Source organism: Bos grunniens, chromosome 17, assembly GCF_055505025.1.
Source record: "Bos grunniens cultivar Pamir isolate PY7600 chromosome 17, Bosgru_T2T1.0, whole genome shotgun sequence".
Classification (NCBI taxonomy): domain Eukaryota; kingdom Metazoa; phylum Chordata; class Mammalia; order Artiodactyla; family Bovidae; genus Bos; species Bos grunniens.
In genome coordinates this window covers 55,653,792-55,942,149 of record NC_141181.1, presented here as the reverse complement: position 1 = coordinate 55,942,149, position 288,358 = coordinate 55,653,792, and the positions used below count along the sequence as shown (strand labels likewise).

Below are 288,358 nucleotides of genomic sequence, written 5' to 3'. Positions count from 1 at the left end.
TGCCCTCCCTTGGCCCAAACTAGGGGCACTGCTTCAGGGCTGTATTATTCTGTCTCACTTCCTCCAACAGTCCCAGAAGAAATTTTCTATCTCTATGGCAAGCCTCAAGAAACTTATGTGGTAACAGCTGTTGGACCCTTCTTCCCACAGAAAAATGAAGCTTACATTCTAAAACAGAAACTCAAAGAGGGGGGAAAAAAACATACTAATGCAATCACCCTTTTCCAATCATAATCTCTCAACCATCCTCTCCAGGAAGCCTCTTTAAAAATCTGAAACAGTTTCCTGAAAGAGAAATCTATTAGAAAAATCTACATTTCACAAGTCTAGTCTCCTGATTACTGAATGAGTCTAGAAGATCCACTGCTTTAAAGGATGATCCTAACTGGAGGGCAATCTCAAGAAGGTGCATGTTGAAAGCTCAGTAAATTAGTCTTGTCACAAGCTTCTCCTTCCCCTCCTACTCCCTATTTGAGAGTTTAAATACTCAACAAAATAAGGTGGGAGCTTATTCAAACAAATATAGAATCATGAACAAATATGCCAAGTGCATTTTAAAGTTAAAGGTACACAATATGTTAAACATTGAGGTTTACGGTTATCATTATTGGGCAACATTTACTGAGTGTCTCTACGTGCCAGGCAACATAAGCCTGGACTGTGCACTATCTCATTCAATCCCTGTATCAGATATGCCTTTTCCCCCATCGTTCAGATGAGGACACTGAGAACAAACAAGTTACATGTAAATACCGATGTCACTTACTAGACATACATTGGTTTCATCCATTCAAAACTCCCAGGTCCTTTAGGTAACAGCACATCCCCCATTCCATGAGGTCCCAGTGATCATGGTGCCCCGGACCCCTGGGCACCTACATGAGGCCAATCACAATACTTCACACCCTGGCCCAGTGACTGGTCAAGGGATGGGCAAGTGACCCAAACCAGAGCCAATGAGAATCTTCCCTGAGATTGCATGAATAGAGACAGTACACGATACACGTTGGGTACAGTGGGGCAGCCAGCAGCCAAAGACAGTGCCCAATGCGTGTGCTTTGTTGTTCCCCGGCACAAGAAATCTGGGTGGCCCCACTGCCTCACTGCAACCCATGGAATGCAGCCAAAGAGATTCTATGTCCCTTCCAGACCTAAGCCCTGAGAAGGCCTGGCAGCTTCCACTTTTGTATTTGGAAACCTTGAGTTGCCATGGAGGACATCTAGACATCTCTGCTAGAGTGACAGCGTAGACCATGGGTCAGTAGCTTTGTCTCAAAGGGTCAGACAGTAAACATTTTGGGCGTTGTAGGCCATATGGTCACACCTACTCAAACGCCTTGTGATGTGACAGCAGCCATAGGGAACAGGTGAAGCTGCGTTCCAGGAGAACTCTGTTTATAAAGCAGGCATCCCAGGCTGTAGTTGGCTGACCCGTCATGGAGAGACCACACAGAACAGCCATATGGAGAGCAAGAAGCTCTGAGACTTCACAGAGAGAGAGACAGGCCTACTAGTCTCAGAGTCCTGGGGGAGCCCAGCCTTCTAGGTAACGTGCCAGACAATGGGTGGGTCATCCATTCCAGCCCAGATGCCCACAATCCTGACCCATGTCACATGGAATGGAAGAATTCTCATCGAAGCCTAGTCGACCCACAGAATCATGATTCTTGTTTTAAGTCACTAAATTTTAGGGTGGTTGGCTACACTGGAAAGTCGTGTGAGACGTGGTTTTCACAAGCCTTTCAGACTTGGCACTGTACGCCTTTGAGGCCACATAATTCTGTGTGGTGGGGGCCATCCTGTGCATTGCAGGATGTTTATCAGCATCTTTGGGCTCCACTCGTTAGCTACCAAGAGCACCCTCCCTGCCAGCTGAGACAACCAAAATTGTCTCCAGATACTGCCACATGTCCCTGGGGGAGGAGAAATCGCCACTGGTCAAGAAACACTGGAGGCAGGTGAAAAAATACAAAACTAGGAACCAGCAAGCAGCCAACTTCCCCACCACGTGCAAGTCAGGTAGAGTCAAGAACAGGGTGAGGGCAGGGCCAGTTTATGACTTTCATAGTCCCTAGGCACTTGCCTTCATCAGCCCCTTGCTCCATTAAAAAAAAAAAAAATTTATACAAATATATATATTTTTGTGACCACATTGGTATAAAGATGAATATAATCCAGAATCATTACAGATTATTATACCCATATTTTTTATGATTTTAAAATAAAATTAAACTAATTACAATAATTGTGAATACTGTAGATGCTAAGCACTGTGTTCACAATGCCTAATGAATAATCAGCCTTGAGTGAATACAATGAAGGAGCCAGAGACATTTAAGTCCTTGGAACCAGCCATGCCTAAAATTTGACCCATCCCTGGACTCTCAGTTTCATGAGCCAAAAAAATTTACTTTTGGGGATAAACAACACGGTTCTACTGTATAGCACGGGGAACTATATTGAATATCCCATGGTAAATCATAATGGAAAGGAATATGAAAAAGAGTGTGTGTATATATATATATAACTGAATCACATCATTGTACAGTAAAAGTAACACAACATTGTATATCAACTATACTCAATAATTTTTTTTTTTAATTCACTTTTTGGCCTAAGCTAGTTTGAGATGAGTTTCTATCACTCACAATCAAGAGGCCTGATTCATCCGGTCTCCTAGCAATGGCAGGTAGAAGCTGACCTTGAAGTTGGGTCCATCTAAAGCAGAAATTCCTACCCACTCCCTCCAACCACAAACGCATCCCACCTCCAGTATCCTTCTAATTCTCACTAAGCAGGACAATTTTCAAGAAAAAGTTCTCCCCACACTTACACTTTTGGACAAAGTTGCTCACGTGCTTAATCTTCATCAGAGCCGGCTGACTGCATTCTTTAAAGAGAACAAAGAGGGCATCTAATATCGCTTCTCGGGAAAGAAGAGACATCTGCTGTTGAGTCATGGAGGGTGGTTTCCCCTAAAAACAGCAAACAGCAGATGGAGACACTGTCAATAATGAAAAGCTTTGATCAATAACATCCACGCAGAGTAAATTGCAAGCCACCAACTCAACTAACTGCTCACGACACACGCTAGCAGCGGAATTTGGTGGCCTCATCCTTTAAAGTGACGTCCATTGACAGTCATTAAGTTATCACTTGTATGTGGGCTTCTTCCTCCTGCACCTGGGGAGAAAAACTTCACCAGCACGCCATGAATAAGAAACAGTTCCTCTGTCTTAGTAGTCTGAGGCTCATGGGGACATTTACTCTGGACCCTGCTGGTCCCGTCACATCTCCGTGCCTCTTCAGGAGGACACAATGAATGCCTCTTCCTCCCTGTGTTCCTACAGGTTTGTTTAACATAACTTCAGTTTCTTTAATTCACTCAAACCATAAAGGGTCGTGTGAATGGAGTGACTGCACTGAAGCTGAATTTTTTCATGATCTCAGGCAACAGTTGCAAACTGGCAGACTGCATCTAGCCCACAGACATGTTTTGTTTGGCCTGTTATATTTAAAATAATTTATCTGCCAATATTGAAAAATCACGAGATTTCACACCAAAAGAAAAGGGGCCGGGGGAGGGGATTTTTGGCTTCTCATGATACACAGGCAGATCTGGCAACACCGTACCACATTCCTGCCTGGGGAGGCTGAGCTGCAGCTGAGGAGCACTGCGCCTCTAGAAAGTGGATGTGTTCGGCACTTCACTGCAGACTCGACTCACAGCTCTTCCATCTGGCCCATCTGACTCCTTTACACTCACTGTCTGGCCACCCAAGACATGAGTTCACACCCCTGGTCTAGAGGAATGAATCCCATGTGCCACGGACTATATGCAGTTCTCTCTGCAAAGCTGGCCACCAACTATTCTAACTCTAAAAGCACTTGCCACTGCATCCATCAAGCGTCAGAGTCTATTTCCTCTTCCCATGAATCTGCTGTCGCCATGACTCATGTGAAACAACAGAACATAACACAAGTGACCCAGTGCCAGTTCAAGATGCAGCCCTTAAGAAGTCTGGCAGCTTCTACTTTTGTTTTTTGGGGGAAGCCAGCTGCCAAGTTAAGAAGCTTGGGCTAGACCACGTGACAATCAAATCTCACCCACTGTCTGTTTTTATAAATAAAGCTTTATTGGAACACAGCCATGCCTATTAATTTACACATCATCTATGGCTGTGTGTGTGTGTGTTAGTTGTTCAGTCTCATGCAGCTCTTTTCGACCCTATGGACTGTAGCCTGCCAGGCTCCTCTGTCTGTCCATGGAATTCTCCAGGCAAGAATACTGGAATGGGTTGCCATTTGCTTCTCCAAGGGATCTTCCAAACCCAGGGATTGAACTCAGGTCTCCTGCATTGCAGGCAGATTCTTTACTGTCTGAGTTTCTGTGCTATAAATAGAATAGCAGAGTTCAGTAGTTGCAGCGGAGACCTTAGGGCCAATGTACTATTCACAGAAAAATTACAAGCCCCAGGTTAGACTGAGTGAGTAACAAAAGACTTTGGAGAAGAGGTCACTGGACGAACTGAGGCACCCCAGTCCGCAGTCGGCACCCAGATGTTTCAGTCCCAGCCAAGCTCTCAACTCAACACAACCCATGAGTGACCCCAGCAGAAGAATCCCCTAGATGCATGCAGGCAACCAACAGAATTGTAAGAAAAAGTAAATCATGGCTGCTTTAAACTTTGTGAGCGCTTTGTTACACAGCCCTGGATGACAGAAACAAACTGACTGTAACAGCCCAATAGCAGCCTCCTCAGCCAGAACCAGAAGCGTGATGGGCCCTTTCCTGCCCGCTCCCTGGCACTGGCCAGCACACACCATTAAAGCAGGGGTCACTCCACTACATCTCTGCACGCGGCTGAATCTAGCCCACCAGGTCGGTCCACGCCCACCACTAACCCAGTCCCCAAGTGGCAGACGGGAGCTCCGCTCCCAGGATGCCTGCTCCTGAGCCACCTCATCAGTCACAAACTGACCGGTGAAGCCAGCTAAGGCCAGAGTCTGCCGCCTCAGATAACCAGGCTCTACTGAGAGCCGGAGGACGATACTAGAGCAGCCCAGACTTCCTCAGACCCTGCCGCTTTCTTGTGTTGTGTGGCACCTTCCTACTCTGGGTGCAATAGCTGAGAGGCAGGCACAAGCTATAGGGGCCCTACTCAGCACCACAGTGGACCTGCCCCCAAGCAAGCGACCAGCTGTGGTCCTGCTGACCATTGGTCAGTGCCACAGTGGGCCCCTCCCCCAAGCAAACAACCGTTACTGAGCAACTGTCAATCAGCCACTTTCGGTGGTCCTGCTCAGCCATTGGTCAGTGTCACAGTGGGCCCCTCCCCCAAGCAAGCAACCATTAGTGAGCAACTGTCAACTAGCCACTTTCGCTGGTCCTGCTCAGCCATTGGTCGGTGCTACAGTGGGCCCTTCCCCAAGCAGGCAACCGTTAGTGAGCAACTGTTAACCAGCCACTTTCGGTGGTCCTGCTCAGCCATTGGTCAGTGCCACAGTGGGCCCCTCCCCCAAGCAAGCAACCGTTAGTGAGCAACTGTCAATCAGCCACTTTCGTTGGTCCTGCTCAGCCATTGGTCAGTGCCACAGTGGGCCCCTCCCCCTCTTGTATATAAACGGGGCCAGAACTCCGACTGAGGGAAGATGGTTTTCTGAGATGCCAGTCTGCCATCTTCTCCATCTGCTAGCTTTCCAATTAAAATAGTTATTCCTTGTTCCAACAACTCATATCCTGATTTATTGGCCTGCCCTGTGGCAAGCAGAACAAGCTTGGGCTCAGTAACACGACTACTTTTGAGTCACCTGGAGAACTTAACTAAAAACCAAAAACCAGATTCTCAGGTACCATCCCCAACCTACTGAATTAGAATTTACCAGTCTGTAGCTAAGAATATATTTCAGTAACACCTCCTCCCAAAACAGTCAGACCTCAGCCAGGTTTGTGAAGCACTGAGTCAGACCACACTATCTGTCACTGTAGAGTTCTGCCACTTCCTGGGAAAATAAGATTCCTAGTTTTTCTCTCCTCTGATGAGTTTAGACTAAGCAGCAGTTCCCAAATACAGTACTGAGCCTTAACAAAGTTTTCACATCTGTCATAAAGTAAGAAAAAGTGAACACTGCATGATGACTCTTTTATAAAGCTAAGTGTATTCAAATTGTAAAATGGTCCTTTATTCTGAAACAACATCCTTCCCCTCTTGGTGTTTTTTAAAAATATCCTCTCTTTATGAAATAAAAGGACCAGAAGATAATAGCGTTTTCTTTTTTGTGTTTTTTTACATCCCTTACTTAGCAAAATACAAAGTTGGCAAACCTCAGTCAGCCTAGCAAATTTGTAAAATTTTGCTGGCTCAAAAATCTAAAAGACTGCCAACCACTGACCTGGAACTCTTGGGGAGGTACTTACTGTCAAGTAGAAACTGAGACCCTATCTACATGGAAAACAAAACCACTACTCTCTAACCAAACCTCATTAAAAGGACACTGGGATAGGGATAAAGTGGGATAATCAGTTAGTTTAGAAATCCCACAAGGGGATTAAAGACAAGAGGGAATTTTAAGGGCATTTGGGAGACTGTTATAAGCTAATGATCACTCTAGAAAAGAACCCAGTAACCTAGCAACAATCTCCCCTGATGGCTCAGATGGTAAAGAATCTGCCTGCAATGCGGGAGACCCGGGTTCAGTCCCTGGGTTGAGAAGCTCCCCCTGGAGAAGGGAATGGCTACTCACTCCAGTATTCTTGCCAGGGGAATTCTATGGACAGAGGAACCTGGCAGGCTTCATACAGTCCATGAGTCACAAAGAGTTGGACCCAAAGGAGCGACTGACACTTTGACCTCAGTAACAATCTACACTACCCTGAAGGAAGACCAGATGCATCCATTTGCCAGGCACACTCAAGCCACAGGTGCCAATAGTTTAAACACAAGACAATAGATATCAGGTCTGAATCTTGTTACATGAAGTCAGGGAGTTAATGATCCTTGAAGAACAGCATTTCTGCAGGTAGTCAAGACAGGAAGAGAGGGGAAAAGGGAAAGAAACTAGGTGAAAGGGGTCATAATATCAAAACCTGAGATGAATTACCATATTTTAGTATATATTAAATGACCTTTCTTCTGTTAACATACATATGATTTAAATAGCGCCCTGACAGTCCTCTTTAACCACACAGGGTCAAAGGAGAACTAAAGACCTAAGCCTTGAACTCTACCCCAAAATAAGGAAGGTGGTCTACTCCACTCCCCACTTTTTCTTTGACTATAAAAATATAGCCCTCTTTGTTCTCAGTGCTGTGCTCCCCTGCCAGACTATTTGTATCTCTCACAAGCATCCTCTGCTAATAAACTCACTCTTTGCAATTTTCATGCTGAAAAGAACCTGAGCTTCAGAAAGTTCTGACACAAGGTGAGCAGTTTCCATTAAAAGACAATGACTTTGACCCCCACACTGCAATAGAAGACCCAGTGCAGCTGAATTAAATCTAAAACAACAACAGTTCGTTCAAGTCCCCTCCTAACTCAGGAATGATGGATTCAAGTCCCAATTTGGCTAGGTCCAAGTCCCATCCAAGAAGGACTGGGGTTTCAGCTGGATGGGGGGCAAAAACAGTATCCTTATTCTGCTTATATTAAAGCAAGTGCTAGGGTTATGCTATGCTTGCAAATAACAGCTTTTCAGGGCTCAGGGTGGAACTTGTTTAAAAAAAAAGGATGAATTGGGGATTTACACACAATCTTTGCTGGTATAATGACATTTAAATACAAGATACACTTACTAAACTCTGATATACACTGGCAATGTTGCCCAGCAGTTACACACCCACACTAAAAATGGGGTATGGCTTTGTCATTTAAAAGCTGTGTGATTCTGAGCAAGTCTATGTCCCTCTCCATATCTGCACATTATAAGAATTTTGTCATAAGTTGGAAGTTTGGGAGTAAAACAATTAATGGGTTAAAAAGTGGTAGCGCTCCAGTCAGGTGAGGTTAAAAATAGATCATTCATAAGAGAAAAATACCTCATGACTTAAATGGTGACCCACAGAACAACCGAAGCTTTCACTCTGTCCACATTCTGATCTGTTTGAACATTCCCCAATACCAATATCTTTGGGAAAATGTCCTCAAGAACATATTAGTAGTGAAACTAATATAACATTGTAAATCACCTTAGGTTTATCATTATACAGATAATCCTACCAAAATGCCTTATTTAGTAGTTACTGCTAAGTGAACATAAATTTATTATCACTGTAGCTAATACTATTTCTACACTCATCATTAATAATCGCTATCATTTATAAAGGGCTTACCAAGAGATGGGCAAGAACTAAGTACATGAATTATCTCATTTAATCCTCATAACTTTGTAAATTAGGTGCTATAACTTCTATTATAATACAAAGAATGGAAAATGGATCTAGAGAAGGCAACTGATTCACCCAAGGTAACACAGCTAACACATGCTGAGGCCAGGATTCAAACCTAAACCTTCACCACTATCTGTATTTTCTCTTTGACTTATTAAATAAGGATTTCTACAACAAACAAAAGAATTAGAAATCTACTTGGGAAAAAAATCTCACAACATTAAGTTTTAATCCTTTTGGGGGTGATGGAAATGGTCTATATCTTGAGAGGAATGTGGGTTGTACAGGTTTGGTATTTACCAAAACTTTTTTAAAACATAAACATCCCTTGAATGAAAAAGATTTCTGTATTTCTATAGGATTACACCTATAGAAATTCCAGTCAAAAGAGCGTCTTTGTTCATTTACTTTTCCTTCTTTAATAAAAGGGCAAACTTTAGTGCAAAAGTGTAACATGTGTGAAATCCTCAAAAAGGTCCCCCTTCCAGGGCAAGTTCAGCTACCCATTCCTGGCACAATGGCTCCTCTTTCCACAACTTTCAGCATATATAAAAGACCAAAGGAGATTTCTCCTAGATTCGCCTCAGTCCTCTAACAAATTCCTGTAACTTCTGAGTCACAAAGAGGTTCCAAGCAACGACATACAGGTGAGCGAAGTTGACAAGCCAGTCTGTTACCTGGAAGAAAAGATTCAGCCTGGAGGCCCGGCTGGCAATGGATTCAACAGTACCAGCGTCCAGTAGATTCCGTGCTCCATACTTGAACTTCAACATCTCCCCACTGGTGATGAAAGTAGACAGGAGGAGGTTAGTGTGTTCTGCTGATTTGAGCGGGAAGGGTTTGAGAGATCCTAAGCTTTCCCTCAAGATATCAGGGGTAGGGAGGTGAAAAATCAGCCACCACTGGGTCTTGGGAAGCTCAGTCTGGTGACACAGATTAAAAATCAGACTTTTATTCAATGTAACAGGAGTAACACTGCAACACTGACCTGACATACTCACTTACTTAAAATTTGTTTTATAACTGCAGACAGTGACTGCAGCCATGAAACTAAAAGATGTTTGCTCCTAGGATCATGGCATCTGGTCCCATCACTTCATGGCAAATAGATGGGGAAACAGTGGAGACAGTGGCTGACTTTATTTTTCTGGGCTCCAAAATTACTGCAGATGGTGATTACAGCCGTGAAATTAAAAGACGCTTACTCCTTGGAAGGAAAGTTATGACCAACCTAGACAGCATATTCAAAAGCAGAGACATTACTTTGCCAACAAAGGTCCATCTAGTCAAGGCTATGGTTTTTCCAGTGGTCATGTATGGATGTGAGAGTTGGACTGTGAAGAAGGCTGAGCACCGAAGAATTGATGCTTTTGAACTGTGGTGTTGGAGAAGACTCTTGAGAGTCCCTTGGACTGCAAGGAGATCCAACCAGTCCATTCTGAAGGAGATCAGTCCTGGGATTTCTTTGGAAGGAATGATGCTAAAGCTGAAACTCTTAATATTTTGGCCAATTGATGCGAAGAACTGACTCACTGGAAAAGACCCTGATGCTGGGAAAGATTGAAGGCGGGAGAAGAAGAGGACGACAGAGGATGAGATGGTTGGATGGCATCACCGACTCGATGGACATGAGTTTGAGTAAACTCCGGGAGGTGGTGATGGACAGGGAGGCCTGGCGTGCTGCAATTCATGGATGGGGTCACAAAGAATCAGACATGACTGAGAGACTGAACTGAACTGCTCCTAGGAAGAAAAGCTATATGACAAATCTAGACAGCATATTAAAAAGGAGAGAGATCACTTTGCCAACAAAGAACCGTATAGTCAAAGCTATGGTTTTTCCAATGACTTCCCTGGTGGATCAGATGGTAAAGCATCTGCCTACAATGCAGGAGACCCAGGTTCGATCCCTGGGTCAGGAAGATCCCCTGGAGAAGGAAACCCACTCCAGTACTCCTGCCTGGAAAATCCCATGGACAGAGGAGTCTGGTCAGCTACAGTCCATGGGGTCACAAAGAGTCGGACACAACTTAGCGACTTCACTTCACGGTTTTTCCAATAGTCATGTACGGATGTGAGAGCTGGACCATAAAGAAGGCTGAGCACCCAAGAATTGATGCATTTGAATTGTGGTGATGGAGAAGACTCTTAGTGCTTTGGACAGCAAGGAAATCAAACCAGTCAATCCTAAAAAAAATAAACCCTAAATATTCATTTGAAGGACTGATGCTGAAGTGCCATTACTTTGGCCACCTGATGCAAACAGCTGACTCACTGGAAAAGACCCTGATGCTGGGAAAAACTGAGGGCAGGAGCAGAAGGGGCAACAGAGGATGAGATGGTTGGATGGCATCACTGACTCAATGGACATGAGTTTTAGCAAACTATGGGAGAAAATGAAGGACAGGGAAGCTTGGCAAGCTGCAGTCCATGCGGTCACAAAGAGTCAGACATGACTTAATCACTGAACAACAACAACCCCCCTTAGAATATAAGCTCCACCAGGGCAGGGACTTTTATTCTAATATAATGGGAACATATATAGCCTGGGACATAAATGCTAATAAACAGTTATTGAACAAATGATTGAAAATAAGTAAATTACATAATACAGGTATGTTGGAAGCTATGGGGTTCAAAAAAAATAATAAAAAACAAATGGAGGAAAAAAAAAATGGAGGAATTGGGGCATGGTGGTGTGTGTATACAGAGAAGGCAATGGCACCCCACTCCAGTACTCTTGCCAGGAAAATCCAATGGGCAGAGGAGCCTGGTAGGCTGCAGTCCATGGGGTCGCTAAGAGTCGGACACAACTGAGCGACGTCACTTTCACTTTTCTCTTTCATGCAGTGGATAAGGAAATGGCAACCCACTCCAGTATTCTTGCCTGGAGAATCCCAGGGACGGGGGAACCTGGTGGGCTGCCATCTATGGGGTCGCTAAGAGTCGGACACGACTGAAGCGACTAAGCAGCAGCAGCAGCTGTGTGTGTATAACAGTATAGTCAGAGTAACTTCACTGTTCAGTTTAGTCGTGTCCGACTCTGTGCGACCCCATGGACTGCAGCCCACCAGGCTTCCCTGTCCATCACCAACTCAGGGAGCTTGTTCAAATTCACGTCCATCGAGTTGGTGATGCCATCTAACCATATCATCCTCTGTCGTCCCCTTCTCCTCCTGCCTTCAATCTTTCCCGGCATCAAGATCTTTTCTAAGGAGTCAGTTCTTCGCATGAGGTGGCCAAAGTATTGGAGCTTCAGCTTCAGTCCTTCCAATGAATGTTCAGGATTGATTTGAGGATTGAGTAGTTTCATCTCCTTGCAGTCCAAGGGACTCTCAAGAGTCTTCTCCAACACCACTTCACTGAACAGGTAACATTTGAGCCAAAATCTGAAGGGAGTAGCAGCAAGCCTTGTTGATATTTGGGTAAAGAAAAGTATCCTGGGGTCAGAGGGAACAGCCAGAGCTAAAGTTCTGAGGCAAGACCTGGGCTTCTCTAACAGTAGCTGGGAAACCACGTAGGGCTGGAACAGAGTGAAAGAGGCAGAAAGTAGGCGGTGGCGGGCTGGGGCGAAGAGTATGAAGACACCAAAGTAAGTTAAGGTCACACAGATTCTAAGGCGCTGCCGGCCCCGACTAGCAATGCCGACAGGAGGCAGGGCAGAAGAAACACAGGACCCCACCCAGCTGGAGAAAGGAAATTCCTCTAGCCGCAGCACTCCCCAGCCAACACTTCGGCTCAGACGGGGGATATGTCCTTGCACCGCCAGCCTGGGAAGACCTTCCCGACCCCCCACAACCCTCAGGGCGGGACCGCCGCCCTCCCTGCTGCGAGAGGCAAAGCCGGGGTTGGTGTGGTGGAGGAGGCCCTTCCCTTGGTCTGCAAACTGGGGAGAGGGAGAACTGGGCTTGGGGAGACCAGACTCACCGCTCAGCGTACCTCGCTGTCTGCGCACCGCCCTGCCCAGTACCTCCCGCCTCAGCGTTTGAACACTGGGAACGGCGTGGGTGAGGCCAGCCACGTCTGGGCCAATCAATGTTCCCGCCCGTATGATGGACAGTTCTATCTCAACCAGGTCCTGCCCAAGTCCTTAAAGGGACCAGGGAAGTGAAAGAGAGGGCCAATGAAATTGTTTCTTCCGCCGGCAGGGCAGGTCTTGGAAGTTTGAAATTGGCGGTTAAGCAGAAAGATACAAGGTTTGAGGACGCGTCTGTTTATGTCTGGGGTATCTGAGGAGAATGCTGGGGCAGTGGCCCTTGCTCTCATGACCACCTGCAAGGAGGAAGGCAGCCCAGCCCCTCTGATTGGTGATCTTGTTCATCAATCCTGGCTAAGGTAAAAGTACTTGTTACTTTGTTAAATAAACCAGCTGGTTCTCTGCTAACAGGCTACAACTGAGGCTTTGAGTTTGAGATTCCACCCGCCTCAATGACTGGTTGTCGACTGCAACAAAAAGGCGATGATATTGAAACTGTCTCATAGAACATTTTAAAGCAAAGACAAGAGACCTAAACAGTCGAAATCCAAAAGGCCAACAAATACATGAAAAGGTCTCAACATCACCAGGAGACATGTACAAGAATGTACAGATAGTAACATACAGCATCATGAAAAAAAAAAAAATGGAAGCAACCCAAATATCCATCAGCAACAGAAAGGATAATTTTTTATATTGCAGTGTTTTCATACAGCAATAAAAAAGAACAACTACAGCTGAACACAACGACATAATGCGTTTCAAAACAATCCTGAGGGAAGAAAGCATAACAATAGAATAAAGTATGTTTTCTTTTTCTTATTGAAGTATATAGTTCATTTACAATGTTGTGTTTCAGGTATACTGCAAAGTTATTCAGCTATACTATATTCTTTTTCAGTTTCTTTTCCCTTATAGGTTATTAAAGTATGTTTTCATTAATATAAATTTCAAAAGCAAAACAAAATAAAATATTTAGTGAAGGATGTACCTACAGGTGATAAAATCAGAAAGTAAAGCAGATCTCAGGTTAGTAGTTATCAAGGGGATGGTGTCCTTTCAGGGAGTCAGGATGCTGCCTGCTAAGTTGCTTCAGTCGTGTCTGACTCTGTGTGACCCTATAGGCTGCAACCCGCTAGGCTCCTCTGCCCATAGGATTTTCCAGGCAAGATTACTGGAGTGGGTTGCCATGCCCTCCTCCAGGGGATCGTCCCCACCCACGAATTGAACCTGCGTCTCTTACGTCTCCTGCATTGGCAGGCAGGTTCTTTAGTGCCACCTGGGAAGCCCCAGTTAGGATGCTACTATGATCTAATTCTTAGCCTGACTATAGTAATAAAATAGATTATTGTTTTATAATTAGTAAGTTGTGTGTATATTATATGTTCTATTTTGGAGAAGAGAATGGCAACCCACTCCAGAATTCTTGCCTGTAGAATCCCATGGACAGAAGAGCCCGGTAGGTTACAGTTCATGGGTCGAAAAGCGTTAGACACAACTGAGTGACTAAACACACACACGTGTTCTATTTACATATATTTTTAAAATTTGAAAGGGAGGCAGTCCTTTCGGTACTTTTATAATCCCTACACTACTAGAACTAGAAATGTATTATCATATGCAGGCCCACACACTCATGCGCACATCAGTACAAAACAAAGTACAAACTTGCTTAATACACTTTTTTTCCCCAGAAACATAATTTGCTATTCATCCCTGGGACAATAATGACAGCTACAATTTATCAAGCCCCTTCTTTCTTTTTGTCTTTATCAAGTACATCTCATTTAATCTTTGCTAAGTCACTTCAGGCGTTTCCGACTCTGTGCGACCCCATAGACGGCAGCCCACCAGGCTCCCCCATCCCTGGGATTCTCCAGGCAAGAACACTGGAGTGGGCTGCCATTTCCTTCTCCAATGCATGAAAGTGAAAAGTGAAAGTGAAGTCGCTCAGTCGTGTCCAACTCTTAGCGACCCCATGGATTGCAGCCTAACAGGCTCCTCCGTCCATGGGATTTTCCAAGCAAGAGGTACTGGAGTGGGGTGCCATTGCCTTCTCCGATTTAATCTTTACTATAACCTAATACTGAGAGGAAGGAATTATAATCCACATGTTATAGATGGGGAAACTGAGTCTGAAAGATACTCCATGAATAATCTGGAGTTGATTTTCTCTAGGTGATGAAGCTAGGTTTGGAAGTCCTGGACTATCTGACTCCTAATCCATTTCTTTATATGAAACCTGCCTCTCAGAAGATGTTAGAAATTTTCCCATCCTCTGCTTTTGTCATGTTGCAAGGGCTGACCCAGTCCAGAAAAATGTATGAAAATAAGAATTACTTCTAGGGACTTCCCAGTAGTCCAGTGGTTATGACTCCACTCTTTCACTGCCAAGGGCCTGGGTTCAATCTGTGCTGGGGGAACTAAGATCCTGAGAGTTGAGTGGCTTGGCCACATTTAAAAAGGAAAGCAGGAGGGGAGGAGGGAGGGAGAGAAAGAAAAAGAAAGACTTCTAATGATATAAGAACGTTAGCAAAAGTTCGGGGATGGTAAGTTGAGGAAAAATGCAAAGTGGGTCTTAGCCACTTTTGACTTGATAGAATCTCAGAAAGATGTGAATGTGGATCTAGTCAATGCTTCTGGTTTTTCTAATGTTGCTGGTTTTTCTAATCCAGGCAAATCTATTAGTTTTCAAGTGTCAGAAATAGGCTTTACCCGAATCGTGGGACTTGTTTATGCTAAATTAGAATACAGTGTTAACAGCATGATTTTATATTGCCCTGAATCCTGCCTACTAATATCCTATTAGAACAATTGCTGGTCTTAGGAAAACCTGTGTGAAACCGAAAAAAGAATACATGATAAATAAGAAGAATAAAGAAACATAAAGCAAAAACCACAGGAACTCCACCAATTTTCTTTCAAAAGTAGTAACTAACTGCACAGGAAACATATGAGGAAAGAGAATTAGGAAGGACCAAGAATGGTGGCCAGTACTAAAAGGTAAGACTGCCAAACAGAATTAACCATCAGTAAAACTAGACTGACGGGAAAGCTGGCGCCTTCTCTTTGTTCTTGCATAAAATGAAACAACTACTAGTTCTGTGCAGAATGTGAATCCATGAGGAATACTGTGATGGAGATTCTGGAAGAACATCATTATAACAGAGTCATAATGAAGGACATTATGATGTTCTTACATTCAATCTTTCGTTTGTTTTATCTTTTAAAAAGCATTTATTGTGCCAAGCACCAGGGATACCAAAAGGAAACAGATACCCTCCTTGTCAGTTTTTGAAAAGTCAGTTACAGTGGGGAGATAGAGCTATGGGCAAACGATTGTGAAACTCTGTGATAAGTTCCTGTAACAGTGGAGATGCCAGAAGACTGTGGCAATAAGAGAGGGGAGGGCAGGTGGTATATCACAGCAAATACCCAAAACATGGAGACAAAAGAAACGTGGTTGCCCTCAGAGCATTCAACTGGACGATAAGCAGAGATACTCCAAGGCACCTTAAAGAGATAAGAGGAATGACCGTAAGACTCAAACTAGACCTAGTGGAACATTAAGAATTGTATCCTATTTGTAAAGCAGAAATAGAGACACAGGAATACAAAACAAAAGTATGGATACCAAGGGGGCTGGTGGGGTGGGTGGGAAAAATTGGGAGATTGGCATCGACATATATATATACTATTGATACTATGTATAAAATAGATAACTAATGAGAACCTACTCTAAATAGCAAATGGAACTCTACTCAAAGCTCTATGGTGACCTAAATGGGAAGGAAATCCAAAAAAGAGGGGATACATGTATATGTATAACTGATTTCACTTTGCTGTACAGCAAAAACTTATACAACATTGTAAAGCAACTGTCAGTTCAGTTCAGTTCAGTCGCTCAGTCGTGTCCGACTCTTTGCGACCCCATGAATCGCAGCACGCCAGGCCTCCCTGTCCATCACCAACTCCCGGAGTTCACTCAAACTCACGTCCATCGAGTCAGTGATGCCATCCAGCCATCTCATCCTCTTGTCGTCCCCTTCTCCTCCTGCCCCCAATCCCTCCCAGCATCAGAGTCTTTTCCAGTGAGTCAACTCTTCGCATGAGGTGGCCAAAGTACTGGAATTTCAGCTTTAGCATCATTCCCTCCAAAGAAATCCCAGGGCTGAACTCCTTCAGAATGGACTGGTTGGATCTCCTTGCAGTCCAAGGGACTCTCAAGAGTCTTTGTACACACCATCCCCTTGAGGGACAGAAAAAGTATCTGAGAAGCTAACCCCATTCTAGGTATGAAGAGACAAAGTTATTCTGGTCCCTTTGGCAAGAGTTCCTCAAGCTATTTTGGCAGTGGTAACTACTAAGTCATGTTTCTAGAAAGCAGCATTAGCTGAGTGCTTTCTCAGAGCAAGCCATATCCCAGGTATGACCTGTTTTCCCCACCACTGATATGAAAGACGCTTCCAGGTCATATACGAATGTCACTTATTTTTTAAATTATACATGTTACTGAATGTTAGGAAAAAGAATAGCTAGTCCACCAAACCAGGTATTTAGACTACTTAACAGTATCCTGGCTTTTACCCTGTCTACTAGCATACACTCCCAGAGGTTACAATCAAAAATGTCTCCAGACTTTGCCAAATGTCCTCTGGAGGGCAAAATTGCCCTGAATTGAGATGTTTGACAAGAAAATTTCCAATGAATACATCTTTGAAATTATTTTACTTATTTATTTTGGGGCTTTCTCCAGTTGCACCAAGTGCAGCTGCCCTTCTTTGTGGTGCGTGGGCCTCTCACTGTGGTGGCTGCTCGTTGCAGAGCACAGGCCTTAAGGCATGCAGGCTTCATAGGTGGGGCACACAGTCTCAGCAGTTGTGGTGCATTGGCTTAGTTGCTCCAAGGCATGTGGGATTTTCCCAGACCAGGGATCAAACCCGCGCAGTGCAGGAGCAGGATTGAACTCGCATTTTCCCCTGCACTGTGCCACCAGGGAAGTCCAACTTTTTATTTTTATTTTTTTTTTTTTACCTTATGGCATGTGGGATCTTAGTTCTTCTACCAGAGATCAACCCACACCCCTTGCATTGGAAGTCAGTCTTAATCACTGGACTCCAACAGAGCTCCCAAACAAATCAAAATACATTTTAAATGTTTTGACATTTTTAACTGATTGTTAGAACTTCATTCTGACACCTTCATTTTCCAAATGTTTTCTGCAAGTTTGTATGAGTTCCCGTCTATGTTTTTGTGGGTGTTTTTTTTTTTTTTTTTTTTGCCTTCTTTGACCTTAGACACAGTGTCTAACAAGGAAGAATGAATTTTCAAAATTCAATTAAACAACAATTAGCCTTTCTGCCATTTAATCCTAGACATTTTTTCTATAACACTGGGGCTTATCAGTTAATTGTGTTGCTTCAAAAATGTCATAAACTGTAAAACATACCTCTAATCCTTCAGCCCACTGATTTCAGGAGTGTTTATAACTTCCAATCCATTTATAATACAAGAAATTTAGGCACCTGACTCACAACAACTCCTTTCCAAGGACAACTAGAAAAAAAAAATGACATCAAATCCCTACACTGTTTAAGAGAATTAAAATAGAAACCACAGACTGGGAGAAAAAAGATATATCCAATAAAAGACTGCTATTCAAAATATACAAAGAACTCTTAAAACTTAACAATAGGAAAATAAGAAATTTGATTTTAAAATGGGCCAAAGATCTTAATAAACACCTCCTCAAAGAAGACACACAAATGGCAAATAAATACAGGAAAAGATGCTCCCCGTTATATGTCATTAGGGAAATGTGAATTAAAATGAGATATCACTACAGTCCATGGGGTAGCAAGGAGTCGGACACAACTGAGCGACTAACACACACACATCACTACATACCTATTCAAATGGTCAAAATCCAGAAGACAAAAGCAAATGCTGGCGAGAATGTAGAGCAAGAGGAACTCTGCTTTGTTGCTGGTGGCAATGCAAAATGGGACAGCCACTTTGGAAAGACAGTTGGGCAGTTTCTTACAAAAATAAACATTCTCTTACCATATAATCCAGCAGTCACACTCCTCGGTATTGACCCAAAGATGCTGAACACTATTGTGCATACAAAAACCTGCACACAAATGTTTATAGCTGCTTCATTCATAACAGCCGAAACTTGGAAGTAACCAAAATGTCCTTCAGTAGACAGATGGATATAAACTATGGTACATTCCAGGCAATGGAATATTATTTGGCACTAAAAATAAATGAGCTATCAAGGCATGGAGGAAACTTCAACGCATATGGCTAAGTGAAAGAAGTCAATCTGAAAAGGCCGAATGATACTGTTCTCTTTATTTCTCAACTTCTATTAAAACACCTGGGGATACGGCACTATAAATCCTTTCAGTTCTTCATGTGGGGAAGATACTATCCAGCCTTGTATAGCTCTTTTATTTTTCACTTATTTTTACTTGTGGTTAAGTATACATAACATAAAAGTTACCATCTTAACCATTTTAAAATTTACAATTTGGCAGCATTAAGCACATTTATATTGTTATGCAAACATTACCACTGTCCATCTCCAGAGCTCTTTTCTTCTTGCAGAACTGAGACTCTGTACCCATTACATAGTAGCTCCCCACTCCCTCCTCCTCTGAGCTTCCTTATAACTTCTATTCTTTCTGTCATTATGAGTTTGCCTGCTCTAGATACCTCAAATAAGTGAAATCATGCATTATATATCCTTTTGTGTCTGATTTATTTCACTTAGCATATTGTCTTCAAGGCTCACACATGTCATAGTATGTGTCAGTACTTCATTGGTTTTTATGGCTGAATAATATTCCATTGTATGGATATACCACATTTTGTTCATCCATTCATCTGTTGATGGACACTTGAATTATTTCCCAGTTTTTGGCTATTATGAATAACACTGCTATGAACACTGGTGTACACACATCTCTTTGAGTCTCTGCTTTCAGTTCTTCTGAGTATATACCTAGGAGTGGAATTGCTGGATCATACAGTAATTCTATACTATTTGAAAAAGTGACAAACTGTTTTCCACAGGAGTTTCACCATTTTACATTTCCACTTACAAGGCATCAGGGCTCCAGTTTCTGCATGTCTTCATCAACGCTTGTTACTCTCTGCGCTTTTTTTTGTAAATAAAAACCACTCCTAGGGAATTCCCAGGTAGTACAGTGGTTAGGACTTTGTGCTCCCGCTGACAAGAGCCCAGGTTTAATCCCTGATTGGGGAACAAAAATCCCGTAAGTCTCGTGGTGCAGCCAAAATAAAAGGAGATGGGGAATATAAACCTGCCTTAGGAATGAGCAATACCATCTGATATGTGTTTACTAAGGAGAAATAAAAGCACGTCCACAAAAATATTTTAAAATAATAATAACAACCACTCCAAGTGGGCATGAAGTGATTTACTTTTTTTTTTTTTTTTACTTTCTTTGTTTAGCAATAGAAGATTTTCATATGAAATGCAGGCATCTCTCCAGATCACATTCATTCCACACTGTCTAATGAATCCTATATTTCATTTCTAATAACCTTTAGGCTCTTGCCTTGGAGACTACTGGGCTTCTCTTGTAGCTCAACTGGTAAAGTATCCGCCTACAATGTGGGAGACCTGCGTTCAATCCCTAGGTTGGGAAGATTCCCAGGAGAAGGGAAAGGCTACCTACTCCAGTATTCCGGCCTAGAGAATTCCATGGACAATATGGTCGGACACGACTGAACAACTTTCACTTTCACTTTGAAGACTACTACCTACTTCCACCCGTGGCTTCATCTCCAAAGTAGCTAAGGCACCATTGCTTACTCTCTATTTGCCGCACCAGAGCAGTAGCGCCATCTAGTGGTCAAGACAGGTAGTTGCAGGAGCAACTCCCAATATTTCACTAAGACTGTACTATTATATACCTGGTGATGCCCATCTGGTATTAGCATGAAAAGCGAAATCCGATTCGAAAAATGGTGACTTTTACAAAAATTATATAGATGGGCTTCTCCCCAAATGACAAAGCCTTCTCAGTGTCCTTTTAATTACACCCCTTCCTAAAATAGGAACAATAGGAATGCAGCTGACATTTTAAATGCAACTGGCTTGTTGAAAAATCTGTCCAAAAAAGAAATAATTTTATTTTTTTTCAATCTCTTCTATCAATCATCTTCTATCGAATCCCCCTTTTCAACCTTTTAAAGACATCTCTTCAGTTCAGTTCAGTCGCTCAGTCGTGTCGGACTCTTTGCGACCCCATGAATCGCAGCACGCCAGGCCTCCCTGTCCATCACCAACTCCCGGAGTTCACTCAGACTCACATCCGTCAAGTCAGTGATGCCATCCAGCCATCTCATCCTCTGTCATCCCCTTCTCCTCCTGCCCCCAATCCCTCTCAGCATCAGAGTCTTTTCCAATGAGTCAACTCTTCGCAGGAGGTGGCCAAAGTTCTGGAGTTTCAGCTTTAGCATCATTCCTTCCAAAGAAATCCCAGGGCTGATCTCCTTCAGAATGCACTGGTTGGATCTCCTTGCAGTCCAAGGGACTCTCAAGACATCTCTTGGAAACAGTCTAACTTTCAGGTTTTTTCAAGTTTTCACAGTTTCTAACACCTCACCCTTCTCCTCCCTAGAATAGGAGCTTTGGAGTGGGGTGGGGGAGTGGTCTTGTCTTTATGCTGTTCCCACCCCTCCTTCTTTCTTTAACACTTCTCTGATGTTGAAAACAGAAACTAGAAATTATGGAGAAGGCCCCACCCTACACAATTTTCTAACATAAGAAATGGGTCCCTTTTCCAACTACTCGTCCCCCAGCTCACACCCCTAACTAAGTTCTAAGGTATCTACTAATTTCATCTGTGCCCCACCCAACATCAAGAGTTCAGGCTGCTTCATTTATTTTATTATTATTATTTTGGCCATACCACGAGGCTTGAGGGATCTTAGTTCCCTGACCAGGAATTAAACCCAGGCCTTCAGCAGTGAAAGCAGATCACAGGAATAAGAGTGAGAAACAAGTATCACTCTTAGAAAATGAGATGTTATCATTGGACAGGACTGTAAACCTGAAAAAACCAAGAGGCTCAACTAAGAAACTATTAGAGCCAACAAGAAATCTAAAAAATAGCCCACTATAAGATGAATGTTCAGAAAAATCAATAGCTTTCCATTATACCAGCAGCAACCATTGAGCTAAGGTTAAGGAAAAAAAAAAATTCTATTCCAGTAACAACAAAATATCAAGTTCCTAGAAATAAACTCAGTAAGAGCAGAGGCCACATAAAGAAAACTACAAAGCTTGACTACAGATGTAACAACAAGATTTGAGTTAAAAAAAAAATGAAGAGGCATAGCTTGTTCCTAATTAGGAAGCATCAACATTGTAAGAATTTCTTTTCTTTTCAAATTAACATAAACATAAAACACAGGATAAATAAGCTACAGCCTATCTGAACAATGGAATCCTACCCAGCAATAAGAATGAAAGAATGATTGATACACGTAAGGACACGGAAAAATCCCCAAATCATTAGGCTGAGTAAAGGAAACCAGATACAAAAGAGTACATACTGTGTGATCACATTTATGTAAAATTCTAGAAAGGGGAAAAAATGATAGCAGATGGGGAATTGGTATTGGTAGTGGAAGTGAGGATTAAATGTGAAAGGGCATGAGGGACTTTTCCAAGACTGTTGAGAATGTTCTATGTCTTGATTGCACTGCTGGTTAGATGGTGTATACATCTGTCAAAACTCATCTAAATGTATCCCTAAAATAGTACATTTATTGTATATGAATGATACCCCAGTAAAGCTGAAAAAATTAAATGCAATTCCAACTAAAATGCAACTCAAAAAAACCCAGCTTTAGGGTTTGGGGGAAAGGTGTGGCAGAGACTTAAGGCACTGAAAATAAAATTTGGGGGGAAGAATAACTGCATGAGGCCAGCTAAGAAAAAAAAAAAAAAAAAAGGCATGGATGCATGCAGAGAGTCCTTCATCAGCAAGTTCACTGACCATCCTGGTCACTCTGGGAACAAGATGCCTTCAGCTCCTCCGTAGTCCCCTCCATCACTAAGAGAGTTTCCCCCATGGGAAGAGAAGGAACAGTCTCACCCCCTTGCCGTATCTCCACCCTATACAGCCTAGCATCAGGCTGCAGATAGCAAAGGAGTTTGATTCCTTTTTACAGAAGAGGAGGACCTCAGCTGTTTTCTTCTCTTTGAAATGTGGGGTCCATGAAGCTATTTTCATTCTCAGCTTTCCAGATGCCCTTTCCAGAGTAGTCCTATTACCAAAAGGCCAACAAGAGGTTTAAATTCCTTTAGGATCCCCCCTTTATCACAGAGGGCTCCAAGAATATATAATTTCATGGCATAAAAAACAGAGCCACCTGTAAACCAAAATACATTCTAGGGTTTTAAGAGGAGAAATGTGCAAACATCAGATGGTAGATTCCACCACACACTAAGCAAGAGAGACGAGAATAGGCATGAATTGGTTTTGCAAACTTCAAGGTTGGCTGTTATTTAGGATGAAGCACTTGAGAAGGGAGAATGATGGGTTGATGCATCAGGATCCTTTGTGTTGGCTGTAGACAAAAGTATGACAGCGTTTTAATATAACTAGTTTTTTGGGGCATAAAAATTTTCCATGACCATTAAGACATTTCTCTTTCAATTGGTGTGCTTGGAGGTTTATTTTTAGAAATGAAATTTCTCATTAAGGAGTGATGTGGTTTGAAGATGATCACTCTTCCAAGCTAGTTTTCTCGCCGCTCTCCATTAGCAGGGTCCAAAAAAACCAAATTTGGCGGGGGAGGGAAAGGCTTTCTGCCTTCAGGAGCATGATTTCTAGCTCACTTTTCTTTGCCAAGTAACAAAAAGGCAATACACCTAAGATCCTCTGCCAGTTTTTCATTCTGTGTAGCTAAGATTCTGCAAAGATTAAGAAATCATTAAGATCTGAGATCTATTGGAAATATTCGTGGCAGCCAATCAATGACAAAAATTGGGGCCTATCTCTCAATGGTAACTGGTGGAGATAGTTTTCTGTTTTCTGAGCCACTGGAGTATCTCTTTATTCACTGTTGGTCAAGAAAATGAGAACAACCCTATAAGGTGCTCTCTACACCTGTTGCAAACTAAATGGGCCATATCACTCAGGCCCGTCTCTATCAGTTATCTAGTGCATTACCACAAACGTAGAGGTTTATCATCTCGCCGTTTATAAGTCAGGAGTCCAGGCACACTGAGACAGAACCTCTGCAAAGCTGCAATCGAGGTTTCAGTCGTATTCAGTGGTATCATATCAAGGTTTGACTGGGGAAGGGTTTGTATTTAACTGCACGTGGTTGCTGACAGCATTTGGTTCCTTGAAAGCTATAGCTGTAATTTCCTGCTGGCTGTCAGTGAAGGTCACCCTGTTTCCTGCGATGTGGTCTTGTTCATAGAGAAGCTCACCAAGCTTATTTCCTCAAAGCTAGCACAGAAGAGAGTCTTGCTACAAAACAGACATTACAGTCTAACATAATTTAATCACAGGTGTGACAGCCCATCACTTTTTTATTAATTAATTCGTTAAGTTTTTGGTTGCACTGGGTCTTTGTTGCTGAGCACCAGCTTTCTTCAGTTGCGAAGAACAGGGGCAACTCTAGCTGCGATGCAGGGGCTTCTCATTGAGGTGGCTTCTCCCATTGTGGGGCACAGGCACTAGGGCACATGGGCTTCAGTAGTTGCAACACTCAGGCTCAGTGGTTGTGGCTCATGGGTCCTAGAGCACTGGGACTTCAATAGTTGTGGCTCATGGGCTTAGCGGCTCCATGGCATGTGGAATCTTCCAGAACAAGTGATGGAACCCGTGTCCCCTGTGTTGGCAGGCAGATTCTTATTCCACTGTACCTCCAGCCCATCACTTTTGCCATATTCAAGTCCCAGGTCTCATCCACACTCAAAGAGGGGGTCACACAGGGACAAGAGCACCAGGAAGCCTAGGTGTTGGGAGTGGCCTTAGAGTCTGCCTTCCACATTGTCCAGTCTGGCTGCCTATACCACCTTAATTTAAGTGAGGATGACTTGGATTAAATGGGGATTACTCCATCCCCCGTGACTGACAAATGGACCGCCCTCTGCCATAACTCCTTCAAGAACAGCATCCACCACACAAGTAAGGACAATCTCAGGCGATTCTCTCATCTCCTTACCTCTACTTCTTTGTCCTTCTCTTGTCTAGCTCCCCTCCAAATACTGAGAGACCACACGGCTACTCTCCTGGAGGGCACAGCCAGGATTCCCACCCCGCCCCCCAGCGGGGACTTGCCTGTCTCTGAGAATGTAACCGTGTGTGTATGGAGGTCTCCACCACCACCCCTGTCATCAGCACAGTTGCTCAGTGCCAGGAAAAGCAGAGTGTTAGCCACGAAAGATGATGAGAAGAGTAGGAGGCATGACCTCAAGACGTTCACAACCCAGATGACCACTGTTCTGCAGTCTTACCCAAAGAGTGTAAGAAAAGGGTTTTAGTGCACCACTCCTGTCCACTGTGTTTGAATTTTAAAATAATGAGCATGCAGTGTTTGTGTAATCAACAGCAAAAAATGTATAAATTGTCTCCAACTCAGAGCATAGCTAGGAGTTGAGAGTCAGCATCTATGCAAACAGAATTGCAAGCATCCTTTGTGAACCCCACCACTCTCTCACACATCCTCTCAAACAGATGCTATAGACAAAAGTGATCTAAGCCTTCTTCCAGAGGTGGGTCTGTATATGGCATCAGTCAATCAGTCAAAGGTTTATCCATACCTTTGCGCTACAGTGACTGGTAGGGGCAACCCAACCAAAGCCAATGAGACATAAGGAGAGGTTTACTGTGATCTCTGGGATAGAAAAGGCTCCATCTTTAGGGAACTTCCAGGAATCTCTTCCCTTGTACCAGTGCTAGTCAAAAGGAACATAAGGTAAGTTTTTACATATGATTTTTTTTTTCTCCAAGCCCTTTAATATCACTTGAACAGTTGAGGCACAAGCAATAATAAAACTCCATTTTTATGTTACAAGAAAGAAAATTTTGTATATCTGCATGATAGACCAATTTTCTCAAAATTCTCTTCTGCAGTGAAATAAACAAACACTCTGGTCCACAGGTTGATTCAACAAGGTCAGAAAGGCAGACGAGATGATAAACTCCCAAACTTAATGAGAAGTAGGAGGACTCAGATGTTTACTGACTGCCCATCACATGCTGCATCGGGTTTTGCACACTTTACCTAAGTAAGATGTGAACCTAAATTCCATTTATCTATTAACAGAACAGCCCTGATACCACCAGGTAAGGCCCCATTTTAAATGTACTTCAAGGACAAATAATTCTTAATGTTCTAGTAGCTATATATTTTGTTTTTTAATTTTCTTTTTTAAAATTTGTTTTTATTTTATTTTTTGGCCATGTTGTGCAGCATGTGGGATCTTAGTTCCCCAACCAAGGATTGAACTCTGGAGTCTTAGCCACTGGACCACCAGAGAAGTCCCTAAAATTTATTCTTATTTATTTTTTACTTTTGGCCTAACCACACAGCTTACAGGATCTCTCAGTTCCCAGACCAGGGATTGAACCCAGGCCATGACAGTGAAAGTCCAGAATTCTAATCACTAGACCACCAAGGGACTCCCCTGGGTATGTTATTCACTCAGTCATGTTTGACCGTTTGCTACCCCATGGACTGTAGCCCGCCAGGCTCCTCTGTCCATAGAATTCTCCCAGCAAGACTACTGGAGTGTGTTGCCATTCCCTTCTCCAGGGAATCTTCCCAACCCAAGGATCGAACCCACGTCTCCTGCATTTCGGGCAGATTGCTTGTCATCTGAGCCACCAGGGAAGCCTAGTAGCCAAATTTTTAAAAGAAAAAAATGAAATTAGTTTTAATGATATAGTTCCATTTAACTCAGAATATCATAAATGTTCTCATTTCAAGATTAAAATGGTTATTTTACTTTTTTTCATTCTAGGTCTTTAAAACTGTGCGTTTATACTTACAGAGTGTGTTGATTCAGACTAGGCACCATTCTCAAGAGCCACAAGGGCCTGGTGGCTACTGTCTTGGACAGTGCAGTCCTGGACAGGACAATATAAGGATGTTAAACTGGATCTGTACCTGTCTTGACTTCACAACTATGTGTGGGAAGGGGAGCTTGTGCTAAAATTGACTGCACCTAGGGAAGTGAATCGGAGAAGGCAATGGCACCCCACTCCAGTATTCTTGCCTGGAGAATCCCATGGACGGAAGAGCCTGGTGGGCTGCAGTCCGTGAGGTCGCTAAGAGTCAGACACGACTGAGCGACTTCACTTTCACTTTTCACTTTCATGCATTGGAGAAGGAAATGGCAACCCACTCCAGTGTTCTTGCCTGGAGAATCCCAGAGACGGGGGAGCCTGGTGGGTTGCCGTCTGTGGGGTCGCACAGAGTCGGAAACGACTGAAGCGACTTAGCAGCAGCAGCAGCAGCAGGGAAGTGAATTGGAAATTAACTGGGACCTTGGTGATATCATCTGAGTCACCAGTGGAAGCATCGCTTAAAATGAGCATTACCTCAGGACATTTCAGTTTTGTGAGTGTATAAGTTTCCTTTAGTATTGAAACTAATTCAAGTTGAAATTTCTGTCATTTCCCATCAAATGAATCTCAACAGTGGGTAATTAATAAAATCAAGCAATCTGTATTCTGCCGGCACTAGAAGCATGGACAGTAGGCATAAGGATTTCAGAAGTTCCTCCCTAGAAGGCAACTTGACAATAGCAGGGTTTCTCAAGCTTGACATTTTGACTTGTGGGGCTAGATTGTCTGTTGTTGTTACCATTTATTTATTCAGCTGCACTAGCACTCAGGATCTTCAGTTGCAGAATGCCAGGTCTCTAGTTATGGCATGTGGAGTCTAGTTCCCTAGCCAGGGATCAAACCCAGGCCCCTTGCATTGGGAGTGCAGCCTTAGCCACTGGACCAGCAGAGAAGTCCCTGGATAATTCTTCATTGTGAGGATCTGTCTTGTGCGTTATAGGATGCTTACCCACTGGGTGCCAGTAGCACCATTTACCTCCAGTTGTGACGAATGAAAATATCTCTGGATATGGCCAAATGTCCCCAGTTGAGAGCTACTGAATTAGAGAGGGGATTTGCAATAAATCTGAAAGAAGACGTGGGAGGTATTTATGTGGGGAAAGCATTTCCGTTGTAGGTAATGACATGAATAAAGGAATCCGGCAGAGAAAAAACAAAAGGCTCAAGAAGAAATCAATCAAGTTGTCACTGTTGAGTCCCAGCTGTGGCTGCCAACAACAATCAGAGCATTCAACTTTATCTGGAAAGTCATTTTTTAAAAAATTCTATCAGACATTGTTAGTAGAAGCCTAAATCAGCACAAACCTTTTTGGAGGGCAATTTGGCAATATCTATAAAAATGAAAAATGTTTTTACCCTTTGTCCCAGTAATTCTTCCTCTAGGAATTTACAGAAAAAAAAAGAAAAAACTTTACCTATCAGAAAATAATAAAAATAATAATAACTGAAAAAGACAAATCATCATTAATTGGGACACGACTAAGTTATTATGGTAAAGCCACACAACTGAATACTACACATCCGTTTTAAAAATTTGATTTTGTGTGCACGAAGAAAAATGTCCAAGTTATCTTGTTAGATTAAAAACAAAGTAAGATTAAAAACAGGATGTACAGCATAATCCCATACAAATATAATAAGAATATCTGAGATGCTTGGAAAAAATAAAGTATATATAAAACTTTTTTTGAGAGAAAATATTTTTTTAATTTATTGTAGTGTAATTGCTTTACAATGTTGTGTTAGTTTCTGCTGTACAACAAAGTGAATCAGCCATATGTACACATATAGCCCCTCCGTCTTGGACCTCCCTCCCACCCCAATCCCCATCCTACCCATCTAGGTCATCACAGAGCAACAGGCTGAGCTATACATTTATCTTGGGGAGAATGCATGATAGAGAGGGGAAAGAAATAACAGTTATACTTTCTATATTGTTAGAAAAAAATTCAACCAAATAAATGTGAATATCTAATTAGCTGGTTTCAGCAACTCAGGAAATCAGGCAGCATGGCATCTGGCACCTAGAAGGGCACTCCTAGAGACTGTACAAAATGGGAGGATTTTAGAAGGAAAAAGGAGGGGGAAGGGAGCGATTAGCAGGAAAAAATTAAGGATCACTGTATTTTCAAGCTAGGATATCTTTTTGGTCAGGACATCATGTGGGTTACTTTCTCATCCTCTGTGGTGGGGGGCGTGGGGGAAATGGAGAGGATCCTCATAACAGATTACCTCATTGCTGCTAATTAGAAAATCCCAAACTGTTTAATTAAGGTTGCACTTCTAGGGCTTCCCTGGTGGCTCTGTGGTAAAATCCGCCTGCCAATACAGGAGACACAGGTTCAACCCATGGTCCTGGAAGATCCCACACGCCTTAGGGAACTAAGCCTGTGCACCACATCTACTGAGCGTGTGCTCTAGAGCCCTCGAGCCACAACTATTGAGCCCACAGGCCACAATTTGTGAAGGTGTCGCACCCTAGAGCCTGTGCTCTGCAACGAGAGAAGCCACCACAGCAAGAAGCCCGAGCACAGCAGCTGGAGGATGGCCCCCACTTGCCGCAATCAGAGAAAAACCCAAGCAGCAATGAAGACCCAGCGCGGCCAAAAATAAATAAATACACTTATTTTTTAAAAATTTAAAAAGACTGCATTTCTAGGAACTCCCTGGCAGTCCAATGGTTAGAACTCAGCACTTCCGGTAGTGTGGGCTCAGGTTCAATCCCTGGCCCAGGAAATAAGATCCCACAAAGCACTTCCCAGGTGGCTCAGTGGTAAAGAATCTGCCTGCTAAGCGGAAGACCCGGGTTGGATCCCTGGGTCAGGAAGATCCCCTGAAGGAGGAAATGGCAACCCACTCCAGTGTTCTTGCCTGGAGAATCCCATGAATAGAGGAACCTGGGGGGCTACAGTCCATGGGGTCAGAAAGGGTCAGAGACGACTTGGCGATTAAACAGCAGCAGCAGAAGAAAGTTGCAGGACAGGACAAAGAGACTGCATTTCTGGTGAGGGTCAAAACTGCAACTCAATTAGGTATTAAATCTAGGTCTGGTATCATGGACTTTAGCACAAGTAATGCCATTTGGGGCCAGTGGTTTTTCTCTTAAACAATATATATTATACGTGTGTATGTGTGTGTGTGTGTTAGTCACTCAGTTGTGTCCAGCACTTTGTGACTACAGCCTGCCAGGCTCCTTTGTCCATGGAATTCTCTAGGCAAGAATACTGGAGTGGGTAGCCATTCCCTTCTCCAGGGGATCTTCCCAACCCAGGAATTGAACCCGGGTCTCACTCATTGCAGGCAGATTCTTTACTGTCTGAGCCACCAGGGAGGCTCCAACAATATATATTATATATGCAATAATATGGAGAAACCTGTTTTATTTAAAGATTTATGTTATGTGGGCCATTTTTAAAGTCTTTTACAGTGTTTGTTACAATATTGCTTCTGTTTCATGTTTTGGTTTTTTGGCCACACGTCCTATGGAATCTTAGCTCCCCAACCAGGGATTGAACCCAAACCCCCTGCATTGGAAGGGGGAGTCTGAAGCACTGGACCACCAGTGAAGTTCCTCTTATTTTCTTGACATCAAAAATTATCTTCCACCCCAACCCAAACCCATGGCACTGCCTTCCACTAGCCTACGAAGGAGCTTGGCTGGGAGGGTTAGGTGTGATTTATAGTATTAGCAAATTTCTGTTGGTAAGTGCTACAACCACAGCTACCACCATGATTTCATGGACTGGGAAACTGGAAAGAAACACACACTATTGGGTTTTTCAAGCGAGAAAAACCCAACTCCAGTGCCCATTCCCAGCCATTCTTGACAAATAATTGGAGAGTGAGCTGATTTCTTTTTTAAAGGGTTTGGAATACCATCAACCAACTACTGAGCTTTTCTCTTTTTGAGTGGGATAGACAAGTTGAGAGCCAGAACTGAGTTATTCCAGACCATTGAGAGGAATTTGTGCTGTGATAAGGAACCAAGACACAGAAAGGGAAAGAGGAGGCGGAGCCGGGAGAGGAGGCTGATATTTAGAGAAGAAATTCTGGTGGAATGAAGATGTTTAAAGGGAATTGCTGTGACGTTTGCTACGTGGTATGCAATATCATCCTTTTTCCACACCTTCTCCAAAAAATCCTCAGTAAAACTTATTGCTTCATCATGTACAGCAGATTGGAACTGATTTTCTAGCACTGCATTTAAGCCAGGAATGCAACCTCAAAGTGGACCGAGTGTGAGAGCTTATGGTTACTGTCAGGAGCCTTGCCACATCTAGGTTATATATTTTCAAACATGACCATGTTTGATGATTTTTAATAATTAGCATGCATTATTTGAGTTATCAGTAAAAATACTTTTTTTAAAGTTACCTACACTTAAGGACGTGGTAGCTTGAAACACCAATACTTTGGCCACCTGACTCGAAGAGCTGACTCATTTGAAAAAACCCTGATGCTGGGAAAGATTGAGAGCAGGAGGAGAAGGGGACGACAGAGGATGAGATGGTTGGATGGCATTACCGACTCAATGGACATGAGTCTGGGTAAACTCCAGGAGTTGGTGATGGACAGGGAAGCCTGGCGTGCTGCGGTTCATGGGGTCGCAAACAGTTGGACACGACTGAGCGACTGAAGTGAACTGAAGGACATGGAGTTGAAAGTTATTTTCTTACCTGACTCAGTAGAACATGGCATAGAGACCTTTGCACTTGTTTAAGGGAATCGAGTCCTGGAATAGAATCTTAAACCACTGGGTCTATTTAGAAGAATGTTTTGTTATAGAAAAGAATCTCCCAAAAATTTGTGTGCTTGCATTGTGTTTTTATTACAAACCTCTGGCAGAACTTCAAACACGCTAATAAGCCTCTCAAACAGCTATATAAAGAGAAGACATCTGTGCAGAATGGCCCTGTGATTCAAGTTTCTGAGATCATGGTGATCCTGTGGATGAGAAACCTGGAAGGAAAGCATTTGAGTCTCTGGCATGTTCTCCAATGAAGTGCAAATATGGATTCCTATTATTGTCAAGGCCTAGGAATTCAACCCTGAATGCTCATTGGAAGGTCTAATGCTGAAGGTGAAGCTTTATGTCAGTGGTATCTCACGAGATCACCCTCTTAGCTGCTCCCATTAGTGGATACTCCTGGGTCTGGCACCCATCAAACCAGTCTGGGAGAGAGATGCCCAAGTTTGCTGCAAAAGTACGCAGACTTGATGCTGTCTGGCTCCATCAGTGCATTTTCTAGCTTCCAGTCAGCCACCCAGGCTTCACCACTTCCCTTCTTTTTTGCCTTCTAAAGTTCCTGCCTTCCTAGTCCCTGCAAGCCAGCCTAGACTGACACACAGCCTTGCCTGGGTCCCCTGCTGCAGCTGCGGGATTCCATCTCACGCTTGCTGCCTGGGCCCCACCCCCTGCCTGAGCTCCCGGCTGTGGATGACTCCCAAGACTACAGCTCCTCAGCGCAGCCCTGATGGCTATTGTCACGCTATTTTGCTAAGTCAAATCACTTCCAAGGGCTAAGTCATTATTCTGTATCCTCTTTCTCTCAAATTGGCCTAATTAGTGCATCCAGAAGGGGCATGTGGAGTCAGCACAGAATAATGAGTAAAAAAGCACAAGCTTGGACAGCATGTGCATGTAGAATGCAATGTGAATTGCGCCACCTGGAGGAAAATTCCAGCGCTGCAGTCCACATGAATGATTTCCCCTGCATTTGCCCAGGCTTGTGTAATGGTGGGATCTTACAAGCTGCGTGGCTCTGAACAAATCAATTCATCTCCCAGCGCCTCGGTTTCATCATCTATAAAATGGAGCTCATATAGAGTACCTAGATGGGAATACCAGACCACCTGACCTGCCTCTTGAGAAACCTATATGCAGGTCAGGAAGCAACAGTTAGAACTGGACATGGAACAACAGACTGGTTCTAAATAGGAAAAGGAGTACATCAAGGCTGTATATTGTCACCCTGCTTATTTAACTTATATGCAGAGTACATCATGAGAAACACTGGACTGGAAGAAACACAAGCTGGAATCAAGATTGCCGGGAGAAATCTCAATAACCTCAGATATGCAGATGACACCAACCTTATGGCAGAAAGTGAAGAGGAACTAAAAAGCCTCTTGATGAAAGTGACAGAGGAGAGTGAAAAAGTTGGCTTAAAGCTCAACAGTCAGAAAATGAAGATCATGGTATCTGGTCCCATCACTTCATGGGAAATAGATGGGAAAACAGTGTCAGACTTTATTTTTGGGGGCTCCAAAATCACTGTGGATGGTGATTGTAGCCATGAAATTAAAAGACGCTTACTCCTTGGAAGGAAAGTTATGACCAACCTAGATAACATATTGAAAAGCAGAGACATTACTTTGCCAACAAAGGTCCATCTAGTCAAGGCTATGGTTTTTCCTGTGGTCATGTATGGATGTGAGACTTGGACTGTGAAGAAAGCTGAGCACCGAAGAATTGATGCTTTTGGACTGTGGTGTTGGAGAATACTCTTGAGAGTCCCTTGAACTGCAAGGACATCCAACCAGTCCATCCTAAAGGAGATCAGTCCTGAATATTCATTGGAAGGACTGATGCTGAAGCTGAAGCTCCAATACTTTGGCCACCTCATGCAAAGAGTTGAGTCATTGGAAAATACTCTGATGCTGGAAGGGATTGGGGGCAGGAGGAGAAGGGGACGACAGAGGATGAGATGGCTGGATGGCACCACCGACTCGATGGACGTGAGTTTGAGTGAACTCTGGGAATTGGTGATGGACAGGGAGGCCTGGCATGCTGCAATTCATAGGGTCGCAAAGAGTCGGACACAACTGAGCGACTGAACTGAACTGAACCTCACAGGATTGTTGTAGGGAGAAAACAAAATGCTAGGCAAACACAGCATAGTGCCTGGTACATTAAAAATGTTCTATATGAATTAGTGAAGCACAAGCTGGAATCAAGATTGCCAGGAGAAATATCAATAACCTCAGATATGCAGATGACACCACCCTTATGGCAGAAAGCAAAGAAGAACTAAAGAGCCTCTTGATGAAAGTGAAAGAGGAGAGTGAAAAAATTGGCTTAAAACTCAACATTCAGAAAATGAAGATCATGGCATCTGGTCCCATCACTTCATGGCAAACAGATGGGGAAACAGTGGAAACAGTGACAGGTTTTATTTTGGGGTGAGGGCTCCAAAATCACTGCAGATGGTGACTGCAGCCATGAAATTAAAAAACGCTTGGTCCTTGGAAGAAAAGCTAATGACCAACCTAGACAGCATATTAAAAAGCAGAGACATTACTTTGCCAACAAAGGTCCGTCTGGTCAAAGCTATGGTTTTTCCAGTGGTCATGTATGGATGTGAGAGTTGGACGATAAAGAAAGCTAAAGAATTGATGCTTTTGAACTGTGGTGTTGGAGAAGACTCTTGAGAGTCCCTTGGACTGCAAGGAGATCCAACCAGTCCATCCTAAAGAAAATCAGTCCTGAATATTCATTGGAAGGACTGATGCTGAAGCTGAAGCTCCAATACTTTGGCCACCTGATGCGAAGAGCTGACTCATTTGAAAAGACCCTGATGCTGGGAAAGATTGAACGCAGGAGGAGAAGGGGATAACAGAGTATGAGATGGTTGGATGACATCACTGACTCAATGGACATGAGTTTGAGTAAACTCTGGGAATTTGTGATACACAGGGAAGCCTGGCGTGCTGCAGTCCATGGGGTCGCAAAGAGTGAGACATGACTGAGCGACTGAACTGAACTGAACTGATATGCATTAGTAGGGCTTCCCTGGTAGCTCAGTGGTAAAGAACCTGCCTGCCAATGCAAGAGACACAGATGTAGGAGATGTGGATTTGATCCCTGGATCAGGAAGATCACCTGGAGAAAGGAATCACAATCCACTCCAGTATTCCTGCCTGGAAAATTCCATGGACAGAGGAGCCTGGCAGGCTAGAGTCCATAGAGAGCAAAAGAGTCAGACATGACTTCAAGACTAAACAACAACAACAACAAATATGCATTAGTAGCTGTTATTTTCCAAGTATAAACCCAATGGCCAATCTTCTTTAAGCTTAAATGTCATCAGAGATGCTGTCTTTCTACATATTGCTGGGACTGGCAAGCAATACTGCAACATCCTGTCAGTATATGTGTAGCTGAAAGGGGGATCTGGCTGCTCGCTGCTCAAAAGTCAATAAAGAGGCAAGGTTGGAAAGGAAAATGTGCTTTATTTTGAGTGCTGGCAACCAGGGAGGGGGGTGGATGGGAGGGAGGGGGAGGGAAGAGGGAAGATGACTGCCTGTACAAGGTCTGACTCCCCGCCTCCACTGACAATTGGTGGCAAGAGATTTTACAGACTGAAGGAGAAGGTGACATATAGATACAGTACAGTGAGCTCTGAGAGTCAACTTGAAATTGGTCATTGGTGGTCTGACCACTATCATTTTGATTGTTTTAGTTACAGTTCATCTTAGTTCCAATGTCAGTTTGCTCCCATTTCCTTGAGGCCATTTCTCAGAATTGAGGTAGCTTATGTCATGGCTACAGTCTGGGTATCATGTAACTTCTGGGTAACTTCTATATTAGGTTAAGGGGTTTTGGTATCTATAAGGCAGCTTACAGGATATGGGGGCTTCTCAAGTGGCTCAGTGGTAAAGAATCTGTCTACCTATTCAGGAGACGCAGTTTCGAACCCTGGGTCAGAAAGATCCCCTGGAGAAGGAAATGGCTACTCCAGTGTTCTTGCCTGGGAAATCCCATGAACAGAGGAGCCTGGCGGGCTACAGTCCATGGGGTCACAAAGAGTTGAACACGACTTCGCAACTGACCATGCCCACACAGGCTATGGCTCAGAATATGACCTATAGCACTTGAAAAGGAACTAAAGGTCCTAGACTTTGCTTAATAACTACACTTATTATTTGGTCTCCTTTGACTGCTTTTCTTTGTTTCTGCATTTTCTCGCTGCTCTGATTAAACTTATTCTTCGGCTAAAGTTTTCCACAGACAAAAGGCAGGCAGGAGACATGTGTGTTGGGGGGTGGGGCTGGGCAAGGACCGTAGGGTCCTGCTCCATTTCATGTGGACTGGAGCCTTTTTTTTTTTTTATAAATTTATTTTTTTGGCCCAAAGTTATACTTGGATAGGTTTGGGTTCTGTACATTTTGGCCAAGTCCCAGTTTAAAAGCAGTACTTCTTAAACTTCAATATGTGTATCAGTCATGTAGGGGTCTTAAAAATGTAGACTCTGAATCAGCAGGTCTGGTCTGAGACCTAAGACTTTGCTTTTCTAAGGAGCTGATGCCAAGTAATGCTGATGCTGCTGGTTCACGGACACATTGTGAATAGCCAGGTTTTATTGAGGTATGATTACAGATCATAAAATTCACCTGTTCTGAGTGTATGGTTCAATACTTTTTGGTAAGTTTATCATTCTGTGCCACCATTCTTATAACCCAGTTTAGGAATGTTTTCATCACCCCAACAATATCACTGCTTTTACAGTTAATCCCTGTTCCTACCCCCGGCCCCAGGCAACTGATCTACTTTCTGGTTTTATAATTTGCCTTTTCTGGGTATTTCCTATAAATGAAATGTTGCAGTACATGGTCTTTTGTGTCTGGCTTCTTTCAGAGAATATAATGGTTTGGGGGTTCACCCAGGTTGCAGCAGGTGTCATCACTCCATTTCTTTGTATTGCTCAGTAGTATGAGCAGACCATATTTTGTTTATCCATTCACCAGTTTGGGGGTTGCTTTCACGTTTTGGCTATTATGAATAATGCTGCTCTAAACATTCATGTGCAAGTCTCTTTGTGAAAGTATGTTTTCATTTCTCTTGAGTAAATGCCTAGGAGTGAGTTTGCTGGTGAGAAGTAAGGCTTTAGAGCATCATAAGATGTCAGACAGTTCTATGTTAAATAACAGGGCTTTGTTGATATTTGTGACTATTTTCAGGCCCAGGGAGGTGCTTACAACTCATGGACTATCTAGTAATTCTATTTTCCTTAAATCGGGGTTCCTCAACCTCAGCACCTTTGGGAATTTCCTGGCAGGCCAGTGATTAGGACTCCATGCTTTCACTGCCTGGGTTTGATCCCTAATCCAAAAACAGATGCCGCAAGCCATGTGATCCAGCCAAAAAAAAACACACCAAAAACAGAACCTCAGCACTGTTGATATTTTAGGCCAGGTGATTCTTTGTTGGGTTGGAGGGAGGGTGTCCTATGCATCGTGGGATGTTGAACAGCAGCCCTGGTCTTCACCCGCTCAAGGCCCCTAGCACGCCCACCACTAGCCCCCAGTTGTGATTGCTAAAGTTGTCTCCAGACATTGCCAAGAGTCCCCTGGGAGGCAATATCGCTCTGGGTAAGAATCATATATTAGGGTTTACTTAATAAATTTGTTCCAATCGTGCTTCTGACCTAGAGGTATTTAGTGGTCGAGTACATGGTCAATCCTGTCTTCCTTACTCGGAGAAGGTGTGTGGGTCCTGTCTTGGAGCTCTCAGCGTTGACATCCTACACGCTGCTTTATTTAATTTGTTCTAAATCAGTAGTTCTCCTGTGGTTCGGTGTGTATGCATTTGTTCTCAAATTGGGCCAAGAGAAGAAATAAAGGATTGCAGATGGCACAGGCTGTAGTCTCTGTCTATTTAATTCAGATGAGTCCAGCCTGATGGGACTTACTCCAAAGTATGTGCTTGAGGCATACCTAATACACATGTAGTAGGTATTTTGAGTTATTCAGCTCTGCTTATAAGAAACACAAAGGAAAATAGAGTGGATGTTTGTTGTTTTTTGACTGCCGGGTATACATTTCTTGCTTCCAAACAGCTTCCTGCTTGCATTTTGAAGAATTACTTCTCCCTGACTGTAGGTGCTTGGTGAGACAGAAAATCCAGGATGCAACTGAGGAAGACAAAGGGCTTCCTGGAGCCCTCCCCCACCTCTCGACAGATCCTTCCTATCCAACTCTGGGAGGGGGAGTGTTTCAGTTTTTCTATTGCTATGAAACAAACAATTGCAACCTTAGAAGTTTAAAACCACAGTGATTTATAATTTCTCATAATTATTCTGTGGGTTAGTTACCTGGACAGATCTGCTGGTCTCACCTGGGCTCATCCACATGGCTACCTTCAGTTAGAAAGTTGGCTTGGCCTGGATAGAAGACTCAAGATGGTCTCACTCAATATTTGGTAGTGAGTGCTCCTCCACGTGACCTCTCATCCTCCAGTTGCCAAGCCCTACAACAAGACTCACGTAAGATCTATTTTCCTCTTACCTGAATGGTGTGGCATGAAGATATGAGATGTACTAAAAGTAGCAGAATCCAGAACAGCCATAGGACTACTGGGAAGATTGGAAATGATGACTGTAGGAGTTAGAAAGGAGATGCAGAAAGAAAGACATGACATTCTTGGTGACATTCTGTAAGCCACTGGATCAAGCCTTACCTGAAGCTGAAGACTACATATAGACTTCAGTTATGTGAGCAAATAGATAATAAATTTTCAGTGTTTTTTAAGCCATCTGGAGTTAGCTGCAATCAAAAGCATCCTCACCAACAACTATCTCTTATAAGAATAACCTGCTACTTCTTTAGAGGGTAACAGATGGAGGAACTTTAAGCTGTGTATCATTGAAGAGGACCCAACTCCCAAAGCAAGCTCTATAGTCTCTCTTGGCACTTTAAGGGGTATTCATAGATCCTCCTTGAGCCCCTTCAGTTATAGATACCATATGTCTGCATCCTCCAATAGCATCTTTTAGAGTGTCCTATGTAAGCAAGAAAAGCAATTTGCAATTGAATGGAAATTTTCTTTGCAATTTAGTCTTTGAAAGTTTTTCCTATAGTCTAGGTCTCTAAGTGTGAAGAATTTGGCAAGAACAAACAGAGCAAGTGTCTTGGGGCTCATTCTGGGCTGTTAAAATCCATATTAAGCTCAGAAGATCATTTATTTTCCACCCCTGGCCATCTCAACCTGCAGGATTCAGAAATAATTTGGTACTTCCGAAAGTGACCAGAGGAACAGCCGAGCTTGTGGGAGCCAAGCAGATAATTCATCTTATTCTCTCACTGCTGCTAACATGTGAAAAGGAAGTGTGAGCTCCATTTTCCAGATAAAGCAAATTGAAACATGTGGAGGTGATTGATTCAGCTATGGCTTAAACAAGCATTATCAAGGGTGCTTACATTTGATGCTGGCAGAGCTCCTAAATAACCTTTGTAAATCACATGTTATCCACCTGCCTGTGTGTGTGTGCTAAGTCACTTCAGTCGTGTCTGACTCTTGGCAATCCCATGGACTGTAGCCCACCAGGCTCCTCTGTCCATGGGATTCTCCAGGCAAGAATACTGGAGTGGGCTGCCATTCCCTTCTCCAGGGGATCTTCCTGACCCAGGGATTGAACCCGCATCTCTTATGTCTCCTGCATTGGCAGGCATGTTCTTTACCATTAGTGCCACTTGAGAAGCCTAGACACCTAAAAATAGAACCAGAATTCTGAGGGAGCAGTCCCCCCAAAAAAAATAAGAAAAAGAAAAGGCCAGAAGCATTTCAAAATTATAAATCTAGTTTAAATGAGCAGGACATGCATTACAGTGACACAGTGCAAGGACCTCATTAGTGACTGACTTTTAGGGAGTTATTAGAATTGTCCAAAAATGAATACTGATCCTTCCACAGTTTCGTGGGTAGAATCAAATGCCATGAGTAAGTATGCAAATTAGCAGATGCCCACATGTCCAGAGTCTAAAGAAAATAAATCAAGAAGTTATCCAAAGAAACACATTCTTCCCCTTTATTAGCATTCGGTTCAGTTTAGTTCAACAAGCGTTTATCGGATGCCTACTCCATGCCCAGCACTGGTCATTTCATTTCCATTCATATGATGGTCAGCTATCATTTTCTCATTTTCCTCATCAAACTCTTCCAAATAGAACACTGTGTTAGTTTCCTAAGGCTGTGTCGACTAAAAAATATAGACACAACCTGAAAGTCGAGAGTTATTTTATTTGGTGGGAATGTTTAGGAGTCCAGGCCTGGGAGAAGGCGTCTCAGTACCTCCGAGAAAACTGCTCCAAGGAAGCAGGAGGGGAAGTCAGGCTATATATAAGTTTGCAATAAAGGGAACAGGCACCCTGAACATCAAAGATCAGCTATCAAGTTAAGGAATTGAACATACTATGTGGAAAGATGCAAACCTCTGGGCTCACTGAATTCACTCCCTTCACCTCAGCTTTCTGGGGCCAATCCTGTCTCCTTGCTCATCTTGCTTCTTGCATTCCCCCAGCCCCTTAGCAATCACCGTGGGGGATGACAGTGTCCACTGGATCAGAGTGTTGGGAGCCCTCATTCACATGTGGAGGCCAGAAATTGCTGATGACTGTGACATTTCTTGTTTATCGATATGGCAGATGTTTTCATCTCACAGCTGCCATAACAAAGTACTGCCACTGAGATTAAACAATAGAATTTAATTCTGTCACAGTCCTGGAGGCTGCAAGTCCCAAATAGAGGTGTCTGCTGAGCCATCTTCTCTCTGAAGGCTCCAGGGGAGGACTCTTCCTGCTTCTTGCAGCCTCTGGTGGTGCCAGACTTTCCTTGGCTTGTGGCCACATCACCCCAATCTCAGTCTCTGTCTTCATGTGGCCTTCTTCTGTGTGTGGGCCTCCCTGTATCTTCTCCTCACCCTATAAAGATGCCAGTCTGTGGATTTAGGGTCCAGCCTAAGTCCAGGATGATTCCCTCTTGAGATCCTTAACTGGTTAGATCTGCAAAGACTCTATTTCCAAATAAGGTCACATTCTGAGGTTCCAGGTAGGCATGAATTTCAAGGGGCAGGGGTACACCATTTAACCCATTATAAATGCTGTCTCACTAAAGCCTGAAAGAGAAATGCTGATTTCACCAAAGCTTTTGAAAGGGAGGAGGAGAAGGTTCAGATTACTCACCCTACAGCCGACATCCATGAAATCCCCTGTTGCAGGTTGAATAACTGGGAAGCAGAGTCAGGTGAAGATTAGCTTGAAGGGTGTTTATTAAACAGTGCCTTGGGACTTTCCTGGTGCCTCAGATGGTAAACAATCTGCCTGTAATGCAGGAGGTGTGGGTTTGATCCTTGGGTTGGGAAGATCCCCTGGAGAAGGGAAAGGCTGCCTACTTACCTGGAGGATTCCTTGGACAGAAGGGCCTGGTGGCTACAGTCCATGGTGTCACAGAGTCCAACATGATTGAGTGACTAACACTTTCACTTTTGGGATCCTAACCCTTGGAGAGGGAGGGAAAGAAAGCCAGACTGGGGAAACTTGAGCTATGATGCAGTCACCCCAAAGTCTGACACCCACCATGAAGAACTCTGGAGCTGGGATGTCCTTCAGAGCTTTTCTGTCCCCATCCATTACTGGGTGTAGGATTCCCAGGGATGGGTATGACCTTGGGTGAAGTGGGTATCTTTTGGAAAGGCAGTCCCCATAGTGGGCTGAAAGCTGAGGACTGCCAGCCAGTAAAATGACCGGCAGCCGGGGGAGTAAGTCCTTCATCCTTGAAGGGGGATCTGGACAGTGCATCACAGTATCTACAGCACTGCCTTAGTCACTGCTCTCTTTCTGCAGCTGCCATGGAGGAGGTTTTCCTTTTTTTCCTGTCTCCATGAGGTGCTGAGGACCCCTCACAGTCCTTGCCCTCACTGAAGCTTCCTTCTCCAAACTTGCAAAGTTTGGAGTTTCCATCCACAAAAAAGGAGTCTGAGAATTACCTCTAAGGGTTACCTCCTTAAAAAAAAAAAATATTAAAGAGGTAATAAAGAGCAAACGACATGTTTGTCAGTATTGCATCATGGACTATGTACTGGATTTTGAGTAAGAAGACATAGATTCAACAGCTAGTTCCACCACTATCTGTGTAACCTTGAGCAAATCACTAGTTTTTTAGAAGAGAGGGCAAGGAGTGTGTCTGCTTTGTTTGTGACTGATAATGCAGAACCTAGGGTAGTACTTTACACTTTGTAGGTTTAGTAAACATTCCCCACGTACATGAGGGAATTAACAAGCTTTGCCCGGGCTTTGGTTTCTCTGGGATAATGTTGATTTGGTAAGGAGAAGCGAGGTCATGATTCCCCAAGTGTGGTGCCTGCAGCAGCAGCAGCAGCAGCAGCAGCAGCAGCAGCAGCAGCAGCAGTGGCAGCATCCCCTGGGAACTTGTTAGAAATGCAAATTATCAGGCTCCACCCCAGCTGTGCTGAATCAGCAAACCTAAAGGAGGGGCCAGCATTTTGTGATTTAATAAGCTCTTCCGTTGATTCTGCTGCCTGCTCAAGTTCAAGAACCACTGGGCTAGGTTACACCAAGGCAACAAACTCAAAATCTCAATGGCTTAATATGGCAAAGGCTTATCTCTTGCACACACTAAATGCCCATCTTCTGTTGACAAGGGGCTCCGTTCATCATGGTCACCCAGGGATTCAGGTTGATGGAGCAGCTGGCATCTAGAAAGCCATTGGTGGTCATGGCCAAAGAAAAAGATGTGGGGAATCACAAACTGGGTCTTTGAAGCCCCACCAACATGTGCTGTCATTTCTGCTCACAATCCATTATCCGAAGCAAGTCGCAGGGGCACATCCAACTGGAAAAGAGTAGAGAAGGGCTTCACCCATTGTGGGATTGTTGGGAGGATCAAGTTAAGTAGCAGATAGGGAAGCCTTTGGAGACCTGTTAAAAGCTATATCACTTGAAAAGATTATTTCTATTACTTCTGCTCTTGGTATAAAAGTGTTGGCCCCCTGGCTGTTTTGCTCCTTGTCACCGTTATTAAGTGATGGCTGAGAATGGGGACACAATGATGTGGAATTCTAAAGCAGGAAGTCACAACTATATAAGGTTATGTTCAAAATAAGTTTATCAGATTTTTTTTGAGATGCTGGCTTTGAGGAGACCAAACGATAGAAACGTATAAAAAGCACGATGCATGCTTCACGTGGCACGTAGAATGTATTTGATATTTTCTTAAGCAAGCAAATTTTTCCTACTGTTCAGATGAATTATTGTGACAATCTCACAGTTACAAAGACTGGATTGGTTTGGAACAAGCTTTTTGTTTACTGGTCACATTAGATGTAGGGTTCATACAGCTGGTTCACAGGGTAGTTTATAGAGGTAGGAGTCCATCCAGAGTTCAAATCTCAGCTCAGCTACTTATTACCTGTGTAACCTGAAGTCAGTTATTTAAGCTCTCTGTGACTCTCTTTTCTTCTGGGGAAAAAATGAGGCTCATCATAATTGATACCTCACAGGGTTATTGTAATGATTACATGAAATAATACCTATAAAATGCTTAAAACAGTATCTGCAACATAGCAGGTACATAATACATACATGAAGCTATTGTACTGTTGTTGGTTTTTACATTTTTAATTCTAAAATCCAAACTCTTCATCAATAAATTTCAAGATTCTGCTTGAACTCTGTCTACCTTCTCCACCTCACCTGCTCCTATACTCCTCACTGACTTACCTCTTGAAGACCACACTGGCCTTTTCCTTTCTCAAATATGCCAGGTTGGTCCCTGCACCAGGGCCTTTGTCGGGAAGCTTCCCTGTAGCTCAGATGGTAAAGAATCTGCCTGCAATGCAGAAGATCTGGGTTCGATCCCTGGGTCAGGAAGATCTGCTAGAGAAGGAAATGGCAGCCCACTCCAGTATTCTTACCGAGAATCCCATGGACAGAGGAGCCTCGTGGGGTACAGTCCATGGGATCACAAAGATCACAAGGATCACAAAGTTGAACATGACTGAGCAACTAACACTTCTACCAGGGCCTTTGTACTTGTCATTCCGTCTGGCTTGGCTCTGTCAGCAGCTTTGCAGATGGCTAGCTCTATCTTATAGTTTATTTCTTGGTTCCAATTAGTCTTGTTTAGGCTTCAGAGATGAAGCAGAGCAGGCCTCTGACCTTACTTCTAACCTGCCTGGACACTGCCCTGGCTGTGAGTGACTACGTACTATGCGGCACCATAGATGAGATAGGGGACGGATCATGAGATAGTTGAACCCCTGGGAGGGGGTCAAGCCAACCTAGCCCTGGGCGTAACAACATTCCAAGTCTTACAAGACAAAATAAACAGCATTAACATGAAGCCAGAGCTGCAACTTGCTCACGGATTGATGATGATATCAGTTTGCATTCTGGGATTATAAGCAGGAACTCAAGCTGCAGTTTTTGAAGTCTCACCCATGGAGCGGACGTGCCGCCTGGGAGGTTTTCCCAAATGGGACTCCAGATGTGCCATGTCACAGGACTTCGCAGTGCTAAGTCTGGATGTTTGTCAAAAGCCAATTTAGTGATGTATCCTCTGCTGTTTCTATTTCTCTTTTAATGTTAGTATATTGAAAGTAAGCTAGATAATTCTCTAATAAATATTGGTATTATTTGTTTGTTTAGAATGAGTGGCTTATTTTGTTAACAAATCCTTTGAACCTGAGACGAAAATGAGAACTTACTCCAAAACAAATGTACTCTTCTACATGGGTGACCGCAAAATCCAAAATTAGCCACCCTTACAGGCTGATTTAGTTTTTCTCCCCCACCATCCTGGCATTTTTACTCTCTGTAACCATCTTGTTCATCAGTTTACCAGCTATATGTCATTTTCTTAAGAGCAGGGACCTTGAATATCTCCTTTATCCCTGGGACTCAAACTTCTAAAATGATGCCCAAGACATAAGTCAGCACCCTATGAATTGTTGAAAGAAGGGTTCGGGTGGATAGATCAGCACTCTACCCCATGAGAAGAAACTATCTTCTCTTGAAACTTGAGATGACAATGATTTTCTGCAGCAGAAATGTTTTTCATGTTGAGTGGATCCAAAAATGAAGTGCTTCTGGAGCCATGTGGGGAGGAAATGCTGTTTTTAACAAAGGGCCGACACGGTCACCATGCCAGCTGATCTACTTTGCCGCCTCACCATGGATGAGGCAAAATATTGTACTCACGGCCAAATGATTTTTGTACATTACTACGCTAGAGCTATGTGCTATGTCCTAGCAGTTGGGTGTACACATACTTTGGGGGAGAAAAATAACATGTATTGCAGCCTTCTTTAAAAAAAAGTTCTAATCTCAGAAAAATCACAAGCTCAGTGTAGAAATTTTGGAAAACAGAGGAAAGTAGGAAGCACACAGAAAAATGTGAGACTTCAATCAGCTTTCCAGTCTTTTTTCTGTGAATGTTTTAAAAATGAGTCTGCATCACATAAACTGTTTTAGAGTTGAACTTTTCATAGTGGCATATCATGGGTATGATTATTTATTTAACATTCTCCTACAAAAATGTTTATTGGTTATAATAGATTTAAATAAATTTGAATATCTAAAATACACACTCATGGTGAAAAACAAAACAAAACAAAACTCAGATAGTACAGGGGACTAGGAAAGAAAAAAAGCTTCTCCTACTGCTAAAGGTATCTGGCAATTCCTTCCAGAATATTCTATGTTTACATATACATAAATGGAATCATTACATTATGGTTTAACAACTTATTATTTAACAGTATAACAATACGCTTTAGATATCTCTCCATAGTTGCATGGTGTTCTGCATTGTTTATTGCATAAATATGTGGTAGCTTTTTTAACTACCTCTACTTGGACACTTTTGTAATACTTAGTACTTTGATGTTTCTACACAATGATTAAATTCTCTCTCTTTCTCTCTCCCTCTTCTGTCTCTTTTCCTTCTTTCAATAGATACATAGATAGATGGGTATATAGACAAGTACATAGACAGTTAGATTAAATAGATAGATAGATAGAGATACATAGATATAACTGCTTAGAGTAGTGCCCACATATGTGTGTGAGTGTATGCATATCTCCTTTGACTTATAAATTCTTTATACATTGCAAATCTATAAATTTTTAGGATCAATAACATATTTTAAATTTTGTAAGATACTACCAAGTTGCCCTCCAAAGGGATGTACTAGCTTCCAATTTCACTGAGAGTTTTCGAACGTATTTTTCTACCCTTTCTCTACCCTTTTGCCAACATTGTTGTTGTTGTGTTAGTTACTGCTCCAGGCAAGAATACTGGAGTGGGTTGCCATTTCCTTCTCCGGGGAATCTTCCCGACCCAGGGATTGAACCAGGGTCTCCTGCGTTGCAGGCAGATTCTTCACTGTCTGAAACACTAGGGAAGCCCTTTGCCAGTATTAGATAGCATCATTTTTTTTTAAATTTGTTAAACTGTTAAATGAAAAAGTATACTTAATGGTTGTTTTTAATTTGCATTTCTCTAATTGTTAGTGAACTTGCTCTATCTTTCTATGTGCTGCTGCTAAGTCACTTCAGTCGTGTCCGACTCTGTGCAACCCCACAGACGGCAGCCCACCAGGCTCCCCCGTCCCTGGGATTCTCCAGGCAAGAACACTGGAGTGGGTTGACATTGCCTTCTCCCTATCTTTCTATGTGTCTATCTGCCCCAGTTCAATTCCTGTGTTAGGATGATCCCCTGGAGAAGGGATAGGCCACCCACTCCAGTAGTCTTGGCCTTCTTTGGTGGCTCAGCCAGTAAAGATCTGCCCGAAATGCGGGAGACCTGGGTTCAATCCCTGGGTTAGGAAGATCCCCTGGAGGAGGGCATGGCAACCCACTGCAGTATTCTAGCCTGGAGAATCCCCATGGACAGAGGAGCCTGGCGGGCTACAGCCTATGGGGTCTCAAACACGACTAGGTGACTAAGCACAGCACATACGTACATAGAGAGATGTCAATATATAGATATTTATTGCTTGTTTGTTTATTTTTCCTGAGAATTGCCTTTCATGTCCTTTGTGTGGTTTTCCATCATTCCTCTTTTTCTCATTGTTGTCTAATCTCATATGTTGTTAGGAAGGAAATCGTATGTTGCTAGGAAGGAACAAAATTCATGTAACTAGTGTCTTGGTGTTAATTATGTGTTGTTTTCAATTTTCTGAAAACATTGGAGGTTCTCAGCTCTGCTCTGTTGCATCACCTGAGAGGTTGTTGGTTTTTCTTAAATACTAATGTTCTCCCTCAAGAGATCTTGATGTAGTCGGTCTGAGGTGGGGCCCAGACATCAGTGTCCCACAGGGTTTCTTAATCTCAGCACTACTGACTTGTTGGATTAGACAAATCTTTGTTGCAGGGACATACTCTGTCCTCTCTTGGGTGTTTACCAGCATCCTGGTCTCTACCCCTGAGATGCCATTCCTCCACAATTGTAACAATCAAAAATATTTCCAGGTAATGCCACCTGTCCCCTGCATGCAAAGCGCTCCTCTAGCCTTCCCCTGCAACCCCACACTTGGTTGAGAACCACTAATATATTGGCTTTAACTCCCGAGTGAATCTAAAATGCAAGCAGAGTTGAGAACCTCTGGTGTAAATAATGCTGCAGTGAACATCTTCAAGCATATGTTGTTGCCTACATCTTTAATCCTCTCCATGGGTCATGGACTTGTTGTGAAGGGGCTTGAGTAACTCAATGAAGCTATGAGCCATGCCTTGCAGGGTCACCCAATATGGACGGGTCATAGTGGAGACTTCTGACAAAATGTGGTCCTCTGGAGGAGGGAATGGCAAAACAGTATGCTTTCCATGAGAACCCTATGAACTGTATAAAAAGGAAAAAGATATGACACCAAAAGATGAGTCCCCCAGGTGGGACAGTGTCCAATATGCTACTGGGGAAGAGCAGAGGACAATGGCTAATAGCTCCAGAAGGAAAGAAGCAGCTGGGCCAAAGCGGAAATTATGCTCAGTGGTGGATGTGTCTGGAGAAGGAAATGGCAACCCACTCCAGTGTTCTTGCCTGGAGAATCCCAGGGACGGGGGAGCCTAGTGGGCTGCCGTCTATGGGGTCGCACAGAGTCAGACACTTCTGAAGTGACTTAGCAGCAGCAGCAGTGGATGTGTCTGGTGATGGAAGTAAAATCAGGTGCTGTAAGGAACGGTATTGCCTAGGAATTTGGAATGTTAGGTCCATGAATCAAGGTAAATTGGCACCAATTCTAATGGACATGAATTTGGGGTAACTCTGGGAGATTGTGAGGGACAGGGAGGCCTGGCGTGCTGCAGTCCTTGGGGTTGCAAAGAGTCAGACATGACTGAACAACTAAACAACAACAACAACACCTTTCTTTCCTTAGCATAACCTCAGGAAGCTGGCACATCTCAGGGCTTCAGACAGAGTTTGGCCAGTTGCCCTTCAAAAAGATTGTAATAGGTATTGACTCTCTCATCACCAGTGCCTGAGAGCATCTTATCCCCCTCACGTTTGCCAGTTCTGAATATTATCAGCATCCTTCTCATCCAGTGTGATGTGCAAGAAATATTATCCCGTGTTGAAGCTGCTGTTTTGTAGGCTGCCTTCAAAACTGGGTTTCCACCTAATGAAGAATGTGCAAAAGGTGACCTTAAAATCAATCTTTTTCATCATGTTGGCTAGTTGATTTCACCACTTGTGAAAGCCGGAAGGATTTGGATAAGTTTTGATGCTCATCTAGCCGTGGTGTCTTTGTAAATGTTTAATAACTGGCTCTCTAGAGGTTAAAAATAACAAACAGACCCCCTCCAAAAAAAAAAAAAAACTGTTTGCCAGTTTCTGTGATGTAAGTACACCCATTGTGGTCAGTTTCAAGTTATCAGTGTGATGCCATTGAATACGCAGATGGGAGGAGATGTACACAATTGGTTGTTGGTGGTTGGTTATGCCTGGTTGCAGCTCACCACAGCCTTGTATGAAGGTCAAAATAACTGTATAATTCAGTTCTGGGTCCTATATCTCATAATAAGAATTTAACCTATTCCTGTTAGATTAGGTGTAAGTTAGCAAAGTGGACAAGCGAATAAGTGACAAATCTAGCCCATGAGTTCACTTGCATAATGAAAAATTTGAGAGAAAACAAGGGTAGTAGGTGAAGACAAGGGTCTGTGTCATCCAGGACTTATTCTAAATACCCAGAGGGCCTAAATATTGTCAGCTTGCCACTCTACGTAGAATAACCTGACTTCAGAGGGTCTGTCCTTGGTTTTGACACTTGCAAGATGTCCAGCCTTAAGCAGCCCCTTTAAATTTCTGTGCCTTATTTTTATCCCATGAATTCAGAAGGACTGTGCAACGCATCACCAGGGATGCAGTAAGGCCATCGCCCCACTGATTAACATGAAGCCACAAAATGACAAGTCAGCTGACTTCAGCTCTGCGCACTCAAGACAGTTCCAGAGCTTAATAATCATCGTGTCCAGCACAGAATCAAAATGCATGACCTGACTTGCTAAGCAGTTTCCCAGTGACAGCAGTCAAAATAAGAATGAGTTTCCCTTCTTCCCAACATAAAAAAACAGCAACGTATAAGGTCAGATTCCAGACAGAAAATGACCTATTAACTTCAGTAAACATTCAGCTCCACTGTTCAAGGACTATTTTAGCAGTTTAAGAATTTCTTAAACTAGTTGTTCACAATTCTGACTGTAATTCTGACTGTAGTCACAAATCAGACTCATCAAGGGAAGTTTTAAAAATTATGAATGCCTAGGCCCCAACCACAGGGATTCTAGTTTAAGTGGTTTGGAGCAGGCTCTAGCACCCTGAGTTTTTAAACTCTCCAGGTCACTCAGCTGGTAAAGAATCTGCCTCAATGCAAGAGCCCCCGGGTCGATTCCTAGGTTGAGAAGATCACCTGGAGAAGGGATGGGTTACCCACTCCAGCACTCACGGGCTACCCTGGTGCCTCAGACAGTAAAGAATCCACCTGCAATGGGGGAGACCTGGGTTCTATCCCTGGGTTGGGACGATCCCCTGGAGGAGGGCTTGGCAACCCACTGCAGTATTCTTGTCTGGAGAATCCCCGACAGAGGAGCCTGGTGGGCAATAGTCCATGGGGTCACAGAATCAGACATGACTGAGTGACTAAGCACAGCATAACACAGGTCATTGTAATGTGCAGCCAGATCTGAAAACCACTGACCTAAGTCAGTGGTTCCTAAGCTTGAATCTGTATCAGAATCATTTGAGAGAAACGTTTAGGCAGACAGGGACCTGGGTAGGAACTTGGTAGGAATCTGCAGAGATTCTAATTTGGTGAACTTTGTCTCTGCAGTGCGACCCTTCCCTGGTGATCCAGTGGTTAAGACTCTACTTCGTCTGCAAGGGGTGAAGGTTTGATCTCTGGTCGGAAAACTAAGATCTCACATGCTGCTCTGTGTGGCCAAAAAAAATTAAGGTATACTTTTAACAAACTCCTCACCTCAAGACTCACTGTTAATTTAGACAGTGGGGAATGCTCCAAGGATTGGGCAGTGATGGGGAACGATCAGATCAGATCAGGATATCAGCAAAATGACTGGAGAGAGGAGATACAGGATGACTCCTTAGGGAGCTGTGAAAGAATTCCAGGCAAGTGACTCTGATCTGAAGTAAGTCAAGGGCATTGGGGATGGAGGGCAGGCACTGGACCTTGGACAGACTTGGGAGGTGGTGTTAGCAGGATTTGGTGATTGATTGGATGTGGAGAATGAAGGGAGAGGAAAAAGTCACAGATGACCACCAGGTTTCTCCATTCATAATCGGTTGGATGGTGGTGCAAATACGGACATAGGAGTCACAGTAAATTTGGAGAGAAAAGCAATGTGTTCAGTTTGGGACCTGATACATTTGAGATACCTCTGGGACAGAGAGTGCATATATTCAGTGGCTGACTAGATAGTTATCGCTGCCATCAAGAAAGATAATGGGGGAATTCCCTGATGGTCCAGTGGTTAGGACTCCACACTTTCACTGCCAAGGGCTGGGGTTCAATCCCTGGTCCAGGAACTAAGATCCCTCAAGCTGCATGGCCAAAAAAGGAAGAAAGATGATGGGCTTTCTTAGTAGTAACAAAGTAGTAACAAAGGTGATGGAGACCTGAGTGTTGTTGATGAAGAAATGGAAATGAATGAACAAGTTTCCATTTCTTCAACTGTCAACAGTTGAATGGATGCATTCACTCAGGGCCAACTTCTCCATTAGGCCTAGCAGGCTCAGGGCCTAATGCCCATAAAAAATGTTTTAACTGCTTTTAAAAGCAGAAGAAAGCAAATAAATCTAATAATAATAATGAACCCAGTCTGGATTATTTGCATCTTTATATGCACAAAGTCATAAAATATAATTTTTAATATCTTATATAGTCAAAACCATGGTTTTGCCAGTAGTCATATATGGATGTGAGAGTTGGACCATAAAGAAGGCTGAGCACTGAAGAATTGATGCTTTCGAACAGCAATGCTGGAGAAGACTCTTGAGAGTCCCTTGGACAGCAAGGAGATCAAGCCAGTCAATCCTAAAGGAAATCAACCCTGAATAGTCATTGGAAGGACTGATGCTGAAGCTCCAATACTTTGGCCACCTGATGTGAAGAGCCGACTTATTGGAAAAGACCCTGATACTGAAAAAGATTGAAGTCAGGAGGAGAAGGGGACAACAGAGGATGAGATGGTTGGATGGCATCACCGACTCAATGGCCATGAGTTTGAGCAAACTCCAGGAGATAGTGAAGGACAGGAAAGCCTTGTGTGCTATAGTCCATGGGGTAGAAAAGAGTCAGACACGACTTGGCAACTGAACAGCAAATGGAGGGGGCCCTCTGTAAACAAAAGTGCCTTGGGCCCACAGAAGTCATCATGTGGCCCCAAGTCCACCAGGGAGAGGAGAGCTGAGGCCAGGCTGAAGGAACTCTTGGGTTTCACAGAGATTTCTCCCCTCCCCTGTGGGTGGAGTCCCTTGGGCAGTCTTGTGAAGCTGAGGAACCTTCCTTAGGCTTTTAAATGTCTAAGATAAAACACAAAGTTACCAGGGAACCAATTATGTTGAAAAGTGAAGTGAAGTGAAAGTCGCTCAGTCATGTCCAACTCTTTGCCACCCCGTGGAGTGTTCATGGAATTCTCCAGGCTAGAATACTGGAGTGGGTAGCCTTTCCCTTCTCTAGGGGATCTTCCCAACCCAGGGATCAAACTGGGGTCTCCTGCATTGCAGGTGGATTCTTTACCACTGAGCTATCAGGGGAACTCTAAAGAGAGTCATCAAAACATTTTAAGAAACCAATTTGGTATATAGTAATATGTTTGTGTGTCTTTACTGAGGCATTGAATAATAAGATTCAGCAGCAAACCTAAAAACTCCCGTCATTTCAAAGTAGTAACAAGTGTTAACTTTGAAATAACAGCAACAGCTATAGATGTAGAAGGCAAATATCCGTGACTTGTCCTGGCGACAAGGTCACAGGCACCACTGACACTCCTGTATTTCGTTGCTTACATCTATAAGGGAAGGAGAAATGCTGACTCTCATTCAGAAATAGATGAAAATAAAGTGACTTTCTCCCAGTCAAGTTCATGGATGCCTGAATTCTATCCACAGTCTCCCTGAGGGTCTGTAGATTCCAGTTAGGAACTCCTTAGTCTACAGGGAGAGATCAGAGGAATATGAACAGATCCAAGAAAAACATGACCCAAATGTGGAGTGTTTAATAAGAGCTGCCCTGAAGTGTTAAGACAAAAGGTTGGTATGGGGCTGGGGGCTGGGGTGAAGATAAATCAACTATCAGCACCTTGAGGACAGAGATTGTATCCTGTATTATCCAGGAGTCGGAGGGTCATGGAGTTATCATAGGGACCTGTGAAATTAATGTAACCCATCATCAGCTACAGACTGAAGAAATGTTGCCTCCTACATATTAAATACAAGAGAAGTTTTCAGTTATGTAAAAGTGATGCTGCAATAAATAAAATAGAAATCTGTTAAATGTCCTTGAATCCTGGTTTCTTTGAGTCAGTATGTATTTCCTCTATGGGAGTGCTCTAAAATTATATGGAGATCATTGAGCCATCAACTACGCTGTTTTCTCTGCTGAGAGGGCTCTTATCCACTCTCTCCCCTACTTCTTTGCCAAGACAGCTCTTACTCCTCCTTGGGTCTCAGTTTAAACATCACTTTCCCAGGGAGGCCTCTGCTGCACCCTCCAAAGATGAACTCACCCTATTACTCATCTCCAGGGTTCCTAAATGGCTAATTAATAGCTCCCATCACATGTGTCTCACAGAATTGGACACGACCTAGAGACTGTACAACAAATCACATGCATAATTAATTAGTTGTCCAATATTTGTCTTCGCTTTCTCCGTGAGGATTGGGATTGCACCTGAATTCTCAAACCAGGAATGAATGTTTGTCGCCTGGATGGTGAGTGAAAGGCCCATGGGGACAGGAATTTAGAGAACAAGGAGTATGTTTAAATATTTTCCTTTTTCCCATTGCCTCATCAGTTTTCACCGATTTTGCCTGCCATTTATATCATAACTCCCCTAGGTTTAATCTCAGTTTAATTTCAGTTTAATCTCATTTTAACTTTGGAGTCTGAACTCAAAGACTTCTGTCACTTCCAGTTTACTTCTCAATGGATTTAAGGGGCAAGGGAAAGAGGCAGGAAGTTACTATTCCCATGATAGAAAGAAAAAAAGACAGGTGGGTGTTTTGGGAGTAGGGAAAGTTTGAGGAGGCAGAAAATGAATGAAAGAAGGTATCAACTTGGTAGAAATCGGGGAGAACCATCAGCTGCCTCACTCCCCCCAGAAACTGACCAAAGGAGCCTCTGAGAGGAAACTTGCATTTTGGTGCCATCTGGTGGCTGATATTGGAGCAGTTCCCACAGGAAAAAATTCTACCCTACAATTATGAGGCATCTATTGTGTTCAATGTGCCAGGGAATCTATAAGCAATTCCTTACTTTTTTATCCTCCTTTACCAATGACAGAGCATTTTTATAACAGGGAAGAGCAAAATCTGACTCCATGTTGGATCTGTTTCTTTTAGTTTAACCTTTGCTTTCATTGATTTGTTACTATAATCTCCAAAAGGATGCTGTCTATAACTGTAAGCACACGTAATGGAACCCTGCCCCCCTGCTTGAATGTTAAACTAAAGGGCCTTTGTTCAGCTCACAGGGAGACATTCTGACCCCTGCTCTGCCTGTGAATGGCTGCAGTAAAGAAGAAATTAACATATCTCCTCGATGGTGCTGGCCAAGCTGGGAGATATTTTGCAAGATTTACGGCCTTTTTGCTTTACCTCCTCACCCTCTCCCCCTTTAGTCTATAAAACAAATTGACATCCAGACCCCAGTAAGATGATCTCTAAGGCTGTAGCTCGTCATCTTCTCTTAAGCTCAGCTTTCTGAATAAAGTCACTATTCCTTGCCTCAACACCCCAGTTATTGGCCTGTGGTGTGGTGAGTAGACCCCGCTTGGATTTGGTAACATTTTCACATACAGTATTGCAACTCGTTCTCATAGCAACCCCAAGAAGGAGGCCCTAAGCAAGTGAAATTACTCCCATTCCCATTTTGCAGATGAGGAGACTGAGCCCCAGCTTGCACAGGCCCTTGCAGCTGGTCAAGAGCAGAGTTCAGATGAGCCCAGAACCCATATTATTGACTCTTATTTCACTGACTACAACCACATTGATATTACTTCTTTAGTTCTATTCTGGGTAGAAGACAAAAAATGAAACAACAACAACAACAACAAAATCTAAGTTCTCCTGCAGTGAAAGTGTATAAACCTGGAAAGAGACAAAGAAAAGGAAAATGAACCAAGAAGAGAGAGAAGGAAGAAATGGCATCTCTAAAATTTTTTCCAGCTCTTAATTTATTAATTTCAAGTAGTACCCCCAAAGTTTAAGGCTTCAGATCATTGAAAGACAAATAAGAAACAACAAAAAATAACAATACAGTATTGTATAAATGAAAGTTGCTAATGAGTCTGGGTGAACTCCGGGAGTTGGTGATGGACAGGGAGGCCTGGCGTGCTGCCATTCATGGGGCCACAAAGAGTCGGACACGACTGAGTGACTGAACTGAACTGAACTGAAGAGAGTAAATCTTAATAGTTCTTATCACAAGAAAAAGAACATAATTATGGGAGGTGATGATTATTAACTAAATTTATTGTGGTAATCATTTCACAATTTATACATATATCAAACCATTATGTTGTACACCTAAAACTAATACAATTTCATATGCCAATAATATCTCAATTAAAAATAATTTATAATAACTTTAAAAGAATAAAAAGGAATCAATTAAGATCTTCCCTTGAAGTTTGGCATTAGAAGGAACCCTGAAAGTCACATAAATTACTCTTCCTTGCAAAGCAAGTGTTCTCTGCACAGTATCCTTCAACCTTACTAAGCATGCAAACTCCCTGGGGATTGTGCTAAAGTGCAGCTCCTGAGGCAGTCGGTCTGGCACAGGGCCTGAGACTATACATTTCAAACCGGTCCCCAATTGATGCTTATAATGCAGGTCTGCAAACTGCTACTTTGAGCTGCAAGGATCTAGAGCAAAGGCTGGCAAACTTGCTCTGTGAAGGATGAGATACTTGAGACTTTGCAAGTCGTATAGCCTCTCTTGTAACTGTTCAATCCTGCCATTGCAGATTCTCCATTCTGCACAATAGCACAACCTTAGATAATGCATAAAAATGGGTGTGGCTGTATTCCAAAATAACAAAAAGTTTACTGGATTTGGCCTGCTGGCTATAGTTTGCTCACTCCTGCTCTACTTATTTCTATTCCTGGATGAGTTTTATGTGTGTATGGAAAATGTGTTGGTGGGGTTATGTGTGGGGTACTGTCCCTGGTGATTCAGCAATAAAGAATCCGCCTGTGATGCAGGAGACATGGGTTCGATCCCTGAGTTGAGAAGATTCCCTGGAGAAGGAAATGGCAACCCACTCTGGTATTCTTGCCTGGAAAATCCCATGGACAGAGGAGCCTGGTGGGCTAAAGTCCATGGGGTCACAAAAGAGTCAGACACAACTTAGCAACTAAACAACAACAAACAACTGTCCAGCAGTCGAGATTTCAGGTTTTTAAACTCAAGGACTGTCACCACCACTCCTTAAGTTGTTCCCATTCATTTGAACCTTCATACTGGGTATTGGTCTGACATCAGGTTTCCATAAAGGAGTAGAGAATGGAAGGTAATATTACTGACACTTACAGAGGGCTTGTTATGTTCCAGACGCTGTTCTAAGTTCTTTGTATATATTAACTATTTAACCCTCACAACAACCTTGTTAGGAAGCACAATTATCATCTCCAATTTACAGATGGAAAAACTAAGTTTGGTTAAGTTATTTGTCAGAAGTTGCACCAAATAGTAATTAACAGCTGGGCTTTGAATTGAGGGAAGCCAATGCCAGACTCCCTACTCTCTCTCTTTTTTTAATTGACAGACTTTTTTTTGAGTCTTTATTAAACTTGTTACAATATTGCTTATGTTTTGATTTTTTTTTTTTTTTGGCTGTGACACATGTGGGATCTCAGTTCCCCAACCAGGGATCAAACCTACACCCCCTGCATTGGAAGGCAAAGTCTTAACCACTGGACTGCCAGGGAAGTCCCTAGACTCCTTATTCTTTATTGCCTCATTATACTACTCCTGAAGAGAAGCAGCAGGTGGTTTACCATTAGTTGCGATAAATGGGTGGAGGGAGACTGAGTTACATGGAGAAAGATGCAAAATAAAGAAGTTGAAATAGAAATAGAAATGATCTTCTGTTGCCTAATTTGCTGTTATTAGTTTTCTTACGTTCTATTTTGTCATGCATTAAATTCCTTTAATGATGGTATATAGCTATTATTTTTCAAGAGTAGGAATAGAAATGGTCATTTTCACATTCAGCTGTAATCCCAGCTACCCTTCTCTTGCTAACGTGCTTTAAATACATGCTATCCTTACAACAAAGGGTCAGGCAGAGTTTGAGAGAGTGAATTTTCCAAGGAGGTTAGCTGGGCGCTTTGAAAACTTTTACCTGCCATGTTCAATGGCCTCCTCCGAAACTGGGAAAAGAGGACTTCAAGGGCACCTCACTATGCCAAGACCAGCCTTAGAGGGTGCTGTCAAAGTTTTCTGTCGAGGCAAGTCTTCTTGTCGAGACTTCTTTAGATGCAAAAGTAAAAACCAGACCATATCTGTTGGCACAGATTAGAGGTTCTCAACCCCAGCATTATTGAGATTTTGGACCAGATAATTCTTTGTTGTGGGCGAGCTGCTATCTGTGCATTGCAGGATGTCTAGCAGCATCCTGTCCTCCCCACCATGAGAAGCCAGCAGCATCACCCCAGTTTGTGACAATCAAAAATGTCTCCAGGAATTGCCGTCATCCCCGGGGAAGTCACAGTCACTCGCAATTGAAAACCACCAGTACAGATCAATGACAGTTTACAATTCAAGAGTGCCCACCACCATCTGTGCGTGGGAGTATATATTGGCACAAACTTTTTGAAGAGTGATTTTGAAAGTGGCTTTGGAAAGCAATCATTAAAATATTCAAAATATTTGCATTTGGAAGGAAATAGAAAGGATTTACTATTTATAGACCTGGAAATGTAAGAGAGTCATTAGGAATAAAGATTTGACAATCTACAAGATTTTATTTTCCTTGAATGATAGGCACAGATCTGGAGGCTGCCAGCTTCCAAAAATCCCTAAAGCAACTGTGTGCATGATAAATCCTTGGATAATTGATTGGAGGTGTGGGCATCTGGCTTAATGTGCTTAGTCTACACATTTCCAGGACTGCTGTGATTGGTCTAAGGCTGAGCCAAACAGAGTACTTCCTAGGGTGCTCCTTACCAACGTGATGGGGCAGCAGGGGGCACAAGGGTTTCTCTCTAAGATCACAAAGCAGTAAAGATGGGAGCCCAGCATGCAACAGCCATGCCCCCACCTAGTGAAGTCGCCGTTCTGAGAAAATGAAGCCAATTAAGTTAGAGAGCAGCAGAGGTGAGAGGTACAGACAATGCTAGCGATGTTCTACTCTCAGGTTCTGGCCATCCCCATGACCAGCTCCAACCAGGACATGCCGGTGATTTCATCATGTGAAACAACTTATTCAAGCTAATTCATATTGGAGTTTTGTCTCTTGCAACCACTCGGTTTTTACTGAGGTACCTTAACAAAGATGTTAAGAGAATCCATACAATGGCCAGAAACATGTATAAAATGTTGACTCATAAATCTCTTAAGGCAAAAAAATCCCTGTGCAAACCAGATAGGTGCACATACATCTATTTTGTCAATTCTGGCATGGCTCTAGAACATTCTCAGCAGATATGGCTGCTTCTTTTCACATACAGATAATCACAATGGCTTCCACGGGTTAAAAGGACTTATACTTCCCACAGCTTTCACATTCATTATCTCCTTTGCCTTCCACAATAATGCAATCAGACAGGGAAGGAGATTTTAGCATCCCTGTTTCCAGGTGAGAAAATGGAGACACCATGTGGCTAAATGACTCTTTTATGTAATGTAGGGGTTTGGAACAAGATCAGCTCTTCTCGAATTCAATCAGTCACGAACTGTGTCATGACTGATTTGATGCTAATGGTTAAAGTACCAGAGCTGGAGAATGATTCATCTTTTTTAAAATAACACATTATCCCTGTAACAACCTAATTCTCACCAGCATTCAATATGCATTCCCAAGTAGGAGAAAAGCAGTGGAGTTACACCTGGCATATTGGGAATTCCCATGGGAGTGTTATTCATGTGACTAACCAAGCACGTTCTTAGCAACAGAAAAAAACAAGGTTGAGAGTCAGTGGATTAGCCAGGCCTGGAACTTGTTTCCAGCTCTAAAACTGGATGATTCACCCAAAATAAATGAGTTAATAGTACTTGAGAGTAAAAAAACCACTTTTCCTTGCCCGTGGATCTTAATCCATGACTTAGCAACTGAACAGCATTTCAAAGAGTGGTAGATTGATCATAAAATGTATCATCCAAACCAGGGTAGTTTTAAGAGACAAAGGAGCATCTATGGAATGGAACATCAGGGCAATAGATTAAACAGGAATTGCATTGAACAAACCAGAACTTGAATCACTCTAACTATATGTAACTCAAGACAAGTATGTTTATATAACTGGAAACCACGAGACGTGGCCTGAGGAACATCACTCTGAAGGTGAGTTGGATGTGTCTTGGTTTCAGTTACCCCCAAAAGCAGACTTTAAAGCAAGGATTTTTTGGTGTGAGTAGTTCACTGAGGAAGTTCGAGAGAGTGAGGAAGTGAGACAAGGAAAGAAAGACAGACAATAAGAGTGTGCTGGACTTCCCTGGCTGTCCAGTGGTTAAGACTCCCAGCTTCTGATGCAGGAAACATGGGTTCAATCCCTGGTCAGATAACTAAGATCCCACATGCCATGAGGTGCAGCCAAATAATAATTAAAAAAATATTCTAATGCCACATGGGAAGACATTAAAAAAAGACTGTGTTCTCAAGCCAGCAACTGCTGAAGCCAGCTGGAATGGGACCCCCTGAGGCGATCAGAGAGATGTGCCACCCACATTTCCCCTCAAGGAAAGACTTGCTGTCCAGCTGCAGGCAGTGGGGTCTGCAGACCTCACCTCACCCCCACCCTGGCCCCACTCTTCAGGATCTGCCTTAGGAACAAACAGCTGCCTCACTCAAGGTCATGCCCTTCCCAGAGAAGCCTGTACTGTTGACCAAGCAAGGCAAAGCTAGAAAGGCTGTCCATTTCCTCCAGCTGTGGGACACTCTAACGGGCAGTCCTCACTCCAGAGTTTCCCTTGGATTGGCCAAGTGTTGGTCCAGCTGGTGTTCCAACCAGACTTTTCCTTTCCTTTCAGAGGGGTTGATCCCTAATAAGCATTTTGTATCCCAAGCTGCATACAAGCTTCTGCTTCCAGAGAAGCTAGCCCCAAACCATCCCTCTGGGGAAACTCAGGGTATTGATTATGTTTTTTATTTTCTGTATCTTATGATATTTTGACACGTTGAGGGACCTTTCAGACCTGAGTAGAAACTGCACCTACAGGGCCATCTAGTTCCTAAGGGTGGTGGACTGTTTGCTTGGAACATGTCTAGTCATGAGCAGACCCCTTGATCTGCTGCCATGTCCCCATCTGCCTGTTTATCTAACTCAAACACCAAGCCAATATTTCCTCTGCCCCAATCACCCCAGAATCAGATGCCTATGCCCCAGAGCCTACTTGAATTATTCATAGGTGCCCATCCTAAACTATTTACAGTCTCTTTTTCTGCAGAAGCTTAGGCTTTCCCGCTATTACTGATTCTGTTTCCTGATCAAAATCTGATGCCTCCCTCGTGGCCCTGAGTGGCATGCCGTGTCCCTGTCTCTGGGGAATGTAAGTAATAAACAGTTGTTCAATGGCCTTGGATTCTTCATGTCATCACTCAGACAGAGAATGCCTATAGCACCTTTATTTATAACTGCCCAAATCTGAAAGCAACCAAGATGTCCTTCAAAGGCTGAACAAGCAAATGAAAGCAGCCACTCTGAAAAGGCTAAATACTGTATGATTCCAACTACATGACATTCTGGAAAAGACAAAACTATAGTCAAAAGTAAAAGAGGATGCTAATAAAAAGAGGCAGGAAGAGGTGGGTGGTTTCCACACTTTGGGGGAGGGAGGGAGAGATGATATGTAAAGCATAGAGGATCTTCAGGGCAGTGAAGCTACTTTGTATGATACTGTAATGACAGATATAGGACATTACATATTTTGACAAAACGCATACCACTGTACAGAGCTTCCCAAGTGGGTTCGCAATCCCTGGGTCAGGAACATCTCCTGAAGGAGGAAATGGCAACCCGTTTCAGTGTTCTTGCTGGGAGAATCCCATGGACAGAGGAGCCTGGTGAGCTACAATCTATGGGGATCACAAAGAGTCGAACACAACTGAGCAACGACACACACGTGCACACGTGCACACACACCATGGTACAGCATCAAGATGGACCCTAGTGTACATAGGGACTGTAGTTAATAATAATATGTCAACACTGCTTCACTGATTGTAGCAGATATATCATACTAATGTAGATTTTACTAAAAATGTTACTAAGAGGGGAAACTGTGGGCAGAAGAAAAGAGGATAAGGCAACTCTGTACTCTCTGCTCAATTTTCTGGAAACCTAAAGCTGTTATAAAACCAAGCCAAAACAATAAACTGTGTGAAAGAAGAAAGATGGGGAGGGAAATGGATGGATGCTCCAGACAGATATATCTGGGCTCAGCCAGGACAGGGTGAAATTTAAACTTTTCAAAAAATAATAGATATAAGCCACAAGATGCCACTTCACACCCATTAAAGTGGCTATAATTAAACACACACAGAATAACAAGTGTTAGCGAGGAAGTGGAGAAACTGGAACTCTCATATATTGCCAGTGGAACATAAAACAGTGTAACCACTTTGGAAAACAGGTGACTCTCACATGACCTAGCAATTCCACTCCTGGGTATATACCCAAAGGGATTAAAAATGAGGACTTGAACAGAGCTGAGTATGCCTGTGTTCACTGCAATATTATCACAGTAGCCAAAAAGTAGAAACAGCTAAATGTCTGTTCCTGGATAAATGGATAAACAGAATGTGGTGTATCCATATACCAATGGAACATTCTTCAGCCATGACAAAGGAAGTTCTGATACATGTTACAACATGGATGAAATTTAAAATCATCCCAGTAAGTGAAAGCAGCCAGATGGGAAAGGTCACATATATGGCATGACTCTATATGAAATATCGAGAATATGTAAATCCATAGAGACAGAAAGTAGATTAATGGTTGCCAGAAGCTGGGAAGAGGGAGAAATAAGGAGTGACTGCTAAAGGATATAGGGTTCTTTCTGGGATGATGGAATAGTTCTGGAGTTAGATAGTGTTGATGGTTTCATAACACAGTGAACATACTGAACACCACTGGATGGTTCACTTTAAAGGATGAGTTTTATATTATGCAAATTATATCTTAATTTAAACACACATAAATAACACAAGTGCCAAACTATTTCTCGCTCCTCCTTTGCTAAGATCTACATGAAAACAGAACTTCCTAGAAGTAACCTACTTATGGCTAATGCTGAGTGGCAAGAATTTGTCTTTCAAAGGCTAGATTTTTTTCATTTCTAGTTACTGCTTATTAAGTAAACCTATTGTGCTTGCCACTTAAGGGAAAAGTATTAAAACAGCAACAAAAAAACACAAAAACCCAAATACCTTCATGCCTGTGACCCACCACCTAAACAATAATTTCTTTCTGATTCGTGGGATGTAAGGCATTCACTCAATTTCCAGCATCTGAGACTCCTGGGGAACCCAGTTTCCAACATTGCTGGTAATTCTTTTCTCAATAGGGGTGTTACTGAGAACAGTTTTCCAGGACACCTACAAGCAAAGATTAGGCTTATAAACAGGCTGCATTTGAACTACCATTGGGTGTTCTGAGATGCACGTAGCCTGCTGGGTATACATTTTAAAATGCCATCTCTGGAGCTATCTTTAGTCTTTGCCTTGCAGCTTCTGCTCATGAAAATAAATACGTCCACAAGACAGTGGTTTCAGGAGCAACTTTGACCGTACAAACACAATTGCAGTGCGGTGGTAGATCTCTTCGTGATCTACAGGAACCCTTATGGATGGAGGTCCTCTGAATTTCGTTCTTCCATTTAACAAATATTTACTGAGCACCTGCTATTAACATGTGCAGGCACTGTTCTAAGCCCTGGGTTCAAGAAAGAAGGGGCCAGAGAGTCCTCTGCCTCTGTACCTGCTTCTAGTCACAGAGTTGGTTTATAAACCAACTGTACATCTCTGCATATCTTTGTTCTGTATTATTCTACAGAGCAATAATCAAATGCCTTCAATGTGCCCAGCACAGTGCTCGAGGCAGGTGAATGAGGCTCTGGTCCAAGAAGTTCACAGAAGGGAAAAAAAAAATTGTTCAATAAATAAAGGAAAAATGTTAAAACTTGCTCGTGTTTATTTATTTATGGGTTGCTGTGTTCCAAAAAAAGATTCAAGGCTGCTTACAAGGATACATAAAACCCAGCCAGATTGCATAAATTTTAAATAGGAGAGAAGGGAGAAAAAGAAAAACAAGAATGAGGAATGAAATGGGGCCAGGAATGAGACAAACACAAAGATAAACATGAGAACTTCCTCTATGCCTGACGCCCGGCTGTAGTCCCTTGTATAGTAGATGCCCCCGGGGCCCTGCCCAGAGTCCCTCAGTACTCTGCTCTGTACACACAAGGGTGCTCGTTGCTACACTTGGCACTTTCTGAATAAGGGCTTTGTTCTGGTTGTGGAAGCACACCTGGCGAGCAAGCAGGATGGCCTGGAAGTCCCAAAGAGTTTGTGTCTCTAGAAACAGCCCCACCCAGTGATGGATGGGAGTTGGTAGACGAATATCCCAGCTTCCTCTCCTTCCACTGAGATAATGTGAGGCGTGTTCTCCACAGCCTCCCAGTGCCCCCTGGGGATGCTGAGATCCACTTGCCCATAGCGATAACTCACTTGCCACATGCCCTTTATTGGCCATCTTCCTTTCTGTGTCTCCCTTTCCCTCTCCCCACGCTGCTATTTCCTGGCTTCATCTCCTAAATAAATTACCTGCCCTTGAATCCTTGTCTCAGAATGAACTTCTTGGGGAACTCAACCAACGATAACTCACCAGACCCTCATCTGCTATTTTTTGTAGAACTCCAGGTTCCTGCAAGTATCACTCCCAGAATCTCCTGGGATGCCCAGGAAGGAGTTGCACATGCTCAGAAACAAGTCTAGTCAGCTAAACTACCAAGTTTGTACATTTTTCCTCTTTTTCTACTTTTCTGGACACCTCTGCATCAACCAGGCATGTTGATATTTCTGCTGCTTATGACTACCCTGGTTGACTGCCACTTTATCCAAGAGTCATCTCCACTTTGCATCACTGGGCACCTTTTGTACCAGCCATGCTGCCTCCTATTGGGTACCAACTAACACTAGGGTACCAACTAAGGTACCAGGGGCCAAAGTAGTTAGATGTCCCATGGTGATGTTCAGTAGAGGAGAATGCCTCCCTACACACTGTGTTCGACATTGTGGATGCAATGCCAGAACAAAATTGTTTGAGAGCCAAAGAGAGGTTTTCATTAAACAATCTCCTCATTTTTTACTTATAGCCATAGCCACATAAAACTCAGGCATGGTAAGTCCATAAGGACTAGTTGTTAGAACAAATCTGAGTGAAACGTACATCACTATCTTCAAAAATCACCCATCCAAACCTTAGCCAAGTATAAACCTTGTTTTAAGGCTATCTTGTTTGATCTTGTCTTCCTCTTGATGAGTTATCTCCTGGGAGGTCCTTGGGCCCCTGGTGCAAATAAGATACATGCGAAATGTACACGGTGTCTTGGTATCTGGAGTTATTAACTTAAATACCACTGAATATTGGAGGACATCGACTCAAACCAATCAGTTCTTAGTTCTTCTTTCTGGTAATTGTAGAACAGAGTCACCTATTTATTGAAGTTACTACAGGATCATTTGTATATGTGTGTGTGTGTATATATATATATATATATATATATACACACACACACATATTTTAGCATCTGGTTACTCGTGCGCTCTGAAACCATCATTGGCTCCCCATTACCCTTAAAATAAAATGTAGACTTCTTAACATGACCTGTTTGGTTCCTGTTGGCTCCTGTTTGCCAACTCCATCTCCTATCCCTTTTCCTTTTATATGCCACATCCTAGTCATATGACTTCTTTTCTGTTGTTCCTCAAACACATCAAACTGTCAACTGAAGTCCTTTGCATCTGCTGTGGCTTCTGTCTGGATTGCTCTTCCCGTGGCTGACTCCTTTTTCTTCAAATGTCAATTCAGATGTCACCTTCTCAGAGACTACCAGTTACCTTACCTAAATTAGAGGCCCCGTACACACACTCCCCACCATTTGATAAAATTACTCTTTACCAAATCATTATATTAATTTTTGTCATAGAACGTGTCAGAATCTATGATTATCTTATTCAATGGTTTTCTGTCTCCTTTCACTGAAATATAACCTCCACGAGGACAGGCACCTTGTTTGGCTTTTTCTCCTAAATACTCAGTACCAACCACAGTGCACCCAATATCCACCCAATACGTTGATGAGTGAATGTATGTAAATAAGTGCTCATTTTCTGTTCTCAATAGCAGAAAGGTACATACTTGGGTTTATCCAAAATTAATGGCACATCATTAAAGTATGACTTAAAAAGCAGGGAGGCCAGCAAGCATCCCTTACTTTCCCTCAAGACTTTTCCTAGTGACTCTGATCCTGTATGAGCATCAGTGACTGGCAGGAGAGAAGGAAAGCTTCAGCAAACTCCTGCGATTAAACCCATAACCAATTTCTGGTCCCAGTTAAAGGCTAAGGAAAGGTCAATAAAATTGATAAACATTACTTTTAACTACATTTTTCACATGACAGCAAAAAAAAAAACCAAACATATATATATATAAAAGTTCATGTTAGGTGCTCAAAAATAAAAACAAACAATTGAAATTAATTTTAGTAGTATATTTTATTAAATTTAATGTTTCCAAAATGGTATCATTTCAACGTGTAAAGAGTATTTTTTAAAAAGATAAAACAGATCTTTTACATCCTTATTTTTCCTACTAAGGCTTTGAAATCTGCTGTAAATATAATTTCATACTTACAGCATATCTCGGTTGGAAGGATAAATTTGAATTGCAAATTATGGCTCTGGATTTAGATTTCAAAAATTTAGAGCTGAAAAAGTAGATGCATATGCCCAAGGGATTCCAAACATACTTAAGAGTTTTTCCAATCATGGAGTCAAGAATCGGTTTTAAAAGTTAACATGAAGATTGATGACTTTATGCTAAGTGAGAGAAACCAGACACAAAAGGTCACATATTATATGATCATTAAATCCATGGAGACAGAAAAACTAGTGGTTGCCAGGGGCTTGGGGGAGGGAAGAGTGAGGGTAATTGTTTAATAGGTACAGGGGTGTTTTGCGGAGTGATAAAAATGTTTTGAATTAGATAGAGATGGTTGTTACACAACATTGTGAATGTACTAAATGCCATGAAATTGTTCATTTTAAGATGTTTAACTTTGCATTGAGTTTAACCTTGATTTTTAAAAACTGAAATTAATCAAATTTGATTCAAGTTACAACTTCAGTTCCTCCATCACACTAACATGTACATCACAATCTGTGTACTCAACAGCCCTAGACCATGACACTGTCCAACACATGACCAAACTACTCCTTTGCAGAGACCTGAGCTTCTTAAATCATTTATTTCTGTTTTTACAGAACACGGCTTCCCTGCGCTTAGCGAAAGCTTTCAAGGTGAAGTGTCCCAGTTTATTTAAACACCACCTGGCAGCCGCTGAAGTGGTACGTTTCTATTTCATGAGAGCCAGCCATGAATCTGATTGCTACTGTTCCACATGATTAGCACGTTTGGGGTGACAGATTGTTAAGGGCTGTCACCTTTTTGAGCATGTTGTGATTCTTTCATAGTTTTTCTGAAGGGCACCAGGCAGCATTCAGAAGCTTGCGGTCTGTGATAATGGTTTCCAGCAGCCCTTGCCTCCAGGGAGCTAGAGGGGAGCAAGGAGGAGATGAGTCACAGAGAGCAGGCACTGTGCCGGTCATGACACATGTGAAAGGGGCAGTTTAAATGATTAAGGGTGTAAAACCTTCAGAAACCTGAGGATGACTCATAAGACGCTGAAGGATCTGATGAGTTCACCTTGTCCATCCCAAATGAGTATAAGGAACTTGCTCTTTTCTTTCAACTCCCCAGAGGTCCACAACCATTTCTGTTTTCTTATTGCGCTGAATCATACCTCTCTGGTATTAAGACGTGTTCCTCTAAGTCTTTCTTATCAAAATCTCTCCTGTTAGTTTATCATTTAAACCTCCCAGTTAAGCCTGATATCATTCAGTGATGGTTATTTCCTGAATATCAGGACCTTTACCTGGAAATATCTCCTTAATATTTTCTCATTTTTAAAAAAGTATTTTTATTTATTTATTTAGCCTCACTGTGTGGCATGCAGGATCTTAGTTCCCCGACCAGGGATTGAACCCATGCCCCCTGCATTGCAAGGCGGGTTCTTAACCACTGGATCACCAGGGAAATTCTGTGTTTTCTCACTTTTGATGCTTCTATATTCTAGTATGATTATTCAGTTTTTAGATTGCCTGGACTTTTTCTTCTCTCTCTGTCTTCTTGCTGCCCAGTGCTATTTTCTTTCTTTCTTTCTCCTTTATTATATTGAAGTTGTTCAGTTGTGACTCTTTGTGACCCCATGGACTGTAGCCTACCAGGCTCCTCAATCCATGGAATTCTCCAGGCAAGAATACTGGAGTGGGTCGCCATTTAAGAGAAAAGTAAATAAACTTTTCACTGATCAGTTTTTCTTGGCCAGTCCAGTAGTGGAAATATATTCAAATTATATTCAAATATATTCAAATTCTATCTTTCTAATACTAAGTGACAGCTATCACCATAAACCTATGCCTCTTATTTATTTATAACACAGTGGCCTCTTATATTTATATAATTTATTTATAAGACTGTGGTTAGTTTCTTTCAACAGCAACAACAAAATATATGCCATGGTGACACTTTCAGTCATACTGCTGATAAAAGTGATAGCTTTCATGGATGTCTCAGAAGAAATGACAGATATTCCCCCAAAGAGTTACCCCTTCCAAGGTTACACTTGGCTGAATGCAATGTCTTGTCCACAAAATTTTGATTGCAATGAATGGAAGTGTCCTATGGTTAGCATAAACCAAAAAATAAAAACAGGGAAGAAGAGGAAGTTAATGAAAGGAGGCTGGGGATATTTGTGACATGAAAATAGGAGCTGAACATGGGACTTCCTTGGTGGTCCAGTGGTTAAGAATCCTCATTCTATTGCAGGGGGTGTGGTTTCAATCCCTGATCAGGGAACTAAGATCCCACATTGCCAAGGGGCAACTAAGCCTGTGTGCTGCAATGAAGACCCAGCACAGCCAACAAAAAAAGAAAAGATGATGGCAAAACTATTTTTTAAAAAGAACTAAACACCTAAGGCTTAGAAAAAGAAGAAACTAAGGATGAGTTTTGAGAATTCAGTAGCAGTTCACAAACTTTTTCTCCAGAGCACTGCCATCAACATCACTTTGTTCCAGGTCTCCTCCTACTTCTTTCTTTTCTCTTTCCAATTTCAGATTCTTGGGAGAGAGCCCAGGGTGGGTCAGGTGACCTTCAAGATACTTGGTGCAAGTGAAAGATGAAACTAATGTTTAAAAGGATGAGCTCAAATGAGATAACACACATAAGGTGTATTATGTCTTCCAAAGATGACCAGAGCCATATCTCCCACCCCCACACACTCTTCTGCAACATGACCTTGTCACTCCCTCACCAAGAGGTGTTTGAATCTGGGTTGCCTTAATGGCTCACCTGTAACCAATGCAAAAAGACAACAGTGGCAAACATGACAACACTCCTTGTGGCCCATCATTAGTGCTGACAGACAAAACACAGGACACATGGCTAGCTTTGAATTGCAGATACCCAACAAATAATTTTCAGATAGACAGTGAATATGTACAAATGGAATATACTTATACTATTAATAAACATGGTTGTTTATCTGAAGTTCAAAATTAACTGGGATTACTATGTGCTAATTCTGGCACTCTTATCCAGTTTCTATTCTCCCTTTTAGAAATACGAACACCCCACCCCAGCAGTTTTAGCCCAGCTAGAGACTGTTTCCATGCCTCCCTTGCACTAGGAGTGGTCATATGAGTGGTTCTTGTCAGTGGAATGAATGGAAGTAAAAATGTGCCACTTCAGCCCACAAACTTTCTCCCTTTCCTTCCTTCCATTAGGCTCAAATGCTGATACAGTGCTGGAGAGTTGGCTTGTACTGTGTTGATAAAGATAGTACCCAGCTGGTACAGCAGAGCAACAACACAGAAGGAGCCTGGGGCCCCTTTCAGTGTCTTGTAGCAGAGCTGCCTAATCTCCTTAGACCAACTCCTACCTAGGGCTTCCCAGGTGGCGCTAGTGGTAAAGATTCTGCCTGCCAGTGCAGGAGACATAAGAGATGTATGTTCAGTCCCTGGCTTGGGAAGATCCCCTAGAGGATGGCATGGCAACCCACTCCAGGGTTCTTGCCTGGAGAACCCCATGGATAAAGGACCCTGGCGGGCCACTTTCCATAGGGTTGCAAAGAATCAGACATGACTGAAGTGACTGAGCACAGCACAGCATAACTCCTACCTGTAGACAAGAGCGTGAGAAAGAAGGAAAAGTCTAACTTGATTAAACTCCTATATTTTGGGGTCTGTTACAATAGCTCATTCATGAAATAATAGAGCTGGGATTACTGCACTGGATCTGAAGGACTTTCCAGTTTCTGCCTTCAATCTAATCACTGGGAAACCCAACAAGATCCAGTTTTCATACATTTAGGAAGACTGAGTTGTATGCTTTTATCTGGATTCCCATGAGTCCTGGCAGCCTTTTGAGATCTCTGCTTTCCTCATTTCCATTCATATGTTCATAGTAATAAGAGGCCATCTGTTTCTTGATACCGAATCTCCTAGGAAAATTTCTCCCCTTTGATTCTGTAATTTTCATTTATATGTGCCCTTTCTGTCTTCCCTGATAAATGTGGGCTCCATGAGAACAAGGATCATCATCCCTCTTCCACTCCTGTTTCCTCAGTACTTAATGTGGTACCCAGCCCATAGGAGGTGCTCAATAGAAGATGGATGGATAAAAAACTAGACTGTAGTTTATATGAAGGAAGACTTAATGGAATTTTTCCCTCAAGCTCTGAATTCCTTCTGTCTTGACATTCTCTGTGTCACTGTGACATTTGAGTAGGCCACATTCCCTTTTTTATCTCCAATTGTAGAGGCTTGCCTCAACAGAAGTGTTAAGTCAGGAGAGTATGCCTTTAGGACCTTTCTTTCTAGTGTTTTCTATGATCTTACCACCTTCTTCCTAAGCACCCAGAGGCCTGATATTATGGACCTTCCCCTTTATCATAATGAAAGATTCCTTTCTTTCATTCCTCTAGAAAAGAGCCTGAGACCAGGATTAAAGGACTAACATCTTATTTAGGAGGTAAAAGCCTACAGAGGTGAAGATGTTGGGGGAAAAAGAAAGAGACAGAGAAAGAGAAGGTGAGGAAAGATGCAAAGCAACGTGATGCAGTTCCAGTGTTTGCTTGACAGTCTTTTCAGAGAGGCCACAGGAGAGACCACAGCTAATAGTGGGTCTGCAAAGGGGAGGAAAGAGATGGGTCATATCTGGTCAGCTCTCTCTCATCTCCCACTTTCTAGCAGTCAAGACCCGTCGGTTGGGAAACTAACTTCCCTTCACTTCTTGGTTGTGTCACCTGGCACCTTGCAGCCACCCAAGCTGAAAAATTCCCATGGCATGGTATTGCATCAAGACCAGAAGTAGAAAGACAAGTCAGTGTCTTGACAGGTCAGACAGAAGACAAGACGAGACAAGGATGGGGAGCTGACCAGGAGAGGAGAAAGAAGATGGTAATTGAGGAATCTGGAAAGTTTTATAAGGTGCAAATCTGGAGACTTCCCTGGTGGTCCAGTGGCTGAGACGCTGCACTCCCAGTGCGGGGGCCCTGGGTTCAATTCCTGGACAGGGAACTAGATTCCACATGCTGAAACTAAAAGATCCAAACTGCAACTAAGACCAGTGCAGTCAAATAAATAAATAAAATGTTAAAGTATTTTTTAAAAGATAAAGTGTAAATCCCTTGCATAACTCATGTCTACTCATGTCCTTCCATAGGATAATATTGGGCCACCACTGGGTCTGTAAGAACCACATTGCACTTACTTTCCCAAAGAAGGGGGAAACAAATTCAGTCAGTTATAGAGCTTGTCTCAGGGATGTGGCACTCACTAATTCCAGGAAGGCTAAGACAAAGGCCTCAGTGACACAACCTACAGTCTGTGGTAGAAGGAATAATGTCCCATCTCCCAAAGATATCCATGCCCTAAGCCCTGGAACCTGTCGATATTTATCTTACAAGGCAAAAAAAGGTTTTGCAAGTGATAAAGTTGAGGACTTGGAGATAGAAAGCACAGCCTGGATTATCTAATCACATTACTCTTAAAATCAGAGAACCTGTCCTAGCTGTAGTTAAAGAGAAACCCAACAGCAGAAAGATGACAGTGATGCTACATTGCTGGCTCTGCAGTGGAGAAAGGGGGCCACCAGCCAAGGAATGTGGGCGATCTCATGTGAGGCTGACCCTCAAGGAGCTGACAGCCGGAGCCCATCTGCTTGCTGACTGCACTCTTCACAGCTGGGCAACAAGTTCTTCCTTGAAGAGGGACTGGAATGGGACATCTCTGTGTCTACCAGAGTCCACCTCTTGCTCTGCTGGGATCCTGTCTTCATGTACTCTCCTCCATGGCCCCGTGGGTCTCTTTCTGAGCAAGAACTCCGGAAAGGAAATTAGTCAGAGGAGCCATTAATTAGCCCCTGCTGCTGCAGTTGGTCTTAAGGCTACAGCTGACACTCCTTCACTTCCTCCTCCACTACCCAGGCTGGAGTCACCTCCATCTCAGCTACCACCTCAGCAGGCTTTGGTGTCTTAGCTGGTGATGTGATTCAGACCCTTATTGCTAGAGCTTGGCAGGCAGGAAGTTTACTAAAGAAGGCTCTCAGCGTCAACACCTGGGGGGCAAATGAAAGAAGTGAGAATGGATGCAGAGAGAAGTTGTGAGGCAGTCACAGCAAGATTCCAGCTGACCCCACAGGGAGCTCCACAGCTGGGCTCACTCTTCAGAGAGCCATCCCCAACTGGGGCCAAGAAGACTGGCCCTTTTCTGCTCCTGCTTTGACCTCTGCTTGAATGGGAACTGCCTCAGGAAAGTGGGTGTGACACAGGTAGGATGGCTTTCTTCTGCAGAGGACGATACCCACAAAAGGCTGGCGGCTGAGGGCTGGTAACTGGAGTGTGTAGTTGCAGCAAGTGTCCGTCAGTCCTGAAGGGGAATGGGGTGGTGCTAACCATGCTAGCTCCATCTGTGTCCAGGGCCCAATGCTTGTCTCTCCCTATCACAGTCTCAAACTTGGCATCAAAGTTGTTTCTCATTGACTCCTCTTTCCAGGATTTGTTATCATAGTAAAACTACCAATAACAGAAAATTTACCGTCTTAACTATTTTTAAGTGTACATTCAGTATTGTCAAGTATATTCACAGTACTGTGCAACCGATCTCCAGAACTTTTTCATCTTGCAAGATAAACTCAATAGACAGCCATGAAGTAACTCCTTCTTCTTCCTCCTCCTCCCCAGACCCTGAAAACTCAACTGCCATTCGGCTTTCTGTCTCTAGAAATGTGACCATTCTAAGTACCTTACATAAGAGCCTTTTGAGACTGGCCTATTTCACTTAGCATAATGCCCTCAAGATTCATCCATGTTGAAGCAAAAAACAAAACTTTCTTCCTTGGTAAGGCTGAATAATACTCCATTATGTCTATATACCACATTTAGTTTAGCCATTCATCCATCAATAGATACTTAGATTGCTTCCACTTTTTGGCTATTGTGAATCATGCAGCTATGGACCTGGATATACAGATAGCTCTTCAAGATCCTACTTTAAATTCTTTGGGATACACAGCCAGATCTAGGATGTTTTTATCAAAGATATTTTTAATCTCTCATGGCCTTAACTCCTTCTAGACTAAGACAGAGGCGAGGGTGAACCACCTACTGTCTTCCTGCTGCTGCTGCTGCTGCTAAGTCACTTCAGTAGTGTGACCCCATAGACAGCAGCTCACCAGGCTCCCCCGTCCCTGGGATTCTCCAGGCAAGAACACTGGAGTGGGTTGCCATTTCCTTCTCCAATGCATGAAAGTGAAAAGTGAAAGTGAAGTCTTCCTAGGGAGGCAAATTTTATAAATCAGAGCACCTCCAAGGTTAGTTCATCACAAGCAGGATTTTGAGAAACAGCCTCTCTGATGAAAGAAAATAAGATTAAGAGGCAGGCATGGAGCCAGCTCATTACCATGAAGCTGGTGAGGATGTCTTTGTGATGAGGAGGGGAAAGCAGGGGCTGACCAGGGAGAGGTAGATACTGTCGAAGCAAAGGGGCTCAGGGGAGGTTGATGAGGTTTAAAACACTTTTTTGCCCAGGAACGATCAGTACATCAATTTATTGGCCTGGTTATTTCAGTCTAAGCAATACCTGAGATATCAAACAGCAAAAAGGACAAGTGCATTTTTGATAAATTATTAAAAATAACTCAAGCTTCTCATCTCAGACCTATAAATTTGGATGAACACATACACTCAGAGTTTATTTCCTCTGTTTTCATTAAAGTTAAATCTAATCTGCACGACTCAAGCCAAAAGTTAAAAGCAGCATCAGACGTCTTTTGCGCTTTTCTTCACCCCAGGTAGCCAGCTAAAATGAGAAAGTGATAAAAGAAACCTTAAAATTCAGAGTTCATTTTCTTAAGAAAATTCTCAATGCTGAAACACACCCACTCAGAGCTGTGTGCAAGTAGATAATTGATACTGAATACATTAATGGCAAAAATCATATGTACACTTACTAAAATAAGTAGAACTGTTCCATGGTGGTTGGGAAGGAGGCTTAAAAAATAAACAACAGTAAGAACTCCCTACCATGAAAGACTCATTTTTAACCATCACTTGAAATAATACCTGTTGGCTATGCTGCTGCTGCTGCTGCTAAGTCGCTTCAGTTGTGTCCAACTCTGTGCGACCCCATAGACAGCAGCCCACCAGGCTCCTCTGTCCCTGGGATTCTCCAGGCAAGAATACTGGAGTGGGTTGCCATTTCCTTCTCCAATGGTTGACTATGCTAGACACTCCCAAGAATGTGTCTGGAAAAGACCAATCAAACCTAAAAGTTACATTGTTATGGTGCAATGTTTAGCTAGCTTTAGGATAAAGTTGGTAATTAGGATAAAGTTGATAATTTTATCCTCTTGGGACATGCCCATCTTTATGAGAGTAGTTGTATGTAATACTGTATATGTTCTCAGTTATGTATTAATACAATGATTCTATATCTTAAATAACTTCCCTGGTCATTTCAAGGAGAAAAAGAAAATGGCCAAAAAAAATCCAGCACCTCTCTGACTTTTCTCCATAATTCTTCTTTTAATTGGCGGAAACACGAACAAATCTAAAACCCCCCTTTCCCTTATTCTCTTTAGCAAGATAAGATTATCTATAATTTCCCAAAGAAGCTTCACTAGAAAACACAGAAAGTACCAAAAAATAAGAAAAGAAAAAAGCAAAATTGAAAAATATAGGTTTTTGATTTTCTGATTCTATAAAAGCTTACTGAGACAGCTAGCTCTGATCTGACACCCTGATCAAACAATTTCCATGCTTAATTTTTCCATTCTTTCTCCTCTGGCTTCTTCTTCTCTCTCCTATATTTGCACCCACCCAAAAGGGGGTACCAGTTACTCAAAACTTCAAGGGAAAAGTGAATGGAAGGTAAATGAGGTTAGTGAACCAAACCTGTGTGAACAATGGACTTTCCATTCTTCTTTACGTGGCTTTGAGACAGAAGGGTGTTCCATCACCTGAAAACGGTCATGAATTCATTTCTTAGAGTAACAGTCTGTGGTTATACCTAATTTGTAATATCTATTCCACAAGAATCTAATGAGCTGCCTTAACCCAACTTCAGGCCTGTAGACTTAATTGTAGCTCTAAAGTCAAATTCCATTTATGGAAAAGAAAAGAAATTTTTATCATGGAAGTCACAGCTGTCCTTGATATAAAATGGTATCCTTCTCTTTTTACTGTCAAAACTGTCCACAGCTGAAACAAACCATCCTGATCTATCTGTAGACATCTCAAAGAAGTCCAGTTACCATAATTTAACCTAAGTGTTAAATTAAGGGCAAGAAATTTTTGGAAATGTCACAAGTTGACATATATGACCAACATAATGGGTTTAGGTTTACTTTAGGTCAGCACACACTAATTTCTGTTTTTACGGTTAATAGAATAGAGTAATAAGACAGAAGAATAAGTGCTGAAGAATTGATGCTTTTGAACTGTGGTGTTGGAGAAGACTCTTGAGAGTCCCTTGGACTGCAAGGAGATCCAACCAGTCCATCCTAAAGGAGATCAGTCCTGGGTGTTCATTGGAAGGACTGATGTTGAAGCTGAAACCCCAATACTTTGGCCACCTGATGCGAAGAGCTGACTCATTGGGAAAGACCCTGATGCTGGGAAAGATTGAGGGCAGGAGGAGAAGGGGACGACAGAGGATGAGATGGTTGGATGGCATCACCAACTCAATGGACATGGGTTTGGGTGAACTCCGGGAGTTGGTGATGGACAGGGAGGCCTGGTTTGCTGCAGTTCATGGGGTCACACAGAGTCGGACATGATTGAGCGACTGAAGTGAACTGGAACTGAACTGATGTGAAGAACTGACTCATTGGAAAAGACTCTGATGCTGGGAAAGATTAAAGGCAGGAGGAGAAGGCGACGACAGAGGATGAGATTATCAGATGGCGTCACTGACTCGATGGACATGAGTTTGAGCAAGTTCTGGGAGTTGGTGATGGACAGGGAAGCCTGGTGTGGGGCAGTCCATGGGGTCGCAAAAATCGGACACAACTGAGTGACTCAACTGAATAAGATAGAATAAACAAATAAAAGTTCATTTTTGTATCATTTATTCATCTTTGATGTTCACCATGGCCACCTCCAAGCCATCTTAGCCCACCTACCCAGTTTTTCAAAGCATCTCAGAGTCTGTAAACTTAGTAAATGATCCCAGAGTCAGGCAACCAGCATTTTCTGAAAGTTTTCTTTGATACTTAAAGAAAATCCTCAGTGCAATTAGTAGGCAATTGATCCCCACTATTATGGTTAATTTTATGCAGCAACTTGACTGGGCTGAGATGCCCAGGTAGCTCATGAAACACTGTTTATGGGTCTGTAGGTGAGGTGTTTCTGGAAGAGACTGGCCATTTCAGTCAATAGACTGATAAAGAAGTTTGTCCTCACCACTGCAAGCAGGCATCCTCCAATCCACTGAGGGCCTGAATGGAATAAAAAGGCAGAGTAAGGCTCTATTTGGTTTTTTCACTTGAGCAGCTGAACACTGACTTTTTTTTTTCCTTTTTGTGGCTCACCTACAGTGGAAGTGCAGAGTCTTAACCACTGGACTGCTAGGAAAGTCCAGGCTCTTAGACTTAGAATGAGACTTACACCAGCAGCTCTCCTAATTTGTGGGCCTTTAGTCTTGGACTGAATTACCCCGCCAGCTTTCCTGGTTTGCCAGCTTGCAGACGGCAGATCGTGGAACTTCTCAAGTCTCCACATTCATGTTAGTCAGTTCCTATAATAAATCTTCATATCTCTGGCTAAATCATTTTATTCATTCATATTTTTCTTTGTTAGTTCTGTTTACTAATTGTTTGACCATATTTTGTGATTCTCTGAACCATCTGCTGGTCTTGGTTGCATCCTGACTTAGAAAGCAGAAATGTGAATGGTGGCTAGTCCATCTCTTTGCTTCAGGTCCCCTGGATCAAGACTAGTTTGCTCCACAAGAAGCAATGTCTGTCCTAGGCTCAGACCAGTTCTAGTTCATGGTATTCTTCTGTACCTGCCTCCAAACTAAATTATACTTACTATTGTGCAGCTCACCCACACCTGGAAGCTCCTATTTCAGCCCAAGAATTTCCGCGTCTCACCCACAGTCCTTCAAATCTCATAAAACCCCTGGAAAATTAGAAGTCTGATTTGCCAGCACATCAAGAGCAGTTCCATATTTTAGAATTGGACTTACATTAATCAAGATTACTAAGTCCAGTGTTCAAAGCCAGGACACCAAAGTACTGATTTATGATGAGAAATGTAAATTCTCAAACACCACAATGCCAAGATTCACATAACTAAAAGCATTTTCCCTTTATAGGCAGAGAAACCAAATTGCAATCAGAACACAGATTAAGGAGTTTATAATTAGAACAAAGAGAATTAGATGCACGAGCTAAAGGAGCATCCCTCAGTTTAAAAATACTTTGCTCTTTCTTGCCAATGAGTCAGTAATACTAGAAGTCCCTTGCTGAGCCATATTTGAATAGGACTCTTGATATTTACCCCTGTGGTGCTCCTTTTTCTAACTCTTCCAATAGACAAACTTCTCTTCTGATGGACAAAATTTTTTGAAATTGTGTTAAAAAAAACCCAAAATTTAAGCCTTGCTCTGGCTTAGAGATAACTGTGTCTCTCTATTCTGTTACATTGTATATTTATTTTATAGATCTCTTTTGTACCACCAAATAAGTCTTATTTATAAACTTCACAGAACCTAGCATAGTCATTATACAAGGCAAGTCCTCAGTTTGTTGAAAGGAGAGTGAAGGAATGAATGAATAAGTATATTTCAATGACAGATGACTTTAAAATAGCTCTCTATCACTGTGGAAAACAGAATGGCAGTTTCTCAGGAAATTAAAAATCGGATTACCATAAGATCTGGCAGTTCCACTTCTGGGTACATACTCAAAAGAATTAAAAGCAGGGACTCAAAGAGAAATTTGACCACTCATGTCCATAGCAGTATTATTCACCATAGCCAAAACATGGAAGCAACCCAAACTTCCATCAATAAATGAATAACTAAACAAAATGTGATGTATACCTGCAGTGGAATATTATTTGGTCTTTAAAAAGAAGGAAATTCTGACACTGCTGTGATATGTATTAAGCTTGAAGACATTATGCTAAGTGAAAGAAGCCAGTCACAAAAGAATGTATACTATATGATTGCAGAAGTTACCTTGAATAGCCAAATTCATAGAGACAGAAGGTACAGCGGGAGTTGCCAGGGGCTGAGGACAGAGAGGTTAGGAGTTCGTTTTTAATGGGTACAGAGTTTTAGTTTTACAAAAAGAGTTCTATGGTTAGATAGTGGTACAACAATATGATGTACTTAATGCCTCTGAACTGTACACTTAAAATTGTTAAAATGGAAAATGTTATGTGAATTTTACCACAACTGAAAAATAATGGCTCATCTATGCTGACTCATGGCTTATGTTTTTAAACCTAAGCTCTGTCTCCACAAAACCAATATATCAGTTCTATTTCATTCTGTTTGGGGCTTCCCGTTACACAGTATCACTGTATTATCCATGCCATTGAGTTGTGCAACACAAAACACAGCATTTCAAAGTAAAGCCATAAACCATATTGTCACTCTTGTCAAATTAAAAGAACAGACTTTCAATCAAAAATATAAACACATTATTTGTAGTAGATAAGACAATTTGATATGGGGTTAACATCAACTTAGACAATATTATACTTGTTTTTTAAGATCTGCAAGAAGTAAACACATGAGCTGAATGCAGTTGAACTGAATGCAATGAGCTGAATGCATTGTAGGATTAGCAGTTTTCTGACCCACTTACTAAAAAAAAAAGCTGAATCACTCAGTTGAGACCCCAGGGAAATGCAGATTTATGCCTTTGAAATATTGCTTGGTTTTTCTTCAGTTAAATTCAATTCCGTGACCAGTTTTTGAGTCCTTGGCATCTTCTTTTCTTTCAACTGGTTGATTTCCTATGCCTTCTGGAACACAAGCCTTTGCAAATTCTTGATTTTTGTAAATGCAAATGTACAGTAAAACCCCAGACGGCTTTCCTCTATGCAATTATTTTCTAAACCCATCAGGAGGGCTGCTTCTCTCCCTAATCCTTTCCTTTATTAGACTGGGGCTGAATGGGTGGGGTGAGTTGTCAGGAAGAGGTCAATGCTCTTTGCTTGCACATGGGAATGAGGGAAGATGGGGAAAATGGTCACTTCATCTGCGGCCACAGTGGCCCTTAAAAGAGAGGTGCTTCCATTCCCACAGGCATGGAGCCATAGCCAGCTGTTTCCTGTCTCCTGGCCTCGATTAATGCTCTTCCAAATGTTAGGTAGAATAGGGAAAAGGAGTCCAAAATGGCGGTGGCTAAAAGACAAGGAGGGAAAAGCCCACGGAAATAGAACAAAAGAAGGTCTGAGGACCGGAGTGAGGACCTCAGGTAAAACAAACAACACTCCTGGCTGGCCCAATTTACATAGGACAGGCCCAGGGAGAGATAAACATATAAACAGAGGAGCCAAAGTTAGCTCTCTCTCTCTCTCCCCTTCTCGTGCTGGGGCGCTCTTCTCCTGGTATCTTTGGATCGACGTGCCCTCACGCCTTGAAGATAGATTTTCCTGCTATCTTCTAAATAAAATAGAGCTGTAACACTGATTTGTCTAAGAGCTATAACATGGTCCATTCGAGACCTGAGATCTATAACACGGTCTATCCGAGACCTGAGAGCTGTGACACAATGTCCGTCACTCCAAATCTTTGTTGTGACGAGACAAAGAACCGAGGAACATACACTCGCGTGACACAAACAAGAGAACCACCTTTGTCCTCTTGTCAAGTACTCGAGCCCTTCTCTTCCATCCAGTGCAGCTTCCTTTAGGAAGGTTTCTTTCATATGAAGAAATTCTTTTCATTTTCAAGTGAAGTGAAAGGATTCCTGACCAATATCTCATCAACAGTTCACTCTTAGAATTGCTATGTTTATACTGATTAGATGCTTGTCTTAGTTCCCTGTACAGGCCAGATGTCCTTGGCAATGGCCAAATCAAAGGGCCTAATTGTGTGATTCTCTCTCTTGTTTCTGGCTTTTTGTTTCTGGCAATAGTACCATCATTCTGTTGCCCAGAATAGTAACCTCAGAGGAGTCCCTGCATCCTCCTTTTCCCTCACTCCCACTCCCTAATCAGTCTCCAAATCCTAGTAATTCTGTTTTTTCAACTTCTCAGACATCTTTACTCAGTTTCCATTATCTCTTTCATCTAGACCAGCAGTCCCCAACCTTTCTGGCACTAGGGACCAATGTTGTGGAAGGCAATTTGCCCACAGACTGGGGGGTAGGGGATGGTTTGGGGATGATTTAAGTGTATTACATTTATTGTTCACTTTATTTCACTCTGCCCTCTGCTCACTTCCTGCTGTGCCTCCTGGTTCTTAACAGGACAGAGATGGGTACCCTGATGGGATCCCTGATCTAGACTCTTCCAGAAGCATCATAACTGGCCTCCCTGATTCCCAGCTCCCACTGGGAGCTCATCCTTCAGAGCCAGATGCATCTTTCTGAACTACAGCTTTATTCAGATCACGATTTAAAAAAAATCTCTGATGGCTCCCCATTGACTCAAGGCTATCATAGGTGGAAAGACCACAGGTTTTATAAGTAATCTGATCTCTGTTCAAATACCAACTCTACCCTTTACTAGTTGCAGGCTTTAGGGCAAGACCCTGATCCTCTCAGAACCTCAGTTTTCACATCTATAAAATGGCAGTCATAACCCAACTGGAAAGATTATTAAAAGGTTTAAGCAAATTAACATAAACCAGTCCTTTGACTGCCCGTGTTGTTGTTGTTTTGTTGTTCAGTCATGTCTGACTCTTTGTGACCCTATGGACTGCAGCACTCCAGGCTTCCCTGTCCTTCACCATCTCCTGGAGCTCGCTCAAACTCGTATCCATTGAGTTGGTGATGCCATCCAACCATCTCATCCTCTGTCGTCCCCTTCTCCACCTGCCTTCAATTTTTCCCAGCATCAGGGTCTTTTCAATGAGTCGGCTCTTCACATCAGGTGGGCAGAGTACTGGAGCTTCAGCCTCTGCATCGGACCCTCCAGTGAATATTCAGGATTGATTTCCTTTAGGACCAACTGGTTTGATCTCCTTGCAGTCCAAGGGACTCTCAAAAGTCCTCTCCAACACCACAGTTCAAAAGATGCTTGCTCCTTGGAAGAAAAGCTGTGACAAACCTAGACAGGTTTGAAAAGCAGAGACATCACTTTGCTGACAAAGGTCCATATAGTCAAAGCTATGGTTTTTCCAGTAGTCATGTATGCATATGAGTGTTGGACCATAAAGAAGGCTGAGTGCCGAAGAATTGATGCTCTTGGCTGCCCATAGTAGGTATTCAATAAATGGCATTTTTCCTTCTTCTGCAAGCCCATGCCAAACTATCTTTACTTTTACAACTTTATTCTCCTTCCTTGATTGTTCTCCAAACACAACTTCCTGCCCTCTGTGTCTCTGGAGAAGTTGTTCTCTCTATTTGCCTTCCATCTTTGCCTTTGGAATCCCCAATGCCCTGTAAGAGCAAAAGTCATGTCATAAAGTGTTCCTTGATCAACTCTGTCAAGTATTGTCAGTGGCATAACAAGGGGGAAAGTGAGAATATGTTGTCATTGATAGTATTTAGAACTGCAAGTTCAGAGTGATAATAAAAAGCACACAGACTTTTTATTATTTTTTTAATTGAAATACAGTTGTTTAAGCACCTAGAGTTTTAGTTTTATGTTACTATATCTAATATTGCCCTTCTCTGAATTCCAGAAAAACACATGGCATAATTTATCAGGTATTTAATGTACTGTTTAATATAAGTCAATATGGTTATAATTATAGTTTTTTCTATTCATGTTTTCTGTTTATTTATTAGATTATAAACTTTTTGAGGGCAAGTATCATAACATACACACGTTTGTTTCCCCTACATAATATCCATTACTATGATTTCTTGCAACAAATGTTCTGGATAAATTAAAAGGTTAGTGAAGTGAAAGTCGCTCAGTCGTATCTGACTCTTTGTGACCCCATGGACTATACAGTCCATGAAATTCTCCAGGTCAGAATACTGGAGTGGGTAGTCTTTCCTTTCTCCTGGGGATCTTCCCAACCCAGGGATCAAACCAAGGTCTCCCTCATTGCAGGCGGATTCTTCACCAGCTGAGCCACAAGGGAAGCCCAAGAATACTGGAAAGGGTAGTCTATCCCTTCTCTAGCTGATCTTCCCAACCCAGGAATTGAACTGAAGTCTTCTGCACTGCAGGTGGATTCTTTACCAACTGAGCTATCAGGGAAGCCCAAATTAAGAGGTTAATACCAAGTTAATATGTAACACATCTGGCATTCTGAGGTCAAGGTTGTTTTTTTTTTTTTAATATCTTGAGTGAGCACTGACTATGTGCTAGGCAGTGTGCTCAGTGCTTTATATACATCATTCATTAATTTTAAAAATATTTATTTGGCTGCACCAGGTGGTAGTTGCAACAGGTGGAATCTTTAGTGGAATCTTGATTGCAGCACATGGGATCTAGTTCCCTGACCAGGGATGGAACCAGCCCCCTGCCTTGGGAAGCAAATTCTTAATCACTGGGCCATCAGGGAAGTCCCACATCATTCATTATTAAATTATATCAAACCTACTATACCCTATGCATTGTGTTAGGCCTTAAGAATGCATTTGTGAACAAAATTAATTACTTACACAATGCCTGGTCAGAGACATTAACTAACTTACTCAGGGTTATTTAGCTAGTAACTGGGGGAGCCTCAACTTGAAACTGGTTTACCCTAGAAACTATGTGGTCAATCACTATATTACATTTCCTCTGATGTGAGCTATAGTGAAGCCATAGGAGACTGGTGATTGCCCAGTTTGGCCATACTCTTTTTTAAAAAAAATTTTAATTGTAGGCTAATTACAATATTGTAGCAGTTTTTGCCATACATTGACATGAATCAGCCATGGGTGTACATCCTGAACCCCCCTCCCACCTCCCTTCCCATCCCATCCCTCAGGGTTGTCCCAGTGTACTGGTTTTGAGCACCCTGTTTCATGCATTGAACTTGAATTGGTGATCTATTTCACATATGGTAATATACATGTTTCAATGCTATTCTCTTAAATCATTCCATCCTCACCTTCTCACACAGAGTCCAAAAGTCTGTTCTTTGTAACTGTGTCTCTTTTGCTGTCTCACATATAGGGTCATTGTTACCATCTTTCTAAATTCTATATATATATGTTAATGTCCATCTTTCTAAATTTGATATACATGTGTTAATGTACTGTTATTGGTGTTTTTCTTTCTGATTTACTTCACTCTGTATAATAGGCTCCAGTTTCCTTCACCTCATTAGAACTGATTCAAATGTGTTCTTTTTAATAGCTGAGTAATATTCCATTGTGTATATGTACTACAACTTTCTCATCCATTCGTCTGCTGATGGACATCTAGGTTGCCTCCATGTTCCAGCTATTGCAAACAGTGCTATGATGAACATTGGGGTACACATTTGACCACACTCTTTTACACAGGCAGTGATGGAAATCTTCTCAACGATAGCAATTTGTGTTTTCCTAAATCCTAAATGGCTTTTATGATGTTAAGTCTAAATCCATACCAACTTCTGATGGATACTTAATAAATACTCACTAGCCAATGGCCTTGATAACTATACAATTCATTAGGCTTCTTTACAACTTGAGAATTAAAAAAAATTAATTCTCCCATAAAAATTTAATCACCAGTAAGAGCTTATTTCTCCCAGACACCGTCAGGGATAAATTAAATTACCAGTATTAACTGGTGCATTATTCCATCTATCTTTCCAGAACACTTAACATGCCCACATATATACCCATAACTACACTGTGCAATACATGCAGTTAAACCTTGACTCTTCAGAAAATGACGAGTCCTCCTATCATAGAAAGGCACCAAGAAGCCCATATAGGCTTTTTACCCAGAGCAGGAAATGTAGTAGTAACAATGACAACACAAAATATGAAAAATAGGTTAAAGGCATTTTACCTAACCACCAGCAAAAGTTTTCAGGTGTCCTGGAAACTGGATGGTATACTACTTCCTCAATCAGTTTACTCTGAAATTAACAAAGAAATATAAAGAAAAAATGGGGGAGATTCACTTAAGGAATCAGTGCTACCATGTGTAAAATAGATAACTAGTGGAAACCTGCTATAACGCACGGGAAGCTCAACGTGGTGCTCTGTGATGACCTAGATGGGTGATATGGGCATGGGATGGGAGGAAGGTCCAAGAGGGAGTGCATATATGTACACATATAGCTGATTCACTTTGTTGTACAGCAGAAACTAACACAACACTGTAAAGCAATTATAATCCAATTAAAAAAAAACAACAGTGTTACTATGAGCAGTTATCAATAGATATAAATAACTTGCCTGCCAACAGATTAAATAAAAGTGTGATGCAGAAAGAACAAGACAAAACGAACGTTTGGCAAATTCTTGAAATAATAAAACCAGGAAATGTCTAAAAATAGCATCAGATGAATGATGTATGTACAAAACACATCAGTAGTGAGTTTAGGGCCAAGATTATTGAAAAGAAGCAGGAAAATGTGAACACAGAAAATTGAATCACAAATCTTTCTAGATTTGGGCATTGGAAGAACCAAAAATAGCCAACTCTTGAACATAAATTTAGCAGTTGTTTTCTGATGAATATGAGCAGTGGAGACCGCCAAATCACTCAAAGAGGGAGTGGGGAGGAGGGAACAAGTTAGTCAATGTTGGAAGCCAGTCAGCCTGAAACAGAAGGGTTTTGTTGTTGTTGTTATCTATTTGTTTGTTTGCGTAAGTGGCTCTTTATGAGCTGGCTTCCAGATGGGAATTCCTAAGAGCAAGTACCCTTGGACTCACATCACAGCTTCTCTTGTGTATAACCCATTCATATATTTCTCAGGCAACAGATCCCATTGTCAGGTTGTAGAAGCCTATTGTTTTACATCAGGATTTCTCAACCTTGGCACTACTGGCATTTAGGGACAGATAATTCTTGTGGGAGGCTGTGCTATGCATTGTAGAGTATTTAGCAGCATCTCTGACCTCTATCACTTAGATGCCTGTAGCAACCCCCATTCCCAGTTGTGAAAACCCAAAATGTCTCCAGATATTGCCCAATGTCCTCAGGGGGCAAAAATCAGCATTAGTTGAGAACCGCTGATTTAGAGAATAAAGGCTTATCCAGCCCAACCATGTACCATACAGATGACGAAACCAAAGCTCAAACACACTGAATGCCTTGCTCGAGTGTATACAGCTGGTTAACGGTGGATCTAATCCAAGAACCCCAGATCTTGGGGTTCTTGCTCAGAAATCTGTGCTCAGTTATTTGATGTATTTATTGATTTGTCAAGCACCCACACTGTGCCTACCATGTGCCAGGCATCATTTTAACTACCATACATACATGAAATCTTTTTTAAAATTTATTTTATTTTATTTTTATTTTGGCTGTGCTGGGTCTTTGTTGTGGCACAGGGGCTTCTCTTTCTGTGGTTCACAGGCTCTAGAGCCCAGTAGGTGCGGTGCTCAGGCTTAGCAGGATTTTAGTTCCCCAACTCGGGATTGAATCCGAGTCTCCTGCATTGGGAAGCGGATTCTCAACCACTGGACCACCAGAGAAGCCCTAAGAAATCTTTTTACCTTAATAACAACTGAAGGGGAAAGGGGAGTGAAGGATGGGGTTGAGGTCCAGGAGAGGACCCTGGAAGGGTGAAGGGAAAGGCATGATGGGAAGGTTCTTGCCAAGGAAAGAACCTAGATTTGGGAGGGGCTGGGAAAGAGGTCCCAGCAGAATGAGCTGGGGCCCTAGTGACAGGTAGCAGAGAAAGCTCACTCCTACATCAGACAGGGCAAGGTATGCGCTAAAGACTGATGCCACTGAGCATGAGCCACAGAAGTTAATGTTTTTCCCTTAAAAACCAAGTTGAGGATCACTGGAGGTATACACATCACATTTCACAAAAATGTTGACTCAGTTCATCTCTAAAAAACATAAAATGTTTTTGGGTAACATTTTAGGAATTTTTGAGACTTATGTTCCTATGACTAGTTCATAAATAAAATATAAAATTAAAAGCACACACACTCATAATTGCTGGATGAAAATACCAAATGTGGAACTGCTTTATCACATATTTTGCCAGCTCCTCATGTTTCTTCAACACGGCTTTTCAAAAACAAATTTTCTGGAAAATATTTACACTTACCAGTTTCCACAGACCAAGATGCTAATAAAAATAAACAACTTGAGGAAATTCAATGAGTGTTATCATGTTTGGAACTATCAGGATTTCTAAGAAAGAAAATTTCATGCTTTGCCCTTAAAGATGTGACAGCATTTATGTGGAAATCTATCTATGCTAAGATGGGTCATACCTAAGAGGTCTGACACAATGCAGTCCACTGGAGAAGGGAATGGCAAACCACTTCAGTATTCTTGCCTTGAGAACCCCATGAACAGTATGAGAAGGCAGAATGATAGGATACTGAAAGAGGAACTCCCCAGGTCAGTAGGTGCCCAATATGCTACTGGAGATCAGTGGAGAAATAACTCCAGAAAGAATGAAGGGATGGAGCCAAAACAAAAAAAATACCCAGTTGTGGATGTGACTGGTGATAGAAGCAAGGACTGATGCTGTAAAGAGCAATATTGCATAGGAACCTGAAATGTCAGGTCCATGAATCAAGGCAAATTGGAAGTGGTCAAACAGGAGATGGCAAGAGTGAACATCGACACTCTAGGAATCAGTGAACTAAAATGGACTGGAATGGGTGAATTTAACTCAGATGACCATTAATTCTACTACTGCAGGCAGGAATCTCTTAGAAGAAATGGAGTAGCCATCATGGTCAACAAGAGAGTCTGAAATGCAGTACTTGGATGCAATCTCAAAAATGACAGAATGATCTCTGTTCATTTCCAAGGCAAACCATTCAATATCACAGTAATCCAAGCCTATGCCCCAACCAGTAACACTGAAGAAGCTGAACAGTTCTATGAAGACCTACAAGACCTTTTAGAACTAACACCCAAAAAAGATGTCCTTTTAATTACAGGGGACTGGAATGCAAAAGTAGGAAGTCAAGAAACACCTGGAGTAACAGGCAAATTTGGCCTTGGAATATGGAATGAAGCAGGGCAAAGATTAATAGATTTTTGCCAAGAAAATGCACTGATCATAGCAAACACCCTTTTCCAACAACACAAGAGAAGACTCTACACATGGATATCACCAGATGGTCAACACCGAAATCAGATTGATTATATTCTTTGCAGCCAAAGATGGAGAAGCTCCATACAGTCAACAAAAACAAGACCAGGAGCTGACTGTGGCTCAGATCAAGAACTCCTTATTGCCAAATTCAGACTTAAATTGAAGAAAGTAGGGAAAACCACTAGACCATTCAGGTATGACCTAAATCAAATCCCTTATGATTATACAGTGGAAGTGAGAAATAGATTTAAGGGACTAGATCTAATAGAGTGCCGGATGAATTATGGACAGAGGTTTGTGACATTGTACAGGAGACAGGGATCAAGACCATCCCCATGGAAAAGAAATGCAAAAAAGTAAAATAGCTGTCTGAGGAGGCCTTACAAATAGCTGTGAAAAGAAGGGAAGTGAAAAGCAAAGGAGAAAAGGAAAGATATAAACATCTGAATGCAGAGTTCCAAAGAATAGCAAGGAGAGATAAGAAAGCCTTCCTCAGCAATCAATGCAAAGAAATAGAGGAAAACAACAGAATGGGAAAGACTAGAGATCTCCTCAAGAAAATTAGAGACACCAAGAGAACATTTCATGCAAAGATGGGCTCGATAAAGGACAGAAATGGTATGGACCTAACAGAAGCAGAAGATACCAAGAAGAGGTGGCAAGAATACACAGAAGAACTGTACAAAAAAGATCTTCATGACCCAGATAACCACAATGGAGACATCCTGGAATGTGAAGTCAAGAGGGCCTTAGAAAACATCACTACGAACAAAGCTAGTGGAGGTGATGGAATTCCAGTTGAGCTATTTCAAATCCTGAAAGATGATGCTGTGAAAGTGCTGCACTCAATATGCCAGCAAATTTGGAAAACTCAGCAGTGGCCAATGGAAAAGGTCAGTTTTCATTCCAATCCCAAAGAAAGGCAATGCCAAAGAATGCTCAAACTACCACACAATTGCACTCATCTCACACGCTGGTAAAGTAACGTTCAAAATTCTCCAAGCCAGGCTTCAACAGTACATGAACCATGAACTTCCAGATGTTCAAGCTGGTTTTAGAAAAGACAGAGGAACCAGAGATCAAATTGCCAACATCCGCTGGATCATCGAAAAAGCAAGAGAGTTCCAGAAAAACATCCATTTCTGCTTTATTGACTATGCCAAAGCCTTTGACTGTGTGGATCACAATAAACTCTGGAAAATTCTGAAAGAGATGGGAATACCAGACCCCCTGACATGCCTCTTGAGAAACTTATATGCAGGTCAGGAAGCCACAGTTAGAACTGGACATGGAACAACAGACTGGTTCTAAATAGGAAAAGGAGTATGTCAAGGCTGTATATTGTCACCCTGTTTATTTAACCTATATACAGAGCACATCAGAGAAATGCTGGGCTGGAGGAAGCACAAGCTGGAATCAAGATTGCCAGGAGGAATATCAATAACCTCAGATATGCAGATGACACCACCCTTATGGCAGAAAGTGAGGGGGAACTAAAAAGCCTCTTGATGAAAGTGAAAGAGGAGAGTGAAAAAGTTGGCTTAAAGCTCAATATTCAGAAAACGAAGATCATGGCATCTAGTCCCATCACTTCATGGGAAATAGATGGGGAAACAGTGGAAACAGTGTCAGACTATTTTTTTGGGCTCCAAAATCACTGCGGATGGTGATTGCAGCCATGAAATTAAAAGACGCTTACTCCTTGGAAGAAAAGTTATGACCAACCTAGATAGCATATTGAAAAGTAGAGATATTACTTTACCAACAAAGGTCCATCTAGTCAAGGCTATGGTTTTTCCTGTGGTCATGTATGGATGTGAGAGTTGGACTGTGAAGAAGGCTGAGCGCCGAAGAATTGATGCTTTTGAACTGTGGTGTTGGAGAAGACTCTTGAGAGTCCCTTGGACTGCAAGGAGATCCAACCAGTCCATTCTGAAGGAGATAAGCCCTGGGGTTTCTTTGGAAGAAATGATGCTAAAGCTGAAACTCCAGTACTTTGGCCACCTCATGCGAAGAGTTGACTCATTGGAAAAGACTCTGATGCTGGGAGAGATTGGGGGCAGGAGGAGAAGGGGGCGACAGAGGATAAGATGGCTGGATGGCATCACTGACTCAATGGACTTGAGTCTGGGAGTTGGTGATGGACAGGGAGGCCTGGCGTGCTACTATTCATGGGGTCGCAAAGAGTCGGACACTACTGAGCGACTGAACTGAACTGAAAGCAATATTGATGCAAACGTATTTTAAAGGAATAAAAATGATAAAAAATATGATGCTTAGTAACTAAAAGCAAGCACTTTAGAGTTGCTGCTGCTGCTGCTGCTAAGTCGCTTCAGTTGTGTCCGACTCTGTGCGACCCCATAGATGGCAGCCCACCAGGCTCCCCTGTCCCTGGGATTCTCCAGGCAAGAACACTGGAGGTTGCCATTTCCTTCTCCAATGCGTGAAAGTGGAAAGTGAACGTGAAGTCGCTCAGTCATGTCCAACTCTTAGCAACCCCATGGACTGCAGCCTACCAGGCTTCTCAGTCCATGGGATTTCCCAGGCAAGAGTACTGGAGTGGGGTGCCATTGCCTTCTTCTGCTTTAGAGTTAGGTAGCATCATAGTATCATGTCATAGTACATACTTTTGTTATATACGAGCATTGTAAAGTTACTGTGGGGATTAAATGAGATGTTATACAAAGGATTTTTTTTTCCAACTACAATTTTATTTTATTTTTAAACTTTACAAAATTGTATTAGTTTTGCCAAATATCAAAATAAATCCGCCACAGGTATACATGTGTTCCCCATCCCGAACCCTCCTCCCTCCACCTTCCCCATACCATCCCTCTGGGTCGTCCAAGTGCACCAGCCCCAATCATCCAGTATCGTGCATTGAACCTGGACTGGCAACTCGTTTCATACATGATATTTTACATGTTTCAATGCCATTCTCCCAAATCTTCCCACCCTCTCCCTCTCCCACAGAGTCCATAAGACTGTTTTATACATCAGTGTCTCTTTTGCTGTCTCGTACACAGGGTTATTGTTACCATCTTTCTAAATTCCATATATATGTGTTAGTATAGTGTATTGGTGTTTTTATACAAAGGATTTAAGGAATGAAATGATACATATTTTAGCCACTATTATTCTAGCATGAAGCAGAATAAATTAAATAATAGATTTCTTAGAAGTCTGTGGGTTTTCATATCTTTGCTTTGTGTTTTGAATCCTGGCACTAATTTCCATAGCAAACCTAGCATATATGCATGCACCAGGTTGCTTCAGTGTCTGACTGTTTAGGACCCTACAGACTGTAGCCAGCCAGGCTCCTCTGTCCATGGGACTCTCCAGGCAAGAATACTAGAGCGGGTTGCCATGCCCTCCTCCAGGGGATCTTCCCAACCCAGGGATCAAACTCTACCTCTCTTATGTCTCCTGGATTGGCTGACGGGTTCTTTACCATTAGTGCCACCTTGAAAGCCCGACAAGCCTAGACAGCATATTAAAAAACAGAGACATCATTTTGCCAACACAGGTCTGTTTAGTCAATGCTATGGTTTTCCAGTAGTCATGTATGGATATGAGAGCTGGACCATTAAAAAGACTGAATGATGAACAATTGATACTTTTAAATTGGGGTGCTGGAGAAGATTCTTGACAGTCCCTTGGACAGCAAGGAGATCAAACCAGTCAATCCTAAAGGAAATCAACCCTTTAGGAAGGACTGATGCTGAAACTGAAGCTCCAATACTTTGGCCACCTAATGCAAAAGGCAAACTCATTGGAATAGACCCTGATGCTGGGAAAGGTTGAGGGCAGGAAGAGAAGGGGCCAAAAGAGGATAAGATGGTTAGATAGCATCACTGACTCAATGGACAAGAATTTGAGCAAACTCCAGGAGACAGTTAAGGACAAGGAAGCCTGGCATGCTGCAGTCTATGAGGTCTCAAAGAGTTGGACACAGCTTAGTGATTGAACAGCGACAACAACTAAGTGCCATGTGGGAAGGTATTTTTTTCATTCTTCTTAGTTTAAGGTTGACTCGTCTTGAATGGTTCTAAATCAGCAATTCTCAGCATGGTTCATCAGCTCCTGAGGTTCTAAAGACCTTTTCAGAGGGTCAGCAAAGTCAGCACTATTTTCATAATAATTGCATTGATAGTAATTCTAACGGTATCAACAACAGTAAAGCTAATTTCATAATCTTGTATTTTATTTCATAATTTCATGTTAGTAAACATAATACTAACTGTATAATACTATTTTTATTTTTCACTATGTTGGTCTTGGTGGTGTGAAAAGGATAGTGTGGATAACATTACTGATACCTTAGCATGATTCATGGCAGTGGTACCAAAGTATACTCATAGACATGTTCTTCTTCACTACTATTTGTTCACAAGAAGAAAGAAGCTAGTTTCATTTGAGAATGTGCGTGATGAAACATAACTTTTATTAAATCCCTTCCTTGAGTAAATATCTTTTTAATACTCCATGTGATGAAACTGAAGTACCCATAAAGCACTTCTGTTGTATAGCTAAGTACATTGTTGTTTTGAGATAAAACCTTTGTACCACTGTTTGACTTAGGGATTGAACTAATCATGTTTTTTGGGGAACATCATTTTTCCTTAAATGAATGACAGACTGTGGTATTCTGATTTGGGTATTTGGCAGATATTTTCTCAAAAATGAATGTAGCAAGACTGTCACTTCAAGGAAAACAGTAGAAACTATGGTTACCAATGATAAATTTGGAGCTTTCCAGTGAAAATAAGAATTTTGGAAAACTCATATCAACCCCAGTGAGCTTGATAGCTTTCCAATACTTAAAGACTTCTGATGAGATCAGTGGTGATATTAATGAATAGAATTTTGAAATACATAAAGACATATAACAGTATTTGGAAGATCTGCATCACTCAGTGAACCATTATTTCCCAAATACTGATACATACTGTTAAAGAATCAATCACACACACACACACACACAAAGAATCAGTCACATATGGGTAAAAAAGCCATTTGTGGAAGAAAGATGAGTGGATTTCCTTCAGGTTTTAGATTTCACATTGCAACTAACCTATAAGAAACTATCTCTTGTTGAATTTCAGTATATTATCAAAGAAAAATACCCTTGACAATCATAAAGGGCTATGAGAATATTCCTCATTCTCCCAACCAAATCCTTGGGATTTTCTTCACATATTTCAACCAAAACAAAACATCACTACATTGAATGGAGAGGCAGATATAAAAATCCATTTTCTGCTGTTAAGTTAAACGTTAAAGAGATTTGCAAAAATAAAAAAGAATACCATTCCTTTTGTTCATTTATTTTTTGGCTTGGGAATATTTAGTTATTTTTCATTAAATACATTATGTTAACACATAATGGGTTTATTATAAGTATTTTTAAAACATTTAATTTTTAATACAGTGAATGTTGATATCTAAACCTATATAAACTAAAGGTTTTTAAGAACTTTATTTTTTAAGAGTGTAAAGAGGTTCTGGGACCAAAAATGTACGAACAATTATTCTAAATAGTTCTCCGAACTTGGGCTGGTCTCCTTTGACTATTCATGGGAAACTAGTACCTAGGGCCAAACCTGCAGCAGAAAATGATCGCTTCCTAGTCAGGTTAGGCAAGGAAATATTGTGAGGAAGGATCTTCAGAAATTAGAATTATTATTAGCATTGTAATAGCTCATTTTCACAGTATCAGGCAAGTCTAATAGAGTAGGTCCACTGAGTTTAAGGAAGGCAAGACAAAGACCTTTGGGGAAAGATAGGCTGCAAGTCTGCATTAAGAAAAAATAAATAGCTGAAACCTCTTTTGATTAAGAATTCTATTTGCTCTTGTCCCTAATCTATTTTTAGGAGTAACTTCTCCTTTCCTGATCAAAAAAGACAAAAGGGATTTGCCATTGGGTTTCACCATGAGCCCACGATTTCTGCTCAAGGGAATATAATAAAAAGTGTTAGAACAGTGCTTTGTTGGAATGGTACCAAGGTCAACTCTCAAAGCTTACTCTCAGATTGATGTGGGAAACCCTCTATTGTCTGTCTCCTTTTCAATCCACAGGAGAACAAAGACAGATCTGAGGCTCAGGACCTTTGGGATTCTCTCCTTCAGTCTGAGGGTAGAAAGTGATGCATATACCTGAGTATTGTTAGGCTCTGAATTTAACAATGAGAAGAAGTTAGGACAAATCATTTGACTCATTTCAGCTGGAATCTCCATCCTATTGTGATAAAAAGAAACAAAGTGTGGTCTAACTTAAAAATGGGTTGTCCAAGAGGAAAGGAACCAATTCTAGCCTCAGATGAGACTGTTTCTGAAGATAGGAGACAGAGCATCACCAATGACGTCAAAGCCAGAACTGACTGGCATCACCTAGTAGACTCTTAAGTCCTTGGTTTGGTTATTTCAGGAACCTTTCCTGATATCACCTCGAATATCGACCCCGGCCCTCTTGCTCACGATTACCATTTATCTTCCTCAAGATTTATATCTGAGGGAAGTAAAGAATAACAATATATGCAAACCCTGGAGTAAGTCTGCCTGGATCTGATCCGATCTCTCAAGCTCTCAGTTTCCTTCTCTGTAAAATGGGAAGAGTGACTTTATAAGATTCTTGTGAAGATAATGCGTATTTAGCACTTAAAACAAGACATGGCACATAATAAGTGTCTAATGGAGAAGGCAATGGCACCCCACTCCAGTACTCTTGCCTGGAGAATCCCAGGGACCGCAGAGCTTGGTGGGCTGCAGTCCATGGGGTCGCTAAGAGTCGGACACGACTGAGCGACTTCACTTTCACTTTTCACTTTCATGCATTGGAGAAGGAAATGGCAACCCACTCCACTGTTCTTGCCTGGAGAATCCCAGGGACAGGGGAGCCTGGTGGGCTGCCGTCTATGGGGTCGCACAGAGTCGGCCACGACTGAAGCGACTTAACAGCAACAGCGAACAGAAGTTATTATTGGGCAGAATGTTTGCTTCGTATTTCCCACCTGTGAGCGGTTTTCCCCATTATTTCTAAATAGAACCCCTTTCTTTCGGGGTTGCTGGTTTCCAAAGCATCTGATCCCTTGTATTCCTGCGTCATCATCGAGAAGCTGGGATAATGAAGTCATCTCTTCTATTGCTCTCTAGCGCTCCCTCTCCTGACTGCTTAACTCTCACAGGGAATCAGACCCAAAATCGTGGCTGGAGAAATGGCCTCAGTTCCCTTGGATACCAACTAAGTCTGAGACCCACTGAACACACAGAAACTCCTAAACCCGAAATAGGAGTGAGGCCAGGCTCTCACAGCCGCCCAGAGGTGAGAACGAAGCTGGGGGCGGGGCCGTGCTCCGAGGTTCTCGCGAGGCCACACCCCGAAGTGAACGTGCTAGGGGCGGGGCCATACCGAGAGGTGGGTGTGAGGCCGGGGGCGTGACCGCACCCGAGAAGCGCCAAGACCGTTAGGAAGGCAACAGCGGTCTCCACAGGTAGCGCGCCCAGGAGTTCAGGCCGCCAGCGTCGCTGAACCGGCGAATCGCTCGCGGACGCGGTGAACAGGTGTCCGCGCGCGTCCTGTGCCGGCAAGGGGCGGGGAGAGGGGGTGCGGCTGGCCGGGAGAACTGGAGGAGCTGAGGAATGCAGGGAGGAGCTCGCGGGGCTGTGCTGCGCGAGACCTGGAACCGCTGTCGCTGCTGCTGCCGCCGAGCCAAGGGACAAGGAGCTCGGTTCCATCAAGCGTCGCAGCGACAGCAGAGCGCCCCGCAAGGCGTTGCCCGGGCGACCGCGGCAGCCCCACCTAGCAGCAACAAGGCGACTGAAAACCTGGTGGTTCCCCCTCGCAACCTTCCTCCTGCTTCCTGTCTCCTCAGTCTCCCCTTCCTCATCCTTTGTTACCGCCTCCTCCCCAGCAAGCGCCGACCCCCTGAGCCCGGGATCGGCGGAGGGGCGCGGCCGGCCGGCGGGTCGGGGCCCCTCCACCCTGCCGGCCGGCCAGCCGCACCGCTGAGGGCTCCGCGCGGGCCAAGTCCGCCCGCCTCCTGCCTGGGCCTAGCGGCCGCGCTTCAACACCCGCCAAGCTGAAGAGCGCCTGCTACGCTTGGCTGCTTGCCGCGGCTGAGGTCGCAATGCTGTCGCCGCCCTCAACTTCTTTCCCGGGGGCCCGGCGGAGCTGGAACTGGCGCTAGAGGAGGAACTGGAGCTGCTGGCGGCCGGGGAACGGGCCTCCGAACCCGGGGAGCATCCCCAGGACAAGCCCAGGGAGGGTCGGACTGCAGCACCGCGCCCGCCCAGAATCCGGCAGAAGGATCTGGTGTTAGCGACCCGAGGGGGCACGGCATTGCTGAAGAGGAACCGGGACAAGAGTCGGCAGGATGAGCAGATGCACAAGGAACTGACAGATAAGCTGGAGGTGAGAACGTCCCTCCGGCGATGAGTGAGACTGAGTGGTGACTCCTGGGGAGGCACCTGCCCGCTGGGTAGATTTGGGAGCCACTCACTCCTCTATCCCCACCCCCCAACACACCCCGCCCCTCCATGCCCCCCTGCTTCCCTCCTCATCCTACTGTTACCAAATCTCAAGTGCACGTGCCCCAGGCACAGTGAGGCCAATCAATAATAAAACATAGAGTTTGAAACAGAGAAAGGTTTATTACAGGTTCATACAAGGAGAGGGTGGCTCATACCCTAAAAACCCCAAGGTTACTGAAAGCTTTCAGCAAGCCCCTTCAAAAGCCAAAGGTGAGGGTGGGCTGTGGTTAAGTTGTTGCAGACTTCTTGGTGTCAGAGCCTTTGTTCTTCAGGTCAGGTCATGGTCAGGTAGCGATGTTCCTGTAAATCTCTACCAGATGAATGTTATTCTCTGTCCTGACAAGAAAGAGCAAGGTCCCAAGGCACAACTTGCACCCTCCAAGGTCCCAGTCCTGGCTAAGAGGAGGCAGATCTCAGGTCACAGCTCCCTCAGGGCCAGGTTCCCACACCCCGCCCAGCTGTCATCCCTGAGGGAACCAGGCACCCAATCCAACTGGCCCTCAGTCTCCTCAGGCCACCCAAATAGGGGAGACCAGGTCTGACAGACCGTGACCCACATAGTCGGCCACTGCTAGTAGGTCGCAGAGACAGGGATGGGGGAGAGGTTCACCAATGCCTCAAGGCCTGGGCTAGTGGAGGCCCTTAGTCAGGGCTCTGGAGCAGGACATAGTCCCCGGTCTGTTTCCTGGGCCCTCCAGCTCACCTGCTGGCCTAAGGCTGAGTGAGCTTGAGGGCCTCCAGGAGAAGGCCTGAGGGCCTCTTACTTCACTGTCTACCTGATGATCTCCACACCACTAACCCTTAGCTGAATCACTTACCTAATGGTCCCTCACTGACTGTTACTTGTGGGCAGGGTCCACTGTGGCACTGACCAGTAGCTGAGCAGGACAACTACGGTTTCTCATTGACAGTTTGTGGCTTATGGGCAGAGCCCACTGAGGAACCAGACCAATGGCTGAGCAAGACCTGTTGCCTAGTAACAGGGTGTGGAGTAATGAGGCCCAGCAGTGGCTGCCTGCTAAGTGATGTGCCCATCCTTCTGTGTTACACTACTTCACAGAAAACTGCCTGGAAGGGGGGTGGAATGGACCGTTTGGGATCATCAGAGAAGGGCATTCATTGAGCCCACTTGACTTTCCCTCACTACTCACAAAAAATGGGTCCATGCAGGATTTCAAACACCGTGGGCCATTCTAGATATGTACTGTTCAAAGCATCTAAAATAGAGCATACCTATGGCTAAGCAACCCACTCCAGTATTCTTGCCTGGGCAGTCTCACAGACAGAAGAGCCTGGCAGGCTATAGTCCATGAAGTTGCAAGGGTTGGACATGACTTAGTGACTAAACCACCCCCACCACCATGGCTACTTTATATAGCACTGAAGTGATGTTTGCACACAGAGTAATTAAAAAGCAGCAAAGCATTTAAAATATGTTCCAGGTTTTCAGAGAAGTAGTGAATCACTAATCAGGGTGTTATCCTAAAGCTTTTCAGCTGTGTTAAGGCCTCCAGGTAGCCATGTTTTAACTTCCCACATGGAAGGAAACAACTGCCTTAAGGGAGCTTCATATACCTTCAAGTACTCAAGGATTAGGAAATATGGTTCCATTGCAGAAATAAGGTATGCCTGTGCTCATCATGTGACCATTGGTTAAGTATTTAATTTGGACTGTAGTATATTTCGGAGAAGGCAATGGCACCCCACTCCAGTACTCTTGTCTGTGGGGTCACACAGAGTCGGACATGACTGAAGCGACTTAGCAGCAGCAGCAGCAGCAGTATATTTATATGTATTTAAACAGTACTTTTCTGTTTGTGTTCTCAGTCTCACACATGCAGTTGGATGGCCAAATGTAACCTATGAGAACCATATAACTTGTTGTCCTTTTCTGCCTATACATTTGCTGCTGCTGCTAAGTCACTTCAGTCGTGTCTGACTCTGTGCGACCCCATAGACAGCAGCCCACCAGGCTGTCCCGTCCCTGGGATTCTCCAGGATATTGTTACCCAATTTGGTTGCAGCTTTCTTTTTACTCTTACTTACAAGAGAATAGTACGGTCCTGAATAAGGTCTGAAATTGACCCTAGTCTGGTCCCATATTACTGCTACTGGTTGAACAGTCAGAATACAGATTCAGAAACTTTTCTGTAGTAAGAAGTGTGTTTGTAGTCCAATGACATATCAAATCAGAGAGGAAAAAAAGGAAACCAGTGAATGCCCTGCAGTTCAGTTAACTGCCTAGTTGTAGTTAACTAGCTAAGCCAGTTGATGAACTCCTGAGATACCGGGGTCCAGCCCCAGTTGGATCCAGGGATTCCCTCGGGAGGATGGTGTTGGTGAATAGGATAGCAAAGCAGAGAGAATCAGATGCTCATTATAATTGGTTTACACGGAAAATCAATAAAACCCGTGACACCAGGTTTGCTCTGACCACAGAGGCCTCAGGTGCCCTCTCAAATAGCGGAAAGTGCCCCACCTTAGGCACCTTCTGGAGTGGGTCTTAGAAGCCCAGGCAAGTAAGTGGTCTCAGAGGGCCCCCGCGCTCCAATTATTTTGGCCTGAAAGAAGAACAGAAAAGAAAAGGAGAGAAAAGGAAGCAAGAACGACACGGGGAGACCAAGCCTGTTGAGCAAGGTAGCTTTATTTTCAAAAGGAGCTTTCATACCCTAAGTTGTGCATAGAAAGTAATAGGGGGTGCAAAGTCATGCAAGGTCAGCAGTCCTTGACCCTTATTGAAACCAGGCTTTTTCCTGCAAACTTATCAGATACAAAGGCTTTAGGTGATTTACATCATCTTCTGGTCAGGAGACCTGCTAACATTTTTCTTCTGATAAGGGTTAGTCAACCAGAAAAACTTATTTTCTCCAGAGGTGATTTTTCTTAAAGTTTGGTGCTACTCCCTGAAAGCACTAGACAGAGTTGCATTCCTATAGGGCAAAGGTGCAGTGGGGATAATCAAGGGAAGAATTTATTAGCTCAAGGGTCTAGGGTTAATATTAACATTAAGGCTTCTACTTATATTTCTATATACCAACTATATTAATCAATACACTCCCAGGGACACAGTGGGTAAGGGATATGGAAACTTGGCAGCAGGCATTAGCTCAACAAAGAAATCCTCTATTAGTTCTATTTTAACAATTTCTAACTCCCCAAGAGGCTCTGCATTGTTAGAATATTTTAGGCCTCCCATGTCTCTCATGGTTGGGAGGCTGCAAACAATCGCATGCGTAGCTGTAAGAGTCCGGAAACCTGTCAGGCAGGTTAGAAAGCTTTCTGAGGGATTTGAATTGGAACACACCTTATTATACCCTGGAGATTTATTAACTAGAGCTCAAAGTTGATTTTCTTACAGAGAAAAGTGGTCGGGGATAGCCCCCCATGACTTTCAGAGGAGTTGGTGAAAGTAAAACAGACAGATTCTGGTTTTGGGGTAGACGCTCAGGCAGGTCCGGGGGGAGCCCTCAAGCTCTGACTCGCCTTGCCCATAAGAGCTCTCCCGCATGACCTTGTCATGGGTGGGGACTCCCGTACTGGCTCCTGGCACTGAGATACCACTCCGAAAAGTGGTTTGTGAAACCTATAGGTAGACTGCCAAAAAACAACTCCGTGAATTGAATTTTTTAATTTTCACTTGAAGGCAAGCAACAAGAAATAAAAGGGTGTCTTTAAAAAGATTCAAAAATTAAAAAGAGATTTGATTATATAGAAGTATTACTGCAGAGATGTATGCTTGTGATTTGAAATTCCTTCAGTGAGGGATTTGATTAAAGAGACAGCTAACCTGAAAGAAACATCCTATCAGTCAGTTTGACTGGTGATAGATTTCAAGGTAATCCTCTGTGTGCAGTTACAAACATTCTGGGTTCCATTTGGAACCTTTGTACATGTCTTCAGCAAAAGAAAATGATTTTCAAATTCTATAATGAGAAAGGTTCTGGCATTTTGTTTGTGAAACCGACCTTCCCTTCTCTGGAAGAAGGGAATATTTTTGCAGTTGTGAAATGGGCAACTTTTCCTATATGGCAGTGTTTTGTTTTGACTGACAAGGGAAAAGAAAAAGAAAAAAAGGCTTTGGAATTTTTAGACCCTGATGCTGGGAAAGATTGAAGGCAGGAGGAGAAGGGGACAACAGAGGATGAGATGGTTGGATGGCATCACCGATTCAATGGACATGAGTTTGAGTAAACTCGGGGAGTTGGTGATGGACAGAGAGGCCTGGCATGCTACAGTCCATGGGGTTGCAAAGAGTCGCACATGACTGAGCAACTGAACTGAACTGAAATTAAATCCTTTTCACCCAGCAATTAGAACAAGAGAAATGTGAAGGAAGATGATTTGAAAACCAAGAAGGGGAGGGCGTGTGTCTGAGCTGGAGAGTGGTGTGAACCAGCTTCAGTTTGAGTTGGAGAGTCAGCAAGCCAGGAAGCAGATTGAGAAGAAACATGGACTGTCCAGGAATTATCAGAACAGAACCAAAGGTTATTGGATCAACTCAGCAGGGTGAGTCACAAGTTAAGAATTTGTGGAATACAATTATAAAAGTTGAAACAGAGCTTTTGTGTAACGTCAATTGTGTATATGGTAAGATTAGTTCAGATTTTTGTTGCCTTTGTACTGATATCAACAAATGAAGTGTTTTTCACCTATAAGAATTCCAGTTTTCAGTTGTCAGGAGCAAAGACCCTTGCCTGTCATTAGCCAGCTGTGAGACTTTGGCAATCACTTGGGAGTTTTCTCACCATAAAAATGAAAGAGTTTGCTTAATGATTTCTGGTGTTTCTTATAGCGTTTGTTGTTGCGCTTGTTCTTCAGTTGCTAAGTCGTGTCGGACTCTTTGCAACCCCGTGAACTGCAGCATGCCAGGCTTCCCTGTCCTTCGCTATCTCCTGGAGTTTGCTCAAACTCATGTCCATTGAGTCAGTGATGCCATCCAACCATCTCATCCTCTGTTAGCCCCTTCTCCTCCTGCCCTCAATCTTTCCCAGCATCAGGATCTTTCCCAGTGAGTTGGCTCTTCACATCAGGTAGCCAAAGTATTGGAGTTTCAGTTTCACCATCAATCTTTCCAATGAATATTCAGGGTTGATTTCCTTTAGCATTGACTGATTTGATCTCCTTGCAGTCCAAGGGGCTTTCAAGAGTCTTCTCCAGCACTACAAATTCAAAATCATCAGTCCTTCAGTGCTCAGCCTTTTTTATGGTTCAATTCTCACATCCATACATGACTACTGGAAAAACCATAGCTTTGACTATACGGACCTTTGCGGGCAAAGTTATGTCTCTGCTATTTAACATGCTGTCTAGGTTTGTCATGGCTTTTCTTGCAAGAAGCAAGTGTCTTTTAATTTCATGGCTACAGTCCCTGTCCGCAGTGATTTTGGAGCCTAAGATCTTAATAAAGTCACCGTTTCCACTTTTTCCCCATCTATTTGCCATAAAGTGATGGGACCAGATGCCATGATATTAGTTTTTTTTTCTTTTTAAAAAATTTATTTATTTTTTGATTGAAGGATAATTGCTTTACAGAGTTTTGTTGTTTTCTGTCAAACCTTAAAATGGATAAGCCATAGATCTTAGTTTTTTAAATGTTGAGTTTAAGCCAGCTTTTTCACTCTTCTCTTTCACCCTCATCAAGAGGTTCTTTAGTTCCTCTTAACTTTCTGCCTTTAGAGTGGTGTCATCTGCATATCTCTAAAAGTACATGATTCTTTTACCTAGAGAAAATCTTTCATTGATAAAATTCTGTTAATGCTTTTAGCGTAAATGTTAAACAGTGCCATCTTTAAAAGGAAAAGCTTGGGGGGAAATTTCTAGAGCAAATGGTTTTCATTGATGTTACATTTGTGACTGTATCAATACATTTCTTCATATTATTTAAACATGAAAGGAGGTATGTATATCTATATTTAAAATTTGTTCTCTTTATTGCCACATTAAGTAAAAGTTCTTTTTTGTAGCCTTTTAAGGTGTTGTCATGGAAGTATTAATTAACCAAAGTCAAGACTGTAAAATCATCGCAGAGAAGGAGTTTGAGGGTTGAGTAGGTAGAAATCTAGTTTAAATACAGAATATACCTTTTATAAATGCAGAAACATTATTCATGCCCTGGTCTCTAAATCTACTTACTTTTGAAAATTAAGAGCTGGATTTATTATTGTACCTCAGCCCTTCTTATGTGTTGAAAATGAGTTCAATTACCAGAGGAAAAAAGAACTTCTACTCTGATCTCATCCCTAAGCACAAATGATCTCAGGAGAGCACTGTTCTTATCTGCACGGTTAGTGTTTGGTGCTTAGGTCTCTGGGAAAGGCTTAGCTAGAGCAGTATGTGAAGTTATTTCACTATTTTGTGTCATAGTTGCTTCCTATAGGAACCCTGAGACAGGTCAGAACCGTCGTGCCTTACCAGGAAGTGCGAAGTAAATGCTCCCACTAGAGAAAAGAAGAAGAAGAAGGAGAGGTATAGAAGGAGAGAGTGGAACCAGGGGGCTGGGGGAGATGAGGGGCAGTGGAGAGACAGGAGAGAGGTGGGAAAAACTTGAAAAATAGCTAGTTGCAGGAGGTATTGAATGTATGTGAAGGTGAGAATTCAGTTGGTAGGTGGAGCTAAAACTAAAGATCTGGCCTACTGGTTTCTTTCTCGTCTGGGGAATCAAATCACCATTTGATTTGCTGGAAAGGAGAAGCTGGACATTTCTTCAAGAAGTCATTACAGGGCCAGCTCAGTAGCCTTTCTGACTCAATTCTAAAACTTTGTTTCAGCAGTTGGGAAGGATATATTTATCCTTGTAAGACTTTATAGATTTTTAAGTCTTTGTTCACCATTCATGAAAGATTAACCAGATAGGCCTGGCTAGATTGACTTATTTGCTCAAAAACACTTTATTTAATACTTTATTTTTATTATTACAACAGTCTCTTTGTCTTTTTAAAAAACTTTTTAAAGGCTCAGACAGGCTCCTCTGTCCATGGGATTCTCCAGGCAAGAATACTGGAGTGGATAGCCATGCCCTCCTCTGGGGGATCTTCTTGACCGAGGAATCAAACCCTACTCTCCTGTATCTACTATAGGCAGATTCTTTACCACTGAGCCACCAGGGAAGCCCAGTTCTCCCCCATTTAATACCTATTCTAATAAGTGTTTCTTATGGAGACTTATGAAAAGAATACAACTAACCAGAACAATTTTGGAGGAAATTATTTCTTGGGAGCTAAGTTTCTGTTACAAAATGATGTGAGCAGAAGCTGACTCAACTCTGCTTTCTGATCTGGTGAAATATAGGTGGCCTAGAGAGATGGCGTCAGAGAAGGCAATGGCACCCCATTCCAGTACCCTTGCCTGGAAAATCCCACAGACGGAGGAGCCTGGTAGGCTGCAGTCCATGAGGTCGCTAAGAGTCGGACACAACTGAGCAACTTCACGTTCACTTTTCAGTTTCATGCATTGGAGAAGGAAATGGCAACCCATCCAGTGTTCTTGCCTGGAGAATCCCAGGGACGGGGGAGCCTGGTGGACGTCTATGGGGTCACACAGAGTCAGACACTACTGAAGCAACTTAGCAGCAGCAGCAGCAGAGAGATGGAGTAAGAAAATAAATACTAGTGTCACATAGCAAGAGCACTCTCATCTCTTTACCACTCTGGAATGGAAGTAGTGGTATTTATTCTTTGACACATCAGGAAACTGGGCATCAGAAGTTTAGTGACATTGCCCAAGGCTTTGCACAGGTTACAGGTTAACCACTGATTTCAAGAGTGGTTTTTGTATATTTTCCAGAATGGGTGGTCAGTCAGCAACAAGAACCTCACATTTATTTCCATCTTATTGGCTTATTTTTTAGTTGCTTTTGCTGAATGTTATTGTTTTGGATACTGTTTAACTTCCAAGTCACTGAGTAAAGTGAATCTAGAGGTTTGGAGTCCACTTTGAGCAGTTTGTTATATCAGGGGTGTGCTGGGAAGACAAAGAAGGATTTGTTGAGAGGCTCACTTCAGCTAGAAAAGAAAAGTAGCTTTTGCATATAGGAGCGCCCTTCTGTGAAGACAGCATTTCCAGCTTTTTCCAGATTGGTACTGTTGCTCCTTAGTAGGTTAAATACATTATTTGAACCTGCTCTTAATTATTTAGGGGCTTCCCTGGTGGCTCAGATGGTAAAGCGTCTGCCTGCAATGCTGGAGACCCGGGTTTGATCCCTTGGTCAGGAACATCCTCTGGAGAAGGAAATGGCAACCCACTCCAGTACTCTTGCCTGGAAAATTGCACGGATGGAGCAGCCTGGTAGGCTACAGTCAATGGGGTCGCAAAGAGTCGGACACAACTGAGCGACTTCACTTTCTTTCTTTAATTATTTGCCCAGAGAGAGCCATGCCTGATTCAGGAGTCCTCAGGTTGGTTCTGTTATTCAGATGTGTCACTGTGGGAGTAGATCTTCTTAATGCTGCTAGACTTAATACAATGGCAGTGGGCTTTTTTTTTTTTTTTTTTTTACATTGAAATCTGAATTCCAATGGTCCCTGTAGGCAGCTTAGTATATTGCATTGGAGTAATGAAAACAGAATTAAATGAGTTGCCCCTGCCTGGTATGGGGTGAGGCCTCTAATTTTTGTACCTGCCACATGGATTGCAGGTGACAGGTTGCGGTTTACTGGCATAGAAAAAAAAATTGACTGCAAATTACACACTCTTTTGTTATTACGCTGCCTGACCCATAGTTCTGGTCCCTGAATATTATTGCCTTGAAAAATAAAGTATCTGTAATCAGTGAGTAAACATAATCAACAGAAAAGCTGGTAATATTTGTTTTGACTCTGATAGCATCTTCTCCATTGCTCTTCATTGGTGTCCAGGACAATGATACAATACTATCATATATTTTTAGAACTGAAAAATAATTTCTAGTCTAGCTGGACCAGACCAGAAAATGTTGGTAAAATGTTTTTCAGAGGTTCTGCAAATTTGATTGTGTTTTTAAATGTTTGTTACACTTTGAAGAGCCATTACCAAAAAACATCCCATGTTCTCTTGAGATGAATGCCAGTTTAAACAGGTGAAAGACCATTGGTGCCTCAGATTGTGCTGCCAGTTTATCTTGCCTTTGTGCCCTCTCTTTTAACTAAATAGTATGATGCTGTTGTAACCTGAGCTGTGTAAAATCTGGTGGCGTTTGTAACTTCTTCACTGGGTGAATTTAAAAATTTGTGTTCAGTATTTTAAAATCAGAGCTAAGCTAAACCCACAAATACAAATACCTACTGAGTAAAGTTACCACTATCATCCTAGTCCTCCAATTTCAAATTATTTTTAGAAGGCCTAAGATTGAGGGTGGGAGGAGAAGGGGATGACAGAAGATGAGATAGTTGGCTGGCATCACCGACTCAATGGACATGAGTTTGGGTAAATTCCAGGAGTTGGTGACCGACAGGGAGGCCTGGCGTGCTACAGTTCATGGAGTCACAAAGAGTCGGACATGACTGAGCGACTGAACTGAATTGAACTGAATTATTTTTAATGAGTTTATAAATCTTATATAGTTAAACTTATAAAATATTTAATGTTAACAAAAGATAACCTTTACCTATATCTGTTTATTGAGACTTCTTGTAAGATTACACATGTAAAAGTATATGAGTTGGGGAAAAACCTCACCAGACATAAATTGGAAAGCCATTAGTTTAGATCAGTAGTTCTCAAACTATAGTCTGAGGAGCCTTAGGTCTCCAAGAGGTGCCTCAGAATAGTTACAAAGTAGTACAATTCAGTTATTTTTAGCAAATTTATAAAATTGTACCACCATCCCTGTGAACCACTTTTAGAAATTTTTGATACTCCTGCTCTCCCTGCAAAGATTCCCTGGTGACCTTTTGCAGTCAGTTTTTAATCCCCACTCTCAGCCCCAGACAAACATTGATCTGCTTTTGATCTATATTAATGTCTTTCTTGGATATTTTGTATAAGTAGAATTGGACAACAGATAGTTTTTTTGTGTGTCTGACTTCTTTAGCATAATGTTTGTGAGGTTCACCTACATTGTAGCATGTATCAATAGTTCCTTTTTATTGCTGAATGTATCCTGTTGTGTGGATGCTGTGCATTTTGTTTATCATTTCACCAGTTGATGGACATTTGGATTATCTGCTGCTGCTGCTGCTGCTGCTGCTAAGTTGCTTCTGTCGTGTCCGACTCTTTGCGACCCCATAGACTGGACTATGCAGCCCACCAGGCTCTGCCATCCCTGGGATTCTCCAGGCAAGAACACTGGAGTGGGTTACCATTTTCTTCTCCAATACATGAAAGTGAAAAGTGAAAGTGAAGTCACTCAGTCGTGTCCAACTCTTAGCGACCCCATGGACTGCAGCGCACCAGGCTACTCCGTCCATGAGATTTTCCAGGCAAAGAGTACTAGTTTTCAACTATTATGAATTGTGCTGCTATGAACATGAACTTGATTCATGTACAAGTCTTTGTGTGGACAAGTGTAACTTTTTAAGAAACTGCCAAACTGCTTTTCAAAGGACCATGCATCATTTTGCATTTCCACGAGCAATGTCTGAGAGTTCCAGTTTCAACAAAAAAAGGACCCTTTTTAATATTAAAAAAATATGGTGTATTCTCACATAATAGATGTCATTTTAGTATCTGCAGGATGATAAAAAAAAGAACAAAAATGACAGGGAATTAGTAATATTCCTAGAAGGATTTATATTCTGTAATCACAGCAGCATTTAATGACTTGATGCAGTTAGTCTATAGGCTGTACTTTGTGTGCACCCTTACAGCAATTCAGTGGCCCACAAGGATCATGGTTGGAAGCTACTGGTCCAGATGATGTGTTTATGAATGAATATAAGCCATCTTTTAATCATCTTCTATAAAATAGAGACCTACTTCATAGTTGTTTAGAAACCAAAGCATTTGGCCCATCCTAGGTGCTCAATTAGTGACAGCTGTTACTACTAGGAATTACTGTGACTTTAAATAGCAGGAGACCTGGGTTAGATCCCTGGGTTAGGAAGATCCCCTGGAGAAGGCAAAGGCTACCCACACCAGTATTCTGGCCTAGAGAATTCCATGGACTGTATAGTCCATGGGGTTGCAAAGAGTCTGACACGACTGAACGACTTTCACTTTCACTTTTGGAGCCATACAGGTGAGAATTCTAACTTTTCTGAAGCAGGTTAAACTAATAGCAGTCTCTTCTTTATTCAAACTGACTTGGAATAGAGACTAATTGGATTTTTGGAAACACCTCTTTTCCGTACTTCTTGCTGACTTCAAAATGTTGTTTGTATCTATCCATTTTGTTTGATTTCATCTTTTTTGAATTGGAAACTCCTCTTCCCCACCCTCAAATTTATCAAAGCCCCTTAGCAAATGTTGTTACTGTATTCTACAGCTGTAATTCTCATCTCTGATATGCACAGGAATCACTTGGGTAGTTCTTGACTGAATACTGATTCCTGGGTCCCAACCCCAGAGATTCTCATTTAACTGCTCTGTGATCTGCACATCAGCATCTTTTTTTAAAAGGCAGGTGATTAAAACTAATACAATTATGTAAAGTTTAAAAATAAAATAAAATTAAAAAAAAAAGGCAGGTGATTATAATGTATGGCCAAGGATGAGAATTATTATTCTAATATGAAACAGGATTGGTGATAGTGTTCTTGCCTACTTGAGTATCAACAGTCAGTGTTACAAGTATCTTAATTCCTTCATCGTAAAGACATTAAGCAAAATAGAGTCTCTGGGATACCCTGTTAGAATGACACAAAGCTGCTGGAGGAATCTTTCAGGTAAGGCTTTCTTCCACCTAAGTGGTACAGTCAGTGGTACAGTTGTGTGTAATGAAAACAAAAACTTTAAGCCATGCTGAAGTCAGGGCATGTTTCATTCATCATCACTTCTTCTAGGAGGCACTGTGGCATAGTGTAATGGATTCAGGTTTTGGCACTAGATGAATTTGGGTTTATTTTCGATCTGTAGATTACTATGTTGATTGAGATTCAGAGTTTGCAACTGCACATTTTTCTCATGTGGAAAAAAATAAGGATTATGAAAAACACAACAGGAATCATACTATACACCGTCCAGGGTTGTTAGCATTGTAGACTATATATAAAATCCTTAGCAAACTTTCAGACTTAGTAAATAGCAGTTGTATTATATATACCATCCCTCCTCATTCTAAAGACTGTCTTTGACTTGTTTGTATCTCCAGTGCCAATCACAGTGCCCTAATGCTCAGAAGGTTATAAAATTTGATGATGATATAGAAAATCTGATTTCTTTTTTTTAATCAATTACTCATAGGTAAATAATAGAGTTGTGGCATTATAAAATTAAAGCTCAGCAAGTAAGTGTTGCCACACATTATTTAATGGCAGTATCCCTTCATTTTTGTTTAATGAGAATCATGGTCAAAGTCATATAGAGTCATACAATCCATGGAAAAAATAGTAGCACCTCAGTATTTAGCAAGTGATGCTTTAGTGGCTATAGTAAGTATGATATAAACAAGAGATATGGTTGCAAGGGAAGGAACAATTATAAAAATAGACAAGAACTTAATGTCAGAAAAATCAAGAGTTAAAAAGGTTAGGACAGATACACAAGCTAGAATCAGAACATATTAGACAAATGCAGTTCATCATGTATTTTTTTCCTAGCTCTGACTTTAGAAGGCCTAGAAGCAATGAAATACTAGCAATAATAAGTACCCCTAATGCACAGAATTTTACTTCCTAAATATCGTTCTTGACTAAAAGGGACCAGGGCTCCTTGGAGAAATTACTAATTCCAAGTTTGTAGTAGGAATGTAGGCTGAGTTTGAGACATCATTTTGTGCTAGAAGCAAGAAAGTTTTCAAAACCTAGTGGAATAATTATGTGTGTACATCAGTTTAGCAGCAAGATCTTTCTTGACCCACCCTTTCATTTAATGAAAATGAAAACAAAAGTAAACAAATAGGACCTAATTAAACTTAAAAGCTTTTGCATACCAAAGAAAACCATAAGCAAGACGAAAAGACATAAGGAAACCATAAGCAAGACGACCTTTAGAATGGGAGAAAGTATTTTCAAATGAAGCAGCTGACAAAGGATTCATCTCCAAAATACACAAATAGCTCATATAGCTCAATGTCAAAAAAAAACCCCAACCCAATCAAAAAAACTAGGCAGAGACATAAATAGACACTTCTCCAAAGAAGACATACAGATGGCCAACAAACACATGAAAAGATGCTCAACATCACTAATTATGAGAGAACTTCAAATCAAAACTACAGTGAGGTATCTATCACCTTATGCCCATTGAAATGGCCATTATTAAAAATCTACAAACAGTAAATGCTGAGAGGGTATGGACAAAAGGGAACCCTCTTGCACTTTTTGTGGGAATGTAAATTGATACAACTACTATGGAGAGAAGTATGAAGATTCCTTTAAAAACTAAAAATAGAACTACCATATGAGCCATATATGAGCATATACCCAGAGAAAACCATAATTTCAAAAGACACATACAACCCAATGTTTATTGCAGCACTACTCACAATAGCCAAAACATGGAAGCAACCTAAATGTCCCATCAACAGATGAATGGATGAAGAAGATGTGGTACATATATACAATGGAGTATTACTCAGTTATAAAAAAGAAGAAAATTGGGTCATTTGTAGAGACGTGAATAGACCTAGAGACTGTCATACAGCGTGAAATAAGTCAGAAAGAGAAAAACAAATACTGTATATTAACACATATATGTGGAATCTAGAATTGTACAGATGATCTTATTTGCAAAGCCCAAATAAAGACACACAGGCTGGATACCAAGAGGGGAAGGAGAAGGGGTAGGGGTGGGATGAATTGGGAAATTGGGATTGACATATACACACTATTGATACAATGTAAAAATACTATAGGATTATTTCAAGCTGGAATCAAGATTGCTGGGAGAAATATCAATAACCTCAGATGTGCAGATGATACCACCCTTGTGGTAGAAAGTGAAGAGGAACTGAAGAGCCTCTTGATGAATGTGAAAGAGGAGAGTGAAAAACTGGCTTAAAACTCAGCATTCAAAAAACTAAGATCATGGCATCTGGTCCCATCACTTCATGGCAAATAGATGTATAAACAATGGAAACAGTGACAGACTTTATTTTCTTGGGCTCTAAAATCACTGCAGATGGTGACTGCAACCACGAAATTAGAAGATGCTTGCTCCTTGGAAGAAAAGCTATGACAAGCCTAGACAATGTATTAAAAAGCAGAGACATTACTTTGCAGACAAAGGTCCATCTAGTTAAAGCTATGGTTTTTCCAGTAGTCATGTATGGATGTGAGAGCTGGACCATAAAGAAGGCTAAGTGCTGAAGAATTGATGCTTTTGAATTGTGGTGTTGGAGAAGACTCTTGAGAGTCCCTTGGACAGCAAGGAGATCAAACCAGTCAATCCTAAAGGAAATCAACCCTGAATATTCACTGGAAGGACTGATGCAGCAGCTCCAATACTTTGGCCACCTGATGCTAAAAGCTGACTCACTGGAAAAAACCCTGATGCTGGGAAAGATTGAAGGCAGGAGGAGAAGGGGATGACAGAGGACAAGATGGTTGAATGTCATCACTAACTAAATGGACATGAGTATGAGCAAGCTCTGGAAGATAGTGAAGAACAGGGAAGCCTGGTGTGCTGCAGTCCTTGGGGTCGCAAAGAGTTGGACATGACTGAGCTACTGAACAACAACAACAACAATAATAAAATAGATAACTAATGAGAACCTACTGTATAGTTCAGCATTGAACCTACTCAGTGCTCTGTGATGAACTAAATGGGAAGGAAATCTAAAGAAGAGGAGATATATGCATACATATAGTTGATTCACTTTGCTTTACAGTAGAAACTAATACAACATTGTAAAGCAACTATACTTCAGTAAAAAATTTTTAAATAAAATAAATTTCTCTTTCTGGTAATTCATTATTACTGTACAGAAATTCAACAGATTCCTGTTTATTGATTTCTTATCCTTCAACTTTACAGAACTGATTTATTCTAATCATTTTTTGGTGGAGGCTTTAGGGTTTTCTATATATAATAATATCATGTCATCTGCAAATAGTGACAGCACAGCCCCTCCTTCCAGAGGAACCACTATCCAGACTTTTTATGATAATCATTCCTTTCCTTTGCTTTCTAGTGAGTTTTACTTGCTAATTGTACATCTGTAAATAATACCATTTTGTTTACTTGTTTTTGAATTTTACATCAATGGAATTATACAGTGTGAATTATTTTGTGTCTGGCTTCTTTTCACTTAGCATTTTGTCTTTGTAGTTCATCCATGTTGATACTTATAGCTTAGGTAATTCATTTGCTTTGATGTATTATATTCCATTGTGTGAATATATAACATACCTGAGTCATGTACTGGTACCTTGACTGCTGTGGGGGTAGAAAGTATTACAGGGTAGGGGCCCTTCCATGTGGGCTGGAGACCTTGGGGACGCCCAACTCCAGTCTAGGAGGTTGACCTGCCTCAACCTGCCTAGGAATCTGGTCCTCAAAAGGTTGTCATGCCTCAACCTGCTCAGGGATCCGCCAGTCCAGGGGTCCCAGAAGGTTGACATGCCTCGACTTGCCCAGGGACCCAATTCTCGGGAGGCTGACCTGCCTTGACCTGCCTGGGAATTCGATCTCCAGGAGGCTGTCACTCCTCAGCTTGCCTGGGGATCTGCATCCTGACCCAGGGACACCTGGCTCTCAGGTTGCAACAGAATTGGGTAGGATAAGTTTCAAAAAGACTCACCACCCATGGAAATTGAAGGAGACCTATTAGTTTTTTTTTCTTTTTTCTTTTCCTCCCTGTCATCACTGTCTTTCCTATGGTAAATAACCAATCCACTTCCTGACAGACGTCCTTGAGATGCATCCTAGATAACTGGAAGCTGTTTGATCCTCTAACTCTAGGAGAAGTTGCTTAAAATTCTTTTGTGCCACTGTGTGGCCACGGTATCCTCTGGAGAAAAAGGAACACTAGCCTGAGGATGGGAGTTTAAATTACAATACCATCCTGCAGCTAGACTTATTCTGTAAAAGACAAGGGAAATGGACAGACTTATGTCCAAATTTTCTTCTGACTAAGAGATATGAAGGAACTCTGGCCTAAGTATGGGATTGTTGTATGCCCTTAAAGTGAGCCTACTAGACAAATGGTATTAGGCACAGACAACCAAGAGAAGGTACCTGCCTGTGAAGGCTCACCTCCCATGGCTCCCGAGTTGCCTGGTGCTCCTTCCTTGTATCCAAACCATACCACCATATCTAGGAGCACCCCCTTTACAAAAGTGAACTCGAGTAAGTCCCTTAGTCGAAACTGGGGGAGTATTTGAACTAACCTGGGTCCATAAGCCCTTCTCCCTCTTAGGACTAAGACAGATCAAACAAGACCTGGGAAGCTATACAGATGACCCAGGCAAATATATAGATACATTCCAACACATTACCTTGGCCTTTGACTTGATGTGGAAGGACATTATGGTCATATTTAGTCAAACTTTATCTGACCCTGAGAATGCTAGGGTCTTAAAGGAAGCCCAAAGGTATGCTATGGGGCTTCACATGTCAAACGATAAATACCCAGTAGGGGAAACTGCAGTCCCCTCCTCAGATCCTAATTGGAATTATAATGACCCTGAGCACATCTGGGAAAGGGAACATTTTCTGATCTGTGTGAAGGCAGGACTGAAAGGAGCCCAGCAAAAAGTAATCAGCTATGCCCGGGTCTCAGCAATAACTCAGGAGCCCAGTGAGAACCCCATTGCCTTTCTGGAAAGGCTAAAAGAGTCCCTCCAGTGATTACTAGAAAGATCCTGCAGAGGAACAGGCCTCCAAACGACTATAAGGCAGGTGGTCTCCTCTTGTCCCACTTGCCAATTAAACAACCCCCAAGGAGCTTGAAGACCTCAGCCTGTCCAACGACGTGGGACCTACCCAGGAGAGGACTGGCAGATGGACTTCACCCAGATGCCAGTTTCTCAAGGGTAAAAATACCTATTAGTTATGAGAGGTACATTCACAGGATGGATTGGAAGATTTTCCACCCAGACTGAGAAGGCTGAGAAGGTGGTAAAAAAACTGCTCCATGAAATCATTCTGAGATTTGGTCTGCCCAGGTCATTACAAAGTGACAATGGGACGTCATTTACTTCTAAGGTCACCCAAGGAGTCTCTAAAGCATTGGGCGTTACTTATTATCTCCATTGTGCCTGGAGGCCTCAGTCTTCAGGAAAAGTAGAAACAACCAATTCTTAAAATCAGTGATAAAAAGATAACCCAGGAGACCTCCATGGGGATGGAAGGAGGCTTTACCAGTAGCTCTCCTCTGCACCCACATTGCCCCTAAGGAACGTGTTGGTCTTAGTCCTTATGAGATGCTATATGGGAGATCTTTTGTTTGTGTCAATGACCTCTTCCTAGATCCAGAGGCTCAGACCCTCCGGTCTTATACCATGGCCATTGGGCAATTCCAACAGGATATATGCTTGTGGGGTGTCAACCAGGACCCAAAAGATTCTAAAGAGTCACCACTATATGCTCCAGGGACTCAAGTCCTAATTGAAGTCTGGAAAGATGGGTCCCCAAAGGCTCAACTCCAGCCCACATGGAAGGGCCTCTATCCTGTAATACTTTCTACTCCCACAGCAGTCAAGGTACCAGGACATGACTCCTGGATTCACTACTCATGAGTCAAGCTGTGGAAGAAAACAGAAGAGGACACTCAATACACCTGTGAGCCCCTGGGGGATGTCAGATACCTATTCAGAACTACAAATGAGTGCCATTCTAATGAACACCCCCAAAATTAAGTTTCTGGGGATAAGATTTCTCAGGACAGCTCTAAAGAGCCAACATAGCTTGGCAGAGGTTGTACTCCAAAACAGACAGGAGATAGATCTCCTGATCCCTTGACAAGGAGGGACTTGAGCCATCTTGAGTGAGAGGTATTATTTCTGGGTAAATACCTCCAGCTAAGTTAAAGTCTCACAGTCCTCAAGAAAAACATTCAGACCCTACAGGATCTCAAAGAACAAGCTGGAGAGTTCTCAGGGTGGCTACAATCTCTCTTTGGGGGATCCTCCTGGTGATGGGAAATTTGGAGTTGGCTAATGCCCCATGTCCAAGGCCAGAGAAGCCCCAGAAAGATGGTAGGCGCTGGAACAGTGGCTGCGTAGTTCTGGAGACTGTGAGGAGATACACCACGTCCAAGGGCAAAGGAGAAGCCCCAGCTAGACAAGGGCAGACAGACTGAAAACCACAATCACAGAAAACTAACCAATCTGATCACATGAATCACAGCTTTGGTCCTAACTCAATTAAACTATGAGCCATGCCATGTAGGGCCATTCAAGACAGACAGGTCATGGTGTAGAGTTCTGACAAAATGTGGTCCACTGGAGAAGAGAATGGCAAACCACTTCGGTATTCTTGCCTTGAGAACCCCATGAACCATATGAAAAGGCAAAAAGATAGGGCATTGAAAGATGAACTCCCAAGGTCAGCAGGTGCCCAATTGCTACTGGAGATCAGTGGAGAAATAACTCCAGAAAGAATGAGGAGATGGAGCTAAAGCAAAAACAACACCCGGTTGTGGGTGTGAATGGTATTGGAAGTAAAGTCTGATGATGTGAAGAACAATATTGCATAGGAACCTGGAATGTTAGGTCCATGAATCAAGGTAAATTGGAAGTGGTCAAACAGGAGATGACAAGAGTGAACATCAACATTTTAGGAATCAGCGAACTAAAATGGACTGGAATGGGTGAATTTAACTCAGATAACCATTATATCAATCACTGTGGGCAAGAATCCCTTAGAAGAAATGGCGTAGCCATCATAGTCAACAAAAGAGTCTGAAATACAGTACTTGGATGCAGTCTCAAAAATGACAGAATGATCTCTGTTCGTTTTCAAGGCAAACCATTCAATATCACCATAATCCAAATCTATGCCCCAACCAATAACACTGAAAAAGCTGAAGTTGAACAGTTCTATGAAGACTTACAAAACATTCTAGAACTAACACCCCAAAAAGATGTCCTTTTCATTATAGGGGACTGGAATGCAAAAGTAGGAAGTCAAGAAACACCTGGAGTAACAGGCAAATTTGGCCTTGGAATATGGAATGAAGCAGGGCAAAGATTAATAGATTTTTGCCAAGAAAATGCACTGATCATAGCAAACACCCTCTTCCAACAACACAAGAGAAGACTCTACACATGGACATCACCAGATGGTCAATATCGAAATCAGATTGATTATATTCTTTGCAGCCAAAGATGGAGAAGCTCTATACAGTCAGCAAAAACAAGACAGGGAGCTGACTGTGGCTCGGATCATGAACTCTTTATTGCCAAATTCGGACTTAAATTGAAGAAAGTAGGGAAAACCACTAGACCATTCAGGTATGACCTAAATCAAATCCTTTACGATTATACAGTAGAAGTGAGAAATAGATTTAAGGGATTAGATTTGATAGACAGAGTGCCTGAAGAACTATGGATGGAAGTTTGTGACATTGTACAGGAAACAGGGATCAAGACCATCCCAAGAAAAAGAAATGCAAAAAGGCCAAGAGGTTGTCTGAGGAGGCCTTACAAAGAGCTATGAAAAGAAGAGAAGCGAAAGGCAAAGGGGAAAGGGAAAGATATACCCATTTGAATGCAGAGTTCCAAAGAATAGCAAGGAGAGATAAGAAAGCCTTCCTGAGCAATCAATGCAAAGAAATAGAGGAAAACAATAGTATTGGAAAAACTAGAGATCTCTTCAAGAAAATTAGAGATACTAAGGGAACATTTCATGCAAAGATGGGCACAATAAAGGACTGAAATGGCATGAACCTAACAGAAGCAGAAGATATTAAGAAGAGGTGGCAAGAATACACAAAACTATACAAAAAAGATCTTCATGACCCAGATAATCACGATGGTGTGATCACTCACCTAGAGTCAGACATCCTGGAATTTGAAGTCAAGTGGGCCTTAGGAAGCATCACTACGAACAAAGTTAGTGGAGATGATGGATTTTCAGTTGCGCTATTTCAAATGCTAAAAGATGATGTTGTGAAAGTCCTGCACTCAATATGCCAGCAAATTTGGAAAACTCAGCAGTGGCCACAGGACTGGAAAAGGTCAGTTTTCATTCCAGTCCCAATGAAAGGCAATGCCAAAGAATGCTCAAACTACCACACAATTGCACTCATCTCACACACTGGTAAAGTAATTCTCAAAATTTCTCCAAGCCAGGCTTCAACAGTACATGAACCATGAACTTCCAGATGTTCAAGCTGGATTTAGAAAAGGCAGAGGAACCAGAGATCTAATTGCCAACATCCATTGGATCATCGAAAAAGTAAGAGAGTTCCAGAAAAACATCTATTTCTGCTTTATTGACCACACCAAAGCCTTTGATTGTGTGGATCACAACAAACTGTGGAAAATTCTTCAAGAGATGGGAATACCAGACCACCTGACCTGCCTGTTGAGAAATCTGTATGCAGGTAAGGAAGCAACAGTTAGAACTGGACAGGAAACAGCAGACTGGTTGCAAATCGGGAAAGGAGTATGTCAAGGCTGTATATTGTCACCCTGCTTATTTAACTGATATGCAGAGTACATCATGAGAAATGCTGGGCTACATGAAGCACAAGCTGGAATCAAGATTGCTGGGAGAAATATCAATAACCTCAGATATGCAGATGACACCACCCTTATAGCAGAAAGTGAAGAAGAACTAAAGAGACTCTTGATGAAAGTGAAAGAGGAGAGTGAAAAAGCTTAAAACTCAACATTCAGAAAACTAAGATCATGGCATCTGGTCCCATCACTTCATGGCAAATAGATGGGGAGACAATGCAAACAGTGACAGACTTTATTTTTTGGTCTCTAAAATCACTTCAGATGGTAACTGCAGCCATGAAATTAAAAAACGCTTGCTCCTTGGAAGAAAAGTTATGACCAACCTAGACAGCATATTAAAAAGTGGAGACATTACTTTGCCAACAAGGTCCATCTAGTCAAAGCTATGGTTTTTCCAGTAGTCATGTATGGATGTGAGAGTTGGACCATAAAGAAAGGTGAGCACTGAAGAATTGATGCTTTTGAACTGTGGTGTTGGAGAAGACTCTTGAGAGTCCCTTGGACTGCAAGGAGATCCAACCAGTCCATCCTAAAGGAGATGAGTCCTGAATATTCATTGGAAGGACTGATGCTGAAGCTGAAACTCCAATACTTTGGCCACCTGATGCAAAGAGCTGACTCATTTGAAAAAACCCTGATTCTGGGAAAGATTGAAGGTGGGAGGAGAAGGGGATGACAGGATGAGATGGTTGGATGGTATCACCAACTCAATGGACATGAGCTTGAGTTGGTGATGAACAGGGAGGCCTGGCATGCTGTAGTCCATGGGGTCGCAAAGAGTTAGACACAACTGAGCAACTGAACTGAATGCCCCTACTAGTCCCCGTCATCACATATTGATGCTGCTTATGATTGTTCCATATATTATTAACTGTCTACCCCATTTTGTCTCTGTCCAGGTCAACAAGCTACAACATGCAGTGACAGTTCAACAAGGATATATAAACCTATAGTGCACCAGAGAAAATATCACTCACCCTTAGATGGACACTGCTATAAGGACTCTGAGGCCTGAGACTAGCAAGAGGGGGAGGCCCAGTGCCCCTCACTGTCCCAGTTCAGCAGGAAGTAGCCAGAAAGACCTCAACGCCCCTATTCCCAAAGAATTGGGCCTCCCATCTCTTGAGGGGGGAATGTTGGTAGTTAGAATAGGAAAAAGGATTCCAGAATGGCAGTGGCTAAAAGAAAAGGAAGGCAAAAGCCCACAAAACTAGAACAAAGGAAAGTCCAAGGACCAGAGTGGGGGCCTCAGGTAAAACAAACAGCATTCCTGGCTAGCCCAGTTTACACAGGGCAGGTCCAGGGGGAGGAGAAAAAATGTATAAAAAGAGAAGCCACAATTGGGCTGGGGGCCTCTCTTCTCTTCGCGTCTTTTGGGTCGGCATGCCCTCATGCCTCATGCCTCGAGAATGTATTTTCCTTTACTTTCTAAATAAAACTGAGCTGTAACATAAAGCTGTAACACTAGTCTGTCCAAGGGCTGTAACGCTGGTCTGTCTGTCCCTTCAAATTTTTGCTGTGACGAGACAGACTGAGGAAATTACAAACTCCCCCAACATACCTATTTGTCTGGAAATGGTTGTTTCTAGGTTTTAGTTAACAAATCATGCTGTTATGAACAATCCATTCTGGTAGACATTAACACACATTTCTGTAGGATATACACATAGGGAATTGCCAGGTACATAAAACTGCTGGCTTCTCTGATTATTCCTGAAGATAGATTCCTAGCAGTTAAATTAATGGATCAGAAGTTCTACACTTGGAAGAGGATTCAGGACCTCTGTGAATTTACTCCATAATCAGCAAGATAGCCTTTATCCTAGTTTAATTCTTATTTTTTTTAATTTAAATTTACTTTTAATTGGGAAGATAATTGCTTTACAATGTGTTGGTTTCTGCCATACAATGACATGAAGCAGCTATTAAGTATAATATATATTCTCTTGAGCTCCCCCACCCCCACAAGTTTAATTCTTCTACAGTGTAAACTAGCTACACTTTGTTCAGTGTGGGAACAAACTATAGAATCAGTAAGCAATTTCCTTGTTGTTTTCCTAAAGTTTATATGGAACTGTATTTCTTTCATGCAGTCTAATGCTTTACAATTCATATGGGTTTGTGTAGTGATTATGGCTGATTGACTGGAAAGCTTAGAACTGTTGAACCTCATTGTATAGAAACATCAATTAACCATGATCAAATTAATAAAGACATTGATTCAGTGTGCTTTATTTCAGGATTCACTTTCCAGAGCTTAAATTCAGTCAACTGAATGTTTTAATATATGTGCTTCTATGTTGTTTTCACTTTAGCAAATGTGAAATGTGTTTGTTCATTCACCTGTTTTGTGCAGGGCTGAATCCTAATCAATGCCTAAAATCTTGCCTTGGCTGTGGTGGATGTTCAGTAACTGTGTGTTGGAATAGTGTTGGATTAACACATTATTTGGGGTTCCCCAGTAGCTCAGCAGGAGAGAATCTGCCTGCAGTGCAGGAAACGCAGGAGATTTGAGTTTGTTCCCTGGGTTGGGATGATCCCATAGAGGAGGAAATGGCAACCCACTCCAGTATTCTTGCCTGGAGAACCCTATGGACAGGGGAGCCTGATGTATTATTGTCCAGTTCAGTTCAGTTCAGTAGCTCAGTCGTGTCTGACTCTTTTCAACCCCATGGACTGTAGCATGCCAGGCTTCCCTGTCCATCACCAACTCCCAGAGCTTACTCAAACTCATGTTTATCGAGTCAATGATGCCATCCAACCATCTCATTCTCTGTCATCCCCTTCTCCTCTGGCTGTCAATCTTTCCCAGCATCAGGATCTTCCAATGAGTCAGTTCTTCACATCAGGTGGCAAAAATATTGGAGTTTCAGCTTCAACATCAGTCCTTCCAATGAATATTCAGGGTTGATTTCCTTTAGGATGGACTGGTTGGATCTCCTTGCAGTCCAAGGGACTCTCAAGAGTCTTTTCCAACACCACAGTTCAAAAGCATCAATTCTTCGGTGTTCAGCTTTCTTTATAGTCCAACTCTCACATCCATATATAACTATTGGAAAAACCATAGCTTTGATTAGATGGACCTTTGTTGGCAAAGTAATGTCTCTGCTTTTTAATATGCTAAGTTGGTCATAACTTTTCTTCCAAGGAGCAAGCGTCTTTTAATTTCATGGCTGCAGTCACCATCTGCAGTGATTTTGGAGCCCCCCAAAATAAAGTCTGTCACTGTTTGCATTGTTTCCCCATATATTTGCCATGAAGTGATGGGACTGAAGCCATGATCTTAGTTTTTTGAACATTATGTTTTAAGCCAGCTTTTTCACTCTTCTCTTTCACTTTTATCAAGAGTCTCTTTAGTTCTTCTTCACTTTCTGCTATAAGGGTGGTGTCATCTGCATATCTGAGGTTATTGATATTTCTCCCGGCAATCTTGATTCCAGCTTGTGCTTCATGTAGCCCAGCATTTCTCATGATGTACTCTGCATATAAGTCAAATAAGCAGGGTGACAATATTCAGCCTTGACGTACTCCTTTCCTGACTTCGAACCAGTCTGTTTTTCCATGTCCAGTTCTAACTGTGGCTTCTTGACCTGCCTACAGATTTCTCAAGAGGCAGGTCAGGTGGTCTGGTATTCCCATCTCTTGAAGAATTTTCCACAGTTTGTTGTGATCCACACAATCAAAGGCTTTGGTGTAGTCAATAAAGCAGATGTTTTTCTGGAACTCTCATGCTTTTTTGATGATCCAACGGATGTTGGCAATTTGATCTCTCGTTCCTCTCTGGCCATTACATTCCCATGCCATTACAGTCTATGGGGTCATAGAGTTGGACATGACTGAGTACACATATACACACCACATTATTTGAAATTGTTGCCTTTTTGTATTTTTGCTCTTCCTTAGTATGTTAAGTGTATTAATGATTATGATCATTTTGACTTTACAAAGCACCTTCTCTTCCCCTTAGGAGCTGTGAGGTGACAGGTTATTTTGATTCTTTTTGATTTGGAATAATTATTTTGACATTTAAATGAGCCTCTGTCTGAATGTGCCCAAATTTTCATTTCTATCTTTTTAAACTTTCCTGCTCCTCAGAATTTTCAGGCTTATAAGACTGCAGGTAATTAATAATCTCCATCACTGCATCCCAGATAGACATGGGAGTTTCCAGAAAGGAAGCAGAAACAAGTTTAAATAGAATAACACTTAGCAGTGAGATAACATGTTATACCTGAAAGCCTTCGCAGACATTACCTAATCGATTTTCCAACACATTGGAGAAGTAGGAAATGGGTTTTTATTATATTTTAATGCTGAGAAAGTGAGATATGCCTTTAATCTCTTAACTCTTCCTGAGAAGTGGACATTCACAACTTTCTTTGTTTAAAATCATAAAGACATTTTTTTGCAGCCAGGTTTACATGATAGATTTCTGTCTTTTTAAGCTTAATCTTTTAAGAGACTCATCCCTTGACCTTCCATTTTTCTGAGAAGGAGGCAGCTGTGTCAACTTCAAAGCTTATTGATTTCATTTTCACAAAGCCATCACACTAGGCAGTTTCCAGAAGCAGTAAGCTCCTTTTGCTCCTTCACCATCCTTGGAGAAACAAGAGAATAGAGCAGATGCCAACTCAGAACACAAAGTAACATCTAATTCCCCCTGAAGGATGGTCTGGTGGTGGGTAGAGTTAGTTTGTCCCATGTGTTTGAAGGCCAGATTGCTTACGTGAGTTACTTATGTTCATCTAGTTAGGAAAGGAGTCTAGTCATAGGTGATCCCTTTCCCAATATTTTTTGGTTCTTAACCTTTTTTCCTTCAAGACGTATGTTTACTTTGCCCAGAGGTCTAGCTCTAATACCTTTTCTCTTCTAGTCAAGAAAATATAGTGAGTAAATATTTTTAATTTTGTTACTACTTAAATTTTTTGAAGAAATGAAATATTTACTTCATTACTTTATTAGTAATAACAAATGATTTGCAACATATCTCACAACTAATTATGACCAAATGGTATGTTCATAGTTACAACTTTACATAAGATTTTTTAAATTAACTTTTTCAAAATAGTAAGTAGACATTGTTATCTTTTTCAGTATATTTTATTTCTTCAACAAAAACAAACAAACCCAACAGTCTTCCTCTCACTTGCTTACATCAGGTATAGTTCTTTTTATTTTTTTCACTGTTGATTTTCTTTAAGTCATTTTTGTCTATTGTGAGCCAAGCCCTTTCTGAATCCTAGAGAAGTGGCAAGAGGTGAGCCACCCTTACCTTGAATAGCCTACAATCAAGCACAAGTGATTGTTTTGAGGAAACAACTTGTACTGGGAAAATCACTTAACCTCTCCAAAGTTCAGTTTCCTCATCTAAATAGTGGATTAATAATACCTGCTTAAAAGGTATCATTATGAGGACTTAAGGAAATAATTCACATGATAGCACTTAATACTGGCACAAGGTACACACTCAGAGACTATTTATTCAGTTTACTTCTGGAGAACCATGCAAGACACTATCATTAGATTATTAAATTATAATATGAAGGCTATTTTAAAAATATGAATTGAGAGACATAAGCAAGAACTGAGAGCTAGAATTTATTAGGAAAGGATCTGTGGAGGATATGAGGTTTGAGGAGGCTCAGAGCTTAAATGATGAAGCTGTAGGTATTATCAGGGTAAGGAATGGATTGGCTCTGATTTGGAGAAAGAGTTTGGACTCCCCTACTTAAGTTTCATCAGCTTTTTATGCCAACATTGTATCTGCATTGATTCCCAAGTGACTTCACAGAAAATAATTCTGTATTCTGTGGTAAAACCCTGAGCTAATCCTTGTTAGTGTTACTGCTATTTTCATGGCAACCATCAGATGACATATAATCTTAGTGAGACAAGATGTGAGAAGTATTTTCATCAACAAATGCCCAAATTTACTGGTGGAATGTCCCATGGGAGATAACCTTATCACTTAGCTGCTGTCCCCCAAATCTAAACCCTGCTCTTCTACATTTCTGTGTTTGAACATTTAGGAGATATTTTTAAGAAAAAAAAATCTTGCCATGGATTTTCTCCCATAATGGAATATCATTACGCTTGAATTCTGTTTGAATAGTTTTTGAAAATTGGACATAAGTGATAAGATAAATCTGAGAGGTGGGAAAGGCTTTATATTTCATTTATAAATATTTCTGTGACTATTGATAAAGTTTTGTAACTACTGGTAATAGGTATGAAGGTAAAATTGACCTGATCATCTTTTGTTGATTTTACTGAAAGATTTAAAACTAAAATTCTTAATATTTAAATATAAAAATTTCTTGCTGAAAACTGAACTCACTGTGTAATATGGGGGGTTTTATAGAATTTATTTTGTTTTCTGTGACATTTAAGGAATATTTTATAGAGGATTTGTAAATGGACTTGATGTGGGTAGAAGGGGAAAAAGGAGAAGTCTGGGATAATTCCTTTGTGCAGGGCTAAAACTCCTAAGAATGGAGTTGCCATTTCCTAAAGGGAAGAGGCCGGAGAAACATGTTTGGGTGGAGGTCCTAGAACCAAGAGTTCCGCTTTTGTACGTGTTGAGTTTGAGATGCACATCAGCTATCCACCTGGACTTTTTGAGTAGGCAGTTGGAGGAGCCAGAAGTCAGAGCTGGGGATAAATTACAAAAGCAGTCTGAAAGCATTCAGGAAGAAGTGCCCACAGGAGACCTGGTTGTTGCTGGTAAACCTACCCAAGGTAGTTATGAGGAGGAGTCTTTTCCCTTGGGTGTGGTTGTAGAGTGGCATTTTCATTGGCTTTTGGATCAGACCTGTATTTGAATACTAGCTCTAATTTACTAATTAAGTGACTTCAACCATGTGAGTTAATCTCATTTAGCTTCACTTTCTTCACCTATAAAACAGGTTAACAGGACATATCCCATACCATTGTTAAGATAAAATGAAATAACATGTTTCTTAGAGCAGTGGTTGGATGTGGTAAGTGCTTTAAAAGTATTCATTATCTTCTTTTTCTTCAGATTTAGTTTGTTGCATTCAATCCAAACTAACAAAGCATGAGCTTCTCTTCCAAAATAAAATAAACCTGAATTTAAAGTCTACTCTCACACATACTTTTGGGGGTGCCTACTTAATGATAAGCTCCAAAAAGGATTTGATTCAAATCTATTTCCTATCAATCAATAATGACTTTATAAAATAAAGGATTTTTGTGCAGATCCTCTGCAACTTGGCCTCATTAGGGTTGTCATTCTCTCCATCAATCTCTGTGCCAAATTTTCTTGGCTCTTTAAGACCAACCTGCCTTCTTTTACATTTAATCTTTTGGGCTTTCTCTGCCAATGACTTCAACATCAGATCTTCAATCCAGTTGATCTTTGAGGTTATTAGAGCTATGATAGTGATGGAGACAACAAATCAGCAGAACAGTTAGCACATACAGTACTTAACTGTGCACCAGACGCTCTTCTCAGTACTTTATATAGATTAGTTTATTTCACCTGCACAACAGGCTTTTGAGGTAGCTACCACTCTATCTTCATTTACAAGTGAGGAAACTAAGGCACAAAGAGTTGAGTAGTTTTGCCTCAGGTTACACAATGCAGTAACTGGGAGAGAAGAAAGACTGTGCTCTTTTCAGAGGTTGAGTTTGGAAGACAGTTTTCCCACAAGAACAGTCTTTTTCATCTCTGTATCCTCAATTAAAAGTATAGAAAGCAAATTAAAAAAAAAAAAAAAAGGAGGGGGGAGACCAAGTTAATCAAAAGCTCTGATTGTGAATACAGTATACTGGCAACATCTGGGGCCTGTTTTATTTTATGAGTCCTCACAGGACATTTAAAAATAAAAATTTAAAAATCTATTCTGACTTCTTCTGAAATATTTTTTATTCAACTAGCAGTAGGGATCTGACATTGAATAATGACCCTCCTCCAGAAACAAAAGCAGATTAACATTTGTCCTTTTTTTTCAATTAAAAGCCTGTGCTGCCAGATTTGCTGGTCTTTGATGCTGAAGGATTACTGTTTGTGACGTGATTAAAAGATGATAATAAAACTAGTATTGTGCTCTAATTTTAAAGTTAGTTCAAATAAAATTAGACATGACCCCTAAGGGCAGTTTTTCACAGATCCATATAAACAGGCATTCCCTTCCATGAATAATAAACATTGTTAGTAGCATCAGACTTTCCTCATTCCAGGGGATGAGTTTTTAGCATATCTGAAAGTCATCCACTCTGTGGCTTTTTGTCTAAAAGAAGAAAAATCGTATTAAAACGGAAAGAAACTGAAAATGGGAGCCAGGCACCAACCAGCTGTGTGATCTTAGACAGGACCTTACTGTCACTCATTCAAATCATATTATAGCCTATACAAGGTCATGCTGGGTTCCCACTGGTGTGCACAGTTGTTGTGTGTATCAGTTTAGCACACACGTTGGGTCATAGGTTCTTTTATTCTGGTTTGTTCGTCTGTGGTGCTCACCATACCCCACTAGCAGTTTTCTCACCATGGCCCCCTAGTTTTAGGGGCCCTTCTTCCCCAGGCCCATCCAACTATCTCTGCTTAAGGAAATCTTTCCTACCAAGATTCAACCCAAACCCCATCTTCTGGGGAAGTCTTCAGTAATCACACCTAGCTTCTCTTAGCTGCTTTCACCAATTTTCAGTTCAAGGTCAACCGTATACTGCAGCTCAAGATTAACTGCATGTGCTGAAACCCTAATATAGCTGTGACTCCATGTGGCTCAGTCTGTCCAAGACATTAAGTACAATTTAACTTTCAACCTAGATTTCTCCTTGACAATATGTGTTGACTCTTTCTTCCACTTTACTTTCAATATGTTTTCTTGCTCTTCTGTAAGTCTTTGGTCTAATTTTTTTTTTTTTAATCTTTTTCTCTAGGTACAACTTTCTCTGTTATTCTCCATTGCCCCTTGTCTGTGTGGACTCACTGCCAGGAATGACACTGACAAAAGCAAAGTATCCTTAGAGGGAAGAGGAATGAAGCAGGGAGAGGATCTAAGCAAGCAAAATGTAACATCTTTTGAGGATGCTACAGAAGGAAGAGACGTGAACACTTTGACATAAATAAACATTATCCTCCCACCATGCCGAGATCATTGGGAGAAGCTCCGAATTGGGTAAGAAACAGTCATTCACTTCCTCTAAGAAGTTACACAAAGTCTTAGCTTTGAAATATTCCAAAGCATTTTATTGTTAGGGCCCAACAGTGTTTTCAGGTTCCACCCGTTCTCTAAAAACAGTGGTAACTGAGATGTCCTTCAGGGTCATTGAATGGTGAGATTTTAGATGTTTGGTTGTTTAGTCCCAATGCTGGGATACTGACACTATCAAATGGAGGGAGTTTTCTGTTTTGCAAACTGTGTATGGGGGAAGGGGAGTAATTCAGAGCAATAGTTAAACAAGAAGACATTCTCTCTCAGGAGCAAAAGGAAAAAAAGTGGTCCAGCCTGTGCATAGGCTGCCCTCTTTATTTTCTATGTGCACACATGCACACACACTCTGATGACAGGCCATCAGCACTCCATGCCCTACCTTCAGGCCTAATGCAGATGTTCCCACAGGGGCTGCCCCCTAGGCAGTAAGGAGGTACCCCCAAGATTCCCCAGCTTTGGAAACAGACTCACATATTTTATTCATGGCAGTACATGCTCTGGTTGGCTGCCTGGGGCTGCTTTTTCTTCTTCCTCCTCCCCCAGGTGAGGCAGCCAGCACCTCTCAGGAAGCCTCTCAGAGATGGTAAAAATCCATGCCTCTGAGTGGAAAGAGCTCTGCAGTCTTGTGATTTAAGTTTGAATTCACTGACTAGCTGTGTGATCTTCAGTTCAGTTCAATTCAGTCACTCAGTTGTGTCCGACTCTTTGCGACCCCATGAATTGCAGCAAGCCAGGCCTCCCTGTCCATCACCAACTCCTGAAGTTCACTCAGACTCAGGCAAGTCATTAAACCTCTTTGAACCTCAGTCTCCTCACCTCTAAAATGGGCATAAAAAATTATTTGCCAGTTGTTAACATGTGCAGTTCTTGGCACCTGCTACTGCTGCTAAGTCGCTTCAGTCGTGTCCGACTCTGTGCGACCCCATAGACGGCAGCCCACCAGGCTCCCCAGTCCCTGGGATTCTCCAGGTAGGAACACTGGAGTGGGTTGCCATTTCCTTCTCCAATGCATGAAAGTGAAAGTGAAGTCGCTCAGTCGTGCCCGACTCTTCGAGACCACATGGACTGCAGCCTACCAGGCTCCTCCATCCATGGGATTTTCCAGGCAAGAGTACTGGAGTGGGGTGCCATTGCCTTCTACCTGGTAGGTACTAAAAGTGCTGTGCTAAGTCATGTCAGTTGTGTCCGACTTTATGACTCTATGGACTGTAGCCCACCAGACTCCTCTGCCCATGGGATTTCCCAGGCAAGAATACTGGAATGGGTTGCCATGCCCTCCTCCAGGGGATTTTCCCAACCCAGGGATTGAACTCCCATCTCTTGCGTCTCCTGCATTGGGAGGCAGGTTTTTTTTTACCACAAGCATTAGCCCATACCTAGTAGCTATTACTGTATCCACGTGATGAAGTGAGGGGAGTCTAGCCATTCTCCTCACTCTGCTTCTCCAGATGGGGTCCCCAAACAAACAGCAGTAACTGTTAGCACATTAGGAAGACAGGTCTGCTGAGTCACACTTGGCACTAAACCAGATCCCCAGGTTCACTCCTCTGCACATTAGCCTGTGGGAGAGCTACAGCCGTGGCTGGTCCAGCTGTACTTAGTCTTGTGGGACCCCCACAGGCCTGTATCTCAAGTTGAGCATAGCCTCCTCTTTAGCCCCCTCCAGAATCCAGCCACATGACACACTGGTATGTACTACAGGCTTCATATTTAATCTTCATGAGTCAGCTCATTTTACCTTCAAACAGTCCTAGGAAGGAATGCTGTTCTCTCCCATTTTCCAAATGGTAAAACCAACTCTATAAGATGAAAATATCTTCTCTATCATCACCCAGCTCATCTGTCACAGAGGCAGGGTTGAAACCCAGGGTCATTTGAATCCAGAAGCTTAACTGACAAAGAGCCTCTCCCTGACTAGCCTCTTGCTAGGCTTCTCTAAGCACTCTTGCTGACTGGGCCTCATGCTCAGCCTACAAAAACTACAGACTCTCAGTATGAATGATGTGGTTCCCCCCTCCCCCCCAACCACATCCGAAGACCTGAACAGACACTAATACAGTTTCTAGCAGCTCAAGGCCACATCCCTAGGATGGCTGGAGCCTGGCGAATGTGCCTGCCTGAGGAAACTCAAGGCTGCCAGAAGTTACTGCCAGTTTATTCCATCCAGTGCTTCAAAATAGGACCCTGCCTTCCTGTCTCTGTGGGAGGCTAGGAGCCTAGATTCTTTAAGTGCCAGTTAGCAAACCCAGATAAATTTCATGTGGACTGGTGCCCTCCATCTTCCCACTTTCTGTTGATTTAGCAGGAATTTCCCTGTGTAATCCCCACCATTGCCCCTCCCTGCTTTCATTCTCTCCCTAAGATGCCCCCTGTACAAATGGAAGCTGAGGTCAGTTCATGCTGGGCCCTCATTCTTACTGCAGTAGAGTATAACTAATATTTGTCCTTAACACTGTAGTGTCTACGTTTTTCTGTGACAGCTCTTTACCACTAGGTTATCTATCTAATACTGATAAAAATTCCCTGAAATCATTTCTCTATTCAGCCATCTTGATTAAAAGAACTCTGCTCCCAGAGTATTTGTCCAATAGATGGTCACAGGTTTGGACCCCTGGTTGCTGGAGCCTGGTACTCTCCCGTCTTTCTGCTGTGATGCTTACATGCGTTGGCAAGTTCAGTGGTGGGGAGAGGGCTGTAGCCTCGTGGCACCATGGAGGGCAGTATAAATACTGATCCAGAGATCCCAGAGATGCTCAACCAAAACTTCAGCTCTGGGCTTGCCCCCCAGTTTCCCTGGGACTACAGAGAGGCCAGCGGCAGCATAGCCCTGGCCTCCCCAAGGCATCCCTGGGGAACTCAGAAGCTCTGGGCTGTTTCAGGAGCCCCCTCTTAGATGAACACTGGGGACTCTGGAATGGGGATGCTGCCAGAGAATGCAGGAGCCTATTCTTTCAACATCACTTCCAGTGACATTCTCCTAAAGGGGCCCCAACCAGAGGAGTTCTCTGGAATCCAGTCTCTTTCTTACAGCCTTTCTAGGATTATTCTGGAATTATCTGATAGTATATGAAATCAAGGCTGGGAGGAACACAGGCAGCTGTGGATGCCAGGACCACACGTAACTGCAGGGAGCATGAGGTGGGGGAGAATGGGAAGAGAGGGCTAGACGCCCCATCACAGCTGGCATTCTAGATGGAACTCTGAGCCCTGCAACTGTCATGGGGCCACTGGGGAGGGCTCAGTCCAATGGGAATCTAGCCTCTGATGCCAAGAGATGAGCAGAGGAATTGTGTGTCCAATTGCTTTGAGACAGAAAGTCGATGTGAAAAAAAATCAGTATGTTATGATGACATTTTGTTCCCATACCCAAGACAGGCTAATAAGAAGGCAGACCCGGCCACATAGAGATGGTGGCAAGAGATTAAGTGTGCCACAGATAAAGCTGGTCAGGTACCCTCATCACCCGCCAAGCTTGTTCATGCCCAAGCATGCATGTACAACCACACACGGACTCCTACTCCAGAGAAGCACAATGCTGTCACAGCACCACATTAGTTAGCACATTTGGCCAACCAAAAATGCCAGCTGTTTGCTGAAGGTAGGGGAAAAAAGAGAGATGAAGACCAGGTTAAATTTCCTTTATTCTTCAGATTTTTTGTTCATAACTCGTTAAGACCCCTGCCCCTCATCCTCCACCTTTCCTTCTTTTTTTTTTTTAATTTTAACTTTTTTTTTTTTTTGCAGCCCTCTGCAGCATTAGGGAACTTTGAACCAGCTCTAATCTTCCTTTATTCCTTCTTTATCCTGGTGAACTTTGGAGAGCAGAAGCAGCTTTTAAAAACTCAAAGTGTCACGCTAAGACCTAAACTTACTGTTTTGTCACATTTAGAATCAACACCAAACTCCCCACCAAAGGCCCTGAGGTCTCACATGGCCCAGCACCTTCTACCTTCTGGTATTCCACACCCAGACACACTGGACTGCCATGCAGGGCCTCTGCATCTGCTGTTCCTTCTTCTGAAGCACCCTTGCCCATTCTTATCATGCAGGTCTTGCTCAAATGCCTCTTCTGGAATGAGTTTTCCCTTCTTGAGCCCCCAGCTCCCACCCCCTAGCAGTGCCTATTAGAGCACCCACATCACCCACCACCATCTCAGATACTCGCCACCGTCCCCTACCTGAGAGAACACCCACCTGGGGCGGTTACAAACACACGCCTTCAGGGCACCAGGGGTCAGGGGGTCAGCAACTGGGCCAGTTTGTTTTCCTGCACATTCCCCAAGGCCTAGACTAGCGCCCAACCAAGAGGAAGGGTACAGTTGACAGTGGTGAGTGGTATTTCACAGGATGGGAGATCCTGGATAAGGGGCTGCTGGAGGCCGCATCTCTGTGAGTCACATCCTTTAAGCACGCTCACTGTCCCACCCAGGGCTTCCCCTTTCCCCACAGAACCTGAGGGAGACATGCGGTCGCCCCACAGCTTCTATTTTCATCCCTGCAGCTGCACTAGTTAACAAGCAAGGTTAACTTCAGAGGCCATGAGAGAAACCTGAGGGTCACGTGATACACATGCCAGAGCACTTCGTTTTTCAAACCCCTCCTTACTAAGACTCAAAGCAAGAATTCAGGCTGCTAGAACCCTGCCAGTTTTCAAAAGGTTTGACAGTGCGGCTGGTGTGATAGCAATTCATTGTGGGGGAGGAGTTGAATTTAACTGTCTTTGTGAACAACAAGCAGTAGAGGAGGGCCTGCCTCCCCAGACCACTGAGGCAAGGACATCTGAGGAGCATTTTCACAAGCCCCCATGACTCCCCAATACCCTGAAGGCATGCGGTTGTAGCATCAGGTGGGTGTTCTCTCTGGTAAAGCAGTTCCTTGAGGGGGCCAGGTCTGCAAGGCAGCAGACAGTGAAGGGTGATCCCTGCCAATGTGGTCTGACCTGAAACGGGCAACTGTTGGCCATATTATCCCAGATCATGAGATTAGCAGACCAGGCCCTAAGAGCCAGTGGCTTATCTCCACCCACTGCCTGGGCTCATGGGCACCCATTCCTTGAACTCAGACCTCAAGTGAGCAAGTATGTCCACCTATCTCTGTGGGAAAAGTACTGCTCTCTGGATTGTAATGGCATATTTCCCACCACCTCCTCTCCCCACAAATATTCTGACTACAGAGCCGATGGAGGATGGCCCTCACACACCAGAATGCCATGGTCTTTTGCTGACCTTTAGATGAGTAGCATTGAGGTGGCTGGTTTGGGACCTACTATGGGTCACTGCGTCTTTGCCCTCCATGCGTACAGGGAGGCTGATGCACTGGGCAGGATCTTGTGTAAACTCAAATATGCGGAGGCAACTGACATTACTGAAACAGGGGTTGAAGTGATAGCCTTCATTCTCCATTCTTTTTATACGATATAGAGCATTCATGATGTCTCTTTAGTATACATTCTTATTCTTTCATGTCTCCAAAGTTTCTTTCTAAATTAACATTTCAGTGTTCTGTGTTTTGGATATTCAAAGAAAATCAGATGGCAGTGGCTTCATGATTTGGGTTTCATTCCTTTTTCCCAGGAGTTCTCCTACCCCAGGCTTGTAGGCTGCAGCCATCAGCTGAGAGAAGGGGTGGGGAGGGCCAGAGCAGCAGGCCCTGGGAGCAACCACAGGCCCAGCAGGTCTCCTAATACTCATGCAGATGCCCACAGCCTTTGCACACCACAGCCAGAGAGAAGGGGCCCGGCTGCCCATCCAGCTCCTGGCCTGAAGACCAGCTCTTCAGGCTCTGTGCCAAAACCCACTCAGCTCTTGGTTACTCCTCTTCCTCCTTGCCTGAAACAGGCAACTCCAGGCTTCTTACAGAAGTGTGTTCTGTGGGGACCCACCAAGGCCAACTTCACAAGGGTCCCAGGACAGAGCTGCCGGGAGGGGTGCACGGAGCACACACACCAGGCCTTTCACATTTGGGCACAACAAGCCTGGTGGGGACAATCTGGCTCCTGCGGGTCTAACTGTGGTGCTTCAGCTCCATCTTGGCCACTGCTGCTCGGTGCACCTCATCAGGGCCATCAGCAAAGCGCAGGGCTCGGGCCCCAGCGAAGAACTGAGCCAGTGGGTAGTTGCTGCTCAGCCCTGCTGCTCCAAAGGCCTGGAAGACACAGAGCAGGAGGGGAGGAAGCCCTGGGTGAGCCCTCATCCCTGAGAGCCCCACGAATAAGTGCCTGCTCCTAAGATGTGAGGACAGCTCAGAACAGCCACATTGCAAAGCTGTCCCCTGACACCTGTGTGACAACAGTGTTCTGTAAGACTCCAGGTGGGGCCTCACTAGCCGTCCCAGGGACACCAGGCTCCCCAGGTCTGTTCTGCTAGTTGACTTCTGCTGTTGGGAAGTCCTTCTCTAGGGCCCATGGATTGAGATTTGGGAAGGAGGCATCTCTGTGTGGTTAGGAGGCTGAGCCTGGTGTAAGAAGGACCTAGGTTCCCCAAAATCTGAGCTCAGCTCCTTGCAAGCTGAGTGACCTTGGACAAATCACTTTGCTGTGCTTCTGTTTCCATGTATTCAAAATGGAAGCAGGAATAGGACCCCTCATAGGGTTGTATCTGGGGAGGAAAAGGACAGTCATTATGGGGGGTGTGCAACAAAGGGCGGCTGTTAGTTTACAGGAGGTTGGGCAGCTGAAGGAGAGGAATTTTGAATCTTGTGAATGATTCAGAAGAACCAGTGATCCATCATCTGTGCTCACCTGAATAGCACGATCAATCACTCGGGAAGCCATGGATGGGGCCACCATTTTAATCATGGCAATATCCAGAGCTGCAGCCTACAAGGAAGAGGAGTTGTGGTGAGGAGGGCAGACCCCAGGGCGGAATGCGTGGAAGACTGATCAGTTTCACAGGGAGGAGTAGAAACAGCAGCTCAGAATAGAGATCTGAGGTCCTGCTGGACCACAAGCCTTGCCTGGTGCATGGACCCTGCCCAGCACCAATGGGTGGAGAGGCAGTGGGGGTGACAAGGAAAGTGACTTAGGATGCTGTGTGGTGTGGGAAGCTGCCTTGTCAAGGAAAGACAAGGGGTATCTTCCCAGGTGACAGGCAGCATCACTGCACACACAATGCAGAGTGGGGACTGGCCTGAGCCGCATTTGGGGTCACAACCAGCTCTGTTTCCAAAGGAAAGGTGGCATGAGGCCAGCCAGGACTCTGGGGAATTGAAGTACAAGCATCTTCCCTGAGTTTTGGATTTCAATCAAAGCCTCTGAGAGCCCTCATACCTGGCACTAGATGACCAAGAAACTAGGAACTTGAGCCTGGGTCACCCCCTGCTACCGAGGCCTCTGAGCTAAGGGTTAGAGACCCGGGAGAGAGATGGAGAAGACATCTCTCCCGAGAGATGGATGGAGAGATGGATTGACATGGCATCATGCCTGGTGTTAGGAGGCACTCAGAAAGAGCCATTTAAGGAATAATGTCATGTTGAAAATAAAGCTTCTCCTCTGGTTAACTCCCTGGCTTATTCTCAGTTTGCCTGATGCCTGGAAGACCAGGCAGGTCTGTGGCTCAGGCCAGGGCCATATGGCCCTGTCAGGCCTGCTGACAGATGGTCACTGGGTCAGTAAAACAGAAAGGTCAGTCCTCTTTATTGTATTGTTTCCGTTTTTGAAAAGCTGCCCAGGTAGTTCCAACAAGAATTGAGGCAAAGTTATTTATGTCAAGGAGCCAAGCGCTTTCTCTGTGGTTTGCTGAGTGGGGAGGGAAGAGTCAACATCTAGATTTCTGGGCTGGCATCCCTCACCGTGTCCTCTGGACCTGTCCTCTGTGAGGTCCCTCAGCCTCCTACCTTATTTCCCACCACATCCATGACATGGGCAGCTTTCAGCACCAGCAGCCGGGCCTGCTCGATCTCCACGCGGGACAGGGCAATGTCTGCCAGGACCGTGCCCTGCTCTACAAGGGGCTTCCCAAAGGCCACACGGGACTTCACCTGTGGACACAGGAGACAGGACAGGAGGCATGGACTGCCCTGCACAGGAGAGGGTGGAAGAAGCACAGGAGAGGGCGGGGGCATGGGGGAAGCTAGACAATGTGGTGGCTGAACAAATTATCTCCAGGAACCCCTTTACTCCAGCCATTCTGCCCCATCTGGGCAGGCCTGGCCTCCAAGCAGGACAGAGCTTGATCTGAGTCGCCTGTGGCCCAGGGCTACTCTGGTAACCAGGCAGTGACTGTGGGCACCTCACACAGGCCAGGAGGGCGCCCTCTGCTGACAGAGGGCCTGCTTCACATCCTGAGGAACTCTTGGGAGCAAAGTCTGGGTGCCAGAGCCCTCTTGTGGGCAACTGTTATTGCAATGGGGATTCTATAGTCTTTGAAAACTACAATCAATCAGAAGAACTTAAGGGATCTTTTCTCTGCCCCCTTTTTTTTAACTAAAAACAGATAATGACACCAATTATATTACTAATGGCAGAAAAGTATACATTTTCAGACCAAAAAAAAAAAAAGCATTTTTTTAACAAAAAAATAGAATCATATTCTTTATAATGCTTTTGTAGCCTGCTTTTTTTTAATTAAGGGTTATCTCTTTACATATATTAAGAAACAGATTTCTACAGCGTTGCTTTGGAATTTCACTGCATGCCCATAACCAGGGTTATTTGACCAAGCTCTACTTGTTAGCCTCACAGGTTGTTTCAAAGTATTATAATCATGGTTGTGGTGAACCTCCTAGTATCAAATCTAATTACTCTTTATGATCAGGTCCTATGAGTGGGATGGCCACATCAATACTTGGAACCTTCTAAGACTGCTTTTGAACTGTGGTGTTGGAGAAGACTCTTGAGAGTCCCTTGGACTGCAAGGAGATCCAACCAGTCCATTCTGAAGGAGGTCAGTCCTGGGATTTCTTTGGAAGGAATGATGCTAAAACTGAAACTCCAGTACTTTGGCCACCTCATGTGAAGAGTTGACTCATTGGAAAAGACTCTGATGCTGGGAGGGATTGGGGGCAGGAGGAGAAGGGGACGACAGAGGATGAGATGGCTGGATGGCATCACCGACTCGATGGATATGAGTTTGAGTGAACTCTGGGAGTTGGTGATGGACAGGAGGCCTGGCGTGCTGCGATTCATGGGGTCGCAAAGAGTCGGACATGACTGAGCGACTGAACTGAACTGAAGACTTCTGGCATGTACACTCAAGCTGCTCTGCAGGATGAGACTAGATACTGTACCTGAGCCCTTAAAGAGAGCATTTTCTTTAAAAAAAAAAAAAAAAAAACTAAAAACAAAAACATAAAACAAAGAAATTGGACAGTAAAACGGTGTGAATCTCAGCTTTGCTCAGTGATCTATGCACACATGACCATCTCTGTTCTTTGGACAGTATCTTGTGAGATATTTTGGGGGCTCAAAGGTTCCTTCAGTTTTCTTTGCAAAATTGGTATCACTGATTTGAATTACCATTGCCAGCAAGAGCTTTCATTTGTGTGGAGAACCTTCCAGGGGTCACAGAAGAATAAAGTTTTAAATGTGCTGGGGGAGGAGGATGGTGCAGGGCTGGATGCTAGAGCCCTGAGTTCTCTCTATTACCTGATTTTTAAAGATGAACTGATAGAAGAAATGGTCATCAGTAGACCATGACCCTGTGGACTTGGAACCTTGCCCTCTGCTGTCACAGAGCCTGGCCTTTTCCTTCTGGTCACCTTGACAGGGCAAGGCCCATTCTGCTCTGGATTTGAAACTTTAGCAAAGTAAAAGAGGCAGAGAAAACACAAGGACACAGCTTCTTGTAAAGAACATCACCTTGCTTCACCTGCTAAGTCTGCTCTCAGGAAACAGTTAGGATTAGAAGTCTGAAAGGAAGACAGATGGGTCGTTCTGGTCCAGAGACAGGCGCAGAGAAGTACTTACTCGGGCCTTCACGAGCGCCAGCGCCCTCTCCGAGCAGCCAATCAGCCGCATGCAGTGATGGATCCTGCCGGGACCCAGTCGGCCCTGGGCAATCTCAAAGCCCCGGCCGGGGCCCAGGATGATGTTCTCTTTGGGCACACGGACCTGCTCAAACAGGACTTCACCGTGGCCACCTGAAAGACAGAAAGGGTACTTCGAGTGATCTGCCTACACATTTTCCTTGGATGTGTTTATCTCCTCTGCTGGCAATATTTCTGCCCTTTTGTAGCCTTCTAACAGGAACGTGGTTGAACAGTGAGGGAGAACAAAATGGAGCCTATTAAAAATAGAAAATAAGTCACTAATTTACACAATAACAAATGAATAGCTTGGCATTCCTTTTCTAAAACATGACTCTAGGGATTTCCTGGTGGTCTAGTGGTTAAGAATCCACCTGCCAAAACAGGGGACATGGGTTCAACCCCTGATCTGGGAAGACCCCAAATGCCTCGCGGCAACTACGTCCATGCACCACAACTACTGAGTCTGCACTCTAGAGCCCAAATCGCAACTACTGAAGCCTGTGCACCTAGAGCCTATATTCTACCATAGGAGAGGCCACCAAAGTGAGAAGCCCACACACCATGATGAGGAGCAGCCTCTGCTCACCGCAACTAAAGAAAGCCTGAAGGCAACTGTGAAGACCAGATACAACCAAAAATAAAGAAATCTTAAAAAAAAAAAAAAAAAGGTAACTCTAACTTAAACTGGAACTCCCTAGCAGTATTGTGACTCTACAGTGTATTGACCCTATGGGAACTCTGAAGTCAAAATGTGGACATCATCAACAGAGAGAAAGAGCCCCTATGAGAGGACCTCCAAGCCAGGAAATCGGCTTTCCACACTGAGGTCTAGAAGAGAGGGTCTGGAGGCCACTTCCTGCCTCCATTCTCTGTGGCCTTCTTACCTCCTAGACTCCTGCTTGTCTTCTATGATTAAAAGAGAAAACAACAACAACAACAGATGAATGCCTGTCTGAAACTTGCCAACATGGTTGATACTCATGAATGGAACTGAAATGCAGGAGCACATGGCCTTCCAAATTTCCTTAGACTCATAAAGGTGTTACTTTTGCACTGAGCAAGGGTTGCCCAAAGCCTTTTCCCCAGACCCAGACCCAGACCCACACAGAGAAGCGAGCTGTTCCCAAAAGGCCAACCTGGTGCATCCTCCAGCCCATACACCGTCAGTGGCCGGATGATTTTTATCCCTGGGGTATCCATGGGAACCAAGAGTATAGACTGCTGCTGGTGGCGTGGGGCATGTGGGTCTGTTTTTCCCATAAACACGCAGAGCTGGCAGCGAGGATCCAGGATGCCTGCCAGGAAAGGAGAGAGACAGACCCCCATCATCTGACACCACGGCCATCAGCTCTCCTTAAACACTGAGTCTCCTGGCCCACAGAAGCTGAAGTCAGCGAGCAGATGGGGCCCTTTAAGATGTCACGTGATCAGATGAGGACATGCAGCCCTCTGACCAGCAATAAGAGCAACTGGTTTCTGTCCCAGTGAGGAAGGAATCCAACATCCTAAGAACAGCTGATTTGTAAAGCACCACATTGGGTTGAAAATATACTTTGGAGACAAAAGTCTGAAAACTGCTACTTTATCAGTGGCAGCCTGTTCTGCTTTGTTCCCACGGGAGGTAGAAACATGCTGGCTTTGGGCACAGGCTTCAGATTCAGGCCAGCCTTGAACTCTGGGTGGTTCTCTACTTGCCAATAGGGGGGCTAGTACCTTGGGCAGTGACTCAAGTCACTTCTCCATCCTGGTTTCCTTCTCTGTGAAGTGGGGATAATACCACAGACCTTCTGGGGAAGGGTGGAGACTCGGTGAGGGGAGGTCCCCACAGCATGTACCGAGGGCCCTGGAGAGTTAAAGCCTAGTGAACGACAGGATTATCACCAGCCCTTCTGCTGTAGCACAGCTGACCTCACAAGAGGGGGACACCATTGAGGAAGTGACCTCTGGCCTGTCTAAAGGGAGACACCCACAGCAGAATGAAGAGAGTGGGGAGTGGAGGAGAGATTCCTGGAACTGTCACATGTGGGGTCACCTGGAGTCCATGTAGAACCTTTGGTTCTCTCAGGGTTTGCTGCCTCTTCTGGGAACAGAGACAGAATCTCCTTTGTGTTAACTGGAAGTGAAGCTAGTCCCTCCCACAGTTTCTCAGACAACAGCAGGGCAGAGAAGACGTGCTTGTCAGGGAAGACCCACATAAATGTGATTGAAAAATGAATTTCAGGCCAAATACCTGTGATCCACCACTTGTGACCGTTGATGACATAGAAGCCATCTTCCTCTCGGATGGAAGACTCAATGTTGGTGGCATCTGAGGAGGCGACCTGAGTGAGAGCACATTCTGATTAGAGCTGGCAAGGGTCCTGAGTTCCCTGATGGCAGAGCCCGATGGGGCTGGGTGAGGGTCTGGCCTGATGAGGAGCGCCTGTGGGTGACCCAAGGTAGGCACCTGGGGCTCAGTCATAGCGAAACAGGAGCGAGCCTTTCCCTCCAGCAATGGAATCAACCAGCGGGCCTTCTGCTCCTCGGTGCCGTATCGAACCAGAAGTTCCATGTTCCCCGTGTCTGGAGCAGAACAGTTAAAAATCTGGAATGAAGAAAAAGCATAAGAGTGACTTCCACTTCCATATTTAAAATTCAAACATCTCAGAAACATGAACTCTTTCATGTCACAGGTCCTCTGACACCGTCAGGAAAGTCCTTCCTCTCCCCAAGGAAATGCAAAGACCCACAACATTCTGAATACAGTAGCTCAGAGGCCCATGAAGCTCAACCTCAGAGCTCCTTGGGGAGAGAAAGTAGATTGGAGCTGTTGGATTGAGGCTCCACAGAAGCCAGCCAGGCTGTGCTCAGCCAGGCCCTAACTTCCTGAGAAGACGCCACCCCTGGCTCCTTTCCTGCTCTGGCTCCAGCCACCTGCCTGCAGTGTCTTTACTCATAAGAAGTCTGAGTTTGTGTCAGAGCTCCTGAGGCCAGTGCTGCTGCAGGGAACCCCATCAGCCTAGGAGGATGGCTGAACTCTCTGGAGGACAAGGATTTTCTCCCATGCTGAGGAAGACGGTAAAGAAAGTACCTCGGGAGCATACGGAGACGTGCCCATGACCTCACACAAATGTGCATACTCCATGTTGGTCAGCCCTGCTCCGTATTTCTTCTTGGGATCAGTCTCCAGGGGTAGGAAAAGGTTCCAAAGTCCTTCAGCCTTGGCTTTCTCCTGTCATGGCAAAAAGAAATCAGGGGTTCACACAGGATGGCCTTCATTTTATTTTGGCCCATGAAAAATAATAAGTCCTAATCATCAGGCGGGATACAACCCCACAGATCTGTGGGAGGAGAATGGGAGGTGTCTGGGGACAGCCCATTCCAAACAGGGATGGTGCAATCAGTTCACTTCCCCGTGTCTACATCCCAGATGCCCCTCTAGCCCACTTCCATCACTGCTAGCATCACTACTGTCATCACAACACAGCTAGACCTCACATCATGAACACAAGAGAGTGAAGGTCCTTTAGCGAGTCTGCAGGGAACCAGCCCAGAGATGTGGCGGCAGTCTCAGTTGCTTTGAGAATAATATGATGATGATGGGTGATGAGGTACCTAAGGAAATCCCCTGTCCAGCTTTCTTCATGAGGCACAACTTTGGTCCTGGGGAAGTACCCCCTAGGTTTCTGAACATAGCTCCCGACAGGGAAACCAGGGAGTCCAGCCTGGGGATCAGGAACCCAGACCGTGAGTCAGACTGCCTGATTCAGACCCTGCCCCACCACACCTGTTGGGAGACCTTGGGCAAGATAGTGGAGCTCCCCATGGCAGTTTCCTTATCCCTGACAGGGGACGTCACCAACCACCCTACCAGTCACAGCTACTGAGTGAGACTAGGAATGGAGGTGACTGACTGGAAAAAGGATCCGAATGGGAAGATTATCAGGAGTTCAGGTTAGAGAAGGAGGCTCAGAAATGGATGGGAATCCAGGCAGCTTAGAGAATGGCAGCAGGACAAACACTCAGCAGTCCTGCTGTTCAGTGAGTGAGTGCCAGCTGTTTTCTCTATCGAAAACTCTTCCGGTTCCAGGTAGGGACCACGGAGCTGCCCCCACGTGCCCAGTTCCTGCCCGGGTGTTGTGGGGTGGGTTGAGCTGGCACCTTGACTACAGCTCTGCCAGACTGTCCAAAGGCAGGGAGGGAGGCACCCAAATGACTAGGGTGCTACTACCCAAAGAAAGGAGAAGAGACACTAGGGAGCCAACCTATGTCCAAAACATGCATCTCACTAGATTGTTGGCAAGATTAATTAGGTAACACAGAGAACACAGAGTGTTGGACTCAGAAGCTGGGGCTACAATAAATATTAGTGATGATGGAAAGTCTTCCCACTGGGAGGGTACCACCTGGCTGGCTCTTCCATTACATGGGGGCTGCGCTCGAGAACATATACTTCTAGAATCAGCACATACACTTGTCTCATGGCTGTGTTAAGCTAATTAGCTGAGACTGCAGTGACCAAGGAGAGGAAGGACAGATTAACTGGAACAAATGAAGCAGCAAAGGAAAGGAGAATTAGGAAAAGAAGCAAGGGAGTTCTGAGAAGAGGAAGAATAAGGAAATGAATAGAATCATCTCCTTGTGGGAGGGGAAAACACATAGATTTGAGCCCGGAAGATCTGCATTGAGTCCAGGTGATACTACTTCTAGTTGTGTCCCTGGACAAATTCGATTTCTTATCTTTAAATTGAGGTTCATAACGCTTAGCTCATAGGATTTGTGAGATGTAGTACAAATGCCAAATACTTCTCACTTACGAGTAGTAATGACACTTGATAAAAGCTGTGAGCCATTCTTTTACCACTCTCCCCAATAATCTTAGTTGTCCTTATGATTCCCATTCAGGTACGACCACAAGTAGAACATTCTCTAGGTTTTTCCTATACATTCACTTAGAAACTAGAGGTGTTCATGGCAATAATGTCTGCTTTCCAATACTTCTGTGCACTGGATGGGTACATTTAATGAGTGAGGATTAAGTGTGCAGGTCAGCAGGTGGGGTATAGGACATTTCATAAGGTAATGGGAGTACAGAATGGTATGCACCTTACTGATGAAAAGGACCTAAAATGGTCTCATTCAGGAATTCCCTGGCAGTCCAGTAGTTAGGACACAGTGCTTTCACTGGGCGGGGGGAGGGCAGGTCGGGGGAGGGTGTCAGGTTCGATCCCTGGTGGGGGAACTAAGATCCCGTGTGCTGTGGGGCCACAAAGCCCAAAGGCTGCAACTAGAGAAGCCAGAGCACTTTGGGGTCTGTGCGCTCTAGAGACCATGGGCCACAACTACTGAGCCTGTGTAAGAGATGCAACAAGAGGAAAAAAAAGTCAATGCACACCACAACTAGAGAAAGCCCATGCACCACAATGAAGACCCAGCCAGCCACAAGTTAAAAAAAAAGACACTGTAGAAACAGTAAGTGGACACAGAAGCATTCAAGCATTTGATGCACCTTGCTTGCACAGGATCCAAACCGCTTCTTACTCTGGGGTGCTCTCTCACTGTAAAAATTTCAGGGGCATCAACATGTGAGCATTGGACCTACACATGACTGGCTGAAAATTCCCACCTCAATCTCAGTGTCCTGGGGAAGCATCCAGTGGAGACCTCCTGGCCATTGCCCTAGTGACAGCTGTGACCACACTCCTGGCAGTCAGCATTCCCTTGGCTTCTACTGTCTCTTTCAGCTGGCTCTTCAGCCTCCCTGTCCATATTAGCAGCTAGCTGCTCACTCTGCTGCTTTGGTACCTGGAGTGACCTACACTGAGATCCCCACAGTGTCTCTCAGCCGGGGGCAGGGTAGCCAAATTATGGTGCACCCCCAATGTGGTCCTCTCGGGGATCCATCTCCAGGCACTGACATGGGATACATCATTAAATAACATAAGCCAGTGGGAGATTCAAATAATTGAATAAAACAGTTTCATTACAATAGGATGTGGGAATATATATATATATTTCTATATATTATAGGAATAATATATATATATATTACTATGTACTAGAAGAATGGAATTGGAAGCCTATAAATCAAATTGTTGACAGTCACTATCTCAGAGGCCAGAGAACTTTATAGAACTCTTTCTATGTCATGAATTCTTTCTAATCTTGCCATGTTTGAACTCTGGTTAATTTGCAACAGGTTTGTTACTATGATAGTAGAGATAATGCCAATTCATTTTAAAGTAGGTCTGGTTGCATCATAGGCAGAATATGTGCTCCTGAAGACCTCAGATAACTTAAGAACTAACACAAGCCAAGACCAATCCTGAAAAAGTACAGCAGGTATTTCCATTATACACTAAACTGATGTCACTGTGTGTCAGGAGCATAAACGTAGTTTACAGTTGATGTGGCCCTTCAGGTTTGATGTTACGGATTCTTTAAAGACAGCGTCATTTAACTGATGCAATTTATATCACTGTCTCAAATTTACATGATTCAGACATGTATAAAATGAGTCCATCTGCCTCAGAGTTAGAAGCCACAGACTTGGCATTCCTCTGCCTGCGGTGAGTATCAGGCCAGGACGTGGTCACACAGAAAGAACAATGAAGTGAAACTGAGTGATCTACGCTGGCTCTTTCTAGTGGTGGTGGCAGCAGAGACCACTGAACTCAACTCTTCCATCTCTTCACAGCCTGAGAAGGAACAGATATGGCCAGCTAAGGTTGGACGAGTTAAGCTAAGATATGGACGAGCTAAGGTTGGGCTGTACTAACGAAAAGCTGCTTTACCTTGAGATCTTCGACCAGTGGGGAGGGGGTCCACCTCTCAGCTGAGACCTGGTGACGCTGTAGCTCCGGCTCAGCGGGGTACACATGTCGTTCCATAAACTCCTTCAGCTTCTGATATAGCTCCCTGACTCGGTGGGGAAGGCCTTCTGGAGAGAAGATCAGAGCTCCCTTTGAGGCATGAGCTGGAGAAGAGTCTGTGGAGGTGACATAACTCCTCGTGCCTGGGGTCCTCAGCAGAGACCATGTGTGGTGGGACCTCATTAATGGTTTGGTGGCTGGCATTTCCTTAAAAATCTGGAACCCCTCTTTGATTGCAAAATCCCATGCCAGGTTGGACATAAATTCTGTCAGCTTCTCAGTTTGTTTTGCAGTCGCCGAGCTTGCTTGCCCTAAGTAGAGGCAAAGAAAACCAGTGAGAACCCCCTAAACAACCCTTAATAGTACTAACGTATAACAGTATTGTTGTTCCATCAGCAGCAACTACAACTGCTGAGTACTTGACATGTACCAGACTTAGTGCTGAGTGTCTGATGCTCAACTCACTGAATTCCTGGAGTTGCATGACTGTTTTAATCCCCATTTTACAAAGATCAATAATCAGATTGATTACATTCTTTGCAGCCAAAGATGGAGAAGCTCTATACAGTCAGCAAAAATGAGACCAGGAGCTGACTACAACTCAGATCATGAACTCCTTATTGCCAAATTCAGACTTAAATTGAAGAAAGTAAGGAAAATCACTAGACCATTGCTGCTGCTGCTGCTAAGTCTCTTCAGTCGTGTCAGACTCTGTGCGACCCCAGAGACAGCAGCCCACCAGGCTTCCCTGTCCCTGGGATTCTCCAGGCAAGAACACTGGATTGGGTTGCCATTTCCTTCTCCAATGCATGAAAGTGAAAGGTGAAAATGAAGTCGCTCAGTCATGTCAGACTCTTCGCGACCCACCAGGCTCCTCCATCCATGGAATTTTCCAGGCAAGAGTACTGGAGTGGGTGCCATCGCCTTCTCCGACTAGACCATTGAGGTATGACCTAAATCAAATCCCTTACAATTATACAGTGGAAGTGACAAATAGATTTAAGGGACTAGATTGGGATTTAAGGGACTAGATTGGATAGACACAGTGCCTGATGAACTATGGACGGAAGTTGGTGACATTGTACAGGAGGCAGTGATCAAGACCATCTCTAAGGAAAAAAAAAATGCAAAAAACCAAACTGGCTGTCTGAGGAGGCATTACAAATAGCTGTGAAAAGAAGAGAAGTGAAAAGCAAAGGAGAAAAGGAAAGATATACCCATTTGAATGCAGAGTTCTAACGAATAGCAAGCACACATAAGTAAACCTTATAGCAAGCAGACATAAGTAAACCTTCCTCAGTGGTCAGTGCAAAGAAATAGAGGAAAACAAAAGAATGGGAAAGACTAGAGATCTCTTCAAGAAAATTAGAGATACTAATGGAACATTTCATGCAAAGATGGGTTCAATAAAGGACAGAAATGGTAGGAACCTAGCAAAAGTAGAAGATATTAAAAAGAGATGGCACGAATGCACAAAAAAACTGTACAAAAAAGATCTTCATGACCCAGATAATCACGATGGTGTGATCACTCACCTAGAGCCAGACATCCTGGAATGTGAAGTCAAGTGGGCCTTAGAAAACATCACTACGAACAAAGCCAGTGGAGGTGAAGGAATTCTAATTGAGTTATTTCAAATCCTGTGAAAGTGCTGCACTCAATATGCCACCAAATTTGGAAAACTCAACAGTGGCCACAGGACTGGAAAAGGTCAGTTTTCATTCCAATCCCAAAGAAAGGCAATGACAAAGAATGCTCAAACTACCGCACAATTGCACTCATCTCACATGCTAGTAAAGCAATGCTCAAAATTCTCCAAGCCAGGCTTCAGCAACATGTGAACCGTGAACTTCCAGATGTTCAAGCTGGTTTTAGAAAAGGCAGAGGAACCAGAGATCAAATTGCCAACATCCGTTGGATCATTGAAAAAGCAAGAGAGTTCCAGAAAAATATCTATTTCTGCTTTATTGACTATGCCAAAGCCTTTGACTGTGTCGATCACAATAAACTGTGGAAAATTCTGAGGGAGATGGGAATACCAGACCACCTGACCTGCCTCTTGAGAAATCTGTATGCAGGTCAGGAAGCAACAGTTAGAACTGGACATGGAACAACAGACTGGTTGCAAACAGGAAAAGGAGTACGTCAAGGCTGTATATTGTCACCCTGCTTATTTCACTTATATGCAAAGTACATCATGAGAAACGCTGGACTGGAAGAAGCACAAGCTGGAATCAAGATTGCCGGGAGAAATATCAATAACCTCAGATATGCAGATGACACCACCCTTATGGCAGAAAGTGAAGAAGAACTAAAGAGCCTCTTGATGAAGGTAAAAGAGGAGAGTGAAAAAGTTGGCTTAAAGCTCAACATTCAGAAAACGAAGATCATGGCATCCGGCCCCATCATTTCATGGTAAATAGATGGGGAAACAGTGTCAGACTTTATTTTTGGGGGCTCCAAAATCACTGCAGATGGTGACTGCAGCCATGAAATTAAAGGATGCTTGCTCCTTGGAAGAAAAGCTATGACCAACCTAGACAGCATATTCATAAGCAGAGACATTACTTTGCCAACAAAGGTCCATCTAGTCAAGGCTATGATTTTTTCAGTAGTCATGTATGGATGTGAGAGTTGGACTATAAAAAAAGCTGCTGCTGCTGCTGCTAAGTCGCTTCAGTTGTGTCCGACTGTTAATGACCCCATGGACTGCAGCCCACCAGGCTCCTCCATCCATGGGATTTTCCAGGCAAGAGTACTGGAGTGGGTTGCCATTGCCTTCTCTGAAAGAAAGCTGAGCACCAAAGAATTGATGCTTTTGAACTGTGGTATTGGAGAAGACTCTTGAGAGTCCCTTGGACTGCAAGGAGATCCAACCAGTCCATTCTAAAGAAAATCAACTCTGAATATTCATTGGAAGGACTGACGCTGAAGCTGAAGCTCTAATACCTTGGCCACCTGATGTGAAGAGCTGACTCGTTGGAAAAGACCCTGATGCTGAGAAAGGCTGAAGGCAGGACGAGAAGGGGACGACAGAGGACAAGATGGTTGGATGCCATCACCAACTAAATGGATATGAGCAAGCTCTGGGAGACGGTGAAGGACAGGGAGGCTGGTGTGCTGCAGTCCATGGGGCTGCAAAGAGTCAGACACAACTGAGTGACTGAACAACAGCAACTGCCTGGCATGGTGCCTGACCTAGCAGTGGCTCTTGGGAGTGAGTGCATGATCAATTCCCCTACTGCAACTGCCCTTCTCAGAAGATTTTGACACCCTGGCTGAGAGCAGAATGCTGCCAGAAAGCCTTGGGTACTGATGAGCACAAAGCTAAAATGTCCCCATAGTACTAACAAACCCACTGCTGGGCTTCTTTCTATTTGCCGTTTTAAGTTTTCATTTTGGAAAATTTCAAAGACAAACAAAACTACAGAGAAGAATTTAATGTACCTACAGGTTTCTGCCACTCAGCTTCAACAATCATCAAAGCATGGCCAATCCTGTTTCATCCTCTGCCTTTCCACCCCTACTACCCTGGATTTTGCTGCAGTAAATCCCAAACACCACATCTTTATACTTATATTTCATTTATGTCTAAAAACAAAGACTTAAAAACATCCACGCAATATCACTATCACACTTGAACAGCAGTTAACTATGACACCTTAATATCCTCAACTATCTAGTCAGAATTCATTTTTCATTGATTGCCTCACAAAAATTTTTTTCAGAACATTTCTTTTTTCAAACAGGGATCTGAATAAGGTCCAAATACTGTTTTTGGTTAATGTATCTTTTAAGTCCCTGAGATAGTTAAGACTGTCTCAGAAAAAATTTTTTCAGAACATTTCTTTTTTCAAACAGGGATCTGAATAAGGTCCAAATACTGATTTTGGCTAATATATCTTTTAAGTCTCAACATCATATCACCTTTTTCACTTGTTGAAGAAACTGAATTGTTTCCCTGTGAAGTTTCCCAGAATCTGGATTTTTGTGAGTGGCTTTGTCTCAGTGGTGCTATTTAATGTGCTCCACTGAACCCTCTGTTCCCTGTAAGTTGGTGGCTGGCACTAGAGGCTTGGTCAGATCCAGGTTCAACTTTTGAGGGCAGCATCAGGAGATATGTAATGTCTGGCTGCCTCTCTCGATTTTAGCACTATTAACACTTATTTTCCGGATGCATTCATGTACCAGGATGGCAAATTGGTGCTATGCTAATTCTATCACTGGGTCCAGGATGCTTCTCTACAGAGAAACTTCCTCATTAATCATTTGGTTAACATGACAACTAATTTGTATAGGAAAGGCAGGATAAGTGGTTGACGTTTTCCCCTTCATTTACCAATTATCAGAATAATGGGTTGCTTCCCTCTCAGCCTCCACAGTCAGCAGTGAGACTTTTAGTATCACTCTTTACTCATGGATTTAAACATACTTGATGTGTGTCATCCATTCCAGCTCTCATCCTTACTGGTGCTCAAAGTTTCCTGTCATTAGCAAGTGGGAGCCTATTCAAGTGGACTCTTGAAACAGTTAAATATGACCTTCATAATCAACAACTTCCTATCTTTCTGGTACAGGAAGATGTTCCAGATTCATCTTGTGGATTTTCTGCCCTAGACCTGAAATCAGTCACTTCTCCAACGTGCCCTGGTTCCTTTTGGTAAGAATGGAATTTATAGATTATAATGTGGATGATTATAGGTATTTAATGCTACTGGCCCAGTCACTATTGCTAAGCCTTTGGGGAAGTTTTTTCGGAGAGTCTACCTTCCTGCTTTCTAATTGCTTTCCTTCTACATAGGAAACAAAATTTAATCTGTCTTTATACCTTCTTAAATAATTTAGGCTATAGATTATTTCAGTGTCTACCCTACAGAATTCAGAATGAAAACTAAATTGGCACTGTGCCATACTTGCATATATATGAACACTCCATAGGTGACACGTGTATATATTGAACCATCAGTTCTAAGTAGCCAAACTTTTCTTCTCAAAAGTTCAAACTTTAAAGATACAATCTAGAAAACACTGGTTAAATAAAGTATTTTCCCATATATGTAAGAGGATCATCAAAGAAAATACAGTAATCTTTTTTTCTTCTTCAACAGTCCCCTCAATGGGCAATTTGGCAACATCTAAAAAATTTTAAATATACAAATTTTTAACCCAGAAATTCTAACTCTGGGAATTTATCCTTCAGATATATTCAAATACGAGTAAGAAACGATGTCCACCAACCACTATGTGACTGTGAAAATCTGCAGACGATCCAAAGATACATCAATAGGGTAACTGGTTAAATACATTACAGCATATCCATACAATGGAATGTACTATAGAAAGCAAAATGAATGATGTCTATACACACTCACATGGAAAGGTCTTAGTGAAGTACTGTTAAGTGGAAAAAAATAAGGAATTTGCCTTACATAGTTGTCAAATACATATATATGGCCATAATATATAAATATATATATATACACACACAATCAGTTCAGTTCAGTTGCTCAGTCATGTCCGACTCTTTGCAACCCTGTGAACTGCAGCATGCCAGGCCTCCCTGTCCATCACCAACTCCTGGAACTCACCAAACTCATGCCCATTGAGTCGGTGATGCCATCCATAGTATTTCATAGAAATTCTTTGGGATAAAAAATTTTTATATCAAGGTACTAAAAAAATAACATGTAAAATGATCACACTTTTATAAAACTTGCAGAGAGAGACAGAGAGGAGAGACAACAGATATACAGAAAAATTGGGGCCCAAAACCCTTAACTTAGCTTCGTCTTTGAGGAGTGATGCTGAAAAAAAATGGAAAACGATTTTATATTCTTCTATATGATTGAGTTCTTATTATGTGTTTTTACTTTTAAAAAGTTTTATACCTTAATAATTTTTTAAAATTCTAAATATTTCTTAAAAACATATGATATACACTTGCTGACAAATGGTTGAATTAACTGAACTTTGTAGTTTGGTCATGAGAGGGTTTCAGGGAGAGAAGCCTCTTGGCTTTGACTCACACCCTGAGGCCAGCTCTCCTAGGCTCCCATTACCTGTGAGTGAACGCTTGTAGACTCCCTGCAGGATTGCGGCGATGCGGAAGAAGGAGAAAGCCATGTAGAAGTTCCAGTTCTCAATAGGAGGGATCCCCATGTGAAGACAGTACATCCTGAAATAGTCCTCTGCAGTAGGGATTCCCAGCTCAGTCAAATCACAGTCACTCAACCCTGAAGCGACAGAGCCAGAACTAGGCAATGACCTCAGCTCCCCCGTGGCTCCTAATATTTGAATTCTGAAAATCATCTTGTCCCTTGGAAATAAGTTTCACAACTAGTTCAAAGGGTTATAGGTCATCATTTTAAGATGTCTGGAATCCAAGCATGAAGCTGTTCTTCATAACCTGGTTCTTAAAAGTTTTGGACTAAACTGACAGTAAAGGAAGTAATGAGGGGCCTCCAGGTTCCATCTGGACCACAGGTCAGGGTGGATGCATATTATTTTCTATCAGTCATTTGATAAAAAATGGTATTCAAAGAAATCTCACCAAATTATGAAAAAGATAACTGCAACAGATAAAAAATCTTACTGATTTTCTTCATTTATAACATTTTGATGGTTCAGAAGCATATAATATATTCTGTTCCAAGAATTTATCCTAGGAGTATACCTTATATACAGGCAAAGATATTACTATGCAGATATTCACTGCCCTTTTTGTGGAAGCACAGGGAAGTTAGTAAGAATTAAAAAAAACAAAAAACAAAAAACTGGAAACAAATACCCAAATTGAAATCAAACCAAATGCCTTGAATGAGTTAATTCTTTAACAATGAAATCCTATGCTGTCATTAAAAACGATACTGTAGAAGAAATACTAAATACCTGAATTTCATGGAGCCAAATCACCAACTACTTCAGCTGAGTTTGCCCAAATCTTTGAGAATGGAGGAGGCTCCATCCCCACTCCCCCAGCAGCAGTTCCTACCTGGCTGAATGGGAAAACCGGATGGCAGGTAGTGAGCCAGGCAGTTGTAGGCCACATCAGCAAGGGGGTCACCTAAAGTAGAAAGTTCCCAGTCCAGGACAGCAAGCACCTCGGCAGTTTCCGGATGGAATAGCAGGTTGTCCAGCCTGAAGGAGCCACAAGGAATGGAGACAGCACTAAGAAAACTGACCCCTGGGGAGTGTTCCATGCTGAGTGTTTATTTTGTTGGCCCCTCCAAACACACTTCCCAGCCCTCTGTGCCCCATGTGCCCAGGAGCCTGCATGGGCTGCATCCACCACCTCCCTTGCCCTCCGGCTCAGCCAATGGGGATACCAACAGGCAATGGGAAGGGGGCCTGCATATTAATTCCCCAGCCCCCTCTCAGCACAAGGCCAAGGGACAACTGTGTTCCTCTCCCAGGGGCCACAGCTTTGGTGAGGCAGCCCTCGCCACATAGAGACACTATCCAGGTTCTGGTAATTCTCCTTCCCTGAGATGGTTTTAAAACAGGTCTGCAATTTTTTGACACTCCTGCCACAAAAGGAAGAGTCTAATCCTTCACCTTTGGAAGCATCTCACTTCTAACAATTATGATGCAGGTGGAAGTGGTGCCGAGTGACTCCCAAGACAAGGATAGAAAAGGTGATCAGCTCCCGCCTGGCCCTCTCCCCTCAGAATACACACCTTTGCAGCCCTAAGCTACCAGGTAAGAAGTCCAGCTATCCAGAAGCTACAATACTGGAGAGTACGTGTGTGTGCAGTCAGTTAGTCGTGTCCAACTCCTTGCGACTCCATAGACTGTAGCCCACCAGGCTCCTCTGTCCATAGAATTTCCCAGGCAAGAGTACTGAAGAGGGTTGCTATTTCCTCCTCTAGGACATCTTCCCAACTCAGGGATTGAACCCACATCTCCTGCATTTCCTGTACTGGCAGGGAGATTCTTTACCACTGAGTCACCTGGGAAGCCCCATACTGAAAAGACTAGTTGAGAAACCATAGATATAGAGAGAGAGATTCAGGGAGCCCAGCTCTCTTCTGTCCCTGTGCAGATGTGTGAGTGAGCCATCAGGCGATTTCAGCCCCTGGCCTTAAAGTCACTCCAACAAGCCATCTTGCCCCCAGACTGTAGACTCATGAGCAAAATCACTGCTGTGGCTGTTGACAGCAATGCAGTTCTGGAGGCAGTTGTCCTGCAGTAGTTACAACTGGAGCCTGTGCTTGTGCCTTCGGACCTGGGGGTGATACTAACTCTTGCTGTGGCAAAGGCCCCAGATGTCAACAGTGTCAAACCTGACAAACCCTTCCTTAAAGGCCATGCACAGGGAGATAATTGTGCATGGATAGTTGTCAGCAGTAAACTGGGGCAAGACCAGCTGCTTCTTTCCCCTTCAAATGCCCTTCCTATCACTTTCCACATTTAAATATCAACCCTCCTCATGCCGAGTCGACCTGAAGTCCCCGTGCACCACTGTGGTCCGCTGCTGCCTGGGAAGGTGGAGGGGCAGCCACTCGATGAGCCTCTCCATTGCTGGAATGGTGCTGGTTTCTGAGGCTCGATACTGCTTGATCCATGTTTGCACCTGACGTGCAAGATAGTCCCCTGAGGGAAAGAAGATTAGAATATGGTGTGCCATTTCAACAAACTCCAAAGGTTTCAGAAATCAACCACTGCGTGAAACCCTTTGTAATGTCTGAGGCATCTTCATCCCATGACTGGAGAATTTTCCACTTGATGCTCCTGCTCCCTCAACTTGGAAGCCACTGCTATTTTGTCTTGGCTGGATCTGTGTGATCTGGGCATTGTTCCCAGCCACACAGCCCTCTGAGCCTGATCTCTGGCCCTCTCAGAGATCCTGTAAGCTTCCTAACAACCTTTAATAAATCCTTTCTTAGCTAGAGGACAGTGCTTGGCTAAGAGCATGGACTCTGGGATAGGTGGTCTGAGTTTGGTTCCCAGCCCTGCCATTCTCTGTGTGGTCTCAGGTAGGTTACTTCATGTCTCCATGCCCTTGTTCTTCATCAATGAGATGGCCCTCATTAGAGTTGTTGGGAGGATAAAATATGTAAGGCCCCTGCAACTGTTTGCAGCATGTAGGAAGTAATACATGAGTATTTGCTATTATTCAGTTGTTTATTAAGAAACCCAGAGTTATCACAGTTGAGGAACTTGCAAGTTATGGGACCATAGACTACAAGTGAGTTCTGGAGTTACCTGTCTCACAGTTAAGCTTTTCAAATGATTTAACCTTTCTAAGCCTCCATTGCTTCATCCGTACAATCGGTGTACTGATACCTATATTCCCCAGGACCATTGTGAAGGACAAGTGAAATCCATACATAACATGCCGAACACAGAAGGCTGCTCAATGAATAAGGGCCATTATTACTGTCACTGTCATTGCTGTCAAATGACAATTATTGTCACTATTAATAATAAACAACATACCAGGTCCATGCTCTAAGTCAAGCCCTCACCCCTCATCTGAGAGAAAAATGTTTCCCAGGAGCTTGAGGACAAGGAAAGAGAGACTGGGCTCCTTCTGTGGAGTCAGCTGCACACTTGGAGCATCCATTCACCTGTCATTAGAATGATCCAGCAGAGCTGCAAGAGGCGTGATCAAAACCCACAGGAATTCAACCCAGAACAAATCAAGCCTTGAGAACTAACTTTCAGTTTTCAGAATTATAGGAAGTAGAAGTCAGCAGTAAATGAAACCATAATCAAAATAAATCTATAATACACTTACCTGGTACCTTTAAAAACTCATTTAAAAAAATTGGTGAGGGGGTTGTTTTAGACGCCTCAATCAGATCCTGATTTGGAAAACAAACCAAAACACCTCACTTATAAAAGATACAAGAGGAATAATGAGGAAATCGAATATGGACTGGGTCTTAGATAGTCTGAGAAAATGGTAAATTTTCTTGGATGTGATAATGGTGCTGGGGGATGTTGTTATTATTAGGAAATGCATACTGAAGCACTTAGGAGTCAAGTGTCAGGGTCTCTTAATCATGCAGATAGATAAATACAGAAAGAGATAAATAAATATGGCAAAAGTTAGTCATTCTTAAAATCAGTCAGGGCATATAGTTATTCACAGCACTACTGAATGTTTCTGTAAGTTTGAAAATTATCCTAAGAAATCAAATACTAAAGCCTCCAGGAGCTGAACCTTGGTGGAAGGAGCCCCTCAGGTTAATATCCTACGTGGATTTAGGATGTCCCCCCATCCCCCATGCACACACCACCCCAGCGCTGTGCACACTCTCTTCTCATGGGAAGCAGGTACAGCTACCCCTGTGTTTCTGCTCTGCTGGCCACTGGCCTCGAGCAGGCCTGCCAAGGCACAAACACCCTTCCTCCCCAAAGCAGCCTGCCCTCTGGGATGAGAAAAGGGAATTTTGCTCTCTACAGATTCTTGGTGGAAAGTTTCTTTATGATAACTAGATTGGACCTAAGGGATCTTTGTCAAAAGTTCCTTTTCATCAGAAATCATGTTTATGTGCTTTTTTTGCCTTACAAATTTATATTTGTTCTCTTCAATAAATTATATATTCACCTGGTTCAAAATTAAAGTGACAAAAATGTGTACAATAAATCCCCAATCCCCTGCCCAGCCACTCAGCCCTTTCTCCCCAAAGGCAAACCACGTGACCAATTTCTTAGGCATCCTCTTGGGGATATTCTTCAAGTGTGCAAATAAATTAATTTTATTTAAATGTACCAATTGTACACAAATGGTATATTAGCTATACACAGCCTGTGCCCTGCCCAGCAGCTGGATTCCTAACATAACTTAAGAAATTACAGGATACTTGAAAAGAATATCTGATGGCCCTGTAGCTGGACCAGTGATTGTAAAATCTGAGGAAGCTGCTTTATGTAATAAGCCTCAAGACATAGCCAGCGGCCCAGGAGCCTGACCCTGAATTATATAAAATCAGACCAGATTTCTGCTTCGTCTCTTTGTCAACCTAATACGTCAGTGGAAAGTATATCAGAACGATCCACTGTAAAAGGCAAAGGATCCACTCAGCGCATAGAAGAGCCCTCCTTAAACCTGTTCTCTCTTCACTGTGCAATGGGATGTCACACTGCCCACTGCTTCATGTGACACACTTTGTCCATTCACAGCACTGGAACAGGTGCCATCTCTTGCTTTTCATATCAATGCTGTGAGACGGGCAGGGCAGGGCTTTTTCACTCAACCTCTATTCTTGAGAAAACTATGATAAAGTAATGGGGCTTGCCCAAGGTCACCCCACAAATCAGCACCTAACTTCTGTTCCAGGGCTCTTTCCATCCTGAAACAACAGATCAATATAGGCAACATCTGTTGTCTTTGCCTACTGGCCCTTTTACTAGTAACTAGGGCTCCAGATGAAATAGAAGATGCTCAGTTAAGTGAAATTTTGGATCAGTTCAGTTCAGTCGTTCAGTCCTGTCTGACTCTTTGCAACCCCACGAACCGCAGCACACCAGGCCTCCCTGTCCATCACCAACTCCTGGAGTTTACCCAAACTCATGTCAATTGAGTTGGTGATGCCATCCAACCATCTCATCCTCTGTCGTCCCCTTCTCCTCTTGCCCTCAATCTTTCCCAGGATCAGGGTCTTTTCAAATGAGTCAGCTCTTTGCATCAGGAGGCCAAAGTATTGGAGTTTCAGCTCCAACATCAGTCCTTCCAATGAACACCCAGGACTGATCTCCCTTAGGATGGACTGGTTGGATCTTCTTGTAGTCCAAGGGATTCTCAAGAGTCATCTCCAACACCACAGTTCAAAATTTTGGATAGACAACAAATAAATTATTATAAATATCTTCCAGTGAGACCACCAAGACGGGGAACCCCACTAAATTGGTAATTCTGTTCAAAAGTTAGCATTTGATACAGATCTGGCTACAAGTGGAAAGGGTAGAGAACTCCCTCTATTGTGACTGGGAAGTCAGCAAGCCTGCTATGTGGTAGCAAAGTTTCTCAAAGGGTTAGTTTTGAGGCCTTACATCATGTGCCTACAGAGTGATAGAATTTTAGGAAATTTGGTAAAAATATGTCAGGAAGTTGATGTACATTGGCTACATACTGCAGCATTTGATACAGTCCTAGAGGAATAGGCATGCTTTAGTTAAAAGCAGAGAAAGAACAAAATATAGCTTACTGAGATTCTTTTTAACCATGGTCAGGAAGGCATTGAGAGTCAGATAATTTTGAATGCTGCAGGGAAAAGTGAAACTCTTTGGTTCATGCTAAAGTATCTGCATGCAAAAGCACGGAGACAATTGTGATGGTGGTTATAAAACTGTGTGCATTTGTCAAAATTCATAAAATGCTACCTTTCAATACAACTGACTTCCAAAAAAAAGGAAAAGGGAAATCCCGACAACACAAAGTGCTTACAAGGATGAGTAACAACTGGAGCTCTCAGACAATTAAAAAAAAAGAAAGAAAAGAGCAGCAACAAATTATACAAATACCTTGGTACAATGGCATTTAAAAAAAAATTTACCCCTGTTGAAAAGAATATTTAGAGGAAATGGTAAAAAATGGAGAAGAAAATACATATCTTAAGTACTTTAGGCCAGTCGGTATCAGAAAAAAGAATACAGTGAGATAAAATTTGCAGGGAAAAGAGATTCTATAGTCCATGGATGGATTTATCTCAGGACAAAACATCTAGGTAAACAACACCTCCACTAAAATGAAAGTGGATTTCCAAGTAGGACGCTAACAAGCCCACCTCACATTTACCAATGCTGCCTTAAAACCCTGGCACAATAGAAATTATGAAAGCAGAGGACCAGTGAGGAAACATCAGCACAGAAGACAAGGGGCCCCGTGCTCACCGTGTTTCCCATAGTCTTCCAGGCCCGCAGCCTTGAGGTCCACACTGTGAATCTTGCACAAGACTCTGTTCATGGCAGTGTAGATGGCCCGCCTCTGGCTGGGCTCCAAGCCTGGCAGAGAGGGGTCTTTGTAGATGAGGCCTGGGCAGTATTCCATCAGATAGAAAGGGGTACCGACAACACTGGGAGGGACACAAACAGGGTGTTTCAGTGGCCTGTGATGTGGCAGGCTGTTAGGGCACTGCTCTGTCCTGTGTGTAAGCTCTAAGTGCTGGGTGGGAGTCCAGACCCAGAGAACTGGAAACTTCCTTTTTCCTCTGCATATAAGTGGAAGTTAGAAGTACTCCTTCCCCAAACTAAGCCACACATAAACATCCCTGTCTACACTTCCTGGCCAGCATGCCTCTCTTCTCTTTGGAATCTACTCGGAATGGGATTGTAATAATATAGGAAAGCAGCATGTTGGGTCAAGGGGTGGGGGGTCAGGTCTGGAGTCACACAGAACCAGGCTTAAGTCCCACCTCTGCCCTTCCTAGAATTGTGACCCCGAGGAACATATTAAACCTCTCTGAGCATTGTTTTTACTCAATCTATAAAGCTTCAAAGAATAGCTATAAGAATTAAGGGAGCAATATACAGGGAATGCCTGGCATATGTGTCTGGTTCCATGAGGGTTTGATAAATACCCCTTCTTGTTGTTGATGTTATTTTCATCATTATTCAGTGAAATGAATGGTATACAGAACACCCCAAAGTATTAAGGTGACACACCAAAATGTCATTAATTAATCTTTTCGTCACTACTAGAAATCAGTTTAGTACTCTGAAAAGTTGTTTTGAAAATTCTACTGTTATAAATATTCATCCTGACTTGAAAATTTAAATTATTTTTAGTTTAAGTATAATACTGCTGCTGGAGTTATGAAAGAAAATGTCTTTATTCTTAGGAGATATATGCTGTCTGCAACTTACTTCAAAAGGTTCAATGAATAATAATTACATACATATGAAATATACTTACTTATAAAACAATTATATAATTATTGATCAAAACAGTACATTAGAAAATGTTTATATAATTATTAACTATTTTCATAAAATTATTTTATCCATATTATACACTTACATATACACACATACATATATATATATACACATATACATAGAAAGCAAATGTGGCAAAACGTCAACCAATGTTTTCATCTAGATGCAGTGTAAATGGGTGCTCACTGTACTGTTTTTTTCTTCTTTCAACTTCTGTGCATGTTTCAAATTTTTCATAATTAAAAAATCAGGAAAAAAGAGACTCAGAAAGTATATTATAATGCAATTCAAAAACAGTTTAGAAAGCCCACAATAAAAAAATTAATTAAAACAAACAACATGAAGCTAGATGGACGTATGCTCTTTAAATGTTAGGAAAGATGCTTCCTACCAACTCTCACGAAAGCAGGCATTTATCTTTCAGGATAACTTAAACCTCTTTAGGGGAGGTTGCTATAAAATCTCTTTTCTACTCAAATTTTACTTGTCTTTAGCAAACTAGAATTTGAGTTAATATATGGACTTTTCTGTAGCTTGAATATACAGTGGAAAAAATAAATCTGAACATTACCTTGAGTCTTCACAAAGGTCAAGAACTTTGGGGACAGGGACTCCAGCATTTCCAAGGGCTTTCATTATCCTAGCAGAACAAAGATGAGAGACACTGCTGAATAAGGTGATCAGATTTTCTTGAAATTATTCTTTGATTTTAAAATGGTACATGCAAAAATCAAAATGGAATGCTAAAATTTAAAAATTTCAATTGACCCAAGAAGACAAAAAGTCAAGGAGAACAAAAGAGAAATGGAACAAAGATCTAATAGGAAAATCATAGACCTGAGTCAAATATATTGATAATTACATTAAATTTAATAGTGTAAGCATTCTAATTAAAAGACAAAAATTGTCCTACTGGATACAAAAGCGAGACTTAATATGCTTTAAATATAAAAACATAGAAAAATAAATAAAATATGAAAGGATGGAAAGGGAAGTTCCATGAAATTGGTGAATATAAGAAAGCTAATGGAGAGTCAGGCGTGTAAACCAGCTGGAGTGGTGGCGGAGGCAGCAGCAGCAGCAGCAGCGGTAGCGGCAGGACCGCCGTGGTGCTGGGAGCAGCGACTCGGAGGGAGCGTGAGGTGACACTGGCTGCGGGCACCCAATGACAGCGCAAGAGGTACTAGCTTTTACAGGTTTGCACCATGCATGAGTATAAGCTAGTCGTTCTTGGCTCGGGAGGCGTTGGAAAATCTGCTCTGACTATACAGTTTGTTCAAGGAATTTTTGTTGAAAAATATGATCCTACGATAGAAGATTCTTATAGAAAGCAAGTTGAAGTAGATGCACAGCAGTGTATGCTTGAAATCTTGGATACTGCAGGAACGGAACAATTCACAGCAATGAGGGATTTGTACATGAAAAATGGACAAGGCTTTGCGTTAGTTTATTCCATCACAGCACAGTCCACATTTAATGATTTACAAGATCTGAGAGAACAGATTCTTCGAGTTAAAGACACGCATGATGTTCCAATGATTCTGGTTGGTAATAAGTGTGACTTGGAAGATGAAAGAGTTGTAGGAAAGGAACAAGGTCAAAATCTAGCAAGACAGTGGAATAACTGTGCATTCTTAGAATCCTCTGCAAAATCAAAAATAAATGTTAATGAGATCTTTTATGACCTAGTGCGACAAATTAACAGAAAAACGCCAGTGCCTGGGAAGGCCCGCAAAAAGTCGTCATGTCAGCTGCTTTACTATACTAAATGCATTGTAGCTCTGAGCCAGGTCTGAAGAACTGTTGCCCAATTCAACAGTGCCAGCATTCCAACTTTGTTAAACCTACCAACATCTTAAATGGACTTTCTGTGGTGGTACCCTTTAAGAGGCGGATGAAAACTACTACATCAGTTTGCACATTCTAATCACTTTCCAGTATCACAGAGAGATTTTTACTTATATAATAGTCCTAGAGTATGCAGCTGGTAAAACCAGAGGCTACAATCCAGTATTACTGCTAAGAGACATTTTTCATCCACCAATGTTGTACATGTATGAAAATGGTGTACTGTATACTTTAACACACCCCATACTTTGTATTGGAGAGCACAATAATGTAAATCCTAAAAGCACCACTATTTTGGCATAATAAAAGAAAGTCCAAAGAGCTCCTATATAGACTACTCCAGATAACTTTGCTTCTTTGATACTTGTAGCTTATTATAATTTTTTTTTAAGAAATTCAAGGTCATTATCATTGTATTGTACAAATAAGTGCTTTGATTAACACAGCTATATAGTTTTTTTAATTTTTAAAAAACCTGTGGAGACAGTGATCTTGTCTTTAAAATATAATAGTCCTTTCAGTATAATGTCTTAGATTAAAGACGTTGCCTTTAATATCTGTTGGGAAGGAAATGTCCAGACTTTTCAAATCTTTTATTATATGTTTCCTTTTTTGTTTACATAGGGAACAATGTTTAGAGTTGTGTGTACAGTGGGGGTCTACAACAAGAAGTGTATATTTGCAAACAATTTTTTAATGATTTAACAATTTTTGTAAATCATTTTCAGGCTTCTGCAGCTGTAGATTCTCACTGTGAACCCCCTGCTTGCTCCTGCATAAGTGTATCTGCAATACCAAATACACAGGTTTAGTATTTTTGCCTGTTAGTGATTGTTTCCCGTGTGTAACGTTTTGGTTGAGATGTTAAATGGTGGAAGAGTACTGTGGATGTGAATGTGGGGAGTAATTTTAATCATGTGTAATTGGTCACAAGGCCTAAGTTGCAGTAACTATTGCTGTTTTATTTAACAACGCCTTGTTGCTTTGTATGCATTAACGTTTGGGTGTAAAGATTGTGTGTCTATCCAACAGGGAGCCACAGTATTTAAATTGACCAACCTAATGTTACAACTACTTTTGAGGTGGCCAAATGTAAACTAAAAGCCTTAATTAAAGTGGTGCAATTTTGTATAACTTAGCATCAGTAGTTCAATAAATTTGGATTGCCAAAAAAAAAAAGAAAGCTAGTGTAACTATATTAATATCAGAAGAAGAGACTTAAGACAAAGAGAACTACTAGAGATAAAGAGGGACATTTCAGAACAATACAAGAGTTAATTCACCAGGAAGATATTATAATCATAAATGTGCATGTGCCTTAAATAACAAGGTTCTACTGTGCAGCACAGGGAACTCTATTCAAAATCCTGTGACAAACCACAATGGAAAAGAATATGAAAAACAATACATATATGTATGACTGAGTCACTCTGGTATATAGCAGAAATTAAACATAACGTTAAATCAAATATGCTTCAATTAAAAAATAAATAAAAAATAAATGTGTATGTGCCTAATAACAGAGCTTTACAATACCTAAAGTAAAAATTTCATTATTAAAGCTAGAAATGGACAAACTGACAATCATAACTGAGACTGCAGAATGCCTTTATCATTAACTGACTTTATCAGACTAACTAGAAGTAGTAAGATAAGAACAACACTACCAACCAACTTGATCTGATGGACAGTTCTATAACACTTGCACAACATCCCCAGGATATACATTCTTTATGAGTGCACACAGTACAGTCACCAAGACTTATCATATAATGGTCCATAAAATAAGTCCTGATAAGTTTCCAAGTATCAAAATCTTAGTATTTCCAAGACCTTAATGGAATTAAAGGAACATTAAAAAACATTTCAAACTGTAAAAATAATAATAATAATACATGTCAAAACTTGTGGGATGCAGATGAGCTTAGAAAGTGATTCGTAACTTTGAAAGCTCATGTTAGAAAAGAAGGAAAATGTAAATCATTTACATTTACAAAATGTAAGGTTATAGCTAAGAAGATAAAAATATATCCACAGTAAGCAGATGGAAAGGAATAAAGCTCAAACGAAAACTAAATGAAATAGAAAATAAACAGAAAAATTAATAAAACTAAGCATTTGTACTCGTCAACACAATGATAAATCCTTAAGTAGACTGATGAAAGAGAGAGAAAATACAAATTATCAGTCAATTGCAGGAATCATAAAGAGAGAACATTACTAGAAATCCTACATACAGTAAAAGGACAGTAAGGGAATATTTTGAACAATAAATTTAATTGTTCATATGAAATGGACATATCTAACTTTATATATATTTATAACAATTTTATATATTTTAAAATATAAATGGACAAATTCTTTGGAAATTACAACTTCCAAAGCTAAGGTAAGTTGAAATAAAAGACCCAAATAATCCAATATTTATTGAATTGAACCCATAAGCAAAAACCTTTTCCTAAAAAAACTCCAGGCCCAGATGAGTTTACTGGTAAATTTTATGAAACATGTAACGAAGTCTATGGGTTTTTCCAGGCAAGATTACTGGAGTGGGGTGCCACTGCCTTCTCCTAATGTTTCAATGTATAAGTCTTTACAAAAAATAAAAAAAACCAGTTAAGACATACATAGTTTGTATCTGTTTTTGCTACATTAAGATTTTATCATATACATTTTATTACAGGCATCCTTTTATTGACAGCAATCACAGTATAATCATTAAGACTGGGCTATGGAATCCTATTACCCCTGGGTGTGAAGCCAGGCTCCATCCCTCACATACTAGTTATATATCACTAGGCATGTTGCTCAGTTTTTTTAAGCTTCATTTTTCTATAAAACGGGGGTCATAATAGGACCATATCAGGGGGTTGCTGAGAATTATCTGAATTAATAATACATTCAAAGCATGTATTATAGTGCCTGACACATAATGAACACTCAGTAAGTATTAGCTATTATATTTTTGTTCCAACAAATAGAAATACCAAGGTTTGCAAAATCATTTCTTGATTACTGCAGCTATAGGTTATGTCCATTTTTTTATTATAAATGACACTGCAGTCAGCATATTAATGCATAAAGGTTTTCTCCCTATTTAGAACTATTTTTTAAAGAGAGATCCTCTATTGGAATTATTAGGTATAAAAATATGACTACCCTGAGGTTTTTACAAATTGTGTTATACCGTTTTCCCAGCTTTCCAAATTTGATTTGGCATTTTATAAGCAGATACATGTTTCATCTTCAAGTGCACATTTTATTCCTTTACTAAAATGGAAATTCTGTGCATTTTGGATTTTTGGATGTCCTTCGAACAGTCCAGAATTCCTCAGAACACTGGGAAGTTGGAGAAAGTCCCCAGGCAGAAGGCATACATAGCGGTAGCTTCACATTTCAGGGTTTCTCTTCTGTAAGCACATACTATCACATGGGCACATATATAAATATAAACGCTCACAAATAGCTAGTGGACTTCTGTGGGCTTCACAAATGAACCCCGAAGGCTTCATAAATGTCAGTCATCAGTAGCTGTAATATAGAGAGTCAGACACAAGGAACCAAAAAGTCAGAGGAGACAGTCAATAATGAGAAAGAGGCCAAGAGCTAAAATCACATTTTCCTGACTACTTGCTGCAACCTTCCTTCTGGAGAACATGACAGGCTGGAAGGAAGGTGGAGGAGGAGGCAGAGAAAGTCTTCTGGGAGAGGAAGCTCCACTCTGGAGCCCAGTCATCATGCTGTCACTCACTGTCCAAGGGTTTGAAGCTAGGTTTTTCAACCTACTATGTTTTATTTTGTTTTGTTTAATATTTATTTATTTTGTCTGTGCTGGGTCTCCATTGCTGTGCACAGGCTTTCTCTAGTTGCAGAGAGTGGGTGCTACTCTTTAGGGTGGTGTGCATGTGGGCTTCTCATTGCGGGGGCTTCCCTTATGGAGCACTGGCTCTAGAGTGCTCAGGCTTCTGCAGTTGCAGCTCCTGGGCTCCAGAGAGTAGCCTCAGTAGCTGTGGCCCCAGGGTTAGTTGCTTCGAGGCACGTGGGATCTGCCCAGACCAGGGATCGAACTGGTGTCCCCTAACCAGTGTTCCCTTCTTGTCCACTGGACCACCAGGGAAGCTTCAACCTACTATGTTTAAATTTTCCTATTTGTGAAGCAAGAGATTTTACTTGGGATGGGTTATAACACATTTATTGTTTTAAACATCTTATTATGAAAAATATCAAACATATACAGAAGTAAGAAGATTCACATAAGGAATCCCAGGTTTTAACAACTATCAACTCATGGATAGTTTCAACAACTATCAACTCAACTCTTTGGGCAATAGCCCCATTTAGTAGAATCTCAAAAAGTCTTGTTTCCTACAAGTTTAGATAGAGAAAAGAGAGTGAAAGTGAAGTCACTCAGTCGTACCCGACTCTTTGCGACCCCGTGGACAGTAGCCTGTACCAAGCTCCTCCGTCCATGGGATTTTCCAGGCAAGAGTACTGGAGTGGGTTGCCATTTCCTTCTCCAGGGAATCTTCCCGACCCAGGGATCGAACCCAGGTCTCCCTCATTGTACACAGACGCTTTACTGTCTGAGGCACCAGGGAAGTCCAAACAAGATAGAGAAAACCAGTTCCTAAAATCAGGTGACATGTTCTTATCTGAAATAATTATGGAGCATCATACTTATAATTTTAAATGTCTCAAGACACTATGACGGGGTGCTGACCTACCTACCAGCCAGGGGCTGGGCTGAGGAGGCTGGGGACAGCGAGCACAACTCTCACCCTGAGAATTTACCTGAACTCCCTCTCTACTGCATGCGCGGATGGAAGGAGTGTCCCAGGGGGTTTCTTCCTCAGAACCAGCTGATGGTTAGCCAGCTTGACGTAGTAGGTGGGATTTGACTGCCCATGATCAAACTGAAGGAGTTCCAATGGGCCTGTAAGTTTGAAAGGAAGGAAAACTCAAACCAGCTCTGGAGGACAGATGTGGACAGAGACTCTTTCTTTCTAATGAGTACTGCACATGGGCAAAGAGCATCCTGATCTGGAATGCACTGTAAGGAAAGCATCTCCTCCCTGGGTACCAGACATGACTGGGTCAAACCTCCAATGTCACACTATAATGTAGCAAAGGCCACTGAATTTACATCACAACAATTTTCACTTTGTGCAGGTGTCCAGTTTTGTCCTTCCTGCCTATTTCTGCTCCATGAAAAAAGCTTTATAGTTCTGTTTATCAACCACAAGCACAGTCATGGCAACCCATCTTGCTAACTGGAATGCTTTAAGCCAAGGACAAAAGGTGCCCTTGCGTGTCCCTCACCCCAAGCTTGGGCACATCACACCTGATACTAGCGTGACAGCTGAAAGCAGCTATGCAGAGGCCTGCTTTCAGGAGATGCAATTTCCCATTCCATCAAGCTAATCTGTGAGGCTCCCTTGCAGAAATAGTTTATATAGGGACTCTGCACTTCTGCTCCATTATTCTTGCCTGAAGAATCCCCGTGGACAGAGGAGCCTGGTGGGCTACAGGCCATGGGGTCACACAGAGTCCAACATGACTGAGCGACTAAGCACAGCACAGCACAGCACTTCCACTGCAGGGGCTACCAGAGGGGAAACTAAGATCCCACAGCCACAAAGCCAAAACAAAACAGCAACAAAAAGAAACAGCCTAATTAACCCTGGTCTTCCCAGTGAGATGAATTTGACACATAAGATTCATTTCACTTGATCAGAAGAACAGGCAGTGGGAGTTTGCCTGAGTTGCCTGGTCTGGTCAGAAAGGCTCCCTCAACTTTGTAAAGGCTCTACAACAATCCATCAAGGGAAAAAAATCCTCACATGAAGCTGCATACAAAGAGTACTTTCAAGGATCAAACTTTATCACCAGGTAGAAATTTCTTCAAAGGATCATGAAACTATAATAATTTTTTTTTTTAAAAGGTATTGAAGCACCTGTTTTTCTGAGGGTGGAATATGAAAAAGAAGAGAGGGACCTTTGAAAGATGAAGACAAATTGTCTCATTTTAAACTCATGAGACTTTTTAAGTCATCTTCACAAAACAGGCTGTCATCTCAAAAATATGAGAAAGACCCAAACACCCTAGGCACATACTGCAAGTTCTTCTCCTCTGGGTCAGCTGTTTGCAGGTGACTGCTGCCACGCCATGGTCTCACATGGGACAAGAGCCAAGTATACTCTGGGGACCCACAGAAAAGGAGGTCAGTGCTTCTTCCCAAGCAAAACAGAGCAGCACCTGGGTCTGCAGGGCCACCTGGCTATTTTCCTCACCACACGGCATCTTTATCTCCAGCCTATTCCACTAGAAGAGAAAGTGAGAGCCAGACTGAAAGCCTAGCCTCTACCGAAATGCAGAAACTTAACTACCTGTGGGTTGGATCCCCAGTAAGTCTTTGAGGTACTTCTCCAAAGCGTCTTTGGGAATTTCCATTGTCTTTCTCACAGGGCGAGTGTTTGGAACAGCCATTCTCAATGGAAATCCCAAAAGAGTTTCCAATTCCTTTACTGCAGTCTCTGGGTCATCGACCTGGTTTCAAAGAGAATATTGAGCATGGATCCCCAGACAACCCTGACCTCTCCTCCTACCTGTTCTCTAAGAGGGTACATTTTTAGAGGGAAATATAAACAAAAGCCAGTTCTCTAAGCAAGGACTTTGGAGCCAGCATAATCAGCTCATGAAAAAGCCTCAGAATGACTTTCCTACCCCATTTAATTCCTAACCACATTAAACTCTTTTATCTGCTGGAGAGAGTGCCAGTTAAAAGTTCATTAATACTCCCTTGTACCAGGAGAGCAAAATATTGTACTAGAGTATCCATTCTGCCCCTATAGGCCCATCAGCTAATAATGAAAACCTAAACATAGAAAGCTGAACAGAGACCACCACCCCCTCCCTCAATACACACACACATGGCTTCTCCTGTTTCAAAGCACTGAGGTGGTCCAAGTGGCTGGTAGTTGAACAGCATCAACAGGCCAGCAGGACTGCCACCCAAAATGTCTTAAGCCTGCCATTCACCTCCCTGTGTAACTCTTTTCTCAAAATGCCTTCTTACTTCCTACTGAAAATACAAGCTGCTAGTCAACTAGACCTCATACTTAAAAAAAAAAAAAAAAGACTGTGGCAGCAAGGGCAAAAACCACCAGAGGCAACTCTGAGTGTAAGAGGACTGCACAGAAATACTTACACTAGTGCCTGAAGCACAAAGGGGTTCAAAAAACAGTGACCATTACCTTAATGGTGTGAATGCCAAGGCCGGCAGCTGCTTTTAGATTTGGTCCAAGATCATCAAGAAAGATGGACTCAGAAGGCTGTCGGCCAAGCCGCTCCAAGCACAGCTTATACATCCTGGGATCTGGCTTGCAGACACCTTCCAGGCAGGATTCCACGACCTGAGGGAAAGGCAGGAAGGAGAGATGAACATCCCTAAAAGTGGTGTTCCCATGTTATACCCTGGTATGTTTTTTTGAAAAGAAGACCAGTGGGACAGTGGAGATTTGTCATAACAAGTAACTTAAGAATGTCATAATATAAAATGATGTTGCTTTTTTAAGTGGAGTGATTTGGATATACTCATCAGGAAATTGGAAACACTGATAGCCATCTTACCCATCATAACAGTAGCTGGGAAACTTAGTGAAACTGGAAGGTATTCCAAAATGACACAGGATTCTGCTCATGTTAGGTATTGTGGCTGCATGGAACAGAAGAAAAGCTGCACATATCAGTTTTAGTGTAAGTATTTCACCATGTTTTCAGAAAGAAAGGCAGTATTTACTGTTGTGAAAGAAACATGACTTTACTATCCATATTTCAGAAGTGAAAAAACAAAGAGCTATGTTCAACCTAGACAGGAGGACTGACACCAGAGATACAGTCAGTGGCAAAGACAGGTTTCATGCAAAAAGCCTCCTCTATCCTGAGAGCCTTGACTCAAACTCTATCTAGTCCAGAACTGGTGGGGCGCATCTGAAGGTTCAGGAGAACCCTGAAAAGCTGTCTCAGTGTCAGGCTACCTCTGATCCAGCAACCCCCGGAAGTCCTCTGACACTGACCCCAGGGCTTAATCTCCTGTGAGTAGGTCTAAAACAGCCATAGAGGCCTGTAACCAATACTCTCTGGGTCTGTCCTAAGAATAGAACTAAATCCCTCACTCACTCCTGAATTGACCCTTGCTCTCCAAGATCAAGGACAAATCTGAGGGCCCCTCCCTCTCCTCCAAATTCCCACTGTTCAAGGCTGGAGGAGAACTGCCCTTTCAGGTAAATAAATGTTGAGTAACTTACTCTTACTTATTTTTCCTGGTCTCCTAAGGACCTGAATGAGCTAAAATACAACAGAGAAATTCCTTCTGAAGAAAACATCAACAGTGGGCGGTGGAGAACCCAGGTGTTTCAGACACCAATGAAGGCATGACGTGACAGGAAAGCAGCACACCTGGACAGCCGGGACAAGAGGTGAGAGGGGAGCAAAGCCTGGGGATCTGGGCCACGTCTGGCAAGCAGACACCTCCTCTCAGGTGATTGTATCTGGAGAAGGGAAAACATTCTTGAGATTTAAACTGGTAAGACCCCTGGCCTTTTCCTTATGTTCTGTTTTGCAAGATAAAAAATTTCTGGGGTTCTGTTTCCCGAGAATGTGAATACACCTAATATTCTTCTGCTATATAGTTAAAAACTGCTAGAATGGTAAATCTTAGATCACATGTTCTTTGGCAATAAAATATAATGGAAACATTTTTACTTAGAGGACCAAAATTTAAAAGCCACATTCACCTCAGCAGAAACAGAATCCTATAATATTATTGAAAAGTTTAGGAACAGCCTCCAAAGATGATGGGGATCATAGGAATGGTTATATTAGCTTTGCATGCAAGCTAAGTTACTTCAGTCATGTCCAACTCTTTGTGACCCCATGGACTGTAGCCTGTCAGGCTCCTCTGTCCATGGGATTCTCCAGGCAAGAATACTGGAGTAGATTGCCATGCCCTCCTCCAGGGGATCTGCCTGACCCAGGGATTGAACCCACATCTCTTATCTCTCCTGCATTGGCAGGTGGGTTCTTTACCACTAGCACCACTTGGGAAGCCCAGCTTTACTTCTATCAAAATATTTTTCCTCATAGCTTTAGAGGATAAAAACGTACACTCTTGCTCTTGAGGAAATAGATTTTCAACACTCCAGGTCACCTGCAGACCTGAAATATGAAAATGCATCAGAAAAAGCTGCCTGAAAGCACCTACCAGAGAGTCTGTGAAGTCTGCATAAATGAATCCATCATGTTAAAGAAGCTCACAAGTCCTTAAACACTTGAAGGACCCGGTGTGAGCCTGGCCAACTTAGTTTGTCCAGATCAAGATAATAATCCCCACTGCCGCACTGGAGGGAAGGAATCTCTGAAAATAATCTGCCAGGCACTCTGTAAAGTGCTTTGTATGTATTATAGTCTGGAATCCACACAGCCACCCTAAAGAAAGAAAATTGCTGCTCCTGAACCACAGGTGAGGAAACTGCGGTTCAGGGAATCAGAGCTACTGCCCACAGCAAGCTGCAGACAGGATCCAAATATGGCTGAGGTCCCTGAGCCCCCAAAGGGGAGGATGCTTGGAGAAAGGCTGTGCTGTGGACAAGCCAGGAAACCAAGAGTCAAAGTGGGTAAGGAGCCAGGCAAGGGTACAGAGGGAAGAGAACTCTTATCTTGACAGGCTTTGTATAAGGATGAATGAGGAGGTGGGAGGTGAAGAGAGCATTAGGCTGGGTGGTTAATTTCCCATATTTGAACTCTGAATTTCCGCTTGTCTGTTTCACCAATTTTGGGGGTTTTTTTGGCTATGCTGCATGGAATGCAGGGTATTAGTTCACTGAATAGGGATCGAACCCGCCCTCTGCAGTGGAAGCAGAGTAGGGGACTGCCAGAGAAGTCCCCTGATTAGATTTTATGTTCTAAAATATCACTATCCAATAGACATTTCTACAATGATAGAAATGCTATATTGCCCTGTCTGACACAGTAGCCACTAGCCACATGTGGCAGCTGACCACCTAATATGTGGTGAATGCATATTCCTGAGGGCAGGACTTGTGTCAGTCGCATTGAACACAGTACCCTTCATGCCTAGCCAGTGCCCGGTACATACCCACTGCTGTGAAAGAATGTGTTTTCTGACTGAAGTTTAAGTTAGTCATCTATCAATAATTTCTATCTGTCCCAGGATAATGATAATATACTTCCTTTGAGGAAAATGGGGAGTCTTTCACAGAAGTAACATCCTGGCACAGAAGACCATCTCCTGACTCAGAATCTTCTCAGGTACTTTGATAGTCTAGCCCTTCACACACCGTCCCATACGGCAGCCCCTAGTCATATGTGATGATATACATTTCAGTTGAAATAGAATTTAGTTGCTCAGTGCCACTAGTCACATTTCAAGTGTTTAACAGCCATGTGTGTGACTGGTAGCAACTATATTAGACACTTCCTTTCCTGCAGTAAGTTTGTTTGCTCAGCAATGGTCTAAGGATTAATGCCATAGAAATAGAGGGCAATGGGGTTGGTCTTTGAAAAGGTCAAAGGGCCTATTAAAAGGTGAGAGCTGATCAAAGTACATATGTTATCTGATGCTGTTGTTGTTGTTGTGTGAGTTCAGTTGTGTGGAACACTTTTCAACCCCGTAAGCTGTAGGCTGTCAGGCTTTCTGTCCATGAAATTTTCCAGGAAAGAATACTGCAATGGGTTGCCATTTCCTACTCCAGGGGCTCTTCCCGACCCAGGGATGGAACCTGCAGCCCTTGTGTCTCCTGCACTGGCAGGCAGATTCTTTACTAACTGTGCCACCTGGGAATCCCTGATATTTGATGACTAAGGTTCAAGTTCAGATAAAAGGGAGTCTCTGAAGCTGAGGGTTCACCCAGTTATCAAAGCCCATAAATAAGCTTGCTCACAGCTCAGTGATACTTTGCAAGTCCTCTTTCCCACCTATCATGTCTAATCCTAACTCAGTCAACTGTGTGAATAAACAAACCCATCCATTCAAGACCTTATGAGAGGCAGCGTTAATGCTACATCCTAAAATAAGGACAGAGACTTGATTCAGATTGTTCTGGATCCCTGTCAGCTTACCACATCAAACTGTTTCCGGTCCAAGGGCAAAAAGCTCTTCCCATTGGGAAGATAAAAATTATTGCTCAAGACTGCAGTCTGAAGGCCTTTAGCCCGAATCTGAGTTATGGCCTCAGTCATCACTGGGAACTGCTTCGCCACTCGCTCACTGGTCAGCAGAGAGAAAAAGGAGTCCACGGGCACGGAGGTCTTTGACTAAGATTGGAGGTAGGGAGAGAAGACAACCAGCCATCATTAAGAGTAAGAACAGCTTATCACCAACACAGAAAAACACATATTCCAGGCTTCCTGTCACTACCCCAGGCCTCTGGCTTGCTGCCAAAAGGAATTTTCTCTTTCAGCCTTGGTGCAGAACTTTGCATATAAGGTTGTAAAAAGTTGCTTAGAATTAGAATTATAATGGTTAGGGAATGGGGAAATTTATATCAATATTCCAGTTAAATGAATTCTTTATTTCACTCATTCATTGTCAATTTAAAAAAGATTCTGAAGACTCTAAGAGGATACATGAAACCCTAAAAGTGAATTAAGCAGATGTAGTTTAATTTTTAATGACCCAGAGATTTGATGATTCTGCATTGTCTCAGCTTCAGCATGACAAACTGAATGTCAGTTTCTGATCAATTTTTGTAATTTTAAATTCAGTCTCTGTGGGTTTTAAAACCTCTTATTTTATCATGTTTCAAAATTTGCAATGGCAAGCCTGCTATTTTATACACACATACTCATTTTACAACAGCTTTATTGAAAGACAATTCAAATATCACAGAAGTGGCCCATTTAAACTGTAAAATTCAGTGCTTTTTAATATATTCACAAAGGTGTAAAATTCTTAAGACAATCAGTTTTAGAACATTTATGTCACACAAAAAAGAAACATCATACCTAATAGCAGTCACTACCCATTCCTCTGCCTCCCTGCCCCTGATTCCCCAATACTCCCAGTCCGAGAAAATAACAATTCTATTTTCTACTTCTGTAGATTTATCTGTTCTGGGTATTTCATGTAAGTGGAATCATACAATATATAGTCTTTGGGGCTGGCTTTCTATGACTTAGCAGAATGTTTTCTATATATATATATAAATATTTATTCATTTACTTAAAATTGTGGTAAGATCACATAACATCATAGTCACTGTTTTAACCACTTTGGATAACAATAAGTACATTCATTGTTATCTAACCAAAACCACCATCCATCCACAGAACTTCACTATATTTTAAATTATATTTTGGCAATTATATTGTGAAGGTATGGGAGTTAATATAAATAAAGAGCTTAGAACAATGCATAGTTCAGAGAAAGGCTCAATGTTATCACTGCGTTAAACAAGCTTTCTGATCAAAGCCATTATGCAACAATTCCAGCTTCACATAAACAATAGCTAATATACATAATATTTTTATTTTTCATTCGTGCAGTTAAAATTGAGTACCTGGGGATGGAAGAAATAACTTAAAATCTTATAATGGGTTATTAGGTTTTCCCTTCTTCAATTTTAGTTTAACCAATTTAATGGATGAGTGTTGCAACCACTATTCTAGATGAAAGAATATTGAAATTCAAGTGTGTTTATCACTTACAATTTCAGAGCAAAGTCTCCCAAATTCTTGTAAGAAATCTTCTGTTGTTATCTCTGCTCTCATAAATTTCATCCAGGGCCCATTTTCGCCACCTGAGATCAAGGCCTTCACTATAGTTCCAGAAGGGATATGATTCTGTACCTCCCACTCTACCAAAAGTGAAACACATGGTAAGTGAAACAATATATGGACAAACAGCTGAAGTTTGGGGAACAGGGTAATTACCATACAGGTTCTGTGGCATCACTGTGGTGCCAGGTGGGATCTATTGGGAATTCAGAGAAATTCAGGAAATGGAAAATCTCAGCCTTAGAGCTCCCAGGGAACAGCCGTAATAATTTGTGTGACTGAGGGGACACTGCTGCCAAGCATCAGTCCATGCCACCAGCTTGAGATGATGCTGGACACTACATTATGAATTTTCTTCCCTGGTCTCTTATTAGCTGGTTCACATGTATTAGGTCAGGTTTCCCTGGTAGTTCAGAGATAAAGAATCCACCTACCAATGCAGGAGATGCATTTCATCCTCGGGTTGGCAAGATTCCCTGGAGAAGGGAATGGCAACCCACTCTAGTATTCTTGCCTGGGAAAATTCCATGGACAGAGGAACCTGGCCAGCTACAGTTCATGGGCTCTCAAATGAGTCGAACATGACTTAGCAACTAACCAACCACAGCAACAATATATTAGGTCACTCACATGGTCCTGGCACGTGGTATGGAAGTACATGAAGGAATAAATCAAATTCTGACAACGCTCCAAAACAAACCCTTCATTTTGTAAACTGAAGTAATCCTTCAGGGCAGTGTAGCTGGTACACTGAAACATTCAAATGGAGGTTGATGTCTTTGAAAAATAACAAAATTCCGTCCGTAAAGAGCCAAAGCAGTGGATGGATTACCATTGTGTACATGGGGAATGCTGGGATAGTGGATACTTTTTCCTGTACAAGAGGGTTTTCTCTTTCTATAATATACCTGCTCATGGGGCAAAAACATATAGCATCCATAATTATATCTAAGATATAACATACTTAACACAAAGTTTTTGTTTAATGTAGTGGCTGTGCACTGAAAATATTTCAGGCAACACTGAAAGGTATAAAAAAGAAAGCTGAATGACAAAGCAATCCCATTCTTCAGAAATCACCAACAGGACCAACTCAGTATGTCTTCTGAGAACAGCAGGTCTTTTAAAACTCAATCCAAATAATACCTCTTTAATTTTAGAACTAAAGTTAGAGCAATTTTTAGGATCTTAAGAGTTGGTAAGCATGCAAGGAAAGGGTCTCTCTCCTACACTGCTGATGGGGGTGTAAATAAGCACAACCTCTATGGAGTGCAACATGTTAAATGCACATTTACAATTGATGTAGCAATTCTGCTTCCAGGAATTTCTCCCAAAGATATATTTATAAATGTAAGCAAAGATTAGGTATACCACTGTTGGGCAACCACATACTTGTTGACTATTGCTATGGCTGCTGTTGGCTCCAATAGTAGAGCTGAATAGTACCCCTGACAGAAAAAGTTTGCTAATTTCTGAACTAGACCTATGCCTCCTGTTGTTGGTTAGTCACTAAGTGGTGTCCGACTCTTTGCAACCCAATGGACTGTAGCCTGCCAGGCTCCTCTGTCCGTGGGATTCTCCAGACAAGAATACTGGAGTGGGTTGCCATTTCCTTCTCCAGAGGATCTTCCCAACCCAGAGATTGAACCTGAGTCTCCTGCATTGGCAGGCGGATTCTTTACCACTGAGCTACCTGGGAAGCCCATGCCTACTGATATAGAAAATTTGGCAAGATATTTTACTAGGTCAGAAAAAAAGAAAGGTACATCTAACAGTTTGTATGAAAAGTGAGAGTATTAGCCGCTCAGCTGTGTCCAACTCTGTGATCCCATGGACTGTAGCACTCCCAGGGACTGAACCCAAGTCTCCTGCATTGCAGGCAGATTCTTTACAGTCTGAGTCACCAGGGAAGCCCAAACAGTTTGTATAGCATGACCCAATCAGTGTAGACACAGTATACACACACACACACACACACACACACGTTCCTGTGTATATATTGGGAATTTTTGGAAGGATAAACAAATTTTTCACAATGATAACCAATGAAGGCTAGAACTGCGGGGAAGGGGTGGAGGTGACAATAAGAAATTGGCCTTTGTATTTTTTTAAATCCAAAGTATTAAATATACTTTTAGCACCAACTATTTAATAAATATGGTTGGCATAAGTGAGTTTCTGAATAGAAAAAAATTAATTAAATCTCTATTTCTCACAATTACAAAAGTGAATTCTCAAAAGACTAAATACCCAAATCAGGAAAGAAAAGAAAAAAAAAACCTCTAAAAGTTACAAAACAATATACAACATCTTTATGAATGTCAAGGAAAGAAAGACTTCCTTAGCCTAGACACTTTACACTCAAGCCATAAAGAAAAACAGATGATTTTGATGACAAGAAAAATGAAAATCCTGGTATTACAAAAACATTATAAGATAAAAACACAAGTCAATAACAACCACAAGCCTTACTAAGTGCTCAAAAGATTCTGGGCACTGCTGAATAACATAAAAGTATGAGCAGGATTTGAAAAGGGAGAGCAGGAAGGAAGGGTAGCTTCAAGCAGAGGGAAAAGAACCTGCAAAGGCAAAGGAGTATAAACACATTTGGCAATTTTAAAGAGCATCAAGTAGTTGAAGGTAGCTGAAATGTGGGCATACATGGCAAATAGTGTGAAAAAAGGACATGAGAGCTGTTTGTGAGAGGCCCTGGAACCAGGTAAAGCTTCCAGTCTTGAAGGGAAAAAAATTGCAGGCAGTCAAGGATTTGAAGCAGGAGAGGGAAGGGAGAAGATGTGATGTGTGTTTTAGAAGGGCAGTTCTAGGGGCTGTGTGGAAGGGGTGTAAAACCCAGAGGCCAGAGGTAGAATTAGCAGTTAGGAGGCTGCTGTGATCAAGCAGGTGGGAGAATTTAGGGATATAACATGTGTAGAGGCAGTAGCAGTGGAAAGGAGAGAATAGCTTCTCAAGGTATTCTGCAAAGACTTGAGAAAATTCCTGCCAAGTGATCTTTATGTTCGCTGTAAAAGCAGAGATTCAGCTATCTGCCAAGGTTTGGTCTGGAGAAATATGATGGCTCCGAGGGGAGTTTGGAACAACCCTGTAGTAAGTTCAAGAGGAATATCAGTGGAGGAATAGAGAGCCTGAGGGCTCACTTGCAGCTGAGGTAAAAGACAAAACAAAACAAAACAAAAAATAGCCCAACGAGTTAGCAAAGCTCGGTAATTTTTCAACCAGGGGCACAGAAAACCTGACCTTGGGTTGACTTAGCATACAAAACTGCCCAATCAGCAACCACAATCTGTCAAAAGAACAGAGACCTCTGTTTGGTCCTTCCTGTTGGCTAGAATCGGAGAAGGCAATGGCACCCCACTCCAGTACTTCTGCCTGGAAAATCCCATGGATGGAGGAGCCTGGAAGGCTGCAGTCCATGGGGTCGCTGAGGGTCAGACACGACTGAGCAACTTCACTTTCACTTTTCACTTTCATGCATTGGAGAAGGAAATGGCAACCCGCTCCGGTGTTCTTGCCTGGAGAATCCCAGGGACAGGGGAGCATGGTGGGCTGCCGTCTATGGGGTCACACAGAGTCGGACACGACTGAAGTGACTTAGCAGCAGCAGCAGCAGCAGCAGTTGGCTAGAATGCACATGTGATGGCAGAAAGTGAAGCAGCCAAACCTGATCCACGAGGTGAGAGTGGAAATGGGGTGTGCTCACAGCAGAGCAACACAAGGAAAACAGCCCAGGGCCCTGATACCACAGAGCAACACACTAGCCCAAGACACACACCTGGACTTTCACGTAAAAAACACATTTAACTTCAATCTTGTTTCAGTCAATGTTTTGTTAGGTTTTCTAACACTTCAAGCCAAACAAATCAAATTAAGTCAGTTCAACTGAGTGCACAAAAAGGTAATACCAAAAGGGGCTGAAAAAGGAAGGATCAGAACCTAGAGGTTTGTCTTGTAACAAAAGCAGGTGTAGAGGGAGGTTGATGGAAGAGGAAAGGTTGTGATCACAGCGGGGAGGGCGGCAGATTTCAGCATTCACAAGTAGTTCTCTGGGAAAGGTAGTTAAATTCTACCTATAACATTGACAATAACAATGGCAGCTTGTCATTTATTGAGAATTTCAGATGAGCCAAGCACTCATTCTGCTAATCAAGTGCTTTCCATGAATGATCTCACTTAACCATCTCCTAGCACCAAAGACGTACAGACCATTAGCCCTAATTTAATGATGAGGAAACTAAGACTCAGAGAAGTGAAATCACTTGCCCAAGATCCTCAGCAGCACTACTGTTGCTTGGAATTTGATTCAAGAGCAAGAATAGCACCCACTGAGGCACACTGTCATCTCCCCTCACCACCTCCTTTCCCCCACCCCCACACACCCCAGTCTCTAAAGGTGAAGGAGAATGAAGAGCTCACCTGCAGCCACTCTCCCTGGAGAAGGAAGCAGAACTCCGCCCATGTCAAAAATCACTGCTCTGTAGGGGCCGCCTCCAGAATGTGTCCATCTCCAGGCTCCCGGGTGCCTGCCCTGGACGTGTTTCAGGAAGGCCGCCCTCCAAGCCCGCTGGAGCTGGGAGGACTGCAGAAGCTGCCTTAGGCACATGTTGGGGCCAAGGCTGTGAAGCAGAAACAGGACATGATTAGCCTTCACTGCCTCCAAGTGGACCTCCATCCTGGCACTCAGGGTGCCACCAGCACGTCTACTCTGACTTCCAACCAGCATTTCAGACACAACCAGAGCTGAACTCACTGTCTCTGCCCTCCATGACAACTCCTCAGTCTTCCAGCAAGACATCTCCATTCTGGTGCTTGGTGTGACTGGTCATTCCTCCCAAAGCTCTCCATCTACTCTCTTCGCATGATCTCACCCACAGACCTTTGCAGCAGCCTCCTAAGTGGTCCCCTTGCCTCCTCATTCAAAATTTCAAATTTGATCATGTCCTACCCCCATTTAAAATCTCCAGTGACTCTCCACTGTCCTCAAGATAAACTCCCAGCTCCTTAAGCCGCCTGAAAAGGCCCTCTGAGAACTTCTTCTTTGCTCTGGGCAGCAGCTCTCCTTTGTACTTCACCTTAGCCTGGGTGATCTCGACACTCACATCCACAGCAGCTTCACTGAACACGTGATGCCCTCCTCCTGTGGCCAGGCCTTAGCATATGCTGTTGCCCTGGACTGAATGCTCCCTTCCATCCATTACCTGGATAACTGCCCATTGTCCCTCAGGTTGTAGTTTGCCTGTCACTTCCTTTGAAACCTCTTCTGGCTACCAGAAGAGACACATGAGCAGTCTCTCCTGTACTCTCTCAGGGTGCCCTGTACTTACCTCCTCCTAGCACTCGCGATGCCACCACACTATCATCCCTCCTACAGAGCAGGGCAATGACCTCCTGATCTTCACTGCCTCTTTTCTAAACTTACTTTCAACCAGTTCGGGGAAAAAAAATAACATACACACAACAGGTACCTGTATATATAGATACATAAACATTTTCACATGAATAGACATAAATGTGGCAAAATGTTAATAATTAGTGAAAGGCACATGATGAGAGGTATATGAGAGATCATTGTACTATTATTTCAATTTTTTTATAGATCTTAAATAAAAACCTGGGAAAACAACAACAAAAAATTCTACTCGCAGCCAGTTCCACTTGAAAATGTTTAAGTTTCTCATGTGATGTCTATGGTTAAAAAACTAAGAAGCCAGTTAGAGCAAATCATTGAGGACACTGTCCTCGTCATCAAAGTGAAAGTCGCTCAGTCGTGTCTGACACTTTGCAACCCGATGGACTAAACAGTCCATGGAATTCTCCAGGCCAGAATACTGGAGTGGGTAGCAGTTTCTCCTCCTCATACTCCTGGTAATGGATAAGTCGGCAACTCTCCCATCACTGGCTTCCTTCTTCCTTCCAACTAAAGATGACGCTTCAGTTCTAGCCACGTACTCATTGCGGCTCATTTCATCATCACAGCTGTACAAAGATACAAAGTCAAGTTTACACAAAACTTAAGGTCACGAAACTGGTAATCAGGGTCTATTCCATAATCACCAACGTATCTCTACCGCCGCAACAGAGCCTGGGCTCTCAGTAAATATTTGTTAAGAGATTAGTCCGGGAGGGGGACCCAGATGGATCTCCAGTTCAGGGCACTTAACCAGCCCACCGTCCTACCTTAACAGAATCAGAAACACTGCAACTAGTGCCAACTCCCCAGGCGGATTCAGCTCTCTGAGCCTCAGCGCACTTATCTGTAAAGCGTGGCTGACACAAAGCAACTCTGCCTACAGCTGGAGCGAGATCAAACACGACAAAAAGAGACCAGAGCTCGGGTCTCTGCAGGAAGCGGGTTCCTCGGACAATCGGAGACCTAGCGGAGCCAGAGACTCCTCGCCGTCAGATAAGGCGGGCTGAGGGCACGTCCCCTCAGGCCTGAGAGCAAAACCCACTGATCCTCCTAAATAGTGTCCAAGTGCCCACGAACCCTGTGACGTGCCTCCTCCAAGTCCTCTTGGAGATCCTGAGCAGTGGGCGCGGGTTCACCTCCAAGCAAACACGGCAGTCACGTGGGCGCACCCAATCAGCGAGCCCGCTGATCCGCGCTTGCGTAACCTCAAGGGTCAGCGACGGCGGCCGGCAGGCGGCAGTGAAGGTTTTGGCTGGAAGCGTTGCACGTAGAGCCGGTGGCGCTGAGGTGGCGGCGGCGGCGGCGCTACCTGCTCCGGGGAGCTCATCCTCAAGCCTCCCCTCCCAGCCTCGCCTGAGCCCTCCGGGGCCTGCGCCGGTCGGCGCCTGCCCTGTGAGCGGTTGTCATCCACCCGGAGCTCCCAGAACACTCGCGGGTCCCCGCCGACTTCAGCTTCAGCGGCGAGTCCGCGCCTGGGCCCCGGGGCTCGTCCTCTTAGAGTCTGAGTCCGGGCAGGAGCCTCGGCGAGGGCTTTCGCCTCCGGAGGAAGCCGAGAAGTCGTTGGGATCCCTCTCACTTCCCCCATCCTCAGGAGGTCTTCCCAGGTGTCATCCCTGGGAAGTCTCCCTCAGTTCCTCCTTCCTGGTGCCTTCCCACCGGGACTGTTTATATTTGGCGCATAGGTCTCTCCAACCTGGGTCAGAGCCTAGTTGTGAGAGTTGATTTCCTCTTGGCTTTGTGAAGACGGAATACCCAGCACTCTGACGGCTCCTGGGAAGGTTTAATTAAATCCTTCCTCTTTGGAAAACTTTCCATTAAGGGGCCCTGTAGCAGTAGTTAAAACTAAAATGTCTACACGTTCTGTATCTGAGCACTGTACTAAATACTTCCTGGGCACTGTTTTCTCTAATTGTCTTCATTCAACCCTACAATTAGATGGGTGTGTGAGCCTTTTACAAACTGGGAAACTGAAGTCCTGGGATTAAGCGCCTTGCCTAGGATCATGTGTCAGATGGAATTCTACCTCAGAGAGCTGGACTTGAGAGTCTGAGCACTTCATTCCCAGTCACACAGCCTCCTCAGGGGGAATGCAGATATGGCTCTGTTCCTTGAACCTCCATCAGTTATCTAACAATAACATTCATTCAAAAAATGTAATCCAGTGTGTCTGATTTCTTCCACTTTCAGTTCAGTTCAGTCCCTCAGTCCTGCCAACTCTTTGCGACCCCATGGACTGCAGGCTTCCCTGTCCATCACCAACTCGCACGGAGCCTACTGAAACTCATGTCCATTGAGTTGGTGATGCCATCCAACCATCTTATTCTCTGTTGTCCCCTTCTCCTCCCGCCTTCAGTCTTTCCCAGCATCAGGGTTTTTTCCAATGAGTCAGCTCTTCGCATCAGGTGGCCAAAGTATTGGAGTTTCAGCTTCAACATCAGTGCTTCCAATGAATATTCAGGACTGATTTATTTTAGGATGGACTGGTTAGATCTCCATGCAGTCCAAGGGACTCTCAAGAGTCTTCTCCAACACCACAGTTCAAAAGCATCAATTCTTGGGCGCTCAGCTTTCATTATAGTCCAACTCTCACATCCATACATGACCACTGGAAAAACCAGAGCCTTGACTAGATGGACCTTTGTTGGCAAAGTAACATCTCTGTTTTTTAATACGCTGTCAAGGTTGGTTATAACTTTCCTTCCAAGGAGTGAGCATCTTTTAATTTCACGGCTGCAGTGATTTTGGAGCCCAAAAAAACTAAAATCTGCCACCGTTTCCCCATCTATGTACCATGAAGTGATGGGACCAGATGCCATGATCTTACTTTTCTGAATGTTGAGCTTTAAGCCAACTTTTTCACTCTCCTCTTTCACTTTCATCAAGAGGCTCTTTAGTTCTTCCTCGCTTTCTGCCATAAGGGTGGTGTCATCTGCATATCTGAGGTTATTGATATTTCTCCTGGCAATCTTAATTCCAGCTTGTGCTTCATCCAGCCTGGCATTTCACATGATGTGCTCTTCCACTTTGGCATGTTTTAAAGACTCAACTGAGCAGCTCTGTGTTTTCAGAGCTTTTTCTCTTTGTGACTAGTGTTCCACTGTGTGGATGAACATCATTTACTATTCATTGATTTACTGGACGTTTGGGTTTCTGATTTTGGCTGTTTGAATAAAACTGTTAACAGCATTTGTGTAAAAGTAAAAAAAAAAAAATACTTTTTGAGAACCCACTCTCTGTTGGAGTTTTAGTTGTGTGTGGAAAGGGATGCCTTGCTTTAATGGCACCAGCAGTTCACTCAATTCGTGGAGACAAATGAAGTAAACACTTACAGAATAAATGTAGAACTGCAGCTGTGACAAATGTGGTGAAGGAAGGGAAGATAGTTTTTAGACAGCTGTTAGGAGAGGATATGTTTGATTTGGGGAGGGGGCCTGGGCCTGGTGATGTGGGGAACTTCCCTGAGTGTGTGAATTTTGGAGCCATTAATTAAAAGACTGAATATGATTTAATAGGCTACTGAGTTTTGAAAGTCAACTAAGTTGACATAAGCCACATATACACTTCTACATGGGTCAGTCATTGATTCATTATTCAACAAATCTTTAAATAGCTTCCAATATGTGCTAGGCACTGTGATGTAACTGCTGAGGATACAGTGCTGGGCAAAACAGGCATGATCTCCACTCTGATAAAGCCTATAATCACAGATTTAGGGTGTGATGGCATAAGGCTAACCCAAGGTGTTTAAGACTACCCTAAAAGTTTTTTAAAGTTTCGATTATTAGTGGACTTTAGCCTTCATTTGAGGTCCAACACAGAGTGTCACTCTACAAGTGTTACTGAAATGTTGGTTCATCTGAGCATGATCACTGTCAAAGCTCTTATCTCCTTCATTTGCTTTAAAGTGCATGATTTTCACTAGAATTGCCCTGTGTTTCTGAGTTTATTGCCCTGGGCATTAGTTGACTGTCAGGTACAGCAGGAGCCCCAGAGGTGAGTGAGAGGACTACTGCCAAGGCATCTTATAGTCTTGAGGGAGGGCAGAAGAGAGAAAAGGGAAACCTGTGGATGGATACAGTGAGAGTGGATTTATCAGGTATTAATCATTCATGTATTCTTTTGTCGGAGAAATGTCTGAAGAGGAGATCCAAAAGAAGACACTAGCTTCAGTTGTAGCCTGTTAGAAGGGAAGTCACCAGGGGAGAAAGCAACAATCATACATCAGCATCTTGGTCGTCGAGAAATGACAGATGTGATCATTGAGACCATGAAGGCCAACCCAGGTATGCTTTCCAGAACCCTAGGCTATCTTCTGTAAGGTAAACCCATGGTTGCATGTGTTGGAGTGGTGTTCAGTGAGCCTGTGATTAAGACCTCTAGCATACTTAGCTTTTACTGCCTATGTTCCTTACATGAAACTGTCAGGGTGGATTTCAGTTTCTCTAAATATTTCTTCTAAATTACTCGTAACAAGCTAGGTTGACAACTCTCCTCAGTGAGGAGAGCTACTTAGCACGTAGGTCTGTGGCAATTCATGTTGAATCCAGGTAAGCACAGTGTGAGTCCCTGCCCCCGACCCCCTCCCCAGCTCACTCCATCCAGGGGAGTTGATGTGTATTGCATCTCCAGTGTGAGGAACTGGCAGGTTTGGTTTTCAAACTTAATAGTCCTGAATATTTGTCTCAATTAGGAGTATATGATAGAAGACACCTGCTTTCTTATGGTATTTCTAAACATAAGAGCCATCTCTGCGTTTGAAGGTGTTAATGAAATTTTTTTATGGGGCAGAGACCACTTTTAAGTTGAGATTTCCCCATAACTCCACTGTTCTGTGATATAGTTCTTAACATAAGACATCACAATTTCTCTGGGACCACAATGGAGGTGAACACCATCCCCATTTTCTAATTTGAATTCATTTCTGTCTGAGAACATCTCCATCAGAACCCCTTTACTTTCACAGCTTAAAATCTTCCTGACAGCTGTGGCAAACTCCAGTTCTCATTGTGTCCCGTAGGATGCTGTTTCCTATAGATGGCCTGAATTGCACAGGATAAAGAGAGTTAATACTTAAATTTCTGCCCTCTCACTCTTTTTTAAAATTCAAGTGATTTAAACCACTTTTAAAGAAATATTGCAAGGCATTTAATTTGGATCTGTGAAAACAAAAATTTTGTCCAAGTTAAAGGCTTATGGAGACCTTTTTCATTCTGAAGAACCATGCATTGGTTGACTGATTCTTTTCTTTAGATAATTATGTCCACTGGCTGGCTGCAAGTAAAACAGATGAAAACTAGTACAGTATGAGGGTGATAGTTGCCCAAAGGAGAAAATAGATACCTTATAGTTAAAAGTAAGATATTTTATTAGTAATTACTAAATACCTATATCTACTGCTTTTTACTATTCCAAGTGTCCATCAACTGGATAAAGACAAATGGATAAAGAGGGTATGGGTGTGTGTGTGCATGTTCATGTACACACACACACATACACATATACACACAATGGAATATTACTCAGCCATAAAAAAGAATGAAATATTGCATTTGCAGCAACACGTATAGACCTAGAGATTATCATACTAAGTGAACTAAGTCAGACAGAAAAAGACAAATATATATCACTCATATGTGGAATCTAAAAAATAATACAGGTGAATTTATTTACAAAACAAACAGATAGACATAGAAAACAAACGTATGGTGCAAACTACAACATTGTTCCAATTCTGGATATGTGTCATGATGTAAAATCTATGAAAAATGTATTTGCCTAATGGAAGAGATCACGAGTGACGAGAATAAAACCATTTTTTTCTGTTGAAATCCAAATAGGATGCCATGTACTTACTAGAAAAATGAGGAGAAAAAGGTGGCCTGTCATGAGTATCCATGGTGACATGAGTCAACAGGAATGTGACTAGGTTGTAATGAATTTAAACATGGAAGAACTCCTATTCGGATTGCTACAAATGTGGCCTCCAGAAGGCTAGATGTGGAAGATAGGAAATTTGTCATCAATTTTAACTACCCTAACTCCTCAGAGGATTATCTTCATCGAATTGGAAGAACACTCACAGTACCAAAACAGGCACAGCATACACTTATTTTACACCTAATAACATAAAGCAAGTGAGTGACCTTATCTCTGTGCTCCCTGAAGCTAATCAAGCAGTCAATCCCAAGTTGCTTCAGTTGGTTAGAAACAGTTTCAGATCATTTCAGAGGCAGGGGAGACATGCAGGCTGAGTGTCACAACAGATACTCTGTAGGCAAAACAGATGGACTGAATCCCTTTAGAGACCAAGAAAATTATAAAAGGGGTTACACTAGTCTACTTAAGAGAGATTTGGGAGCAGAAACTCAGAATGTGGTTTATATTTGCTACAAATTACACCAGGGGGAGCTTTGGCAGTAATTTTGTGCCTGCTGGTATACAGACCAGTTTTAGAACTAGTAATCCAACAGGGACTTAGAATGGCTATGATACCATTCAGCAATATGGGAGTAATGTTCCATATATGCACCATGGTGTGAACCAGCAAGTATTTGCGTATCCTGCTACTGCAGCTGAGCCTATATTTGGTTATCCAGTGCAAACAGGATATTCTCAATAAGACTTCAGAAGTATGTGTAAACATCTGTTTTTTCATAATTGCTCTTTATATTATATGTTATCAGACAAGATAGTTATTTAAGAAAAGAAACATGGGAAATGCAGAAATGACTGCAGCAGTGATTATGATGCACTTTTTTGCTATTTAAGTTGGATATTTCTCTACATTCCTAAAACAGTTTTTAAGGGTTTTTTTGTACTAAAAAGGGCAAGCAGTGTTTTCCCCAAAGTTAAGTGTACAGTGATTTGAAATACAATAAATGAAGGCAATGTGTGACATTCCAATAAAAAATATTTGAAGATTAAAAAAATATTTTTCTCTATCAAACTTTATTCTTCTGACTCAGTTTTCATCTGATTGGAATCCTGCTAATTTTTAGTTTCTGAAAGATGAGCTGAAAGCTGCAATGGAAGAAAGTCTTCAGAAGCATCCCCCATTGCACCGAGAAGTAAAGGTCAAAGTAAAGAAGGTGTAAACACTGCTCCCGATTCTCCATCCAGGCAGCTTCCAGACCAGATTTCCTTCTTCAGTGGAAACCTCTCAGTTGAAACAGTTCACATATTATGCATCTATTCAAGACAAGGTGAGAAAAACAGTTTCCTTTTGAGTTTGCCTATTTTTTGACATTGGGCAGAGAAAGTGCTCTTGCCCTGAAGGGAAGTGGATATTTTAAGCTTTGAGGAATAGAACAATATTTTGTGTGTTAAAAAATTCCCTGGTGTTTTATATTTAGCTAAATCTTGTAGATTGGGTCAAAGCTTCTTACAAAAGTAACATAGATACACCTGAGAAAATACCTGGGAAAATATTCTGAGAAGGTAGGCATGCAGGTGATTGGGAAAAGTTGAAAGGAAGCGATACAGGAGATAGATGGGCTCCAGGTTAGACATTTACAGCTGGCCTCCCGTTTGCATTTCATGGGGCACGAAGAGGTGGGCTTCGGGCTGGATACTTATAACTGTTAGCATTTTGTGAGACAAGAGATAGGTGGTCTCCAGTTAAGTTATTTACAATCAGCCTCTTGTTTGCCCTCCGAAATGGAAGTAACAACAGAAACAGGGTAAATCGTCAGTTTGTCTCTTATAAACACCTTAATTTTTTTTTTTTCCATCTATTTAATTTTAGCTATTTTGGTGATTGTGTAGTGATACTTCATTATGACTTTATTATGTATTTCTTTTATGATTAATGAATTTGAACACCTTTTTTCCAACTGTCCATTTGGATATCCTCATTTGTGAAGTGCTTATTGAAATGTTTTGCTGAGGGTTTTTTTTTTTTTCTTACTGATTTTGAAAGGTTGTTGTTGAATCACGTGAATACACCGGGATTCTTGGCCCCCGGAGGAGAAGAATTCAATCCGGGGCCAGAGACGAGGCCTGATGGCTCAGAGCTTTTGTGTAATAAAGTTTTATTGAAGTATAAAGGAGATAGAGAAAGCTTCTGACATAGGCATCAGAAGGGGGTAGAAAGAGTACCCCTAAACACCTTAAGGTCATAGTCCTGGCTATACCTATAGTCAAGGTTATAATCATGACAAGGACAAAGAGGGGCAAAACCTTGTTTGAGTAAAGGATTAAGGGATCTCCTTCCCTTCCTCTTTTGAGACAAGGGAGACACTACACATGCCAGAAAAGCTCCTTGTGGGTCAGAAGTCAGGGGACAATGCCAGGCCATAATGAGTCTTGCTCCTCCCAGATGCCTTCACTTTGAGATCCATCTTGGCTGAGGGGTATGAGTGTACCCTTAAGGGAGTGTCCCAGGTTAGGTCAGGTGTGGAAAAAGAAACCAGATAATTGAACTGGAGGAAGACAAAGACCTGGAAGAACTGACCTATATAAATGACTTAACCACCTCTTTATTGCTCTCCTCCTCATTGGGGGGATGCACGCACCCTTCGTCTCCGGGTGTGCATCTCTGCCTTGCTTCTGTCTTAACTAAGCAAACCATTTCTCTATGTGCTCTCCCACTTGTTGTACTACGCCTGTAATAATAAACTTTGTATCTACATTTACAGTTTCTGCCTCTGTGATAAATGCACTGGCGGCAAAGATCCAGGGAAAAATTGCTTCTAGCCTGTAGCCCTTGCTGGTCTGGTAGCTGGGATTCCTGGTTTTCATTCAGGCTACCCAGGTTCAATACCTGGGCAAGGAATTAAGATCTTGCTTCATGCCACTGCTTACTGCTGCCTTGCTGAGATCAGAAGGAAGATAAAAAAGAAAAGAAAAATTATAAGTGATCCATTACATCGTTGTAGTCTCATATTCCCACCAAGCCTTTACTAAAGAAGCTTGTAGGTCAGTTAATTGATTGCAGTTTCATCATGTCTTTCAATTCCTTTCTGTGGTCCAAACAAGGCTTGCTGGAGGCCAAAGGAAAGGAAGGGTTTGGCTTGGTAATCAATAAGCTGGGCCACCAGCTCCTTGGATATTGGTAGCCGACCTCTTTAGAAGCCTTTAAAGAGGACAGTCCTTGTCCTGCCTTGCTTGCTTGGTCCCCACTGGGACACAGGATACTCAGGTAGCCATTTTGGATCACAGCTGTTGAAGTGAGTTTGCAGCATTTCAAAAGCAAATTGCATTGTAGGGGGCTTTTCTTTCCCCTCTATTCCAGCTATTCCAACCCAGCAACACTTTCTGTAATCTTCAGAATCACATCCTCAAGGTTCAGAATTCTCTTTCTTATACTTAATTTTTGGAGAAGGCAATGGCACCCCACTCCAGTACTCTTGCCTGGAAAATCCCATGGACAGAGGAGCCTGGTGGGCTGCAGTCCATGGGGTCGCTAAGAGTCAGACACGACTGAGTGACTTCCCTTTGACTTTTCACCTTCATGCATTGGAGAAGGAAATGGCAACCTACTCCAGTGTTCTTGCCTGGAGAATCCCAGGGACAGGGGAACCTGGTGGGCTGCCGTCTATGGGGTCGCACAGAGTTGGACATGACTGAAGTGACTTAGCAGCAGCAGCAGCATACTTAATTTTAGAACACAGATCATGTGTTTTTATGTAACTAACTGAGGTCTTACCTCCTTGGCAGAACCTTTGGATTTATTTAATATGTCGCCACATAGGATGTGGACGATATGTGAGTCAACATGCCTATAAGCACTTAGAGGAGACCAGCACACGTATGCCATGCAGCCCACCAACCATCGAGTCTGGGACTACACTGGAGGTGAACACCACTCTCATTTTCTAATTTGGATTCATTATGTCTGAAAACATCTCCCTCAGAACTTTCTCTCAGCCTTCTCACAGCTTGAAATCTTCCTGACAGCTGTTGCAAACTCCAGTTCTCATGGTGCCCCATAGGGTGCTGTTTCCTATGAATGGCCTGCATTACACAGGATAAAGAGAGTTAATGCTACACTCCTGCCCACTCATTTTTTTTAATTCAAATGATTTAAACCACTTTTTAAAGAAATATTGCATGGCATTTAATTTGGATCTGTAAAAACAAAATTTTTGTTCAAGTTAAAGGTGTAATTATGGAGACTTTTCATTCTGAAGAAACATACCTTGGTTGACCCATTCTTTTCTTTAGGTAATTATTTCTGTCGACTGGTTTCAAGTTAAACAGATAGAAAAATAGTACAGTATGAACGTGAGGGTGACACTTGGCAGGAGGAGAAAATAGATGCCTTACAGTTAGAGGTAAGATATTTTATTAGTAATTACTATTTAGTCTACTATTAGTTATTAGTAATAACTAACAGTTATTACTATTAGTCTACCTATGTCTACTGCTTTTTACTATTCTAACTTGGAAGGTTGTTTGGGCTTTTAATTTTGCCATTTGCCCTGCGTGTTAGCTTTTGTTTTTAAGATCTATATTGCTCTGAAGGATTATTAAAATATTTTTATTCCATCTCACTTTCGTCTTTGAAAGCTTAGGTTTCCTTGAGTCTTATTACTTTCAGTGCCACCTCAGTTGTCTCAAGTTCAGCATCAGGGTTGTCCTCTGTAGCTGTGATAAAACTGGAGATAAGAATCTTCCTGTTGGCACCACAGTGGCAGTTGGAAATTGAGCAGACTTGGTCAGGATGGGGAATCTCCGAAGCATCCTTCCATGCCGAGAAGCTTTTTCACATATATTGGGCTGGAGTTTATGAACTGGACCCTTATACAGATGAAGTCATTTGGGGGTATTCATATAATTAAACAACAAAATTAGCACAGTCTGATTTTTCTCACTGAAGTAATTCCCATCTACTATAAAATTGATGTGTAAATTTTATGTTAAGGGAGGAATAGTTTAACATGAGGCCTATTTTATATAAATTTCAGAATGATGGTTTTAATAAATACCTTAACCATAGGAGGAAGTGGACATTTGAAACTTGATCAACTCCAGACTTTTAAGGTCAGTGGAATGGCCTAAAATAGGGTTGTTGTTACCATTAATAAATTGTATTAATCTGAAAAAGTTCAAATCTTTAATGTTAAAGTTTTAAAGTTTTTAGACTAAGTAACTATAACGTATTAAGTATGTTTATTCAGTGAATATTTATTGGGAGTTATTCTCCGTGTGCTGGGAACTCAGCACTGAATAGACTCGGTGCTGTCAGAGTGCACATTCTAGTGACACACGCACATTTTCCCAGTTGTCCTTTCTTTCTGTTACCCTTTCATTCTCTTCTCTAGCCTGCAAACATGATTAGATTGCTTCCAGTCTCCTGGAACAGTTTCCAGAATGCAGATGTGACTTGTCATCTCTCATAGTCATGTCCATTGATTGAGCTCAGCTAGACAGGGCTTGCTCATGTTGCACAGTAAAGGCACCTGGGGCCACGGGTGCAAGGTGGCTTCTTCACTCATATGTCTGACACCACATAGTTGCTTGGGTCTCCTGACTCTATGGCAGGCTCAGGCTAGTCTGACCTCTCACATGACAGCTGATTTCCCCAGAGAGTTCCACAATACCAGGGAGAAGCTGTAAGACTTCTAAGATCTAGCTTTAGATTTTGCCACCAAATTCCATTGATCAGCATGAGTCATAGGCCCCATCCAGGTTCACAGAGAGGGAGGAGAGCCTCCACTCCTGCCTGAGAGGAGCAGCAAAGAATTAGCAGCCACCTTTCCTCTACCACACTACTGTCATGATTGTTGTAAGAACCAAGTTAGATTATTCTTTCAACCACTCAACAAATTTTTAGTGAACACCTGCGATGAGCCAGGTACTGTTCTAGGGCTGAGGACACAGTGGGAATCAAACTCAGTAAAGATCTCTCTCTCATGGAGCTGGTATTCTGGTTGGCATAGAAAATCAGTCAGATACACAAGACAACCTCAGACTGCAGTCGTAAGTGCAAATGAAAAAAACAGGATCCAGAGAGTACCGAATAGGGGGAAGACAGAGAAGGCTAGCTCTGTGCTGTTGTAAGGAGGAACAGCTCCCGCCTCCGGGGAGAGACTGCTGCTGGTTTAATGAAGCCAGTATCAGGGATACTCAGGTCTCTCCATTCACTCAGGGAAAGAGTCCTTACGCAAAGCCACTATTCTCGTGTCAGAGTCTCTGCTCCCAGAGCCAAGCAGTGGCCTCAGGGAGTACAGAGGGGAAATTTCCCCTGAGGTTAAGGAAGCTGATCTCTCAGGGAGGGAGCTGAGGTCACTTTAGTCACTTCAGCCAAGGTGAAGGTGAAGGCAAGGACACCTGTCCAAGCTCTTCCTTGCCCAAGAGCTGTCCCAACATGGCTTGACCCTGGCTTAGGACTCCAGTCACTCTGGGCCAGGGTCTGGGACCTCAGACAAGATCAAGGCATGAAGCAAAGCCCAGAACTTAGTTGATGCCAGGGCCTGAGATTTCAGGGCAGCAGGGCCCAGGGAGGGCTGGCTCGGCTCAGTGGCCAAGAGTCGAGACAAGAATCAGGATGAATCTGGATCTTTTAATCACATTGCCCCATTTGTGTCACGTGGGACAAAGGACTTCCCCTGCCCACACCTTCATTTCCTCATCTGTTGAGCAGGAATCACTGTAATACCCCTCACAGAGGGGCACGTGAGAGGCTTCCAGGTGTTGCCTTGAGCCTCACGGAGCGAGCATGCAAGGCAGTGACCATAATGGTAGTGCGTGGGTGACACAAGAAGAACTGGGCAGTCTAGGTCCACTAGGGGTCACTTTCTTAGGCTCAAATTTGGCATTTCAGCACAATGCCTCCCCAACCATCACGGCAGAATCTGAGCTGTGCACCTGCGGTAAAATGCTCTGGGCCTTCAGGAAGAGAGTGTGGGTGAACACCAGCCAGGTTCTTTGGAAATGTGTGGGTTCACATTAGTTGGTTGACCATCAGTCTGGAGGGAAAAGACACCTCTGTTTCTTCTTGCAGGAGGGCTGGGAAGTGGGTGACAGGTAGTTTCCAGTGGCAGGAACAGGTGTGGCAGGAAGAGTTCAGGCTGGAAGCCAGGCAGACCCCAGTTCAAGCTGGACTGGGCCACACCCTGCCCACATGCTCCCCTCTCTGAGAATCGACCTCGCCTCCTGCTGAACGTGGAGGAGTGTGAAGCCCATGGGGAGAAGCAGAGATAACACCCATGGAGGAGGGAGGAGGGCCTGGCCCACAGTCTGCAACCACTCTGAGCATCTGTTCCATTGCCACCCTGAGTGCAGGTTCAGGATTCACAGCTTCACACCCACAGCTTCCCTGAAGCACTTGAAGGGGGAGGTCAGCTACAGGGGTGGGTGAGCCCGACTAACCTCGTACTGTTTCCTCCTCCTGACCAGGATGTCAGCACCTGGTCCCGAGAGGATGACCCACCCAAATTTGGGTTATGTACTCAACACAGATAGTTGAGTATTTCTGAACTATATTCTGGTCACAGGCCAGTATGATGCTGTTGTGACCACATTCTTGTCAGTCTTAATCTTGTGTCCTATCGTTTCTCTTCACCAAGGTCTTTAAGTCTGGGAGTGATGAGTTTTCATGTGTGCTTTTGAGGGGTCCCTCTAGGGACAGCATGGAAAATCGGTCCTAGAGAGGAGGACAGGCTGCAACAGCAGAGAGCTCACGTGAGAAATGATGAAGGCCTGAGCAGAAGCAACAGGGCTGGCTGGGAGGGAGAGCATGGAGGCAGACTTGACAGGCCGCTGGGTGGAGACGAGGCAGAGGAGGAGTGAAAGATGTGTGAGGCTGCAGCTGACATACTGCATCAGGCTGAAGTGTGAGCTTTTGTTCTCCACTCCTTGTGTATGACAGAATGTTCACAAAGTCTCTGAGACATATTTTCTTCTTCTTTGTTCCCAAAGCTCATTTCCAAAATAACATTTTAGCAATCTGTGTTTCGGATATTGAAACAAAGAAAATTACCTAGCAATGGCTTCACAATTTGGGTTTATTTCCATTCTCCCAGAGCAGTCCTGCCCTGGGTCTGTAGGCTGCCACCATCAGCTGGGGGCGGTGGGGGACACAGAACAGGAAGCCACCATATCACCCTCAGATTGGGAGCAACCACAGGCATAGCACCCTGGCAGGACTCCTAATACTCATGCAGAGCCCCACAGCCAGAGAGAAGGGGCCTGGCTGCCCATCTGGCACCTGGACTAAAGATCACCTCTCCAGGCTCTTCATTACCCCCCTTCCCCCTTGCCTGAAACAGGCAACTCCAGGCTTCTTACACAGGAGTGTGTTCTGTAGGGACCCATCAAGGCTAGGTTCACAACAAGGATCCCAGGACAGAGCTGCCGGGAGGGGTGCAAGGAGCACACATACCAGGCCTTTGAAAGCACATCATTTAAAGATTTGGGCACCACAGGCCCGGCGGGGACGATCCGACTCCTGCAGGTCTAACTGCGGTGCTTCAGCTCCATCTTGGCCACTGACCTCTGGTGCATCTGATCAGCAAGGCGCAGTACCCGGACCCCCACGAAGAACTGAGCCAGTGGGTGGTCACTGCTCAGCCCTGCTGCTCCGAAGACCTGGCAGACACAGGGCAGGAGGGGAGGAAGCCCTGGGTGAGCCCTCATCCCGGAGAGCCCCACAAACAAGTGCCTGCTCCTAAGATGTGAGGACAGCTCAGAACAGCCACATTGCAAAGCTGTCCCCTAACACCTGTGTGACAACAGTGTTCTGTAAGACTCCAGGTGGGGCCTCACTAGCCATCCCAGGGACACCAAACTCCCCAGATCTGCTCCACTAGGTGACTTCTGCTGTTGGGAAGTCCCTCTCTAGGGGCCATGGGTTGAGATTTGAGAAGGAGGCATCTTTACATGGTTAGGAGGCTGGGCCTGGTGTAAGAAGAATCTAGGTTCCCCAAAATCTGAGCTCAGCTCCTTGCAAGCTGAGTGACCTTGGACAAATCACTTTGCTGTGCTTCTGTTTCCATGTATTCAAAATGGAAGCAGGAATAGGACCCCTCATAGGGTTGTATCTGGGGAGGAAGAGGACAGTCATTATGGGGGGTGTGCAACAAAGGGCAGCTGTTAGTTTACAGGAGGTTGGGCAGCTGAAGGAGAGGAATTTTGAATCTTGTGAATGATTCAGAAGAACCAGCGATCCATCATCTGTGCTCACCTGAATAGCACGATCAATCACTCGGGAAGCCATGGATGGGGCCACCATTTTAATCATGGCAATATCCAGAGCTGCAGCCTACAAGGAAGAGGAGTTGTGGTGAGGAGGGCAGACCCCAGGGCGGAACCTGTGGAAGACTGATCAGTTTCACAGGGAGGAGTAGAAACAGCAGCTCAGAACAGAGACCTCAGGTCCCTCCCGCTGGACCGCAAGCCTTGCCTGGTGCATGGACCCTGCACAGCACCAGCGGGGGTGGAGGGGCAGTGGGGGTGATGAGGCAGGTGACTCAGGATGCTATGTGGTGTGGGCAGCTGCCTGGTCAAGGAAAGATAAGGGGCATCTTCCCAGGCAGCATCACCAGCACACAGGCAACACAGATTGGGGACTGGCCTGAGCCTCCTTCGGGGTCATGATCAGCTCTGTATTCAAAGGGAAAGGTGAAACGAGGCCAGTCAAGACTCTGGGGGTTTAGGTTCAAGGATCTTCTCTGAATCTGGGATTTGGATCAAAGCCCCTGAGAGCCCTCATACCGCCACTAGAAAGCCAAGAAACCAGAATTTGAGCCTGGATCACCCCCTGCTACTGAGGGGTCTCAGCTAAGGGGTGGAGACCCGTGGAGAGATGGAGAAAGCAAGGGTCAGCCTGGCATCATGCCTGGCACTAGAGGCACTCGGGGCCATTTAAGGGATAATGTCACATTGAAAATGAAGCTTCTCTAACTCCCTGGCTTACTCTCAGTTTGCCTGATGCCTGTAAGATCAGGTGGGGCTGTAGCTCAGGCTGGGGCCCTGTGGCCCTGCTGTCTTGAACCCATAAGGTCACTGGGTCAGTAAAACAGAAAGGTCAATCCTCTTTATTGTACATTTTCTGTTTTTCAGAAGCTGCCCAGGTAATTCCAAGGAGAATTGAAGCAAAGTTATTTATGTCAAGGAGCCAAGCACTTTGTGGTTTGCTGAGTGGGGAGGGAAGTCAGCATCTATTAATAGATTTCTGGGCTGGCATCCCTCACTGTGTCCTCTGGACCTGTCCTCTGTGAGGTCCCTCAGCCACCTACCTTATTTCCCGCCACATCCATAACGTGGGCAGCTTTCAGCACCAGCAGCCGGGCCTGCTCGATCTCCACGCGGGACAGGGCAATGTCTGCCAGGACCATGCCCTGCTCTACAAGGGGCTTCCCAAAGGCCACGCGGGACTTCACCTGTGGACACAGGAGACAGGAGGGGAGGCATGGACGGTGCCCTGCAGAGGAGAGGGTGGAAGCACAGGAGAGGGCAGCGAGGGAAGCTAGACACTTGGTAGCTGCACAAATTATCTGCACAACCCCTTTACGCCAGCCATTCTGCCCCATCTGGGCAGGCCTCGCCTCCAGGCAGGACAGAGCTTGATCTGAGTCACCTGTGGCCCAGGGCTACTCTGGTAACCAGGCAGTGACTGTGGGCGCCTCGCACAGGCCAGGAGGGCGCCCTCTGCTGACAGGAGGGCCTGCTTCACGTCCTGAGGAACTCTGAGGAGCAAGTCTGGGTGCCAGAGCCCTCTTGTGGGCAACTGTTACTGCAACAGAGATTGAGTAGAGTGTTCAAAAGCTACAGGCAATCAGAAAAAGTGATAAGGGGTCCTTCTTCCACCTTATTTTTAAAAATTAAAAACAATTACAACACACACGAATATCTCATGGCAGAAAAGAGTATACACTTTCAGACAAAATATAAACACCCAGCACCCCATTATCTAGTAAATTATACTTACTATTTGGTGCATACCCTTCTAGACTTTTTGTATATGCATATACATATATCTGCTTTTTTTTTTTAAGTCATTCTATTACTTTATAGCCTTTTTTTCCACTTAGCATATGGCAAACGTATCTCTAGTTAACAAATAGATTACTACAGCATCATTTTGGAATTTCACTGCACACCCATAGCAGGGTTATCTAACCAGACCCCAATAGCTAGCCTTATAGGTGTTTCCTAACATAATCATGGCTGTGGTGAACCTCCTAGTATCAAATTTTTTGTAGATTCCTGATTACTCCCTTTCGACCAAGTCCAATGAGTAGCACGGCTACGTCAGTACTATAGCATCTTCTAAGATCTCTGACACATTAGGTCAGATTGATCTGCAGGATGAGAATGGAGACTATATCTAAGTCCTTAGAGAGGAGCGTTTTCTTTTAAACTGGCTGGTTTCAACTAAAAAGGATTTGAATCACAACTTTGCTCAGTAATGCGATACCCTGAACTGTTGCTATTCTTCATTAAGACTATCTTGTGAGACATCTGTTCAGTCTGAAGTTTCACTCTGAAATCACTTCAGAGTGAAACTGATTTCACTGATTTGAACCACTGTTCACAGCAATAACACTCTTGTATGGGCTTGCAACCTTCAAGGGGTCACAGAAGAATAAAGTTTTGGACGTGCTGGGGGAGGAGGACGATGCAGGGCTGGATGCTGGAACCCCGCTCTCCCTGTTGGCTGATGTTTAAAGGTGAGCTGGTGGCAGGATGGTCATCAGTGGACCATGACCCTGTGGGCCTGGAGCCTTGCCCTCTGCTGCCACAGAGCCCACAGAGCCCAGACGCCTTCTGTCCCCTTGGCAGAGGGAGGCGCATTCTGCTCTGGATTTGAAACTTTAACAAAGTAAAAGAGGCAGAGCAAACACAAGGACACAGCTTCTTGTAAAGAACATCACCTTGCTTCTTCACCTGCTAAGTCTGCTCTCAGGAAACAGGATTAGAAGTCTGAGAGGAAGACAGATGGGTCGTTCTGGTCCAGAGACAGGCGCAAAAGGAAGTACTTACTCGGGCCTTCATGAGCGCCAGCACCCTCTCTGAGCAGCCAATCAGCCGCATGCAGTGATGGATCCTGCCAGAACCTAGTCGGCCTAGGAGGATCTCAAAGCCCCTGCCGGGGCCCAGGATGATGTTCTCTTTGGGCACGCGCACCTGCTCGAACAGGACTTCACCGTGGCCACCTGAGAAAACCCATAGAGTACCCCTGAGCAATCTGCTTTCCTGTTTTCTCCAGATGCATTTATCTCAATATCCCTGCCCTTTTGTAGACTTAGAACATGATTGAAGGAGGATGGAAGGCAGGAACAAGACTATTGCAGATGGAAGGTAAATTGGTCATTTAAAATAAAGGAATAGTTTGGCATTCCTTTTATAAAACGTGACTCTAACTTAAACTGGAACTCCTAGTAGTCTATGACTCTCACAGTGTAGTGACCCTAAGGAAACTCTGAAGTCAAAATGTGGACAGCATCAGCAGAGAGAAAGGGCCCCTGTGAGAGGACCTCCAGGCCAGGAGATAGGCTGTCCACACTGTGGTCTATAAGAAAAGGTCTGGAGGGCATTTCCTGCCTCCTGTTCCATCCTCTGTGGCTTCCTTACCTCCTAGAGTCCTGCTTGTCTTCTATGATTAGAAGAGAAGGAAAAAAAAAACAAAAAACAGATGAATGCCTGTCTGAAGCTTGCCTGCATGGTTGATATTCATGGATAGAACTGAAATGCAGGAGCACGTGCCCTTCCAAATGTCCTCAGACTCTTACAGGTGTTACTTCTGCACTGGAGCAACTGCTATCCAAAGCCTTCTCCCTAGATCCAGACCCACACAGAGAACAAACAGACGCACAAACCTGGTGCGTCCTCCAGCCCATACACCCTCAGAGGCCGGATGATTTTTATCCCTGGGGTATCCATGGGAACCAAGAACATGGACTGCTGCTGGTGGCGTGGGGCATGTGGGTCTGTTTTTCCCATAAACACGCAGAGCTGGCAGCGAGGATCCAGGATGCCTGCCAGGAAAGGAGAGAGACAGACCCCCATCATCTGACACCACGGCCATCAGCTCCCCTTAAACACTCAGTCCTGGCCCAGAGAAGCTGAAGTCATCGAGCAGATGGGGCCCTTTAAGATGTCACGTGATCAGATGAGGACATGCAGCCTTTTGACCAGCAATAAGAGCAACTGGTTTCTGTCCCAGTGAGGAAGGAATCCAACATCCTAAGAACAGTTGTGTTTTTTTGTTTTTTTTTTTTAAAGCACAACGTCAGACTGAAAATACAATTTGAAGACAAGAGGCTGAAAACTGCTACTTTATCAGTGGCAGCCTGTTCTGCTTTGTTCCCACGGGAGGTGGAAACATGCTGGCTTTGGGCACAGGCTTCAGATTCAGGCCAGCCTTGAACTCTGGATGGTTCTCTACTTGCCAAGAGGGGGGCTAGTACCTTGGGCAGTGACTCAAGTCACTTCTCCATCCTGGTTTCCTTCTCTGTGAAGTGGGGATAATACCACAGACCTTCTGGGGAAGGGTGGAGACTCGGTGAGGGGAGGTCCCCACAGCATGTACCGAGGGCCCTGGAGAGTTAAAGCCTAGTGAACGACAGGATTATCACCAGCCCTTCTGCTGTAGCACAGCTGACCTCACAAGAGGGGGACACCATTGAGGAAGTGACCTCCGGCCTGTCTAAAGGGAGACACCCACAGCAGAATGAAGAGAGTGGGGAGTGGAGGAGAGATTCCTGGAACTGTCACATGTGGGGTCACCTGGGGTCCAGGTAGAACCTTTGGTTCTCTCAGGGTTTGCTGCCTCTTTTGGGAACAGAGACAGAATCTCCTTTGTGTTAACTGGAAATGAAGCTAGTTCCTCCCACAGTTTCTCAGACAACAGCAGGGCAGAGAAGATGTGCTTATCAGGGAAGACCCACATAAATGTGATTGAAAAATGAATTTCAGGCCAAATACCTGTGATCCACCACTTGTGACCGTTGATGACATAGAAGCCATCTTCCTCTCGGATGGAAGACTCAATGTTGGTGGCATCTGAGGAGGCGACCTGAGTGAGAGCACATTCTGATTAGAGCTGGCAAGGGTCCCAAGGTCCCTGATGGCAGAGCCCAGTGGGGCTGGGTGAGGGTCTGGCCTGATGAGGAGCGCCTGTGGGTGACCCAAGGTAGGCACCTGGGGCTCAGTCATAGCGAAACAGGAGCGAGCCTTTCCCTCCAGCAATGGAATCAACCAGCGGGCCTTCTGCTCCTCGGTGCCGTATCGAACCAGAAGCTCCATGTTCCCCGTGTCTGGAGCAGAACAGTTAAAGATCTGGAAAGGAGAAAAAGCACAAAGGCCTTATCATATTCAAAACTTCAGATTCCCCAGAAACATGGATCGGGGCTCCTTCCAAGATACACGCCCTCTGACATCCTTATCAAAGTCCTTCCTCTCCCCAAAGATGTAGAGACCCAGGACATTGTGAGTACAGCAGCTCAGAGTACCTAAGCTCAACCACAGAGCTTGTTGGGAGAGAAGGAATAGAGTAGAGCTGGGGAACTGAGGCTCCACGGAAGCCAGCCAGGCTGTACTCACTCGAGAAGATGCCCACCCCCTGCTCCTTTCCTGCTCTGGCTCCAGCTACCTGCCTGCAGTATCTTCAACTCATAAGAAGTCTGAGTTTGCGTCAGAGCTCCTGAGTCCAGTGCCACTGCTGGGAACCCCGTCAGCCCAGGAGGATGGCTGAACTCTCTGGAGGACAAGGATTTCCTCCCGTGCTGAGGAAGATGGTAAAGAAGGTACCTCAGGAGCATACAGAGACGTGCCCATGACCTCACACAAATGTGCGTACTCCACGTTGGTCAGCCCAGCTCCGTATTTCTTCTCAGGACCAGTCTCCAGGGGTAGGAAAAGGTTCCAAAGTCCTTCGGCCTTGGCTTTCTCCTGTCACAGCAAAAAAAAAAAAAATCAGGGATCCACATAGGGTGGTTGTCATACTATCTTGGCCCATGGAAAATAATGAGTAAGTCCAAACTACCAGGCTGGATACAACTCCACAGATATGTGGGAGGAGAATAGGAAGAGTCTGGGGACAGCCCATTCCTAACAGGGACGGTGGCAATCAGTTCACTTCGTCTGTACCCCAGATGCCCCACCTACCCGAGCCCCTCACTGTTAGCATCATTACTGTCATCACGATGCAGCATAAAACTCGCTCCATAACACAGAGAATGAAGGGTCGTTCAGTGAGCCTGCAGGGAACCGGCCAGGACATCTGGCAGCAGCCTCAGCTGCTCTGATGAGGTGCCCAAGAAGATCCCCTGATCGAGCTTTCTTCACGAGGCACAACTTTGTTCCTGGGGAAGTAAACCTGGGTTTCTGAATGTAGCTCCTGACAGGGAAACCAGGAAGTCTAGCCTGGGGGTTAGGAACCCAGGCCCTGAATCAGACTTCCTGCTTCAGGCCCTGCCCCACCACACCTGTTGGGAGACCTTAGGCAAGATGGTGTGCTCCCTGTGCCAGTTTCCTCATCTGTTGTATTGGGACGGTCACCACTCACCCTACCAGTCACAGCTACTGAGCAAGAGTAGGAATGGAGGTGACTGACTGACTGGAAAAAGCGTTTCCAAGTGGGAAAGTTATCAGGAGCTCAGATTAGAGAAGGAGGCTCAGAAATGGACAGGAAACAAGGGAGCGTAAAGAATGGCAGCAGGACAGACGTTCTGTAGTCCAGCTGTACAGTGAGTGAGTGCCAGCTATTTTCCCTCTCGAAAACATTTCACTCTTTCAGTTCCAGGTAGTGACAGAATATAGTGTGCCAGAAGCTGGAGCTGCACTAAATATTAGTGATGATGGAAATTCTTCCCACCGGGAGACCACCACCTGGCTGAGCTTCCTATCACACTGGGACTGCTCTCTAGGACACATACGACCAGAATCAGCACATATACTTGTTTCATGGCTGTGTTAAGCTAATTAGCTGAGACTGCAGTGACCAAGGAGAAGAAGGACAGATTAATTGGAACAAATGAAGCAGGAAAGGAAGGGAGAATAGGAAGGGAAGCAAGGGAGTTCTGAGAAGAGGAAGAATAAGGAAATGAATCATCTTGTGGGAGGGAAAAACACATAGATTTGAGCCCAGAAGATCTGGATTGAGTCCAGGTGCTATTATTTCTAGCTGTGTCCCTGGCAAACTTGATTCCTTATCTTTAAATTGAGGTTCATGATGCTTACCTCACAGGATTTGTGAGATGCAGTGTAAATGCCAAACATTCTTATTTATTGGTAGTCACGACACTGAATAAAACTCATGAGCCATAATTTCACCACTTTCCCCTAAAATCTTAGTTGTCATGATTCCCATTCAGGTATGACCACATGCAGAATGTTCTCTAAAGCAGATTTTTCATATGCATTCATTTTCGAGTCTAAAAGTGTTCACAGCATGAGTGTCTGCTTTTCCAACACTTCCGTGCATGAGACGGGTACATCTAATGGGTGAGGATTAAGTGTGCAGGTCAGCACGTGGGGGATAGGACATTTCACAAGGTAACAATGGGAGCATAGAATGGCAAGCAGCTTTCTGATATACATTTGGCAGTATTTGTCAAAACTTAAAATGGTCTCATTCAGGAATTCCCCGGCAGTCCAGTGGGTAGGATTCACTCACACTTCAGGGGCCCAGGTTCGATCCCTATTCAGGGAACTAAGATTCCAAAAGTCACGTGGTGCAGTTCAACAAAACCAACCATCCAAACCCAAAGCAAACAACAACTAAAAATGTTAGCCTTGGACCAGAATTTTTACTTCAAAGAATTCATGCAGGGACTTCCCTGGTACCAGAGGCTAAGAATCTGCCTTCCAATGTAGGGGACACAGGTTCAATCCCTGGTGGGGGAACTAAGATCCCATGTGTTGTGCGGCAACAAAGCCGGCAGGCTGCAACTAGAGAAGCCTGAGCACTCTAAGGTCCATGTACTCTAGAGACCGTGGGCCACAACTACTGAGACTACGCGCTGCAACAAGAGGGAAAAAACGTCTATGTGCACCACAGCTGGAGAAAGTCTGTGCACCATAAAGAAGACCCAGAGCAACAAATACTCTTTTCTTAAACTGACACTGTAGAAACAGTAAGTGAACACAGAAGTATGTAACAGCATTCGATACCCTTTGCTTGCACAGGATCCAAGCCCCTTCTTATTCTGGAGTGCTCTCTCACTGTAGACATTTCAGTGGCATGAAGATGTGAGCATGGGACCTACATGTGACTGGCTGAAAATTCCCACCTCAATCTTGGAGTCCTGAGAAAGCATCCGGACACTGCCCTAGTGACAGTCATGGCCAGGCTCCCCACAGCCGGCCTTCCCTTGGCTTCTACTGTCTCCTTCAGCTGGCTCTTCAGCCTCTCTGTCCATGTTAGCAACCAGCTGCTCACTCTGCTGCTTCAGTGACCTGGAGTGACCTAGACCGAAATCCCCACAGTGTCACTCAGGCAGGGGCAGGGTAGATAAATTACGGTGCATCCCCGATGTGGTCCCAGTGCCTGGGTTCATCTCCAAGCACTGACATGGGATACATCATTAAATAACATAAAACAACTGGAAGTTTCAAGTGCATAACACATTTTCATTACAACAGGAATGATAATAATATGTATTATTATGTACCAGAAGAAAGGAGCCGGGAGCCTATAAATCAAATTGTTGACAGTCATTATCTCAGAGGCCCAAGAATTTTAGAGAATTCTTTCCAGGTCATGAACTCTTTCTACTCTTGCCATGTTTGAACTCTGGTTACCTTGCAATAGGTTTATAACTATGAACAAAATTCAATGCCGTTTCTTTTTAATGTAGGTGATGGTTGCATCATAGGCAGAATATGTGCTCCTGAAGACCTCAGATAACTTAAGAACTAACACAAGCCAAGACCAATCCTGAAAAAGAACAGCAGGTATTTCCATTATACACTAAACTGATGTCACTGTATGTCAGGAGCATAAACGTAGTTTACAGTTGATGTGACGCTTTAGGTTTGATGTTATGGGTTCTTTAAAGAGAGCGTCATTTAATTGATGCAATTTATATCAGTCTCAAATTTACATGATTCAGACATGCATAAAATGAGTCCACGCTCCTCAGGATTATAAGCCACAGACTTGGCATTCCTCTGCCTGGGCTGAGTATCAGGCCGGGACGTGGTCACACAGAAAGAGCAATGAAGTGAAACTGAGCTGGCTCTTTCTAGTGGTGGTGGCAGCAGAGACCATTGAACTCAACTCTTCCATCTCTTAACTGCCCGAGAAGGAACAGATATGGCCGGTGGACGATCTGAGGTTGGGCTGTGCTAATGAAAGGCTGCTTTACCTTGAGATCTTCGACCAGCGGGGAGGGGGTCCACCTCTCAGCTGAGACCTGGTGACGCTGTAGCTCCAGCTCAGCGGGGTACACATGTCGTTCCATAAACTCCTTCAGCCGCTGATATAGCTCCCTGACTCGGGGGGGAAGGCCTTCTGGAGAGAAGATCAGAGCTCCCTTTGAGGCATGAGCTGGAGAAGAGTCTGTGGAGGTGACATAGCTCCTCATGCCTGGGGTGCTCAGCAGGGACTGTGGCCTGGACCATGAGTGGTGGGACCCCATTAATGGTTTGGTGGCCAGCATCTCCTTGAAAACCTGGAACCCCTCTTTGATTGGAAAATCCCATGCCAGGTTACACATAAATTCAGTCAGCTTTCCAGTTTGTTTCACAGTCGCCGAGCTTGCTTGCCCTAAGCAGAAGCAAAGAAAACCAGTGAGGACCACCCCCCAAACAACCCTTAAGAGTAGTAATGTTAACAGTATTGTTGTTCCATTAGTAACTACTACCACTGCTGAGCGCTTGACATGTATCAGACTTGGTGCTAAGTGCCTGACATGCGTTATTATAGCTCACTGAATTCCTGGAGCTACACACGAGTGTTTTAATCCCCAATTTACAGACAAGGATCCGGGTCATATGGAGGAGATGGGTCCAAGCTTACATTCCATGGGCTGGGAGCCAGAAGTTGGACTCAGTTGGCCTGCTTCCTGCTCTTTATCTCTTCTTTTCCTAAATAAACTAATCAGGAATTCCCCAAAGCACTTCTGCTGTCATATTGGGCTATAGGGAGCCCTGCCATGATGTTGCTAACAGTGTCACAGGGGATTGGATTAATGGCTAGTTTCTGGGCACCATTTTGTCTAGATCAACACATTTGTCATCATCACATAACTCACTCTAGACATGATCTGTTTTCTTTTTTTTTTAATCTTTAAAAAATATATATTTATTTATTTGGCTGTCCCAGGTCTTAGTTGTAGCATGGAGGATTTTCCATCTTTGGTGTGGCAAGGTGGATCTTTTACCATGGAATGTGGGATTTGCAGTTGTTGCATGTGAACTCTCAGTTGCCATACACGGGATCTGGTTTCCTAACCAGTGATGGAACAAGGACCCCCTTCACTGGGAGAGTGGGGTCTTGGACACTGGACCACCAGGGAATTCCCATGCTCTGTTTTCTTTATTTAACACATGCATCAAGCCTTTTCAAAATGATTTTTGAAAAAAATCTAAGGTATAGTGGACATACATCGTCTTTGTAAAGTATACAATTCTGTGAGTTTAGTCAGGCAGCCACCACTGCCCTCAAGAAATGGTATATTTATTTCTATCATCCCCAAAGTTACATGGTGTCCCTTTGTAATCAAATCTTTCTCCTTTCCTCCGGGGGACAACACAGATCTATTCCTGTAGTTTATCTTTTCTTGAATGCCACATAAATACATACTTTCTACTCTAGAGTTGCCTGGTTCATAGTCAAGCTGTTCAGTTGATTTAACCTCTAAGCTGCCACTGATGCATCAGTACTATTAGTGTACTGACACCTATATTCCCTGTGAAGGCCATATGAAGTCCATATTATAACGTGCCAAACACAGCACTGGCACAGAAGGCTTCTCAATGAATTGTGGCTGTTATTACTGTGACTGTCATTGTTGTCGAATGACAATTACTATCACTATTAATAAACAACATATCAGGTCCATGGCTCTAAGCCAAGCCCTCACCCCTCATCTAGAGAAAAATGTTCCCCAGAAGCTTGAAGTCAAGGATAGAGAGACTGGTCTCCTTCTCTGGAGTGAACTGCATACTCAGAGTACTCAGTCACCTGTCCTTTGGAGAATCCAGCAGGGCTGGTTTTTTTTTTTTTTTAATTGTAACGAGTAATCTTTTAAGAACCACTTTACTTATTTAATTTGTTTGTTTATGGCTGTGCTGGGTCTTCGTTGCTCTATGTGGGCTTTCTCTACTTGTGGCAAGCAGGGACTGCTCTTTGTTGCAGTGCTGGGGCTTCTCATTGCAGTGGCTACTCATTGCAGACCTTGGGCTCCAGGCACTCGGGCTTAGTAGCTGAGGTTCTTGGGCTCTAGAGCACAGGCTCAGTAGCTGTGGCACATGCGCTCAGTTGCTCCGAGGCACATAGGATCTTCCTGGACAGGGATCAAACCTGTGGCCCCTGCATTTGCAGGTGGATTCTTAACCACTGGACCACCAGGGAAGTCCCTATGAAAGGTTTTAACTCAAAGTAAAATCAAGCCTTTAGAACTAGAGTTCAATTTTGGGAATTACAAGAAGTCCATAGTAGTAAATGAAACCATAAGGTAATAATCAAGACAAATCATAAGACAACTGACTTGGTCCCTTTAAAAATTCATTAAAAAAAAAAAGAGGGGGTACTGTTCTAGGTTCCTTGATCAGATCCTGACTTAAAAAAACAAACCAAAAACAAACCCACCTCACTTATAAAAGATATAAGGAGGGAAATGAGGAAATCTGAATATGGACTGGGTCTTAGATATTGGGGAAAACGATGAGTTTTCTTGGGTGTGAAATGGTACTGTGAAATGTTCTTATTATTAGGAAGGCATAATGAAGCACTTAAAAGTCAAGTGTCAGGGTCTGTACCACTTTGTTAATCATGCAAATAGACAGATGCAGAAAGAGAAAGATAAACAGACATGGCAAAAGTTAATCATTGTTAAAATCAGTCATGGGCATACAGTTATTCGCAGCACTATTGAATGTTTCTTAAGTTTGAAAATTATCCTAAGAAATCAAATACTAAAGAAACCAGGAGCTGAACCTTTGTGGAAAGGGCCCCTCAGGTTAATATCCTACGTGGATTTAGGATGTGCCCCCGCCCCCCATGCACACACCACCCCAGCGCTGTGCGCACTCCCTTCTTGTGGGAAGCAGGTGCAGCTGTCCCTGTGTCTCTGCTGTTGGCCACTGGTCCTGAGCAAGCCTGCCAAGCACTAATGCCCTTCCTCCCCAAAGCAGCCTGCCCTCTGGGATGAGAAAAGGGAATTATGCTCTCTGCAGGTCCTTGGTGGAAAGGTTCTTTGTGATAACTAGATTGGACCTAAAGCATCTTTGTCAAAAGTCTCCTTGATTAGATCATTTCGTGTGCCTAAAAAAATTTAAATGTGTTCTCTTGAACAAATGATACATTCACATGCCTTGAAATTACAGTGACAAAAGGGGGTGCGGGAAAGGCTGTCCCACCCCTTTGCTCAGCCACTCAGCTCATTTCCCTAAAGGCAACCAACATGACCAGTCTTAGGTGTCCTTTCAGAGATTTTTTTCACTTCAGCAAACAAACATTTATATTTATTCAAATTTTAAGTATACTCATTTTACACAGATGGCAGATTAGCTATATATAGCCAATGCCCTGCCCAGCAGCTGGGCTCCTGACGTAACTCTAGAAATTGCAGGATTCTTGAAAAGGAAGATCTCATGCCCCTTTAGCTGGATCAGTGAATGTGAAATCTGAGGAAGCTGCTTTATGCTGTCAGGCTGAAAACACAGCCTGGGAGGCTGGTCCTGAGTCACAAAAAATGACACCATATTTCTACTTTGTCTCTGTCACACTAATAGGTCACTGTAAAAAGCACTTTAAAACTAAAAGGCAAAGGATCCACTCAGCACGTGGGAGAGTCCTCCTTAAACTGTTCTCTTTCCATTGCAGGATGTGATGTCACACTGCCCATTGCTTCATGTGACAGGCTTTATCTGCATTCACAGCACTGGGACAGCTGCCATCTCCTGTGCTTTTCACACCAGTGCTGTGAGAGGGGCAGGGCAGGGCTTTTTTACATAACCTCTACTCTTGAGAAAACTATGACAAAATAATGGGGCTTGCCCAAGGTCACCCCACAAATCAGCATCTGACTTCTTGTCCAGGGCTCTTTCCATCCTGAAATAATGGATCAATATAGGCAACATCTGTTGTCTTTGCCTACTGGCCATTTTACTAGTAACTAGGGCTCCTAGACAGAGGATGAGATGGCTGGATGGCATCACCGACTCGATGGACATGAGTCTGGGTGAACTCCAGGAGGTGGTGATGGACAGGGAGGCCTGGCATGCTGCGATTCATGGGGTCGCAAAGAGTCGGACACGACTGAACGACTGAACTGAACTGAGGGCTCCTAGATAAAATACAGGATACTCAGTTAAATTTGAATTTCAGATAAATAATAATAAAAGTTTTACTGTAAATATTTTCCATTGAGACCACCAAACAGAGGCAACACTGACAGAGTTTGTAACTCTGGTCAACAGGTTAAAATATGGGAGGATGACATGGGTCTGGATGTACTTGGAAGGTGTGGAGAACCCCCTCGACTGGGCTGGAAGTTGGCAAGCCTGCTTTGTGGTAGCAAAGTGTCTCAAATTTTGAGTTTTGAGGATTCAGATCATGTGTCTATGGAGTGAAAGGATTTTAGGTAAGTTGGTAGAAGTATGTCAGGAAGTTGATGTACACTGAACACATACGGCAGCCCTTAATATGATCCTACAGAAAACAAAGGTGTTTTGGTTAAAAGCAGAGAAAGAAGAAAATACAGCTTAGCTGACAGATTCTTTTTGACCACAGCTAGGAATGCATGGGCTTCCCAGGTCATTCAGTGGTAAAGAATCCTGAATGCAGAAGACACAGGGGACACAGATTCAATCCCTGGGGTTAGGAAGATCCCCTGGAGAAGGAAATGGCAACCCACTCCAGTACTCTTGCCTGAAGAATCCCATGGACAGAGAAGCCTGGCGGGCTACAGTCCATGTGGTTGCAAGGAGTCAGACACGACTGAGCAGTTAACCATAGCCACAGGAATGCAAACTGCTCAAGAGTTAGAAAATCTTGAACTCTGCAGGGCAGAAGTACAATTTTTTGGCTCATGATAAAGATTCAACATGCAAAAGTATAGGGACAATTGTGATGCTGATTATAAACTATGTGTATTAATGGGGGATTTCCTTGCAGTTCAGTGGTTAGGACTCCAGGCTTCCACTGCAGGGGATATGGGTTCAATCCCTGGTCAGCGAACTAAGATTCTCTATGCTACTCGATGCAGCCAAAAACAAACAAACCTACAAATCGTGTCCATTTGTCAAACTTCATAAAATGCTACACTTCAATAAATCTGATTTTTTAAAAAAGAAAGCAAAAAACCTGATGATAACAAATGCTCACAAGAATGAGCAGGAACTCAAATTGAGAAACAAAGAAAAGAAAAGAAAAAAGTAGAAGCAAATTATATAAACAAATATTTGGCACAATGGAGTTTTAAAAATCTATCCCTGTTAAAAAGAATATTTATGGGAAAGGGCAGAAAATGAAGAAAGTAGGTATCTTAACTACCTTTGGGCAGTATCAGAAAAAAAGAAAGGTTTAAATGATAAAGTGAGATAAAAATTGCAGGGAGGAGAAATTCTGTAGTTCATGAAGGTATTTATCCCTGGACAAAATGTCTAGGTAAGCAACACCTCCACAAAATGAAATGGGCTTTCCAAGCAGGAAACTAACAAGCCCACCTCACAATTAGAAAAGGCTGATGCGTTAATACCTTGATACCATCCAAATCCAGAAAGCAGAGGACCAGTGAGGAAACGTCAGCACAGAAGACAAGGGGCCCCGTGCTCACCGTGTTTCCCACAGTATTCCAGGCCCACAGCCTTGAGGTCCACACTGTGAATCTTGCACAAGACTCTGTTCATGGCAGTGTAGATGGCCCGCCTCTGGCTGGGCTCCAAGCCTGGCGGAGAGGGGTCTTTGTTGATGAGGCCTGGGCAGTATTCCATCAGATAGAAGGGGTTGGTGACGATGCTGGGAGGGACACAAGCAGGGTATTTCAGTGGCCTGTGATGTGGCAGGCCATTAGTCAGGGCACTGCTCTGTCCTGTGTGTAAGCTCTGAATGCTGGGTGGGAGTACTGGAAGCTTCCTTTTTCTTCTGCATATAAGCAGAGGTTAGAAGTATTCCCTCTGCAAACCAATCCACACACACACACACATCCCTGTTTACACTCCCTTGCCAGCATGCCTCTCTTCTCTTTGGTCCACTTGTAGAAGGTATCAGAATGGGATTAAGTGTGATAATATAGGAAAGCAACTGTTGAGAGGGGGTCAGAGTCACACAGAATCAGGCTTAAGTCCCACCTCTGCCTTTCCTAGCGATGTGATCCTGAGGAACATAGTAAACCTCTCTGAGCTTGTTTTTCTTAATCTTCAAGGGGCAGTTATAAGAATTAAGGGAGAAAATTTATATATGGAGTGTCTGAAATGTGTCTGGCTCCAGTGAAGATTCTATAAGTATCCCTTCCCGTTAGATATAATTTCATCATTATTCAGTGGTTTGAATGGCATACAAAATGTCATTAATCCATCTCTTCATCATTCCTAGAAATCAGCTTAGTACTCTAAAAAGTTGTTTTGAAAATTCTACCATTAGGATTGTTTATCCTGACTTGAACATGGATAAGATATTAAGTTATACAATTCTTTTTAATTATCTTAAATGTAATACTGCTATGAAAGAAAATATCTTTATTTTTAGGAGATGTATGCTGCCTCCAGCTTACTTCTAAAGGTTCAATCTTATTTATATATATTTATTAAAAAGATACTTATTGGGACCTCCTTGATGGTCCAGTGATTAAAAGTCCATGCTCCTAATGCAGGGGGCACAGGTCTGATCCCTGGTCAGGGAACTAAGATCCCACATGCCATACACCACAGCAAAAAAAATTAAATATATATAAAAACAAAAATAAAAATATATATGTATATATATGCATACATATATATATTTGTTTACAAAATAATCCTTTATAATTATTTAACAAAATTATTAAATGTTATAAGACAATATTATCTTATAAAATTATATTATGTAGTTATTACTATTTCTATAATATTTTATATATATAAAATACACTTACATACATACATACACATATATAGAAAGCAAATATGGCAAAATGTTAACAATGTTTCCATCTAGCTGAAGTATAAGTGGGTGCTTATTATGCTATTTTTTTTCTTCTTTCACCTACACTGTAAGTTTCGCATTTTTCATAATTTAAAAATTGAGAAAAAAGACACAGACTTAAAAAGCATATTACAGGGACTTCCCCGGTGGTGCAGTGGTTGAGAATCTGCCTGCCAACGAAGGGGACATGGGTTCGATCCCTGGTCCTGGAAGATGCCACAGCCGTGGAGCAATCAAGCCCAGGTACCATAACTACTGAAGCTCACATGCTCTGGGGCCTGAGAGACTCAACTACTGCAGCCCGCCCCCTAGACCCTGTGGTCCACAACAAGATAAGACATCGCAGTGAGAAGCCTGTGTGCCGCAACTAGAGAGCAGCTCCTGCTCCGCAACTAAAGAAAGACCGGGTGCAGCAACGAAGACCCTGCGCAGCCAAAAATCAATCCATAAAATTATTTTTAAAAGCATACTACAAAGCAACTTTAGAAGTTTAGAAAGCCACAATAAAAAAAAAACTAAGAAAAACAAACAACATGCAACTTGATGGAAATATATTTCTAGAATGTTTAAAAAAAAAAAAAAGATGTTTTCTACCAAACAGGAGGTTCCTATAAAATCTCTTTTCTCTTCTACCCAAATTTTATTTTTCTTTACTCTAGAAAACTGAAATTAAGAGTTATTATATGGGCTTTTCTCTTCTGTACCTTGAGTATACAACATAAAAAGTAAATCTGGACATTACCTTGACTCTTCACAGAGGTGAAGAACTTTGGGCTTATGGGCTCCAGCATTTACAAGGGCTTCCATCATCCTGCCAAGAAAAATGAATGAACTTCTGACTGAAGTGATGAAATTGTCTTGAAATTATTTTTCTGATTTAAAAATTAATAAATGCATAAATTAAAATGGTACTCTTAAAAAAATTCAATCGACCAAAGAAGGCAAGGAGAACAGAAAAACAAATGAGACAAACAAAAAATGGTTCATTTACAGACCTAAGTCAAACATACTGATAATTACATTAAATTTAATACAGTAAATATTCTGATTAAAAGATGAAAATTGTCCTACCAGATAGAAACACAAGACCTAATAGGTACTGTTTATAAGAGACAATCTTTAGGGACTTGCCTAGTGGTCCAGTGGTTAAGAATCTGCCTGCCAACTCAGGGGACAGGGGTTCCATCCCTGGTCCAAGAACTAAGATCTCACATGCCTCAGAGTAATTAGACCCACACCCCAGAACTACGGAAGCTCACGTGCCCTAGATAGAGCTCATGCTTTGCAACAGAAGAAGCCACTGCAATGAAGAGCCCGTGCGCCACAGCGAAGACCCAGTACAGCCAAAAATATAAAATAAGTAAATAAACTGCATAAAAAGTACCTATGTGTGTGTGTATATACACTGAATAACTGAATCACTTTGCTGTACACCAAAAACTAACACAAGTAAATAAACTATACTTCAGTTTTTTTAAAAAAGTAGAGGTATTCACATAATGAATCCCCCAGTTTCAATAACTGTCAATTAAAGGCCATGCTTCTTTGGGCTAAAGTCCCACTAACAGAATTCCAAAAATTTCTAGCCTCCTAGTGGTTTAGACGGAGAAAAGAGAAAAAACAATCTCCTGAATAAAATTAGGTGACATGTTCTTATCTAAAATAATTTTGGAAAGTCATACTTGTAATTTTAAATGTCTCAAGGCACTTCGATGGGGCACTGACTTGCCAGCCCAGGCGTGGGGCTGTGGAGGCTGGAGACAGAGCACACCCCACTCCACACACACACCCTGAGAATTTACCTGAACTCCCTCTCTACTGCATGCGCGGATGGAAGGAGTGTCCCAGGGGGTTTCTTCCTCAGAACCAGCTGATGGTTAGCCGGCTTGACATGGTAGGTGGGATTTGACTGCCTGTGATCAAACTGAAGGAGTTCCAATGGGCCTGTAAGTTTGAAAGGAAGGAAAACTCAAACCAGCTCTGGAGGACAGATGTGGACAGAGATTCTTTCTTTCTAAGGAGTATTGTACATGGACACAGAGCATCCTGATTTGGAATGCACTGTAAGGAAAGCATCTCCTCCCTGGGTATCAGAGATGACTGCATCCCAGGCATACCCCCCACCCCAGCTTCAGTCCAGAATGTCACGCTGCAGTGTGGCAAAGGCCACTGGATTTACACCACAACAATTTTCACTTTCACAAGTATCCAATTTTGTCCGTCTTGCCAACTCCTGCACCGTAAAGAAAAGCTTTATAGTTCTGTTTATGAACCATAAGCACAGTCATGGCAACCCATCTTGCTAAATGGAATACTTTAAGCCAAGGATGAAAAGTGCCCTTGTGTGTCCCTCACCCCATACTCGGCCACACCACACCTGACACTGGTGTGACAGCTGAAAGGAGCTATGCAGAGGCCTACAGCTCAAACCACAGCAGCTTTGGGGAGATGTGATTTCCCACCACAAAGATTAAACTCTGAGGCTCCCTTGCAGAAACAGCCTAATTAACCCTAGTCTTAGAATGATATGAACTCTACACACAGATTTGTTTCACTTGGTCAAAGGAGCAGGAAATGGGAGTTTGTCTGAATTGGCTCAGTTCAGTTCAGTTCAGTTGCTCAGTTGCGTCCGACTCTTTGCGACCCCATGGACTGCAGCACGCCAGGCCTCCCTGTCCATCACCAACTCCCGGAGTTTACCCAAACTCTGGTCTGATTCAAAATGGTCCCTCAGCTCTGTAGAGGCTCTAGGAACAATCCGATCACTAGAAAACATCCTCACATGAAGCTACATGCAAAGAAAGAGAACTTTCAAGGATCAAACGGGAGGCCAAATTTTATGCCCAGGTAGAAGTTTCTTTAAAAGCTCATGAATCACCTGTTTTTCTGAGGGTGGAATGTGAAAAATGAGAGAGCAACCTATGAAGAGATGGAGACATGTTCTCATTTAAACTCCTGCAACTTTTAAGTCACCTTCACAAAATAAGCTGTCATCTCAAAAATATCAGAAAGACCCAAACACCCTAGGCACATACTGCAAGTTCTTCTCCCCCAGGACAGCTGTTTGCAGGTGACTGCTGCCATGCCACAGTCTCACGTGGAACAAGGGCCAAGTACGCTCTGGGGATCCGTAGCAAAGGAGGTCAGTGCTTCTTCCCAAGCAAAACAGAGCAGCACCTGGGTCTGCAGGGCCCAATGGCTATTTTCTTCACCACATGGCATCTTTATCTCCAGCATATTCCACCAGGATAGAAAGTGAGAGCCAGGCTGAAAGCCTAGCCCTCTACCAAAATGCAGAGACTTAACTACCTGTGACTTGGGGCCCCAGTAAGTCTTTGAGGTACTTCTCCAAGGAGTCTTTGGGAATTTCCATCGTCTTTCTCATAAGGCGAATGTTTAGAACAGCCATTCTCAATGGAAATCCCCAAAGAGTTTCCAATTCCTTTACTGCAGTCTCTGGGTTATTGACCTGGTTTCAAAGAGAATACTGAGCATGGATCCCCAGACAACCCTGACCTCTCCTCCTGCCTTTTCTCTATGAGGGTACTTTTTAGAGAGAAATATTTTTTAATAGCCTGAGCAAAGACTTGGGAACCAGAAAGTCAGCTGATGAGAAAGCCTCAGAATGAGTTTCCTCCTTCCATTTACTACCTAACCACGTTAATCTTTCTTATCTGCTGGGAAGAGTGACGGTTAAATGTCCATGATACTCCCTTTTGCCAGGAGGACAGAATATTGTACTGTAGTGTCCACTCTGTCCCTATGGACCGGTTAATAATGAAAACCCAAATGTAGAAAGCTGGATGGAGACCCCTTCTCACATGGTTTCTCCCGCTTCAAAGCACTGGGGTGGTCCGGGTGCTGGTAGCTTCTGGGTCCCCACCCGAAACAGCATCATCAGATCAGCCTGTCACCTGAACCATCTTAAGTCTGCCATTCACCTCCCTGTGTGACTTTTTCTTGACTGCCTTCTTAGTATGTGTGTGTCTTACTTCTTATTGAAAATACAAGTGACTAATCACCTAAATTTCCTAATTAAAAGGTAAAAAGACTGTGGCAGCAAGGACAAAAACCACCAGAGGCAACTCTGACTCTTGAGTGTAAGACGACTGCACAGAAATGCTTACACTAGGACTCCCTGGTGGTACGATGGGTAAGAATCTGCCTGCCAATACAAGGGACACAGGTTCGATCCCTGGTCTGGGAGGATTCCACATGCCTTAGAGCAACTAAGCCGGTGCAGCACAACTACTGAGCTTGTGTTCTAGAGCCGGGGAGCCACAAATACTGAGCCCACATGCTGTAGCTACCAAAGCCTGCGTGCCTAGAGCCCCCGCTCCACAACAGGATCAGAAGCCCCTGCATGGCAATGAAGATTAGCCCCTTCTCGCAGCAACTAGAGAAAGTTCACATACAGCAACAAGACTCAGCACAGCCAAAAATAAAATAAATAAATTTTTGTAAAAAGAAATACTTACGCAATTGTCTGAAGCATACTTACACTAGTGCCTGAAGCACAAAGGAGTTCAAAAAACAGTGACCATTACCTTAATGGTGTGAATACCAAGGCCGGCAGCTGCTTTTAGATTTGGTCCAAGATCATCAAGAAAGATGGACTCAGAAGGCTGCCAGCCAAGCCGCTCCAAGCACAGCTTATACATCCTGGGATCTGGCTTGCAGACACCTTCCAGGCAGGATTCTACTACCTGAGGGAGGGGCAGGAAGGAGAGATAAATGTCCCTAAAAGGGGTGTTCCCGTGTATACCCTGGTATGTTTTTTTGAAAAGAAGAGCAGAAAAAAAGACAGTGGAGGTTTGTTATAACAAATAAAGAGTGTCATGATATGAAATGATGTTGCTTTTTTAACTGGAGTGATTTGGAAATACTGGGATGCAACCTGAGGGAAGACTCAGAAAACCAAAGTTCTGGTTCAGACATGGTGAGTGACCTTGTACCAGCAGTGAGGCCATGAGGGACTGCAGGTTCATCGTCAGGAAACTGGAAACACTGATAGCCATCTTACCCATCCTAATGGTGGTTCAGACAGTAAAGCATCTGCCTACAATGCAGGAGACCCGGGTTCTATCCCTGGTTGGGAAGATCCCCTGCAGAAGGAAATGGCAACCCGCTCCAGTATTCTTGCCTGGAAAATCCCATGGACGGAGGAGCCTGGTTGTCTACTGTCCATGGGGTCGCAAAGAGTCGGACACAACTGAGTGACTTCACTTAAGTGACTTAAGACCCATCTTAACAGAAGCTGGGAAACTTAGTGAAACTCGAATGTGTTCCAAAACTAGGTATTGTGGCTGCACAGGACAAAAGAAAAGCGGCACATTTCAGATTTAGGGAAAGTATTTTATGGTTTTCTCAAAAAGAAAGCAGTGTTTACTGTTATAAAAGAAACAAGACTTTAATGTCCATATTTCAGAAGTGAAAAACAAACAGCTATATTCAACCTAGACAGACAAATTCCACAGAAGGGCTGACACCAAAGAGATCCTCAATGGCAGAAACATGGTTCCTTTCTTTTTTAAAGAACTTTTTTAAAAAGACTTTTTTGATGTGGACCATTTGGGTCATGGTGGAGAGATTTGACAGAATGTGGTCCACTGGGGAAGGGAATGGCAAACCACTTCAGTATTCTTGCCTTGAGAACCCCATGAACAGTATGAAAAGGCAAAAAGATAGGATACTGAAAGAGAAACTCCCCAGGTCAGTAGGTGCCCAATATGGAGATCAGTGGAGAAATAACTCCAGAAAGAATGAAGGGATGGAGCCAAAGCAAAAAGAATACCCAGCTGTGGATGTGACTGGTGATAGAAGCAAGGTGCGATGCTGTAAAGAGCAGTATTGCATAGGAACCTGGAATGTCAGGTCCATGAATCAAGGCAAATTGGAAGTGGTCAAACAAGAGATGGCAAGAGTGAATGTCAACAATCTAGGAATCAGCAAACTGAAATAGACTGGAATGGGTGAATTTAACTCAGATGACCATTATATCTACTGCTGCGGGCAGGAATCCCTCAGAAGAAATGGAGTAGCCATCATGGTCAACAAAAGAGTCCGAAATGCAGTACTTGGATGCAATCTCAAAAACGACAGAATGATCTCTGTTCATTTCCAAGGCAAACCATTCAATATCATAGTAATCCAAGCCTATGCCCCAACCAGTAACGCTGAAGAAGCTGAAGTTGAATGGTTCTATGAAGACCTACAAGACCTTTTAGAACTAACACCCAAAAAAGATGTCCTTTTCATTATAGGGGACTGGAATGCAAAAGTAGGAAGTCAAGAAACACCTGGAGTAACAGGCAAATTTGGCCTTGGAATACAGAATGAAGCAGGGCAAAGACTCATAGAGTTTTGCCAAGAAAATGCACTGGTCATAACAAACACCCTCTTCCAACAACACAAGAGAAGACTCTATACATGGACATCACCAGATGGTCAACACCGAAATCAGACTGATTATATTCTTTGCAGCCAATGATGGAGAAGCTCTACACAGTGAGCAAAAACAAGACCAGGAGCTGACTGTGGCTCAGATCATGAACTCCTTATTGCCAAATTCAGACTGAAATTGAAGAAAGTAGGGAAAACCAGTAGACCATTCAGGTATCACCTAAATCAAATCCATTATGATTATACAGTGGAAATGAGAGATAGATTTAAGGGCCTAGATCTGATAGACAGAGTGCCTGATGAACTATGGACAGAGGTTTGTGACATTGTACAGGAGACAGGGATCAAGACCATCCCCATGGAAAAGAAATGCAAAAAAGCAAAATGGCTGTCTGGGGAGGCCTTACAAAGAGCTGTGAAAAGAAGAGAAGCGAAAAGCAAAGGAGAAAAGGAAAGATATAAGCATCTGAATGCAGAGTTCCAAAGAATAGCAAGGAGAGATAAGAAAGCCTTCTTTAGCAATCAATGCAAAGAAATAGAGGATAACAACAGAATGGGAAAGACTAGAGATCTCTTCAAGAAAATCAGAGATACCAAAGGAACATTTCATGCAAAGATGGGCTCCATAAAGGACAGAAATGGTATGGACCTAACAGAAGCAGAAGATATTAAGAAGAGATGGCAAGAATACACAGAAGAACTGTACAAAAATGATCTTCACGACCCAGATAATCATGATGGTGTGATCACTGACCTAGAGCCAGACATCCTGGAATGTGAAGTCAAGTGCGCCTTAGAAAGCATCACTACAAACAAAGCTAGTGGAGGTGATGGAATTCCAGTTGAGCTATTCCAAATCCTGAAAGATGATGCTGTGAAAGTGCTGCACTCAATATCTCAGCAAATTTGGAAAACTCAGCAGTGGCCACAGGACTGGAAAAGGTCAGTTTTCATTCCAATCCCAAGAAAGGCAATGCCAAAGAATGCTCAAACTACCGCACAATTGTACTCATCTCACACGCTAGTAAAGTAATGGTCAAAATTCTCCAAGCCAGGCTTCAGCAATACATGAACCGTGAACCTCCTGATGTTCAAGCTGGTTTTAGAAAAGGCAGAGGAACCAGAGGTCAAATTGCCAACATCCGCTGGATCATGGAAAAAGCAAGAGAGTTCCAGAAAAACATCTATTTCTGCTTTATTGACTATGCCAAAGCCTTTGACTGTGTGGATCACAATAAACTGTGGAAAATTCTGAAAGACATGGGAATACCAGACCACCTGATCTGCCTCTTGAGAAATTTGTGTGCAGGTCAGGAAGCAAGTTAGAACTGGACTTGGAACAACAGACTGGTTCCAAATAGGAAAAGGAGTACGTCAAGGCTGTATATTGTTACCCTGTTTATTTAACTTATATGCAGAGTACATCATGAGAAACGCTGGACTGGAAGAAACACAAGCTGGAATCAAGATTGCCGGGAGAAATATCAATAACCTCAGATATGCTGATGATACCACCCTTATGGCAGAAAGTGAAGAGGAACTAAAAAGCCTCTTGATGAAAGTGAAAGTGGAGACTGAAAAAGTTGGCTTGAAGCTCAACATTCAGAAAACAAGATCATGGCATCCGGTCCCATCACTTCATGGGAAATAGATGGGGAAACAGTGGAAACAGTGTCAGACTTTATTTTTTGGGGGCTCCAAAATCACTACAGATGGTGACTGCAGCCATGAAGTTAAAAGACGCTTACTTCTTGGAAGGAAAGTTATGACCAACCTAGATAGCATATTCAAAAGCAGAGACATTACTTTGCCAACAAAGATTCAACTAGTCAAGGCTATGGTTTTTCCTGTGGTCATGTATGGATGTGAGAGTTGGACTGTGAAGAAGGCTGAGCGCCGAAGAATTGATGCTTTTGAACTGTGGTGTTGGAGAAGACTCTTGAGAGTCCCTTGGACTGCAAGGAGATCCAACCAGTCCATTCTGAAGGAGATCAGCCCTGGGATTTCTTTGGAAGGAATGATGCTAAAGCTGAAACTCCAATACTTTGGCCACCTCATGTGAAGAGTTGACTCATTGGAAAAGACTCTGATGCTGGGAGGGATTGGGGGCAAGAGGAGAAGGGGACTACAGAGGATGAGATGGCTGGATGGCATCACTGACTTGATGGATGTGAGTCTGAGTGAACTCCAGGAGTTGGTGATGGACAGGGAGGCCTGGCGTGCTGTGCTTCATGGGGTTGCAAAGAGTCAGACATGACTGAGCAACTGATCTGATCTGATTTTTTAAGTCTTCATTGAATTTGTTACAACATTGCTTTTATTTTATGTTCTGGTTTCTGGGCCAAGAGGCATGTTGGATCTCAGCTCCCTAACCAGGGATGGAAGTCACACCCCCTACACTGGAAGGCAAAGTCTTAACCACTGGACTTCCAGGGAAGTCCCAACACAGTTCCTTTCCTGCAAAGAGCCTCCTCTATCCTGACAGCCTTGCCTCAAACTGTATCCAGTCCAGAACTGGTGAGCAGCAGCTGAGGGTTCAGGAGAACCCTGAAAAGCTGTCTCAGTGTCAGGCTACCTCTGGTCCAGCAACCCCCGCAAGTCCTCTGACATTGTCCCCAGGGCTTCATCTCCTGTAAGCAGGTCTAAAACAGCCATTGAGGCCTGTAACCAATACCCTCTGGGTCTGTTCTAAGAATTGAACTAAATCCCTCACTCACTCCAGAATTGACCCTTGCTCTCCAAGATCAAGGACGAACCTGAGGGCCCCTCCCTCTCCTCCAAATTCCCACTGTTCAAGGTTGGTGAACTGCTCTTTCAAGTAAATAAATGTCCTGAAAAAACTGGACCTCTCTACTTACCCTTCCCCATCTCCTTATAATTTGAATGACAATTAAAAAAAAAAAAAAAAGAGACTGCTCCTTCTAAAGAAAATGTCCACCATGGGCCGTGGAGAAGCCAAGTGTTTCTAATCAACAGATGACCTGGCGGGAAATGAGCACAGCTGTACCAGCTGAGAGAAGAGGAGAAAGGGTAGCAAACGCAGGGGCTCTGGGCCATGTCTGAGGAACAGACAACTCTTCCCATAGGTGATTACATGTGGGGAAGTGCAAAAAAACACTTGAGGTTTAAATTGGATGAGATCCCTGGCCTTCTCTTTGTTCTGTTTTGCAAGATGAAAAAGTTCTGGAGATGAGTTTCATCACAATGCGAATATACTTAACACTAATAGAACTCTACAGTTAAAAATTGGTAGGATGGTAAATCTTATGTTCTTTCACAATAAAAAAATGTTGAATTTTTAAAAATATTTATTTTTATTTATTTCTTTGGGTGCACCGGGTCTTAGCTGCGGCACCCAGGATCTTTTTTTTTTTCAGTTGTGGCATATGAACTCTTAGTTGTGGCAATGTGGAATCTGGTTCCATGACCAGAAATCCAACCCAGGCCCCCTGCATTGGGAGGGTGGAATCTTAGCCACTGGACCACGAGGGAAGTCCCCGTCAATTTTTTTAATTAAAAGAAAATGGGGGGGTGTGTGGAAATGGGGCTTCCCTGGTGGCTCAGTGGTATAGAATCCACTTGTTAATGCCAGAGACATAGGTTCGATCCCTGGTCTGGGATGACCCCACGTGCCCCAGGGAAACTAAGCCCTGTGCCACAGCCCCAGCACCCATGCTCTGCAACAAGAGAAGCCACCGCAACAAGAACCAGCAGCACCACCACCACCACCCGCTCCCCGTACCTCAAGTAGCACCCCCCGGCCCAGTCATAACTAGAGAAAAGCCCGCATGGCAACAAAGACCCAGCACAGCCAAAAATATATAAATAACATTATATTTTTTTAAAAAAGAAAGAAAATGGATGAAAACATTTTTGAATGTCATATACGCCGCAGGTCAGGAAGCAATAGTTAGAACTGGACATGGAACAACAGACTGGTTCCAAATAGGAAAAGGAGTTCGTCAAGGCTGTATACTGTCACCCTGCTTATTTAACTTATATGCAGAGTACATCATGAGAAACACTGGACTGGAAGAAACACAAGCTGGAATCAAGATTGCCAGGAGAAATATCAATAACCTCAGATATGCAGATGACACCACCCTTATGGCAGAAAGTGAAGAGGAACTAAAAAGCCTCTTGATGAAAGTGAAAGAGGAGAGTGAAAAAGTTGGCTTAAAGCTCAACATTCAGAAAACGAAGATCATAGCATCCGGTCCCATCACTTCATGGGAAATAGATGGGGAAACAGTGGAAACAGTGTCAGACTTTATTTTTGGGGGGCTCCAAAATCACTACAGATGGTGACAGCAGCCATGAACTTAAAAGACACTTACTCCTTGGAAGGAAAGTTATGACCAACCTAGATAGCATATTCAAAAGCAGAGACATTACGTTCAACTAGTCAAGGCTATGGTTTTTCCTGTGGTCATGTATGGATGTGAGAGTTGGACTGTGAAGAAGGCTGAGCGCCGAAGAATTGATGCTTTTGAACTGTGGTGTTGGAGAAGACTCTTGAGAGTCCCTTGGACTGCAAGGAGATCCAACCAGTCCATTCTGAAGGAGATCAGCCCTGGGATTTCTTTGGAAGGAATGATGCTAAAGCTGAAACTCCAATACTTTGGCCACCTCATGCGAAGAGTTGACTCATTGGAAAAGACTCTGATGCTGGGAGGGATTGGGGGCAAGAGGAGAAGGGGACTACAGAGGATGAGATGGCTGGATGGCATCACTGACTTGATGGATGTGAGTCTGAGTGAACTCCAGGAGTTGGTGATGGACAGGGAGGCCTGGCGTGCTGTGCTTCATGGGGTTGCAAAGAGTCAGACACGACTGAGCGACTGATCTGATCTGATCTGATATTCCTATAACATTGAAGAGGTCAGGAACAGCCCCCAGTGATGACACAGATCGTAGGAGTGGTTACACTATCTTTACCCCCATCAAAAAAATTTTTTTTTCGTCTTAGAGCTTTAGAGAACAAAAACATAAACCATGCTCTTGAGAAAAAGGATTTTCGACACTCTAGGTCTCTTGCAGACTAGGTTTCTTGCAGAACAAAATTATGAAAACTCATCAGAAAAGCTGCTGGAAAGCACATGCCAGGGAGTCTGTGAAGTCTGAGTTAAGTCCATTGTGTTAAAGAAGCTCACAAGTCCTTAAATAGTAGAAAGGCCCAGTGTGAGCCTGGCCAAGTTATTTATCCCCATAGGCGCACTGGAGGGGAGCAATCTCTGAAAATAATCAAAGTGTATTGAATACTTACCTGCCAGGCACTCTGTAAAGTGCTTTGCATGTATTATGCTGTGGGATCCACATAGCCACCCTAAACAAAACTGCTGTTTATGAACTACAGATGAAGAAACTACAGTTCAGGGAATCAAAGCTACTGCCCATAGAAAGCTGCAGAGACAGGGTTCAAATCTGGCTGAGGTCCCTGAGCCCCTAAAGGGAAGGGTGATTGTAGGAGGGTTGTGCTGTGGACAAGCCAGGAAACCAAGAATTGAAGTGGGTAAGGAGCCAGGCAGGGATGTACAGGGAGGAGACTGTATTTCAGCGGGCTGTGCACAAGGAGGAATGAGGAAGTGGGAGGTGAAAAAGAGTATTAGGTTGGGTGCTTAATCTCCCATATTTGTGCCTGTTATCCAACTAGATTTCATGTTCTAAAATAGCACTATCCAACAGAACTTTCTATAATCACGGAAATGCTATACTGCCCAGTCCGACATAGTAGCCACTAGCCACATGTGGCAACTGACCACCTAAAATGTGGCAAACATATATTCCAGAGGGCAGGGCTTATGTCAGTCACATTGAACACAGTAGCCCTTCACACCTAGCTAGTGCCCAGCACACAGCCACTGCTGTGTAAGAATGTGTTTTCTGACTGAATGAAGTTTAAGCCAGTCATCTATCAATAATTCTTATTTGTACCAGAATAATCATATACTTCCTTTTAGGAAAATGGAGAGTCTTTCACAGAAGTAACCTCCTGGCACAGAAGACCATCTCCTGACTCACAGTCTTCTCAGGTACTTTGATAGTCTGGCCCTTTATGCACTGTCTCATATGGTGGGATGATTTACATTTGAGTTGCAATGAAATAGAATTCAGCCTCTCAGGGCCACTAGCCACATTTCAAGCATATAACAGTCATGTATGATAGTAGCAACCATACTAGACATTTCCTTTGCTGCAGTAAGTTTGTTTGCACAGCACTGGTCTAAGGATTAATGCCATAGAAATAGAGGGCAAGGGGGTTGGTCTTTGAAAAGGTCAAAGGGTAAGGGCTGATAAAGTGCATGTGTTATCTAATGACTAGGTTCAAGTCCAGAATGAAAGAGAATCTCTGAAGCTGAGGTTTCACCCAGTTATCAAAGCCCATAAATGACCTTGCTCACAGCTCAGTGATACTTTGCAAGTCCTCTTTCCCACCTATCTGTCTAATCCTAACTCAGTCAACTGTGTGAATAACCGTCCCATCCACTCAAGACCTACTGAGAGGCAGCGTTAATGCTACATCCTAAAGTAAAGACAGAGACTTGATTCAGATTGTTCTGGATCCCTGTCAGCTTCAGTTCAGTTCAGTTCAGTCACTCAGTCCTGTCTGACTCTTTGCGACCCCATGAATCACAGCACGCCAGGCCTCCCTGTCCATCACAAACTCCCGGAGTTCACTCAGACTCACGTCCATCGAGTCAGTGATGCCATCCAGCCATCTCATCCTCTGCCTGTCAGCTTATCACATCAAATTGTTTCCAGTCCAGGGGCAAAAAGCTCTTCCCATTGGGAAGATAAAAATTATTGCTCAAGACTGCAATCTGAAGGCCTTTAGCCCGAATCTGAGTTATGGCCTCAGTCATCACTGGGAACTGCTTCGCCACTCGCTCACTGGTCAGCAGAGAGAAAAAGGAGTCCACGGGCACGGAGGTCTTTGACTAAGATTGGAGGTAGGGAGAGAAGAGCAGAGAAGGCAGTGGCACCCCATTCCAGTACTCTTGCCTGGAAAATCCCATGGATGGAGGAGCCTGGTAGGCTGCAGTCCATGGGGTCGCTAAGAGTCGGACACGACTGAGTGACTTCACTTTCACTTTTCACTTTCATGCATTGGAGAAGGAAATGGCAACCCACTCCAGTATTCTTGCCTGGAGAATCCCAGGGACGGGGCAGCCTGCTGGGCTGCCGTCTATGGGGTCGCACAGGGTCAGACACGACTGAAGCGACTTAGCAGCAGCAGCAGCAGAGAAGAGAACCAGCCATCATTAAGAGTAAGAACAGCTTATCACCAACACAGAAAAACACGTATTTCAGGCTTCCTGCCACTAACCCAGGCCTCTGGCTTGCTGCCAAAAGGAATTCTCTTTCAGCCCTGGTGCAGAACTTTGCATATAAGGTTGTAAAACATGAGTCATTAGGGAATGGAGCTATTTACATCAACATTCCAGTTAAATGAGTTTTGTAAAATAAGTATTTATTTACTTATTTGGCTGCATCGAGTCTAGTTGTGCACTGTGGGCTTAATTGCCCTGCAGCATGTGGAATCTCTTCTGGGACCAGGGATCGAACCTGCATCCCATGTTGCTAGGCAGATTCCCTATTACTGGGCCATCAGGGAAGTCCCTAAATGAGTTCTTCATTTCACTCACTGACTGTCAATTTTTAAAAAGATTCAGAAGACTCTAAGAAGATACATTAAACTCTAAAAGTGAATTAAGCAGATGTAGTTTAATTTTTATTTGATTCCTTTGGGGAATTCAGAAGACATTTGATGATTCTGCATTGCCTGAGCTTCACCATTATGCACTGAAGGTCAATTTCTGATCACTTTTTGTGTGTCCAAATTCTATCTGTTTGGGTTTTGAAAACTCTTACTTTATCATATTTCAAAATCTGCAGTGGTGAGTCTGCTATATTATACACACACACACACACATTTCACAACAGTTTCATGTTATTGTTAAGTTACTCTGCTGCTGCTAAGTCGCTTCAGTCGTGTCCAACTCTGTGCGACCCCATAGATGGCAGCCCACCAGGCTCCGCCGTCCCTGGGATTCTCTAGGCAAGAACACTGGAGTGGGTTGCCATTTCCTTCTCCAATGCATGAAAGTGAAAAGTGAAAGTGAAGTCGCTCAGTCATGTCCGACTCTAGCGACCCCATGGACTGCAACCTATCAGGCTCCTCTGTCCATGGGATTTTCTAGGCAAAAGTACTGGAGTGGGGTGCCATTGCCTTCTCCTGTTAAGTTACTCAGTCATATCCAATTCTCTGTGACCCCATGGACTGCAGCATGCCAGGATTTCCTGTCCTTTACTATCTCCCAGAGTTTGCTCAAACTCATGTCCATTGAGGCAGTGATGCCATCCAAGCATCTTAACCTCTGTCATCCCCTTCTTCTCCTGTCCTCATCTTTCCCAACAGCTTTATTGAAATACAGTTCACATATCACACAGCTGACCCACTTAACTGTAAAATTCAGTGCTTCTTAATATATTCATAAAGTTATACAACCATCACCACAGTCAGTTTTAGAACATTTTTATCACCCTAAAAAGAAACCCATATCCATTAGCAGTCACTACCCATTTGGCGCCTCCACCACCCCAATACTCCTAGACCTAGAGAATAACAACTCTACTTTCTGTTTCTAAAGATTTACCCGTTCTGGATACTTCATATAAGTAGAACTGTATATTATGTGGTCTTTTTGTATTGGCTTCGTTCTATCACTTAGCATAAGGTTTTCTATGTATATTTATATATTTAAATACAAGCTTATTTAAATATTTAAATTATAAAAACACATAACATCTAATTTAGTATTTTAAGCCCTCTGAGTGACATTAAGTACATTCATTGTTGTGCAATCAAACCCACCATCCATCCATAGAACTTGACTATATTTTAAATTATATTTTAGCAGGGTTATTGTGAAGGTATGTGAGTTAATATAAATAAAGAGCTTAGAACAATGCATAGTCCAGAGAAAGGCTCAATGTTATCACTGCGTTAAACAAGCTTTCTGATCAAAGCCATTATGTAACAATTCCAGGGTCATATAAACAATAGCTTATGGAGGGGCAGGGTATATAATATTTTTATTTTTCATTCATGCAGTTAAAATTGAGTACCTAGGGGTGGAAGAAATAGCTTAAAATCTTATAAGGGGTTATCAGGTTTTCTCTTCTTTGTTTTTAGTTTAACCAATTTAATGGATGAGTGTTGCACCCACTATTGTAGACGAAAAGAATATGGAAAATATGTTTATCACTCACAATTTCAGGGCAAAGTCTCCCAAATTCTTGTAAGAAATCTTCTGTTGTTATCTCTGCTCTCATAAATTTCATCCAGGGCCCATTTTCGCCACCTGAGATCAAGGCCTTCACTATAGTTCCAGAAGGGATATGATTCTGTACCTCCCACTCTACCAAAAGTGAAACACATGGTAAGTGAAACGATATATGGACAAACAGCTGAAGTTTGGGGAACAGGGTAATTACCATACAGGTTCTGTGGCATCACTGTGGTGCCAGGTGGGATCTATTGGGAATTCAGAGAAATTCAGGAAATGGAAAATCTCAGCCTTAGAGCTCCCAGGGAACAGCCGTAATAATTTGTGTGACTGAGGGGACACTGCTGCCAAGCATCAGTCCATGCCACCAGCTTGAGATGATGCTGGACACTACATTATGAATTTTCTTCCCTGGTCTCTTATTAGCTGGTTCATATGTATTAGGTCACTCACATGATCCTGGCACATGGTTAGGAAGTACATGAGGGAATAAACCAGATTTTGACAGCACTCCAAAACAAGCCCTTCATTTTGTAGGCTGTAGTAATCCTTCAGGGCAGTGTAGCCGGTACACTGAAACATTCACTTGGGGGTGTTGTTTTATAGAATAAAGAAGAAAATTTTGGTCCACAGAGAGCTAAGGCAGTGGGTGGTGGATCAGTATTGTTTCTACTGTGAGCATTTGTATAGGAATTGCTTTTTTTTTAACAAAGATGTTTCTTTCTACAATACAGCTGCTATGAGGCAAAAATATATATAGCATTCATAATGATATCTAAGACCTAGTATACTTTATACATTTTCTTTCAATAAAGCAGTGCCTTGCATTGAAAATATTTCAGACAATATAGAAAGGTTTAAAAAAGAAAGTAAAATGACAAAGTAATCCCATTCTTCAGAAATCACCAATGTGACCAACTCAGAATGTCTTTTGAGAACAGCAAAACTTATAAAACTCAATCCAAATAATAATACCTCTTTAATTTTAGAACTAAAGTTAGAGCAATTTTTAGGATCTTAAGAGTTGGCAAGCATGCAAGCAAAGGGGCACTCTCCTATGCTGTTGATGGGGGTGTAAATAAGCACAACCTCTATGGAGTGCAACATTTTATTTTACTTTTAAATATTTATTTATTCATTTGGCTATGCCAGGTCTTAATTGTGGCACACAGGATCTTCATTGTGGCAGGCAAGATCTTTAATTTTAACAGGCCAACTCTTAGTTGTGGCATATGGGATCTAGTTCCCTGACCAGGGATCGAACCTGGGTCCCCTGCATTGGGAGCACAGAGTCTTAGCCACCAGACCACCAGGGAAGTCCCGAATACAATATTTTAAATGTACATTTACATTTGATGTGATAATTCTGCTTTCAGGAATTTCTCCCACAGATGTATTTATAAAAGTAAGCAAAAATTATGTACATGGCTATTGGGCAGAACTGCTCATAACAAAAACTAGAAACTTACATGTATGTTAATAAAGGGCTGGTTAAATCAACCATGGTACACCCATATAATGGAATACCATGTAAATGTTGAAATGTATAAACTAGGCCAAAGGTCAGAAAATTATGGCCTGGGGGCCAAATCTGTCTCCCATCTGTTTTTTTGTAAATAAAGTTTTATTGGAACACAACCACACCTACTTGTTTACCACTGTCCAGGGCTGTTTCTGGCTCTAACACTAGAGCTGAATAGTTGTGATAGAGCCATTATGGCCCTGAAAGTCTATCTAGTCCTTGACAGAAAGAGTTTGCTAATCCCTGAACTAGACTTATGCCTACTGATGTGGAAAAGTTGCAAAGATATTATACTGAGTCAAAAAAAAAGAAAATGGACCGAACAGTTTGTACAGTATGATTCAGTTTTGGTATGCACGTTTTCCACACACACACACAAACACACACACACCCATTCTCAAATACATAGATGAAATTTTTTGAAATATAAACAATAAACTTTTCACAGTGATAATGAATGAAGTCTGGAACTGATTGAAAAGTAGTGGAGGAGCAAGCAGGAAATTTATCTTCATAGTTTATATACTTTTAGAACTGACTATTCAATAAATGAGACTGTCATAATGAGTTTCTATAAGGAAAAAATTTAATTAAATCTCTTTTTCATACCACCACAAAAATTCCCAACAGATTAAATACCCAAATCAGAAAAAACTCCAAAACAATACAGAACATCTTTATTTGAATATATTTTTCTTAGCCAAGACTCATAAAACTCAAGACATAGAAAAAAACAGATGATTTTCTTGATATCAAAAATGAAAACTCTTGTACAGCAAAAACATTATCATAAAATAAAAGAGAAGCCCCAGAACAGAGAAATATTTGTATGTGATATGACAAAAGTTTATTATTGCAAATCAACAATAAAAATGAGCAATTCACAGAAAGGGAAAAATGACCAATTAATATACAAAAAAAGCATTCAACCTGAATATTAAAATAACATACAGAGGGGAAAAAACACACAGAGATAGCCTTTTATCCATCACACTGACAAAAATTAAGCAGTCTGATCATATGACACTCCCTGAATGCTATGCTAAAATGTTTGGGCTGTACTCTTATTTAATTTTTTGTGTACACTGATTTTATAGTAAACTAATAGCTGAAATCAGGGCCTTGCAAACTTTGTGAGAAGGGCCACAGATGGACACTATGTAAATGAATGAACACGGCTGTGTTCCAACACAACTTCATTTTTATGGATACTGAAATTAGAATTTTGTATAATTTCCACATGCCACAGAATAATATTCTTGTTTTGACATTTTTAATTATTTCAAAACATAAAAACCATTCTTGGCTGATGAACTATACAAAACCATACAACAGACCAGATTTGGTCCACAGGCTATAGCTGACTGACTGACCTCTGGCTTAAATGTAAAAAAAAGTATGCCATTAGAGGTGATCTGAATTCTAGTACTTGCTGCTCCAGTGACCCTTGATATGGGTCATTTTGTTTTATCTGGGATGGCAGTTTTTAAAAATTTATTTGTTTATTATTGACTGCATCGTGTCTTACTTGTGGCAGGCGGATCTCTGTTGCAGCACTTGGGGTTAGTTGCCCTGAGGCATGTGGGGTCTTAGCTCCCCGACTGAGATCAAACCCAAATCTCCTGCATTGTAAGGCAGATTATTAACTACCACTGACCACCAGGAAAGTCCCATAGGCCTTTTTAATGAATAAATAACATTAGGAGTTCCAGTCAAGAAAAACAACAAGGAGAAAGTAGAAGGCATTATTATTTCCTTCTTTATCCATCCAACAAACCTTTACTGAATGAACACCTGAACCAGCTCTGAGCTGACACTGGAAAAGTGAAGTTAACACATCCCAGACCCATGGTCCCCAATTCTAACTGCTCCACAGAGGAGATAGGAACACATCCCATAGCCAGCTAAAACACCCCTTGGTGTTAAGCTGAACTGGAAAGCTGCTATCCAGGGACATTCTGCCAGGCAAGGAGGTCAGAGGAGTCTTGACAGAAGAGAAGTCAATAATAACAACCATCATCTGATTTACTGAGGGCTCAAAGATTTTAGGCACCATGCTGAACACCATACCATTTAACTAGTCATTAAAGTATAGGTAGGATTTGAGCACACAGAGGATGCAAGGAAGGGTAGCTGCCAGCAGGTGGAACAGAACTTGCAAAGGTGCAGGGGTGCAGATGTGTTTAAAGAACATCAAATGGTTGAAATGTGGGCACATGTGGGAAGTTGTGTGGTACAAGGGTATGTGGGCTAATTGTAAGAGGCCCCTAATGCCAGACAAAAGCTTCCCAACTTAATCTAAGAGACAGAGTGCAGGCACTCAAGGATTTGAAGCAGGAGAGTGAAGGGGTAAGATGTGTGTATGTGTGGGGTTATTTTGGCATCATGTGAGATCTTGGTTCCCTGACCAGGGATCAAACTCTCACCCCCTGCAGTGAAAGCATGGAGTCCTAACCTCTGGACAGCGAGAGAAGTCCCGGATGCATGTTTTAGAAAACTAATTCTGGGGGCTGTGTGGAGGGTGGTGCAAAAAAGCCAAAGGACCAGAGTCATAGAGAGGACGCAGGTAGCTGATATGATTTCAAAGGTAGAACAAGTCGGGGATTTAAACTTGGGCAGAGGCCATGGGAGTGGAGAGAAGCAAGTAGCTTCTCAAGATATTCTGGAGAAAGTCAAGAAAACTCTTGCCCAGTGATCTTTATGTTTCCAAGCAGGAAGGATTGGGGTAGGGGAGTACAATGACTCAGGGAGTGTGGAACAGGCCTGGGGTAAATGCAAGAAGAATAAGAGTGGAGGAAAAGCAAAGCTTAGGGCTCAGCTTAGAGCTGAAGCAATTAGAAGGAAACAAAAAAGGCTCACCTCAGCAGTTTGTATACCCAGGTAATTTTTTGACCAAGGTCACAGAAAAACTGAACTTAGGTTGACTTAGCATGGAGAACTGCCTAATCAGCCAGCAGTACAGGTCAAAAAGAAAGGTCCATCTCCATTCCTGCTGGCTGTAATGATAATGTGACAGCAAGAGATGAAGCAGCCAGCAGAGACCATAAGGTAAGACTGGAAATGAACAATACCCATAGCAGAATGACACTATAGAAAGAGCCCACAGCTCTGATATCATATAGCAACATACTAGCCCAGACCACATACCTAGCTTTCATATACAAAATAAATCAACTTCTGCCTTCTTCAGTCACTGTTCTGTTAGGAAGGACAGATAAAGAAATGATCAGAACCTATAGGTTTGATTTTATAGTAATAAAAGCAGGTGTAGAGGGAGGTTGGTGGAAGAGGAAAGACTGCAATCAAAGCAGGGAGGGGAGATTACAGCATTCAGAAGCAGTTCTCAGGGAAAGGTAATTAAATTCTACCCATAACAATGACAGTTCGTCATTTACTGAGAATTTCGGATGAGCCAAGCACTCATTCTGCTAATCAAGTGCTTTCTATGAATGATCTCACTTAATGCTCCCCAAACCCCAAAGAAGTATGTACTATCATTAGCATTAATCTAATGATGAGGAAACTGACTCAGAGAAGTGAAACCACTTGCCCAAGATCCTCAGCAGCACTACTGTTGCTTGGAATTTGATTCAAGAGCAAGAATAGCACCCACTGAGGCACACTGTCATCTCCCCTCACCACCTCCTTTCCCCCACCCCCACACACCCCAGTCTCTAAAGGTGAAGGAGAATGAAGAGCTCACCTGCAGCCACTCTCCCTGGAGAAGGAAGCAGAACTCCGCCCATGTCAAAAATCACTGCTCTGTAGGGGCCGCCTCCAGAATGTGTCCATCTCCAGGCTCCCGGGTGCCTGCCCTGGACGTGTTTCAGGAAGGCCGCCCTCCAAGCCCGCTGGAGCTGGGAGGACTGCAGAAGCTGCCTTAGGCACATGTTGGGGCCAAGGCTGTGAAGCAGAAACAGGACATGATTAGCCTTCACTGCCTCCAAGCAGACCTCCGTCCTGGCACTCAGGCATGTCTACTCTGACTTCCAACCAGCATTTCAGACACAACCAGAGCTGAACTCACTGTCTCTGCCCTCCATGACAACTCCTTTCCTAGGGTCCTTGGCCCAGCAAAGGGCTCCACCATTTCCCCAGCAACCCAAGCTAGACAATTAGACTCACCCCAGTCCCCTAGTCACACACCTCCATTCTGGTGCTTGGTGCGACCAGTCTTTCCTCTGGAAGATTTCGATCTACCTCTCCACTCACTGTGTGATCTCACCCACAGACCTTTGCAGCAGCCTCCTAAGTGGTCCCCTTGCCTCTTCATTCAAAATTGCAAATTTGATCATGTCCTACCCCCATTTAAAATCTCCAGTGATTCCCCATCGTCCTCACAATAAACTCTCAGCTCCTCAAGCTGCCTGAAAAGGCCGGGAATTTCTTCTCCCCTTTGGGCAGCAGCTCTCCTTTGTACTTCACCTTAGCCTGGGTGATCTCGACACTCACTTCCATGTGAGGCTGTTGCCCTGGCCTGAATGCTCCCTTCCATCCATTACCTGGATAACTGCCCATTGTCCCTCAGGTTGTAGTTTGCCTGTCACTTCCTTCATGAAACCTCTTCTGGCCCTGAGAAGAGGTAGATGAGCAGTCTCTCCTGTACTTTCTCAGGGTGCCCTGTACTCACCTCCTCCTAGCACTCACAATGCCACCACACTATCATCCCTCCTACAGAGCAGGGCGATGACCTCCTGATCTTCACTGCCTCTTTTCTAAACTTACTTTCAACAAGTTCAGGGGAAAGAAAAACATACATATAACAGGTACATGTATACATATATACAAACATTTTCACATGAATAGACATAAATGTGGCAAAATGTTAATAATTAGTGAAGAGCGTGTGATGAAAGGTATATGAGAGATCATTGTACTATTCTTTCAATTTTTTTTAGGTCTGAAATAAAAACCTGGGGAAAAGAACAACAACAAAAAATTCTACTTGCAGTCAGTTCCACTTGAAAATCTTGGTTTCTCATGTGATGTCTATGGTTAAAAAACTAAGAAGCCAGTTAGAGCAAAACAGGTTGGTAAGACAGCCTGCATGTTCATGGGAGTCACCTCAGTGCCACCGTAAGGACTAAATAAAGTATGAAGAATCTAAAGAAAGAACTCTTAGGAAGTAAAAGTTCAAGATGATATAACGTGTTTCTTATGTAGTTGGAAATTTGCTGGATTGGGGCACGAATGCTGAAATGAAAAGGCAGATTGATTTGCATTTTGGGTTTTACTTATGTTCTGTGCCAAGGCCAAAGTCAATGACGGAAGGAGAAATTTATTTATAGGTTCCAAAAGTGTTAACAAGTTCTGTATGAGGGCTTAACAGAGATGAAAAGGGCTGACTTTCATACTGAAGGGGTGACTTTTATTCTCATTGAAGACACTGTCCTCCTTATACTCCAGCTAATGGATGAGTGGGCTCCCACAACTAGCTGCTTCTTCCTTCCAACTAGAGATGATGGGCTGTTCTTACTTCCCAGTGCTCTCTTCAGAGCAGGAAAAGGTTGTGATTTCTCATACCATACATCCTGGTAACTCCGTGCAACCTGCCCACTGACTGGAACGCCTCTGCCTGGTTTTTGTGTGTTAATTGCTCAGTTGTGTCCAACTCTTTGTGACCCAATGGACTGTAGCCTGCCAGGCTTCTCTGTCCATGGAATTCTCCAGGCAAGAATACTAGAGTGGGTTGCCATTCTCTTCTCCAGAGGAACTTCCCAACCCAGGGATCAAACCCTGGTCTCCTGCATCACAAGCAGATTCACCATTTGAGCTACAGGGAAGTCTGCTTTATTTGCTAGTAAATTTCCACTCATTTTTACATCACAGCATCAGCTTTATCTCCTCTAGAGAGGCTAGTCTTTCTTTTTCTTGGAAGACTCTGATACTAATTTTTTTTTTCCACTTTCACTGCTTCTTATCCATACCTTCACTAGACAACTTACCCCATCATAGTTCTTTTGACTCTATCTACTCCTCTAAATGTAAACTTGTTAAGGAAAGGCCTTATTTTATTTTCATGTCTATCCATCCCCTAGGACCTGGCATAATATCTAGACACGTTGCAGGTGCTCAGTAAAAACATGAGTTGGAGGAGTTCCCTTGGCTTCCCTAGTGGCTCAGACAGTAAAGAATCTGCCTGCAATGCAGGAGACCTGCAGATCCCTGGGTTGGGGAGATCCCTTAGAGAAGGGAATGGCTACCCACTCCAGTATTCTTGCCTGGAGAATCCCATGGTCAGTGGAGCCTGGTGGGCTACAATCCATAGGGTTGCAAAGAGTCAGACACAACTGAACCAACAACACTTTCTTTCACTTCCTGGGCACCTAATAGGATTTCCGGCTTTCACTGCTGTGGCCCTGGTTCAGTCCCTGGTCAAGGAACAGAGATCCTGCAAGGTGTGTGGCAAGGCCAAAAATCAGAATAGAAATATGAGTTGGAAGGATGAATAAACTGGATGAATCAGAAAACAGGGGAACACAGGTGGCAGGCATAGTATTTGGCAGCTACAGAGTACTGTAACAAGCCCATTTTGCCCATCTCTAGTGAGTAGTTCTCTGGAACTGGCATCTTCCTTCTCCACCGTAAACAATATTCATCTTCTCTCTCTCTGCCTCTCAGTATGTGTAATGTAGATGTGCTATCTAAATTATACTTTCATAAATATGCACACAGTGTGAAAAAGTGAAAGTGTTGTTGCTCAGTTGTGTCTGACTCTTTGCAACCCCATGGACCAGGCTCCTAAGTCCATGGGATTCTCCAGGAAAGAATACTAGAGTGGGTTGTCATTCCCTTCTCCAAGGAATCTTCCCAACGCAGGGATTGAACCCATGCCTCCCCCATTGCAGGCAGATTCTTTACCATCTGAGCCACTAGAGAAGGCCAGTTGTTGCATATTAAAGAGGTGGTTTAGTAGAGATTGAGTGTTGGCTCTGGAATCAGATTCCCTGCATTCAAAGTCTAGCTCTGCCGCTTACCTACTTGTGAGATCCTGAGCAAGTGACTCTCTCTGAGCCTCAGGTTCCTCCTCCATAAAATGGGAAAAATTATAGTATCTCTCTCATGAAGTTATTCTTACTACTACATAGAGATAAAGTATGTATTAATAAAGCACTCAAGTTATTACCTGGCACACCATTAAATGTTATCTGCTACTGTAATATACTATAAAAAAAAAGTTCACATGAGATCTCATATATTATATACATATAGTGGGATGCATATGACATATACAGTTCCACAAAAATCAGCAACTGCCACTGCGGGGAATTTTGGCCCCAAGGGGACATCTGGGAATGTCTGGAGACATTTTGGTGCTCACCAGTTGGAGGTGCTACTGGTACCTAGTAGGTCAGGCCAGGGATGGTGCTAACTATTCCATTAAATGTAGGACATACACACAACCCAAAGGCTTAGTGAGTCCAATAATGTTAACAGTGCAGAGGTTGAGAAATCATGATATAAAGTGTACACTGAAACTAATTCATAGTGTGCAGTCATCATGTATAAACATCAGGTGGTCATGATATGGATTTGTAGTCCACACACCTACATATGTCCAGGACACAGTGTGTCCTATGACACACTTACATGTCATGATAACATATACCGATTAGCATCCTGTCACATATATGCTATATATGTATTGATTGTGGCCCTCCATGTTCACGTGCCCAAGGCAAGTCTGTTGTTCAGCGGCTAAGTCCTTTCGGACTCCTTGCTACGCCATGGACTGCAGGATACCAGGTTTCCCTGTCCTTCACTATCTCATAGTTTGCTCAAACTCACGTCCGCTAGGTCGGTGATGCATCCAACCCTCTCATCCTCTGTCGCCCCCTTCTCCTCCTGTCCTCAATCTCAAGTCTGGGATATTGAAAAGAATGCGGACTCTCAGAAAAATTAATGTAAACAGAGTCACAGCCTCTACTTGCTTCATCCTCATAGCTGTATAAGGATATCACACAATTTTATGAAAAACCTCGCTCAAGGTCACACAACTAGGGACAAGATCAAATCCATAAGAACGGGAGTTGGGTGTTCATCTTATTCACCAATGTATCCCCACCACCCCAACAGTCCCTACTCCCTATCGGCCCTCAGAGAAAGAAACGGATTCATCTCTATGCCTCAGAGCACCGATCTGTAAAGAGTGGCTGACCCAAAGCAACCCTGCCTACAGTTGGAGCGAGAGATCAAACAGGACAAAAAGAAGCCAGAGCTCTCTGCAGGGTGCGGGTGGCTCAGACAATTGGGAGACCTCGCGGAGTCAGAGACCCCTCGCCGTCAGATGAGCTGGGCTAAGAACGAGGTCTCTCAGGTAGGCTAACTCAGGTCTGGACGCAAACCCACCGGTCCGCCTAATGAAAGCCCAGCTCCCGAGATTGCCGTGACGTGCCTCCTCCACGATTTCTTCCAGATTCCGTACGCAGGGTTCAGGCTCACCTTAGCGAAAACACCAGTCACGTGGCTACCGCCACACCCAATCAAAGAGCGCGCAGGCCCGCGCATGCGTAACCTCACAGGACAACGACGGCGGCCGGGAGGCGGAAGTGGAGGTTGTTGTGGCTCAAAGGGTTGCTCGCGGAGGTGCTGCTGCTGCTGCTGCTGAGGCGGTGGCGGCGGCGCTGAGGCGGTGGCGGCGCTGCCCGCCCCGGGCCTCTCTACCTCTAGGCTCGCCTCCCAGCCTCGCCTGAGCCCGCCGGGGCCTTCACCGGCCAGCGGCTGCCCTATGAGTGTGTCACTAGTTGTCATCCGCCTGGAGCTCGCAGAACACTCGCCGGTCCCCGCCGGCTTCGGCTTCAGCGCTGCCGGTGAGTCCGCGGCCTCGCCGCCTCCCCCGTGGCCCGCGCCTGGGCCCCGGGGCGCGTCCTTTCAGAGTCTGAGTCCGGGCAAGGGCCTCCGCTTCAGGAGGAAGCCGAGAAGTGGTTGGGATCCCTCTCATCCCCCCACCATCCTTGGGCAGTCTCTTCCCAGGTGTCACCTGTGGGAAGTCTTTGCCGGTCCCTCCTTCCTGGTGCCTTCCCACTGGGACTTTGTTTATATTTGGCGCGTCGCACTCTCCAACCTGGGTGAGAGCCTAGTTGTGCGAATTGATTTTCTCTAGGCTGCCGTCTCTGGGGTCGCACAGAGTCGGACACGACTGAAGCGACTTAGCAGCGGCAGCAGCAGCAGCAGGCTTTGTGAAGGCAGACAGGGAATCCCCAGCACGCTGACGGCTTCTGGTTTAATTAAATTCTTCCTCTTTGAAAAACGATCCATTTGGGCGCCCGGTGGCAGTAGTTATAACTGAAAATATGTACAGTTCCTATATCCAAGCACTGTACTAAACACCTCGTGTGCACACTTTTCTATATCTTCATACAACCCAATTAGTTTTATGGGTGGATGAGGCTTTTACAAACTGGAACTGAAGCCGTGGGATTAAGTGCCTTACCCAGGAACATCTATCCGTGGCAAAACTGGAATTCTACCTCAGAGAGCTGGACTTGAGAGTCTGAGCTCTTCATTTCCAGTCACACAGCCTCCTCCTGGGAAATGCAGGTATGGCTCTGTTCCTTGAAGAGCCAGCAACGCATCATTCAAGGAATACTTTATGAGTGCTTACTCTCTGTTGAGCTTTAGTTTTGTGCGGAAAGAGACATGGTCCCTGCTTTAAGGGCACCAGCAATTCACTTCAGTTCATGGAGATAGATTAGGTAAATAATTACAGGATAAATGTAGGATACAGCTGTGACAAATGTACAGTAAGGGAAGGTAGAAAGCTGGAAAGGAGTTTGGAAAGCTATCATGAGAGGATGTGTTTGGTTTGGGGAAGAGGCCTGGGGCTGGTAGGGATGGTCTTGTGGGAAACTTCCCTGAGTGTGTGAATTTTTGAGCTGCAAACTAAAGACTGAATATAATTAAATAGGCTACTGAGTTCTGAAAGTCGAATTAATTGACATAAGCGACATATACATTTTTACATGGGTCAGTCATTGAGTCATTAATTTATTCAACATATCTTTAAAGAGCTTCCAGTGTGTGCCAGGCACTGTGATGTAAGTACAGAGGATACAGTGATGGGCAAAACAGGCTTGATCTCTCTTCACATAAAGCTTATATTAAGGATATTTCTGTCAAATCTCCAAATTTATTTTTCATTTTTGTGTGTTTTAGTGATTTAAGAAAATGATCACAGTTTTTCAGGACAAGGTGGGATTAGGCTAACCCAGGTTGTTAAGAAGACTAACCCTAAAAGTTTTGTTGATTAGTGGACTTGATGCCCTAATTTGGGGTCCAACACAGTTTCACGTACAAGTGTTACTAAAATGTTGGTTCATCTGAGCAGGATCACTATCAAAGCTTTTATCTCCTTCATTTGCTTTAAAATGCACGATTTCCACTAGGACCACTATGCATTTCTGAGTTTACTGCCCTGGGCATTAACTGACTGTCAGTACTGCAGAGCCCCAGAGATGAGTGAGAAGGACCCTGCAAAAGGCATCTTATAGTCTTGGGGGAAGGCAGCAGAGAGAAAAAGGAAACCTGTGGATGGATACATTGAGAGTGGAAAGAGGCTTGTTTTATTATCAGATATTAATTATTCATGTATTCTTTAGTCGGGGAAATGTCTGATGAGGAGATCCAAAAGAAGACACTAGCTTCAGCTGTAGCCTGTTTAGAAGGGAAGTCACCAGGGGAGAAAGCAGCAATCATACATCAGCATCTTGGTCGTCGAGAAATGACAGATGTGATCATTGAGACCATGAAGGCCAACCCAGGTATGCTTTCCAGAACCCTAGGCTATCTTCTGTTAAGGTAAACCCATGGTTGCTTGTGTTGGAGTGGTGTTCAGTGAGCCTGTGATTAAGACCTCTAGCATACTTTAGCTTTTACTGCCTATGTTCCTTACATGAAACTGTCAGTGTGGATTTCAGTTTCTCTAAATATTTCTTCTAAATTACTTGTAACAAGGTAGGTTGACAACTCTCCTTAGTGAGGAGAGCTACTTAGCATGTAGGTCTGTGGCGATTCATGTTGAATCCAGATAAGCACGTTGTGACTCCCCCTGCTCTGCCAGCTCGCTCCATCCAGGGGAGTGGATGTGTATTGCATCTCCAGTGTGGAGAACTGGTAGGTTGGTTTTCAAACTTTCAAACAGCCCTGAATATTTGTCCCACTTAGGAGTGCATAGCTCAGTTGGTAAAGAATCCGCCTGCAATGCAGGAGACCGTGGTTCAATTCCCAGGTTGGGAAGATCCACTGGAGAAGGGATAGGCTACCTACTCCAGGATTCTTGGGCTTCCCTTGTGGCTCAGCTGGTAAAGAATCTGCCTGCAATGCAGGAGACCTGGGTTCGATCCCTGGGTTGGGAAGATCCCCTGGAGAAGGGAGAGGCTACCCACTCCAGTATTCTGGCCTGGAGAATTCTATGGACTGTATAGTCCATAGGGTCACAAAGAGTCGGACACAACTGAGCGACTTACACTTTCAGAAGTGCATGATGGAAGACACCTGCCTTATTATGGTACTTCTCAATGTAAAGTCAACATCCTTCAGTTTCTGAGGGGCAGGGAGAGTGGGGGCAAAGAGTACTTTCAAGTTGTGATGTCCCCAAAACTCTGCTGTTCTGTGAATGCAATTCTTAATGCAATTTCTCTTTCACTCTGACTTAAAATTCTCATCTAATTGGAATCCTTCCACATATTTCATATCAGTTTATAATCTACTAACTTTTTGGTTTGTGAAAGATGAGCCAGAAGCTACAGTGGAAGAAAGGAAGTCTTCAGAAGCATCCCTCACTGCACAGAGATGTAAAGATAGAAGTAAAGAAGGTATAAATGCTGCTCTTGATTCTCCATCCAAGCAGCTTCCAGATCAGATTTCCTTCTTCAGTGGAAACCCCTCAGTTGAAATAGTTCATGGTATTATGCATCTGTACAAGACAAAGTAAGAAAATCCTTTTCTCTTTTGAGTTTGTCTGTTTTTTGCCATAGGGTGGAGAAAATGTTCTTGCCCTGAAGAGAAGGATTATTTTAAGCTTTGTTCAAAGGGTTAGTACTTTCATATATTGTGTGTTAAATTCTTAGATATTTTCTTAAGAATTCTTAGATATTTTATATATGGTTAAATCTCATAAATTGGGTAAAAGAGCCTTATGAATGAATCATGCAGATTCACTTGAGAGAATACCCAAGAAAATATTCCCTGAGAAGGTAGGCATGCAGGTGATTGGAAAATTGAAAGGAAGGAAGAAAAGAAAAGAAAAATTCTAAGTGATGTATAACATAGATGTAGTCTCTTATTCCCACCAAGTCTTTACTAAAGAAACTGCTAAGAAGTCACTTAATGGGTTGCCATTTCATCGTATCTTTGAACTCCTTTTTGTGGTCCAAACAAGGCTTTCTGGAGGCCAAAGGAAAGGAAGATTTTGCTATATAATCAACATAGCTGGGCCACCAGCTCCTTGAATAATTAGTTGCTGATTTCTTTAAAGACTGTCCTTGTCCTAAATTGTTTGCTCAGTCTCCACTGGGAAACAGAATACTCAGGTAGCCATTTTGGATTGCAGCTGTTGAAGTGAGTTTGCAGCATTTCAAAAGCAAATTGCTCACCTGAAACTACCACAACATTCTTAACTGACTATATCCCAATACAAAGTTTAAAGTTTGAAGAAAAAAGCAAATTGTATTGTGGGTGATTTTTCTTTCCCTTCTTTTAGCTATTCTAATCCAACAACACTTCCTGTAATCTTCAGAGTCACATCTTCATGATTCAGAATTCTCCTTCCTATATTTAGAAGTCTTTTCTCTTCAAAAACCTTCAAGAGAAGTTTGTTCTTCAATAGAGTTGTTCTTCTATTGTTATCTAAGGATGGTGATTATTAAAAAACGAATGAAAGCAAAACACTGCAAATTTGCCTGATGTAGGTTTATAACCATTAAAAGCCTTTAACTGAAGATTAAAAAATATCAGTGGTGGGTATCATGTAGAACATTTCAAAGGTTACCTTAAAGTCCGTTGCTGATGTGTTTAAGCGGTTCTCCATTTACCCAGGTGAGTATTTTCCAGTAAGATAACAAACTGTTTAAATTGATTTATAAAGTATTACATTTTGTTTTTCCTTGGACATAAAAGTTGTCTGATTAGTGTTGCTTGAACTAACCATACCTCATCTATTCAAGACAGTCTAATTATTGTCTTATTAGTAAGATGACCTCCTTAAAAGAAGATGTGAGGCGTAGTGCCATGCTGTGTATTCTCACAGTCCCTGCTACAATGACCAGTCATGACCTTATGAAGTTTGTCGCCCCATTTAATGAAGTAATTGAACAAATGAAAATCATCAGAGACTCTACTCCAAATCAGTATATGGTGCTGATAAAGTTTAGTGCACAGGTAAAAGTTAAGATATTAAAAATCTGTTTGCCACAAAAACTGTGTTTTTGAAAGTGTTTGATACTAGCCATGTTTAATTTACTACGTCTTGCATTTACAAGTCTTGATATCTTCTAGAGTATTAATGTAATTCTAGAAATACTGCTGAATTCATCAGCAAACACACAATTCTAATTCATAGCTGTTATTTTTTATAAATCAAATTGAGTGTGAAATCTAGGGTTGTGTGTGTTTGTTTATCCAGTAGTAGCTATTCTAGTAGAACAGTAATTCCCAACCTTTCTTAACGCTGTATTGTTATTTGCCATTATAAAACTGTGCCCCTGCTTCTATCATTCTCTTTTTAGTAGATATTCTTGGGCACATTCTAGAAAATCAAATAAAAATTTTTTTGATGATGAAGGGTTTTGTGACATTCCCTGAATTATTAAAGATGCTTTTGAGTTCTAACTGGAAATCACTGCAATAGAGAGACAAACTCAAAGCAAGCTGATATTAAGTATACTTGTGTGTTGTAACAATGTTTAAGAAGGTTTGGCCATCCAGTCCATTTCCCTTGTTGCATTAAGCATAATTTTGCATGTGCCTCGGTTCTAAAGATGTCAGAAAGATATTCTCTTGGTTTTGTATTTTCATTCTTAGGAGTCTGCGTGTTTCTATGTGAATATAAAAATGAGGTAAGCTTTAGGTATTATGCAGGTTAATAGAGGACTACCTTGTCCATAGGTTTTCTTTAATTTGTTTGTATTTTTTTTTAATAACCTGTTACATTTTGAGATTTCATCAGGTTGTGAAATGCAGCTTTGTCAAAGTTAGTTCTTTCACACCTCACTGATAAATAGCCTTTCTGAGTTTGCCCCAGATAAGCAGTTCCAACTTGCAAAGAAATGAATGTGCCTGTAGGGTCATTTGTCATTGCGTCTGACCAATCACCAAGATCTGTGGATAATAGAACCTCATGACACAATGCCCATTTGTCACCTCCTCATTATGAAAAGCTAGAGTTGACAGCAGTAGTGGCTATTCATTGGTTGTAGGTAGAGAATTAAGAGAAATAAGAGTTGAATTGTATTTGTACCTGTTCATTGGGCCACCAGAAGAAAAAGAAAACAAAAACTTAGTGTGCATTTCTGAGTCCAAGAAAGTACACAATTATCTTTAACCTTTACAAAGCACTGCACCTTTGAGGGAGACATTTAAAAAGTATTTCAATGGCCCTATGAGCTTAGACTTCACAAGTTGACACTGAGAACTGAAAAGCATCTAACAGCTGGTTTCACTGACTGTCAGAACACCGTCTAAGGTCACTGAGACACTTTGCGAATAGTGGGCAAGTGGTATATTAAATCTTTTAAATGTAATAATGAGGTTAGTGATAATACGCAACCTTTATTGACTGCTTATTCTGTACCATTCACTCTGCTAAGTGCTTAATGGGCACTAGCTGATGTAATCCTTACTATACCCCTATGAGGTAGACAGGTACTGTTGTTACCGTAGTTTTACAAATGAGGAAACCAGCTGCAGAGCAAGGTTAGTGATTTGGCCACGGTTATACAGCTAGAAATAAGTGACTGGGAATTAAGCTGGGAATTAAGCCCTCACTTTAATCCCTAGGGTGTAGTCCTTGTCCAGCAGGAGCAGGATGTGGGCAAGGGAAGATACTGTTCGCCAAGAATTGTGTCCTGACAGTATTTCACTTGTAGCTTCTACTGAATGGGCAAGGGTGGTAAGCAAGTAACACAGATAACGTAGAAAGGGATTGGGAAAAAAATGTTTGAGAATATATTAGGCTTTTTATTTAGTCTGAGGTGTATTAAGCCCACAACAGTAACTTGTCTAAAAATCCCATAAACGTCTCTGTAGCACATGCCACCCTTCGCAGTCTGCAGATGATGCTGTGGAATTTTTCTGCTACTCTTAATGGATTTTCTTTGTAAGATTTTATGGAAAAATCCAAATGAACTTTTTGGCCAATCCAATACTTGTTTCTCCACCTCTGTCTTTTGACCACATGTAAGTTGCTTAAGTTGACAGATGTTTTCTAGGACTGTAACACAGCTTTCTTAGTGCTCTCTGAAGATAGACCCCTTGACCTTGGTATTGTGAGTTGTATTTTTTATCTGTAATGCTAGATCTTAAGGTCTAAGGCTCATTCTATCGGGGATTTTCTAAGGCCTAAAACTACCCTCTTAGTATAGGTCTCGAAGATGTTAAATTAATATTGGGCCCTAATGAGAGTAGACTCAGTAGGCACCAAATCTGGATCACTTACTGGATGCCAGGTATTAGCTTCGCATGCATTAGTTCCTTGAGTCCTCTCAGATATGTCATGAGGTAGGTGTCATTACTTTCATATTTTATAATTGAGGAAACATACATGAGTGAGTCAGTTGCCCAAGGGTACACAGCTAGTGTCAAAGAGTTATGATTCAAACACAGGCAGCCTGACTCCATGGCCTGGGCAGGTAACTGTATTCTTATGCCTTTCTGTTTCTCACCAGAGAATTTTTATTAAGAACTAACAGACCTATTTTATGTCTTTTATCATTTTTTGAATCTCTATTGGCCTCATCTTTCTTTATGCTGGAGGTGTCAGATGTGCCTACAAAGTTGTACTGTGCCCTTTGATGAATTAATTTATAATTCAAGGTACAGGGAGGCAGAAGGGGGTTCAGTTTTGTAGTTCTTTGGAACAGAAAAGGACAGATAACCTCTCAATGGAGTATGTTGGCTCATTATCACTTGTAGGCCTAGGCCAGCCTACTTTTCTTTGAGAAGTAAAAAATACGTTCTTAGCACTGGTTGATCACTAGTAACAACTAGTTACTAGCTGATTACTTTGCCTGGAAAATCCCATGGACGGGGGAGCCTGGTGGGCTGCAGTCCATGGGGTCACTAAGAGTCGGGCACGACTGAGCGACTTCACTTTCACTTTCATGCATTGGAGAAGGAACTGGCAACCCACTCCAGTGTTCTTGCCTGGAGAATCCCAGGGACGGGGGAGCCTGGTGGGCTGCCGTCTATGGGGTCGCACAGAGTTGGACACGACTGAAGCGACTTAGCAGCAGCAACAGTAAAGAAACATTGATATGATAGTTTTTTCTTTTTCGGAGTTAATCCTGAGGAGAGAACAATCAAATCAAAGGACTAGAAAAAAACAGAAGCTGGGTTTCATTAAATTTGGGGCTCTATATAGTACAGGCATTTTAAATGAGTTGTTTCTTCTGTGTGTTTTGCAGTTAGCTTCAGGCTTTTGTTCAGTGCATCTCAGTGCTGGGTTGAAGCAGGAGGCACATGGATTTTGCTCCCTGCTCTTGTCCTTTGCATATACAGTACCTGGCATGCATTGGGTGTTCAGTAAATATCCCAGCCAGTAGAGCTACATTTCCAATATCAAGATTTTAAAGAAGAGAGCAGTGTGTTCAAAAAGTATACACCTTTGGTCCGGGTAACTCCCCCAAGAAAGAAAGGATTTATCTGGGATTGAGTAGATTTTGTCACATTCCCAGTATCACACACCTTTTCCCTTCCCCTGAGGAGGCTTGGGCGCTTAGGGAGCATCTACAGAGCTGGAGGTCTTTGGCCGGGTCTGCTGTTCTTGGCAGCCACATCTGCAGCAGTTCTGGTGGTGATGGCAGCCCTGAAGAGCTGGCCGTGGCCCACTGGCCCTTGGTGCGTGAGTCCAGCGGCTCACTGTGCTGGTTATTCATCCAAAAGCATTTCAAGGCAAAGCCACTGCTCTTGAAAAATGGGAGAAGCCATTTGGGGCTGCTGCTGCTTAGTGTTAAAGACAATTTATTATCCAGGAACTGACTTTTAACATTTTAATTTCAAATACCCTTTACCCAATATACAGGTTATTTCCCAAAGGAAAAGCCTCCCCTTCTCCACCAAAAAGTCCCTGCAGAATCTATGTTCAGAACTGGTCATCCTCCCTTAGTGGCTTAGCTCTCTTGGTCATATTAAGATAGCATAGATAATATAAGAATCCACACTTGAATTACATCATCCATGTGCAGACTCAATGGACATGGGTTTGGGTGGACTCTGGGAGTTGGTGATAGATAGGGAGGCCTGGCGTGCTGCATTTCATGGGGTTGCAAAGAGTCGGACAGGACTGAGTGAGTCAGACAGGACTGAGTGACTGAACTGAACTGGGTGCAGTGAAAAGCTACTGAAAAGCTTCAGTGGCTCTAAGATTCAAGACCCCGTGAGGGTAGACAGCCAGGACTGTTTTTGCCTGATACAACTCAAATCTCGACCTCAAGGTTGATGGTGCGGCATTTCCTTTTGCAGAACACACTTCCTCTCTTCAGGCAGCTTGTCTGTACTGGCAGGGCCAGAGCACGTAACTTCCTATGTTGGGGCTAATGCCTGTGTGGGAGTGAAATCCACACAAGCCACAGCCTCTCAGCTGCCTCTAAAAATTGCTGAGCTTTAAAAGCTGGAATTGTCTCTTTGTTACTTCCTACTGAGGCTAGACTGGAAGATTGGATTTACTTGTGTTCTTATCCACAAATGCACATGTGCTTTCTGCAGGGGACTGATTTCCCCTGGTTTTATCTGTCTTCCACTCCAAGGGACCAAAACTGTTAGAATTTTAAAGGCTACTTCATCTTGGACCTCTTGACCGTGGCCAAGAGTTTTGCTTTTGGTATTGTACATTAGGTTGTTTAAAACCTCCTGACAGGATCCTGGTCTAACTATCATGTATTAATTACTGTTATTATTTGGCTTATTGAAAAAAAGGAATTGGCTTCTCACTCCCTGCTGGTTCCACTCGTCCTCTTATTTTTTCTCACCTAGATGCTGACATTTGTTTTAAAAAGCTTCTCCATAGGGAATTCCCTAGCAGTTCATTGGTTAAGACTCAGCACTTTCACTTCTGGTGGGCCCAGGTTCAATCCCTGGTTTGGGAACTAAGATCCTGCAAGCCCCAAGGTGCAGCCAGAAAGGAAAAAAGAAAAACTCTCCCGTTAACAGTCATCAGTTATGATTTGGTTCCAAATAGAACTGACCTCAGCTGCTGTGAAAGTGCTGACTAGAGGCAAAAGGGGAAAAAAATGATATCAAGGGAAACATTGACCATTGTTGGTTGACTATGTATTAAAATTGTAAAGTGTTCATGGACTGTTAGCATTAGAAGCAGACTGTGTCCCCAAATTCTAAAACAGCAGCAAATGATGTTGCTTGTATAAAGCCTAATAATAATTTTTAGACTAATTTCCACGGTGCCCTGTTGGCATTAGCACTACCATTGTACCCTGCTGTATAATAAACAATCTTAGACATTTATCAACTGTTGATACAAATGTTAGTCCCTAACCACTTTTTATATGTTTTAAATTTTTGAAATTCAAGTGTACCTGCCGTAACAAAATAAACACTAGACCATCATATTTTGAATGAAAAATAAATAAATAAATAAATAAAATTGTAGGAGCCATCAGTTTATTGCACTTCAGTAGCTTCTGATTATTCAAATAAAACTACCATGTATCAGAAAAAATTGTCGAGTAGGATATTGACCTGCAGGGTTCACTTAGCCTCTCTCCTAAGTATAACTTTTAAAAGCTGATGAAGAGAATAATTGAAGCCATCTTGAATAGAAAGCACATTACCATGATCGCTCTCTTAATTTTTTCCTTTTCCGCCCTGGTTTACCTAGGCTGATGCAGATAGTTTTTACATGGCATGCAATGGCCGCCAGTTCAACTCAATAGAAGATGATGTTTGCCAGCTCGTCTATGTGGAGAGGGCAGAAGTATTGAAATCTGAGGATGTAAGTGCAAACTCTGTTTGAAATAAATGTATCAGAATGGTATAAAATTGAAAATTAAGATACCTGTGGAAATGTCCAGAATTGGCCAGTCCATAGAGACTGAAAATAAGTTAATTGCCAGAGACTGGGGGGAGATAAGTGAGAAGTGACAGCAAGCACATGGTTTCTTTTGGGGGTGACAGAAGTGTTCTAGAATTAGATAGCAGTGTGACGGTTGTACAACTTTGTGAATATACTAAAAATCACTTGAAAATGGCAAATTTTATATATGTGAATTTTATCTCAACTTTTAAAAACTGTCCAAAGTATTTTTTTAAATAAAGAATATTATTTGTGTTATTGAAGTTGAGTATGTATCTATTCCAGATGGATGAAACTGTGCCTGGAGCCCCAAAATGAATATTTTTGTTTTAAATATTAACCCTTAATCCTTATCCTAATACTTAATTCCCTTTTGATAGCAATTTGTATCAGTAATTGCTCTGATCTCCCACCCTCAATGAAGCATTCCTATAACATGTGCTCATTTGAATAAAGTAGTAGATCCAGCTCTGTTATACTTTTAATATTTCCTCTTTTAAAGTAGCCATAAAGGTCTTTTCACATTGAATTCCACTTGATAGGAATAAATTCAGATTAGATTGTTCTGTCATTAGATTAGGTAAAATAAAAATTGGCACAGGGGACTTTCTCTGGTGGTCCAGTGGTTAAGACTCTGCTCCCAATGCAGGGGACCTGGGCATTCAATCCTTGGTTGGGAAGCTAAGATCCCACAGGCTGAGTGGCGTGGGCCAAAAAAAAAAATCAGTCTACTCTTTTGCCGGGTACTGTGCAAGGCCTCAGTGTTAGGAATTCTTTTCTCTAAATGAACACGGCTTCTTGAGAGATTTTCAAATATCTACTCTTCAGGGACTGCAGATTAATGTGACTTTTCTTGGTGTGTTCTTATTTATGTGCCTCACCTTTGCCTCAATAGTCCCCTAGTTGGCAGGGCTTGGGTCAGACATTTCTGTGTTACAGGTGTTTTTTTTTGACCACCTAGATCCTTATGCCCTTCACACTGTGTTCTTTCACAGCCATTGGTAATTACAACCATTTTACAAGCATTGGTAATTAACAGTTTTTAAAAGTTTGGAGTTTTGCGGGACTGCCCTGGTGGTCCAGTGGTTAAGACTGTGTACTTCCAGTGCAGGAGCCCTGAGTTTGATCCCTGGTCAGGGAACTAGATCCCACATGCCACAACTAAAACCTGCCCTGGCCAAATAAATAAATAAATATTTTAAAAATAATAATACATGAAAATTTTGAATTTTGTATCTCTCTCTACTAGAGGCTAAACTCTGTGAGGAAAGGGACAGACTTTGTGTTTTGCAACTTAACTGAATCTGTTTTTGCTCACCGTAGTCCCACACCTAGAACAGTGTCTGGCACACAAAGCAGGGATTTAATTTAATAAGTATGTACTAAATAAATAAAAATCACTGTTGTTGATACTATTATCACATAGTAGAAAGTGTTGAGTTTTAATTTAATCTGTGGAAAATCATTCAGATACACTCCTGCCTTTTTTCCTTTGTGTTCTGTTATGGTCATGGCCATTTACAGTTAGAGCTAGGAGTCTGGTAACATGAGATTCTGGCAGCAGTCTCCCTTCCTCCAATGTCAGCACTGTGAGGGCAGGGATCTTCGTCTGCTTTGTTCCCCTTGGTATTCGTAGTGCCTAGCACAGTCCTGGGACTCTAGGAGGCGACCAATTAATATTTGTTGCATGGATGAAAACCTCACCAAATTAGGTTGTTTTCACAAAGCAATAATATTGAGAACATCCTACCAGGAGTCAAAGAGTATCAGGAAAACTATTGCCTTAAAAAAGAAAAATTAGAACCTGTGGATGACAAGTGAGGCTCATTCAAGTTGTTTCCCTGTAGGGCGCCAGCCTCCCTGTGATGGACCTGACAGAGTTGCCCAAGTGCACCGTGTGTCTGGAGCGCATGGACGAGTCCGTGAACGGCATCCTCACCACCTTATGTAACCACAGCTTCCACAGCCAGTGTCTGCAGCGCTGGGACGACACGACGTGAGTGCAGGGGCGCATCCCCCTCCCTGTCAGAGCTCATTATTACTCTTTCCCAGAATTAAAAACAGCACCCTCCAGAAAGAACCACTCCAAGTATTTGATTTTATAAACCTGGGTACCACAGTGGTGAGGAGGTCACATGGAAGGGCCTTCTGTATTTCGTCTTTGCTTTTCCTCAGTTCACATGGGGTCAGCATCTGTAGACCAGTTCCTTTCTAATGTGCTGACTAATATCCTTGTGGAATGTCCCAAAGCAGCATGAATCGTTCTTTCCTTCCAAGAGCCAGAGAATGAAAGGAGTGGGGGGTGGGGGAGTAAAGGTTAGCTTTTAGGCTCCTCTACTTAAAGGGCATCTAGGTCTAAAATCTTGTTTATCACTTGCATTTTATGTCTACCGTTGACTTTGGCTTTCTTATCAGAGTGCCGGGCTACACCAGTTGGACGTTTTAGATTTATCATTATCGATGGCTTGGTGGCCAGTAGTAACAACAGGCACTAAGTAAGAGGCACACACACACCTATGGTGTCCTGTTTCCTAAAGCAGCACAGACCCAGTTTGTATGAAAGGGAGCACTGTGCAAAGAACTGAGGTGTAACCTGTACTTTTATTTCCTCTAGTCAGAAGTTGCTGCTCCCTTCACAGACTGCATTGTGAGTCTTAGCTAGAAAGGTAGATCAGACTGGCCACAAGGGTTTCCCAGCAGAGAAGAAGGTGCAGAATCAAATAATCACACAGATAAACGAGGTTACAAAGGAACAGTGTTGCAGCACCGTGACTAGGGAATAGGGCCCTGACCCCACCAAGCTTGTCCGAGAGGCATCACTCAGGGAAGAGGAATAGGAGTTAGCCAGGTGACCGGTGGAACCCAAGAGAAGATGGTGTGGGGGAGAGGTGTAGCCAGGGAGCAAAAGGTCACGTTCCAAAGCCCAAGAGTGAGGAGGGGTGAAAGTCTACGGGAGTCTCGGTTCTTTGCCCCCATGTGGCCAGCCTTCCAGAGCAGGGACCTTGTCTGGCTGTTCTCTGCTGTGCCCTCCATACTTAGGGGGAGATGTAGTACGTAGGAGGAGCTCAGTAAATATCTCTGAGCAAATATATAGACCCTGGCTTTCCTGTGGCTTGTTTAACCAGAGAATAATTTTGGCCCAGTTCTGTAGAGTCCTTAGTCAATTCTGTGGTATCATTTAGTTCTTCAGAGAATTGTCCAAGGTTTAAATTTGCCTGGAATAAAGCCACTCTGAGGTGTGTGCATTCCACAAAGTATTAGTGTGTATCTTGTGTCCATCTGCTACCCCATTTAAGTTCTGGATACTTCTTTGTTTCCCACCACTCCAGTCTTACTCTCAGTACACGTTAACTTTTGTTTCGGTTGCAGTGGGTCTCTGTTGCTGCATGCGGGCTTCTCATTGCGGTGGCTTCTCTTATTGGAGAGCACGGGCGGTAGGCGTGTAGGTTTCAGTAGTTGTGGCTCCCGGGCTTAGTTGTTCTGTGGCCTGTGGGATTCACTTGGACCAGGGATTGAACTTGTGTCCCCTTCATTGGCAAGCGGATTCTTATCCACTGTGCCATCAGAAAGTCCCACATTAATTTTTGTAAAACCATAGCATTTTCACGTTTCCTTAGGGACCATCTTGTCCAACCTCCTCGTTACTTATAGAGGAGGAGACTAAGGCCCAGAGGTGATGGTTGGCATGCTTAGAGTGTCAGGACAGAGAATGCCAGAACTGGGACCAGAATTCAACCCACTGGGCAACTGCCTTCCAAACCATACAGTGTCTTCAGCAAGTGGGTTTTAAGCGTCTCTATATGCACAGTGCTGAGGGGCAAAGAATCAGAACACAGACTCTCTTTACGGACATTGAGTCTCCTAAGGGAGAATCACACATGTATGCGTACAATTCAAGGTAGAGATGAGAGATCGAGCTGGTTCCTCCTCTGGGTTGGTCTGGAAGGGCTACTTAACAGAAGACAGTATTGGTACCAGGCCTTGAAGGGTACTTTCTTGTCAGGGAATGACATTCTGAGAGGGTTTCCCCAAATATCTCCTCAGGAAAATAAGGTAACAGCTCGTAATTATTTTTGAAGGGAAAGCAGGAAGAATTAATGAACTGTTATTTTTTAATAGACAGATGGGATGATGTATCATGGAGTTCTAATTGTATAGTACAAATAAGTTAATTTTTGTAACTTCCCCTCTTTTCTCCTTTTTGATTCTCAGGATCATACATTTCAAAAAATCATTCTGGCACAGTGTTGAAAGTTAGATTTAAAAATTCATTTGTTTTTTTTTTTTTTAAATTATATTGATTTTTGACTGTGCTGGGTCTTCATTGCCACGTGGACTTTTCTTTAGTAAGGCACGGGCTCTAGGGCACGTGGGCTTCAGTAGTTTCAGCGTGTGGACTCAATACTTGCGGCTCCTGAGGTCTGGAGCAGAGGCTCAATAGTTGTGGTGCGTGGGCTTAGTTGCTCCAAGGCATGTGGGATCTTCCTGGATCAGGGATCGAACCTGTGTCTCCTGCAGTGGCAGGTGGATTCTTTTACTACTGAGCCACCAGGGAAGCCCCAATTGTTGATTTCTTATCCCACAATTACTATAGCCACCACACAGACTGAAGGGATGACACAGAGCTAGTTCCTACCTTTGACAAGACCGCTTGCGAGATCCTACCGGCAACTTCTGTTGTTTTTTCAAATTTCTCCTGTCTTCTCTTTTGATCCTAGAAAAAGAAACAGACTAAATCCTTTAGTTTTCTCTTGACAAACATGGTCCTTATCTGTGACAAGCACTTAGCGTTCTTCCTGCATATTTCCTTTCCTTGGTCTTATTTATTCAGTTGAGTAACAGATTGATTCTAGTTATATCTTGAGCATTGGTGGTGCTAGTTCACTTAGCCTCAGCTGTAACCCTCTTTCTATCATGTTTGCCCATCAGACACAAATATTCATGGCTGGCACTTAGTATTACTTTGTCTTTAGTTAAGGGTTAATAGATTTTTTTTCAAAAATGTTTTTAGTTTTATTGAAGTATAATTGACAGTCAAAATTGTATATATTTCTTCTTTTCCAGTCTGGATTCCTTTTATTTCTTTTTCTTCTCTGATTGCTGTGGCTAGGACTTCCAAAACTATGTTGAATAATAGTGGTGAGAGTGGGCACCCTTGTCTTCCTGATTTTAGAAGAAATGCTTTCAGTTTTTCACCACTTAGGATAATGTTTGCTGTGGGGTTGTCGTATATAGCCTTTCTTATGTTGAGGTATGTTCTTCTGTGCCTACTTTCTGGAGAGTTTCTATCATAAATGGGTGTTGAATTTTGTCAGAGGCTTTCTCTACATCTGTTGAGATGATCTTATGATTGTTATCTTTCAATTTGTTAATATGGTGTATCACATTGACTGATTTGCACATCTTGAGGAACCCTTGCATCCCTGGGATAAAGACCAATTGATCATGATGTATGATCTTTATAATGTGTTGTTGGATTCCGTTTGCTAGAATTTTGCTGGCATTTTGAGGATTTTTGTATCTATGTTTATCAGTGATACTGGCCTGTAGTTTTCTTTTTTTGTGGTATCATTGTCTGGTTTTGGTATCAGGGTGATGGTGGCCTCGTAGAATGAGTTTGGGAATTTTCCTTCCTTTTCAATTTTCTGGAAGAGTTATAGCAACATAGTTGTTAGCTCTTCTCCAAACTTTTGGAAGAATTTGCCTGTGAAGCCATCTGGCTCTGGGCTTTTGTTCATTGGGAGACTTTTGATTACAGTTTCTATTTCTGTGTTTGTGATTGATTTGTTCGTATTTTCTATTTCTTCCTGGTTCAGTTGTGGAAGGTTACACTTTCCTAAGAATTTGTCCATTTCTTCCAACTTGTCCCAATTTATTGCCATACAGTTTTTCGTAGTAGTCTCTTATGATCCTTTGTATTTCTGTGTTGTCCATTGTAACTTCTCCTTTTTCATTTCTAATTTTATTGATTTAAGTCTTCCCCCTTTTTTCTTGGTGAGCCTGGTTACTGGTTTGGCAGTTTTGTTTATCTTCTCAAAGAACCAGCTTTTAGTTTTATTGATCTTATATGAAGTCTAGAAAAATAGTACTGATGATCCTACGTGCAGGGCAGCAGAGGAGACACAGATGGGTTAAAGAGAGGGTGGGATGATTTTAGAGAACAGCATTCAAACATACACATTATTACATGTAAAACAGATAGCTAGTGGGAGTTTGCTGTGTGACTCAGGGAACCCAGCGCCAGTGCTCTGTGACAGCAGGTGGGCTGGGGGGCACAAAGGGAGGGGACAGTTGTATATCTGTGGCCAATTCATGTTAATGTATGGCAAAAACCATCACAATATTGTAATTAGCCTACAATTAAAAACAAAATATAAATAATTTAAACATTGTATGTACTTAAGGTGTACAACTGGATAACCTGATATACATCAACATTGTCAAATACACATCACAACCAAACAGTTCAGCATATCCGTCACTTCACACCTTTACCATTGTCCTTTTCTTTCCTTTTTTAGTTTTCTTTCTATTTTTATTTTATGGTGAGACCACACTCCGCCCTCTACTAAATTTCAGGAACACAATATAATATTGTCAGTTACAGTCAACATTAATGTACACCAGTTCTCCAGAACTTACTCATCTTGCATAACTGAAAGCTTGTAACTCTTGACCAGTATTTCCCCATTTCCCCCTTTTCCCAGCCCCTGGTAGCCACCTTTCCTCTCTATGTATCTATGAGTTTGGCTTCTGTGCCATTTTTATTGGCTTTTTGTAAATCGAAACAGTACTCACAGAGCACTGATACCTTCTTCCAGGTGAACTTCATTGTATGATAAAATGTCATATGCATTTCATGAGTACATTAACATTTTTGTTTTAATTTAGTGAAATTTACTACAGAATTTAATTTCAGCTCTTAGGAGCAACCTTGAGAGGACAAGGGTACATGTTGGATGATTTAAAACTTTAGGAAGTGAAGATAAGGTAGATTGTAAGTAAAAATACATTATGGGTAACCAGACATGAAAAAAATAACTTGTCTCAAGTCTCTAATTGTAACCTGTAAATATTTAGTTCTTTGATTACCTCAGCTTTAGGCAGAAGACTGGAAAAAGATATGGGGCATATCAAGATTTCTCCCTTTTCTTCAGCTTTATCAAGATCTTTTTTTTTTTTTCCATTTTGTTTGAGAATAGCTTGGAAGTGTTTGTCTTTTGAATGATAGCCTTAGTTATAAAAAATATTATGTAAGAGAGGGAGTATATAAAATTGAATTTTTGACTTTGGGGTTCTGTAACAGCTGTCTTTTACATTTAATCTGTGTCATTATTTTTTTGGTGCCCTTTATAGATGTCCTGTTTGCCGATATTGTCAAACGCCAGAACCAGTAGAAGAAAATAAGTGTTTCGAGTGTGGTGTTCAGGAAGTAAGTAACAAGTGGTGGAAAAGAATAATGTACACAGCTTTAATTGTCTGGGATTTTCTTCTGCCCATTGTGACTTAAATTGTTTTCAATTCTTTTTGAGACAGATTTTTTTTCTCTCTCTGTTGAGGATCAGGCAAAAAAAGAAAAAATTAAAATACACAAACTATTTTACTCCTACACAAAATACTTTATGCTTTCATTCTTTGGTGTTTGAAAAGGCCGAGATTTTTGTTGATAAATTATTTTTCCTTGTTGTTTACATAGAGTTCCATAGAATCCAGAGTGAAAAACTTAATTGACCCATAAAAGCATCCTTGTTGGGTGTTTTTTAAAAATATTTATTTATTTGGCTGCACTGGGTCTTAGTTGCAGCACTCAGGCTTAGTTGTTGGTTACTCAGAGACATGTGAGATCTTAGTTCCGTGATCAAGGATCCAGCCTGAGGACCCTGCATTGGAAGGTGGATTCTTAACCACTGGACCGCCAGGGAAGTCCCCTGGTTTGAATAAGGGGACTTATTTGAATGTAAAATAATTTGAATAAGTTTGAATAAGTCTCCTTATTCAGAACTCCTGTAGAAACATCTCTAAACCTCATCCTGTGTCAGGCCCCTCATACACCCCAGTGTCATACACCTCATACACCAGGTCATGTAATTTTACATCACTAATGAAGATCTTACCTCCTTCCTGGCAGAACCTTTGGATTTGTTTAATATGTGGCCACATAGGATGTGGACGATATGTGAGTCGACATGCCTATAAGCACTTTGAGGAGACCCAACACACGTATGCCATGCAGCTCACCAACCATCGAGTCTGGGACTACGCTGGAGGTGAACACCACTCCTGATTTCTAGTTTGGACTCATTCTATCTAAAAACATCTCTGTCAGAACCTCTCCACTTCCTTTCTCACAACTTGAAATCTTCCTGACAGCTATGGCAAACTCCAATTCTCATGGTGGCCCATAGGGCCCTCTTTCATATGTGAATGGCCTGCATTGCCCAGGTTAAAGAGAGTTAATACTTACACTCTTGCCCTCTCACTCTTTTTTAAAAATTCCAGTAATTTAAACCACTTGTAAAGAAATATTGCGCAGCATTTAATTTGGATCTGTGAAAACAAAAATTTTGTCCAAGTTAAAGGTTTATGGAGACCCTTTTCATTCTGAAAAACCATGCCTTGGTTGACTTATTCTTTTCTTTAGATAATTATGTCCATCGACTGGTTGCAAGTAAAACAGATGGAAAGCTAGTACAGTATGAATGTGAGGGTGATACTTGCCAGGAGGAGAAAATAGATGCCTTACAGTTAGAGGTAAGATATTTTATTATTAATCACTAAATACCTACGTCTACTGCTTTTTACTATTCTAACTTGAAAGGTTGTTTGGGCTTTAATTTTGCCATTTGCCTGGCATGTTAGCTTTTGTTTTAAAGATCTATATTGCTCTGAAGGATTCTTTAAATATTTTTATTTCATCTGATTTTCTTCTTTGGAAATCTGAAGTTTCATTGAGCCTTATAATTTTCAACATTATGTTCCTGGTTGTCTCAGAGTATTAGGGTTATCCTCTGTAGCTGTGATAAAACTAGAAGTTAAGAATCTTCCTGTTGGCATCACAGTAGCAGTCGGAAATGGAACAAACTTGGTCAGGATGAGGAGTCCCCAATAGCATCGTTCCATGCCGAGAAGCTTTTTTGTATATGTTGAGTTGACATTTAGTAATTGATAAAGATAAAGCCTTATATAGATAAAACCATTTTTGGATATTCATATAAGTGAAGAAACAACAAAATTTGCCCAGTTGGTTTTTCTCATAACAGTAAACTTTATATAAACTATAAACATGATATGTAAATTTTATATTACGGAAAGAAAAGTTTAACATGAGTCCTATTTTATATAAATTTCAAAACAATTACTTTAAAAACAAATACCTTAACCATTGGAGGAAGTGGACATTTGAAAACTTGCTCATCTCCAGGTGTTTAAAGTCAGTGAAATGGCCTAAAATAGAGCTGAAGTTGTTACCATTAATATATTGTATTGACATGAAAAAAGTTCCAATTTCTAGTGTTAAGTTTTTAGTAACTCCTACAAATTAAGTATGTTCATTCAGTGAATACCTATAGAGGGTTGCTGTCTGTCAGCTACTCTTCCATGTGCTACTTGTCCATTTAACTTAGCATTAAATGGACTCCCTGCCCTCCTGGAACATACATTCTAGTGACATACATTCTCTCAAATTGTCCTTTCTTTCTGTGGCTCTTTCATTCTCTTCTGGGGCCTGCAAACATGAGTAGATCTCCAGTCTCCTGGAATGATCTTTTCCAGAATACAAAATGTGATCCTGACACTCTTTGGCTCACATTTCTAGATGTGATACCCCGGAACTTTGCATAGGCCCCATCTCACCACACCCTATACTCCAGGCTCACTGGTCTTACTTCATGGCTGCAATAATCCTAAACGTCCACAGCATCACATTTCTCTGGAATCTTTCTGTCTCCTCCTATCTGTCTGTCAAGGTGTCAAGGGTCCTCTCAAATCTCACCTTCTGTCAGAAATCCTATCGGATCCTACCGTCATAAGCCATCTGTCCTTTCTCTGTAGTTACACAGCACAGTTCATTCATTCATGCACTTGGGTAGCAAACTTTTCTTGACATCCAGGATGTGCCAGGCATCGAGGGCACAAAAATAAAGATATAGCCTTGCTTTCAAAGAGTTCACAGTCCAGTCAAGGAGAGAGCCTGGTAAATGGCTGATTAAGTGCTAATGTCATAAGTGCTCTTAATGATGGGCACAGTGGGAGCCAAGAGGGGCAATTAACCCGAGGCTGGAAGTGATAGGGACAGCTTCCTGAAGGGGTAGCTGGATGAGCTGATTTGAGTTATACTCGATTTAAAACCATGTGGTTCTTGAAGTCAGCTTGAACAGAAACAAGGGTTTTTTAAATTGTACGTTTCTCTGTTTGTCCCTAACTAGATTGATTGTAAGCCCCCAGAGGGGACTGAAGTGTAATTGTCATCTCTGTGTTCCCCTAATTATTGAGTAGAGTGGAACCAAGATGTAATATACATTCTGAATGTTCCTCTTACTCTTCTTAAGGTCATTAAAAATCAGGTTTTAATTGACTTTCAGAGACGGACAACAGTAACTTATGTTTTGGTGTCCATTCTCTGTGTTTTTATAGTATTCATATTTACTAACAAGCCAGCTGGAGTCACAACGAATCTACTGGGAAAACAAGATAGTCCGGATAGAGAAGGACACAGCAGAGGAAGTAAGTCTCTCATTTGATGACTGCTAAAATGCCACGTGCTAGGACAGCTTGCTGGTGGGGGAGAAGGCGGAGTACAGGGGAAAAGGGATCCCACAATCTTTCCTTTGAGTCTCATCTATAGGCAGAGAGCTGGTTTACCTCTAAAAAAGAAACCTTTGTTTTAGGTCAGTTAAATCTCAACAAGGGTGGAGGCTAGTAAGGGTAGAAAAAAGAAAGGATTGGAATCGCTTGGCTCACTCCAGTGACCAAACTCTTGATCAAGGTTCCAGTAAACACCTGACTTGCCATCATACTGTAGACTTAGCCTCTGAAGGCTGTATCAGGAAACAACTTCCAGACAACAATGAGAGTGAAAGTAGTCAAAAAGAGGAAAAGGAAGAGACAAAAATACACTTACTGCAAATGTAATCAAGAGTTGACTCATTGGAAAAGACTGATGCTGGGAGGGATTGGGGGCAGGAGGAGAAGGGGAAGACAAAGGATGAGATGGCTGGATGGCATCACTGACTTGATGGACGTGAGTCTCAGTGAACTCAGGGAGTTGGTGATGGACAGGGAGGCCTGGCATGCTGCAATTCATGGGGTCGCAAAGAGTCGGACATGACTGAGCCGACTGATCTGATCTGAAGCATAATTGAAGAGAAGGGAAGTGGACATATTCTCACCTAGGATTAATAAATCAAGATTTTATTGTGTGCTCACCTCTGCACACAAGCTTATTGTGTGCTGAGCCCTATTCTATACTAAGTTAAAGAAGAAATCAGACACTTGGTATGTACTTAAAAAAAAAGAAAAGAAACCTTGGATTTAAAGCCTTAAGTATTTTGGTATTTTGAGGTTGGGATGTTGTTTGTTTGTTCACTCAGTCAGGTTTTCTAGTGGCTTGTGCAATTCCATTTAAAAAATAGAAGTATGTGCATGAGAGTTTGTAATTTGAGTCAGCCAAGTGGTTTGTCAACTTGGGAACAGCTGCTTTGGGGAGCTGAATATGGGCTCCTAAGGCAAGAGGATGGTGCTTTAAAATTGAAGGGAATAAAATTAGGCAGAGATGCTAGAGTGGTCAGCATGGCACCTTGTTGGTCTCAGGCAGTGGTCTTGAAAATTTAACAAGATAATCCTTTAAAGAAGAGGCCATTCACTATTCCAGTGGGTAGAAGAGAAAAGTGATGTGATTTGGCGGAAGCCCAGCCCAGAGTGGCCCAGAGCGAGCGGCCCAGAGCTCCACCAACTTGGTTTTCCCTTTGTCTCCAGCATGTACAAGGAATGCTGAGCGTACCAGAGAAGGGAGTTTGAAAACCATTGAGCACCTGAGTGTTCATGTATATGGGGCTCTGGGAACCATTCTCAGGATCTAGGGACAGTGATTCCCTTAGTCTTAAATAAAGGCTTTTAAATTTAAATCATTGATTTAAATGGTTATTTTAAAAATGCTTATTTTAGTAACTGAATCTCCACCAGTAACTAGGTCTTCAGATGGGGAACTGCAGAGCCAGATACGGGGTTCACTTCTGTGGTAGCTGGTATTATCCTGGAGCTTAGCAGGCAAGGCCAACCTGTCACTTTATGCCAGGCTCAAGGGTCCCAGTTTCTGAACATGCGTACAATTGAGAAGAAATCAGGTCTCTTTCATTAAGGCGTAGTGTGTGCGTGCTCAGTCGTGTCTGACTCTTTGCAACCTCATGGACTGTAGCCCACCAGGATCCTCTATCCATGGAACTTTCCAGGCAAGAATACTGGAGTGGGTTGCCATTTCCTATGCCAGAGGATCTTCCCAATACAGGGATCAAAGCTGCATCTCCTGTGTCTCCTGCACTGGCAGGCAAATTCTTTACCCATAGCAGCACTTGGGATGCCCCCAGCTTTACAATAATCTCTCTCGAAAAGTTCATGATGCAGTTCTTACAAGAACCTTCTAAGCAACGGCAGTGCCTTTCTAGAGGGGCTTGATTGGAGTCCACATGGGAAGGAGGTACCTCTGACAGCACTCGAGAGGCAGAGCAGGGGTTGCTGCCACTCGGTGTGAAGTTTGGGTCTCCCCAGGAGGAGCACCAGCAATGCCATGCAGCCTCACTAATGAGTTTTTCTATGGCTGTCCCAGTGTGACCACCTAAAGTGCTTTGTACAGACCCTTGAGAACTTAGCTCAGGATCCTCTCTGCCTTTTAAGATTCTTGAGGATTAACTGCATTCCCTAACACATGCCAATGGAAAGCAAATCAGAGGGCAGGAAAACTAAAAATGTGAAACTCTGTTTACTTCGAGGTAGGGATAAGGTGGCGGCCAAGGCAGCCGTAAATACAAAACCTGGAAAGGATATTTTGTGTTCTAGTAAAAGAGGTCAGTTAATGGGTGATGTAAGCCTTTTGTTCCTGCCTCTGTCCTTCTCCTGACCAGTCCTCTGTCCGTTGGCACACCCAACCATGGTGCACGTGCAAGGAGAAACGGTGATCATGAGTTTCACGGGCAGAGATTCTTGGTCATGGGACTCATAGAAAGTTAATGTAGGGGAGCAGAGGGGCTGAAGATTGAAATTCACTGTGGACTTCAATTACAATACTATTCCAGTCCCTCGATGCCTTAGGTAGTGCAGTTATTACAGCGTGAGCAATGGAAAATGAAGCTCATACCCATTTGAAGGTTCCTAGTGTTAGTGGGCCATGTATGAAGAGCATAGAGTAGGTCATCTATACAGGTGAATTCTCCTAGATACCACTTTTTTTCTGGAATTCCCTAAGTGGTCCAGTGGTTAGGACTTGGCAGTTTCACTGACAAAGGGGATGGGTTTAATCCCTGATCGAGGAACTGAAATCCCACAAGTTGCATGACATAGCTTAAAAAAAAAAAAAGATAAATCTTTTCTTTTAAGCCTATAGCTCCATATATAAATTGCTGTTTTCCAGCTATAGATTGTGAACTGAGTTTGGTGGGCCACAGCTGGTATTTTTATTAAACAGCATGGGATAGATATCAGAGTGAATCACATTTAATATTACTTTGTGAAACTTCTGTTTCAGGAGTGTGTGTGTGTGTGTGTGTGTGTACACAAAGTGTTTCTTATTGCGGGCTAATGGTCAGAAATGGTTTTTAAATCACTGGTTTAAACCATCATAACATTTGTCTCTAGCAATATTAAAAACCTTTTTGAGGTCACTCAGTATTTTTCATCTTGATTTAAATGTGTTTGGCTTATTGTCTTTAGTCACCAAAACATTGGTTTGGTTTCTTTTGATGGTTATTTCTGTCCTTTCCAGTTTCCCTGAACTGATTGGAGTAACTTTAAGAGAAAAAGGTCAAAAGGATCTTGTGGTCTTATTTTAAAAACAGTATTGAGGAGAAAATTAATAGTGAATAGAATTAGAGTAATTTGAAAGCTATTTTTATTTTTATGACATAGCAGAACTTTTAGAAATCTCCTTTTAATTGCATGTTCTTCCAACTTAATAATGTTGGCTCTAAAGTTAATTACTACAAAGCCGTTATTCTTATTTAAAAAAAAAAAAAAAGGGAGCAGTGCAGTTAGAGACCTGCTAGGCAGGCCATATGGCAAATGTTTAAAAAGAAAGCATTAAAAGTAGTGAGCTTTTTTCTGGCATGATGGATGTTGCATGAATGTATGCTGAGAGTTTAGATCTTGCCCAGAGGTCACTTTTCCTTTGTTATTGAGCTTTGGCCCACTGTCTGGTGCAGAGAGAGTTTTAGAACTTGGCTTTGAACCCAGACTTGGGGTCCAGTCCTGGACTCACATCACTCTAGCTGGGTGACCTTGGGGTGTATTGCCTCACCTTTCTCAAGCCTCAGTTTCTGTAAAAAGTTTATACACCTAAGTCATAGGCTTGTAATAAAGAATAAATGGAAAAAAGGGAATAAATGAGATACTACCTATAAGACACCTAGCCAATGCCTGAGCCATAGGATTTAAACTCTCAGTCACTTCCATTTCCTACTTGACCCACCTATCATGACCCACCTATCTTCTTCCTGTCTTTAGACCAGTGGTGTTGAGGCATACGTTTTTAAGACAATGTAACATGAATTCTTTCTGTAAATTGCCTCTATATAAACTCAATAAAATAAGAACTGCTTATGTTGCATGTGACTTCAGAGTACATGAGAATATTAATAGTGAGTTTGGAGGGGAAAGAATACCAAATAGCTAGAATCACCTGTTACAAGTACCTTTGGATTATTTGGATAATACAGTTGACCCTTAAACAGCATGGGTTTGACCTGCACTTACATGTGGATTTTTTGCAACAGATGCCTACTATAGTACTATAGGAACCACAAGTGGTTGAATCTGCAGATGCAGAACCTCAGATACAGAGCACTGATGATAAAGTTATACTCGGATTTTCAACTTTGAGGAGGGTTGAGTTCCTAACCCCCACGTCATTCAAGGGTCAAGTGTAATTTTAGAATATGATCTCAAGAGGTAAAAAACAGTAGTGAGTTAAGAATGGGAGATTCTTGTCCTCCTACACTGTTGATAGGAAAGTAAATTGGTGCAGTCACTATGGAAGACAGAATGGAGGTTCCTTAAAAAAATTTAAAAATAGAGCTACCATATGATCCTGCAATCCCACTCTTGGACATATATCTGAAAAAGACATAAACTCTAATCAGAAAAGATAAATGCACCCTGGTGTTCATAGCAGCACTATTTATAATAGCCAGTACAAATAGAAGAAACCTAAATGTTCATCAACAGATAAATAGATGAAGATGTGGTACATATATACACTGGAATACTACTCAGCCGTAAAAAAAAGAATGAAATAATGCCATTTGCAGTAATATAAATGGACCTAGAGATTATCGTATTAAATAAAGTAAGTCAAAGAAAGACACATATTGTATGATTATCAGTTACATCCAAATCTTAAAAAATAATACAAATGAATCTATTTACAAAATAGAAACAGGCTCACAGATATGGAAAATAAATTTATATTTACCAAAGAGGATGGGAAGGGGAGTGTGGAATTAACTGATAGACACTACTCTATTTGAAATAGATAAGCAACAAGGATGTACTATATAACACGGAATCATATTCAATATCTTATAATAATTTATAATGGAAAATAATCTGAAAAATATATATGTATTACTGGATCACTTTGCTGTACACATGAAACTACCACAGTATTACAAATCAGCTACATTTCAATTAAAAGAAAAAAAAGAATGGGAGGTTCTGGTCTGGCTTCTTACAAAACCATCTCCTACTCTGTAGCCTGAAGCTCTTTACCTTCTAGCAGTTTCACTCAACATTCAGTAGCTTTTGATCCCTCTTCATCCTGGTTGAGAGAAATGGTAAGAAAAAAGAGAGTTCTCAAAATATTTACTCCTGTTGCAGAAATTCTTTCAGATAATGGTCTCACCTTTTCTAAGTTTGGTTTGTCAAAGTTAAAGACAAGTAGTTGGGAGGTGAAAATTGTAAAGTTAGCCCCAAAGGCCACACAGCTTTCTCTTTGAAATAAAACTGATCTCTGTTTACTATTTCAGATTAACAACATGAAGACCAAATTTAAAGAAACAATTGAGAAATGTGATAGTCTGGAGCACAGACTAAATGATCTCCTGAAAGAAAAGCAGTCTGTGGAAAGAAAGTAGGTATAACTGACCTGTTCTTTTAATTAGCTGTTTTATCCTGACAGGCTCCATAAACAGAGAATCTCCTTTATTCCCAGGGACACACACTCATTATTGTCAAGTGTGTGTGTATGACCGAGTTTTCAAGGGTCTCTCTATATATGGAGCAGACCTACTGTGACTTCCTATTTACTAAAAAATTCAGTGTTTCATGCCAGATGGATGCCATGTGGAATACAGGGCTCTCTCCTGATGACAGTGCTTATGCTTGCACAAGTGTCTCCTATTTTTGCCTGTAGAAAGCTATCTCCCTTTGCCCAGAGCTTCTCTGAGCTGTGGTGACTGAGAAATGGCAGTTAGGAAAGATACTTAAATCTAAGCTGGAGATGGTGTGTCTTCTGGCTTTGCTTGGGAAATAAAGGCCAAAGATACTGAATATGGAGCAAAAAGCACATCAACAACATGGCAAGAACATTCTCTACTACTATTATTTGGGAAGATAATTGCTATTAAATGAAACTACTTTTCTAGCTTAAATTAGACTCACAAAAATAATTGGATTTTTTGCCTCCAGACAAATGGATAAAAAATAAAGGGGATAATTGTCCCTTAAGAAGGTTTTTTGGTTTGTGTTTTTTTAATCTTTTATTTTGGAATAAATTAAGGTTTACAAAAAGGTTGCAACGATAGTTCTAAGAATTTCCATATACCTTTCACCTGTTTTCCCCCATAGCAAATAACTGGATATTTTTAGTAGTGTGGGGGGGTGTGTGTGTGTGTGGTAAAATCTGTGTTACTTAGATTTTGCCATATTAATCATTTTAAGTATACCAGTGTGTATACTTAAAATGTGTGTATACTGTGAGGTGTCTTCACGGTGTGTATACTGTGAGGTGTCCTCACAGTGTGCAACTATGATTCTAGAATTTTTCATCACTCCAACAAAAACTCTTCACCAAAGGGGTTAACTGTTGCGAAAACAATACTACAACATAAATAGAAATAAAAATTAAAAAGTCTCTTATACTTTCAGTGCCCTAACTAATTGAACTGTTCCAAAGAATTTAAAGTTAAAACTGAAAGTTTTCTTTCACTCCCAACCTCTAGGATCTAATGCCTGATGATATGAGGTGGAGCTGATGTAATAATAATACAAAAAGTGCACAGTAAATGTAATGCACTTGAATCATCCTGAAACAATCTCCCCCGTCCCCCTTCACTTCCTGGTCCATGGAAAAACTGTCCTCCATGAAATCAGTCCCTGGTGCCAAAAAGGTTGGGGACCACTGATCTAGAGGTTCTTAATGGCACCAGTGAATACTTCTTGTTCCAGCTCTTTTACTGTACCTGTATAAACATCTCACATACATCTTTTTTCTACAAAAATTGAATAATATTAGGTATTCTCTTTGGTAAAATATTCTGTTTGGGAGGGTTTTTTTTTTCGTTTGGACTGGCGCAACTAGATCTATACCTTGTAACATGTATGAAAATCATAATAATTTTAACCAGTTCCCCTTGATGGACATGTTTTACTACTATAAACAATGTTGCAATAAGCACCTTTCTCCATATGTCATTTAGTGCAACCCTGAATATATTTATTTTATAGGATAAATTCTTGGAAGTAGAATAGCTATGTCAGAGGGCAGGTGAAATTTTAATTTTCATAGATGTTGCCAAGTTGACTTCCATTGATTGTGTATCAGTTCACACTCCAGTGCCACCATGTGGGAGTGCCCCCTTTTCTCACATCTGAGCATTCTGATACATAAAAATGGTATTTCAAGTGGTGTTTTAATTTGTCATTCTTTACTTATAAGATTGAGCATCATATAAGGCACTCCCTCTTCTTGAAGACTCTTCTCCAGCAAATGCAGTGAGGTCAGAGCACTTGACTCTTTAAGAATGTCACTTTTCCTCATAACTTCTTTATCACAGTTATCATCTCTAAGCCACTCATGTAAACAATACAGAGAAGCAGTAGACATTCTATCATGAATCACAGAATAGTTTCTGTGATTGAAAAATCTCTGATCCTTAAATATTGTCCTGAAGCTACACTTGAGTTAACCGAAGCAGAATTCTGATTTCAGGTGGCTGTTGCAATGGCAGCAGACCCCTTGGCCATGGGAGCGAGGGGTCTGCCGTAAGTGGATTCTGAGGTCATGTTCTCTGTTCAGTCCCAGAGCAGAAAGGGAACTCTGTCAGCAAATGGAAAATGTCCATTGTCTCCCTTTGTTTTTGTGAAAGGTGCACTCAGCTAAACACTAAAGTGGCCAAACTCACCACGGAGCTCAAAGAGGAGCAGGAAATGAACAAGTGTTTGCGAGCCAATCAAGTTCTCCTGCAGAACAAGCTGAAGGAGGAGGAGAGGGTGTTAAAAGAGACCTGCGACCAGAAGGACCTGCAGATCACCGAGATCCAGGAGCAGCTGCGGGATGTCATGTTCTACCTGGAGACGCAGCAGAAAATCAACCATCTGCCCGCTGAGACCCGGCAGGAAATCCAGGAGGGACAGATCAACATTGCCATGGCCTCAGCCTCCAGCCCCCCGTCTTCTGGGGGCAGTGGGAAGCTGTCCTCCAGGAAGGGTCGCAGCAAGAGGGGCAAGTGATCTTCAGAGAAGTGCACTTCCCCAGGACTGTTCGCCCTGGCAGAGCGAGAGCATGCTGGGGCCTTCAGCTAACTATGAGGGTGGACCCTGAATAAGTATAAGTCAGGATCAAGCCACAGTTGTTCTGATCTTTCATTTGCTAGCGTGCGGTGTAACGACCGTAGAGGGCTGACGACCAGGAGAGTTGAGGGAAACAGGCAGTGTTTTCAAAGGTGGCTGCTTTTCTCAACCATGATAGTTCACTAACCTCAGACATTCTGATGACCATTTTGCCTTCATACTTGATAGATGCCCCAACGCTGCTGTGCATTTTTCCGTTGTATTTACTGAGTTGGTGTATTTGACTTTCAGTTAAGAGCTTGGATTTTTTTGTGTCCCCTGAAAGGTAATATTACCTCGCCCTAAGGCACCAAACCTGCCAGAAGTCACAGCAGTTGCTTGAGAGAGAGGCTCCTGTTGGCCACTAAGGATTTATGAAAACGCCCTAGCATTAATCTCATATCATTGGCATCACTTCTTGCCTCTGGGGAATTGAAGAAATAGTTAAATGTTACATGAAAAGAGGCTAGGTCTGTAAACCCAGCACTGGCTTGTCACCAGCAGCCATCTCCTCTTGCTCTAGGCCTCGCCAGGAAAAACAAACAGCCCCCGGGCAGACTGAGTAGACCCAGTGTAGGAAAAATGGTGACGTCCCCACTTTGTTTATTTTTGATGCCTCCACAGCTCATTATGAACCTCAGAGAAGGAGGCTTAATTTTTGCTTTAAGACTCAATCTCAGTGGATTTCCTAGCATCGCAAGAATAAACAGGCAGATTTATCGTCGATGTGAAAAGGTATGAGCAAGGCCTCTGACTGGCTGACTGTATTTTGTTGGGATCAGTATTTTCTGAGTGTTTACAAAAAACTGGGCTACGTGTTTAGGTTGTGACTAGAAGAAGCTTGGGCAGATCTGCAGTTATGCTTTCAAGATATATCCAAAAGGCTGTTGCTAAATTCAAAAATTAGAATTTTAACAGAGGCCCCTTTAAAACAGTCATGTAATGCTTATATGGGCCAACAGAGGGTCTGTGTACTTTTTCTAGAAACAGAAATGTCAAAAAAAAAAAACAACTCACAATATGTGATAATTAAACAAAATTAAAGTAAGACCCGTGTTGGAATTTAGCTTCCAAAAGAGGTGGCTGTATAGGTTAACAAGAGACACTTAAATGACAGATTTTCTTTTCTGTTTTTATAATTAGACAAAGTTTTCAAATGATCACACTTCAGAACTGGTTTTTAGCCTAGGATTAGGCCTCATCCTCCAAAAGTCTTCATGTCACCTGTTCACACACCAACTGTATGGCTAATCACCATGCGTTTCTGTGGGGTCTGCCACAGCATTTCCCAAAGAACCTTCTCTGTAACTCTGCAACATGAATGTACTCAGACATTCTCAATTTCTTCTTAGGGCAAACCAATTCCACAAGTCCCCCTTGGACTTTATATATATATATATATATACACACAGGTATCTTAAAGCAAAAGTGGGAATGGGAAGCTAACCTAATTCTCTTTCCTATAGAGATTCTATTTTATTTAAAATCTATTTTTACACTAGTTAGAATCCTGCTTTTTTGACCAAGTACTTGTCGTGCATGTCTGACCTTGCAGAAGCTGGGGTGGATCGTAGCATACTAATTAAGAGAATTAGAAGTAGTTGACAAAGCTTGCTTGCTCCTCATTTCTCTGTGATCACCTCTTGTCAAGCAGCTCTACCACCACTGGGAGAACAGAGATTTTTCTCAGTAAAGGTGAGATAAACACTCTGAAAGGCTGTGCCCAGAGGAAGGAGCAAATAGGCAAATGTTTCCAAACGACTTGAAGGTTTAAAAAAAAAATGTTCCAGAAAAAAATCTTGTCAAGCTATGTAAAGAAAATGTTTTAAAAAAAAACAGTCAATGAGTCATGTTTGAATTTGACAAAATTACATAAGGTAGAAACTCTTAGTGTTTTCTGCAGGATGGAAATGAACCACTTAACATATCCATACTACCTTGAAATTGCATTAAAATAACCAAACTTGGAAATGATCCTGCCATGTGTGAAATCTGTGTCTCTCTGGTGGTTATTTTGCTTGGGGGCTTGTACCTGAATCATCTAAGAAAAAGTAACTGAACCAGATAGAGAAGAAGGTTCTCTGAATTGGGAGGCTCGGGTTAAGAGAAGACTCAGACGCACCATTCTCTTGCAAACTATGGTTAAAAAAAAAAAAAAACAGTCAATTTCTACACCCAAGACTTTTTTCCAGGCCCTCTACAGAGCTAGGGTGGTTTTGTTTTTGAAAACTGTCATAAATGTGACTCGTTTCAGGATCCACCGTGTAAGATAAAGCACTGAAGTGACTCCCCGCTCCCTGCTTGCTCAGTAAAGTTGCTCTCGGCTGAAAAAGGGATTTAAATGGGCCAGTCAGTAAGAATGTGAAGAACTTGGCAAATCACAAATGAACAACCTTCTGTCACTACTTGGAAACCTCTCTCCTGGTGCACTCGGGGTATACAAGCTACAAATACTACCCGTAAAATTTGGCTGCAGTGTATGAGGCCACATTGCTTGGGCTGGTGGTAGATTTTGGCTCGTTGTGATAAAGTCCATGGGCTAATCTGGAAAAGAAAAGTCACTCTTATAACATTTGAGGAAAGCTATTTTGTTTCCTCCAGGATAAAGCTGATTTAACTCTGTTGCAGTGATTCTGCTGTGTTACTTCCCTCTTGGCAGCAGAAGGGAAGATTTTCAGGAACTTTTCTTGAGATCTAGCTCCTGTTCTTTAATGGCGCTGGGGGGTACATCTAAACCACCCAGAGACCTGGCCAGCATCTGAAGCAAGTTTAGGAAGCCACCGAGTGTTCTCTGGCAGGCCTGTGCTGCTGGCCAGTCTTCATTCTTGCCTGTGAAAATTCCTGAAATGGGAGTCCTAGAATTCTCTGTAGTGGCTACACCAACAGATGCAGCTTTTAAAGTTAAGATTTTTAAATGACAGAGTAAAGTCATAATAACCTGTCCTCTGAGGAACCCTGAGTTCTACCCCAGAGCCAAAGCCCAATCTCCTCTGCGATGTGAAGTTATCTCCCCCCAAGGCAGTACTGTGGTCAGCCTGCAGCAGGCAAAAAGCATGCTTTGCATTTGTGCAGTAGGGCACTTCAGGGAAGTTATATAAGACTTTTTACTTTTTTGGGGGGCGGGGGGAGAGAGTGTGGTCTCTTTATCCTGATTAATGTCATAACTTCTTTACACCCTCTTCTCATTTTCTGAAGGTAGTGGTAACCATTTACCACCTGATGGTAACCCTTTTTCTTGCTTCCCTGAAACTTACGAGCCCTCCCCAGAATGCTGTCATTTAGGACAACAGTTTCTATCAGACATGAATTTTGAAAGCTGGACTTCTAGAGGCGAAAACTATTTCAGAACCATTTTAGCTAGTGTACCTTTCCAGGGCATTGAGCAGCCTCTCACTGTAATTCTGGAAGCTTATAAGAGCCTGAAAGGTGGTCTGCAGTTGGTTTTTAATCTGGATTTTGAATTCTTTCTGCCTTAAGGCCAGGAAGAGATGAACAGTCTGTCGTGTTATACACAATGACTGTGGCCTTGGGGGCCTAATATTGAACTTCTTTGGGGCAGAAACTTCTCACTAGAACGGAGCTGCACTGGTGCAGACACTTGTTACCCTAAGGCTAATTACCATTTCCGTAGTGTAGTGGTTATCAAGTTCACCTCACAAGGCTAATTACCAAGGACACAACATGAACTAAATCAGCTTTGCTTCTTTTCAGACTGTTCTAAATCCTCAATCCAAAACTCCTTTCAGATCCAGCATATCTTGAAATAAGAGAGGTTTGTCTGGGACTGGGGAAAGGGAGGGTCCATCAAAGGGTGAAATCACCAGCAAAATCTTGGACCATGAAGGTGTTTGACACCTAGGATGAATCTACCCTAGCACAACACAGCTGACTCTAAAAAAAAATCAGAGTGAGGGACTTCCCTGGTGGTCCAGTGGCCAAGACTGCACTCTCAATGCAGGGGGCCTGGGTTCGATCCCTGGTCAGGGAACTAGGTCCCACAAGCCACAACTAAAAGATACCACTTGCTGCAACAAGTTCCCGTGCAGACGAAAAAAAAAAGTGAGTCTATGGCACTGAATCGGAAAAACAGTTCTGACTTGCCCTCTGTGGAGACGTCTTCTGCCATCTTCTGCTGGGAAGAAGCTGCAAGTCCCAGAACAAACCTACTTGATTTGTTTCCTCATTTAAAAAGAACAATTGAGATCCCGCCAGCTATATGGATTCCTGATTCTAAATTCTTCATTCTTTGGTTGTGGCCCAACGGGCTAAAAGTTCAGACTTTTCCCTGGAGGGCCGAGAGAGGGTGAGTGCCATTAAGAGAAGGTGTTTCCACCACTTGAGAAACTTGCTTGTATCACTTACATCATTATCATTGTGCTTAACACCAGCAGGCTGAGGTGCTAAATGGAAAAGAAGGAACGCAAGCTAATTTCTGGGCAGAAGAACAGATCACAGAGAAAGACCTAGAAGTGAAGAAGAAGAAATGGAAATTTTCAGAAGGAATCAAGAGAGTTGCTGGCTTGGAGACACTCCAGCGGACAGCAAATTGGAACTTATCGCACAAAGCCAGCGGGTCCTGCAGCAGCATTCTCCTGGAATTATCTTTTGTGAAGAATCTAGCCTTCATCGTAGCCGTGTCCACTCACACATCCTGATTAGTTTATGCATGCTTGGAAACTCTGAGCCCAAAACCGCTCGCCAAAGTGACCGCAACAGAAGAGCCACGTCATGACTCCCCCACCTCCCCACTCCACCTGTCCTTGGGGAAACAAATGAAAAGCCTGCTTTCGAAACGCACGCCCCAGGAAAACAGCCTTTCGGTTGCATTTGTTTCTATGCTGTGCAAAATCAACACTGACTGGCTTTGATCCCAAACAGGGCCAACTGCGGACACTGAGATTTCTGCAGCCTTCGGCAGCCCTCCCCACCCCCAGCACATTCAACTTCAATTACGTGGGAACAGGCCCGGGGCCGGGGGCTGCCGCCAGATTCTCCTGGCCCAGCTTAGGAGGCCCCGTGCTGTGGCCCAGAATCTTTCCTAAAAGTCTCTGCAGGATTGCTCGGTCGCTGCCAATCCTGCACTTTCTGTTTGGCTAGATTCCTGGCTCTGTTTGATCAGAGTCAGGCGAAGGCTCTCTCCTGCTCCTTTTCCTCCTGTATGCCGGGATCTCCTCTCCCTGCAATCCCACGGCCTCTCACAGTTTTATGTAAATAAAGACATCCTGCTGCTTTTCAGAAACAGAATAATCCCCCAAAGATGACCCACACCATGCAGTCCTCAGCAAAGGGCTGCCTTTTTGGTGAACTCTGTTCAAACACTTTTCACCTGCTGAGATAATATTCTTGTACAAAGGGAGGTAATTAATGTCAAAGAATCCTGATTGGATTATTGTTGGCTCCTGTGAACCCAAGTAGACAGGGAAAAACCTAAAACATTGTAAAGTTTAAAAAAAAAATTAAAAAATGAATTATGGTAGAAAAAAAAAAAACATTAAAACAACACCCCTCTGAGAGACCTCTTTTCCAGCCCTGGTTACCCCAAGTAGAAATCCAGAGGGGCAGACCCCAAATCTGTTTTCTTTGGTAGGACCCAGAGCTGACAGAGTCACTTTGCTCTTGCCAAGAATCAGAAGCAGAAGAAAGTCCTGTCTTTGCTGAGGTGTTTGTTTCCAAGGCAAGCTCGCATTTGTTGAATTCCAAACCATGTACCAAATTACAGTTGCTGTGTCGGGTGCTTTCCATGTACTCAGCGCGCGCCTGTAAAGTAGGTAGTTACCCCATTTTACAAATCAGGAAACCAGGGCTCAGCAGCGGACATTTCAGCATTGACATGAGGTGACATAGCTGATACACGTGACAAGGGCAGCTCCCCATTTCAGCACTGTTTGACCCCCAAATCTGGGCTCCTTGCCACTCCTCTCCACTGCTCCCCTAATGTTGGAAATTGGGGACAAAGGACATGGCCCCCAATTCCTGTTTTGTGGTTGCCTTGGGAAAAGAGCAGAGTATTGGCTTAAGACTACTTTTGTGTGAGGACTGTAGTTCTGTCCGCCCACCCTCTGCAAGCCTTGCCCTCTCCTCATGGAACTGTCTGACTTCTCTCTGGCTCTCTCCCACTCAGGCCGGGCCTGAGCCAGAGCTGATAAAGGAGAGAGAAAACTTCACCAGTACTTCCCCTCATTCCACCCAAGGGCAGACTCTGGGAAATTGCCTCTCGTGGCCCTCTTCATTCAGGGGGCTCAGGGCCCAGGCCACACCAAGCAAGTAAGCTGACATCTCAGTTCATTTACATGGAGCTTCCCTAGCTGGAAAAGTTGCTTCTGGAACAAAACTATCTAGACCCTGAGGAGTCCTTTCTTTGAGCGTGTAGACTCAGTTACTGCCCCCAAAGGCACAGTCAGACAGGCATAAACAGGCTAACTGGAAACTTTAAATTCTGGAGGGATCAGCTTAATTTGTGGCTTCGATTTATTACAGAATAAATAGGAGAGAGAGAAAACCTAGAACAAGATTTTTATAAACTACTGAGGGATATAAAGCAGTGTTAATTTGGTAGGTATAGACTGATGTGTGTACAAATGTCTTCCAAAAGCTTTTTCTGTTTTTTTTTTTTCTAATTGAAATATAGTGATTTACCATGGTGTGTTAATTTCTGCTGTTCAGCAAAGTGATTTATACATATATGCATTTTTTAATACTTTTCCATTATGGTTTATCTCGAGGTATTAAATATAGTTCCCTCACTTTCACTTTTCACCTTCATGCCTTAGAGAAGAAAATGGCAACCCACTCCAGTGTTCTTGCCTGGAGAATCCCAGGGATGGGGGAGTCTGGTGGGCTGCCGTCTCTGGGGTTGCACAGAGTCGGACCCGACTGAAGCGACTTGGCAGCAGCAGCAGTGCAATATTATACAATAGGACCTTGTTGTTTATTCTATATCCAACTTTATTTCTTTTATATTATCACAAGTCAAATTCAATTTGAGAGATTCAATACCAATTTTTGTTATGTAACTCACATCTCCACTTATTTCTACTTATCCTATTTACAATTATGTATTCTAAGTGCTATAAAACAATAGTAAGAGCTTTCTCTTTCAAAATACACAAGTAGGGGACTTCCCTGGTTGTCCAGTGGCTAAGACTCTGTGCTCCCAATGCAGGGGGTGCACGTTCAATCCCTGTTCAGGGAACTAGATCCCATATGTTGCAACTAAGACCCAAGGCAGCCAAATAAATAAAAATAAAAACTAAATATTTTTTCAAAAGAAGATGAATTGGGAAGGGCAATAAGAAGAAGGCACAGAAATGCCGCGGGATTCAGAAGAGGGCAGGATAACTGGGCATGGAGAGGCTGTGGGGACAAGGCCTTGGTTGAGATGGACCTTGCCTACCCTGCACCCTCTGTGGAGCTCTAAGACCAGTGTGGAAAGTGTTATCTTGAACAAATTCTATCTGAGTTACAGGAGAATGAGGATGCCTCCAGCTACAAGTAATAGAATCTCAACTCAAAATGGCTTACACAATAAGAGATTAATTATTTCACAAAACAAGGATGGAGACAGGTCAAGTTCTGGATTGGTTAATGAGCAGCTCAACAACCTCACCAAAGAACTGGTGCAGAAGCCCTCCCAAGAGACTCCCCCAAACTCCTTGAGGACAATCATGATTTACCTCCCAAGATTGGGGGTAGGCCTCACCAGCCCAGAAACTCAAACAAGGTGAATATCTGGATAACTGTACTGCTCTCTTAGCAAAGAGATGAATCATGATTGCTCCTAGTTGATGGTATCAATCCTATTCCCTTGTGCAAGAGATTGGTCAGAGATGGTCATGGGACTTGATTTTGGCCAGTGAGATGGAGAAGGAAATTTGCCAGAGATTTCTGGAAAAGATTTTACCCTCTGAAATGAAAAGCATGAAAATGAGAAAGCTGTTTTTGCTCCTGCCCTCTTCCTTCTTTCCTTCCTTCCTTCTGAGAATGCCTCTGTGTGAGGATATGACACTTGGTTTCACAGCAGCCAGTTTGTGACCCAGAGGGACAATGTTGCTGACATGCTGAGGATGGCAGAGCAGAAAGAGAGAAAGAACCTGGGCCCCTAGCATGCAGGGAGAACCAACCTTGGAATTACTTATCTTTAGATAGCTAATACATGCAATAAACAACTTTGACCTTGTAAGTCCCACTAGTAGGGTGTTCTATTACTTATAGACAAATGCCTTTCTAATAGATAAGAGTCTCCAACTCTCTGTCTAAACTTATTGCCCTGTATATATCACACATTCCTTCTTTGCTGGTAATAAATACATTTGGGGCTGGTGGTGACCATCTTTTCTCCCATGTGGAAAGAGACCACATGAGAATAAAATCAATGCAGAAAAAAGCAAAGGCGGGGGTGGGGGGGGCCAGTCCCTGATGTCACTGTCTGAGCCTCTGGATTAGCTGTGCCTGAAGTCAGCCCTACTCCTGGACTTCGCAGTTACATAAGCCAATAAATTCCATTCCCTTATTTATCTATTCTCTCAATCCAGGTCCTCTTGATTTCCTGTCACTGAAAGAGTCTTGATTAATATACAGTGCCCCGAAGTGCCACTTCAGGGCCTTCCCTCACATCACAGATGATCATAAAGTATTTGTCAGGGAGATGAATTCACTACTTTCTCTCCTCATCTCTGCTTTCCAGACTTCTGAATGCTAACCTTGTCAGTATCATCGGTATCGCCTCCGCAAAAGTAGGGCAGGAGAGCTGGAAGGAGGAGATGCCTGGCACTTCAGGGCAGTGAGAAGTCACCTTCCTGGGTTTCCATAGCATAAGGAGTGTTACATCATGACGCCTTACAGAGGTAAAACCAGCATTGAAAAGCATTAGTTGCTCAGTCGTGTCCGACTCTTTGTGACCCCATGGACTGTAGCCTACCAGGTTCCTCTGTCCATGGAATTCTCCAGGCAAGAATACTGGAATGGGTTGCCATTCCCTTCTCCAGGGGATATTCCCAACCCAAGGATTGAACCCAGGTCTTCCACACTGCAGGTAGATTCTTTACCATCAGAGCCACCAGGGAAGCCCAAGGCCAAGTTCAGGGGTGGACCTTGGGGACTGTTGTTCCACAACTACCATCTCACTAACTGCCCAGAACTTTCTGCCTGCAGTTGGGTTTCTTCCAGGTGGAGGGGGATGGGAGCCCCAGGGCCCCAGAGAGCCCCAGGCGCTGCCCACACCAACTCTTGGGCGCCTTCTCTCTCTAGCCTCCATGAAAAATCCCAGGATTTCATTCTCTTTAGCCCAGGCTGGACCACACGCCCCTATCTGCAATGACCACTCTGGCTCTGACTGGCCAGACCTATTCCATGTGCCAGGGTGCTGTGGTCTGTGGGCCCTTGTCACCACCTTGTGTGGGGAAAGGGAGTTTCCCAAATGAAGGCAGGCTGGGAGCTGTTATGCAAACAAAGGGTCAGGAATGTCCACTGGGTAGATGAAACAGCTGACGTCCATCATAAAGCCAACCCTCTACAAACTGGAACTTAAGAAATCTTAATGCATTTCACTAGCAGTTGTTGGATTCAGCAAATATTATTTTTTGCACTCCATTAAATGCCACAAGTTATGTGTTAGGAGTCTGGGGCAATAAAAATGATCAAAGTCTTCAAAGACTTCAGGTGATCAGATCAAGTGATCAAACAAGTGATCTGATAATGTAAACCAGCTACTGTGATTCACTGTCATAAAATGCTATGCTCTGGAGACAGGAAAGAAAGGGTGTGCTTCATTCTACTTGGTTTGGGGGTGAAGAGAAGCTACAAAAAAGAAGTGCAATTTGAGACAAGCCTTGACATTAAAGCGCACAGACTGGCAGGGGAAAGGGATAGGCTGGGGTCCTTCAGCAGAGAGCAAAGGAACAGAGGGGAGGAAGTGCCTGGTAGATCCTGAGAACAGCAGGGGATGCCCAGCTGCATAGAGCAGGGATGCCATGTGTTCGGGTGACATGTAGAGTAGTGGGCCCTCAAAGATGTCCATAATCTAACTCTCTGAACCTGTGTAAGTCACCTTATTTGTTAGGGACTGTTATCATCTCCATTTTATAGATGAGGTAACTAAGAAATTCAAGAGTGAGGAGCTCCCTCTCAGTGGTCCAGTGGCTAAGACTGATGCTTCCCATCCAGGGGGCATGGGTTAGATCCCTGGTCAGGGAACTAGATCCCACATGCCACATAGTGGGGTCAAAAATACATAATAAAGAAAAATGAAATAATTTGTCCATGATCACCTGGCTATCAAAGAGTAAAACTAGCATTCAACCTGGGCAACCTGGACTTGGGAATGAAGTGATGCTGGCCAAGGACTTGCAGGTCTGAAGGTTCTGTAGGAATTCTAGTGGAAATGAGTGGCAGGCAGCTGATGGGATGAGCCCTGAGCTCAGAGCAGGAAAGATTTGGGGATTCTTCACTGTACATGTGTGGCCAGAGCCATGGGTATAAAACTGTGGTGTTAGAGAAGACTCTTGAGAGTCCCTTGGACTGCAAGGAGATCAAACCAGTCAACCCTAAAGGATATCAACCCTGAATGTTCTTTGGAAGGACTGATGCTGAAACTGAAGCTCCAATACTTTGGCCACCTCATGAGAAGAGCTCACTCATTGGAAAAGATCCTGATGCTGGGAAAGATTGAAGGCGGGAGGAGAAGGGGATGACAGAAGACGAGATGGTTGGATGGCATCACTGACTCAATGGACATGAGTTTGAGCAAGCTCCGGGAGATGGTGAAGAACAGGGAAGCCGGGCGTGCTGCAGTCCATGGGGTCACAAAGAGTCAGACACAATTAAGCGACTGAACAACAACCACAGTGGGTGTAAAAAAGAATGCCTGAAAGAGAATGTAGATGTGAGATGACGTGAAGGCTTAAGACAGAGCCTGGATAACAGTGGCAGTTGGGCAGGAGTGAAAGAAACAGGAAACGAAGATCCTGAGAGGTCAGAAGAGGCCCAGTTGGGTAGATGTCCAGAAACCACTCTTATCAGGGGAACAGGAAATGGTGGTCAGTGGTATAGCGCGTAGGCAAGAGGCCAAGAAGTATAGGGACAGAAGGAAGGCCACTACACTAGGTATTGGGCATTGATGGCCACTGGAGCCCTTTGAGTGGACTGGCAGGGCTGGAGGCCTGGTTATCCAGGACTGAGGAGGGTACAAAAGGTCAGGAAGTGGAGCAGGCCATGTAGACTAGAATTCTGGCAACCAGAGGAAGGAGAGTGATCTGCAGAAGCTCAAGGGAGATGAGAATGTTTTGTCGTGTTTGTAGGTTGGAGGAGACTTGGACATGTTTACAGGAAGCAGCAAGAGATGTAAAAAGTTAGGTGGAGATATGTTGCTTTCACTTTCTTCTCCTAAGTGCAGTTTTCCTTTGGGGAACTGTATTTCCCTCACTTCTTCATCCATAGCCTGCTCCTACTCTCGAAGTAGTCATGTGACTCAGGCCTGGCCAGTCAGGATGTTCTAATCTCCCAGCCACAGTGATAGGTTCATGAAAGAACACGTGACTCAGTTCTGCCTGATAAGCATTGGCCCCAGGACTTTTTTAATTAATTTTTTTTATTGAAGGATAATAGCTTTACAGAATCTAGTTGTTTTCTGTCAAACTTCAACGTGAATCAGCCATAGGCATACATATATCCCCTCCCTTGTGAACCTCCCTGCCATCTCCCTCCCCATCCCACACCTCTAGGTTGATATACAGCCCGTTTGAGTTTTCTGAGCCATACAGCAAATTCCCATTGGCTATCTATTTTACATGTGGTAATGTAAGTTTCCATGTTACTCTTTCCATACATCTCACCGTCACTTCCCCTCTCCCCACGTCCATAAGTCTATTCGCTATGTCTGTTTCTCCATTGCTGCCCTGTATATAAATTCTTCAGTACCTTTTTCAAGATTCCATATATATGAGTTAGAATATGATATTTATCTTTCTCTGACTTAGTTCACTTTGTATAAGAGGTTTTAGGTTCATCCACCTCATTAGAACTGACTCAAATGCATTCCTTTTTATGGGTGAATAATATTCCATTGTGTATATGTACCACAACTTCTTTATCCATTAATCTGTCGATGGACATCTAGGTTGCTTTTATGTTCTAGCTATTGTAAATAGTGCTGCAATGAATACTGGGATACATGTGTCTTTTTCAATTTTGGTTTCCTCAGGGTATATGCCTAGGAGTAGGATTGCTGGGTCATATCATGGTTTTATTCCTAGTTTTTTAAGGAATCTCAGCCCCAGGACTTTTGCTAGAATCCTGTCTTCAGGGATTGCCAAGCTGGTCAGAGTGAAAACCTGGATCTACAAGGGGTCATCTTTGCTACCATGGAAAGAGGACCTGCCTGGGAGTGGAGTCAACACAGATGATAACAGAGCTGAGAAATGGAGAGGGACTAAGTCCCAGTGACACTGTTTGGGACCCCAAGTCTAAAGGTCCATATAGTCAAAGCTATGGTTTTTCCAGTAGTCTTGTACAGATGTGAGAGTTGGACCGTAAAGAGGCTGAGCACCAAAGAATGGATGCTTTCAAATCGTGATGCTGGAGAAGACTCTTGAGAGTCCCTTGGACAACAAGGAGATCAAACCAGTCAACCCTAAAGGAAATCAACCTTGAGTATTCATTGGAAGGACTGATGCTGAAGCTGAAGCTCCAATACTTTGGCCACCTGAGGCAAACAGCTGATTCACTGGAAAAGACCCTGATGCTGGGGAAGATTGAGGGCAGGAGAAGGAGAGAATGAGATGATTGGATAATGGACATGAGTTTGAGCAAATTCCGAGAGACAGTGAAGGACAGGGATGCCTGGTGTGCTGCAGTCCATGGGGTTGCAAAGAGTTGGATGTGACTTAGCATCTGAACAACAAACGCCAGTTTGTTCTGGATTTCTGTGCCACTTAAAAGCGAATCCTGCCTTCAATAGGGAAGGTGTGTGAGTTGTACTGCACTGGAGTGACACCTGTTCTCAAGCTCACTCACATGCTTGTTGGCCTCAGTTTCTCACTGGCTGTTGCAGGAGGCTTTGGTTCCTTCCCATGTGGGTATCTCCACAAGTTTTCTGAGTGCCCTCTTGCCATGGCAGCTGGCTTTCCACCAAGTAAGTTGTCTGAAGAACAGACAACTCAAGATAGAAGCTGCAGTCTTTTAAATAACTAAATCTTGAAAGTGACATATCATCATTTTCATCACATCCTTGAAGTCTGTCACTAGGTCCAGCCCAGTTACAAGGGGACTAGAACTAAGCTCCACTTAAGGGAGGCATGTCAGAGAGTATGTAGACAAATTTTTTAAACCACTATACTATCATTGGTAAGCTTTCCCCTGATATATCATTCAAGAGATTTGGGTCACATGGTTATATTTGAGCCAGTCGCTGGTAAGGGGAATGGATTATTGTAAGATTAATCACTTCTGGGGTTGAGGACAACTTCCTGGAGGCTCAGAGCTATGTGGGGGAAGGGAGATGCCTGAATGAAATCTGGGAGAAAGGAAAGAATAGATGCTGGTGAGGAACCAACAGTGAGTGTTGTAGGCAGTCCCCTGGGGGTAAGCAACTGTGATAGGAAGGGAAGATGTTTCAAAGAAAGAGGAGCTATATTTAATACTTAATTAAGTCCCAGATTCTTTAGTAGTATATATTTATCAGAAGGAGAAGGAGAATAAGATGAATGGAGTTTCCTTTCTGACTTGGAACTCTGTTTTGTCCCCTCTGCCCTAGAAATGTTGTAATTTGTGTTCTCTACAGAGACATGTAATCCTTTTCATCCTAGGTCTTTGCAAAAATGCTAACTATTTCATAATGAAAGTCAAGGTTATGCAAATTAAAGGATCTAACATGAAGCCAAGATAGGTTTTTTTTTTTTTTTTTTTAATTGAAGTGAAATTCACAAAACATAAAATTAACCTTTTTTTTGGCCACACCATGCTCTGTGCAGGGATCATAGTTCCCCAGCCAGGGATAGAACCCATGCAGTAGTAGCTCAGAGTCGTAACCACTGGACCACCAGGGAAGTCTGTTGAGTGGCATTTAGTACATGTATAATGCTGTAAAACTTCCACCTCTGTCTCATTCTAAACCATATTTGTTATCTCAAAAGAAAACCCAGTGCCCATTAGCTGTCACCCCCCACCCAACCTTCCGTCCCGCCCAGTCCCTGGCAATCACCAATCCGCTTTCTGTCCTTATGGATCTGTCTATTCTGGGTATTTCATACATGTGGAATCATACAGTCTACAGCCTTTTGTGTCTCAGTTCTTTCCCTAGAATGATGTTTTTGAGGTTCATTCATGGTGGTATGTATCAGAACTTCATTGTTTTTAATAACAGAATAATATTCCATTGAATGGATATTACATTTTGTTTATCCACTCACCCAATTATGGACTTTTGAGATGTTTCTACCTTTTGGTTATTGTGAAGAGTGCTGTTATGAACATGCATGAATACATATTATTTTGAGTACCTGTTTTCAATTTTGGGGGGTTATACCTAGGAACAAAATTGCTGGATCATATGGTACTTCTATGTTTAATTTTTTGAGGAACTGTCAAGCTGTTTTCTAAAACAGCTCCACCACTTAGATTCTTACCAATTCTTAGCAATGAACAAGGGTCCCAATTTCTCCATATCCTTGCCAATGCTTGTCATTTTCCATTGTTTTGAATGTGGTCACCTTAGTGAGTGCAGAGTGACGAGATGGATTTTAGAAGTGATGGTACCCCACTCCAGTACTCTTGCCTGGAAAATCCCATGGACGGAGGAGCCTGGTAGGCTACAGTCCATGGGGTAGTGAAGAGTTGGACATGACTGAGCGACTTCACTTTCACTTTTCACTATCATGCATTGGAGAAGGAAATGGCAACCCACTCCAGTGTTCTTGCCTGGAGAATCCCAGGGACAGGAGAGCCTGGGGGGCTGCCGTCTATGGGGTCGCACAGACTCGGACACGACTGAAGCAACTTAGCAGCATGGCTCAGGTGGTAAAGAATCTGCTTGCAGTGCAAGAGACTCAGGAAATATGGATTTGATTCCTGGGTTGGGAAATCCCCTGGAGCAGAAAATGGCAACCCACTCCAGTATTCTTGCCTGGGAAATCCCATGGACAGAGGAGCCTGATGGGCTACAGTCCAGGGGTCACAAAGAGTTGGATACAACTGAGCATCCATGCATGATGATCAATTTCCTAATTATCTATTTCAACAGGGTCAAAATCTTGCATTTCATTTTCTGAAAAGAAAAAAAAATGCAAGGAAGAAAAACCAAGACTTCTATTTTTCATCCATTCCAATAAAACTTGGGTTTTGAATAATTTGAGGTTGGAAATAGCTTAATAAATTCCCTTATAAGATTAAATTCACTGCAGTGTACTTAAAAACAAAACCAACAAAAGAAACAGTGGAAACCTATACTGACAATTCTGAACCAGGTTCCTAAATACTATCAGAAAAGTGGAAAGAACTGTGATCTTGTTACAACTGAACAAAGCAGAAAAAAAATCCAGAAGCCAACCTGTTACATGTTTTTGTACTAATTTGACCATGATCAGAAGAGTTTAATGAAAATGGACTCAGATGTATCTAAAGTATATATTTATCTGCTTATCTATATAAATATGGATAGCTATAGACATAGATGCAGATACAGGTATAGCTGTATCTGGGTCCATTTCCATTAATCTCTCTGTGTTCTCTGTATTTATACAGACAGATAGATGGATGTAGATATAGATACAGAAATATACTTTTTTTTTTAAACCTCAAGCATTTCTCTGGTTCTCTGGGAGTGCATTCAAAAAGCACAACCCACATATACACACCACACACATAACTGCACTTAAAATCCATAATTTAAGCATTCATTAACTTGCTAAAATATTTGTTGAGCATCTGGAAAGTGTCAGGCAGTATTCCAGGGTCTGGAAATGGATGCAGGAAAGTTCCTGCCCTTGCTGGGCTTACTTTCTAGCGGGAGGCAGCAAAAGATAAAGAAACGACCTAATATATATTTAGTAGTGAAAAGTGGTATGAAGAACACTGTAGCAGGTTAAGGGGGTACAGAGTGATGAGGCAGGTGCAACTGTATATAACAGGTGCTCAGGGAAGACTTCTCCAGTAAGAAGAAGCCAAAATGAGGTCAAAGATCTGAATGAAGGGCTTAGCCACGTGTATACCCAAGGGAAGGGCATTCCAACCAGAGGGAGAGGCACATGCCAAGGCAGGGGTGACCTTGGCACTTTGGAAGACACTCAAGGAGGCCAGAGTGTCTGGGCTGGGGTGAGCAAGAGGAAGAGTGGAAGGAGCGGAAGATGGAGGAGGTAGTGAATGCCTGGATACTGGAGACCTTGGAAGTGAAGGTGAACCATGTGGCATTTACTCTGACGTGGGAGCCAATTGAACATTTTTGGCAGGGGAGCCACACACCATGGCTTGGGTTTTTAAAGTATTGCTCTGGACATTATTTGGAAAATAGAGTTAACAGAAGTGGAAGCAAGTAAACACGTCAGGAGACCCCAGCAACCACAAGGATGAGAGACAATGGTGGCTTGGATTAGGATGTGAGTGATGGAGGTGGAAGAAATAGCAGGCCCTGAAGAAGGAGCCAGAGGATCTACTGATGCATTGGAGACGGGGAGTGAGGAAAAGAGGAGCCAAGGACGGTCCACTGTTGGTGGTGGTGATGGTATGTCTGAGCAGCTGAAGATTGGAGGCAGAGTTTCAGGAGGTGGGGGAACTGGGGCTGAGCTCTGGCAACATGCTGAGTGTGAGAAATCCATTAGGAATCTCAGCGGGAGATGTCAGGTAGGCAGCCCAGAGCTCAGGAGGAGTCAGGGCTGGAGGAAACAACATGGGAATCTACAGGGGCTTTGTGGTACCTGAGGCCTTGAGAGTGATTGGATGAGATATGATCGAGGGAGTGTGGGGGCTGAACCGAGGGTGTGTCCATGCTGAGGGGTCAGGGAGGGGAGGAAGGACTCCTGAAAGGGATGGAGCAGGAGCCACCAGTGAGGGATCGAGAGGATCACGTGAGAGTCAAGGCCAAGGAGCCTGGTGACCAAAGTGTCTCCAGAAGGAGGCAGTGATCAACTGGGACAAAACTGCTGGTAAGTCCAGTCAGATGATGCGTGAGAATCGGCCGTTGGCTTTTGCAGTGCAGCAGCCATTTCACCAAATGCTTGGTGAAAGCATTTCTTTGAAGCGGTGGGGCTCAGAAAAAAGGGGAATGGAGGAAGGGGTGAGAGGGGCAGACAACTGTTCACCCAGTGAAGAGCAGTGTAGGCACAAAGGAGGTGGTGGCTGGAAGGGAGTGGTCAAGAGAGGATTGCCTTTGTGGAGATGAGAGGTACTGCAACATGTTAATTGCCTGAAGATGACTTACAGAGCACTGGGGATGCCCCTCGGTGGATTAGAGATGGCGGGATGTAGATGCAACACAGGCAGACCATCTATTACAAAAGTGGACACTTACAAGCACAAATAATTTTCCTGTGAATGAGCTGGCTACTGAACTTTGACTTTGAACCCCTTGGGGTTTGTGTAATAATCTAAGAGCATTTCCCATATTCTCTCAGCCCCAAGGCCTTCTGACAGTAGTTCATTATTTATTGCTACTTTAAAAATTGTGATAAAGTGTTTAATAAAAAAAAAAAAGTGTTTAGTAAAACTTCCATTTTTAACCACTTAAGTGTAGAGTTCATTGGCATTAATTACATGCAAAGTTTTGTACAACCATCATGACTATTTCCCCAAATTTTTCATCACCCCAAATAGAAACTCTGCACACACTGAACTCTAATTCCCTATTTCCTGATCTTCTCAGCGCCTGGCAACCACCATTCTATGTTTTTTTTTTTATATTTCTTTCTTTGGCTGTGTCAGGTCTTAGTTGCGGCATGAGGGACTTTTGTTACAGCGCACAGGCTCTCTGGTTGTGGCACACGGGCTTCAGAGGACACGGGCTCAGTCGCAGGGGTGCACGGTCTTAGTTGCTCTGAAGCACGTGGGATCTTCCCCAACCGAGGACTGAACCCGAATCCCCTGCACTGCAAGGCAGATTCTTAACCACTGGACCATCAGGGAAGTCCCACCATTCTGCTTTCTGCCTCTGTGAATCTGACTGCTTTATTCATTTCACATAAGTGGAATCACACAGTGTTTGTCCCTTGGGGTCTGTCTTCTTGCAGTTAGCATGATGCCCTCAAGATTCATCCCTGTTGACTAACATATAAAATAAATAAGCTACAAAGATATATTGTACAGCACAAGGAATACAGCTGGTATTTCATAGTAACTATAAACGGAGTATGACCTTTAAAATTGTGAAGCACTATGCTGTACACTTCAAACATATAATAAACCAATTATACCTTAATAAATTAAAAAAAATTCATCCATGTGTCAGAACTTCTCCCTTTTAAAGACTGAATATTATTCTATTATATGGATAGACCGCATTGTGTCTATCCACTCATCCATTGATGGACATTTGGGCTGTTATTTCTAATTTTTTCACTTAAAAAAAAAAGTAATATATGGGCTGTGGGATGGATTACAAAGGGCACAAGAAAACTTTAAAGGTTGGTGAATATGTTCACATCTGGATTGAGGTGATGTTTTACGGATGCATGGTAATCCAAGCCTATGCCCCAGCCAGTAACGCTGAAGAAGCTGAAGTTGAACGGTTCTATGAAGACCTACAAGACCTTTTAGAACTAACACCCAAAAAAGATGTTCTTTTCATTATAGGGGACTGGAATGCAAAAGTAGGAAGTCAAGAAACACCTGGAATAACAGGCAAATTTGGCCTTAGAGTACGGAATGAAGCAGGGAAAAGGCTAATAGTGTTTTGCCAAGAGAACGCACTGGTCATAGCAAACACCCTCTTCCAACAACACAAGAGAAGACTCTACACACGGACACCCTAGATGGTCAACACCGAAATCAGACTGATTATATTCTTTGCAGCCAAAGATGGAGAAGCTCTACACAGTCAGCAAAAAAAAAAAGACTGGGAGCTGACTATGGCTCAGATCATGAACTCCTTATTGCCAAATTCAGACTTAAATTGAAGAAAGTAGGGAGAACCACTAGACCATTCAGGTATGACTTCAATCAAATCCCTTATGATTATACAGTGGAAGTGAGAAATAGATTTAAGGGACTAGATCTGACAGACAGAGTGCCTGATGAACTATGGATGGAGGTTCGTGACATTGTACAGGAGACAGAGATCAAGACCATCCCCATGGAAAAGAAATGCAAAAAAGCAAAATGGCTGTCTGAGGAGGCCTTACAAATAGCTGTGAAAAGAAGAGAAGCGAAAAGCAAAGGAGAAAAGGAAAGATATAAGCATCTGAATGCAGAGTTCCAAAGAATAGCAAGGAGAGATAAGAAAGCCTTCCTCAGCGATCAATGCAAAGAAACAGAGGAAAACAACAGAATGGGAAAGACTAGAGATCTCTTCAAGAAAATTAGAGATACGAAGGGAATATTTTATGCAAAGATGGGCTCAATAAAGGACAGAAATGGTATGGACCTAAAAGAAGCAGAAGATATAAAGAAGAGGTGGCAAGAATACACAGAAGAACTGTACAAAAAAGATCTTCACAACCCAGATAATCATGAAGGTGTGATCACTCACCTGGAGCCAGACATCCTGGAATGTGAAGTCAAGTGGGCCTCAGAAAGCATCACTTCGAACAAAGCTAGTGGAGGTGATGGAATTCCAGTTGAGCTCTTTCAAATCCTGAAAGATGATGCCGTGAAAGTGCTGCACTCAATATGCCAGCAAATTTGGAAAACTCAGCAGTGGCCAATGGAAAAAGGTCAGTTTTCATTTCAATCCCAAAGAAAGGCAATGCCAAAGAATGCTCAAACTACCGCACAACTGCACTCATCTCACACGCTAGTAAAGTCATGCTCAAAATTCTCCAAGCCAGGCTTCAGCAATATGTGAACCGTGAACTTCCAGATGTTCAAGCTGGTTTTAGAAAAGGCAGAGGAACCAGAGATCAAATAGCCAGCGTCTGCTGAATCATGGAAAAAGCAAGAGAGTTCCAGAAACACATCTATTTCTGCTTTATTGACTATGCCAAAGCCTTTGACTGTGTGGAACACAATAAACTGTGGAAAATTCTGAAAGAGATGGGAATACCAGACCACCTGACCTGCCTCTTGAGAAGCCTGTAGGCAGGTCAGGAAGCAACAGTTAGAATTGGACATGGAACAACAGACTGGTTCCAAATAGGAAAAGGAGTACATCAAGGCTGTATATTGTCACCCTGCTTATTTAACTTATACGCAGAGTACATCATGAGAAACGCTGGGCTGGAGGAAGCACCAGCTGGAATCAAGATTGCGGGGAGAAATATCAATAACCTCAGATATGCAGATGACACCACCCTTATGGCAGAAAGTGAAGAAGAACTAAAAAGCCTCTTGATGAAAGTGAAAGAGGAGAGTGAAAAAGTTCGCTTCCATTCAGAAAACTAAGATCATGGCATCCGGCCCCATCATTTCATGGCAAATAGATGGGGAAACAGTGGAAACAGTGTCAGACTTTATTTTGGGGGGCTCCAAAATCACTGCAGATGGTGACTGCAGCCATGAAATTAAGATGCTTACTCCTTGGAAGGAAAGTTATGACCAACCTAGATAGCATATTCAAAAGCAGAGACATTACTTTGCCAACAAAGGTCTGTCTAGTCAAGGCTATGGTTTTTCCAGTAGTCATGTATGGATGTGAAAGTTGGACTGTGAAGAGGGCTGAGTGCCGAAGAATTGATGCTTTTGAACTGTGGTGTTGGAGAAGACTCTTGAGAGTCCCTTGGACTGCAAGGAGATCCAACCAGTCCATTCTGAAGGAAATTGGTCCTGGGTGTTCATTGGAAGGACTGATGCTAAAGCTGAAACTCCAATACTTTGGCCACCTCATGTGAAGAGTTGACTCATTGGAAAAGACTCTGATGTTGGGAGGGATTGGGGGCAGGAGGAGAAGGGGACGACAGAGGATGAGATGGCTGGATGGCATCACTGCCTCGATGGACATGAGTTTGAGTGAACTCCAGGAGTTGGTGATGGACAGGGATGCCTGGCGTGCTGCGATTCATGGGGTCGCAAAGAGTCGGACATGACTGAGCGACTGAATTGAACTGATGTACCAGAAGTCATCAAATGAAACACCTTAAATATACACAGTCTGTTATGTCAGTTATGCCTCAATAAAGCTGTAAGGAAAGGCAATACTTAAGTAATTCAAATAGTTCCAAGGGGTGCCCTGTAAATTATAGTCTCCCCTTTTCTAAGTTCCAATCTTCTTCCCCAGGGAGCAACCGCTGTGATCAGCGTGTTGCCTTCCAGAGGTAGTCTAGGCACATATGAGTTTGTTGTTGTTGTTCAGTCGCTAAATTGGGTCCAACTCTTTGCAGCCCTATGGACTGCAGCACACCAGGCTTCCTTGTCCTTCACTATCTACCAGAGTTTGCTCAAATTCATGCCCCTTGAGTTGATGATGCCATTCAACCATCTCATCCTCTGTCATCCCTTTCTCCTCCTGCCTTCAATCTTTCCCAGCATCAGGGTCTTTTCCAATGAGTCAGTTCTTTGAATCAGGTGGCCGAAGTATTGGGGTTTCAGTTTCAGCATCAGTCCTTCTGGTGAATATTCAGGGTTAATCTCCTTTAGGATTGACTGGTTTGATCTCCCTGCAGTCCAAGGGACTCTCAACAGTCTTCTCCAGCATTACAATTCAAAAGCATCAATTCTTCAGTGCTCAGCTTTCTTTATGGTCCAACTCTCACATCCATACATGACCACTGGAAAAACCATAGCTTTGACTATATGGACCTTTGCTGCAAAGAGATATCTCTGCTGTTTAATATACCGTCTAGGTTGGTCATAGCTTTTCTTCCAAGGAAGAAATGTCTTTTAATTTCTTGGCTGCAGTCACTGTCCGCAGTGACTTCTGGAGCCCAGAAAAATAAAATCTGTCACTCTTTTCACTTTTTTCCCATCTATTTGTCATGAAGTGATAGAATTGGATGTCGTGATCTTAGTTTTTTGAATGTTGAATTTTAAGCCAGCCTTTTCACTCTTCTCTTTCATCTTCATCAAGAGGCTCTTTAGTTCCTCTTCCCTAGAGTGGTATCATCTGCATATCTGAGGTTGTTGATATTTCTCCCTGCAATCTTGATTCCAGCTTGTGAGTCATCCAGCCTAGCATTTCGCATGATGTACTCTGCATGTTTATGTTATTTCCTGCCCCACATTTTCAAAAACCTTAATGTCAGCAGCCCACACTCATTGTCTTGTATTTTATTTTTTCCTCTTGATAACGTCTTGGAGACCCTTCCTTATTTATCCAAATAGAGGTGTTGCATCATTTGCCACGTGTGCATCCTATTTGGTTGTTGGGGCATCTTATACTGTGCCTAACTGGTCCTCTGCTGATGAGCACTGACGTGGTGCCCGGTTTTGGTTATTGCAATGCTGCAAGGAATATCTTGGTGCAAATGTCTCTTTGTACCATGGGTACAGAGGAACTCAGAAGCAACCCGTGTTCACACCAAGACTATACTATTTGCTGGCTGTCCCCTTGAGTGAGTTACTTAACCTTCGTGACTGAGTTTTCTCCTCTGAAATATGGGGGAAGAGTGGGCTATGATATATACACAATGGAATGTTATTTGGCTTCAAAAGGAATGAAGTTCTGACACATGCTACAATATGAATGAACCTTACAGACATCATCAAAGTGAAAGAAGCATGAAGAAAGTCACATACTGCATGGTGAGGTCCCTAGAGCAGTCAAATTCATAGAGACAGAAAGAGTGGTAGGTGTTAGGGGCTGGGGGAGGGGGAAATGGGTAACGGTATCAGTTTGGGATGATGAAAAAGCCCTTGAAACAGATAGTACTGATGCTTATAAAACAATGTGAATGGACTCAATGCCAATGAACTGGACCCTTAAATATGGTTAAAATGGTCAATTTGGGAGGACTTCCTTGGTGGTCCAAGACTCCATGGTTAAGACTCCATGCTTCCACTGGTCAAGGAACTAGGATCCTGTATGCCACACAGTATGGCCAAAAAAAGGAAGGTCAATTTTTTGGGTAAACTTTATACAATAAAAAATAGAGTGGATTGCAAAGATTAAATGACATCATTTATCTGAAGCACTTAGAAGAGAGCTTGGCAGAGCATATCAATACAGATCAAAAGATCAACCCTTGTTATTTGTTGGATGAATTCCTAGTAGAGGATGGTTCTGTTATTTCATGTTCCCTTATCCTTTGCAATGAAAAAGGCAGGTTATGGTTTGCATATTTTTGGTCATTCTGCTCCAACACTAGTGTAGAATAAAGGGGGTAGAGGTGAGTGTGAGGAGCACCCAGTGGAAGCAAATGAGGGTGTCACTATTACAAAGAACAACCGCCAATATGTGAACCTCCTTGCACAATCCCCAGGGCAGCCTATTCAAAAGCAGTTCACGGAGGTTGCTCCTGGAACTGAAGCAGCTCATGAACGCCAGGCTTTGGTTGGGGGTTGAGAGTTTTGAACCTGCCTCCTCAGTTCCTGGCTATGGAGGGTTTTCTCAAGAGGCCCAGTTGGCACCAGCCATGCCTGTGTTTGGCCATTGGGAGCAGGCCTCTCACCTGAGTCACTCCTGTCTGCATGTAGAACATGGAACAAAACATTTTGAAAGCCAGGACACGCACAGCCTCTCTGGCCCAAATGGCAAAGGTCAAAGGGCCTGGCCCTGAAGGGGACGTGCAGGAACAGGCCACCTGACACCCCACCACCTCTCCCTTCCCTGGAACCCCTCCCGCCTTACTCTCCCCCAGAGTCACACAGGATACAAAGGCGTAAGCTCAGACTAAGTCTGATTTTTTGTTTGGAAGGAGATGGAGATGTGTGAATGAGTCTAGTACTTAATTACTAGAGGTCAGTCTAGAAAAACCACTCTCAAACCTTGGCATAAGATAGCCTTGGTTAAAATATAATCTACCTACACATTAGGGGACTATTCAGCCTCAAAAGAGAAGGAAAGGGACTTCCCTGGCAGTCTGGTGGTTAAGACTCTGTTTCCAATGCAGGGGATGTGGGTTCAATCCCTATGTTGCAGTGTGACCAAAAAAAAAAAGAGAGAGAGAGATAAAGAGTGACAGAGAGAAGGAAATTTTGACACCTCTATAACACGTATGAACCTTGAAGACATTAAAAGAAGCCAGACATGAAAGGACAAATACTGTATTATTCCACTTATATGAAGTCTTAAAGTAGTCAGAATCAGAGACGGAAAGTAGACTGGTGGTCACCAGGGGCCAGGGGAGGAGGAAATGGGGAATTAGTGTCAAATGGGCAGAGTTCAGTTTGAGATGATGAAAAAGTGCTGGAGGTAAATGGTGGTGATGGCTGGACAATAATGTGATGCCATTGAACTGCACATTTAAAAATGGTTAAAATGGGGACTTGGCTCCAGTGGTTAAGACTCTGTGCTCCCAATACACAGGGCCTGGGTTTGGTCCCTGGTCAGAAAACTAAGAACCCACATGCTTCAACAACGACTGCGTGTGCAGCAACTGAGACTTGGTGCAGCCAAAGACATCTTTTTAATGGTTAAAAGGGCAAATTTTGTTATATATATTTTACCACAATGAAAAAGAAATAGCCCCAATATCAGAAAATAAACTAGTGGTTGCTAGGGACTGAGGGAAGTGGGGGGATGGAATGATGGCTAATGTGTATTAGATTTCTTTGGGGGACAATGAAATGTTCGAAAATGATACTCTAGTGATGGTTATACAACTCCGTATATACTAAAAACCAATGAACTGTACACACTTTATGTGTTTATTTTTAATCTGTATGATTTCACTTTTCTTCTTTTAATTAAAGTACAGTTGACAGACATGTGGCCAGTTGTCCTTATCATCTGCAGCTGACATAAAGCCAACTGCCAGACATGTCAGTGAGGCCATCCTAGACCATCCAACCCCAGTCAGACCAGCCCAGAATGGAAGAGTTATTCAGTCAACCGTACAGTCTTTTTAATTTTATTTTTTGATTGCATTGGCTCTTTGTTGCTGGGCAAGTGGGGGCTTCTCTCTAGTTTTGTTGCTTGGGCTTCTTATTGTGGTGGCTTCTCTTGCTGCGGAACATGGGCTCCAGGCGCTTATCTTCAGTAGGTGCAGTGGCGGTGTGCTGGCTCAGCAGTTGTGGCTCATGGGCCCTAGTTGCCCATGGCATGTGGGATCTTCCTGGACCAGAGATTGAACCCATATCCCCTGCACTGGCAGGCGGATTCCTATCCACTATACCAACACCTCTAGGCAAGTCCATCTACCCATACAGTCTTAAAAAATTTCTAAAAGTTTATTGTTTCAAGACACTATGTTGGGAGTGGTTTGTTACACAGGGAATACTGACTGATACACAAATACTCCAGATGTCTTTAAAAGGATTACGTGACTTAAAAAAAATATATAATGTGTCTACATCATAAGAAATTGCAGTAACAGGATTTCTGAGTCATTTCCAGGATACCAGAAGCCTATCAATTGCTAATTGCTGCATGAAGATTTGTCCTGTATTGACCCTCTGATGACAGAAATGAGCCACACGTGCAATGGAAGAGAACCTCGATCAAAGGAGAGTGAAACCAACTCTCATAGGGCCTCAGCTCTGACCTCCTTCAAGCCTGCAGAAGGCTGGGGACTTAGAATAGTCCCCCAAAAGGCCCCTCCCTCATGGTTTCTTGGCTCCAGTGCTTATAAGACCACATCCAGCTACTAACTAGAAGAGAAGTTAGCTTTATTCAGTGAGTGAATGCAAACTGTGCAAACCACATATGATGGAGATATGTGGGTAAGGAAGGCTGGCTGTTCAATCAATGTCCCCCCTCACTGCCTAAAAATGCTTGGGTCATTAGGGAGTGACCTTGGTCATTAAGGGCCATCAATATGGCCCATGGCTGGTAGCCATCAGCCGGTATGAATAGGAAGCATATGCCATTTCAGGTTCAAAG

General features: G+C 42.9%; 4 protein-coding genes, 3 long non-coding RNA genes and 2 pseudogenes across 70 annotated transcripts in view; 6 read left to right on the top strand and 3 right to left on the bottom strand.

Moving 5' to 3' along the window:
- CIT (citron rho-interacting serine/threonine kinase) overlaps positions 1-12,492 on the bottom strand; it is a 176,690-nt gene extending 164,198 nt beyond the window's left edge. For 13 of the 18 annotated variants that reach the window (XR_015144536.1, XR_015144535.1, XM_086347845.1 and 10 more), the window contains exons 1-3: positions 12,314-12,443; positions 9,064-9,166; positions 2,834-2,975 (exon numbers count right to left, since the gene is read on the bottom strand). Coding sequence is in view for 13 of the 18 variants with exons in the window: in XM_086347845.1 (XP_086203971.1) it covers positions 2,834-2,975; positions 9,064-9,159 (238 nt within the window). In the remaining 5 variants the exon portion in view is untranslated. Of the gene's footprint in view, positions 1-2,833; positions 2,976-9,063; positions 9,167-12,313 lie in introns of those variants that run through there. The other 5 variants (XM_086347860.1, XM_086347862.1, XM_086347863.1 and 2 more) reach the window with 2 other exon arrangements.
- An 81,337-nt stretch (positions 12,493-93,829) lies between these two features.
- LOC147355457 (uncharacterized) lies at positions 93,830-165,740 on the top strand. Of its 9 annotated transcripts, XR_015144516.1 has the most exons (7): positions 93,842-94,809; positions 99,236-99,434; positions 124,535-124,773; positions 146,204-146,286; positions 149,218-149,324; positions 158,087-158,164; positions 165,694-165,740. It is a non-coding gene; the product is annotated as an uncharacterized LOC147355457 (long non-coding RNA). The 9 variants fall into 9 exon arrangements; XR_015144515.1 differs by lacking the exon at positions 165,694-165,740 and having other exon boundaries at positions 158,087-159,984; XR_015144518.1 differs by lacking the exons at positions 93,842-94,809; positions 165,694-165,740 and adding an exon at positions 122,536-122,610 and having other exon boundaries at positions 99,307-99,434; positions 158,087-159,984.
- On the bottom strand, positions 128,433-176,820 carry LOC147355456 (acyl-CoA dehydrogenase family member 10). 11 transcript variants are annotated; one of them, XM_086347809.1, is made up of 22 exons: positions 176,347-176,746; positions 175,494-176,145; positions 174,586-174,785; positions 170,086-170,234; positions 168,499-168,693; positions 164,613-164,771; positions 163,746-163,905; positions 162,150-162,291; positions 156,082-156,150; positions 154,467-154,648; positions 150,068-150,218; positions 148,618-148,763; positions 147,686-147,859; positions 141,549-141,937; positions 137,846-137,986; positions 137,222-137,359; positions 137,006-137,096; positions 135,912-136,070; positions 134,714-134,886; positions 132,643-132,786; positions 131,549-131,626; positions 128,433-130,953 (listed from the first exon to the last, which is right to left on the bottom strand). In XM_086347809.1, the coding sequence occupies exons 3-22, from the start codon at positions 174,770-174,772 to the stop codon at positions 130,813-130,815; spliced, it is 3,168 nt and encodes a 1,055-aa protein (XP_086203935.1). In that variant the 5' UTR covers positions 174,773-174,785; positions 175,494-176,145; positions 176,347-176,746; the 3' UTR covers positions 128,433-130,812. The 11 variants fall into 11 exon arrangements, 10 of the variants coding, with proteins under 10 accessions (XP_086203935.1, XP_086203934.1, XP_086203939.1 ...); XM_086347808.1 differs by having other exon boundaries at positions 174,920-176,145; positions 176,347-176,744; XM_086347813.1 differs by having other exon boundaries at positions 175,494-175,634; positions 176,657-176,724.
- LOC147355458 (ras-related protein Rap-1b pseudogene) lies at positions 156,690-158,496 on the top strand (annotated as a pseudogene). Its single transcript, XR_015144514.1, has one exon. The product of XR_015144514.1 is annotated as a ras-related protein Rap-1b pseudogene (transcript).
- On the top strand, positions 170,159-186,625 carry LOC147355454 (uncharacterized). Of its 8 annotated transcripts, none has more exons than XR_015144527.1 (5): positions 170,159-170,255; positions 179,708-179,862; positions 182,578-182,781; positions 185,237-185,374; positions 185,744-186,625. It is a non-coding gene; the product is annotated as an uncharacterized LOC147355454 (long non-coding RNA). The 8 variants fall into 8 exon arrangements; XR_015144531.1 differs by having other exon boundaries at positions 182,545-182,781; XR_015144526.1 differs by lacking the exon at positions 185,744-186,625 and having other exon boundaries at positions 185,237-185,730.
- On the top strand, positions 180,114-182,198 carry LOC147355455 (putative ATP-dependent RNA helicase DDX5 pseudogene; annotated as a pseudogene).
- On the bottom strand, positions 180,921-232,518 carry ACAD10 (acyl-CoA dehydrogenase family member 10). Of its 20 annotated transcripts, none has more exons than XR_015144509.1 (16): positions 232,383-232,518; positions 227,737-227,936; positions 211,367-211,525; positions 208,622-208,763; positions 207,562-207,630; positions 205,474-205,655; positions 199,837-200,237; positions 196,277-196,417; positions 195,668-195,805; positions 195,452-195,542; positions 194,344-194,502; positions 193,508-193,680; positions 191,761-191,904; positions 190,707-190,784; positions 189,906-190,111; positions 180,921-182,767 (listed from the first exon to the last, which is right to left on the bottom strand). XR_015144509.1 is itself a non-coding variant. In XM_086347819.1 (15 exons), exons 5-15 carry the CDS (start codon positions 207,627-207,629, stop codon positions 189,980-189,982), a joined length of 1,707 nt encoding a protein of 568 aa, XP_086203945.1. In that variant the 5' UTR covers position 207,630; positions 208,622-208,763; positions 211,367-211,525; positions 227,737-227,936; positions 232,383-232,518; the 3' UTR covers positions 189,511-189,979. The 20 variants fall into 20 exon arrangements, 13 of the variants coding, with proteins under 13 accessions (XP_086203945.1, XP_086203951.1, XP_086203950.1 ...); XR_015144512.1 differs by lacking the exon at positions 211,367-211,525 and adding an exon at positions 194,935-195,064 and having other exon boundaries at positions 182,509-182,767; positions 232,383-232,511; XR_015144510.1 differs by lacking the exon at positions 180,921-182,767 and adding an exon at positions 183,593-189,470.
- Positions 222,568-229,177, top strand: LOC147355453 (uncharacterized). Its single transcript, XR_015144534.1, has 2 exons — positions 222,568-222,664; positions 228,932-229,177. It is a non-coding gene; the product is annotated as an uncharacterized LOC147355453 (long non-coding RNA).
- A 56-nt stretch (positions 232,519-232,574) lies between the features above and the next one.
- Positions 232,575-264,282, top strand: BRAP (BRCA1 associated protein). 2 transcript variants are annotated; one of them, XM_086347843.1, is made up of 12 exons: positions 232,575-232,843; positions 234,632-234,793; positions 236,009-236,065; positions 237,221-237,410; positions 243,082-243,195; positions 245,124-245,272; positions 250,633-250,708; positions 251,405-251,543; positions 251,918-252,027; positions 253,909-253,998; positions 259,506-259,609; positions 261,846-264,282. In XM_086347843.1, exons 4-12 carry the CDS (start codon positions 237,225-237,227, stop codon positions 262,207-262,209), a joined length of 1,332 nt encoding a protein of 443 aa, XP_086203969.1. In that variant the 5' UTR covers positions 232,575-232,843; positions 234,632-234,793; positions 236,009-236,065; positions 237,221-237,224; the 3' UTR covers positions 262,210-264,282. The 2 variants fall into 2 exon arrangements, with proteins under 2 accessions (XP_086203969.1, XP_086203968.1); XM_086347842.1 differs by lacking the exon at positions 236,009-236,065 and adding an exon at positions 235,763-235,961.
- Positions 264,283-288,358: the final 24,076 nt, after the last annotated feature.

Coding starts and splice junctions, on each gene's coding strand:
- LOC147355456 (XM_086347807.1), bottom strand. CDS start 174,970: ATGGAGATGTCTTGCTGGAAGACTGAGGAGTTGTCATGGAGGGCAGAG. Junction 168,694..170,085: donor GGAGACTTTGCTCTGAAATT/GTAAGTGATAAA, acceptor CTCCAATCTTAG/TCAAAGACCTCCGTGCCCGT. Junction 137,987..141,548: donor CACTGGTCGAAGATCTCAAG/GTAAAGCAGCTT, acceptor TTGCCATGACAG/GAGAAAGCCAAGGCTGAAGG.
- ACAD10 (XM_086347818.1), bottom strand. CDS start 227,923: ATGTGCCTAAGGCAGCTTCTGCAGTCCTCCCAGCTCCAGCGGGCTTGG. Junction 196,418..199,836: donor CGCTGGTCGAAGATCTCAAG/GTAAAGCAGCCT, acceptor TTGCTGTGACAG/GAGAAAGCCAAGGCCGAAGG. Junction 190,785..191,760: donor TGGATGTGGCGGGAAATAAG/GTAGGTGGCTGA, acceptor TCTTCCTTGTAG/GCTGCAGCTCTGGATATTGC.
- BRAP (XM_086347842.1), top strand. CDS start 232,762: ATGAGTGTGTCACTAGTTGTCATCCGCCTGGAGCTCGCAGAACACTCG. Junction 237,411..243,081: donor TGATAAAGTTTAGTGCACAG/GTAAAAGTTAAG, acceptor TGGTTTACCTAG/GCTGATGCAGATAGTTTTTA. Junction 252,028..253,908: donor TAGATGCCTTACAGTTAGAG/GTAAGATATTTT, acceptor GTGTTTTTATAG/TATTCATATTTACTAACAAG.